At 42.1% G+C, this 239670-nt stretch overlaps 5 protein-coding genes, 1 long non-coding RNA gene, 1 other non-coding gene and 2 pseudogenes across 7 annotated transcripts; 2 read left to right on the forward strand and 7 right to left on the reverse strand.

The window, feature by feature from the left end:
- Positions 1–515: 515 nt before the first annotated feature.
- Positions 516–73644, reverse strand: ESR2 (estrogen receptor 2). Its single transcript, XM_078448173.2, has 10 exons — positions 73591–73644; positions 72654–72944; positions 59448–59891; positions 56911–57083; positions 44601–44717; positions 32910–33209; positions 32387–32525; positions 24490–24623; positions 8011–8191; positions 516–5905 (listed from the first exon to the last, which is right to left on the reverse strand). The coding sequence occupies exons 3-10, from the start codon at positions 59864–59866 to the stop codon at positions 5716–5718; spliced, it is 1653 nt and encodes a 550-aa protein (XP_078304299.2). The 5' UTR covers positions 59867–59891; positions 72654–72944; positions 73591–73644; the 3' UTR covers positions 516–5715.
- Positions 44902–45089, reverse strand: LOC132670462 (U4 spliceosomal RNA; annotated as a pseudogene).
- A 20243-nt stretch (positions 73645–93887) lies between the features above and the next one.
- On the reverse strand, positions 93888–102685 carry LOC144616646 (uncharacterized). The gene is made up of 2 exons (XR_013556076.1): positions 102381–102685; positions 93888–94144 (listed from the first exon to the last, which is right to left on the reverse strand). It is a non-coding gene; the product is annotated as an uncharacterized LOC144616646 (long non-coding RNA).
- A 7321-nt stretch (positions 102686–110006) lies between these two features.
- Positions 110007–144502, reverse strand: LOC132669982 (uncharacterized). The gene is made up of 8 exons (XM_081795940.1): positions 144478–144502; positions 143819–144001; positions 136090–136346; positions 125253–125388; positions 122079–122279; positions 115812–116039; positions 114328–114543; positions 110007–110318 (listed from the first exon to the last, which is right to left on the reverse strand). The coding sequence occupies exons 2-8, from the start codon at positions 143954–143956 to the stop codon at positions 110157–110159; spliced, it is 1338 nt and encodes a 445-aa protein (XP_081652066.1). The 5' UTR covers positions 143957–144001; positions 144478–144502; the 3' UTR covers positions 110007–110156.
- A 9754-nt stretch (positions 144503–154256) lies between these two features.
- Positions 154257–154463, reverse strand: LOC132670685 (small nucleolar RNA U3). The gene has a single exon (XR_009606891.1). It is a non-coding gene; the product is annotated as a small nucleolar RNA U3 (small nucleolar RNA).
- A 5568-nt stretch (positions 154464–160031) lies between these two features.
- Positions 160032–222227, forward strand: MTHFD1 (methylenetetrahydrofolate dehydrogenase, cyclohydrolase and formyltetrahydrofolate synthetase 1). Its single transcript, XM_060620019.3, has 28 exons — positions 160032–160176; positions 175624–175708; positions 182997–183056; positions 183738–183791; positions 184882–185018; positions 185158–185258; positions 187311–187447; positions 188740–188851; positions 193118–193245; positions 193844–193941; positions 194576–194749; positions 195382–195518; positions 197043–197089; positions 197732–197839; positions 197982–198056; positions 201298–201400; positions 205275–205351; positions 205973–206113; positions 208005–208073; positions 208347–208458; positions 208557–208696; positions 211200–211241; positions 213559–213659; positions 214486–214663; positions 216956–217063; positions 217839–217991; positions 220613–220706; positions 222016–222227. Exons 1-27 carry the CDS (start codon positions 160136–160138, stop codon positions 220700–220702), a joined length of 2808 nt encoding a protein of 935 aa, XP_060476002.3. The 5' UTR covers positions 160032–160135; the 3' UTR covers positions 220703–220706; positions 222016–222227.
- LOC132670677 (U2 spliceosomal RNA) lies at positions 177259–177348 on the reverse strand (annotated as a pseudogene).
- Positions 222228–226015: 3788 nt separating the features above from the next.
- On the reverse strand, positions 226016–229779 carry LOC132669771 (uncharacterized). Its single transcript, XM_078447719.2, has 3 exons — positions 228246–229779; positions 227109–227812; positions 226016–226214 (listed from the first exon to the last, which is right to left on the reverse strand). Exons 1-3 carry the CDS (start codon positions 228252–228254, stop codon positions 226016–226018), a joined length of 912 nt encoding a protein of 303 aa, XP_078303845.2. The 5' UTR covers positions 228255–229779.
- AKAP5 (A-kinase anchoring protein 5) lies at positions 227060–235644 on the forward strand. The gene is made up of 2 exons (XM_060620033.3): positions 227060–227305; positions 229796–235644. The coding sequence occupies exon 2, from the start codon at positions 230056–230058 to the stop codon at positions 231343–231345; it is 1290 nt and encodes a 429-aa protein (XP_060476016.1). The 5' UTR covers positions 227060–227305; positions 229796–230055; the 3' UTR covers positions 231346–235644.
- Positions 235645–239670: the final 4026 nt, after the last annotated feature.

The following is a 239670-nucleotide window of genomic DNA, read 5'->3' on the forward strand; positions in this document are numbered from 1 at the left end:
AAGCAGACCTCAAAACTTGCTGTCACACAACATTCATTTGTAAAAAGGCCCAAATGTACAAGGCTGCTTAATGGTACAAAGCATTCACCTGAAAAAATGACAAGCTATAGCCAGCCAACAGGCTCTGAGGTACACAGGACCACCAGATGACAAAGTCACAGCACCAAGAGTCCGGGCAGTTAGACACCCAGCGCAGAAGAACAAACGTGCGGAGACCGTGCTAATAGGAGCTGCTCAGGACCAGCGTTCACAAGCCTTCGCCCTTCCCATGAAGGAAATCCTCCCACACATTAACAGCCAGCCACTGGCGCCACAAGTGGATAGGATCCTTAGAACTCCAAAAATAAAAGAAAGGGGGGGGGGGGGGGAAGAAGGATCCTTGACTCCAAAGCAACAAAAAGGGTTATAAGAAGATTGCATATCGCAGAGACAATGCACATCTTCGAGCTGTCACTGGAGCCAAAATTCCAGCAACTTTGAGAGCTACAAAGAATACACGGCATGTGTTTCACACGATTGTATACCAAACTCCACGGGGAAGCATCAGTAAGTACCTAAAAGGTGTGAGAATTTTACAGGGGTAAATTTCCAAGGAACCCCGTACTCCACTCCAGTGCATCTGGGGAAAGCAATAGCAGACAGGAGGTGACAGGAATACCACCCACTGGCTTAGGAGCCCAGGGTGCGGGAACAATAGAACTCTTCATTTTCTGTTCCACCTGTATAAAGTTTTGTGCAGGCCCCATCTAAGCCAAAAAGGTAGGAGGACCTAAAGATACAACAGAAGGCATCCATAACTTTTTTTCTTTTTTTTTTTCTTTTTGAGCGAGAGGGCACAAGAGCAAGGGCAGGAAGAAAGAGAGAGGAGAGAGAGAATCCCATAAAGACAGAGAGAGAGAGAGAGAGAGAAGTGGGACATGAGCTCCCAAACTGTGAGATCATGACCTGACCTGAAGTCAGATGCTCGTGACTGAGCCACCCAGGTGCCCAGAGGCAACCCTAACTCTAATGTGTGTTACACACTGAGATTCACATCAAGCAGCAGGAGCAATGCTGGCCAGGCAGGCAGAAGACTTCCATTCCTGTCCAACTTTTGCCATTAAGTAGTTTTGTGACTTTGAGCAGGTCAGCTTACCCCTCTGGGCTTTAATTTTACGTGTGGATAAAAGATGAGACTCAACCTCTGTCAAGTTTGCAAGCTGTCACTGTGCCTACAGGGTATTGCGGAAATTGGGAAGGCCCCACTTAAACCAGAGCAGCCATGCGTGTCAGATCGCAATTGATGAATGGATTCCGCAGTCTAAAAATATTTCTTTAGTGTTTTGGGGTTTTTTTGGTGTGTGTTTTGTTTTGTTTTTAACTAAACTGCATGATTACTTTAAGCTTTGGAACTTGTGTTTAGCTCTGTCACTAACTGCCCTGTGTGACCTTGAGCAAGTTTGCTTGTACCCTCTGTTTTCCAGAGCCAGAAAATTAGGATAACGGTAATTATTATGAAGAGTAAATGCAAAAGTATGAGGCATGGAGAACTGTGGCACACAGTAAGTGTTCCACAAATGTTATTTTTAGGTACTAAATGATGTATTTTTATCATCTCCTTCACGTAACCTTTATTATGTTTTCTAAAAGGCTTTCAGCAGCTTAAAGAAATGGGTCAAATCTTACTCAATAAAAAAACATTTTGTTTCAAAATAGACCTATATACTGAAGGTGCACCTTGAATTTGAAAAAGTGTCCCTATATGCAAGCTCCTTAGCTGATTTAAATAAAAACCAAACTTTTCACATGCTAGAATATTCTAGATTTGCTTCAACCTAGCTTACTTATATGATTATATAAGTCACTCTGCCAAGAACTGGTAACTCATGTCTTTTTACTGAGCTCTAGAATAATTGCCTTCTAGCTGAGTCGGCAGGTGAAATAATCCAGATAAAGACTGTCTCACTGCAGAACTTTTGTTGATTTGCCTTGTTTTGTTTTTAATACAGTTGAGACCTTCTAGATTTGTTATTAGGCTGACAATCTTCCGTTCCCACCTCAAGTGTTCAAGAAAAATCTCTTCAAAATGATGTTAGGGTCGAATCCTCTGTAATGGTCCCAGTAGACAGTATGAATGTGACAGGCCTGAGGCCACACAGAGGGGACGGGGGAAGGGTGGGGGACAAAGGACAATGTGTGCACACTCACTGTGCAGCCCCAGGCTCGCCCACACCGTCCTCTCTAGGAATTGCCAGTTCCCTCCCGGGATTCCGAGTGAATGCTCTCTTCTAACGTTCCCTGTGTTAAGAATATTCCATGTTAATTATTTCATTAACATTTGCCATATGATTCTGTATGAGACACTCGTGTTTTTGGAATTAAGCCCAAATCTCATTCGTCTCCCACCAATAAGCTTCTTACATTAAACAATAACTTGCAGATCAAAATGGAAGAAAAGAATCTTGCCACACGAGTGTGAGGCAAAGCTAAGATCATTTTTCCATAATACATAAAGTGTAGCTGGGTGGGGTTTTTTTCCCCCTCTGATACTCAAGTTAATTCCTGTTTACATTTGTCAGGTCCTATTTCCCTGAGTTAATTCCTTTTGAAAACTGATCTTGGAAACAACAAAATCCTGGCTTAGCTATGGCAGAATTTAAAGTTGTCTATAGATCACTTTGAGGAGTATGGATACCCCCCAAAAAAAGACGACATTTAAAAGAAAGCACTATTAAAGAGAAATGATTCATCTTTAAAATGGATACTGAGAGTTTACCAACAACATAAAAACGGCACACTGGTGTCATCTTTAGAGGACACATTTGGAGCAGATGGGCACAGAGATTCAAAACACTCCATCTGCAGTGGGGGAAAGGGCCCTAAAATATTCTAAACAAAATGAAGAACTCTTTTCAACTATACGCCATGTCATCTCAACTGCCTACTTGGCCCAGATCCCAGTTCTAAGAGACAGCCTTGCACGGAGGAGGCCCCCCCAGGCTGGACTAACCTGTACCAGCAGCACACCCACCCCCCCCTCCCCGAATGGCAACCTGAGCCAAGAAGAAATTACCAACGTGTTACATCCCCCTCGTGGCTGAATCTAAATGCAGTGAAGCAAGCAGCCTCAAGAAGCATGCGGGAATAATGAGGGGATGCGTAGTGGGTGCTGGAAGGGTTTACTCAAGCACATGCACCCTCCGGGCAAGCACAGGGTTTGGCACGGAAAGGTGCTTAGACACCTGAGACAAATCTGGTTTCTACCTTGGGCAGCAAAATCCAACCTAAAAAATGTCACTGCATGCTCCTGTGGCAGTGGCTTGGACCTCATTCTGTTTTGTTTTTGTTTTTGAACCTGGTAGTCTCTTTTGTAAGTACAATTAAGAACATTTCATCAGCAGGGGCACCTGGGTGGCTCAGTCAGTTAAGCGCCTGACTTCAGCTCAAGTCATGATCTCACAGTGTCGTGAGGTCAAGCCCTGCATCGGGCTCTGTGCGACAGCGCGGAGCCTGCTTCAGATCCTCTGTCTCTCGCTCTCTGCCCCTCCTCAGCTTGCGCGCGTGCGCTCTTTCTCTCTCGCGTGCGCATGCACAAGATAAACAAACATGAAAAAAGAGAGAGAGAACTTCATCAGCAAATACTTGTTCAAGACTGCCTCCTTTGCCTCCCACTTCGGTTTCCCCAACCTATCTTCTGTTCAATGTGCAGGGTTCTAGGCTGCCCAGAAAGAAAGAAAACTGACCTTCTGGATGACACTGGTTCCCCAGTTCCTGTAAAAGGCAGTCCATGTGATCTATACCAAATCTCACCTCGGCTGCAACACTGAGCCACTAGGAATAATTTCAGGCCACCTTAGACTACAGACAATGGCGTGTTCTCTAGGTCTGTGTCCACGTGTTTCTGAAACGGCTCTGCTCAACTTTCAGTAAAACTGCACCAAAATTAAGAATTATCCAAGGACTCCCTAGCAGAAACCAACCTTTACAACATTGAATTTAATTTTCCTAATGATTTAGTAAATACAGAGTGTGCTAGCAAAGTAAACCTATTTTCGAAAAGAGAATGAGTTTAATCTCCTCTCACAAGGTAATTTTTTAAAACATCATCAAAAAATCGAACATTATTTAACTGCTCACTTTCAAGGTACAGATGTAACTCATTTTACGCATTCACCATGTTCCTGAAGGTTTCCATTGTTAAAAAGTGAGTTAAAACTGTAATTTCAGAGGTGCTTTATCACCTCGTCCTATTTATGTTCCACTTGAAATAGGAACTAATAGTTTACGAAGTCTCCCCCCCCACACACACTCACCATAGAAATGTTCTGATAAGAAAACAGTTCAAAAGAGCCGTAGGATGTAAAAGAATTCTTGCTATAAATATCCCTAAATATATACATATATTTTTTTTTAAAGTAGAGTTTGCAGACCAGGGTTGTTCAGGTGGTAACGCTCACCAAATCTACACTGTGGCCGTGAACCCGACATACCGGTGTGTCTGTAGCCATTCATCTTTCCACGGAACAGCATGCCTTGCACACACAGCCTGACGTGTCCCTGTCTATGGATGGCTGATGTGACAATTGTGGATGTCCCAGGGAAGCACTGTGGCTGCGACCCAAACCCACAAGAGAAACCCATTCCTGCAAACACTGGGCCTTTCTCCCGCACACACTGGGCACCTGGGACAAGAGAGTTTTGAGGAAGGAAAATTCCAGGGGCAGTTAGATTTAAATCTCTACAATCCTCCATGAAAGTGATCACAAACACACATGCACCCCAAATAATTAGCAGGCTCTATGAATGCAAACCAAGAGGAATGAACCTCTATGAAGATGGCAGCAAGGTCAAGTGTGGGGGGGGGCGCGGGGGTGGAGAACGTGGCTCCCTTCCCAGCCTGACCACCGGCTCCCCAGGTTGCAATCCCTCTGGCCTTCAATGGTAATAGTGATACATGGCCTTAGTCCTCACAGATTTGTGAGGCAGGTTTGTGGAACTAGTTCATTCATTCATTGTTTGGTTTTCAATCCTATAATCAAGTAGCCCGGAAGAGGGCAAACAAAGGCCTATCTAAGGGCAGGTTAGGTGGCACAATAAAGGTTAGTCCACTTCTTGGGGCACCTGGGTGGCTCAGTCGGTTAAGCATCCGACTTCGGCTCAGGTCATGATCTCATGGTTTGTGAGTTCCAGCCCCACGTAGGGCTCTGTGCTGACAGCTCACAGCCTGGAACCTGCTTCAGATTCTGTGTCTCCCTCTCTCTGCCCCTCCCCTGCTCTCACTGTCTCTCTCTCTCAAAAAAAAAATAATAACATTTAAAAAAATTTTTCTTTAAAGGTTAGTCTACTTCTTTAAAGTGCCTCATTCTCTCCCTCTCTACCTTATAAACCTTCCATGTCAGATTTCCACCATTCATTACAAAACCTTCAGGATGTTTCCCAGAGGAACAGAAGGGAGATGGAAAGTAAGAAAGGAACCACACTGAGATTCTATGAGGCCAAGCGAGAGGTAAACTCCGCATTCAAACATGCTCCCTAGCTTTCTCAGCCTGACTCCTGGGAAGTGGAGAGGTCAGGTGAAGGACGGCACATGGCTGAGCCTACCATGACCCAATGAGGGACCACGCAGGAGAAAGACGATGAAGCCCGCCCACTTCCAGATGGAGCTCGCGGTTTGCATTTGGGGTCCACACTTCAGCCTCTGACCTCCTCTGTGGCCTGTTCGCCCCAGGATGGGCATCACTCAGGAGACTGGAGGTTCTGGAAGCCCTCTTTGCTCTTACTCTCCTCTGCCGGGCTGCACTCGGACCCTGTGACCAAGGACTTGTGCCCTCGAAGCGTGTGGGCATTCAGCATCTCCAGCAGCAGGTCGTAGACTGGGACCACGTTTTTGCACTTCATGTTGAGCAGGTGTTCCATGCCCTTGTTACTATGGGAACAAAGAGATGCTGAGAGTCCTTCCCGTGAGGCAGCCGTGGGAACTTCAAAATCTTCCCCAACTCTCTCCAACAAAGTCGGTCCACCCCACACCCCAAATCCCTTTGCCATTTGCTCTAGGTAGGGTCCTTCCATCTGGCTCCATCAATCATCTACACTGAAGGGCAAGCACCTCAGTGTCCCACCACCCACCTGCAGTGGCCCGACAGAACCTGGCACGGAGTGCAATTCTCATTTTTCATACCAGTTATGTTCTATATAGTTGCCACCAACACTGAATCGGCAAATACACTGCTCCTGGGGAAAATACAGAGGCTCTGATCACAACATTTTCATCCTCCAATTCACACATAACCTAGGTGTACCTGTGTTTGTGTTTAAAGACACCTTGTTTAACATAACTTGTCGCTTCATTAACATTTAACTCACAGTCTATGGTACCATAGCTCATGCGTGAATAAAAGCTGATCTAACTGGCATATTCTCTCCATAAGGTACATCACAGCCTTCTTGCACTTAGGAACACTGACAGTGCTTCAGTACTGTGCTTGGGGGCCACGTTTAGACACTGAAATCTCCCAACAAAAAGTACACAAAAGTGCAAAAACATGGCACTTAAGAGACCACGTAAAGGACATTTCTTTACAGTACGAGGGCCGAAACAAGAATGCAAGTGTCACCTTGTTTGACCTCAGTTGGGTATGTACGTGTGGGCAACTCAAATTTTTTGCCACTCTGCACACGTCCTTGAGTGAGCACAAAAAATGGCATAGAGTATGGAGTCAGGGGTTACAAATAAATTTGTAAACGCAGTCACCTTTGCAAATATAGAATCTGTGAATAATGAGAACGGATGGTACCTGTTCTGAAAATGATCCTGGTGGTAAATAATCATTCAAGAGGAAGGAAGGCAAAGGTTGTTTTCATTTCCTCCCCCTTGTAATAATCCTTGAGGTGAGTACTGTCCTTCCCCACAGCCCCTAGACTTTCGTCCTCCTTGGGCAGCAATTACTTTCCAACCTCATCTCCCCTCTTCCTGCTCCAGGGCAGGGTGACCCTCATCCCGGGAGCCATGTAGCACTGAGCATCACTGTCCCAGCACAGAGCTACCATCCTCCACCAGGGGAGCCCCTCGTCGTCAGAACACATGATTCATGTTCCCTGAAATCCACTCCACTCACGGCCCTGCCTTCCTAAACCTGCTGGCCTCGCCAGTTCCCTTTGGTCTCATTCTTAACGTCCTGATGCTGTCACAAGAACAGAACCACTCTTTAAACACAAACACAGGGGGCGCCTGGGTGACTCCGTCGGTTAAGCGTCCGACTTCAGCTCAGGTCACGATCTCGCGGTCCATGAGTTCGAGCCCCGCGTCAGGCTCTGGGCTGATGGCTCAGAGCCTGGAGCCTGCTTCCGATTCTGTGTCTCCCTCTCTCTCTGCCCCTCCCCCATTCATGCTCTGTCTCTCTCTGTCCCAAAAATAAATAAACGTTAAAAAAAAAATTTAAAAAAAAATAAATAAATAAAAAAATAAACACAAACACAGGTACACCAAGGTTATGTATGAATTGGAGGATGAAAAATGTTGTGACCAGAGCCTCTCAGGAACCTAACCCTGTATTTCCCCCAGGAGCAGTGCATTTGCTGCTTCAGTACTTCCCCAGATCACTAGCCTCAGGAGTTGATCTAACCTCCTCAAGAAAACGACCTCAGAGTAGTGGTGCAGGAGGGGAGGCACGTCACGTTAGGAGAGACACTGCCCTTTTTAGAATTCCATGAACAAGCCCAAACCCCCGGCAACTAAAAAACAGATGAAGGATGCCATAAATATCCTATAAAGGGTCACATGACATCTAGTCAGTGCCCACTATGCCAATCTTTGGCCACAGGCTCATGCACTGATGAAGGGACCCCACCACCACCACCATTCCCTTTCAGGGGGTTATTTTCCTTTAGAGGTAAAAATTCTACCTTATTACTCTCAAACTTGCAAACGCTTTCTCAAAGCTCTTCACCCTTCTCAGAGCATGTGCGTGCAACCCCACCCCCACCCCCACACGTTCAGTGGAGCTGCCCCCCACACCCACCCCAGGATTGTACCTGGCGTGTCTGACATGAGAAAGGAGCATCAGGAGGTTAGCCAGGCGGACTGGCTGCTGCTGGGAGGGAATCCCACTCTTGGCAATCACCCAGACCAGAGCATCGGTCACGGCATTCAGTAAGTGAGTCAGCTTCCGGCTGCTGTCAGCCTCCTGGCTTGCTGCGGCTAACGGGTGCATACCTGGACAGAGAACAACAGCCACGAGTCATTGCTCTGAGGAGAGGGAATGGAAGTCGTGTATCCAGCAGCTAAGAATGCCTACATTCTCCAGAAAGGGGGCCAAATTGATCTGGGCTGTTCTGGCATCTGCACGTATAGTGAAGTCTTAAAATCTTCACCTGCCCATGGTGTCCTTCCCCTGAGAGCCAGCCCCGTCGCCAAGCCTGGCTGAATGCGGGCGGACTAACTGGTCTCTCAAAATGCCATGTGGCCCACAACCGTGGCTTTTCCTAGCAGTAAACCTATCTGGTGGCCTGAACCATTACATGGTGTTTCTCAGCTGTAGTAACAGCTACATACAGAGAGGGTCAGAGAGTGAGATTAATTCTACTCTCAGCCCCTAGGAGGCCCCCTCATCTAAGGGGAGTTTAACAAACATAAACGAATGACCACAACGACGTAGCCTCCCCTGTCCACCACATGCAGACAGCCATGGCAGGCCCGCTGTCCAGGCCCTTGGCATCACACCTCTGGTGGCACCTTGCTGGGGCAGGAAGACCATCTCTAGTTCTTGGACCCCAGACCAGTTTCCTAGTGCTTCCAACCTGAGCAACTCATTGAGCAAAGCCTGCAGGCACATGACTCCTGAGATTCCCCAAAGCCACCCTCGAAGTAGGCTGTTCCCCACCCCCCGACCTCATCCTACCCTGCCCAGTGTTTAATCCCCCTCTGACTCTAGGATCTGAGATACTGTGGCCTCCCAGTATTTGCAAAATAACGGCTCAGGTAAATCCTCTTGCCCCCACACCCCACCACCAATCCTGCCTCCTGCATCCCTGGAAGCAGGGAAATAATTAGCTTCTCTTCCAGGCTTTCGGTTTCAAAGTAAGAATAAATGGCAACTCTGTGGAACCAACCAGGGACCTGCCGGCTGTGTGCTAGAAGGATAATGAGGACCAGCACACCATCATCCATGGAATTTGGGCACTTTCCGTTCTCTTTTTTTTTTTATTGGTATTTTTAGTTCAATTAAGGTAGCTCAGTTCCACACAGTTCAGTGGAGGCAAGGGACATCTTGAACCACAATTATGCAAGTGTAATGCTTCACCACACCCCTGGGGCCTGTCCCTCCACAATGTCTGACGATGTAGGCTTAAAATATTCATCTTTTTACAGTAACCCAGAACTGCTTCTCTAACTCACAGGCTCACCTCATTCTCCACAGTGACGCTTCCTGAATCCCCCCATATCCTCAAAACTCTGACTGAACCCCACAGCAGGTGACCTGCCCTCACACCGCAAGGGAAACAAGTCCCACCCTTGGCCCAACGTGCCCCTTCTGAGCCACCAAAATGCAGACCCGCTCATGTGGCTCCCTTTCATGGCTTCCCAGCTCTTGGGTCAGAATCCAAACCATCTGGCACAGCTTTCAAGGGTACCAGGCCACTCTCTGCTCTTTTCACCCTCATCTCCCACCGCACCTCACCTTGAACCCTTTTAACTCCAGAGCAGGTGATGCAAAGAACATGCCCAACTTTCTGCTTAGGAACTCACTCGCTCTCCCTCTCCTCCTCTCCACCCTCCCTCTTTTGCTTATTGACATCCACTCCTCCTTTAGATCCCAGCCTGGCTGTGAACTTCCTTCTGGATGCTCTCCTGACCTCCCTACTATCCCACCCTAAGTCTACTCTGGTTCTCCTCTGAAGTTCTGACAGTGCAGACAGCACCATGTTGTCCCACATTCTGGATTTCCCTACACACACCCATGGCCACCCTTCCACCCTCAGAGACACTGGACATAAGCACTTCGAGGGCACACACCCTGTCTGCTTATCATTATATCCTCATCACCTAGTGCAAAGACTGGCATGGAATGAATACTCATAAAGGGAAGAATTAGGCTGAATGTACATAGGTTCAGATTTTTACATCAGGTTAGCCAATCACACCATCATAACTGAAATGATAAAAATGCAGGTTAATGCATATTTTAGGGATACGCACAGAAAATTATTAATCTCGTTAAACTTACTTCCCCTAAAATTGACCCCAGCTACATTAACAAGTGCTTTCTCTAAACTACCCTTCAGTCCATTCTTCTACAGGATGTGTGCTCCATGGATTTCTGCTGTCAGAAATATGTTTTAGGATTCTAAAAGGACGTGTGTTGGTCCAAAGTGACAAAGTGAAAAAATAAAAATAACTCCTCAGCTAAGTATACATAGCACCATTTAGTATTCACAGCACCATTACTCATGATAGCCTAAAAGTGGAAACAAATCTAGTGCCCATTAATAAATGGATAAACAAAATGGGGTGTGTCCATACAATGGAGTATTACTCAGCCATAAAAAAGAACAAAAGACTCATTCATGCTACAACATGGATGAACCTTGAAAACCTTATGCCAAGTGAAAGAAGCCAGTTACAAAGGACCACAATTTGTATGGTTCCATTTATAGGACGTGTCCAGAACAGGCATATCTATACACGGGGGTGGCTGCCTAGGAGTGAAGGTGGAAGAGAAATTAGGGAGGGATGACTAATGAGCACAGCCTTCTTTTGGGGTGATGAAAATGTTCTAAAATTGGTTGTGATGATGGGTGGTGCATAAGTCTACGGACACACTAAAATCCACTGAATTGTATACTTTAAATGGGTGAATTGTCTAGTAGGTGAATCCCTCTTCACAAAGGAGTAGCCGTTGCCAAAGGCAAGCCCTGGGTCTTCTAGAGGCTGTGGGGGCAGTGCAGCTTCCTACCAAGCCATCACTGTCATCACCAGCAAGGAGTTTGGGGACGGGAGTCAGTTAGGTTTTGTGAGGACTGTATCAAATTTGGATACGGGGAAAGTTTTTATATGCAGAAAGATTAACCTATATAAGATCATCCTGGGAAGGAATTTAGCCGAAAAATACCCATTTTGCTGCCTCGTTGGTCAGCAGTGCCAAGCCTGCACTTGGGCATTCACACACCCCGGGGCTCACCAAGCGTGTACTTACAGAGTCATTGCTAACTGGCAGGCCGTGGCAGAGGCAGGAGACGGGACACAAAGCCCTCACCTCTGGGATGCTTGCCACCCAGACACACAGGGAACAAAACTTAAGCTCTTCTACCAGCCAAAAGTAGAAACATCAGTTGGGGTGCCTGGGTGGCTCAGCCAGTTGCGCGTCTTTGACTCAGGTCATGATCTCACAGTGCATGGGTTCGAGCCCCGCGTCGGGCTCTGTGCTGACAGCTCAGAGCCTGGAACCTGCTTCAGATTCTGGATCTCCCTCTCTCTCTGCCCCTCTCCCGCTCGCACTCTGTGTGTGTGTGTGTGTGTGTGTGTGTGTGTGTCTCTCTCTCAAAAATAAATAAACAGTAAAAAAAAAAAAAAATGTTTTAAAAAAAGTAGTAAAAAAAAATCAGTTAGTAAAAAAAATTGTTTAAAAAAAGTATTTAAAAAACGTCAGGATTCATTTTAGAACACAGTTCAATTACTTTACATGAAACTAAAGAAGACAAGATCTTGGCACCATGCCCCACACATACCAAAGAAAGTAAAATAAAAACAAAGATATAATCTCCTCTCCTCTTTATCACCTGGGAACAGCTGTGTGTTCCTCTCACTAACCTACCTGATGACATTCTGAGCAGTACACTGAGGCGGGGCGGGGGGGGGGGGGGGAGACTCCCCAAGATCTGCCACATCCTACGTTCAAAGGATGAAGATATAAGCTCTCCTTGACTGAAGGCAAATAAAGCAGAAAATCTTAAGTGTTTAATAAAAATCCCAGAATACTAGCCAAAGGAAAAATGTGCTTTAGGGAGGTATATGTGGTGTTTGCCTCTTTGCTTTAAGGTAAGGAAGCTCTAGCCATGACCCATCCCTTTATCACCACCTCCTACCCAGCACCATGAGAACAGGCCAGTGTTTGAAAAAGGCCTGTGATAGGAAACGAGCAGGCTGATGTTCACAATGCTTTGCTCCCACAGTCCGTCAATAGAAAAGGCCCCGTCTGGCCTCTTCAGCATCCTTCTGTGTATCCTTTTGTGCCTCTGCCTTCCACCCACCTGCCTCACAGGAGCTCTCCCCGAAACTCAGAGTGAACCAGGGCTTGAGTTGTTGTCTCCATCATCTTCTTAATGGCAAAGAGCATTGCCTGGTTCTAACCCTCTATTTCTTTCATTGAACAAAAAGTTTCATCCTTTTTAAGTCTTAAAACTGCTTGGACAAATGGACCTCTTCCAGGGGCTCCTGGGTGTCTCAGTCGGTTGAGCATTCGACTTCAGCTCAGGTCATGATCTCATGGTTTGTGGGTTCAAGCCCCACAATGGGCTCTGTGCTGACAGCTCAGAGCCCGGAGCGTGCTTCAGAGGCTCCCTCTCTCTCTGCCCCTCCCCTACTCATGCTCTGTCACTCTCCCTCTCTCTCTGCCCCTCCCCTGCTCATGCTCTGTCACTCTCTCTCAAAAACAAACATTTAAAAAAATCTAAAAACACAGACCTCTTCCTAATTTTAAATATTTTTAAAGACTATTTGCAGACTGATCCGACTCCATGTCCTACATTCAGTACCCTTGATTCTATCCAGGGGAAAACGTATTCAGTCTTCAGGTTTCTGGACGACAAGATGGCTGGTCCCACCACTCTTAATTTGGATATGTTGTTATGTTAACTACAACACTTGTATAACACTTTTGAGTTCTAAAGCATTTTAGCAAACATTGTAACAGGCTGTTAAATGCAGTGTTTTCTGTGATCTCCAAATTTTAGAAGCCAAGTTTCAGAAGCCGCATCAAAGGCTGAGAATAATAAAGTTATGCCAAGTGCCCCTCACATCCTAGGTTGTGTGTAAGACGATGTGCTGAGAGAGGAATCAAAATGGTGATGTCCTTTCTCTATCTCTCTCCCTGTAGCAAGGACGATACTCTTCTGCTACTAAAGCCTAGCAAAGACCAGACCCCCGATTACCTGTTTCAGTGTATATCGTTATTCTAGACCAAATGCATGTATCTAGTTCACTTTGACATTTTTACTATTTAGAAGTCATTGGCACATACCTGAAACCAAATAAACATTTACTAAACTGAAATTGAATTGGATAATAAAGTTAATATTCATTCTATATTATGTCCATTATTAGAAGAGATAAATAACCCAGAAAGTAAGTAAGCAAGTAAGTAAATAAATAAATAAATAAATAAATAAATAAATAAATAGAGATAAATAACACAGAAGTATGCAGCTATTTAAAACATAACTACCGGGGCGCCTGGGTGGCGCAGTCGGTTAAGCGTCCGACTTCAGCCAGGTCACGATCTCGCGGTCCGTGAGTTCGAGCCCCGCGTCAGGCTCCGGGCTGATGGCTCGGAGCCTGGAGCCTGTTTCCGATTCTGTGTCTCCCTCTCTCTCTGCCCCTCCCCCGTTCATGCTCTGTCTCTCTCTGTCCCAAAAATAAATTAAAAAACGTTGAAAAAAAAAAAATTTAAAACTTAACTACCTACATCCGAAACTAACACAGGGGCACTTGGGGGGCTCAGTCGGTTAAGTGTCTGACTTCAGGTCATGATTTGACGGTTCATGAGTTCAAGCCCTGCGTGGGGCTCTGTGCTGACGGCTCAGAGCCTGGAGCCTGCTACAGATTGTGTGTCTCCCTCTCTCTCTGCCCCTCCCCCACTCACAGTTCTGCTCTGTCTCTCAAAGCTGAGTGTTAAAAAAATTTTGAGACTAATATTGTATGTCAAATGTACCTCAAAAAAAAAAAAAAAAAAGGAAAACAAATATCCCATTAAAAATGGACTATTTTAACAAATACTTCCCCAAAGAAGATACAGATATCACAAAGCAGCATACGAAAAAATTCACATCATTAGTTATAGGAAAAAACCAAAGAAACCACAAATATATGCCATCACACACCTGTTAGCATGACTGGGGGTCCTGCATCCCAGGAAACTCCTCAGTCTCAGGTAAATCTAAATAGTTGGTCACCCCAAAATACATTTTATATAAAATTTTGTAAAATGCAAACTAATCTGTGACATTTTATGTTGACTATGTTTCATAGTGACAGAAATTGTATTGGGGGGTTGCATGGGATTGGACGGGGGAAGAAATGAAGAAGGGGGAAATTAGGAAGGGGCACAAGGAAACTTCTGAGTGTAATAGATATGTTCACTATCTTAACTGTGGTGACGCTTTCAGGGGCGTATATGATTGCCCAAATGCATAAAATTGTATGCTTTAAACAGGTACAGTTTATTGTACATTAATTATACCTCATAGTTCTGTTAAAAACACTGTCTTGGCTGTAAAAAAGTCAGATATAAACACATACATACGTATACATACATATGACCACTAACAAACCCTGACCTGGCCACCTAGCATGCTGATACCAATTCAGACCTGACTGAATGATGTCATCCCAACTTGAGCTCATCACTTACGCAGGAGACTACCTCCAGACAGCCCAATGCTTACCTAGCACACAAGGGAAGCTGACAGCAACAAGTAGCAGCCCTCAGAGACTCTGCTCTCTCAATACGGGACAGAGAACATCCACAGCCTTTGGACTTTAAGAAACCTACTCCATTTCTCTTTTCCTGACCCTCATCCCCAGGGTCTCCCTCCTGTACTGGATACAGTCCCTGCTGCGCAGTATGTCTTTTCCATTCAGGCTACAATTTTTGCCCTCTTCGTCTTTCTTTTTCTGTTTTAATTACATTGTTTACAGATTTGTTGAAGTATAACTGATATGCAATAACCTGCACATACTTACTGTGTACAATTTGATCAGTCTTGATATATGTACATATATATATACATACACACACACACACACACACACCATTAAAAGCATAATCCACAATCAAGATAATGAACACATTCATCACCCTCAAAAGTTCCCTCGTGTCCCTAAGTAATCTATCCCTCCACCTTCCCCAACCCCCATCCCATCCCCCGGCAACTACAGATCTGTTGCTACTATAGATTAGCTTGCTTTTTCTGAAATTTATATAAATGAGGTCTTCTAGTATGTATGCTTTGTCTATCTTCTTTCATTCAGCACCATTATTTTAAGGTTCATAATGCTGCATGTATCTATTAGTTCAATGCTTTTTACTGCTGAGCAGTATTCTACTCTATGGATATATCACATTTGTTTATCCTTTCATCTGTTGGTGGCCATTTGGGTTGTTACCTGTTTAGCGTTATTACAAATAAAGTTGCTATAAACATTTGCATACAAGTTTTTGTATGAACATATGCCTTCAACTCTCTTCGGTAAATACCAAGAAGTGGGATGAATGGGTAACCTGGTACGTGTATGCTTAACTATTTAAGAAAATCCCAATCAGGTTTCGAGAGCAGCTGCACCAAAATAAGTAAGTAAATAAAAGTAGTTGTACCAATTTATATCCTCCCCAGTAGCGCAGTGAGAGTTCTCATTATTCCACATTCTCACAAACCCTTGATATGGTCAGTCTCTTTAATTTTAGCCAATCTATTGGGTATGGAGTGGTTTCTCATTGTGTTTTAATTTAGATTTCTCTGATGAATAATTTTAGCACCATTGCATGTAATTATTTGCCAGCAGCATATCTTCTTTGATGAGGTATCCATTCAAAATTTGCCTATTTTATTTTTTAAAAAAAAAAAATTTTTAATGTTTATTTATTTTTCAGACAGAGAGAGACACAGCATGAATGGGGGAGGAGCAGAGAGAGAGGGAAACACAGAATCTGAAGCAGGCTCCAGGCTCTGAGCCATCAGCCCAGAGCCCGACACGGGGCTCGAACCCGCAGACCGCGAGATCGTGACCTGAGCCGAAGTCGGACGCTTAACCGACTGAGCCACCCAGGCGCCCCAAAATTTGCCTATTTTAGTTCAAGCACCATCTAGTGGGAAGATCATTCTTTCCCTATTTACCTTGACACCTTTGTTAAAAATTGCTTGTTGTATAGGTCTATTTCTGGACTCTATTCTGTTTCAGTGATCTATTTTGATGTCAATACATGTTGTTTTCATTCCTGTGGCTTTAGAATAAATCTCGAAGTCCAGTAGTATGAGTCTTCCAACTTAGTTCTTTTTCAAAGTTCTTTTGTCTGTTCTAGGTTCATTACATTTCCCTACGAATTTAAGAACCTGTTTGTCAATTTCTACCAAAAAAAGCCTGCTGAGATTTTTATTGGGACCAAATTGAATCTATAGATGATTTTGAAGGGAGCACTGACATCTTAACAATATTGAATCTGCTAGCCATTAACATATCTCTCCATTTATTTACAATTTATTTAATTTCTCTCAGAAATGTTTTGAGTTTTCAGTCTCAAACCTTCTGTCAAATTTATCCCTAAGTTTAATAATTTGTAATGCTATATAAATAGTATTGATTTTAATTTCAATTATCATTTGTTAATTGCTACTATGTAGAAATACAATTGATTTATATATATTACCCTTTTATCCTACAACCTTAACCCATTTTTGGGGGGGGACAATCCCTTGGTATTATCTATATCAATTAGCATGTTATCTTTCCAACCTAAGCCAAAGTCGGATCTTACCAACTGAGCCACCCAGGTGCCCTGCCAAAGCAATCTTGAAAAAGAACAAGGGGCGCCTGGGTGGCTCAGTCGGTTGAGTGTCCGACTTCAGCTTGGGTCATGATCTTGCAGTTTGTGGGTTCGAGCCCCGCGTCAGGCTCTGTGCTGACAGCTCAGAGCCTGGAGCCTGCTTTAGATTCTGTGTCTCCCTCTCTCCCTCTCTCTCTCTCTCTCTCTCTCTCACTGCCCCTCCCCGGCTCATGCTCTGTCTCTCAAAAGTGAATAAACATTAAAATTTTTTTTAATTAAAAAAAAAGAAAAAGAAGAACAAAACTAGAGGTATCACAATCCCAGACTTTACATTATATTACAAATTTGTAATAATCAAAAACAGTATGGTACTAGCACAAAAACAGACACATAGATCAATGGAACAGAACAGAAAACCCAGAAATAAATCCACAGTTAAATGGTCAATTAATCTTTGACAAAGGAGGAATGAATGTACAATGGGAAAAAGATACTCTCTTCAATAAATATTGTTGGGAAAACTGGACAACTACATGGAAAAGAATGAAACTGGACCATTTTCTTATACCATACACAAAAATAAACTCAAAATGGATTAAAGGCCTAAATGTGAGACACGAAACCATAAAAATCCTAGAAGAGAGCACAGGCAGTAATTTTTCTAACATTGGCTGTAGCAACATCCTTCTAGATATGTCTCCTGAAGCAATGGAAACAAAAGTAAAAGTAAACTATTGGGACTACATCAAAATAAAAACCTCTGACAGCAAAGGAAATAATCAACAAAACTAAAAAGGCAACCTATTGAATGAGAGAAGATATTTGCAAACGACATACCCAGCAAAGGTATCCAAAATCTATAAAGAACTTATACAACTCAACAGCAAAAACCAAACAATCCAATTTAAAAATGGGCAGAAGACATGAGCAGAATTTTTTCCAAAGAAGACATATAGATGGCCAACAGACACTGTGAAAAGATGCTCATCATCACTCATCAGCAGGCAAATGCAAATCAAAACTACAATGAGATACTACCTCACATCTGCCAGAATGGCTAAAATCAACAACACAAGAAACAATAGGTGTTGGCAAGGATGTAAAGAAAAAGGAACCCTTAGGCATTGTTGGTGAGAATGTAAACTGGTGCAGCCACTGTAGAAAACAATAGGGAGGTTCCTGAAAAAGTTAAAAATAGAACCACCCCATGATACAGTAATTGCACTACTGAATATTTACCCAAAGAATACAAAAATACTAATTCAAAGGGATACATGAACCCCTATGTTTATTACAGTATTTACAATAGCTAAATTATGGAAGAAGCCCATGTGTCCATCAAAAGATGAATGGATAAAGCGCGAGCGCGCGCACGCGCACACACACACACACACACACACACACACAGGAATATTACTCAGCCATAAAAAGAATGAAATCTTGCCATTTGCAATAACATAAATGGAGCTAGAGAATGCTAAGTGAAATAAGTCAGTCAGGAAAGATGAATAGCATATGTTTCACTTATATGAAAAAGAGAGAGAAACTAAGAAACAACTCTTAAATATAGAAAACTGATGGTTACCATGGGGGAGGTGAGTGGAGGAATAGGTGATGGGGACTAAGGAGTTCACTTGTCATCAGTTCACTTGTTCACTCAGTGGTCAGTGATGAACACTGAGTAATGTACAGAATTGCTGAGTCAGTATATTGTACACATGAAACTAACAGAATATTGTATGTTAACTATACTGGAATTTAAAAAAAATTAAACATTAAAAAAGTAAAAAACAAAGTATGTACAAATCTGGGATTATTAATTCCTTAAATGTTTGGTAGCATTCTCCCAGAAAAGCCATCTGGGCCTGGAGTTTTCATTATGGGAAAGTTTTTAACTACAAATTCAACTTCCTTAATAAATATATGGCTACTCAGCATTTTAAAATTTCTTCTTGAGTAATTTCTGTCTTTTAAGGAATTTTTCCATTTCATCTAAGTATTCAAATGTATTGGCATAAGGTTGTTCATAATATGACCTCATTATTCTTTTTAATATCTGCAGAATAATAATGTCACCAGTAATGTCACCTCTCTCACTCCTGATAGTGGTAATTTGTGCCTTCTTTCCTTTATTCTAATCAGTCTGCCTAGAGGCTTAACAATTTTATTGTTCTCAAAAAAAATCAGCTTTTGGTTTCCTTGATATCGATTGCTTTCCTTTTTTCTGTCCCATTGATTTCCACTCTAATCCTTATCATTTGTTTTCTTTGGCTTACTTGGAGTTTCATTTGCTTTGCTTTTCCTAGTTGCTTAAGGTTGGAAGCTAAGGTCATTAATCTGAGACCTTGCTTTTATTTTACTATGGGTCTTGAGTGCTATAAATCTCCCTCAAGCTATGGCTTTAGCTGCAACCCACAAATTCTGCTACAATGTATTTTCATTGTAAGTTAGTTCATAATATTTTCTAGTACTGCTTTTGATTTTTGTCTGTGATCCATGGGTTATTTAGATGTATGTTATCTGGTTTCCAAATGTTTGGAAATTTTCCAAGACCTTTTTATTAGTGGTTTCTAATTTAGTTTCACTCTATCAAAGAAAATCCTTTGTATGACTTAAATCCTTTTTAACATATTGAGACTTGTATTATAACTCAGAATATGGTCTATCCTGGTAAATATTTCATGAATACTTGAAAAGAACATATTTTCTACTGTTGTTGGTTAGAGGGTTCTATACATGTCAAATAGATCAAGTTGGTTAACGATATTGTTCAAGTCTCTATATTTACTGATTTTCTGTCTACTTGTTCTGTATTGATAGAACAGAGGGACATTAAAATTTCCAACTATAACAAGAGATTTGTCCATTTCTCCCTGCAGTTCTGTCAGATTTTGCTTCAGATATTTTGACATCCTCTTTTTAATGCATAAATGTTTAGCATTTTTATGTCTTCTTGACAAATATACCCATTTACCATTCTGAAAGAAACTTGTTTAATCTTTAAATAAAACCATATAAACAGTGTGGAGTGGTTTGCATTGTTTGTTTGGTCTCAAAGTGCTTTCTCAGTCTGCAGGATATTTTACTGTCCCTCTTCCACTTCCTAACACAGATATAAATCCCATATAGCTATAAATTTCACATTTAGAAATTCAATTTGTGTGTATTTCATATTTTCCATGTCTCCTCTAAATCTGCTCATGCTTTCCTCTACCTCTTAGACGTTTGGAAAATAGTTATAGTAATTATTGTTACTAAACTATTGTTTTAATGTTCTTGCCTATGAATTCTATCATCTGTATCATTTTGGGGTCTTTTCCAGTTTATTGGTTTTTCTCCTTATTATAGGTCATGTTTTCTGCTTCTTTGCATGCTTGCTAACTTTTGATTGGTTATAAGACATTGTGAACTTCACCTGGTTGGGTATTGGATATTCTTGGATTCTTTTAAATACTCTTGAACTTTGTTCTGTGATGCAGTTACATTACTTGACAATAAATTTCATCCTTCAGGCGTGCTTTTAAGTTTTGTTTGGTAGGATCAGAGCAGCCTTTAAGTCTAGGGCTAAGTTCACCTCACTACCAATGCAATACCTTTTTGGATACTACATCCAGTGTCCAGTATATTACAGTGTTTTCCTGCTGGGTGGTGAGCACATGAACTATTCCAGCCCCTGTGTGAATGCTAGGGATTTTCTGTCTGCTCCTTTCTGATGGCTCTTTCCCTGTCTTTGGTTAGTATCCTCATAAGCATGAGGTTAATGCTCAGAAGAAAACTTGAAGGGCACCCGCTACAGATCTCCAAAGCCTATGCACCCAGCTCTTTCTCTCCAGTAGTCTCCTCCCCTGCAAATCCCAGCTGCCTTGACCTCCCCAAATTCACGACTCTGTCCTCCCTGTGCAGGGAGACCACTGGTGTCTATTTGGGTTACCTCTCCCTATGGAACCTGGTAGTTGGCTCTAGATAGTAAACTGGGTGATCCAAGAGTTCATTTCATTTGTGTGCCTTCTCTTGGGGATCACTGTCCTGTGTGGTCTGTTGTCCAATGTCCAAGGTCTATTTTGTATATTCTCCAGTTTTTCTTTTTTTTAAATTTAAGGTGGGAAAGTAGATTCTGTCCCTATTTTTAATGTAACGCTACAAATAATCCAAAACAACAACAGCAAAAGCCTATACCTTCAAATGCTTAAAATCTAGCACACAAAAGACCCCTCTCTCCTGACAATGGAAATTTCCCAGGAGAAACAGAATCCCGTTTTCCTAAATGCATTTGACAACTGTTTTGACTACCAAGTGAGAAAGGAACTTTGTTAAAAGAAGATTTCCTAAATATAGATTGAGTATAAACAAATTCTACTCAATTTACCACCACAAATGGTAATTACGTCACATGCCTGACTCACCCTCTGTAATTTTATGATGGCAGTTCTGTCAGATGCTGCAGGAGGGACGCTGTAGCCTTGGTCTTTCCCATTCGCACAGATGATACTTCTAGCTTTCACAACAACACAATATGATGTCTCGGAGGCTAAACTGACAGTAAGAAGCCTTGCCAAACAGAAGGCTTTCTACTGCAAAGTGGTGTAACAAGAAGCACATGGCTTTGCAAGGAGCACTTTGCTTCACAGAAAGGAGTTCTAAATTATTTCCAAAAGTAAGAGAAGCCCCATAATCTAGCACTTGATTATCCTCCTGTGCCAAGATGGGAATGAACTTTTCAAGCAACAAAGACAGAAATCACAGCACACGTGTGACGTAAGGTCTGTAGGTGGATTCAAAGAGATCAGGAAAAGTCCATTTTCTTCCACGATCAATTTCAAAGATCTCAGTGGGACGTACTCTATACACACATCACCTTAATCGCTGATGTAAGCCTCGTATTATGTTGTAAAAGGTGAATGGTACAAATGTCAAGAAGGTGCCAGAAGCGCCAGAGCATTTAGGAGCCTTCTTTGGCTTTCTCTACAATTTTCATTCGTCCAACAGTTGACCATTTCTATTCACAAACTGTTTTCTGGAACTGGGGTGGAGAGTGCACTGGGTATAGGGGAAATGCCCTGCTAGGCAGGTAGGGCCAGATTGAAACCCAACTGGGAAGTACATAAAGGTTGTCTTCGGGGTCTCTATATCTCCTTCTTCATTTCCCCCCTTCCCCTCCCTCAGGACTGACTCTCCCTGCCCAGATCCAGCCCTCTATCTCCATGCTCCATGCCAAGGCTCAAGAAGCACTGGTCTGTATGTCTCCCTTTCCCTCTCATCAGATCTAGTGCCAGTGGCCAACAGTACGTGGGGGTGTTAGACACGCAGGAGAGTGTAGGTTACAGAAGGAGTGGGCAGGTGCCCAGAAGGTGGCCACAGGGTCTGCATTGAGTTTTGGCTTCAGGAACTGCTGCTTTGGATGATTTAAAATAAAGTGGCATCAAACGATCCCAGAGATTCCCATTGTTTCCAGCATGAAGTTGTAAGATTGGATAAAATCTAGGTAGCAAAGCCCCATATGATGCCCAAATGAAGTTATCCGTAAGTCATCACTTGGAGGATTAAAACTTGCATATACAAAACAACAACAACAAAAACTCGCATACCCATATTATTTCAGAAAGAAATAAGCCAATGAGAGTAAATAGCTAAGCAAAGCAAGCAATACCAGGGACAGGAGCTGGGCCAAACACCAGGTAGGTGGTAAACTAAACAGTGTCAACACTACATAAAAACTTAGAAATGTGTACAAAATAGCACAACTGTATTTACTGCAGCAGTGTTTATGATGGCAAAAAAAAAGCTGTAATTAAGTAAAGGCCCATCAAAGAAATGGTTGAACAATTCAGACAATGTCCTCAAAGAATGAGTTAGACCTCTCCTAGCTGACCTGGAGGTATTTCACAGCATTTTGGAAAGTAAAAACGCAAGACACAGAGAAGTATTTGTATATATAGGTATCCCAACTTTTAAAATTATGCTAATTTTTTAAAGTGAGGTTTTTTGTTTTTGTTTTTAATTTTAGAGAGAGAGAGAGAGAGAGATAGTGTGAGCTGGGGAGAGGGGCAGGGGCAGAGGGAGAAAGAGAGAGAATCCCAAGCAGGCTCCACACTCAGCACGGGGCCCCAAGTGGGGCTCAATCCCACGACCCTGGGATCATGACCCAAGCCGAAACCAAAAGTTGGACACTCAACCAGCTGAGCCACCCAGGTTCCCCCTAACTTTTTTTAAATAGGGGGAAAAAGCTTATCTATGTGGATATTGGAGGGGGGACGTATTATTTTAAAAGATTATTAGAGGATAGAAGAAGGTATAAAATCTATCCTCTGGTTGTTAAGACTAGCTAGTTGGTGTTGGGCTGGAAGGGTCAAGCCAATAATTAGATGAAAGTAGGCCTCTTTCAAAGTCTTTATAATTTTTAACATAAGATGCTCTGCTGTTTATGTAAAATTATACATATAAGCCTGTGTGTGCATGGGTATCTCCCTCTCTGTGTATGTGTGTGTGCAAATATCTATCTACCTATCTACCTACCTACCCATCTCTACCTATGTACCTATACATCTATCGAGAGCTGTCTGTCTACCTATCTATCTATCTGTCTATCTATCTACCTATCTATCTATCTACAGAGAGCTGTTAAAGACTGGTCTCCAAACTTATGGTGGTTATCTTGCCCAGGGGCGGGGAGAGATTCCTGGTGATTTTTTTCTTCCTTGTATGTTTTTCTTGTTTGAATGTTTACAAGAACCAGGTTTTACTTATATAATAAGAAAAGAGCAGCAACACTACCACACCCATGTACCTCAGTGCCTCTCTCATTTCTCACTTCGAACCCCGATGTTTCCTTCAAGTCAGGCCCTTCCTCCCTGGCCCCTCCACAGCAAGTCCGTTCAGGCTCTCATCGTCCCTGATGACTCTGTGTAGGCCCCTGCCTCTGTCTCTCCCCTCTCCAGCCAGTCCTCCACGTGGAAGCCACAGTGATCTCTACAGAACGCTTCTCTGTCTGTGATACTGCCCTGCCTGGACCTCTTCTAGGGCTGCTCAGCACCCCAGGGGCAGTTCTCGGCCAAGGCGTGCAGTGTAATCTCTGGTACCACCCTGCACAACCATACGCACCTCCCTCTGCTCCTCTGCACAGCCTGCAGCTCCTGGCCCTCCTTTCATTCCTCCTAGTGCTTCCCTTGTCCCGCCAATGTATGCCCATCCCTGAAGACGCACTCAAACCGTGTTTCCTTCTGCAGCCACTCTTGTGTCTCTCCTGGTTTCCCACAGCACTCTGTACCTACTCTATTAGACCACCGATCACTGCTTTTCATAATTTGTTTTCTCTCTCTCCCTCCCTAGACTGTGAGCTGTTGGAAGGCAGGACTACATCTTCAATGGCTTTACCAAATGAATAAATGAAATCAATGAATGAATGAATCTGTAAAAGCAAAAGAGTAAATATAAATGCGGGTCAACCATGTAAAATGCCTATATAAACAATGAACAAAGCTGTAAAGTAAGTATTTTAAAGTTCTTTTTTTTTTCTTTTCCAGCTTGAGCCACTTTTTAAATTACTGCCAGTAATTCAGCCAGTGAATAATTCACATTCAAGTTACCAAAAGTTAACTACTGTTTCAATCCCTACAAAATGAAACAGAGAAGTCAGAAAGGAAGCCATTTTTCCCTTTTTAAGTAAAATAAGAAGTTTGATACTGTTTTTCCCACCAGGCTAGTTCTAGAAACAGCATCTCTCCCCCATAGAACACAGCCCAGCTGTGTGGCTACTTACTGGAGTTGAGGAGGACCATGGCCTTGACACAGAGATACTCTTTGTGTTGGAGTTTTAACTCACGGAACCTTGAAGTCGTTGCCAAGAGCATGTCGAAGATTTCCAGAATTCCTTCTACACATTTCCCCTCATCCCTACAAAAGTTTGTTTGGAAATTTAAGAAACATGCAGCACTAGGCAACCAGCAAAAGCAATGAGTATTTTCTTGTTAACCTCAAATTTCATCTTGAACACCCTTTAACTCTGACAAACCGGTAATGAAAGCACATCCAGTGATATAAAATTACTAGAATAATCTTCACATAGAGAGGATAGGGAACTTCTATAAATTCTGACAGCAAACATTTGAATAAATGCTACTGAGACAAAAGTGTGCATTAGAAATGCATTTTCCTTCTACCCGCGCACCAAATGTTTCCTTAACAGATTGCCGTTTCTGTTGATCATTTTCCTTCCTAGACCATTTCGGCCAACCAGCCCTAGTTACGACACACGTTGCTAAAATGAGACCTTCCGTGATCCCATCAGAAGACTTTGAAGGGCTAATGAGGAAGACTGAATGATACTGAAACAATCCTTCATACCGGAGGGCTTAACTCACTTCCTGGAGGTCATGTAAGAAACTGGTGGGGCAACTAAGAGACATTTAACGTAACTTGAAAAAAAGCCAAAGAAATCACAATGCGAGAAGACAGATTAGAATCAGGAAAGGAAGGTAGAAATGGAAATATGCACATTTTTGACTTGCCAAAGATTATTTTTAAGCAAAGGTTTTAGACAAACTTCAAACCATATAATCAAAATTCTTTTGAACATTCATAGAAATGAATTTTTATATGCGTACTTTTGAAGGAAGTTACTTGAACTGTATCTGGAAAATACCAGCTTCAGTTCACTCCAGCCAGACACACATTATTCTGCCTCACTGCTCCCCCCAAAATCTTCTATTATCATCAGCCATAGTCATTGGAAGCCCTTGACAAGCAGTTAGATGATTTTCCCATGAAACTTCATTTGCTTCTTAACACCTGCAGAGCATGATGAAGGGGAGCCTGGCAGAGGTGGGTGTCTGCGGGTTTCATCCTTAGTCTCCCACGCAGCCCCTGAAGGGAACCTGAGATCTTCAGAGAACTGACTGTTCCCTCTCCTCCTCCCCCCAACTCCAAGCCAGGACGTTTCCAGTGATGGCGGTGGCTGGAGAAAGGGCCTCTGCGGAATCGAAATGGAGCACCGATGGCGGTGAGTCTTTCCCACTGGGTTCTGTGAAAGGACAGCAGCTTGCCAGGATCCTGCATTCCACAGCATCCAAACCCTCGCAGACTCACCTGCACAAAGCTACAAGCAAGCCAACTGCAAGTTGCAAACAAATATGGTAACTTCTGCAACCACCTGAGGCTTTCCGAACATGCACAGGTTAAGTGATAAAACGCCAGTGCCTCCTAGAAGTCACTCATAGGGAAAGGCCACCTTGGAGAATCAGCCCTGGGCAAAGGGTGCCCAAATCGGTAGGAAACCTCCAAATCTCCCCTCCTCCCACCTCCCCTGCTCTGGGCTTTCCCAGGCAGCCAGCTGTAAGTGTCCAGTAAGGACAATGCATGCTTTGCACGTAGTGAAATACCTATTCCCTGAAGGCCCCTCATGCCACATAATCAAATCACTATGCTTGGGGACAATTATTGGAAATCGTAATTGTTGGGCTTGAGGTGAGCTGATGCTGAATAAAACTGGTTCTAAAATGTCTTGGGGGGTCAGGGGCACCTGGCTGGCTCAGTCTTTACAGCATGTTACACATTTGTAATGACTATTTTAATGATCATTTCTTTATTTTTAACAAGAAGAGTGCACGTGCATGAGTGGGAAAGAGGCAGAGAGAAAGGGAAAAAGAGAATCCCAAGCAGGCTCCCCTTCAGCACAGAGCCCAAAGCGGGGCTCAATCTCATAACCTTGAGATCACAACCTGAGCTGGTATCACGAGTTGGACACTTAACCGACTGAGCCCCCCAGGTGCCCTGAGCATGTGACTTTTTTTTTTTTTTTAAGTTTATTTATTTTGACAGGAGAGGGGCAGAGGGAGAGAAGGAAAGAGAAAGAATCCCAAGCAGGCTCTGCACTCTCAGCGCAGAGCCCAACAAGGGGTTCAAACTCACAAATCTCGAGATCATGACCCGAGCCAAAATCAAGATGACTCACCGACTAAGCCACCCAGGCGCCCCAGAGCACGTGACTCTTGATACCAGGGCTGTAAGTTCATGCCCCACGTTGGGTGTAGATATTACTTTAAAAAAAAATCTTTGCAGGGGCACCTGGGTGGCTCAGTCAATTAAGGGTCCGACTTCGGCTCAGGTCATGATCTCACAGTTTGTGAGTTCGAGCCCCGCATCGGGCTCTGTGCTGACAGCTCAGAGCCTGGAGCCTGCTTCAGATTCTGTGTCTCGTTCTCTCTCTGCCCCTCCCCACTGTGCTCTGTCTCTATCAAAAATAAAAAAAAAATTTTTTTTTAAATCTTTACAAAACTAAATAAATAGGGGCACCTGGGTGGCTCATTCGATTAAGTGACCAGCTGTGGCTCAGGTCATGATATCACAGTTCGTGGGTTCAAGCCCCATGTCGGGCTCTGTACTGACAGCTCAGAGCCTGGATCCTGCTTTGGATCCTGGGTCTTCCTCGTTCTCTGCCCCTCCCCCACTTGTACTCTGCCTCTGTCTCAAAAAATGAATAAACATTAAAAAATAAAATAAAATGAAACTAACAAACTAAATAAACAAAACAAAATATCTCTGGGGACAAAAACAAAAAGCCCCCCAAGTCCTTCATTGATTAACAGTTTGGCTCTTTTCTTTGAGACCCAGTCAGAGGTGGGGGGTCATGCACATGTAGATGCATGCATACTCACACCACTCCCAAACAGTATGATAAGAGGATTCATCTGAAATCAAAACCATTTTGTGCAGAGGTTGCCACGTGTACCTAAAAACACATCCCTAAGTATTGAAACTAGTATAATTTCCTCATTAAAATGCATGCCATTTTTTTAAAGTTTATTTTGAGCGAGAGAGAGAGAGAGAGAGAGAGAGAGAGCGAGCAGGGGAGGGGCAGAGAAGGGGAGAGAGAGAAGATGCCAAGCAGTCCCAATGCGGGGCTCAAATTCATGAACTGTGAGATCCTGACCTGAGCTGAAACCAGATGCTTAACTGACTGAACCACTCAGGCATCCCAAAATGCTTGCCATTTTAAACACAAACTCATATTTCAAAAATGGAGGGAGGGGCACTTAGGTGGCTCAGTCAGTTAAGCATCTTACTCTTGATTTCAGCTTGGGTCATGATCTCAGGGTTTGTGGGATCGAGTCCCACATCAGGCTCCATGCTGACAGCTTGAAGCCTGCTTGTGATTCTCTCTCTCTCCCTCTCTCTCTGCTCCTCTCCCACTCATGCTCTTTTTCTCTCTCTCAAAATAAATAAATAAACTTTTTTAAAAAATGGAGGGAGAGTTTATATTCTAGAGCATCCTAAACCCTGAGAAATGCTATAACTCACTGTAATCAGAACATGTATACCTCATGGAAAAAGTGAATCTCTCAATGAATTTTAAAGAATCAGGTTTGATTGCTTTTATTAAATAGATGTGACAGCCAGCCATTTCATTCAAGGGGTGGCACGGTTAGAATATTTGTATTCACTTCACAGGCTGGAGAAACCAGGTAATTTTTGTAGACAATAAATGAGAAATACAGGAAATATGGGACAACACCTCATAAATAACACCCTACTAAAGCTCTGCCTTAAAATGAGTCTTACAGAGGAAGGACTTTTAAATACTAAGTTAATGAGATCTATTACTCTTATTTTATAACTATGGAATGAACTGAACTGGGCGTTAAGGAATTAGGATGGGGGACACCTGGGTGACTCAGTCTGCTGGGCATCTGACTTCGGCTCAGGTCATGATCTCACGGTTTGTGGGATCAACCCCTGCATCAGGCTCTGTGCAGACAGCTCAGAGCCCGGAGCCTGCTTCAGATTCTGTGTCTCCTTCTCTCTCTGCCCCTCCCCTGCACACGCTCTGTTTCTCTCCATCTCTCAAAAATGAATAAATGTTAAAAAAAATCTAAAAAACAACAACAAAAAAAGAAATTAGGATGGGATTAAAAGATTTGAATTAAAAAGAGAGAACAGGGCACCCGGGTGGCTCAGTCAGTTAAGCATCTGACTTCAGCTCATGTCATGATCTCAGTTTGTGAGTTTGGGTCCCGAATCAGATAAGCTTGAGCCCCGCTTCAGGTAAGCACGAACCCCACTTTGGGGGAACACAAGCCCCAATTCAAGTGAGCCCTGCTTCCCTCTCTCTCTCTCTCTCCCCTCCTTCTACCCCTCGTGGGATTTTCTCTCTCTCCCCCTCTCTCTTTACCCCTTGCTCACTTACACGCTTTTTCTCTCTCAAAAAAAAAAAGAGAGAAAGAACATATGACTTGAATTTTAAAATACTGAAACAATCCATCAGTCAAACCAACCCACTCATAAAAACTTACTTTTGCACACCATTTGTCCATAAACTAGGGCTAAGTAAAGGTAAAATTAGTAACTACATGTGGAATGTCTTATTGTGTGATAACCACTCCTTTATAAAAGAAAAAGATTCTATTTGATCCCAACGACAAAATGTTGAATGAGTGGACCTGGCTTTGGGTGCACCATTTTGTACCCACGTTCATATCTGGTGGCAGCACACCTGTGGCTGGAGACCATAGTTTACTTCTGTATCAGGGCAACAGGTTGGGGGCTTAAAGCTTAACACATGGAGAAGACTTAAATATTGAACAGAAATGAAAATTACGTGCGTACCAAAGGGAGATGAAATTTTTAAAGTGAAGATTCTTTGGGTATCTTAAAGAAAGTCGACATACAAAGAACTAATGTGAATGCAGACTCAGTACACGCACAATGATACGAGTGCACGGAACTCCATACGCATCCACAATGAGGGACGTGCCCAGATCCAAACTCCCTCCGATTTTTAAAAAAAATTTTTTCATGTTTATTTATTTTTGAGAGAGAGACAGAGTGCAAGCAGAGGAGGGGCAGACAGAGAGAGGGAGACACAGAATCCAAAGCAGGTTCCAGGCTCTGAGCTGTCAGCACAGAGCCTGACGCAGGGCTCGAACTCACGAACCGTCAGATCATGACCTGAGCTGAAGTCAGATGCTTAACCGACTGAGCCACCCAGGCGCCCCTGATTTTTAAATAATACTTAACATTAGACCGTTTCCTGTTGATGCCAAGGACATGACATGTCTTAGCAGATACGATTTTTCCAGCAAATAAAAGCTCAGATTCTGTGGTAGATCCTCACATGAATTTGTGACTCTAGTAGTTACCAAGAGAACTACCTTGTTCGAAATAAGCTGAGATAACCGGCTCTTCCTCTCATCCTCAATAGGTCTAAGTTTTCTCACTGCAGAAGCCTCAACAAGAATAAAGGGAAATAGGAATTGTTGCCTCAGTCTCCACAAGTGGGCTAATTTAGTTATATTCACAGCTTTAATGGTCACACCACCACGTGAAGGCACTCTGATGGGACAGTCTGCCAAAAGAGAGCGATTTTTAAGCGGTGTGCAAATTATTTATTCATGTTGCAGAAAAACCTCATAATAGAACTTCTTTGTGACGCATCACCTCTGACTCTGAATAAAAAACGTTTCAAGCATATTTGAAGCAACAACTCCTCCAGAAACATACCCATCACATAAAACAATATTTATCTGTAATAATAGATGCACAAAAGAATTGAACTATCTTATCTTAGACTTGAAACTCTAGACCTCACAAAGTTTATGTGTTAACAATATTAGAGGTTGCAACAAAAAATAACCACCACAGGCACTACAAAAACAAACAAAAAAATGCTTGCTCACTGTGAACGCATTTACGATTCCAAAGGCGCCTCTCCTCTACTCAAATATACTAGATTTGTGTGCTGGGCAACACAATACTTTCAAATATTTATAAAAAGTAATGTGAGTCTATTAAAAATCATTTGTAACAAAAATTACTTCTTGTTTTCCTTCTATTACTTAACCGAAAGGTAGGCCTAAAATTTGTCCAGGATTCGTGTCCGTTTACAGTAAATTCCATCCACAGGAATCAAAGAACTCACACAAAGAGGAGAGGTGGTTATACTAAAAACCAGGAACGAAACAGTCACTGCACATAAACATTAAATGCGGCATCAATGTAGAAATCAGGACAAAAGGCAACAACGACCCAATTCCGGTGTCTGCAAATGTATTGATTCAAGGCGTGAAACTTCTTCCTAGCACTAACTTCTAGGAGAAGTGTGTGTGTGTGCGTGTGTGTGTGGCTTCATCTGAACGCCAAGAGGAACATAATGAGTAAATGAACGATAGTGACGGCTCAGCAGGGGGCTTGGCTTTCCAGGCTGCCTTGCCAGATGGTATCCTCCGTGACAGGAAGAGGAGGAGGTTTCTGAAGTGGGCAGAGAGTAGAATGGAGTTGTCCCAAGATAAAAGAATCAAGTAGAAAGTCACTTTGCCTCTCAGCCTCCTCCTCTTTCCCTTTTCAGTTCTCTGTCCCTCTGAGGGGCATGACCCATTGTACAGGTAACTACTGTCAGAGTTAAGAGCATGGACTTCACAGCCAGCCCCTACATCCAGCTCTACCACTTACTACCCTGTCACCTTGTCACCACAGGCAAATTACCTGACCCCCCCATTTCCATAACTGAAGGATAAGGATAATAATGGCACTTACCCATAAAGGGCCGTGAAGATAAAATGAGTTAACACATCAAATGCTTAAGATGGGGACTGATATATACAAGCCAATAAGTTGACTGTTTTGATTGTTACTGAAGGGTCTCAGCTTCCAGAACCTACGTTCTTCTATGGTTTAACACCAGGGCTTGCTCCTGCTCTTCCCAAAGGCTCTGTTCTCCACTAAAACAGTGCTTTGTCAACGGTGTCATGCAGAACAAGAGGCGAGTGGGTGCTAACAACTTAGAGGCATCACTTTTCATCTGTGTAACATGTGCACGGGGGTCTCCTGATGATCTAAACAGGCAGTTCCAAGAGTTGGGGGCAGACATTTTCCATTCATATAATGGCTCCTTCTACACTGTGCACAGAGTCAAATGTGACTGAACATTCTACATTAGAACTTTCTCAAAATAAGGAACGTGGAAATCCATTTCCATGGAGAGATTTTCAAACTGCTCAAATGTATTCCAAGAAAGTGTCCCACTTTTCCTACTAACATTTTTAGTGTTGTATATTCTGGTTTTTCCTCCATGAACAGTTCCCCTGAGTCAATTAAAAATTGGTTCCTTTTCTGCACCATCTTTAAAAGAAAAGGCGCAATCGAGTGATGGCATTGGCGCTATCATTCCCCAATTTCCATTACCTTTCGTTTGGTTTTAATAACCATTCCTTCCACTGCTACTGTCAAAAATGCTATAGAGCGTGCAGTTAGAGTCAAAGCACATTAAAATAAACTGCAGATCTGTAAGAATTTTATCACCTGTCCAGGAAGAGATAGGCATGGTCCCCACAAGTGGAAAGAACAGCAGGGCAACTTAAAATTATAAACTGAAAATGAAATTTCTAATGCTGAAAAATCTAAGTTGACCTGCACACTTACTAGCCACATATTCTGCAAGATAGGGGCTCTTATAGTCTGACCTGTAAATGTCACCCCACTGCGGGTAAGGATAAGTCACAGGACACTGAATCTTAGTACCCATGCTCTCCTTCTTGGGCTCTTGACCTGGTGAGGGAGCTCATGACATTATCATCCTCTTGACTGACCTTTCAGGTGTGAGGTGTGAGGCAGCGCCCGGGGCTCAGACAAGTCGGGAGGAGAAACGCGATGCATTTTTCTCTCACCTGTCCAGAATGAGGTCGGGAGCAAAGATGAGCTTGCCGGGGTGGTCAATGGAGCGCCACATGAGCCCCACCATCAGCACCTCCATCCAGCAGCTCTCCAGGAGGCGCACTTGGTCATACAGGCTGAGCTCCACAAAGCCTGGGGAAAGCAAGAGGCCGTGAGAAACACCCACCCTCCTCCTCGGCTCCCAGTGTCTGTGAAAACAAGAGCAAGTTTTCACAAGCTACGAAAACACCCACGACACAGAGAAAACAACCAACGTTTTAAAGCTGCGGCTACACGCTGCCCTAAGGAAGGAAACTCTGAACTCTGCGTGTGCAACTCACAACGTCCGGCCTTGGACTCCTTCTACAGACTTAATACAAGTCATCGAAGATTATAAAGGACAGTTACCTGGGCTCACAGCTCCCCGCCCCCCTCCCCAGACAGATGCTAGGGAAGAACAGAAAGCTGGAACAGATCGTTTTTAGTTAGATATTTTTTAAAGTCCTCTGCACTGAGCTGAGATCCAGAAAGCCCTACCTGGGATTTTCTTGGCCCAACCGATCATGTGCACCAGCTCCTTGTCGGCCAGCTTGGTCAGGGACATCATCATGGAGGCCTCGGTGAAGGGGGTGCTGGGGCGGCTCACCAGCACGTGCGGCGGCTCCGCCTCCAGGAGCGTGAGCACCAGCTGCTCGGGGCTCAGGGCGCTCAGCAGCAGCTCCTTCACGCGGGTCACGTGGCCCCCGGCTTTCCTGGCTTTGCTGGCGCAGCGCAGCTGCTCCTCGGAGCTCTTCTGCCTTCGCACCACACGGTAGCCACACCTTTCCCTCCGGGAGCCTAAACCGGAGAGACGATCACACAGTGCTTTCCCGTGGCTTCGCCAACCCAGCGTTCGAGGCGCCCGAGTCGCCGGGGCAAGAGCAAGGCCGTGACGCCGTGGTTAAGACCCGAGCCTGTCCCCACAGCGTGTCTTAGAACAGAAGCCTGACTTACTTCCTGGAACCTGTGGGGCGTGTACCAGAGATGGTTACATTTGTGACTATATTAGCAAGAGCTAAACGGGACGTTTCAGGGACAGTAGCCCAAATGAACGTAAGGTCTCCCATTTCAAGATTACCTATGGAGACGAAATCGATTTCTCTTTTAAAGAGTGTTGACGGGGCGCCTAGACGGTTCAGTGGGTTCGGCGTCTGACTTGATTTTAGCTCTGGTCATAATTTCCTGTTTCGTGGGATCGAGCCCTGCATTGGGCTCCACACTGACAGCACCAAGCCTGCTTGGAACTGTCTGTCTGTCTCTCTCTCTCTCTCTCTCTCTCTCTCTCTGTCGTCTCTCTCTGCCCCTCCCTCACTTGTTCGTGTGCTCGCTCATCTCTCTCTCTCTCAAAATAAATAAAACTTTAAAAAAAAGAGTGCTGACATAACCTCAGTTTTCAAACCACAGAATTAGGAGTTTTCTTCAGACAAAAGATAGGCAAAACTAGGAACTGAATGAACACTAATGTTTCCAAACAGTTATCAAATAATACACTTTTATAATACATTCTGAAAATAGTCACATGTACTTGTGTGTGCTTACACATATACACATGCATTTTTATATATTTACACAAATAAATATATTTCAAGTAATAAATTTTTTAAAATCTGAAAAATATAGAAAAGCACAAATTTTGGCATAAATTCTTTCAGTTTTCTTTTAATGCTATTTACTTTTGCATATTTCATATACAAAATTTAGATCACAGTGTGTATATACTATTTAAACCTTTTTCTTTTTATTAGAAAGGCGTCATTTTACAATTTAAAAACCTATATAGCATTCTGTTTTATGAATATAGCATTATTTATCTAAAGTGTCCCTTGATGGAAATCTAGGTTGGTTCTAATTTCTTTGCTAGTATTCATATTACAATGAAAATGAGTACCTGTATCCAATTAGTCCCTTAAAATAAATTCAAAGAAGTCGAGTTGCTGAACCAAGGCATATACACATTTAAGATTATTGATAGATTACCCTCTAAAACTATTTTAAGATTTTATTTTTAAATAATCTCTACGTGGGGCTTAAACTCACAACCCTGAGATCAAGAGTCACATGCTCTACAGACTGAGTCAGCCAGGGGCCCCCTCCAAAACTATTTTATTGTTTTATTTTTTAAATTTATTTATTTGGGGGGCACCTGGGTAGCTCAGTCGGTTAAGCGTCTGACTTCGGCTCAGGTCATGATCTCATGCTTCATGAGTTCAAGCCCCACATCGGGCTCTGTGCTGACAGCTCAGAGCCTAGAGCCTGTTTCAGATTCTGTGTCTCCCTCTCTCTCTGCCCCTCCTCGTCTCCTGCTTTGTCTCTCTCTGTCTCTCAAAAATAAATAGATGTTAAAAAAAATTTTTTTTAATCTTTATTTATTTTTGAGAGAGAGAAACAGAGTGTGAGTGGGGGAGGGGCACAGAGAGAGGGAGACCCAGAATCCAAAGCAGGCTCCAGGCTCTGAGCTGTCAGTACAGAGCCTGATGCAGGGCTCGAACCCACAAACTGAGAGATCATGACCTGAGTCATAGTCGGACACTTAACCAACAGAACCATCCAGATGCCCCCTCCAAAACTATTTTAAAATTTATAATCCAAATGATACTTTAAGGGGCTTCCTATCTCCTCATAACACCATTGGACATTAAAAATAATTTCTAATCTTTGCTAATGTGACAAATGACTAACCAATCTCATTTCACTTTGTATTTTTTTAAATTGCTAGCAAGGTTGACTAATACATTTGCCATACTTTATATTTCTTTTACTTGTATATTGCCTATTTATTTCTTTTGTTCTTCCCCCCACCCCCAGTAACCTATGAAGTTTATTTAGTAACTATAGATAACTTTTCTTATATACCATATTTGCCTTGTTATATATCTTTTCACTTTACTCATGGTATCTCTCGTCATAAGAAGCTTTAGTACACAGCCAAATCGGTCTTTTGTTTCACATCAAGATTATACCAATGTTTTCTTATATCTTCTTTAAGCACTTTTGTGGTTCAAATCTATTTGGAAGTTTATGTATGTTTGTATCATGTCATATTATGTTCTTCAAACAGATGTATAATTTTCCCAGTAGCATTTATTGGATAAATTTTTCCCACAGATTTTTATAAAATGCCATGTCATTTAAGAAATATGTATAAATAAGAGACTGTTAAAAACTGAGAACAAACTGAGGGTTGATGGGGGGTGGGAGGGAGGGGAGTGTGGTTGATGGGTATTGAGGAGGGCACCTTTTGGGATGAGCACTGGGTGTTGTATGGAAACCAACTTGACAGTAAATTTCATATATTAAAAAAAAAAAATATGTATAAAGGTCTCTTCTTCTGGATTGTCTTCTCTGTTTCATATATGTTTCACATATGTATATATATGTTTTTACTCCTCTGCTGGTCTCAATATGTTTCAGTTATTGTAGGTTTATGGGTCAGAAACACAATGGGATAATGTGTTTAAGATGGTGGGGGAAGGGAGAAGCCTTCAATTTAGAATTATATTCTCAGATAAACTATCATTCAAGAGTGAGGATAAATTAAAGCCATTTCAGTTAGGCAAAGGTTAAAAAGATATATCACTCATACCCCCTTTGAAATAATTACTGTTTCTTTGGGATGGAGAAACGTGAACCCAAGAAAAGCAATGAAATTCAAGGTGCAATGGTAAGAAACTAAATTGTTAAACATGAGAGGAAACCTAATAAACATAGAATGTATAAAATAATAACAATTAATTTTTGGAGGTACAGAAATAAGGTAGCACCAAATACTGGATAATAACAAATAAGATGAGAGAGGAATAATTTTGGCTAGACCTTTCTAAGATTGTTTATTTGGGAAGAGAAACATCAATTAGAGAGAGTGGCTTGAATTCTCATGAATGCATGCTAAAAATAGAACTGTCACTAAAAGAATTGAAACAGAATGTATGACTTCCAAACTAGAAGAGGAAAAATAAAACAGTAAAATGGTGTCAATTCCAAAAAGGAAAGAAAGAAAATATATGATGAATTTTTTAAAGCATAAAATGATAGAAATGAATTCAAATATCATGATCACAATAAACATAAATAGACTAAATTCATCAATTGAGAGCAACTCTGAGATTATATTTTTTTTATCTAGACATAGACTGGCTGTAAGAGATAAATCTAACACACAGAAAACTGAAAACAAAGGGATAGAAAAAAATAACAGGCAAAAATTAATGAAATAAATCAGTTACTCTATCAATATCAGACAATATAAACTGTAAGGCACAAATCATTATTAAAGCCTCATCAGATTATAAAAGGAAGATAAATAATTCTAAACTTAGATAATTCTTATCTTATCAAAACGATAAGAAAACACAACCTATAAATGTAACATGAAAAAGTGACTGAGAGAAAAAGAGAAATTGACAAATACATTATTATAATGGATATTTTATTTTATTTTTTAAGGTTTTTTAGGTAATCCTTACACCCAACGTGGGGCTCAAACCTACAACCCCAAGAGTCTCATGCTCCACCAACTGAGCCAGCCAGGCACCCCTATTTGGGTATTTTGATGTATCTTTCTCAGCAACTGACAGTGTAAACAATAAGGGGAAAGGCAGAATACAGAACATTCGGATTATACAATTCACTTGAACAAAATTATCACATACTAGTTCATGAATAAAATTTTAACTAAAATTGGTATCATATAGATCATATTCTCTGATCACAAGAAATAACAAAAATATAACCCAGGCCCCTGTAAAGTTTAGCACAAAAGAATTTGTAAAAATCCATTGGTTAGGAGCACTTGGGTGGCTCAGTGGGTTAAGCGTCCGACTTCAACTCAGGTCATGACCTCGCAGTTTGTAGGTTCAAGCCCTGCATTGGGCTCTGTGCTGACAGATTGGAGCCTGGAGCCTGCTTTGGATTCTGTGTCTCCCTTTCTCTGCCTTTCCCCTGCTCACGCTCTGTCTCTCTTTCTCTCTCTCGGAAATAAACATTAAAAAAAAATTTGAAATCCATTGGTTAAAGACAAAAATACAAAGCGAAAATTAAAAAAGACATATTATAAGTCAGGATGTCATGAGCATGGGTACAACTTTCCCACACACACAAAAAAACTAAAATATCTGAAAAATGCCTAGTTTCTATATTCCTACCATTATGTTTGTTTACTAAATTCAGTTGTCCATATTTTAAAAAGAAATATTAGTTAAGAGGTATGAGTACATTTAAATTACTTGCTCCCAAGAAAAGTTATCTGAATTTCTTCTTATCCTTGGCTAATCAAACTAGAAGGAAGGCCTCTATCTATCTAGAGATAACCAAATCAAACTGTTTACTAAAAGAATTAAAAGCCTAAAATATAATTCATTGTGTTAGTAATCAGACATAAAGCAATAGGTATTATTTAAGATCAATTATACCCCCAGGGTAAAAAGGAACAAAATGTTTGGTTTAAGAAAGCACCTGTCTGATCATACATCTCCTTTTTGTAGAGTATATGAGGACACAGGTTAACATACAAAGAGAAACGTTTTGAATCACACACTCAAATTTATTTGATTAGCTTTCACTGACAAAGCCCTATATACTGAGCTCTGACAGAGTCCTGGGGATTCCAGATCAATAAAATAGTCTTCAACCAGGAACTCACTGTTTTCTACCAAGGATATTTCTAGTGTCACGGCTTTTACACTGGAATCTAGGCAGTCACTCAGTGTGGCTCTGAGGAAGCGTGATAAAGAACTCTACCAAACAGGAGTGCTCCATATTAGAAAGTGGTAATATGGGCGCCTGTGTGGCTCAGTCAGCTAAGCGCCCGACTCTTGATTTCAGCTCAGGTCATGATCTCATGGTTCATGAGATCGAGCCCTGCATCAGGCTCTGTGCTGACAGTGGGAAGCTTGCTTGGGATTTTCTCTCGATTCCCTCTCTCTCTGCCCCTCCCCCACTTATGCATGCGTGCTCTTTCTCAAAATAAATAAACGTAAAAAAAATAGAAAGTGGTAAATAGCCCCAGTGAAAAGATGTTGATGACAATGGTGATGACAATGACAACAATGATAATAATGGTAAATGATCAAAATGACAGCTCACAGCTACTGGAAGCTTCTATGTGTCAGATATTGTACAATGTATATAGATTATTTCATTCTGAAAACTGCCCTAGAGGGCAGGGGCTATTAGCATCTCCAAGATACAGGGGAGGGGCCAGGCACAAGAAGGCTCAAATAACTTGCCCAGGGTAGAAAACTAGAAAATAGTGAAAGCAGTTGTCTGAATCCAAAGCTGGCAGTTTTACTACTTTGTCCCACATCCCTATCCAATCCCTGTCATGTGTATATACAGCAGATGAATAGAGAGACGGCATCTAAAGATACAGATTTATTCTCCCAACACAGGAATCTCTAGAGATCAAATGCATGGCCTTTTGGATTGTTTTCCGGGCTATTTACATTTCAGCGTATCCTTACAACAAAGCCTCATCCCTGAAGTAAGTCTGGGTGAGCATCTTCCCACCATTTAAACAACCATATTAAAACCTCAATAGAAAACCCAAGATTGGTGAAGAAAACGGTGATAACAGAAAAGACAAAATTTCTGAATAAAAGGGAAATGGTGCAGGTGGAGTCCCTACTCCTCCAAGACTGGAAGGAAGGAAGAATATGGGTGGAGGGTTTATTGAGAGAACAGGTAAGAAGAGTGCTGGAAAAGGAGGGAAGCATAGTTAAGAAAGTTCACTCCTAATGGTCCTCTGTGGTCAGTAAAGGGCGATATATCCAGATGTTTGCACATCAACCCATCTCAGCATGCAATCTCCAAAGATGATAAAATGTTTTCTCTTAGAGAGCCCTGCCCAATTTCTTTTTGGCCAAATTTAATGACCTTTTCTCTGGTTTTCCTTTCCATGAAAGATTTTTCTTTCCAATTTTATTGCAATATAATTGACATATATCACTGTGTAAGTTTAAGGTATGCAGCATAATGGTTTGGCTTATGTATATTGTGAAATGACCACCCCAGTGAGTTTAGTCAGCGTCCATCATTTCATATAGATGCAATAAAGAGGGAAAGTTAAAAGAAAAAAAAGGAAAAAAAGAAAAAGATTTCTTTTTTCTTTCGGAACTCTTAAGACTTACTCTCTTAGTAACTTTCATATCTATCATACAGCAGTGTTAATGACAGCATGCTGTACATTATGTCAGAAAACTTATCTTGTAAAATGGAAGTTTGTACCCTTGGTCACTTTTCTCTAATTCCCTCTCCCCCAACACCCTGCCTCTGGTAACCACAAATCCGATCTCTTTTTCTATGAGTTTGGGTTTTTGTTTTTGTTTTTGTTTTAGACTCCAATGTAAGTGAGATCAAACAGTATTTGTCGTTCTCTAACTTACTTCGCTTAGCATGTGCCCTCAAGGTTCATCCAAGTTGTCACAAATGGCAGGATTTCTTTGTGGGCTTTTTTTTTAATGGCTAGATGCTATTCCATTTTTATACACACACACACAAGCACGCACACACTAACTTCTTTATCCATTCATCTGGCAATGGACACTTAGGTTATTTCCATGCTTTGGCTATTATAAATAATGCTGCTATATGCTAACTAACTTGGATATAAATTTTAAAAATAAATAAATAAACAAACAAATAAATAATGCTGCTGTGACATGGGGTTGCAGATCTCTTTTGAGTTGGTATCATGAAAGATTTTTTTTAAGTTTATTTATTTTGTGAGAGAGAGAAAGCACAAGTTGAGGAGGAACAGAGAGAGGGGGGGAGAGAGAGAGACAGAGAGAGAGAATTCCAAGCGGGCTTCATAGTGCAGAGCCTGACACGGGGCTCGAACTCACAAACTGAGATCATGACCTGAGCCCAAGTTGAACGCTTAACCAACTGAGCCACCCAAGCGCCCCAGAAAGATGTTTTAAAGTACATCTCTGTACTCTGCCTTGCAAGACCGTATTGTATCAAAACTCCTCATAACTTATATGAGCTTTTCAAAGAGGGAGGGGAAAGGAAGGAAAACTAAAATTTAGTGCCAAACACTGTGCTAGGTCTTTATATTTTTTTTCATATGTATTCCTCACAAAACTCAGTGAAACAGATATCTTCTTTTCAGAGATAAGAAAACCAAGGGCCAGAAACGTTAGGTTTGAGCATAGTCACAGATAGCAAGAAATAAGACAAAAAAGGAAATTCAACCTTCAGGAGTCCTGTCCTCTTGTTCTCCCACCGCATACACCACCCCCTGCAGGCGGATTATCATGTGCTCCTGCCCTGGTCCCAAACCACCAGGGCTACACCTGTCCAGGTACACCTGTCTACCTGTAGTAGAATAAAAGTGTTCTTATCCTGACTAAATTGTAAATAGCTTTTTAAAAAATACACACTCACCTTAAAATGTTAACTTAAAATATGAAACACTTAACTTGTAATCTTTTGTCAGAGGACCAAATCTTTCTCCTTAAGCACATCTGCCAATTAAATCACAAGTAACTTTCCTACATAAACCATATCCACGATGCACAGCCTCTGAATTTCCAATTTCCACTTCTTTACAACGGAGCAAGAACTTAGGCACTCATAAAGCAATCCAAATTCAGAATTTTTCTAGGTTTATGATTTCCGCCCCCCGCCACAATCTCATTCATACCTAACTCAACAGCTACTAGTCTTTTACAGTTGTTGTTGTTGTTGCTGTTTTACTGTAAGTGCTACACCCAATGTGGGGCTTGAACTTACGACCCTGAGATCAAGAGTCACATGCTCTACCGTCTGAGCCAGCCTGGTGTCCCTCCTTTACGGTTGTATTCAAAGCTTTCACAGAAATGATATCTTTTCCTACTCATATTTCATGTTTGTATAAATTCTTTTTTTTTTTTTAATGTTTATTTATTTTTGAGACAGAGAGAAACAGAGCATGAACGGGGAAGGGGCAGAGAGAGAGGGAGACACAGAATCGGAAGCAGGCTCCAGGCTCTGAGCCATCAGCCCAGAGCCCGACGCGGGACTCGAACTCACGACCGCGAGATCGTGACCTGAGCTGAAGTCGGATGCTCAACCGACTGAGCCACCCAGGCGCCCCTCATGTTTGTATAAATTCTAATTAAATTACATAATTTGACAGTTACAATGAGTAGAAATAGGTTTTGGAAAAAGTCTACTGGTTACTGATAAGGCTATAACTAAAGTGGTGGGAACAGAAATGCTTGAACGTTTTAAAGAGTAACCAATACACACGGGGAGCTCATGGGCATTGGCAGGGTGTCTTACAAAGAAAACAGGAAACATCAGTGATTATAAAGCCAGAGAAGTGTGATCAAATAAGAGGACTTCTGCTCTACTATAATATAGCCAGATGAGGTGCCTTATCTGTTACATACAGAAAGAAAAAGAAAAAGCAATCCCTATCAAAATAATATCAGCATTCCCCACAGAGCTAAAACAAACAATCCTTCAATTTGCATGGAACCAGAAGAGACCCCGAATAGCCAAAGCAATCTTGAAAAAGAAAACTGAAGCTGGAGGCATCACACTCCCAGACTTCAGGATGTATTACAAAGCTGTAATCATCAAGACAGTGTGGTACTGGCACAAAAACAGACACTCAGATCAATGGAACAGAACAGAGAAGCCAGAAATGGATCCACAAACGTATGACCAACTAATCTTCGACAAAGCAGGAAAGAATATCCAATGGAATAAAGACAGTCTCTTCAGCAAATGGTGCTGGGAAAACTGGACAGCGACATGCAGAAGAATGAACCTGGACCACTTTCTTATACCGTACCCAAAAATAAAATCAAAATGGATGAAAGACCTCAATGTAAGACAGGAAGCCATCAAAATCCTAGAGGAGAAAGCAGGCAAAAACCTCTTTGACCTCAGCTGCAGCAACTTCTTACTCAACATATCTCCAGAGGCAAGGGAAACAAAAGCAAAAATGAACTATTGGGACCTCATCAAAATAAAAAGCTTCTGCACAGCAAAGGAAAAAATCAGCAAAACTAAAAGGCAATAATGGAATGGAAGAAGATATTTGCAAAGGACATATCAGATAAAGGGTTAGTATCCAAAATCTATAAAGAACTTATCAAACTCAACACCCAAAAAACAAATAATCCAGCGAATAAATGGGCAAAAGACATGAATAGACACTTCTCCAAATAAGACATCCAGATGGCGAACAGACACATAAAATGCTCAACACCACTCACCATCAGGGAAATAGAAATCAAAACCACAATGAGATACCACCTCATACCTGTCAGAATAGCTAACATTAACAACTCAAGCAACAACAGATGTTGGCACAGAAAGAAGATCTCTTTTGCACTGCTGGTGGGAATGCAAACTGGTACAGCCACTCTGGAAAACAGTATGGAGGTTCCTCAAAAAATTAAAAATAGCACTACCCTATGACCGAGCAATTGCACTACTAGGCATTTATCCAAGGGATACAGGTGTGCTGTTTTGAAGGGACACATGCACCCCCATGTTTGTAGCAGTACTGTTGGCAATAGCCAAAGTATGGAAAGAGCCCAAATGTCCATCGACAGATGAACAGATAAAGAAGATGTGGTATATATATATATATATATATATATATATATATATGTGTGTGTGTGTGTGTGTGTGTGTGTGTGTGTGTGTGTGTGTGTATGTGTGTGTGTGTGTACACACACATAATGGAGTATTACTTGGCAATCAAAAAGAATGAAATCTTGCCATTTGCAACTATGTGGATGGAACTGAAGGGTATTATGCTGTGAAATTAGTCAGAGAAGGACAAATATCATATGACTTCACTCATGTGAGGAATTTAAGATACTAAGCAGATGAACATAAGGGAAGGGAAGCAAAAAGAATATAAAAACAGGGAGGGGGACAAAACATAAGAGACTCTTAAACATAGAGAACAGAGGGTTACTGGAGGGGTTGTGGTAGGGGGGGATGGGCTAAGTGGGTAAGGGGCATTAAGGAATCTACTCCTGAAATCATTGTTGCACACTATATGCTAACTAACTTGGAAGTGAATTAAACAATAAATTTATACACACACACACACACATATACATTTATACATGTATATATAAATGTGTATATATATATTTATACACATATATATGTATATATACACATATGTGTACATGTATATGTGTATATGTGTATATATACATTTATATATATATATATATAAAAGTCTATATATATATATATAAAAGTCTATGTAAAAGATGAGAAATTATAAATATTGAAATTAAAGGTCCTATATCATAGCAAATACAAAAAAAGAGAGAATATTCAAAAGGCAGAGCTCCTAAGAGACTGTCAGGGTGAAAAGAGACTTTTGTTTTAAATTTTTTAAATAGAGAAATTACAACTAACCACAGGCAAAATACTGACTAGAGAATAACAGGAAAACTCGGGCAGAGCTGCTGTGAGTACATATACATGCAAGTGTGTACAGACAGGGAATCAAAAGTTAGCCAGGTGGAGAGAGCAGGAGGTACGCATTACTGTCAGATGTTATACTAATGTGCCCATTTTTCTTTCTTCTTCATGTACGTATACATGTATGTGTGTATACACACACATACGTATGTTTATACGCATATATGCATACATAGATATCATCATACAACAGAATCTACGTTCTGTGTGCTTTCCATGGTTCTATCATGTTTCTGACACCTATATGTGCCTTTTCTAGAAAGCTAATACAGGGCTAGGCATGAATCTTTCCCATAGCTCTCCAAGTAACCCACAAGATACTCTACTTTTCTGTCACAGCTTTGACTGTGGACATTTATCTGAACTTCATCCTTAGACTTTGCAAGGCCTCGGGCAGATGGTCATCCAGCCCATTTGAGCACTTTGGTTTCTAGAGCTCCCTAAACCCAGCAGCAGTCTACTGTGTCGTCAGACCACCTGAGCTGTAGAAAGTTCTTCCCTATATTGGGCCAAAATGTGCCTCCTGTGACTCGTTCCTGTTCATCTCAGCTCTGTCCTCGGCAGCTACAGGGAATACATCAATGCCCCCTCCAATGTGGCAGCGTACAAATACTTGATGATAATTACCAAGTCCTAACTCTCCTCCCATCCAGGCTACATGTCCCCAGTTCCCCCACCTGTCCTGTTTGAAAGAGCCATCGGCACGCCCCCCCATACGATGAAATGAAACAGGAAGCGAACACTCACCACACTTCACCATCCCGACCTCATAGCACTTCCGAAGTCGGCAGGCCTGGCAGCTTTTGCGCCTGTTCTTATCTATCGTGCACTGATTTGTCGCTGGGCAAATATAATCGTTATGTCCTACAACGGAGGAAAAAACAAAACAAAACAAAACAAAACAAAACCAAAAAGGCAGGCTATTGTTACAATATTTTGATTACATGTCTTCCTGGTCAACAACACCATAATGCTACCCGGCTGAGAGGTAGGGGGCATCTTCTTAACGATAGGTATAGGTACAAAGGCCAAAGTTCAGCGTCATAAGCACCTTATTAGTGAGTATAGAAAATCCAGGAATATCTCCATATCCTACTCTTTGACCAATAGGCTATTCTCTGCATGTTTTTAGAATTCTCAAGAGATACATTAGAAATATTCTCCTTTGGTTTCAATTAGCAATAATCGTGCCTCAGATACACCTCATTGGCTACAATTCTGCCACTGTGCAAAGCTGAAATATTCTCCTTTGGACATGGAAAGTAAGACAGTCGTCTGAAATTGGTTCTGCAAATCACAGAACACCGCAAGGATAGTACTTGTGTATCAGGTCACCAAATTCAATTGCTTACATTCTTTTATACATATCCCTCTTTGGGATTTAACATGATTTTTTTTTTACTTTTTAAAATGTTTATTTATTTTTGAGACAGCGCGTGAGAGGGGGAGGGGCAGAGAGAGAGAGGGAGACACAGAATCCAAAGCAGGCTCCAGGTTCTGAGTTGTTCGCACAGAGCCGGACCCAGAGCTCAAACCCACAAGCTGTGAGATCATGACCTGAGCCAAAGTCAGCCGCTCAACCCACTGAGCCACCCAGGCGCCCCTTATGGGAATTCATAGTCAAATAAGAGAGCGAAACTAATCACTAAGGGGATAATGAAATTAGCAAACTGAAGAACCAAAAAAACTGCCACTTGAGGCTGGCTGTGGTTATTGTTCTCAGTTGCCACTGCCTCCAGCGGCCCTGTGACCCTGCAGTGCACTAGAGCAGCCAAAGTGTGCTCGCCTACCAACTAACGTTGAGTGTGGCCATGAAACTTGGTTTAGCCAATAGTATGCAAGTAGATGGGATATTCCAACAGTCTGGCTTGGCCGCTGGAGCCAAGAAGAGGCCCTTTGAAAAAAAGGAAATGCCTCGGGTAGTTGCTGGTCCAAGGAGAATAAGGAAATGTGCAGACTGAACTCCACCCAGAGTTCAGAGCTGAGCCTTGTGAAATAGATGCACCCTACCCGACCCCTAGAGCAAAAAGACATTGTTCCACGATTACACCAAAATCGAATTTTATAATTCTCTCCCACTTTAGGTAGATTCCAGTAACACTTGTTCAACCAAACACAAATTGAAATTCAGTTGCCTGTGGCTTTACCACCATTTCCTGAACCAGCCTGGGGTAGCAGCAACGGCAGAGACTGTACAGCTCTCGAAGAGATGCAAACGCCCTCTCAAGCGACCTTCATCCCGGCCACACACAGGAAGCCTGGCTCACCAACATTCTGACAACGTACTGATTCCCAGATACTTTATCAACATTTCATTGAATCCCATAACTTCCCTAGAAAGAGCTATCATCCCCATTCTACAAAAGAAAACATGTAACTTCAGTTGAATCATCTTAAGGTTATGGTTTTAGTATTCTGTGATGCGTAATAAATTTCTACAAACTTACACACTTAAAACCAAACCCACTTATCTCATTTCCACAAGTCAAGAATCCAGGCACAGCTTACTCTAGTCAGGGTTTCAAAAGGCTGCAATCAAGGTGTTGGCTGGGCTGTGGTTTCATATGAAGCTCAGCATCCCCTTCCAAGCTCATATAAGGTGTTTGCAGAATCAGCCATTTGCAGCTGTGGGGCTGAAGTTCTCATTTTCTTGCTGGCTGTCAGCAGGATGCTGTTGACAACACATAGAGGAACCACTTCCCTGCCCAAAAGCAGTTCACAGCATGATGTCTGCTTTCTTCCAGGCTGGGCTGGGGGGGGGGGGGGCAGGGGGGCATATCTCTGACTTCCCACATGTCTCTCCACTCCAGTATGATGGAGTCTTACATAATTATAGCATAATCACAAGACTCCCCCATCACCACTTGCCATATCAGGTAACCTAACCAAGGAAGCAACTCTCATATTTACAGGTTCCACACACACACAAGAGTAGGAGGCAATATGAGGTATGGTATAAATCTTTTTTTAAAGGAACAGATAATTACTTGTTATTGCTTTTATGATCGCTTAAAACATTCAAAAATAAATTATATGCTAAAAGTCATGATACATTCCCAATTAGAAATTTTCAATTGTCCGCTAAAACATAATCTTTTATGGCTAGAAGGTAAATGTAACCACACAGTACTTTCCATAGAGGTATCAATCTTTTAAGGACCTTCTAAAAACTCAAAGAATAATACATGATGTTACCCTTTTTGGATTTATAGAGGTTTATAACAATAAGCATTTAAGGGACAATGAAAGGTTCACTTTTTTACCTCATTTTAAAAGACCATTTTACTTAAAAACAATGAGAAAGCATAGTAATATGAACACACTAAATAAAAATAGCCTAGAAAATGTCTTATACAAGAAGGCCAGGGTAATTGAATTCACTTCTGGCAAAAAAGGGAAGAAAAGTCCTTAAACTATACGAACTACCTCACGTATTAAAATGGTTTTCTCAGGGCGCCTGGGTGGCTCAGTTGGTTGAGCGTCCAACTCTTGATTTCAGCTCAGGTCATGATCTCACGGTCGTGACATTGAGCCCTGCATCAGACTCCGTGCTGAGTGTGGAGCCTGCTTAAGATTCTCCCTCTCCCTTTCCCTCTAACCCTCTCCTCCACTCACGTTCTCTCTCCGTCTCCAACAAAATTAAATAAAATGGTTTTCTTGTTTCATGCAACAACCTGAGAGGCATGCTATTCTATACTAACAGAACTGACAGAAAAGTTCAAAGCAAAATAGGTAGCTAATTCTTAAAGATATAAAGCTGTATAGGAAAATGTGCTTTTTATAATGTATACAGATAAAAGGTTATCTGTATACTCTACAAAATTATTGAGTCTGAATACCTGTCATCATTCATATCCATAGCACAGAGGGGAGAGACAGCACTGGACTGAGATCAGAAGATCTGAGTTTAAGCTCAGTTCAGCTTCCCGATTTTGTCACTTCAACGATAGAGCAATGTTTATCATCCGCACCCTCCCTGGCACGCTTATCCCTCAACAGCAGGAATCAACCTTGTGTTTTGTTCCCTCAGGACATCCTTTGTGGCTTCAAGGCCAAATGAATCCCAAGTAATGGAATATGTGCCTCCAAGATAAGGAATCTGCTGTATAACCTACCAGCTGTCAGAGCTTCCCATTGAAAGCTCAGACTCCAAAGCTGTAAGAAACAAAGAATTAAAGATCTTTGAGCGGCACTCAAAAAGATTTTAACTTTCAAAAGACAATGATAAAAGGTTCATATGAATACCAAAATTAAAGTGAATAGAATAGTATTACTATTATATATGGACATAAAAGAAATAGCCCAAAAGAATGAAATTTACAGAAATACCTCTGAGAAATGTATTATATACATATGTGTGTAACAAAACTGTATACGAGATATAAAAGACCTAAATAAATGGAGACATATTCTTGATGTGAAGACTATTAAAAAGATTTATTCCAAAATAATTCTTAGGTTTAACAAAGTCTCCACTTTTCTTAACATTATGGATGGGAGGACACTTAATAAAATTATTTTAATATTCCTATGTATGAATAAACCAAGGAAAATAGCCAGAATACTTTTAAAACAGGAGATATTTATACTGGCTTGTATTAAAATGCATTATAAAATTATACTAAAAAAAAAGAAAACTATAATAGTTAAAATAATGTGGTGGTACTTCTATAAGAATGAAGCACTAGACAATAGAACAGAATAAAACATTAGTATATAAAAGACCTTAATAGGTTATATATAGAGAGAAAAAAAATCAATGAACACATGAAAAGATGCTCAAAATCATTACTAATCAGGGAAACACAAATTAAAACCACAATGAGACACAACTGTATACTCAATAGCTGACAATATCAAGTTTTTACAAGGATGTAGACCAACTGGAAGTCTCATAGTCTGTTGTTGAGAATACAAAATGTTTCAACCACTTTGGAAAGCAGTTTGTTAGGTTCTTATAAAATTAAACATACACTCATCATACAAGCAGCAATTCTACTCCTAGGTATTTACCCAACAGAAACAAAAACTTAGGTCTAGAGAAAGGAAGATGCATGAATATTCACTGAAGTTTCATTCAAAATAGCCTAATACTGGAAACAACCCAGATGAATACATAACCTGTGGGACATCTAAATACTGGAATAATCCCCAGTAACAAAGAGGAATGAACTACTGTACATGAAACACAGGTAAATCCTAAAAGCATCATGATAAATGAAAGAAATGATACACAGATGATTATATACTTTACGATTCAATTATAGGGCATTCTAGCAAAAGGCAAAACTATAGGGACAGAAACTAGATCGATGGTTACAGGGCCTTGGGAGGTTGGGGGACAATTGGTCATAATGGGCCTAAGGGAACTTTTTGGGCTGATGGCAACATTCCATATCTTAATGATGGTGGTGGTTAAATGACCACATGCATTTTCAAAATTCATAAAACTATACAAATAAAATAGGGGAATTTTATTATATGTAAATTGTATCTCAAATTCAACTAAAAAAATAACCTCCCATATTTAAAAAAATCAATGAAAATAAAGTTATTTAATAAAACAATGTGAAGAAAATTGACTAAGATAAATACATTTAATTTTTTTCCTTTTTTTAGCTTTATTTTATTGAAGTATAATTAACATACAATGCTATATTAGTTTCAGGTGTATAACTTTTTTTTTTTTCCAACCGGAAGATTGGTTTATTTGGGAATAAAAGAGAATTAGAATCCAGAACAAACAAGCTGTGGTAAGACCACAGGCATGGCTGGGAAACAAAAGCTCAAGTGTATAACATTTTGATTCAACAATTCTGTACACTACTCAGTGCCGGCCATGTAAGTGTAGTCGCCATCTGTCACCTTACAACATTATTACAGTATTATTGATTATATTCCCTATGCTATATTTTTCATCTGTGACTACTTTAAAATGATCTTTTTTTAATAGTTTATTTTGAGAGAGAGAGAAAGAGAGAGCATGAGCAGGGGAGGGGCAGAGAGAGAGGAGAGAGAGAGGATCCCAAGCAGGCTCCACACTGCCAGCACAGAGCCTGACATGGGGCTCAAACTCATGAACCGTGAGATCAAGAGTCGGATGCTTAACTGAGTCACCCAGGCGCCCCATCTGTGACTATTTTATAACTGGAAGTTTGTACCTCTTCATTCCCTTTATTTCACCCATCCCCCACTACACCCCCTTCTGGTAACCACCAGTTTGTTCTCTGTATTTGAAAGTCTGGTTTTTTGTTTCTTTGCTCATTTGTTTTATTTTTAGATTCTACATGTAAGTGAAATCACATGGTATTTGCCTTTCTATGTCTGACTTATTTCATTTAGCATTATACCTTCTAGATCCATCCATGTTGTCACAAATAGCAAGATCTCATCCTTTTTAATGGCTGAGTAATATTTCTCTCTCTCTCTCTGTCTCTCTCTCTCTCTCTCTCTTTCTCTCTCTCTCTCACTGTGTGTGTGTGTGTGTGTGTGTGTGTGTGTGTAACTTCTTCATCCATTCATCTATTGATGGACATCTAGATTGCTACCATATCTTGGCTATTGTAAGTAATGCTGCAATAAACACAGGGTGCATTATCCCTTTTTGAATTAGAGTTTTAGTTTTCTTTGGTTAAATATCCAATAGTGGAATTATTAGATCTTTTGGTAATTCCATTTTTAATGTATTGAGGAACCTCCATATTGTTTTCCACAATGGCTGCACCAGTTTATATTCTCACCAACAGTACATGATGGTTCCCTTTTCTCTACACTTGTTATTTCTTGTGTGTGTGTGTGTGTGTGTGTGTGTGTTAATTTTAGCCATTCTGACTGACTTATTTCAGCCATATCTGATTGTGGTTTTGATTTGTATTTCCCTGATGATTAGTGCTGCTGAATATCTTTTCATGTGTGTATTGACCATTTGTATGTCTTCTTTGGAAAAATTTCTATTTAAGTTCTCTGCCCATTCTTCAATTGGATTACTATTGTTTTTGTGTTGAGTTGTAGAAGTTCTATATATGTTTTGGATATTAACCACTTATTGGATATATCATTGCAAATACCTTCTCCCATTCAGCAGACTGACTTTTTCTTTTGTTGATGGTTTCCTTTACTGTGCACAGCCTTATTATTTGGGTCTAGTCCCAATAGTTTATTTTTGCTTTTGTTTCCCTTGCCTCAGGAGACATATCTAGAAAAACGTTGCTAAGGCTGATGTCAGATTACTGCCTATGTTTTCTTCGAGGAGTTTTATGGTTTTCTGTCTCACACACATTAGGTCTTTAATCCATTTTGAGTTTATTTTTGTATGTGGTGTAAGCAAGTGATCCAGTTTCATTCTGTTGCATGCAGCTGTCCAGTTTTCCCAGCACCATTTATTGAGGAGAATGTTCTCTCCCCGTTGTACATTGTTGTCTCTTTTGTCAAGGATTAATTGATCTTATAATCATGGGTTTATTTCTGGGTTCTCTATTCTGTTCCATTAATCTGTGTGTCTGTTTTTGTGCCAGTACCACACTGTTTTGATTACTATAGGTATGTAGTATGTATCTTGAAATCGGGCATTGTGATACCTCCAGCTTTGGTCTCCTTTCTCAAGATTGCTTTTGTTATTCAGGATCTTTCATACAAATTTCAGTGTTATTTGTTCTAGTTCTATGAAAAATGCTGTTGGTATTTTGATAGGGAATCGACTGATTACTTTGGTTAGTATGGACACTTTAACAATATTTGTTCTTCCAGTCCATCGGCATGGAATCTCTTTCCATTTGTTCATGTCATCTTCAATTTCTTTCATCAGTGTTTTATAGTTTTCAGAGTATCGGTCTTTCACCTTCTTGGTTAAGTTTATTCCTGGGTATTTTATTATTTTTGGTGCAGTTGTAAATGGAATGGTTTTCTTAATTTCTCTTTCTGCTATTTAGTAGTGTATAGAAAAACAACACATTTCCGTATATTAATTTTGTATCCCCAACTTTACTGAATTTATTTTATTTATCAGTTCTAATGGTTTTTGGTGGAGACTTTTGGGTTTTCTATGTATAATATCATGTCATCTGCAAGTAGTGAAAGTTTTATTTTTTCCTTACCAATTTGGAGGCTTTTTATTATTTTCTTGTGTGATTGCTTTAGCAAGGACTTCCAGTACTACATTGAATAAAAGTGGGGAGAGTGGACATCCTTGTCTTGTTCCTGATCTTAGAAGAAAAGCTCTCAGTTTTTCACCACCAAGCATGATGTTAACTGTGGGTTTTTCAAATATGGTCTTTATTACGATGAGATATGCTCTAAACCTCCTTTGTTGAGAGCGTTTATCATGAATAATGATAATATGATAAATACATTTCATTCTTATTCAATATACAAAAAGAATTGAGTGTCCATTTTTGGTTGCTGCAACACATTTTATATTAGGGGATGTGAAAAATATGGAGTCCAAAAAAATGATCATTTATACATTAAGCAATTGTAAGGGCACAGAGCACTACCTCTTTCCCTTCTGCACACTTACAATGTGACATTTCTTTCACCTTTCCCAATAGTTCCTTGACCCATGTGGTGGGAAGGAATGATATATGGAAAGCAGAGGAAACTCCCTTATTATTGTAATCAGCCATAGTCTAAGGGTTCAAAGATATTTCAGGTAGAGATTTTTTTCCCAACAGCAAATAAAAAGGATCTTTTTCAAAGGATATAGTTAGTTGTATTAGGTCAAGATTTCCTTAAGGAATAACATTCTGGAATCTCAACAAGATAGAGAACTGTCATCATATCAAGAGTTCAGTTCTGAATTTTAGATATCTGAATTGTTCTTACTATATAATAGGGAAGTGGACCTGGCCTTATAATCTACTGCAATTATCATAAATAAAAATATCTAAGCACTAAATATATTAAATACAGAATGAAAAGCTTGGTGTATAAAAGCAATTATAAATAAGCAAACAATACAATTTATGCTTTGATAATTCGATGACATATGCTTTCTTTATCTGTGATGCTTTCTTCTTTTAATGAAAAAATTAAGTTTGGAAATGGCAGAGGGCCCTCATCCACCCAACTATGAAGCTTTTAAAGGAAGTAGATTTAAAGGAGATTAGGATTAGAAGAAAAATACAAAGAAAAGGTAAAGGATGTTGATATCTCAATGTAGAAGAGATAGGAAACAACTAGAATATCCTAAATTTGCATAATGTTTATACATGACCAAATATTTTCACATAACCAACTCCATTTCATTTTTAGAATAACTTTGTAAGTATCTCCATTTCACAGAGGAAGAAACAGACTAGAAGGTAAAGTCATAGAGCTACTGAATGGAGGAGTCAGGAAAATAGGTGGCCATCTATACAGCAGGATGAATTTCAAGGGATCTACAGGAAGGCAACTCTTTACTACTAAATTGTACCCTTCACCCTCTCTATATTTGGTCAGGAGCCATCCTACCATCATGACTTTTACACATGCCAAATATTAAACATAAGTCAAAGGAAGAAACAATCTTTGCAATTCCTAATAAGCACATTTTTTCCAAGCTTTTTCTTCACAAGGGTTATAACTAGGGATTTCTGGGGTAGATGGTGGAATAGGAGGATCCTAAGCTCACCTTGTCCCAAGGATACAACTAGATAACACCCACGTCTGTGTTAATAATACAGAAAATGACCCAAAGACTGTCAGAACAGACTCTCCACAGATAAATGTAGAGAAAAGGCCACAATGAAGAGGGTAGGAAGGGTGGAACGGTAGTCAGGAGCTAAACAGACCTGTGGGACTGTCCACAGCAGGGGAAGGACCCACTGGCTGGGAGAGGGGAGAAGAACAGACTATCATACCAGGCACCCCAAGTATGGGGAATGCACACAGGTAAGACAAATCCCCATTAACATCTGGCTTTGAAAACCAGAGGGGGGTAATTTCATGAGTTCTTACAATCAGGGGGGCTTAACAGGTGGAACTTTAAAAATCAGCGCACTTGACTCTGAGAGAGCTGGGAAGGCAACAGGAAATGGAGACCCTGCCCTTAAAGAGACAGCACAACAAACAGCCCCATGGAAGTACAGCATAGAAGCAGCTATTTGAAAAATGCCTGGGGTATATGAAAGGGAGATTGTTTACTAATCTCAGAGTGTGTGCTAGAGTGGAAGGAATCATTGGGAGATTGTTCCAGGAACAAAGGAGCTGGTGGGGGAGCCATTCCCCTCCCCCACACCCCAGCCTAGACACACAGACACCTGCAAAAACCAGCACAGTCCCAATACCCTCTATATAACTTGCTAACAGCAGGCCTGCCATGGCCCATGTTCTCCTGCAGACTTGCCCTCTCTAATACGCCCTTGGCCAGAGCCCATCCAAAGAGGTGTCACAGCCTGACAGCGTACAAGCAGCCCTGAGAGGGGCCAGCACCATTCCAAAGTGACTCCTGACCTGGGGAGAGGGAAAGATCACCACACCAGTCCAATTGTGGCCCCAGCAGTGGGTTGGAGGCAGACATCTGGTCTTAACTGCTGGCCCCACCCACCAACAAAAGCTTCTCAAAGGACAACTCATGAAAAGTGCCCTGTAGTTCAGTGCTACCACATCTCTGGCAAATGCCTGGTCTGACTCAATTCAAGCCAAGGTGGCCCCAGATTGGCTCACTAACAACAAAGGGACCCAACTCAGCCCACAATAGGCAAAGAGAGCCATTACAGACAACAGGACTGCCAAAGCACCTTGGCCACTATATAGTGGGTGCACACAACACACAGAGGTGACATCCTTGAAGACCCAGGTGTGGTGAACAGAAGACATTGCACCGCAGGGCACTACAGGACCTCTTCTTCATAAAGCCACTACTTTCAAGAGCAGGAGACGTAGACTTTCCTGACACATAGAAATAGACACAGAGAGTTAGACAAAATGAGGAGACAGAGGAATAAGGTCTCAAATGAAAGAAGAGGATAAAATCATAGCAAGAGACCTAAATAAAACAGAGATAAGTAACATGCCTGATAGAGAATTTAAAGTAATGGTCATAAAGATACTCATTGGACTGGAGAAAAGAGTAGAGGACCTCAGTAAAACTCTTATCAAAGAAATAGAAAACATAAAAAAGAACCAATCAGAGATGAAAAATTCAATAGCTGAAATTAAAAATACACTAGAGGCTGGGACACCTGGGTGACTCAGTCTGTTAGGCATCCAACTTCGGCTCATGTCATGATCTCGCAGTTCATAAGTTCAAGCCCCATGTGGGCTCTGTGCTGACAGCTCAGAGCCTGAAGCCTGCTTTGGATTCTGTCTCCCTCTCTCTCCCTCTGCCTCTCTCTCTTTCTCAAAAATAAATAAACATTAAAAACTTAAAACACACACACACACATACTAGAGGGAATAAATAGCAGACTAGAGGAAGCAGAAGAATGGATCAGCAACCTGAAGGACAGAGTAATGGGGAGGAATCAAGCTGAATAGGAGAGAAAAAAATAAAGAATGAAACTAGATTTAGTGAACTGAACAACATCATCAAGCATAATAACATTTGAATTATAGGGATCCCAGAAGGAAGAGAAAAGGAGACAGAAATTTTGTTTGAAGAAATAATAGCTGAAAACTTCCTGCATCTGGGGAAGGAAATAGAAATCCAGATCTAGGAGGCCCACAGAGACCCCAACAAAATCAACCCAAGGAGGGCCACACCAAGACACATAATAATTAAAATGGCAAAAAGTAGTGATAAAGAGAGAATTTTAAAAGTAGCAAGAGAAAACAGTTACATAAAAGAGAAACCTCCATAAGGCTGTTAACTGATTTTTCAGCAGAAACTCTGCATGATATACTCAAAGTGCTGAAAGAAAGAAAAAAAAAAACCCTGCAACCAAGAAGACTCTATCCAGCAAGGCTGTCATTCAGAATAGAAAGGGAGAAAAAGTGAGACACCTGGGTGGCCCAGTCGGTTAAGCAGCTGACTTTCGATCTCGGCTCAGGTCATGATCTCATGGTTTGTGAGTTCGAGTCCTGCATCAGGCTCTGCACTGACAGTACTGAACCTGCCTGGGACTCTCTCTCTCTCTCTCCCTCTCTCTCTGCCCCTCCCCTACTCTCTCTCTCGACGTCTCTCTCTCTCTCTCTCAAAAAAAAAAAATAATAATAATAAAATAAATAAACTTAGAGAGAGATTCCCAGACACAAAAGTTAAAGGAATTCATGACTACTAAAGCAGCCCTATGAGAAATGTTGAAGGGGACTCTTTGAGTGGAAAAGAAAGTAACCATACGCAGAAGTAAGAAAAGTGGGAAGCACAAAAGCAGTAACATTAAATATATCTATAAAAACCAGTCAAGGAATTCACAAAATAAAAGGATGTAAAGTATGACACAGTAGATTTAAAACACAGCAGGGGAGGGGAGTGGAGGGAGGAGTAAAGAATGGGTTCAAACTTAAGAGACCATCAACTTAAGGGGCACCTGGGTGGCTCAGTCGGTTAAGCTGAGTCCGACTTTCAGCTCAGGTCATGATCTCACAGTTTGTGAGACCAAGCTCCGCATCGGGCTCTGTGCTGACAGCTCAGAGCCTGGAGCCTGCTTCAGATTCTAGGTCTCCCTCTCTCTCTGCCCCTCCCCCACTCATGCCCTGTCTCTCTGTCTCTCAAGAATAAATAAAACATTTTAAAAAACATTAAAAAAAAGAGAGACCATCAACTTAACATAAACTACCATATGCATAAGATGTTACATACAAACCTAATGGTAACCACAGATCAAAAACCAGTAACAGATACATGAGAGTTGTAACTAGGCCTCTCTTCCCAAGAAAATGGTGATGGGTGATGGTGGGAAGAGATCCGTTCAAGTTCTGGAGCTCTGGGGTAGAGATCCAGAATTAAAGATAAGGGGCTCTATGCTTGAAACAACCTATTCCACCATTCACCCCATCCCCCAACACACACGAGCCTCTCAACTGCTGTACTTTGTGTACCAAACAGGCCAACGGTGAAACTTCTGCCAGGTCATCTGCAGAGTTCTTTGAAAGCAAAAGCGGAAAACTACAGAAGCAGCTAACAATACTCTTGTACCTTGAATGCTTCTTTTAAAAAAGGCCTTACATCCTTCACACGACCAGACTCCATAGTGATATCCAGATGCGTAATCGCTGCAGACCGCACAGAAGTGGGCATCTCTCTTCGAACTTGGACTAGTAACCGGGCTGGCACAACTGCTCCCACTAGCCTTCCTTTTTAGTGTCTCTCTGGGGGCAAAAAAAATATTCATTGTAACACAGCATTAAGGGGAAAAGATGGACTTTAGAAAAAAAATATAGCACGAACACTGCCTAATTTACCTCTGCCCTCCAGAGCTCATAATAAATAAATTCCAGGAAATCTGATCAAGCACGACCTTTGTTGCTGATATCATGAGATCTAGAAAGAGTCACACTGTTGGGAATGACTGATGTTTGAAGGTAGTTAGGTGAGTCTATGCCCATCCATGCAATGCTGAGGGTCACTAGTAACTATAGACGGCTGGTTGTGGCCATCAGATTGCACATCTCTGAGTGTAATAAGTGACCAGAACAAGTCTTACCCACAGGTCTGAACTACAAGCAGGATGTGCAGTGGCCTTCCATAACTGCTAATTCATCAACACTGTAAGGATGGACCTAATCTCACCTAACCATTTTCAAGTATCAGTCATTCCTAAGTGGTGCTAAATAGCCTTCAGAGTTCCCATTTAAATGGGCAACAAAAACTTTCATTCTGCAATTTAAGATGAAGGTCTAGAGTGAAAATAACTGTAAGAGGAGTAGCCGATAGACTTTAAGTTACATCGAAGTGAACGCTATACTCTGGTTTAGAGAGAGAGAGAAGGGGTAGGGAAGAGTAGAGAAGGGTGGAGAAGGGCCGGGAAGGGCAGGGAAAGACAGGAAAAGGCAGGGAGAAGAAAAAGAGAGAAAGGAGAAGAGAGGGGGAGAAAGTGCACACACGCTGGTCCTCAGAGAAGTTTCTGAAGGAAGCAGGTGTGCAGTGCTGGGGAGAAGGGCAGTGGCTTCCACAGAGGAAGGGACAGCCCATGAAGGCAGTATTAGCGGACACTAAAGGCATACCTGGCTAGTTCCTAATCGTGCTAAGCCATGTTTCTTTTGGAAAGGAAATGTCAGAGATATAATTGATGTCTTGATATCAATCAAGATATAAGATTTAAGATTTATATCTTGATATAAACGAAGATAATTATACTACGGGTTAATTTACCCTATATTAGAACTCTGATTAGATCTCATGATCAGAAACAAAATATTTCTTCCCTTAAAGGCTGAGTGAAAAACAGGACTTTAAAAGAGTTGTCTACATGGGGCGCCTGGGTGGCTCAGTCGGTTGAGTTCCTGACTTCGGCTCAGGTCATGATCTTACAGTTCATGGGTTCAAGTCCCGTGTCGGGCTCTGTTCTGACAGCTCAGAGCCTGGAGCCTGCTTTGGATTCTGTGTCTCCCTCTCTCTCTGCCCCTCCCCCACTCGCACTCTGTTTCCCTCTGTCTCAGAAATAAACATTAAAAAAAGGTTATCTACAATGTTTATATTCTCTTTTACCCACAAAGATTTTTAAAAGGAGAAAAATAAAATTACAGTGTAACATAGCTTTCTCAAAGTGTTAGGACAGCATTTGAAAGTAACAAATTTCAATATCCAACATGCAAGAACTTAATACTTTGGTTGTTTTAGAAATTTATCTCCCCCTCATCCTTCTCCCTACCCGACCTCTTCCCTCCATAGCTGTAATTATCATTAAACACATTACAAATTAAATGGAAATAACCCACGTTACCTTGCATTTAAGAGTACAGATACTCTTTTTAACTTCAAGAAATTTCAACTAAAGTCTACATTTAGTTTCCCATCAATCTTTATGAAATGCTATTTTAGTTCACTGTCAAAAACTTGTACCAATCATTGCCTGTCTTTTCAGGCTTCATGTGTCCAGTCCATTTCATTGAAGCAGTAACACTTCCCCAGTTGCTTTTCTCTTGGACACAATGTGCCATGAACACTCAACTGTGATTTCGCTACAAGATAAGAAGGATCTAACTTGAAAAGAAAGTAAAAATTTCTTTTTTTTATTTTTTGATTTTTTGAGAGTGTGCAAACAGGGGAGGGGCAGAGGGAGAGAGAGGGAGAGAGAAAATCCCAAGCAGGCTCTGTCAGAGCAGAGCTCAATGCAGGGTTCGATCCCGGGAACTGTGAGATCGTGACCTGAGCCGAAATCAAGAGTCAGATGTTCAACCGACAGCCCCCCAAGCACCCCTAAAAATTTCTTTTTCAAACCCAAGTCACTTCATCAAGAGAAAAGCGATTTTTTATTTCAAACTCTAATGTCTAAAAACCGTAGTCATGATAGTGAATTTTCCCCAGAACCCAGATCTACAAGCTTACTTTTTAAATGAGGATTAGAAGAGCAGAATAGATACTCTAGAATTCAGAACATATGTGTTAGGTGCTCTAAGTAATCTATGTGATGAAGAAAGACCTGGAGTAATGCCTATCTTTCTTCTCACTAAATCATAAAGTGATTTGAATAATGCCCCTGAAGTACAATTCAGAATAAAGACTGGACTTACCTGTGTACAGGTAAGGTGGGTTCTAGTGACCTTGCTTCACACCAAGGACTCTTTTGAGGTTCTGCATACAGAAGCGACGACTGGCAATGGATCGCTAAGGGAGAGAGGTGTCCAGGGGTTGGCCACAACACATTTGGGCTTGTGGTCTGTCGACCAGGTCCACCTTCGGAGTTACTGGCACTGCTGGGAATACCGTAATTCATCACAGTAGGGCTATAGAACGTCATGGCTGAATATTCATGGCGGCTCTCCACATAGGAGGACGGTATATATATGGGGCCATGCTCCAGGGGTAGGATGGATTGACTGCAGTTGTAGGAGGCAGGAGAGTTAAGGCTAGATGGTGAGTTTTTGATATCCATGTCTTGAATCGGTAACAGCTGAGGAAACTCTTTGTGAGAAGAGGCACAAAGGGACATTATAAGGTTCTCAAAGACTCAGGGGCTGTAGAGAAAAACAGAAGACATTTCTAAATTAGAGCTATAGGCCTAACTATTCAAAATGTTCACACATATTTCTTACTTACACACACACAGCTTAGAAACACATCCTGAAAGACAGACAAAAAAATACTAACCTCAGGGGGCAGGAACTCTCATTTGCTACTTTATTCACTTTTTTATCACTTTTGTTGTTGCTAGCTCCAAGAATTTTTTTAACCACAAGAATTTATTATAAAATACTTCTAAAAATTAAAAAATGCAGGATTAAATTAAAATGCCAAGGGTTTTTTTTCCCCCTTCTGGAACTAGGTAAGTTTATTTAAAAATTCTTATCGAAAAATAAACGAGAATTGCCAAGAAACCTCGAAAGAGCAGGTCAATGGGCCTGGATAGCATTAACAGACATTCAAACACACAATGAATCAGTCACCAGTAATAAACACAAGGAACAGACAGGCCACTGCACTCGTGTCAATTATTAATTTATCGCTTCTCAGGTTCAGTGTATGGCCCATGGTAAGCGCTCGAGTCGCTTAACCTGTTTAAAGTGAGCACAATGCTAACCTTTCTCAGTAGAGGGCGCTGCACGGACACCGCAGGAGCAAGAAGCTGCTGTGACTTCTGACACGGGCAGAGGGCGGCAGTATGAGGGTGAGAACAACCAGGGGAGACTGGCCCTGTGGCGGGTCCTTTCCACAGTCACCTGTCCAGACTGTGGCCTGAGGAGTCACAAAGAAGTCGTTCCTTGTACAAACCTCCTCACCTCCTGCTACCTGCATGCTGTAAAGGCCTTCTGTCCTGCGCAGCCATCCAGACTCCCAGGGCACAACCACTCAACGGGCTGCTGATCGCCCCCCCCCCGGCCCCCCCACTGCACCCTGGTTAGCGGCCCACCCACCCTTCCTGAAGAGATCTGAACCCCTCCAAATTGGTTCTTCCTTGGGTGCTCTCCCTTACCCCTACGGAACCGCATAGAGTTACTTATTATATTTAATCTCTTATCATAGTTATTCTTTATATTAATCCTCCTCTGTTGGGGGCGCCTTGGTGACGCAGTCGGTTAAGCGCCCGAGTTAGGCTCAGGTCATGATCTCGCAGTTCATGAGTTCGAGCCCCGCACCTGGCTCTGCGGTGACAGCTCAGGGCCTGACGCCTGCTTCAGATTCTGTGTCTCCCTCTCTCTCTGCCCCTCCCCTGCTCATGCTCTGTCTCTGTGTCTCAAAAATAAATAAATGTTAGAAAATTTTTAAAAGAAAAATTCTCTGTTGAAACCTATAGTTTCAACCCCCTGATCGGCCGCAGGCTGCTACATAACAGAATAGAAAATGCCAAAATAGAAAATTCAAAAACTCAAAAGTTTTTGGAAAGTTGGCATATGGTAAAGGTCTCTGATAGTTTACATCACAAAGAAAACATTGGACAGTAGAATTGCCATTGGAAAAAGAACACATGCCAGAATCAACTCCAAAGGGTTCAGAGATCCAAATGTTAAAAGAGAAAGGCAACCAGGAGTGAGGAGAAGGAGAGGGGACCACACAGGTGCTAGAGGTAAGCACAGAAAAATTGCTTTATAACATGGGTGTGGGAAAAACCTTCACTATGGCTTAAAATCCACAGGCAATAAAAAGATGACCAATAAATTCAGGAGAGAAAAGTAAATCTTTGTACATCATAAAAACACCGTAAGCAAAGCCAAAAGCCTAATGACAAATGGGGGGGGGGGGGGCGGGGGAAAAACTCTCAACTTCTATCAGAAATAATGGGTTCAGGGCGCCTGGGTGGCTCAGTGCGTTAGGTGTCTGACTTCGTCTCAGGTCATGATCTTGCAATTCATGGGTTCGGGCCCTGCATCGGGCTCTGGGCTGACAGCTCAGAGCCTGGAGCCTTCAGATTCTGTGTCTCCCTCTCTCTCTGCCCCTCCCCTGCTTTCACTTGCTCTGTCTCTCAAAAATGAATAAACATTAAAAAATTAAAAGAAATAGGGAGCTAATTTCCCTAGTATATAGAGAACTTTAAAGTGAAAAAAAGACTAAAAAAAAATTCTTTAAACAGGCAAAAGACACTGAACACAGAAAAGGGAAGGCAAATGGCCCTTCAAATGCAAAGAAAGATGCTCAATTCCATTCATAAAGATTAAAACTACACCAAGACACCATTTCTCACTTATCACGTTTGGCAAAAATTCCAATGTTTGACCTCCCCTCCCTGGCGAGGCTGTGGAAAAACAGAGACTTTCTCTGACGTTGTTGGTGGGAATGCAAAATGGCACAATCTCCACAGATATTGGGCATTATACAGAGAGAACTCATGCTTTACCTTTGGACTATGAATCCAGAAAAAGGGAAAAAAGAATCATCAGCTACCATTGCAAGTGATTGTTACATCAGTCCCTCACTCTGAAAAGTAGTAATTAAGGGAAAGAAATTAAACCTGTACCCTGACTTTTTGAGAGGATCCATAGTTTATGCCACAGTTGAGGGCAAGCTCTTCTTTACAAGAGAACGCCACCCACTAAATAGTTTAGAAATAAAATATTTGGATGGCTAAATCGGATATAGAAACCAAGTAAAAACGTTAACAGTTACTGAGTCTAGATGGTGGACATTCATTATACCAGTCTTCCACCTCTTCTTGAAGTTCAAAAGTTTTCACAAGAAGCTTTGGTGGAAAGACACAAAAAAATACAATTCCAAATGGAAACCTTTAATAATAAAAGCTTAGAATAGGGGGGCCTGGGTGGCTCAGTCATTTAAGCATCCGACTCTTAACTTCAGCTCAGGTCATGATCTCACGTTTGTGAGTTTGAGCCCCGCATGGACACTGTGCTGATAGCACAGAGCCTGCTTGGGATTCTGTCCCCACCCCCCCCCCCACCCGCCCCCCCCCCACTCGCCCCCCACCCCCCCCGCCCCCCCCCCACCGCTTGCCCTCTGTCTCTCTCAAAATAAATAAAAATAAACTTTAAAAAAATACTAGGATAATTGGAATAATATAATCTGGGAAGGGGAACAACGACCACTAATAACTAGACTGGTTGAGAGAGATCGTGAAGTAAACAAACTTGCCTGGAGAAGCTCTCCATCTCCATCTACTTTCTCCTGACCTTTTCACTTGAATGCCCATTTCAGGGGCGCCTGGGTGGCTCAGTCGGTTAAGCGCCCGACTTCAGCTCAGGTCGTGATCTCGAGGTCCGTGAGTTCAAGCCCCGCATCAGGCTCTATGCTGATAGCTCAGAGCCTGGAGCCTGTTTCAGATTCTGTGTCTCCCTCTCTCTGACCCTCCCCCGTTCATGCTCTGTCTCTCTCTGTCTCAAAAATAAATAAACGTTAAAAAAAAAAAAATTTAAAAAAAATGAATGCCCATTTCATTTGTCCTCAAAACAATATACGTATGGTGGTTTTAAAACATGTCCACAAATTCTTCAACATTCCTCCCTTCAAAAGGTGGAGTCTAACCTCCCCTTGAGTATGTGCTAGATTTGTGACTCTTTTTTTTAAAGCTTATTGACTTGAGAGAGACAGAGACAGTGTGAGTGGGAGAGGGGCAGAGAGGGGTGGGGGGAGAGAGAGAATCCCAAGCAGGCTCTGCACTGCCGGCACGGAGCTCGATGTGGGGCTCGAACCCATGAACTGAGAGATCATGACCCGAGAGGAAACCAAGAGCCAGAGGCTTAAGTGACCAAGCCACCCAGGCACCCCAATGACTCATTTTTAATGAATAAATTATGGCAGAAGGGATGATATGTAGCTTCCATGACTAGGTCATAAAAAGCACTGAGGTCTCTTCCTGGCTGGCTCCCTTGGATCAATCATTCCAGGGGAAATTAGCCGCCATAGTGTGAGGACACTCAAGCAGTATCATGGAGGCCCCCTGCCAATGGCCAGCAAGGAACCACAGCCTCCAGCCAATGGCTCTGTGAGTGAGATATTTTGGAAACTAACCTGCCAGCCCCAGGCAAGCCTTCAGAGGAACTGTAGCCCTGGCCAGCATCTTGACTCCAACCTCCTAAGAGGAGCTAAGCAAGAACCATCCAGCTAAGCTACTCCTGGACCCCTGACTCTCAGAAAATGTGTGTGATATTATGTTTGTCATTTAAGCTGCTAAATTCTACAGCCCTAGATAATTAATACAATATCCAAGGTAAAATTAATCATTTTCCTCCCCCAAACCACTCCTAATTTCCTATTTGTGTTAATGACAAAGCCCAGTACAGTTAGCTTTGACTTCTCCCCTGCATCCAATTATCTTTAACCACCAAGGCAGACTTTTTTTTTTTTTTTCCTCCCAGTGCCTTTTCCTCGTGGTCTGTCTTTGCCACCATCTGAGCAAGCTCTCATTACTTCTTATCTGTGCATGTGTAATAGACTCCTTACCACTCCTGGTCTCCAGTGAGCTCCTTCTCCAGGTCCATACAGCTGCCAGATTAACATTCTTGAAACCCAGCTCTGATCAGCCCTCTGCTTCCCACCAGCCTGTGTAATCAGTCACACTCTTCCAACATCCAAGGCAATCCATGCCACTGCCCCAACCCACCATCCCACCCTAATCTGCTGTTTTCCTACAGGAGACCTGCCGTGTCCGTAAGAAATATGCAAAATGCATCGTGGAGTGGCTGGCATTTCATACCTTAGCACTTTTTTCACTCTTAGCTCCTCTATAATTACTTGCAAATGTAATCCTCCTTATTAGAACAGCACTGAATCATCCTTGTAAATGGCAGAAGTAGGATTAGAACTCAAGCTCCTTGAAGGCACACGCTATTTTTATTCACCTTCCACTACAACTCAATAAATATTTGTTATTATGAAAGACTACGAGGAAATGTAAGATTTCAGGCACTCAGGGGTGTCAGCCAGAGATGAGAGCACCGTTCGTAGGCATGGTACCGTGCTGAGACAGGAGAGAGCTCGAGGAGTCCCGACACACACACTCTGCCTGCAGAGGGCTATCGTGCCAGGTAAAGGAGGCAGGAAAGACCAGGAGAGATGCTAAGGCATGAGCACAAACGTGCTACAACTTAAAATCGACATTGACTGACCATGAAAGACAGGAGAGGGAATGGTAACTGGAGAAGAATATAGTGTCCAAAAAGTTTATTTACCTATACATATATATGTACCTATACATACATATATATATATATATGTTTTATATACATTTCACACAAAAAATCAATGTGCATGTGTTAATGACAGAATTTCATAACGTCCATTACTTAGATTGCTAATCAACACATATAATCCCTGATTCCTAACAGAAAATATGCAGGATAAACCATATAATAGTAACTATTGTCAAAACTAACAGTTTCCAAACTTTTTTTTTAAGTGGTGGTAAATCACACATCAAGCTTATGATATGTTAACCACCCTTATTTTTTTTTAATTTTTTTTAACGTTTTATTTATTTTTGAGACAGGGAGAGACAGAGCATGAACAGGGGAGGGTCAGAGAGAGGGAGACACAGAATCTGAAACAGGCTCCAGGCTCACAGAGCCCGACGCGGGGCTCAAACTCACGGAACGCGAGATCATGACCTGAGCTGGAGTCGGCCGCTTAACCGACTGAGCCACCCAGGCGCCCCAGCCACCCTTATTTTTTTAATGTTTGTTTATTTTTGAGAGAGAGAGAGCATGAGCAGGGGAGGGGCAGAGAGAGAGGGAGACACAGAATCTGAAGCAAGCTTCAGGCTCTGAGCTGTCAGCACAGAGCCCGACACTGGGCTCGAACCCACGAGCTGTGAGATCATGACCTGAGCTGAAGTCAGACACTTAACCGACTGAGCCACCCAGGCGCCCCAATGTTAACCTCTTTTAAATGCACAGTTCAGTAGTGTTAAATATGTTCACAGCATTGTGCATCTCCAGAACTCTTTCCATCTTGCACAACTAAACTCCCCACCTGTTAAACAAGAGTTCCCCAACCTACTCCTCCTCCAGCCCCTGGCAACCACCATTCTACTTTCCGTCTCTTATGGATTTGACTACTCAGTACTGCATATAAGTGGAATCATACGGTATCTGTCCTTCTGTGTCTGGCTTATTTCACTTAGCACAATGTCCTCAAGGTTCGTTCATATTGTCTCGTGTGTCAGAATTTCCTTCCTTTTTAGGGTGGAATAATATTCCATTGTGTTTGTGCACCACATTTTGTTAATCAAGAAAGGGTTTAATTTTTTTTTTAATGTTTATTTATATTTGGGGGGTGGAGAGAGAGAGAGCGCGTGTGCACAAGTCGGGGAGGGGCAGAGGGAGGGAGACAGAATCCAAAGCAGGCTCCAGGCTCTGAGCTGTCAGCACAGAGCCCAATGCAGGGCTCGAACTCGCCAGCCATGAGATCATGATCTGAGCCAAAGTCGATGCTTAACCAACGGAGCCGCCCAGGTGCCCCAATCAAAAAGGGTTTTAAACAGAGATGCTTGAAAACATTTACAGGTCCATGGAAATAACCTAGGTTAGAGCAAGTGGTTGAATCTAGAAGAAACACAGGCATTGGTAATTAGCTCACTGGTAATGTTTAGATGGCAATTCCATGACCATCAGTATTGTGATGAGCCATCTATCCCTCAATCTGTCCTGAAAACACCTCTCCTATTTCAATCCACCTACACATGTGCTCGCTCTCTGTACTTTATGTTTCTTATATTGTACCTTGGTGACTGTTTTTTAGCGCATTGTTTTTGCTATGTGATCTCAGCATATCTTGTGCATCCAGATGTTTAATCAAAAAACATTTAAAGTACTTTAACAACATAACTTAAACAGTACACATTATAACAACGGAGAGGAAAATACTGAAGGTAGCATGCTTAACAAATTGTATTTATGTATAGTAAAATGTAACCTGGAGGTAATACATTTTGCATTTCTTGACTATATACATACACACACACACACACACACACACACACAATGTGGTGCATAAACACAATGGAATATTATTCAACCTTAAAAAGGAAGGAAATTCTGACACACGAGACCATATGAACTGAGTAGTCAAATCCATAAGAGACAGAAAGGAGAATGGTGGTTGCCAGGGGCTGGAGGAGGAGTAGGTTGGGGAACTCCACATATGGGGAACATATATATGTGTGTGTGTGTGTGTGTGTGTGTGTGTGTGTGTGTGTATGACCTACCCAATTTAATAAATAAAAGTATATCCAAAAGTTAGTGTGGTCACTGTGGTGAGTATACACATCGTATGCAGGAAATTATGAAGCAGGGCAGCAGTGAATATTAGAGTAACAATTTAAGCAAGACTTCAAGTTAATACACAATTAATAATAAAATCAGTTGAACGGTTTAAACAAAAAAACATTCTCAACGTTTTGGTCAATCAAGGTTTTACTGGATTTCACGTTGTCTCAACTTTATATTGCCCCAAAGAAAGGTACTCAGCGTCTTAGCATAAGTAATTCAGCAAAGCCAACACAGCCACCTATCAGAAAATCACTGCAATCTTTTACTTTCATTAGGCCTCTTACAAACACAAAGCTCCTACTGATACAAAGTGACGAACAGCAGCATGGAAATTCATAAACTTGAAATAACACTTGCTGTTATCCAGGTGGAAAGTGAACACACAATTTAAAATGAATATGACAGCTCTCGGGAGCACAGAATCAACCCCATTACTCATTTTCACCTACAGCTGAAATGTTCATTCTCAGCCCAGAAATGCTGAAATGACCTGTCAGACACACCGCCAAATGGCAAGTGCCAGGATTCATCCAGGCAATCAATCAGGTGCCATGGTGACTTTGCTTAGGAAAACGGATTTCACATACTTATACCAATCAATTTCTCCAGAGTTTCCACACATGCCTCGCACAGTAATTCACGTGAGAGCGCTGGTTGCTGGACAGTGATTGAAAGACCACGTTGCCTTTTGGTTGGATATCCTTTGGATGCATCCAGAGTCATGTGACATGGGACCTCAGATCATTAGGAACTTGGTAGCCAACGCAAAGGGTTTCTCCTCTGAAGCAAAGACACAAGGGGTGATGAACCTAAATCATGGCAAGAGGCCTGATGGACAAGCAAACAAGTAGCAGACGTCTTCACTGGACGTCTAGAAAAGTGCATGAGCAGACCTGTACCGGTTATGTGAGCAGGTCCTATTGAAACTGGGGAGACAAAATGGGTGAGGGAAAGAATCTCATTGTAGGGTGGGAGTTTCCCAACACTTTCCTCTGAACAAGCACGCTTTGACTCAGCGAGCACAATACGAGGTACCACAGGGAGAAACAGTCTCTCAACAGCTTAATTGCTGGGCCTGGCAGGCACCGAACTTCACCTGGCCAACCAAAGAACATGTTCCCGGACATCCTGATTCTAAGAATTAAACATTCCTTTGCGTGTCAATTTTCTTTCATTAGTCGCCACAGCAAAGAGTTGGCCCATAGCCCTCACGATGAACAGCCCCGGTCTTCCGTTAAGAGGCTTCTCAGCCCCACTCCTCCAGCTCACACGCCGGTGGTGAGCCCTTTCGGGTCACATCTGTGTTCAGCAGGAGAGCGTTTTGCACACATGTGATGGTACACAGCGTTCTAACACACTGGCTCAGGAACACATTATAGGACTTAAACAGGAAAAAAGTTTTTAAAATTCCAAATATGGGGGCGCCTGGGTGGCTCAGTCGGTTGAGCGTCCGGCTTCGGCTCAGGTCATGATCTCACAGTCTGTGAGTTCGAGCCCCTCGTCAGGCTCTGTGCTGATAGCTCAGAGCCTGGAGCCTGCTTCAGATTCTGTGTCCCCTCTCTCTCTGCCCCTCCCCCACTCATGCTCCGTCTCTCTCTGTCTCAGAAATAAATAAACATTAAAAAAAAAAAATTCCAAATATGGACAGTGATTCCTTGGGAGATATTTAAAAAAGAAAAAAAAAAAAAGCCCTAGAAAATGGTAGAAAGGCACTCCACAAAGAGTAGAATGATCTTATCAAAGCACCTATCAAATCTAGCTCAACAATAAGAAGGCAGGTGCCACCGGGCCTGTTATTACGTATATTCCGGCCCGGTGGACAGAGAAGCACACAGGGTCCAAGTCCTGACTCTGCTGAAAGCCAGGTGATGACACTCAAATCACGTCAACTCCCTGAGCCTCCGCGGCTTCTTCAGCAGAAACGGGGACCTGCTGTGGGCTGCGTTTTTTCACAGCACTTGGATGAAGTGAAATGATGTGTGTGTGACAGCGTCCTGTGAGGGATTATCACAGTCCAGGAAGCTGACATCAGTCTATTACATGCCCCTGGACACGCCAATAGTGGGTGGCAGAACTTCTAGGCGAGGTAAAAGGCTCTTCTGACCGCCCTGAAGACTTTTGCCTCCTCGTTGTACTTTGGTAACTTCTGCTTAACAATCCATCACACCAGTCCAAACAGCTGGGCCGCTGGTAGGCTGCTAGCACCGTGTGGAGCACCCAATGCCACTTTCTCCTCGTGCTGTGTTCTCGAGCCTGTCCGCCACACTTCCCCAAGCATTCAGTTCAAGCACCCCTCGTGTGTGTGCCCCATGCAACATACATCACAAATGCATGCATTATGTGTCATAGATGCACATTCACAAAGCAGACACCGGAAGGAATTTGGGGGAAAAGGTACCAAATATTTAACTGTCAAGCATCCTTCATGTGTGTCTGTGGCTGTCTACCAGCCTTTGGCCTTAAATTTTCCACAGCAAAACACAGCTCTCGATCAACTTAGTATTCACTGGAAAGGAAAAAACACTCCAAAATCACCATGGAACTGATCATTAATAACTGATTCACATGCAACTGTTTTGTTTTGTTTTTTTAAGTAGGTTCCATGCCTAGCACGGAGCCTAACGACGCAGGGCTTGAACTCACAACCCTGAGATCAAGACCTGAGCCGAGATCAAGAGTCGGATGTTCGACCAACTGAACTACCAAGTGCCCATACACGCAACTCTTAGGAATGTGTACACATATCTTCTGAAATGAGAAAAACCTAACTCCCCTAGTAGCCCACTGGTCCTTACTGAGCTGGCTGGCAAACAGAAGTTTGAGGGCTTGAATGGGGAAGAGCACTGAGCCTCAGCTGCAAAGTCATCACACGCTAAGGAGGGGCAGGGAGGGGGAGCCCATCAGTCTTCACGGTCTTCGGCAAGTCTCTGCCCCTTCCAATTCCAACTGTCAGGGAAGACGTACCACTCTTAGGAAATGGCTCCTGACTGTTCACTGAATACCATATTAAGCCGTAAAGAATACTAGCTTACAAAAGATTTTGCATCTACGTCCTGCAAGAGAATCTAGATTTCAAAGCATGAGCACAGAAATGAAAAAACTCTGACATCTACACATAAATTGGGCACCGACCTCATAGCCTATTAAGGAGAGTATCTGGGGGAGCCTGGGTGGCTCAGTCAGTTGAACGTCTGACTTTGGCTCAGGTCATGATCTCACAGTTCGGTTTGAGGGGTCTGGCCCTGGGTCAGGCTCTGCACTGGTGGTATGGAGCCTGCTTGGAATTCTCTCTCTCTGCCTGACCCCCACTTGCAGTCTCTCTCAAAATAAATAAATAAATAAACTTAAAAAAAAAAGAAGAAAGGAATGTATTCTAACTTAAGTCACAATCACTCTGTCTTATATTTTTTTTTTCTGTCTTATATTTTAAATGTCTCCAAACTGCCATTTTCAATCACTGTTTTGTTCCTCACCATTTAATAATGTGTAATTTCAGGTAACTTTCTTGTAACTTGAGATTACAAGTACAATAAAAGTGTTTTTAAGTGCCCAGATTATAAAAATGCAATACATTCTATCAATATTACCTAAATAACCAATGTTTTGTAAATAACCGTGTAATTCATCTGGGATAATTAATGACGTACATTACCAAAGCTTATCCGGCAACAGAATCCAAATGTGCTAAGAATGGAATCTATTAGTCTAATGGGAAGTTAACATGTAGCCCTATTTGCAAAACTGCTTCTTGTTGCCTCAATTTATTCCAAAGTATATAGGACTAAAACAAAAGTACACAACCCACAACCTGACTCATCCCAACAAAAAGGGGGAGGGGGGGGCTGAGGTTCTTTTTTGAAAAGCAAAAGAAGATCATTATTTCTAGGTAAGAACATACCAAAGAGCAGAATGGTAAAATCAGAGAACAGCTCAGTGATTTCTAGGTATGGGGGATGGGTGGAGAGGGTGAAGTATGAAGGCACAAAGGGGGCCTTTTGGGGAGTGATGGCACTGTTCTAGGTCCTGATTGTAGAAGCGATTATATAAATGTTCACCTGTCAGAATTCCCAGAGTGATACACCTAAAGAGGCTAGATTTTACTGTATGTAAATTACAAGGCCAAGAGCCTGCCTTTTTTTTAAAGGCTATTATGTCTAGATCCATGTGCTAGGCAATGAATCATGAAGTATACAGTTCTCAAGTGTTCCAGATGTAATTACTAAAAAACTTACCCATAAATGATTGAAGTTCAGCCTTCAGTATTTTATAGAATTATTATATTTTATAGGTATTCTACAAAATGACTCAAACGTGAACTAAAATTATCACAAGATGTATTTTGCATCATTACCTGGATGTATAGAAAACTGCAGTGCCTTAAAAATGGACATAACAATATCTATAAGTGCTAATTATATTTTTAAGCATTGAATTTACTACTAAATTTTACCTTTTCCATATTATAAATTGAGGAATATTAGTCATTAGATTCATTCGAGTCCCTCGGAACCACTATGAAATGTGTTTTTAATTGATTTCAGAGATAAGTCGTAAGTGTTACAGGACACTGGCTACTTTTGAAATGAAAATGTTTCACTAATTCAACTGAAAAAAAAAATGCTTGGATGTCATATGGATCCTAAAATTATGCCTTAACATCTATTGTTGAACAGGCCCTTACATTTTCTCTCTTCCTGAATATATACAGAAATATAGATTTTTCTGCAGAAAAAAAATAAAAGTCAAAGAATAAGTGTCATAGTCACAGCACACAGACTTGTGACAATACAGCACAAACCTTTGATTTCACATGTTCACTTAAGTAACAAACATCTTCCCCCACACACGAAGGACAACAGCCACTGTGAGTTCAGAAACTTAAAAGTAAAAATTCCCAATGGAATGTCCATGTGAAGGCTAAAAATCTAACAACCAAGGCAAAACCCTTTCCTCCAAAGTGCCGTGTACCACACCAAAGCACAAAGTTGCTTTTTAAAAAGCTAGTAAAATTGAGTCAACCTGGTTTTCCTAAATAGAAATCCACTCAAACCCGAAGTTTTGTTTTTCCCACAAATACCATTCCCTCGACTAAAGTTCATGCTTCCAGTATGAATGAGACACAAACGGTAATACAAAGGGGTGAGAGCAGCAGCTGTGTTCGTCTTCTGCAAACATAACAGACCAGATCTTAATCCTGCTCAGTTTGCCCAGGACAGAAGCAAATCTGTTTTTGTTATCACTGAGGAATGACAGTTAATACATTTAAAACACTGGTCACCTGCTTGAACCACGGTCCACTCTCCCAGAGTTTTTCTTTTTAATAGGCACGCATGAAGCCGGAGTTTACAGGCACAAACTAATAAAGTAAATGAACTTGTCCGCGTCTTGAATGAAAATACTTATCAGAGCATGAAATTTGTTTCCTATAATTTTCAAGACAAGTGGTTTGGGGGTGGGGGCGGGGCGGGGGGAGTTGGTCTTTTATTCTCAATATTACTGGTTTCCCATCCCGGGATTTCAAACAGAAAAGCAGACAAATCACACTATGAGCCAAGGGACACTTACCTTACAGGGAAACACCGGCCTAGCGGTCCCTAAAATGCGGACACGTGCTTTTCCCAGAGTAGCGGCTCCCGCACCTGGCTCGCACCTGGCGCTCGGCCACCAGCTGCGGAGAGAGAGCCCACCTCGCGCAGCCCAGCCCTCGATCGCCGCAGACGGGGCGCCTGTCGCAGCCCAGGGTGGTCCCTCTCCACCCCGCAAGTTTCCAGCGGCGGTTCTCGCAGCCTCGGCGCGTCCAGCTGCCTAGCAGCAGGGACGCGAAGTGGGTTTCAACAGGTCCAGTAGCCAGAGACACTGCAAAGATCACAGACGACTTAACGAGGCGCCTCTCCTCCCTTTTAAAGACCCGGGGGGAGGAGGTGGGGAAGAAAGACCAAGAGCCCACGTGACCACCCAGCCGGCTGCCAGGAAATCTCGGGAGGACGCGGACTCCCCTGCCCGGCCATCCACACTCACCTGGACGTAGGGAGAAGCCCCAGGGAAAGGCCTGCCACCCTCGAGCGCTTCACAGTCACCCTCAGGGGGAGCAAAGCACCCCTGGCGCCCTTCCCCCCCGTCTTGGATTTAGGGAGTCTGGGGGGTGGGGCCTGAGAACGTGCACTTCTAACTAGGTTCAGGGTGCGGCTGCAACTGATGCTGCCCGGCTGGGGACCACACTTTGCGGCTCACGTCCCTAGACCCTCACCCACGTGGTTCTGAGAGGGGCTGGATGTTTCGGCGTCATCAAATACAGAAATCTGACTCTAAGAATCTAGTGGCGGAACTAGAGAGGCTTTGGATTTGCCCAATCCCGGGCAGCAAGCGCAGGTTCGCGCCGCGGGAGAGGCCACGCCACGCGGGCGCGGGCGGGGGGGGGAGGGGTGGGTGTGGGTTCTCAGCGGCTCGCTGGGAAGACCTTTCGCTTTGGAGCAAAGATCCCAGGAGCCCTCCTCAAACTCACCTACTGCGAAGAAGCACCTGGGGGGGAAATCTGTGCCTCCGCGGCGGCTGCGCCCCTCCTCCCTCTGCAGCACCTCCGTCGGGTTCTCCGCAGGCGAGCGCCCCCTGGTGGCAGCTCCAGGTCCCCGGCCCGCAGGGTCCCCAAGGTCTCCTCACCTACCCTGCGGTGGCACACAGTGCGAGGACTGGGATCTCAGGATAGTCATTAAGAAGCAACTGGCTTTAGGGCAGCCACTGCTGGGGAAAGTCGAACGGCAAGTTACGGGTGTCCCATAGGCCATGCTGAGACCCCAGGGCCACATCTGTGTCTAATCATCAGACTATCCGGACGCGTGACACGAGGGACATGGTTCTTGATAGGGCTGTGACTCCAGATCCCTGACAGAAAAAGACCGAAAGGGCATCGGGAGGGAGACTTACCACGCCAGGCTCAAGCGCTGAGGGGTTTAGCCAAAAACAGCCTAGACAGACTTTACTGTGCTCTGCATTTATGAGAGTGAGGGCCACAGTGGCGAAGGCAGACTCCAAACACGGGAAGCCACCTACTTGATAACAATGGTTATGAAAAATCTTTACTCTGCCACCCCCTTCAGTTTTCATGAAAGCAAAGACTCCTGGATCCTCTCAAGTTGGAAGGCCAGGTTTCCCGCTCCCCGGGGTAGAGAAGTTCGTTTGAACAGGAGGACGCGGAACTGACCGGATTCATGGTGCAGGACTGTAGGGGACGCGATGCTGATCTCGACCAATCTCAGCTTTCCTTGTCCCCTCTCCTGGGTGTCCCTGCACGTCCCCAGCACCCATAGGCTCCTTCCTCCTTGCCGCCTTCAGGAGAGAATTTTAAGTGATGGTTTCAAAAAAAAATCACTCCCATTTGGAAGTACTTACTTGTGAACAAGATACCTTCCTCTGGAAGGGAGATTACTATGAGGGAATTTCAGGGATGAGCCGACAGGCAGACAAAAATAATGTGAGTGTGAAGAAAACTGATGCCTGTCGGGTAACTCCACCGTGCCAGAGAGTGAGCTAAGTGCTTGCATAGCATCCCATTTACTCCACATGGCAGTTCTATCCACTAATTCCTCCTCAGATGAGGAAACTGAGGCTTGCAGAGCTTACCTCGGCTACCTAAAGCCACACGTGGTAAGAAAGGAGCAAGTCGCATTAATGGTTTCGTTGACAGCTACCACTTGCTAGGCATTCAGCCATGCCCTGCTTGCCTACACGTTAGCTCATTTTATACGCAACAGGGCTATGAACGGGGCGCCTGGGTGGCTCAGTCGGTTAAGTGTCCAACTTCGGCCCAGGTCATGATCTCATGGTTCATGGGTTCGAGCCCCACGTTGGGCTCCGTGCAGACAGCTCAGAGCCTGGAGCCTTCAGATTCTGTGTCTCCCTCTCTCTCTGCCCCTTCCCCAGCTCTCTCTCTCTCTCTCTCTCAAAAATAAATAAACATTAACAAAAAGTTATATACAACAGGGCTATGAGGGAAATTCTATCATTAAGTATCTCCGTTTGACAGTTGAGAAAATGGCCAGTCCGTGGCCGAGAAAGAGTTGAACCCAGGCAAGAGCCCAAGACTGCTTTCTTGCATGCCATGACTGCAATCAATCAGAAATGAAGATGGCTTGAATGTCAGGGCACGACAGCTCCCACACACAAGCCCTGCCTCAAAGCCTCCTGCCACCGGAGAGATAAGCATCAGCTCACCCCAGAACTAGAGCTCTGTGTTTGCTGTGATGCTTCCTTCAGAAGGTGTTCCACTCATGGGAACAGCATGTTCTCTTTTTAAAGACCCTCAAACACCCACAGAAGCATTTTGTTACGCAAGGAACCCTCACTGCAGGAAATATTAAGCAAAAAGAATGAATGGGAGTGAGTACATTTCCTTCTGATTCATCCTGTGGATTGAGAAAGATAATGGTACCTTAGGGATGGAAACTTTGCCTGGTTTAACGCAATGAGTAGGGAAGATAATTATTCTGACTATTCCTAACACACGACCAAAACTAAGAAGGGATTCTTGGGACAGTTAATACCAATGGTTAGACTGAAAAGCACCCTGAAATCTAGTATTAAGGACCATGCCTCTGTTCAGAAGATCCCCACATCAGGTGCCTGGGTGGCTCAGTCAGTTGACCGTCGACTATTGATTTCAGCTCCGGTCACAATCCCAGGGTCATGAGATTGAGCCCCACATAGGATTCTCTCTTCCTCTCTCTCTCCCCCTCTGCCTCTTTCCCCTGCTCATGCTCTCTCTCTCTCTAAAATAAAACTTTTAAAATTAAAAAAAAAAAAAGATGGGGCACCTGGGTGGCTCAGTCAGTTAAGCATCTGACTTCAGCTCAGGTCATGATCTCACAGTCCGTGAGTTTGAGCCCCATGTCAGGCTCTGTGCTGACAGCTCGGAGCCTGAAGCCTGCTTCAGATTCTGTGTCTCCCTCTCTCTCTGCCCCTCCCCTGCTCATGATCTGTCTCTGCCTCAAAAATAAATAATAAAAACATTAAAAAATTTTTTTAATTAAAAAAAAAAAAAAAAAGGAGATTCCCCATCTGATTTGTACCTCACTCATGACCTCCCCAAGGAAGCACCTACATGGTATGACATGTATTTCCTCTTCCCAAAATATTCTATAACAGGGACTAAAGAAATCACCATTCAGTCATCCTTTGGGGTTACAGCATTGAATTGTTCAAATTCAGTCATGCTATATATATGATGGGTGATATTAATTTACTAGCATTTATGATTACACTAAGGAGATGAGCTTCCAAGATGAGCTAAGTGTCACCTAGGAAAGCAAAGGAGGTTGGCATTCGGCAGGGACATTTTGCTACAGGAGGAAAGAAAGCCTCTCCATCGGGGTGCACCTTCCTCACCTTTTTTTTTTTTTTTTTATGTTTATTTATTTATTTTGAGAGAGAGAGGTTTGAGGGCAAGCGGGGGAGGGGCAGAGAGAGAGGGAGAGAGAGAATCCCAAGCAGGTTCCCCACTGCCTGCGCAGAGCCCGACGCGGGGCTCAAACTCACGAACCGTGAGATCGTGACCTGAGCCGAGATCAAGAGTCCGACACCTAACCAGCTGAGCCACCCAGGTGCCCCCTTCCTCTTCTTTTCATCCTGCCCCTTTTCCGTCTAGTGAAGTCCTACCCAGCCCAAAACCGAGAGGCTGAATAAAGTGGAGGCGGAGACAGCCCAGCGGAACATGCAGGCTGCCTGCCCCCCAGCGCCCCTCCTGCCTGTGCGCTCTGTCTGCGCCGTGATTGTGCAGTGCACGTCTTGGCTCTCTAGCCACCCCCCACCGCAGCACAGCACCCACAGCATTCAACACACGCCTAGTTCAACCCAGCCTTCAACAAGTACCTGCTGACGGCTTCAACCTGGAAAAATCAGAGGAAAAGGTGAGAGATTTCCTGTAGTAGAGAAACTATTAAGATGCAAAACAAACAAGGAAAACCTTGTTGAAGGCAAGAAAGCAAAAACAGATGTGGAGGGGAGGGTTCCTACAAAGCGTTGCAGGCTCCAGGACAGCTTTGGACTGTCGCTCTCTTTCTCTTCTTAACCTGAAGTCAAGTGGGAGGACTTAGGTCCCCAGATGCTCTTGACGGCTCCGGAGTATGATAGGGTCAGCCCCTTTCTTCATGATGTGTGAGCATATATTGGCGTGTTGTAAGAGGACTTGAGGGATGTAACCCTAAACTTACGGAATTATAAGAGAGAAGGGAAAGAACGTGGCACCTACAATGACACCCTCACTTGGAGGTGATGAATTGGAAAGGTGGGATTACTAATGCGACGCGTCCGTCAGGATATTGCAGCTGCTTATGAATCAGGGTTTGTCAGATAAAATTGGATATTTGAAAACTGGATTTGGGTAGAGCTCTCTAGGATCACGTCTTTTGTGGAAATCAAAAGGAACCTAACGTGTATGCACCTTTCCCACCCAAACACTGCAGTAGGCAGGCTTGCCCAAGGTTGGCTCATTTTGATTGAATTTAGTCCTCGTAAGTTCCCTTTGGCTGTCCCTGCTTTACAGATGGGGAAACAGAGCCTCAGAGAGACGGCGTATCTTTTGTAAGGTCACCCACGTGCCTATGGCAGAGTGAAAGCTTGCACCCCAACGTTTTCTACCTACGTGTTAATCCCTTGCTTTCTCCTCTGTTACGACTGTGACGTTTTTCTTATTTGCTGTGTCATCTGAAGCCTGTGTGTCCTGTAGAGCCTGGATATTGCTGAGTGAAAGCTTGTCAAGTTCTTGCCTAGGCATGACCATCTGTGTGCATATTTATATAACTTTGTTCTTCACTGACATGGCTTTGACCGGAGCCCTTAGTAAGGTGGCCTAGGTCATGAGCAGCAAGGTAGACCTAACCTGATACCTAAGCACCCAGACCACAGGACAAGGTTACTCTGACCTGCAGTTGAAATGAACCACCTGGGCAGCTAGCTTACGTAGCCAACTCCTTATAACACACCCTCCATCTGTCTCCGTCCTGGTCTTTGACATTTGCAAATGTACAGATAAAATAAGTTTCTGTCCTATCTACCGCTCCTTGAAGGTACTTAAACTCCACAAAAATCCCTTGCATAATTTGTTTCTAATTTTCTATCCACTTGAAAACAAACGGCATGAAGAAGACACGTTCCTGTCCTGAGCCCCAACTCTGATTGAAGCAATTCTCTCTTGAGCTAGCAAAGCAGCTAGCCCCTGGAGGTCACTGGCAGGAATGTGAACACCCAGTCGAGAAAGAAAATGTTAGCGAACTGTTAGAAATGGTGGCAAATTGTAATATGCAATTTCACAAATGACTCAAATGCGATTCTGGAAATGCAGCTTCCTTGCCTCTTCTGGCACAGAATAAAATAATATTAATAACAGGTCAGACAGTGTAATAGTCCCAGATATGAGGTCAAAAAAAAAATAGCATATGTAGACAGAAATGGCTCAAGAAGCCACAGATTCTAATAAGACGGTCTGCTTCCATAGAGTTTAGAATTCAAAAAAGTTGAAGTTTTTCTACTTCCCGTAAATGTATTTGACATTTTCAAGTTCTTTGTTCATATCATGGAAAGTTACCAGAAATGTCTCAGTGTCAAATAACACTCTAGTGATGCAAATTGCATCAGCGGCTTTTATAAAAATACAGACCCCATCCCTTGTGTACAGAGAGATGCTGCTTCTTGCACAGAAGTCATTGCTTGATCTGATGAGTCTAAGCAGAGAGAGGAATGATCTGTTCCATGATTCCATCTCCCCTTTTGCTGGGAATTACAACCAGGAGACGAACTTCTCCAAGTGGCTTATATAGCTTCTGAGGAGTCGCCGGTATTGTCCAGTGTCCTAGGATCCCAACATTCTCCCCTTTTTTCGCTTCTTTTTATATCTCTATTTTTTTTTTTTTCCTGTCTGTCCAGGCAGTTTGTTCACTGATCTTTTCTTCCTGGTTCTGCCCACATCTGGCCACATACTTCCTCAGCCTGCTCTCATCCACCATATTCTTCCACCCGGCCGCCACAACTTACTAAGAGAACTGCTTTCTTAGGGCGATGGTGGCTTTTACAGTTGACAAAGCACTTACGTAGCCATGCCACGCTTCATTTTCACACCGACTGTGTCAAGGTGATCTTATTCCCGGTTTGCACGTAAGGAAACTTAAGTGAGTTCACCCGATTTACGGTCCTAGAAACCCTAGTTATCTGACTCTGCATAGATCCATTCCAGCCTCCCTGAGAGAAATTCATTTCCTGTGTCCCCAACACTTGGGAAGTTCTCAGAGTGTTCGCCATACTGCTACCGCGAGTATCCTTGGCCTTGTGTCCCCTGGCCCCATCCCTTCCCACCTTATCTCCAGCTAAAATACCATTCGAGGGAGAAAAATCATTGACAACTTCTTTATTATGTTTACTTTCAAGTTATTCTGACACTAGACGTTACATTTATTCCACAAAACATTCTTCTTTGGGAAGGCTTCTCGCCTTCATGCATTTCTCTCTGTGTGAGAATGCCCTCTTAATGCTGAAAAACAAAAATGCTCTAAGTCCCTGCCTAAGACACAAGAGAACATGAAGGTGTTTGTTCTCAGATGAGGAGGAGGAGGAGATCATTCGTTCAGCAACTGCTTGTAAACACTTTATCTGCACGATTTCGTTTAATCCTGAAAACAGTCTCACCAGGGAGGCACGATTTATGTTCCCATTCAGCAAATGAGAAGACTAAGGTTCAGAAAGTTTAAGTAATTTGCCCGATATAACACAGCTAGTAGGTGGAGGGTTCCGATCAGATCTATTTCACAGAACAAAAACATTCTCTGGGTTCTTTAACTGCTGATCTCCTGAAGGCTTTGTACTCTAGTGGAGGGGAGAAGACCAATGCCTAAGAAATGACCCACAGTGCCTGTCACAAATGATCAGAGACACGTAGAGGGCACAGATGGGGAGTTTTTGTGGACATTCAGAGGATCCCCTGCATGTTTGGGTTCCTCTTAGAAATTAGCCACCCCCCTCCCCCTCCCGGCGCTTGTTTCCTGAGCTGACCGAACTTCATTCAGACGTGGAAGGTGCTGATCTCCCCAGGTTGGGTGGCTCCTCTGAATTCTGCAGGTGCCAGGCCCAGCCCTCGGCATCCTTCATTCTTCCACTCCGGCTACTGGAAGCTGCTTTCAGAGCACGAGGCTTCCACAGAGAAGATGGAGAACACACAGGCACCAAAGGAGCAGGCAGCCCAGAAGAGCCCACAGCAGGATGGAGCCCAGGCTCTTATCGCATATATGCCCTTGAACATTTTTCTGGCCTCTTTGACCTTCTGTAAAATAAGAGCACAAGAATATACTGCATGAGATGGCTGTGGGGATGAGCTGTAACCTGCCTGACACCTGGCTGGTTCTCCATACACGATGGCTTTAAAAAATCCAGCAGCCCAGGGGCACCTGGGGGGCTCAGTCAGTTGAGCGTCTGACCGGCTCAGGTCATGATCTCACGGCTCATGAGTTTGAGCCCCACGTCGGGGGCTCTGTGCTGACAGCTCAGAGCCTGGAGCCTGCTTCAGATTCTGGGTCTCCCTCTCTCTCTCTCTCTCTCTCTGTCTGCCTTCTCCCACTCATGCTGCCTCTCTCTGTCTCTCAAAAATAAATAAAATAAACAGTTTTTAAAAATTAAAAAAAAAAAATCCAGCAGCCCTTAGGACAAAGGGCTTCACAGGTGTAGGGAAGACTTGGCCTCGGAGAAGGCAAACAGCAGGTTTAGTGGTTAAAGAGGTTTGGGTTCCTAGGATGGAGGGGGTAGCAGAGAACTAAGTGCCCTGTCCGGCGTAGTTGAGTTCTGCCTGCAGCTCTTCAGGCAGGCCCACTTGTGAAGTGAGTCAGAGAAGGACCCACTGACCTAGAACCCGGTTGTGAGACTGATTTAAAGCAGTGTTTTTCCATATTCCTAGATCGCGGGTCACCCGAGTCACTGGTTTAACATACAGATTCCCAGGCACCTCCTCCCCAGCAGACTCTGAACCAGGAGCTCTGGGGTGGGTCCTAGAAGTGTGCATTTTCCACAACCCACTGGATGATTTTATGATCAGGGAAGTTTGGAAAACATTGCTTTAAAATGTTCAAAGGGCTTAGATGCCCACTATATAATAGAATCTGTGTAATGGGTTATTTACCATCCCCATTTTCCAGGAAAGGCAACTAAGACCCAACAAAGTTCAGCAGTGTGCAGAAGTCTGTTCACACTGGCTCCGGATTGCGGACTGTTACTCAAGGAACTTGCAATTCAATTGTTAAACCAATCATAGCTTGAAATTGACCGTAGTAAGTAGATACACTACGGATTTCTCTTGGCCCGAGAGTGTTGTTTCCTTCAGAACAGAAGACATTGATTGATGTGAACACTTCTCAGCTGTTCTCTGGTTTTTGGTTCATGGCTCACTGTGAATACTGTATTGTCTTTTTCTTTAGGGAATCCATAAGTACTACGTTCAGAACAGGACTTTATTTTAAAGAGTTAGTTTACTAGCACCCCACCTAACAAAAGTAGTCAGTCTTGCTGTTAGTAACTGAGCCAAGTTCACCTGTGTCCTTACTCCTGGTCCAAGTGCTTTGGTCCAGACATTTTCTCCTCCTGAAAGTAACATCCTTTATCATCCCTAGAACATCCAGCCCTAGACAGAGTTATTAAGGGCTCAAATTCTACAAAGGACCACCTGCTATAGAGTTGGTTCAGATTTTCCAGTTAGAGGATCAAAGTGTTGGCTTTACACAACAGAGTCATGTCTCCCTCTAATGGATGGCAAAGAATAAGACAAGTAATATTTCCATTGTTGAATCAGAAGGCTTTGTATAATTTATCTATATTACGTGTTGAAACATGTATATAATAACTTGCTCAGCTAATTTCCAAGAGCAGCACAAAAATGTCCCTTTATTTTCATTCATTCAATATTTCACGTATTCAATATTTATCATTTGCTTAACTATGCACCAGATATTGAGGTATAAAGCTATGAATGACACAATGGCAAAAAAGAATGAGAAAATTTGCTATACACTGAGATAAAAAAAAAAATTGCCAAGATTCCCAACCTCCCCTCATCTCCCTCCCACCTCCCCTCATCTCTACCTCAGCCTCCCAGTGGTTCATCTGCCCTGTTGCATTGGAAACACAGGTCTTCTCTGCTCCTTTCCCCAAATCAAATCTCTTGAATTACCAACACACAAAGATAGAGAATGGTTCCAACCTTAAAATAAAGGTGTTTTTTTTTTATTTGTTTTGAGAGATACAGTTTGAATGGGGGAGGGACAGAGAGAAAGAGTGGGACTGACCCAAGCAGGCTCCTTGCTGTCAGTACAGAGCCCGATGACAGGACGTGGGGCTCTATCTCACCAACCGAACCATGAGCTCATGACCTGAGCTGAGATCAAGAGTCGGACGCTTAACTGATTGAGCCATCCAGGTGCCCCTTAAATAAAGTTCTAAGGGTGGAATTCTAGGCATCCTCCAGCATTGGGGACTGGGTAGGAGCTAGGAAGGCAACCAGTCTTTTTGCTGGTTGTTGAGTACAGTATGGTCTTCACAGATGCCTCTTCTGTCACATGGAGGGCTCCTCAACTGTTTTATTTCTCTATTGGGAAGGGAAAGTGTGTAAACTGATCTCCAGGAGATTCTTTTCACCCTGTGCCCAGTTTTCCACAACAAAAACAAGAGAGAGGAAGGGAAGGAGAGGAAATTAGCTAGGGACGGTTCACACTCAGGTGACTTTCCATAGCACAGTACCAGAGCAAGACCTGAGAGAGTCCCTCCTGTGGGCCCTAACATTTTGGGGGCCTCAGGGAAGGGTACAAATGAATGCTTACACATTACACACTTAAATTTTTAAACATAATAAATAAGCCAACCAATTGTTAAACACAAGGTTTTATTGTACAAATATATTTTGCAAATATACCTTTGAAATGATAAAAATTGAAAAGTGTATATAAAGCTATGGTTGGCTGGGACTGAAAGGTGGCAAAATATCAAAGATGACTGAATTTAATTATTATCATGCATGTCTGGCTTTGTGGATAGGACAACACTGTTTGGATGAATAATATTTGAGTGAGTACTAATATGAAAAAATACGGAATTCACAATTACTCCCTAAAAGCTATTGTTTTAGTCCATTCAGGCTGCTGTAACAAAATACTACAGACTGGGTGGTTTAGAAGCAACAGAAATTTATTCTCACAGTTCTGGAGGCTGGAAATTCTAGGTGCCAACATGGTTAGGTTCTGGTGAAAGTCTTTTTCTGGATTACAAACTGGCTACTTGCTGCATGGAAGGTGGGAGGGATCCCTCTGATATCTTTATTATAAGACACACATCCCATGAGGTTCCACCCTCATGACCTAACGGCCTCCCACAGGCCCCACCTCCTAATACCATCACCTTGGGCATTAGGTTTCAGTCTATGAATTTTGAGGACACTTGACTAATGAGACCATAGCAGTTACATCTCTTGCCTTTGCTTCAAGAAAGTCACCAATTATTTTGTTATAATTGGATTTTTATACAATTTATGTCCTATAATAAAAAATAAAAAATTATAATTTCAAAGTGAAAAAAGCTGGAATATATAAATTACACTATGCAAATGGCAATTTTTTGTTGTTGTTACTTTAAAGATGTACAACTATCTTCTCAATTGTGTGTTTTAATGAGAAATCTGCTGTCATTCTTTATTTCTCTGGGCATAATGTTTTTTTCTTTTCTAGCTGCTTTTAAGAGTTCCTCTTCATGACTGTGTAGCAATCAAAGTTCAAGCAGAGAATCAGAACCAGTAGGAGATCTATATAAAGAGATTTGTTGCAAGGAATTGGCTTATGCAATCATGGGGGCTTAGCTCGACAAGCCTGAAATCCACAGGGGGTCAGGAAAGGCACTGGAACTCTCAGGCACTGAAGCTGGTGTCTACAGGAAGAATTTAATCTTCTGGGGACATGCTACTTCTGACCTGTACCTCGGGAAGACAATGGGAGCTGTGGGCCACTTCTCTCTCTGATCAGTTTACTTCATTCACTTCCAGTTTCTTCCTGAGGTTTCAGATCTTTCTGGCCTTTTCTCACTATTGCTAGAATCTGCAAGTCTACCTCCATTCCCGGGATATTTTGTGGAGATAAAGATGGAAATGGGCAACATTGAGAAACATACATCAAAAAAGAAAGAAAGAAAGAAAGAAACAAACAAACAAACAAACAAACATATATCACTGTTCAGCTACTTCTGGTGTATTGTGATCCAGTATTTTGTTTCAGAACCCTGAACAGAAACTTGAATGGATCTAGCGTGCTTGACATTGCTATCCCGAAAGACACTGATGAGAGAATCAGTTTACTTCATGAAATTCATGAGCTGAGAGTCTATTTCTCTCTTAGGAAGAATTCTGAATGGAAATCTGGACTAGATCATCCCTGAGGCCTATACATATGCTGCCATAAAGCCTGCCATGGGCTCAGTCTCATCTAAAACCAGAATATTACAGGGGCGCCTAGGTGGCTCAGTCAGTTAAGTGTCTGACTTCTGCTCATGTTGTGATCTCACAGTTCATGAGTTCAAGCCCTGATCTCACAGTTCGTGAGTTCAAGCCCCACGTTGGGCTCTGTGCTGAGAGCTCGGAGCCTGGAGCCTGGAGCCTACAGCCTGCTTCTGATTCTGTGTCTCCCTCTCTCTCCGCGCCTCCCTGCTCATGCTCTGTCTCCCTCTCTCTCTCAAAAATAAACATTAAACAAACTGTTTAATAAAATAAAACCGGAACATTATGTATAATTATGGACCTCTCCCTTATCCCTCCAACCTGTAACCCCCTTTGCTTTATTTTGAGGAGAAAATTTAATTTAGACGCCTCCCTCCATGATTCTCCCCTAACTCTCATTTTTTATCCTTAAATTTTTTTTTTAACGTTTATTTATTTTTGAGACAGAGAGAGACAGAGCATGAACAGGGGAGGGTCAGAGAGAGGGAGACACAGAATCTGAAACAGGCTCCAGGCTCTGAGCTGTCAGCACAGAGCCCGACGCGGGGCTCGAACTCACGAACCGCGAAATCATGACCTGAGCCGAAGTCAGCCGCTTAACCGACTGAGCCACCCAGGCGCCCCTCATTTTTTATCCTTAAAAAGCTCACCTGCAGCAATAGCATGATTCCACAGAACCCCAGTTCTCCAGCCTCATCGTCCAGGCTTCGTAGAAGAACCATCACCCTGTGTGACACCCTGTGTGACACCATCACTGTCATTTCTCCCTCTCACCACCACACATCATTTGGAAACAAGAGCAACTCATCCTTAGAAGCCTGCTTTCAATGGGATGGAAAGTCCTGATAGTTTTCCAAAGCTACAAAGCAATTTCGATCTTATCCTTTTTTTCTTTAATCCTTCGTGACTAGTGCATCATGCTTAATAAGAGAGAATCACCCAAGTTAGGAGCACAAATCTTATATATGTCATCTAAGCGGAAGATGTTACGTAAGCCAAGGCTGCTGTAATATAATACTATTTTAACAGGATTTTCAGTTGCAAGTAATAAAGAATCTTGACCCAAAAGGCCTCAACAGAGGGAGATGTAACATCTCACCAACAAGTCTGGGTGTAGGGCAGCCCCCAATTTCATTCCAAATTCAGCAGCTCAGTATTGTCATCAGGTCTGTCCTTTCCATCTTCTGCTTATCCATGAGTAGTTCAAGGGTCACATTCAGTCACAATGTTCAGAAGAACAGATGATTCCCTCCCTCCTGTGTCATTTTTTGAAAGCAGGGAAAATCTTCCCAGAAGTTCCTCCAGCATATTTCCCATGTCTCCTTGGCCAAACTGGTTGATAGTCACATCTCTAAACAGATCACTGGCTAGGAGAAAGGGCCTTACCAGGATTTATCTCTTCTCTAAGCACCGGACTGCAAAGAATGAGTGGAACCCAAAAAATATGGAGGCCTAGTGGAAAAAAAAAAAAAAAAGAGGGAAATGGCTGTTGGGTAAGGAACCAAATGTACTTGAGATATCACGGCTGCCTAGAATTCCTGTATTTGCATGCAGCATGATAAAGCATAGAGAAACCTCAGTAAGTCTGTGTCTAGCCTAGAACTGTTATGGGGGACACCTGGCTGGCTCAGTTGGAAAAGAATTCAACTTGATCTTGGGGTTGTGAGTTTGAACCACACATTGGGTGTAGAGATTACTAAAAAATAAACTTAAAAAAAAAAAAGCTGTTACGGAAAACCCACTGCAACCCTAAAGAAACAAACAAAAAAAAAAGTCAATAAGATGTTCCAAGATGAAAAATTAGCATCATGTGCATTGCAATAGTCTATAATGCACAATTATCTCATACACAATTATAAATACCCTTTTCTAAAGCAAAATTATGTAAGAGCGCAACTTGCTTTTTTCAAGAGATCCTGGAACTTTTACACACAGCACTTCCACTTGCTTTAGCGGCTAAACAAATCAGTATTACATCTTTCCATCTTGCTTCTGTCCTTAACAGGCTTATGCAACAAAAATGGCATATTGATTTCAAAATTTCATTTACAGTGGGTTGAAAATACTTAACAATTCAATCTGTCTGACCTACTCCTGCATCCATGTTCCTGGTCATTCTCTGTCAATTACCTAATACACCTTTCCCTGCAAAATGAAGCCATTTTTTTTTATTAGATTTTTGCCACAGTTCTCCAACACCATTTCAACTTGCAGCTGTTCTTAGGAGATTGGAGGATACTAAAATTACAAAGAAAGGATATTGACTTAGGGATTGATTTTAAAATAACTGTGAAGCACTATGGGCTTAGAGGATGTTGAAGGATACTAAAGGAAATTATATTAAAATGCATTAAGAGGATAACTTAATGTTACTTTGTAAAGCTCTAACTTAAATTCATATTTGGGCCTCTTGACATTTCATAACCCAATGTGTGATTCCCAGTAAAATCCCAGAACGATGATTTTGCTTCACAATTTAAAAGCCTACATTCCCCCCCTTAGCTTTACTCACCATTGCACAAGGATCACTGAGTCAATGATGATTAACACTGGAGATGTCAAGAAGTCTCACACCTGTGCTGTGAAACACCTAATAATCCTTGGTGTAGGCCAATGCATTGTTTATGAAAACCGCTATAAAGCAATGCGAATAACAGGGGGAAACTGATTAACAAAATTAAAACGGGCAGAATAGTCATATTTTTTCATAGAAGAAGTGTGTGTGTAATATGGTCTCTCCCTCTGGCTAAATGGAAAGGATTTTAAAACGTAAACTCACAATCTCAGACCATTTATTTCAGATTACTGGGCCAATCAATTTAACTGTGAGAGACAGATTTGACATTCTTATCAGAAAGAACTGAAAGTATAATTTAATGATTAAAGTCATTTGAATGCACATTTATGCTCCTTCCTGGCAATGTTTCTCTTCTACTTATACATTTGTCCATGGAACCAAATCCAGGTTTGAAACACCTATAATTATCCTATAGCAGATCTGTCTGTAAACTGCCTTCGAAGAATTAAACTACCATATTTTATTTGTCAAATAAACTTTTATTTATAAATACTCACAAATAAAAATGAGGGCAAATCTGTTGCTATAATAGAAGTAGTCTGCTCTAAATCAATCTTAAAATATTTCCACATATTCAGAAGTTGTATTCACCAAGCATCTCAGGCCACTGAATATAAGTAAGACTTGCCAAATGGACAACAACGGTCTTACAGTAATAGGCACGAAATGATTTTATCTTGTCAAAAAAATGATTTGGACACAATACCTTAGCAAGACATAAGCCACACACTAACATCAAAAACTAAAGATGGGGGCTTACACTCTAGGAATATAGAGTAGATCAACTTTGCCTTATTCCTCCTGCTACTTAAGTACCATAAAAACCCTGACACTGTATATAAAACAAACATAAGACTGAAAGGTGGAAAGAAGAAAGCAGACCAGCCAGGGATCTGAGCAACAACACGGTGGCCCAGTTGCCTGGATTTTCTTTGACGCCTCAGATGTCCCAGACTTGGAGCAAATGAAGTCAGCTGGCCAGAGATGCAACATCTAAAAAAATAGAAAGGGAATATTACCAGCTTGGTTCATTTGAGCTGCTATAACAAAATACCACAGACTGGGTAACAACATAAATTTATTTCTTACGGTTGTGGAGGCTGGGAGGTCTTGGCAGTGTCCTCACATGGTGGAAGAGGGCAGTGGATGCTTCTAGAGCTTCTTATCTGGGTACTATCCTCATTCGTGAAACCTTTTCTGTCACAACCCAATCGCCTCCCAAAGACACCACCTCTCAATGCCATTCCATTGGGCATTAGGGTTTCAACATATGATTTGGGGGGATATGCAAACATTCAGATGACAGCAATTACAAACAACTCCACACATATGAACTTGACAACTTGGATTAGATGGACCAATTCCTTGAAGAACAAAAACTACCACAGCTCATCTAACATTAATTAGATATTCTTAGTGTCCCTACAGCTGTTAAAGAAATTAAACTTATAGTTAACACCCCTCCCAAATCTACAGGTCCAGATGACTTTACTGGAGAATTCTACCAAACACTTAAAGAAGAGTTAACAACAATTCTACATACAATATCTTCCAAAAAACAGAAAAGGAGGGTATACTTCCCAATTCATTTATTTGGTATTTTTCAATTTTAACTTCCTAAGTTTGATATGTACCTGACATATACCATTGTTTTGGTGGACAACACAATGATTTGACTCAATTCATTTTATGACACTAGTATTACCTGGACACCAAAACCAGACAAAGACAATATGAAAAATAATAATAATAACTACAAATCAATGAATGTACTTCATGAATATACACAAAAATTCTTGACAAAATTAGCAAATCAAATTCAGCAATATATAAAAGAATTACATACATGACCAAGTGGGCTTAATTTCAGGAATACAAGACTGGTTCAGCATTCAAAAATCAGCGTTACCTACTGTATTAACAGGCTAGAAAAGAAAAATCATATGATTACATCAATATGTAAAGAAAATGCTTTTGACAAAATTCAACACCCACTCATGATAAAAATTTCCAAAAATAGGAATACAAGGAAACGTCTTCAATTTGGTTTAAAAAAATATCAAATATCTACATCTAACATTATATTTAATGGTTAAAAACTAAGCCGCTTTTCCTCGAAGATTGGGTAGAGGATGTCTATGCTCATCATTCTTATTCAACACAGTGCTGAAAAACCTAGCCAGTGCAACAAGTCAAAAAAAGGAAATAAAATGAATACATATTGCAAAGGACCAATGGGCAGAGACCAAAATGCTCCAAGAAAAGCCCACATTCTGTAGCCACAGGACCAGGAAAAAGAGCTTCCCAGAACAGTGCCTTTGACCAAATCTACCCCACTCGAGGCAAACATCTCAAAAAGTCTACTCCCCTCTCGCTCCCCTTTTGCTTCCACTGTCAGACCCTGCCCCTTTCCCTAACACTTCATTTAGAACCTGGGCTGCATCCTAGATAAAGCAGCTCTACTTTGGTTCAACCAAGCTGAATTTGGGGAGGATCTTTTGGCAAAAACTCCAGCTTTTACAAGGTCTCTGCCCTCTTTTCTGTCAGCTTTATCCTATAAGGCAATCAAAGCTCTTTTTGTTTGGGCTAGACAAGTGCCCTCAGGGCAAAGTAGCTTAAAAATGGCTTTCTGCTAGAATGCCTGACCAGATTTTCCCTTCATTTTCGAATCTATTCCTTAATCCTTTGTCAACTCTTAGATAAAAGAGTAAAAATTTCTCCTTAAAAGCATCAATCTTTCATTATTTAGATCTTTTTAACAAAAGAGCCTGTAGAATAACCCAGACTGCCCTTATTATAAACAGGAAGTCTACTTTTTAAAAACTTTGTTTTGAAGTATATCAGATAAAGAAAAACAAACAAATCCTAACTGTACAGCTGGATAGAGGTTCACAAGAAATCTATACTCCTGTAACTAGTATCTGAAACAATTATCAGTAGCTCAAGGGTTCTTTTCTTCACCACCTTTATTACCTCCTGCAAAGGGAACAAGTCTCTTGACTTCTAACTCTGTATTTTAGGTTTGCCGTTTTTTTTAGCTTTATAAATGGAATCATAACGTTTTGAGACTTCTTTTGCCAATTATTTTATTTGCCATTACATCATATATTATTTATTATTATAGTTGTAAGACTCATCCATTTGGATGTAAAACAATAGTTCATTCATTCTCATCGCTGTAGAGTATCCCGTTGAATGAATAAGCCACAATTTATCCATTCTACTGTTGATGGAGAAGAACCACTGAGTCAGTCACAGGGTATGCATATATTTGGTTTTAGGAGTACTTCCAAACATATTTTCAAATTTGTACAAATTTAACCTCTTACCAGCAATGTAGGAGAATCCTAGCTCTTTGTCTACCCTTGACCAATTATTGTTAACCACCTGTGAAACCCTCAGTTACAAACAAAATAGTATCTTCTGTTTGCACCCCATAACATCCAGGATCTCATGTCCCATTTTTAAACTCTGGGCTCTGAGTTAGCAAGTTCAGTTCCTGAACTTCTGTCAGGTAAAAATGGGAAATAAGAGGAGAAAGAATTATTAAAGAAGTGATAAATTTGATCTAGAAAGAAACTAGAAAAAAGGCAGAAAAAAGAGGAGGGGAAAAAAAGTCCTGGGCTACATGGGTGCTGGTTCTGTGAGTTTTCCAAGAGAGTTGAGAGTAGGGTGAAAAATTGTCAAAGCAACCAGATTAGGCCCAACATAGAGCTAAGACTCATGTCAGTAACCCAAAATTTAACTACATTTCTATGCTTGGTTCTCCCAGAAAAGGAAGGCCTAGGCAAGTAATCTGTGTTTCCCTGTTCAACACAAGTTCCCCAGCCTGGCTCTGAGACTTCCCTTTGTGCCATGTAAGGAAAGTAACCTTGCAGTAACCAATCTGTTTCTACCTAGTATGACTTCCCTGTGTCTGCTTCCTTGTGCCTGTGAAAGTCTCTCATTTTATACAGCTTCTGGGAGACCTTTTCTATCTGCTAGATTGGATGCTGCCCGATTCATGAATTGCTGAATAAAAGCCAGAAGATCAGTAAATTATGGACATTTTTCTTTTAACAGGAGGGTAAGGGGTTTTAGAATGTGAGAAATATAGTGAGTAAAAAATGGAAGTTATTACTGTGAATTATGGATATCGGATTTCTTTGTTGCTTGATTGGAATTACCATCAACTGTGGTGTCTAAATGGGGTGTCTCTAGATCAGCCAATCCCGTGGAAGCTGGTGGGGCACAGGCTGCAGGAGGTGAAAGAATTCTAGTGAGGCAGAACAAAAGAGATAGAAATTTGGGAGTGGCAGGCAGGACAGCAGAGGAGAGACTGTCGGCCATGGGGCAGTGGGTGGGGGCTGCTTTCAAGGGGGAAGCTGAGGATGGTGATGTATGGAATTTTTTTTTGGTAACTGTGCTGAGTTGTAAATAGCCCATTGGTTAGTTAGGGCCTATGGATATTTTGAGGTGGGTCACCTTATGGGCCTGTCTGTATTCCATTGCTCAAACCTCTTAACCACCTGTTTGTCTCAAAGCAGCCTCTACATCAACTACTTTTGGTTATTGAATTATTCCTTTATAACTGGAACCCCACACATATTGAATCATGTAGAGCTTTACTTCACATAAACATAAACCAGAGTTTTACTTTACATAAATCAGCTAGGAGAGTTAATTGAAGGCATTTGAATAACACTTCCACTAATTTCCTTGACAATATCCCTCCCTGCCCCTCCAACCCCAGGCTTTGATAAAACCTACTCTTACGAATTCTTACCAAATGACCACTCTCCAATTCTTTACTCAAGGAAGACTTGGGAACCTTGTTCACACGCTTCTGTACCAAATTCATGCCATAATCCTGGATTTCAATAGCCACAGTACATGGCTCATCCAACAGGATAGCTTTGTGATTAGGGTATCTATTTAATTCCAGTGACCTTCACCTAGATTCAGTGATGTGTTGTCAAAGCCAGTTCATTCCAGCTCTTGAGAGCTGATTGTTCACATCTCTTTCTAGTTCTGCACTCAGTAACATGTTGGTAACTTGAAATCACCTTGGTGGCAGTATTTACATGATTAAAATCAACAAATGCTACAAATCAGGGATTTTTTTAATTTTTGAGGACCAGTTTACCAGTAATTGTTAGGATGTCCTTGGAACCACAGTAGAGGGGACGGCCATCTTGCCAGCACAACCCAATGAAAAGCCCCTAGTAGAGTGCCAGAACGAATTGGAGGTCAACCAATCACCGAGCAATCACGCGGAAAAAGGCCCACCCGGACCTAAACCCCTGCAGCTTAAAAACCCCACCCCACCACACCTGGGGGTGACTTCCCTGACTCCTCTCTCTTCTCTTCTCTTCTCTCTCTCTCTCTCTCTCCCTCCCTGAGTCACGGAACCTCGCCCGAGACCTTAGTTCCCAAATAAAGCCTTTGACTGCTAAAATTTTTTAGCCTCTGACTCCTATCTTTACCCTGCCTTACGCCTGACCCTAACAGTAATGACTGCCTCTATCTCACCTCAACTTCTCGCATGCAGATTCAGAAACAACCCGGGACTTGGTCATCAGCCGGAATTGTCCCACACCAGAAATATAAAACTAGAACATTTCATTCTTTAACCACCACCTCAACTCTCAGCTCCCACAGCCCTATTCCCCTATACCTTCTCTTCAATGTCACACTAGACCTTCAGGCTCTACTTGCGTATTGTCTATACATCACAGAGGCAGAAAGGCTTCCAGTTGACCATGCGGTACTGCTTCCTTTGATCCTTCATTGAGAAACCAAACAAACTACTCAACATTTATCAATTATCTCCTGGAGTAATGCAAGGTTAATAACAATCCTACTTCTTCAAAAATCAATCAAAATTTGTTTTTACCTTCATCAAGATATGTTCATGGTTGGGGCGCCTGGGTGGCTCAGTCGGTTAAGAGTCCAACTTCGGCTCAGGTCACAATCTCGCGGTCCGTGAGTTCGAGCCCCGCGTCGGGCTCTGGGCTGATGGCTCAGAGCCTGGAGCCTGCTTCCGATTCTGTGTCTCCCTCTCTCTCTGACCCTCCCCCATTCATGCTCTGTCTCTCTATGTCTCAAAAATAAATAAACTTAAAAAAAAATTTTTTTTTAATAAAAAAAGAAATGTTCGTGGTATCTTCTCTTCTTTATTTTATTTAATTAAGTAAGCTATACACATCCAGCATGAGGCCTGAACTCATGACCTCGAGATCAAAAGTAGCATGCTAGGGGTACCTGAGTGGCTCAGTCAGTTGAGCATCTGACTTCAGCTCAGGTCATGATCTCGTGGTTTGTGGGTCCGAGCCCCATGTCAGACTCTGTGTTGACAGCTGAGAGCCTGGAGCCTGCTTCAGATTCTGTGTCTTCCTCTCTGCCCCTCCCCCATTTGCACTCTGTCTCTCTCTCTCTCTCTCAAAATAAATAAACATTTTAAGAGAATTTTAAAAAAAGTAGTATGCTCTACCAACTGAGTCAGCCAAGGGCCCCTCTCTTCTCTCTCTTTTAAATACCTGTTATCTTTTTTTTTAATCAAAAAGGTAAATCAAACAATCAGGCAACACCATTCAGGAGGTTCTGAGTAACAATTCTGGCAGGAAATTATATAAAATACATGTCCTTATAATCTGAAAATGATATGTGTATTTGCAGGAATAAGTGGAGGAGGACTAGTGTATTGGTTTCCTGTCACTGCTGTAACAAATTACCACAAACTCAGTTGCTTAAAATGATATAAATTTATTATCTTACAGTTATATAGGTTAGAGGTCCTATACAAGTCTACCAAACTAAAATCAAGGTGTCGACACAGATGCATTCCCTCTAGAGGCTCTAGAGGAGAATTTATTTTCTTGCCTTTTCCAGCTTCTACAGGCTGCAATGCGATCTTCTCTTCGTATTCATATAGGGGGTGAATCTGTTCATATCTGCCAACAGATCTAAAGTGGTTTCTGCCTTTTCTCTTTCAGATGTGCCCTGTATCAACAGACAATTGATCAATTAACTTTCGAATGTCACTTAAAATAAAAAGAAACATAATACAAAGATAACAAAAAGAAATATATAGAGAGACAGGAAATGGATTTATAATAATCAAAAAATAAAAAGAAATACATAGAGAGACAGACAATGGATTTCTAATGAAAATAGCTGTTCAGTCATACAAATATTCCCATGAGGAATGCCATTTCAGAAAACATCCCCTCAAGGGAACATTTGGGAGAAGCATCTGCTTAAATCCTTGGATTGAGAATAACTTGTTTTGTGAGTGTCCCACAAGATGAGCAAACATTTCTCATAACTTTTAACTTGATAAACGAGCGACGTCTTGCAATACGAGTAGTACATGATGCTGCTGTACATCACATAATCACAACTGAGCCAACAGTTTTCTCTCTCTCTCACTGTGGGTCTCGGCCCCAGTGATTTTTCAGAACGTTGGCAGGTGTCCACAACTGACACTACTGTATTTTTTGTCACTTCAAAGCGCCTATGGACAGTCCTTTGCTTTTCCATACAAGAGTAAGCTTGTGAATGCTTTCCTTCACTCTAGGTGAGGCGGCCTGCAGATACAGACCCTTTCCTCTCCTGCCTTATTTCCAGTTACATTAAATACAGTATATGACAAGAGTTTATTAATACTGTACTACAGTCAACATTTGTGTGAACGTGTACAACAGCCCCCATGTAGAAAAAGATTTCATTGAGCCAATACATAGCAGTGATTCTGTTAGAGATAGTGAAAGTTGTCCTACACAATAACCCTCCTCTCTCTTGTCTCCCTCACCCCAGTCACAAAGATTTTCAAAGGTAAGTAGAGGTTAATTGGCTAATTTTCTTTATATTTTGCATTTTCTTTATTTTGTATTTATTTTGTATCATTTTACAGTATTGTAATCAATTATATATGAATATTTTGGGGTTGTGGAATGAATCATCTGAGTTTCCATCATTTCTTATGGGGAAATCCACTTTGATATGTAAGTGCTTTGGATTACAAGCATGTTTTTAGAATGAATTATGCCTGCAAACCAAGGTCTTACTGTACTAATATAATACTGTGATGGTCCGGACATTACACATGGACTAAAGTACTTCTACCACAACAATCCCAAAAGGGGATTCATTAATTGGATTTGAAGGAGAAAGGAATTGAAAATAACTACACTGCAATAGAAAATGACATTTGTAAAAACTTGCTTTGTCATCATATACATAAAGAGCTTAGATACACAGCTAATTATGCTCACATGTTGCTTTGAATACCAGTTGCTAGGGAATGGTAACATCTCCCTATTCTAAAGCTAATTTACAGGTTCAGTCCTATTTCCTTATTTTCTGTCTTTGTGTCTTAGAAGCACAGCCACCAGGATTGATGACCTTGAAGTCAAGTCAAAATAAGTAACCCAACTGAAGCAGACAGAAAAAAATTTTTTCAATTACATTCAAGACATGTGGTACACACTCAAAAGATCTAACATGTTTGTAATTGGAGTTTCAAAATAAGAAAAGAGAAACAACAGGGTTGAAGAAATACTGACGAAAAAAATTGCCAAACCTGATGACAGACATCAACCCACAGATTCTAATAAACTCTGCAAATCGTAGGCATGATAAAGATAATAAACTCATACCAAGGCACATCATAGTCAAAGTGTTTACAATTAAAGACAGAAAAACTTAGACACAACCACAGAGGGGAGAAAAAGACACACTACCTTCAAAGATACAAGAAGACTGAGGACTGACTTTTAACTAAAGCAGTCAGAAAATAATAGAATGACATCTTCAATGTGCTGGGGAAAAAAACCCCAGGGTTTTTACGCCCAATGAAAATACCGTTCAAAAATTAAGATTAAATAAAGAAGTTTTCAGGGAAAAAAAAAACAAACTGAAGGGACCTACTGCTATAAGAACTATACTATAAGAAATACTAAATGAAATTCTTCAAGTTGATGGAAAATTAGCCCATTTTAGAAACACAGAATAGTAGAAAGGAATAAAGAACAGTAGAATTGGTAAATGTGTAGAGAAACAGAAATAAGTACTAGCAGTTAATAATGACAACAATAATAATGTCTTGTAGGATTTATTACATTTGGAAAAGTACATGATAATAGTGCAGTGGCTATAGGGTAGTTTAAAATGGAGTTAAAATATAAATTTCTTAATTTGGGGCAGAAATTATAAAAGTTTTAATTTTAAGTTATCATAAGTCAAATACATATGCATTTTTTAATCTGTAGGTCAAGGGTAATCACTAACGATAACAGAAGTATATAATTAAAACACAAAAGAAAGATACAATAATAAAATTAAAATATTTAATTCAAAGAAAGTGATAAAGGAAAAATTAAGAAACTGTGTTAGGGTTCTCCAGAGAACAGAATGAATAGACTGTGTGTACGTATGTAGAAAGAGATTTTATTTTAAGAAATTGGTTCATGCAATTATGAAGCCTGGCAAGTCTAAAATCTATAGGGTAAACCAGCAGGCTGGAGACCCAGAGAAAAGCCAATGTTGTGCAACTTTAGTTTGAAGACAATCTGCTGGCAGAATTCCCTCTTACTCAGGGGAGGTCAATTTTTGTTTTGAATAGGACTTCAACTATTGAATGAGGCCACCCACATAATGGAGGGCATTCTGCTTTATTTAAAATCCACCACTTTAAATGTTAATCTCATCCAAAAACACTCTCACAGAAACATCAAAAATACTATTTGACCAAATATCTGGGCATTGTGGCCCAGCCAAGCTGACCCATAAATTAACCATCATATGAACAAAGAATAGATGGGGAAAATAGACAATAAACATCAACATGGTAGACTTAAATCCAACTTCATCAGAATTTACTTTAAACATCAATAGTCTAAACATTCCAATTTAAAAGCAAAGATTATACGATTGGATTAAAAGACACAAAGCTCAACTATGTGCTGTTTACATAATAGATAAGCTTTAAATGTAACAACACAGAATGGTTGAAGAAAAAATGGAAAAAAAACTGCCAGCAAACACCAACTGAAAGAAATGTGGTTTCGCTAATATCAGAGTATCTCTCTCTCTCTGCCCCTCCCCTGCTCATGCTCTGTCTCTCTCTCAAAAGTAAATAAAACATTAAAAAAAAAAGGTTTTTTTAAATATCAAAAGTATGAGACACTGTGAGACAAGAAGTATCACATGAAATAAAGGGTGAGATTTCATGATAAAAAGGGGCAATTCAACAGAAAAGTAAAAATCTTAAATTTGTGTGCAAATTGTTTCACAATTAAAAAGTAAATGTTGACAGAACTATACAGGGAAAAACCCATAATAATTAAGTGCCAATTTTAACACACTTTTCTCAGTAACTTACTGAGTCTAAAAATCTCAGTCAATTTAGCCCTCGCTGCAAGGAGAGGACAGGTAAAAGACCTAGAAATCTGACATGGCCTAAGAATCTTGGTACAGAATCTTCTCCAGAGTCCACTCCAGAGGACCTGCTTCCAGTCCTTCTCTCCCTCCTGTGACCCTGCTGTCAAGCTGTCACCTGGAGATGCAGTCATCTTAAGTCCTGACTGGGGCTGACCGAAATTGTTAGAGGCCTAAGTTCCCCACTGGCTATTGGGAGCAGGCCTCAGTTTCTTGCCCAGAGGACTCTCCAGAGCATTGCTTGCTATGTCCTCATGACAGGGCAGCTGGTCTACCCAAATGAATGATGCAAGAGAAGGAGCAAGGAGGAAGTCATGGTGCCTTTTATGGCCTATTGACATCCCTCCACTTCTGCCATATTCCACTTACTAAAAGCTAGTCACTAAGTCCTACACTCAAAAGCAGGGAAATGTGCCACCACCCTTTGAAGGAAACATCATGAAAGAATTTGTGGTCTAATTTGCTGCAGGAATACTCTCTGTTAAGGTTTTTTCCCTAAAATAATGTTTCTAAAAGTTATATACCCCAGCACTGGGGATAGAAAGATAAACAAGAAAGGCAAAAATCTTACAGAACTTACCTTCCACTATGACAAAACAATAAATGAGTATAAAAATTAATAATTTTAGATAGTGATAAGTGCTACAGATAGAAAAGGGTAAGTAATAGTATCAGGGAAGGTAAATAGAGTAATTTTTGACAGTGTGATTAGACAGGCCTCCCACAGGTATATTAACATAAATGAGATCATATACATTCTATTAGATAACCCAACTTTATCATTGAATAAAGCTATCTGTCTTAACCAGCTAGGGCTGCAATAACAAAATACCATAGTTTGGGTAGCTTAAACAGCAAACATTTATTTCTCATAGCTCTGGAGGCTGGGAACTCTGTCAAGGTGCCAGTCAATTCAGTTCTGGCGAGCACTTACTTCATGGCTTTAGTGTCCTTACATGGCAGAGAGAAGAGAGCTCAGGTCCCCCTCTTCTTATAAGAACACTAATCCCATCATGGGGATCCCACCCTTGAGACCTCATCTAAACCTAATCACCTCTCAAAGGTTCCACCTCCAAATACCATCACACTTAGGGTTAGGTCCTCAATACTTGAATTCTAGAAGGTCAAGTTTCAAGCTGTAGCAGGTGTCTTTCATATCTATACACTAATAGCTTTCCTTTATTTATTTACTTAAAAAATTTTTTTTGTTTATTTATTTTGAGAGAGAGAGCAAGTGGGGTAGGGGTAGAGAGAAAGGGGAGAGAGAGAATCCCAAGCAGGCCCCACAGTGTCAGTGCAAAGACCAATGTGGGGCTTGAACTCACAAACTGTGAGATCATGACCTGAGCTGAAATCAAGAGTTGGATGCTTAAACCAAGTGAGCCACTCATGTGCCCCTCTATACACTAATATCTTTCCTTTAAAACTATATCCATCTTGATGAAAATTTGTTTTCTTCCCCAACTGTAAACAATGCTGCGATTAACACTCATATTGTATCATATATATATATATATATATATATATATATATATATATACACACACATACCTTTGTGTGCATGTATAAATATTTCTGTAGGATAAGTGCCTACAAGTGAAATTACTTGGTCAAAAAAAGCACGCATTTAAATTTTAGATAACATCACTTCAGAAAGGTTGTAAAAACGTACACCTCCTCAAAAAAGGGTAAACACTGTTTCTGTAGTAGCTGTCAGTATAAACATATATATCAAAAGATTTTATATCAAAAGATTTTATATACAGTTGACCACTGAAGGAGGTGGGGTGGGGAAACGATCCTTTGCATAGTTGAAAAGTCCACATGACTTTTTAAAATAACTTTTGACTCCCACTATTGGCCAGAAGCCTTACTGATAATATAAACAGTTGATTAAACACATTTTGTATATGTATTATACACTGTATCTTTTTTTTTTTTTTTTTAATTTTTTTTTAACGTTTATTTATTTTTGAGACAGAGAGAGAGCATGAACAGGGGAGGGGCAGAGAGAGAGGGAGACACAGAATCGGAAGCAGGCTCCAGGCTCTGAGCCATCGGCCCAGAGCCCGACGCGGGGCTCGAACTCACGTACCATGAGATCGTGACCTGAGCTGAAGTCGGACGCTTAACCGACTGAGCCACCCAGGCGCCCCTATACACTGTATCTTTACAACAAAACTAGAGAAAAGAAGATGTTAAGGAAATCACAAGGAAGAGAAAATACATTTACAGTGCTGTACAGTATTTACTTATTTTTTTTTAATTTTTTTTAAAAATTTTTTATTATTTTTTTTAACGTTTTATTTATTTTTGAGACAGGGAGAGACAGAGCATGAACGGGGGAGGGTCAGAGAGAGGGAGACACAGAATCCGAAGCAGGCTCCAGGCTCTAAGCCATCAGCCCAGAGCCCGACACGGGGCTCGAACTCACGGACCGTGAGATCGTGACCTGAGCCGAAGTCGGACGCTTAACCGACTGAGCCACCCAGGCGCCCCTGTTCGGTATTTATTTTTAAAAAATCCACGTGGCCCCATGCAGTTCAAACCCAAGTTATTTAACTGTATTTCTATTCTCTTACAGATGGGCCATTCTCAGTCTTCATTTTATCTGATCAATCTGTTAACATTTAACATTATCCCCTCTTCCACAAATCACTTTCTTCATTTATCTTCTCAGGCTATATGCTCTCCTGGTTATCCTCGTAACACACTACACTCCCCTTTTCGATCCTTCCTCCTGGTTCCCCCTCATCTCCTTGAATTTGACCATTCCCTTGGTCAAATGACATGTAACTTCACAGAATGAAATACCACATCTCCAACTAGATGTCTAAGAGACATCTAAAAAGCATCTAAAGCTGCATTCATAAGCTTAACTCAAAAACCTCATCCTTTCACAGCGTTACCTTATTTTAACTTAGTAAACTGCAACTCCATCTTTCCAGTTGCTCAAACCAAATCTTTTTTCTCTTACATCCCAATTCCTCTCTTCTTTCAGATTTCTGCTCAAGACAAATCCTGCCTCCTACCACTGTTCCCTATACTCCTGGTTTGCCTCTTTTTTTAAAATGCCATGTCTTGGGGCACCTGGGTGGCTCAGTTGGCTAAGCGTCCAACTTCAGCTCAGGTCTTGATCTTGCAGTTCATGGGTTTGAGCCTCACGTCGGGCTCTGTGCTGATAGCTGAGCCCGGAGCCTGCTTTGGATTCTGTGTCTCCCTCTCTCTCTCTCTCTCGGCCCCTCCCCAACTCTTGTAGTCTCTCTCTCAAAAATTAAATAAACATTGTTTTGTTTTTAATGCCACGTCTCAATATCTAAAATTAGGGTGTTTCTTTAATTGCTCATGGTCTCATACCTTAGAGGAGGGTAGGAATTTAGCTGGTTCGTTATGGTATCTCCAGCATCTAGAGCAGTTTTATGTTGCTGTTGGCATAGTGGTGACTCAATAGTTATTTGCTCAATAAATGAGTGAACGGTACAGGTCATACATAGATATAATTGAAAAGCAGGCTGATGAAGTGGCAAACGCAATAAATTTAGAGATAAGGCATCGAGGGTTGGGGCTTAGCCTGGGCACAGCTATGTTTAGGCAATTTATCCTTCAATGTTGATTTGTTCACATGTAAAATGGGGTTTATGCCATATTCCTCAGCAAATGAAGCAGTTGATACAGTATTTCTTTGGATTGCAATACACAAGTTTCACCACAGGCAACACCTAGGAAAATATGCTTCGAGTCTCCTCTTAATTTCATCTACTCAGGTATAACACGATTTGAGTGTACATCTTCAGAGTCTCTTATATGCAGTACGCTGTACCTTTAAAGGTCCACTTGTGCAAACTTTTGAGAATAAAGGCAATTACTAGGAAAAAATCGCCAGTCTAATTCCACTATGGTGACGGCTACACAACTATGTATATATGCTAACAATCATTAACTGCACACTTAAAACAGGTGAATTTTATGCTATGTAAACTACATCCCAATAAAACCGTTAATAAAAAAACCCCAAATAAAAAAATAAATCACGTTCAATAAGTAAGCTCTGCCATCGGTTAGACACGGTTTAGGAAAGAAACCCCGGTATTTGGTAGAGTCCAAAGTGACCTGAACAACCTGTCTTCAGAACTGCATTGGGATAACTAAGCTGAAAGCTGTAAGAACCTAGCCAGGTTCCTCCAGCAAAGAAAGCTTCATACTCGGAAGCTGGCGGTACCAGTCCTCACGAGATGCCTCCCTCCGGTCCTGTTCTGCAAGCAAAACCCCATCTCACTCCTGCAGAGTGGACGCCTGCGGGGAGGTTGTCTCTCTCCCCCAACACCCCCCCCCCCCCCCCCACACACACGGGGGCACTTGGAGTCTAATTCAAGTAGCGTCCGTCCTCTCCAACCCCAGATCTGCGCGAGGAAGCTGACGACCCTTCTCGCACTGACCGACCCCGAGGTTACCCCGGGCACTGGGAGCCACGCGGCGCTCCAGCTCAGAATGGCCTCGCACAGCGCATAGGCTTCGACCTTGGCCAAGGAGTCACCTGAGTTTTTAAAACGGTTACGGGGGCCGCCCGAACCCTCCGACTTGGGGCTGTGGGCGCCACCAGAGCCTGCCCGCGCGGGAACTCGCTCAGAATTCCCCCGGGGTAAGCACCGCGCGCGCAGCCGGGAACGCCCTGGCCGCCAGTGCCCCGCTCCCGCGCGCGCGAAACTGTTCTCCCGCGAGACCGCCCCTCCTTTGGGTTGGGCTGGAATCGCGAGGTCCCCGCCCCACACGAAGGCGCGAACTGATACGGCTGTTCCACCCTCCAATCATTTCCGCCAGCGAGTCACCAGCAAGGTCCTCTGCGTCTTTTTCGCCCACTTCCGCCTTCAGCGTCGCTCGTCTACCGCCCCGATTACGAGCGTCTTCCGTTCCCGCCCCGCGCAGCATCCCCGGCGCAGCCCAGTTCGGCGCGGCGCAGGCGCAGTAGTGCGGGTCGTCTGCACCGTAGCTAATGACGGGCGGGGCTGCTGCGCGCAGCCCGGGAAAGGATCCCACCTGCGTTTTGGCCGCATCCATTGTAGAATCTTGAATGGGACTCCTGCCCAGGCACGTGGTTTCCGTAGAAGCAGCTGCACTTGTCGCTAGCATGTGTTGGGCCGCGGGCGAGCGTTCAGAGTAGGGTGGTCCTCATGGTCCCTCTTTTGCGGAAGGGGACACTGCTCATAGGCCCGGAGAGAGGTTGTTGATCTTTCACGCCTGAAAATGGCCCTTTCATTTGAGGGAACGGTCTCCAGACAGAAAGTGCCTGGCTATGCCTGCTGGCTCCTGTCTTGGGTTAACAAGCTCCATTATTCTGACCCGAAAAATGTTGCTGCTAGGCTAGTTGTATGATTGGGAAAAGATGGGATACAATAGGCAGAGAGGGAAAGGTCAGGACCTGAGGTCTCAGGGTGAGGAAAAACACCTATTTTGGAACAATGCTGGGAGTGTCTGACCTTAGCAAACTCCCTCAGGCATAAGGTTCCTCTTGGAATGTAACAGACACCAGCTACTCCCCCTCAGGATTCCCTCAGGAATTAGATCAAAGACCTAACAAAAAATCAGTACCATAAAACATATGACCCGCAAGGAATGGTATGGTCAGAGACATACAATGGAAATGAGCCAATCAGCAATGGACAACCCAGCTCGTAGAGCTATCAGGCCAGTTAAGGTAGAACCTGAGAAGGAACAAGGGGGAAGAGGAAGAGAGGGTGACCAGAACCTTATATAACAAAGGTCCTTGCCTATTTTCCGGGGGCACTCACTTTGGAATGCTCCCTCTCTGTAAGGAGAGCTTTTTTTCATACTATTCTTCCTTTCTGATCTTATACTCCAATAAACTTTCGCCTGCTGCTCACTTCGTGTCCACCTCTTCATTCTTCAAAGCAGCGAGACAACGAATCCTGGGTTTTGAGGCAAAAAAAAAAAAAAAAAAAAAAAAAAATCCTGCAACAATTGGGGCTGCCTGAAACCCCAGAGTCACAAGTCAGAAATCCAGGCCACACTTCCTAATTTTGAGGTCAATTTTAAAATTTTTTGTTCGGGGCGCCTGGGTGGCTCAGTCGGTTGGGCGTCCAACTTCGGCTCAGGTCATGATCTTGCGGTCCGTGAGTTCGAGCCCCGCGTCGGGCTCTGTGCTGACAGCTCAGAGCCTGGAGCCTGTTTCAGATTCTGTGTCTCCCTCTCTCTCTGACCCTCCCCTGTTCATGCTCTGTCTCCCTCTGTCTCAAAAATAAATAAACGATAAAAAAAAAAAAATAAAAAAAAAATTTTTTTTGTTCAACCCAACACTTGAGCAAGGGTTATAAGGCTGGTTAATAACAGGCAACAAGAACTTTCTCCTTCCAGGCCGCTGCTTTCCCCACTGTTAAGAGTTTTACTGCATGCTAAGTGGAGGCCCATAAATTTACCATTTCTCCTCAAACTCATGCTGTCTTCCATTTGGCACATCCCCAGTCTTAGACCTAGAGTCACTTTCTAGTTTGGCCCCTAAGAAAATTCATCAATCCAGTTGACCCCTCCCTATCCCACAAACGAAGGAGATCTGATTGCTTAGCTAGTGGATCTGGTTGTCATCGTTAACTCTACTTTTGGTCATTTGGGCAGTTTCTAGTTTGGGGCGATTATCAACAATGCTGCCATAATCTGTAAATGTCTTTTTGTGGAATCTATTACGCATTTCTACTAGGTAGGTATATATGTAGGAGTAGAATTGCCTGTTTAAAGCCATGCATGTATTCAGTTTGGGTACATGTGAACTATGGTAGGCAGAATAATGGCTCCCCCAAAATGTCTATGTCCTGATCCCTGGAATCTGTATTTTGGGCTACCTGGCAAAAGGAAATTAAGGTTGCTCATCAGCTGACTTTAAAATAATTATTTTGGATTGTCCAGGTGTGGCCAGTGTAATCACAAGAGTACTTAAAAGGGGAGGAGGGAAACAGGACAGAGAGAACTAGAGAAATGGTAGTGTGAGGAAGGCTAGGAGGGCTTGATGTCCCTGGTTTTGAAGGTGAAAAGTGGCGGCAATGAGCCAAGAGGGTGTGCATCTTCTAGAACTTGGGGAAGGCAAGGAAATAGATTTTCTCCTCTCCAGAAGTGACATGTAGCCCTGCCAACACCTGATGAGACTTCCAGAAATGTAGGATAATAAATATTGTTCCATCCACAAAGTTTGGACAATTTGTTACAGCAGCAACAGGAAACAAATACACTGCCACAACTGCTTCCCAAAGTAGTTTTGTCAATTCATAGACTTAGGGCTCTTTGAAAAAATATCCAGCCTTCAGCCCTATACCTCTCTAACCGAACTGGTATCTCATGATGGGGGGGGGGGGGGGGGGGGGAGGTGGGCGGGGGCGGCGCAGTGGTAATTAAATTCATTAGATGATTCTGATACATCCTGAAGTTGAGAACTACTTATCTGAAGCCTTAAAGCTAAACCCAGTTCTCATCATTGAAGAATGTGGTAGTGATTTGACCACAGGATTGAAAGCAGTTCTCATAAAGACAGTTGCAGATGCTAGAAGGGTCCTTCTCCCTTGTCTACTCAAGAATTAGCATAGCTAAAAAGAAAAAAAAAAAAAAAAAAAAGAATTAGCATAGCCAGGGGCCACAGGGGGCCACTGGAGGCCATGGCTGATGCACTGAAGCCCAGCGGGTCTACTAAAGGGAAGCCTTTTGGGGCGCCTGGGTGGCTCAGTCGGTTAAGCCTCCGACTTCAGCTCAGGTCACGATCTCACGGTCCGTGAGTTCAAGCCCCGCGTCGGGCTCTGTGCTGACGGCTCAGAGCCTGGAGCCTGTTTCAGATTCTGTGTCTCCCTCTCTCTGACCCTCCCCTGTTCATGCTCTGTCTCTCCCTGTCTCAAAAATAAATAAAAATGTTAAAAAAAAAAAATTAAAAAAAAATAAAATAAAATAAAGGGAAGCCTTTTAAGCTCCTAGGACTGTTAGATGTCAAAAACATTTCCTGTGCACAGGATCTGATTATCACCAAGTTCATTGGGATCTCTTGTGGCTGGACATTTCTTGTTAACTAGTAGAATTAGAAGATCATGGGGCGCCTGGGTGGCGCAGTCGGTTAAGGGTCCGACTTCAGCCAGGTCACGATCTCGCGGTCCGTGAGTTCGAGCCCCGCGTCAGGCTCTGGGCTGATGGCTCGGAGCCTGGAGCCTGTTTCCGATTCTGTGTCTCCCTCTCTCTCTGCCCCTCCCCCGTTCATGCTCTGTCTCTCTCTGTCCCAAAAATAAAAAAAAATTAAAAACGTTGAAAAAAAAAAAAAATTAAAAAAAAAAAAAAGATCATGTGATGTTGGAGTAGGACTCATCTTCATGCCTTTAGGATGCTGGTTCCATTGTAGGTATAATTATGTAAAGCTAAGAATCCAGGAAAGAATTGCCAGAGAAGGAATTAAAAATATGATTTTTCCTGAAAGTACCCACCATGTTCCTGAAATGAAACAAACCAATGGCAACAGCAGCAAGTAAGCAATGTTAAGCACAGAAAGCCCAAATGCAGCTCACTGAAGTCAGTGTGAACAAAGCTGAGGTCAACTAGGGGCACGTGGGTGGCTCAGTTGATTGTCTGACTTCATGCTCAAGGCATGATCTCACGGTTTGTGAGTGTGAGTTCGAGCCCCACGTCAAGCTTGCTGCTGTCAGCCCAGAGTCCGCTTTGGACCCTCTGTCCCTCTCTCTCTCTGCCCCTCCTCCACTTGCTCACTCTCTCTCAAAAATAAATAATAAACCTTAAAAAAAAAAAAAAAGCTGAGGTCAACTATATCAAACATCATATGTACCATATAGGCTTTCAATCAAGTATGTGTAAGTTAAAAAAAAAGATTAATATAGCTAACCTTTTACACTGCTCCATGGCTGAACAATCAGTTCCTACTGACACAATTCATAAAGAAGCATTAAGACTAAGGCCTCTTTGTATTTACAGAAGATCTTTCTTTAATGTGTTTATAAAGTGGCTCTTTCAGAAACTGCCACAACTTGGCACCTTTATTTTCATGGAAATCGTGACCTTAGGAACTGGTAGTATTCGCAATTCCTCAGAAAAGGGGAGCTCTGGGCAGCAGGGGATACAGTCCCCCCAGCCCTGTTTGCTGAAGCTGCAGCAGGTGCTGACCTTGGGCCATGGCCCTGGGGGGATCCTGAACAAGAAGGTGGTTCTTACAGCTTCAGCAGGTTGGGCTGCGGGTGGAAGCTCTGGACAGGGCATCCCTGCCTTTCCTGTTTTGCCAGGGCCCAAGGTAATCTTGAGAGGAAAGCTAACTGAGCTGCTTGCGTTGCAGTCAGAAGCCTGGAGTCAACTTCCCAGGCAGTGATTCCACCAACTACTGGCCCCTGCTTGGCATCAAATTTATGTGTCCTGAGAAGCCTCGGGCAGTTTCCATCACAAAGATATGATATCAAAAGGAATGAAGAGTGATCCAATATTGAAACTATGAAACTACTTGGAGCTGATAGTTCAAGTATTTTCCTGGCAAATGTCATGTATCACTGTTTTCCCTTAAAATTTGAAATATTCTGGGGTGCCTGGGTGGTTCAGTTGGTTGAGCGTCCAACTCTTTTTTTTTTATTAACTGTTTTAAATGTTTCATTTATTTTTGACAGAGACAGAGCATGGGGGGGAGGGGGGAGGGCAGAGAGAGAGGGAGACAGAATCCGAAGCAGGCTCCAGGCTCTGAGCTGTCAGCACAGAGCCCGACGTGGCGCTCAAACTTGTGAACCATGAGATCATGACCTGAACTGAAGATGGACGTTTAACCGACTGAGCCACCCAGGCGCCCCTGAGTGTTCAACTCTTGATTTGGGCTCAAGTCATGATCCCAGGATCATGGGATCAAGTGGAGCCTGCTTAAGATTCTCCCTCCTTCTCTCTCTCTCTCTCTTCTTCTGCCCCTTCCCCTGCTTGCAGACTCCTTCTCTCTCTAAAATAAAAAAAAAATTAAAAAAACATTCTTTTTAATGTTTATTCATTTTTTGAAAGACAGAGAGAAACAGAGCACAAGCAGGGGTGGGGCGAAGAGAGAGGGGGACGTAAATCCGAAGCAGACCCCAGGCTCTGAGCTGTCAGCACAGAGCCCTATGCAGGGCTCGAACTCACGAACCGCAAGATCGTGACCAGAGCTGAAGTTGGATGCTCAGCCAAATGAGCCACCCAAGCGGCCCTTAAAAAAATTTTTTTTTAGGGCGTCTGGGTGGTTCAGTCGGCTGAGCGTCCGACTTCAGCTCAGGTCACGATCTCACGGTTCGTGGGTTCGAGCCCCGCGTCGGGCTCTATGCTGACAGCTCAGAACCTGGAGCCTGTTTCGGATTCTGTGTCTCCCTCTCTCTCTGACCCTCCCCCGTTCATGCTCTATCTCTCTCTGTCTCAAAAATAAATAAACGTTAAAAAAAAAAAAAAATTAAAAAAAAAAATTTTTTTTAATTGAAATATGCTATGGCATGCTACGATCCCTGCAGTACACCAGAGTGTGCTGTCACACAATGTGAGAACCACAGCCATGACCATTTAGAAACTGAGCAATTCTCATTTTGTCCTGAAAGGGCAGGTCTCCCAACTCCATCTTGTTCTGTGTCCTTCACCTTGACCACGCCTTCTCCCCTTGAGTAACCTCCCGCTCACCCGTTCAAACTTCCCGATCAAAACACGCCTGCGTAACAGGACCCCGACCCTTCCCCAACCAATTGGCTGAGGCCACAGCTATTACCTCACCAACTGCCCCTAGGCCCCAATAAAACCTTTGCCCTTTCCCCGACATCTCACCGCTGCGTCGGTGCCGGTAGGGGATTGAGCTCGAGCTAGGTCGAATAAAGGCTCTTTTGCTTTTGCATCGGACTGGGCTCCCTAGTTGTCTTTGGGGATCACGAATTCTGGGCATAACAGTCCTTGACTGAGTATTCAAGATAATCATTTTCTCCAAAATACAACCTCTCTAAGCTCCAGTATAACCTGACCCCTTCCACCTTGAAGATTCTTCTAAAACCAGGGGCGCCTGGGTGGCTCAGTCGGTTGAGTGTCCGACTTTGGCTCAGGTCATGATCTCACACTCTGTGAGTTCGAGCCCCGCGTCGGGCGCTGTGCTGATGACTCAGAGCCTGGAGCCTGCTTTGGATTCTGTGTCTCCCTCTCTCTCTGCCCCTCCCCTGCTCATGCTCTGTCTCTGCCTCTCAAAAATGAATAAATGTTAAAAAATAAATAAATAAATAAAAAATAAAACTAAGCTCCACAGGAGATATTTTTAGATGACCACAGCAGATACTGAGGGTCCAGATTCTGACTTGTTCCTATGGAGGACATTTTGGATAAGTCTAAAACTACCTTGGAAGAGGAACAGTTTCCTATTTTAAATGAAATAAATAATAAATTATAATAACTGTTTATTTATTTTGAGAGAGAGAGAGAGAGGGTGTAAGTAAGCAAGGGGCAGAGAGAGAGAGAGAGATTGAGATTGAGAAGCAGCCTCACCCAATTTGGGGCTCCTGCTCACCCAGTGTGGGACTCGAATTCACAAAGCATGAGATCATGATCTGAGCCAAGTCAGATGCTCAACGACTGAGCCATCAAGGCACCCTCATTTTATTTCCGGGATAGCCCACACGCATGCGCATGAGCAGGGGAGATACAGAGAGAGGAAGAGAGAGAACCCAAGCAGGCTCCATGCTCAGAGCAGAGCCCAACATGGGGCCTGATGCCATGACCCTGGGATCATGACCTGAGCTGAAATCAAGAGTTAGATATTCAACTGACTGAGCCACTCAGCACCCCAAGAAGTTATAATTGTTTAAAATGTAGCCATTGACTTCAGGGTGCCTGGGTGGCTCAGTCAGTTATGTGTCTGACTCGAATTTGATTTCACTCAGGTGAATGGCTGATGGCATGGCTCATGACATGGCTCAGGTCATGATTTCACAGTTTGTGAGGTCAAGCTCTGCATGGGGCTCCACAGTGGCAGTGCAGAGCCTGCTTGGGATTCTCACGCTCCCTCCCTCTCTGCCCCTCCCCTACTTGATCTCTCTCTCTCTCTCTCTCTCTCAAAATAAATAAACTCTTTAAAAAGCCTTTAAAAAGTAAGTATTCTTAATTACTTTTTTGCCACTCAACGTTTCGTATCTGGTTTTCACACTCTCAGTTAATCAAATAGATAAGACAGATTCAAAGTATAGAACACAACTGTACCTGGATTTGTAAGCGGGTATACCCAGGAAATTGTTCACTCTAGAAATAAATAGGCTGTTAACTATAAATATAAATATTACAACTAAGAACACAAGTCCTGATTAATACCCTGCTTAAAATACAATTAATAATAAATATAATTAGATATTGTATATTGCAAGTAACAATCTAGACTAGACCGTAAATAAATGTGTAGAACACGACAATGACAAAGTTAAATGCCAAATATCAAAGGTGAGAATTTTTCAAGTGAAAAATTCCCAGTGCATTTTATTCATAACATAGCTGCTGCATTCAAGATGCTACAGGAGATGCCCATATCTACTGAGTTCTTGTCGGGAGTAATGAAAAGGACAGAACTTTTTTATTCATTATCCTGTCCAGTCTCAGAGTGAGAAGCAACCTTTGGTTTGTCAGATGCTTTATAATCTTGTATAATAAGCCTTAGGTGATTGATGATTTCCTTGTCTGCTGTTCTCATGTTAAATCCCAACATCTTCATAATAGTTTCTCGAAAATCAGTAAGCTACAAAAAACCACCAAAAACATCAAGTCATACCATTAGTTTCAGTCACCTACATATTATGTACAATAAAATGAGTATCAGAAATGTAGTCTTATTAAACATTTCTCTATGAAATGTAACATTCTACATTGAAATTGTATTTTTAAGATAGAAAAATGGTCTCTTTTGGAGTGCCTGGGTGGCTCAGTGGGTTAAGCGTCCGACTTTGGCACAGGTCATGATCTTATGGTTTATGAGTTCAAGCCCCACATGGGGCTCTCCCACTCTCAGCACGGAGCCCACTTTGGATCCTCTGTCTCCCTCTCTCTCTGCTCCTCTTCTGCTCTCTCTCTCTCAAAAATAAATAAAAACATTTAAAAAAGAAAGAAAAGTGGTCTCTTCTATTACAAGAACTCTTTATTTAAAATTTCCTTTTCATTTTAAGATTTTTCTTTTTAAGTCTTTTTCACCCCCAGCACAGAGCCCAACATGGGCCTTGAACTCATGACTCTGAGATCAAGAGTTGGATGCTTTACTGACTGAGCCACCCAAGCACTCCTAAGATTTTATTTTTACACTTTATAGACTAAACCTAGGTTTTTTTATTTGCTTTTTTATTTGCTTTTCATCTCTAAGGTAATTCCTTTTTTTGTTTTGTTTTGTTTTTTTGTTTTTTGGGTTTTTTTTCAATATATGAAATTTATTGTCAAATTGGTTTCCGTACAACACCCAGTGCTCATCCCCAAAGGTGCCCTCCTCAATACCCATCACCCACCCTCCCCTCCCTCCCACCCCCCATCAACCCTCAGTTTGTTCTCAGTTTTTAAGAGTCTCTTATGCTTTGGCGCTCTCCCTCTCTAACCTCTTTTTTTTTTTCTTTTTTTCCTTCCCCTCCTCCATGGGTTTCTGTTAAGTTTCTCAGGACCCACATAAGAGTGAAAACATATGGTATCTGTCTTTCTCTGTATGGCTTATTTCACTTAGCATCACATTCTCCAGTTCCATCCACGTTGCTACAAAGGGCCATATTTCGTTCTTTCTCATTGCCACGTAGTACTCCATTGTGTATATAAACCACAATTTCTTTATCCATTCGTCAGTTGATGGACATTTAGGCTCTTTCCATAATTTGGCTATTGTTGAGAGTGCTGCTATAAACATTGGGGTACAAGTGCCCCTATGCATCAGTACTCCTGTATCCCTTGGGTAAATTCCTAGCAGTGCTATTGCTGGGTCATAGGGTAGGTCTATTTTTAATTTTCTGAGGAACCTCCACACTGCTTTCCAGAGTGGCTGCACCAATTTGCATTCCCACCAACAGTGCAAGAGGATTCCCGTTTCTCCACATCCTCTCCGCCATCTATAGTCTCCTGATTTGTTCATTTTGGCCACTCTGACTGGCGTGAGGTGATATCTGAGTGTGGTTTTGATTTGTATTTCCCTGATGAGGAGCGACGTTGAGCATCTTTTCATGTGCCTGTTGGCCATCCGGATGTCTTCTTTAGAGAAGTGTCTATTCATGTTTTCTGCCCAATTCTTCACTGGGTTATTTGTTTTTCGGGTGTGGAGTTTGGTGAGTTCTTTATAGATTTTGGATACTAGCCCTTTGTCCGTTATGTCATTTGCAAATATCTTTCCCCATTCCGTTGGTTGCCTTTTAGTTTTGTTGGTTGTTTCCTTTGCTGTGCAGAAGCTTTTTATCTTCATAAGGTCCCAGTAGTTCACTTTTGCTTTTAATTCCCTTGCCTTTGGGGATGTGTCAGGTAAGAAATTGCTACAGCTGAGGTCAGAGAGGTCTTTTCCTGCTTTCTCCTCTAAGGTTTTGATGGTTTCCTGTCTCACATTCAGGTCCTTTATCCATTTTGAGTTTATTTTCGTGAATGGGGTGAGAAAGTGGTCTAGTTTCCATCTTCTGCATGTTGCTGTCCAGTTCTCCCAGCACTATTTGTTAAAGAGACTGTCTTTTTTCCATTGGATGTTCTTTCCTGCTTTGTCAAAGATTAGTTGGCCTTACTTTTGTGGGTCTAGTTCTGGGGTTTCTATTCTATTCCATTGGTCTATGTGTCTGTTTTTGTGCCAGGTAATTCCTTTTTTGATTTCAGACTTGTTGTATGATAATAGCAGTCCCCGAAATCCATCTGTCTCCACCCCTCCTCCCTTATAAGGAAAGCAGCTCTAATCACCCATAAATCGTGAGCCCAGGCTGAAGGATGCAGCTGGCCTCCAGGGGCGGCCCAGAAATAGGACAATGCATAAATGAGGAAATACTGAGAAGTCCAAGACCTAGTGGGTCAGAACCCTGGCAAGTGAGAGGGAAAAGAGAGGGCCTTGGAAACACATTAGCCGAAATGGGCAGTTGTAAAGGACAAGGTTTCTGAGGGGAGAAAGAGATACTTGGAAGGGTAAGGTGTTCCTTGGAGGTTTAGAGATAAAGGAAAAGAGAAAAGCAAACAGTGGGAAATGAATGATTTCTATAAACAAGAGTGTACTGCAGAATCAGACATCACATAAACCCCCCCACACCTCAACGTAAAAGACTTGAGGTGGTAAACTTTAGAAACTGCACTTACTGTACCAACACAAGAGGGTAGTATTGAGTTAAGTAACTAAGTAAGTAAACCCTGCCCTGTAACTACGTAAAGTAGAAACACCTAAAATTGAGAGGGCAGGACAATTAAAAGGATTTTAAAGTGAATAGATAAATGGCAAATAATATCCATCCAAATTTCTTTTTTTATTGAAAAATTTTTAACGTTTATTTATTTTTGAGAGACAGAGTGCCAGTGGGGTAGGGACAGAGAGAGAGGGAAACACAGAATCTGAAGCAGGCTCCAGGCTCCAAGCTGTCAGCACAGAGCCCGATGCGGGGCTCAAACCCACGAATCCGTGAGATCATGACCTGACCCCAAGTCGGACGCTTAACCGACTGAGCCACCCAGATGCCCCCATCCAAATTTCCTTAAGAAGAAAATAGCCTCCTCCAAACTAGTCAGGTGATGAAACTCTGCCCCGACCCCCCACCCCCCTTCAAAGAACTCCCATGAAGCAAAAGAAACATGTTTGACACAATACCCGGTATGGATTAAATATCAAACAAGGATTTGCAGACATGGTGGGGGGGAAACCTTTGTTTTGAATCAGAAATACAGTATTCAGAATACAAATGTACAAAAAAAGATATCCAAGATGTCTCATGGATAAGATGTGAGGTCAGGTTGAAGTCAGGCAAGAACAAGACAAAGTCATCTCAGAGATAAGGAGTAAGCTACAGAGTACCCAAAGTAGAAGAGATCTGACTGAAAATATAATAAGGAACATTGAGAAGAATAAAAACAAGAATATACATAAGCAGAAGTTTAAAAAGAGAAAAAGCCAAATAATATCATGATTTTGTGTTTTAAGAATTTCTTAAGGTAATCTCTAAAGTTACATATTTTGTAAGAATTAATAATGGACAGGCGGCATATAATCTCACAATAGCCCTAAATTACCAGTTAGCCTTTAAAAAATTCTCCGAAAACATGTGCTCTGTAAATGCAGTGGAAATCTAAGCAAATTTAGAAGCACAGCCCTCTTTTCCTAAAAGTGACTCAGCCCCAGACACGTGGGTTCCCCTGAACTCCCAGTCTCTCACATCGTTTTCCTCCTTGTCACCGGTTAATCGGAGGATGTGTATGCAAACCTAACGTAAGATAATCATATATCCCCTCCTTTGCCACGGAGGATTTACCAGGAATAGGCATTTGATCTAAGCTGGGCTTATAAGACACTTTCTTGGGATTCTCTCTCCTGTCACAGAATCTCTAAATATCAAGCAAGCTTACATACATGGCGAAGCCAAGCAGAGATGGTGAAAAGAGCTGTATGAGGCTCCAGGCACTGATCCTGGGGCCCTCTCAGAGGTCTGGCTATTTAACTCACCTTTGATTCCATAAGCCAACAACGTCCTTTTTATCTGGCTTAGAGTCTAAGTTGAGATGGGTGTTGATCACTTCGACTTAAAGAATCTTAATAAAGTAATAAAACAAACCTCTTGTTGTCCTGATACTTTATCAAGCGTGCTCTTTGCTGTGTAGCGCTCAGGACTGATGGCGTCTAACATCTGATGGACTTTCTCTTTGTCTCCTCTTTCCTCTGTCTTGGCAGAGTCTGATGTAGTTTTCAAGTTGTCTGTTTTCATAACTGTCTTACCTTGCGTTAGTTCAGCTTTTGTTAAAGATTGCCTGAGCTTTTCAATTGTTTTGTCCTGTGAGGGTATAAGGTTGGGGGAAGGGAGATGGCTGTGATTAGATCTTTTCTAAATAATAGACAAGATGCATGGTATAACCCATGCTTCTTTTCCTTCTTCTTCTTGTTTTTTTTTTTTTTTTGACCTTATATACGGAAAAGAAAGAAAATTCCATAATTTATGAATTAAGAGAACATTTCTTAACCATCAAACTCATCAATAACCAACAGTCACTGAGCACCTGTATCAATTAGACACTTGGGATTTAAAGACGTTTAACGAGTATTCCATGCCTGCAAAAGTCTTACAGCCTCTGCTAGCCAAATTCAGAAATACAGACAATAACTGGCTTTGAAGTAAGATAAATATTGTGATAGAATGGGAAAAAAAACACACTGATCCATAAGTATTTAGTGTACCTTTGGTTTAAGGAATCAAATGTATGCTTGAAATAGTACAGCGAAGCTTGGTATGGAGAAGATCCAAAGAGGAGCCCCCTAAATGAGTAAAACTTTTAACTATTACCCCAATAAGAAAGACCAAAATAAAACTTAAAAAGCAAGGGTTCTGGGGCGCCTGGGTGGCTTAGTCAGTTAAGCGGCCGACTTTGGCTCAGGTCATGATCTCTCGGTCCGTGAGTTCAAGCCCCGCATCGGGCTCTGTGCTGACAGCTCAGAGCCTGGAGCCTGCTTCAGATTCTGTGTCTCCCTCTCTGTTCATGCTGTGTCTCTCCCTTTCTCAAAAATAAATAAACGTTAAAAAAAATAAATAAATAAAATAAAATAAAGCAAGGGTTCTAGAATCCCAACATTTAGGATACCAGTTACCTTTGAGAAGTAGGGAAGAGAATACATGATGGCTTCAGTGGAGTTGATAATGCTCTTGTTCTTTAAATTTTTTTTTAATGTTTATTCATTTTTGAAAGACAGAGAGAGAGAGAGCACCAGCAGGGGTGGGCAGAGAGAGAGGGAGACACAAAATCTGAAACAGGCTCCAGGCTCTGAGCTGTCAGCACAGAGCCTGATGCAGGGCTCGAACTCACGAACCGCGAGATCATGACCTGAGCCGAAGTTGGATGCTCAACCGACTGAGCCACCCAGGCACCCCGATAATGCTCTCGTTCTTAAGATAAATGGTAGATTTGCATGCATCTAATTTTATTATCCAATATATATTCTTATGTGTGTATATAAGAATGCTTTTTAATTCAATGAGAAACATGCAGCTAAAATAGTAACAAGACCAAAGCTTAAGTGAATCTTTGAAAGCTCACTTCCTTTACTTACCTTAAGGACATTTACTCTTGTCAGTTGAGTTTTCATACTTTTATTTGACAATTTCAAATCACTCAGCTGTTTCTGAAGTTTCTGAATTTTCTCCTCTAATCTTTGAGTCGTAGCATTCTGCAAATTCTGCTGAATATTCAATAGTGTTTGTTGCTCATTGTCTTTCTCTAGCTGTTTGGATATCTTGCCATGTTCTGCTATCCACGAATTCTTAATCCCAGAGTTTTCCTTTGCAGAAATCAACAGTATTGAAATAAAGAAGTTGTGCTTTAAGGTGGTGTTCCACACTAGCATACCACATCTACTCTAGTCTAATAAACTGCAGACAGTAATACTTATATAAGTAAATTTTTTTTCACCATAAATATGCATTATTAAAATAATCTGGAAAATAAAGTATGACAATATAAGGGGTGGCTCAGTGCTAACAAGGGCACAGGTAAGTAGACAATTTCATAAACATTGGCTGGTAACAGAGGAGATCAGCTTTTCAAGGAATGTATTATAAGGAAATATTTAGTAAAGATGCATACGCAAATATATTCTTTACATTATTTATAACACAAAAAAGCAGTAACAGTGCAAATGCCAAAAAATTACATATTATTGATTATACATTCCCTAGAAGTCAAGCTTCAAAAATATTTACTAAAAGAAAATATTAATGCTACAACTAAATGAAGGAAGGAGGATTAAGAAAAACTGCCTACCAATTATGTTAACATAGGTATAGAAAAATATTCTTTTTAAGTATTTATTTGTTTATTTTGAGAGAGACAGACAGAGCATGAGTGGGGAAGGGGCAGCGAGCAAGGGAGAGAGAGAGAATCCCAGGTAGGCTCCATGCTGTCAGCTCAGAACCAGACCGGGGGCTCGATCTCATGAATTGCAAGATCATGACCTGAGCCAAAATCAAGAACCAGATGCTTAACCAACTGAACCACTCAGGTGCCCCTCTACGGAAAAATATTAGAATTATACCTATATTTTAACACTGCTTATCTTACAGTGCTAGGATTATTGTGATTTTAATTATATTCTTTCTAATAATCTATACTTTATAAAATTAGTACCAGAAAAAAAAGAGAGGATAAAAATTGAATAAAAATACCATATATTTTCACTATATATAAATCAAAAGATAATAACGTTTGTATTAAAAAAAAACCCAACTGTTCTTTGGAAGAATAAAATAGATGCCCCAAGCAAGCCTGGTTAAAGAGAAAAGAGAGAAAGTAAAAAATACATAATATTAGGAAGGAAAAACATACAGAATGCATAGATACAGAAAATATGAAAATAATTCTACACTTGATCTTAGCCAAAAGGCCGAGAGACAATTATATGAAAAGAATTCTAAAAGAATATTTTATAATTCAGTGGCAAAAAGTTGAAAATCTAAAAGAAATACATTATTTTCTAGAAAACAATAATATGCAATCATGACCAGAAAACAAAAAACCCTAGTAAAGGGGCACCTGGGTGGCTCAGTCACTTAAGTATCCAACTCTTGGTTTCAGCTCAGGTCATGATCTCATGGTTCATGGGTTTGAGCCCTGTGTCAGTCTCCACGTTGACAGTGCAGAGCCTGCTTGGAATTCTCTCTCTCCCTTTCTCTGCCCCTGCCCCTCAAAATAAATAAGTAAGTAAGTAAGTAAATAAATAAATAAAATGAATTATACTTGGAGAATTTGGCATACTTTTTCAGAATCAAGGAAAAAAAATCAAAGATACTGACAATTTGAACCATATGAATTATATGAGCATTAACTATCTATGGAACTTTATGCCCAACAAACAGAGAACACATTCTTTACAAGCACACGTGGAACAGTTACCAAAATCAATCCAGTATTAAGCCATGTAAGAAGTCTCAATAAATTCTCAAGGATCAGGTACTTCCAGCATGTTGTAATAAAAGACAAAAATCTTAAATCCCATGCATCTGGAAACCTAAAAATGTATTACTATGTTTAAAATGAAAAATAAGGAAAACAGTCCATGTCAATATTTGTGGCACAAAGCTAAAGTGCCTCTTGACAGAATAATTATAGTTTAACTAAGCACATTTATTAGGATATTTGAAAGGTTAAACATAAAGCAGGTGCTCTTATTCCTTCTCTTCTTATTCTTCCTTTCCTTTCTTTTCCTCTCTGGACAATATAGTCCTCATGCTGGTAGATGGGCGGGACAAGGTAGGCGCCAGAATGAAAAGAGAAAAGCTGTGACCCAAGTGGGCTGGCAGAAGTGGACACAGAGGTGGGTTGCCCTGCGGAGGGACTCAGAGCCTGACCAGGGTGAAAGGAGAGCCCAGGTGGAGAGGTGACCTGCCATGGAGGGTAACAGCCCGAGCAGGGTGAGGAAGGCATGCACACGGTTTTGGAAATTAACAAGAAGAGACAGGAACCCAAATAGGCAAATGGGTGAAGGAAACATCCAGGCAAAGACTAAAAAGCCAAAAGACTAAAAAAGATAAAAGAAATGCTCCAACTCACTAATTAGAGAAATGCAAATTTAATTAACAACACTTTATACCCCCCAAAATAGGAAAATTTTGGAAGCTGGTTAATGCCAAGAAATGACAAAAATGTGGAGATTCAAGAGCCCTCCTGTATCTCTGGTGGGACTATTGTTCTGTGAAAGCCGACTGGCAGTACTTAATCAAATTAAATGTCCATCTACCCAATGAACCACCAATTCCAATCTTGAGCAAACACCCCTAAGAAACTCTCTCACAGGTCCTTAAGGCGACTTGTACAAGGATGGTGGTAGCAGTATTTGTGGTGGCAGAAAGACAGAGGTAACTGGGGTGCTCATCACTGAGGAGTGGACAGGCAAATCATGGCCCATGTGCACACTGTAGAATTCCATGCAGTAGACACAAGCAATGAACTAGATGAGAAAATAGCAATACTATGTGGATCTTAAAAATATAAAGCTGAGGGCACCTGGGTAGCTCAGTCATTTAAGCATCCAACTCTTGATTTCGGCTCAGGTCATGATCTCATGGTTTGTGAGATCAAGCCCCGGGTCACCCTCTGTATTGAAAGCACAGAGCCTGTTTGGGATTCTCTCTCTCTCTCTCTCTCTCTCTCTCTCTCTCTCTCTCAATATAAATATTTAAAAAATATATATAATGCTGAGTAATAGAATGAGATTTTACCACAGTACTATTCATGCAAATTAAAATACACATATAAAAGTATAATTTAATGGGAATGCAAGCTGGTGTAGCCACTCTGGAAAACGGTATGAAGGTTCCTTAAAAAACTAAAAATACAACTATCCTACGACCCAGCAATTGCACTACTAGGTATTTATCCAAGGGATACAGGTGTACTATATATATATTGAAGTATATATATTGGGGTATATATATATATATTGGAGTATATATATATACTGGAGTATTGGAGTATACAGGTGTGCTATATATATATATATATATATATATATATATATATATATGTATGTATTACTCAGCAATCAAAAAGAATGAAATCTTGCCATTTGCAACTACGTGGATGGAACTGGAGGGTATTATGCTAAGTGAAATTAGTCAGTCAGAGAAAGACAAATATTATACGACTTCACTTATATGAGGACTTTAAGAGACAAAACAGATGAACATAAGGGATGGGAAACAAAAATAGTATAAAAACAGGGAGGTGGGACAAAGCATAAGAGACTCATAAATATGGAGAACAAACAGAGGGTTACTGGAAGGGGTATGGGAGGGGGAATGGGCTAAATGGGTAAGGGGCACTAAGGAATCTACTCCTGAAATCATTGTTGCACTATATACTAACTAATTTGGATATAAATTTTAAAAAATAAAATTAAAATAAGTAAATAAGTAAATAAATAAATTAAATAAGTAATAAAATAAAAGTATATTTAAAAGAACATATACAAATGACCCTTGAACAACATGGGTTTGAACTGTGTGAGTCTACTTACATGCAAATTTTTTATCAACATGGTACAGTACTCTCTCATGGTACAATGTATTGTCTCTTATGACTTTTTTTTAACATTTTCTTTTCTCTAGCTTACTTTATCATAAGAATACCATATACATAAATATGGCATACAAAATATGTGTTAATTGACTCTTTATGTAATCAGCAAAGCTTCTGGTCAACAGTAGGCTATTAGTAGTTAAGTTCTGAGGTAGTCAAAAATTATACATGGGACCTTTCAACTACATGGGGAAGGTGTCAGCACCCCTAACCCCCACATTGTATAGACAAAAAGATACACATTAAACACATTAGGTTGCTCTCTTTTGGAAGAGGGAATGGGAAAATAGACTTAAAAGGAGTAAATAAATAAGAGAAAGCTCTTCCATGACCCAAGATAGTGTGTTATGAACCATAGAGTTTGATTAACTCAACCTTCTGCATATGAGGTCCAAATTGTGAGGAGTAGGGAAGCAAAGGAATACAAGAAGCCAACAAGCAAACAAACAAAAAACAAGGTGGTCAGCCTTACTAGTAATCAGGTAAATGTTATAACTATACTATTTTAACCCAACTCTCTCTCTCTCAAAGAATGACATCATCCAATGCTGGCTAGGCTGTGAAGAAGAAGCAGGCACTCAGGCATTTCTATTTGGAAAGTGAAACTCTTGCTTTTTGGAAGGTAGTATTTTGGCAGTGGCTATTAAAATTTAAAATACTCATACACTGTGATCCTATAATTTCATATCTAGAACTCAATCGCCTAGGGGGAGAAAGCACCAATGTGGAAAGACAGATGTATAAATATATTTATTGCTACATTATTTGTAGTGGCATAAAAGGTGGAAATAATTTAGTAGTCCATCAGTAGGGAACTAATCAAATAAATAAGTTATATATACTCTGTGGAATACTATGCAGCTATTAAAGGAATGAGTTAAATCCATTCTTTTAACCTAAGGAAAAACCATGAGGTACTTACTTTTTACTATGTAAAAAGAGTATTTAACTAGCCTAGTCCCAGGTTTTTTTTTCCAGTTTATTTATTTTGAAAGAGAGAGAGGGTGCAAGCAGGGGAAGGACAGAGAGAGGGAGAGAGAGAATCCCACGCATTGTCAGCACAGAGCCCGACGCAGGGCTTGAGATGCTGACCTGAGTCGAAACCAAGAATCAGATGCTTAACATACTGAGCCACCCAGGTGCCCCCACACAGTCCCAGTTTTATAAAAAGTACCTACATACATGTACTTGACTATTTCCATAACCATGGCAATAGTTGTAGAAGATATATATACTACTGTTTACTGGGGTAAAATAGGCAGAAAGAAGGTTGGGGGAAATTACTATTGTTTTCTTAAAAACTTTTCACTTGGTTTCAAGAGTTATAGAGAGCAGGTGTTAATTGAATATTCTTAAAATTTAATATAGCATTTTACGGGTGCCTGGGTGGCTCAGTCAGTTGAACATCTGACTCCTGAGTTTGGCTCAGATCATGATCTCACAGTTTGTGTCGCGACACTGACAGTTCGTGTCCTGACATTCTGGGGAACACAGTGCCTGATGCTCCACTTGTACAGTCATTCCTTTGGGCTTCTTTCCTTCGAATCGGCTTTTTAAAGCACGTTAAGAAATACATTAACAAATGCCCTCATAAAAAATACCAAATGTGTGCATTTTAGAGAAATGAGAGATATGGAAAGAGGAGAGGATTTTTTTTTTAATGTTTATTTATTTTTGAGAGAGAGAGAGAGGGCGCAAGCAAGAGAGGGCCAGAGAGAGAGAGGGAGGCACAGAATCTGAAGCAGGCTCTGAGCTGTCAGCACAGAGCCCAACATGAGGCTGGAACCCATGAACCACAAGACCATGACCTGAACTGAAGTCAGATGCCCAATCAATTAAGCTGCCCAGGCTTTCCAAGGAGAGGATTTTTTTTTTTTTCAACGTTTTTTATTTATTTTTGGGACAGAGAGAGACAGAGCATGAACAGGGGAGGGGCAGAGAGAGAGGGAGACACAGAATCGGAAACAGGCTCCAGGCTCCGAGCCATCAGCCCAGAGCCTGACGCGGGGCTCGAACTCACGGACCGCGAGATCGTGACCTGGCTGAAGCCGGACGCTTAACCGACTGCGCCACCCAGGCGCCCCAAGGAGAGGATTTTTGATAAAAACAGAAGGTTTAAAGGTTTGTAGCAGATTTTCCTCCCTTTTCTAATATTAACTATCAACAGCTTTAAACGTTAGATGATACCATAAAATACGATCATTTTCATTGTCAAAGAAATGCTTTATATATAGGAAATTCTTACTTTTTTCCTGTTCAATTCTAATCTCTCTTGAAAAAAGTCATTAATAGCAGTGTTTCCCTCCAGACGTTTCAAGGGTCTTTTTTGTTCCCTCTGCCTTTCTTCCATTTGGGAGGATTCTCCAGCGGCTTCTTCAGAGTGGCCACGTAGCTGCTCCAGCCGTTTGGTGAGCATCTGGATTTCCTGCTGCAGACCTGCTGTCCTCTGTAGGGAGAAAAGGATAGACAAAGCTCCCGACGGTCTGTGACCTCTATTTCAATTCAAAACTATGTGTGAGGTCTACTGACACTGACATTGTGCTGACATCACATTACTAAATAGGTGAATGGGGCAGACTTCTAAGATTTGATATGTAGAAGCTGGTTTTAGAAAAAGAAATCGAAAGGTGTGATATACAAAATCAGACATTTTAGTTAGCATTGAGAAATAAAACTGCGTAATGAATTTTAAGCAAAAAGTAAAAGAAAAAAATGGAACTCCCCAACAAACAGACTGAGCAGATTTTATCGACACACTGAATTTAAGCAGGTTCTAACTTTGTTTGAATTTTAGGGCGAAGAGGCATGAAATTTTACTAAAATCATGTGGACGTGACAAGGAGATATATAGCCACTTAAACTTGCCGGTTCAATCTTTTGATAGACTCGGCCAGTATATTCAAACAAATGACTGACTTGACAATGTATTTTACCCCATTGACTGAACTGACCAGTATTTAGTCATGATGGACACATATATATCTTCACCATACCACTATTTTTTTTTTTATTTTTATTTATTTTTGAGAGAGAGAGAGCAGGTGAGGGGCAGAGAAAGAGGGAGACACAAAATCCGAAGCAGGCTCCAGGCTCCGAGCTGTCAGCACAGAGCCTGACACAGGGCTTGAACCCACGAACCGCGAGATCATGACCTGAGAGGAAGTCGGACGTTTGACCGACTGAGCCACCCAGGCACCCCACCACACCGCTATCTTTAAGCTAGCATTCGTTGACCTTCCACTGAACTGTAGTAAGCATTTATCATGTATTAATCCATTTAATCCTTACCACTCTGTGAGACAGGAACTGTGCCCTCCCAGTCCCCACCCCACCCCTCTCCACCAAATTTTACAAATGAAACCGAGGTACAGAGAGGATAAGGAACCGGCCCAAGAGCACACAGCTGGCAATGGCTCAGCTGGGATTCATACTGGGGCCCTCTACTTTTCACAAATACACTATACTACCTCTGCTGTAATAATGGACATCCTCTTCCTTTTTATATTGTAGTAATAAAAATGAAATCAAAATTAAAATTCAGAGCCACGGAATTTACTAAATCGGCTAATATAAAAAAATCCACATGTTAAAAGAAACAAATCTGAAAGGGTGGCTTGTCTGTCAATACACTTAACAGACTTCCAAGATTGCTCCTTTGCACCAACTTCCTGAACCCTCTCTTTCGCAGCTTCCTCCGTGGCTAGTGTGGGGACAACACTGGTGCTCAGAAGAGTAGCCAACCGACTGAGGAATTTCTGACAGTAACATCGCGCAGTTTTTGTTTCCCAGCCGGAAGGATACAAAGGTCTGTCCAACTCATATTTTTGTTTTTCCTTCTGGATTGAATCTTGCTGACATTTATCCCAAATTTTCTTCCCATCTTTTGGTCCTTCAGAGTGAAAAATGTTGTCTCTCTCCAAGTTCTTGGTCAGGATAGCTTCCCCTATATCCTAAACGTGCCAACACACGTGAAACTTCCCATTTGGAATTTAATATGGAGACATTGACTTCCTTTTGTTTTCTTGAAATAGAAATATAGTCATAGTACAAGACTTCAGGAGAAAGGTCTTCCAAAGAAATAAAGAGTTATGGAGTCATAAGACAGACGAGGGCATGCTCAAAAGAGCAAACTGGAATATCAAGAGGTATTAAAATGACTGTATGAAGAAATTGTTTTGAGAACACAGGAAATTTAGCTTAGAGAAGCAGCTAACCAAATAGCCTCAGTTATGAAGTTAAACTCTTAATAGAAAATTCTGGGGGTACCTGGGTGGCTCAGTTGGTTAAGCATCTGACTCTTGGTTTCAGCTCAGGTCATGATCTCACAGTTTGTGGGTTCGAGCCCTGCAGTGGGCTCTGTGCTGACAGCTCAGAGCCTGGAGCTGCTTCAGATTCTGTGTCTCCCTCTTTCTCTGTCCCTCCCCCACTCGTGTTCTGCCTCTCTCTCTCTCAAAAATAAATAATAAACATTAAAAATGTAAAACAAAAAAAAAGAGAAAATTCTGAGCTAGTAAATGTAGAAGGAATGATAGAAATTTAAAAATCAGCATTTTCTATCTAATGAAATAACTGATTCAGGCAAGGACCGTCAATGAATGCTAAGACACTTAATGAAAAGTTGGGAGGGCAACAGATACTTCTACAAAGACTTCATCATGGTTCTATAACATCACTTAGTAACCACAACTTTGACTATGTAGATGTATAGATGTAGAAATGAAAGAAGTCACACCTCTTTCCCCCAACCTTTCCCTTGTACTCCTGTAATCATCCTGCTTCCATTATAAATAGTCAGGGCTAAAAAAAAAAAAAAAAAAAAAAAAATGCTGTACTTCTTCCCTGGCTCCCATCCTCCGACATTCTTCTATAAAACCTCTACTCATCCGGTGAATTGCTTTCTACTAGTGACCAGGCTCATCTCTTCCTTCTAAACCCAACTCATGCCGTAATTCTAGATTTCAAGGTCAAATGTAGATGACCTGCCAGTTTAGCTTTGTGATTTCTGTGCCTCGGTTTCAATGACTTTTGCCTACACCGCCCTTCAACACACATTCAGAGCCCAGAATCCAGCTGCTGGCAGCAGCAGGAGGTAACTCACACCAGAAATGTAAAACACCGACATTTCATTCTCTTATCACCACCGCTCCTCCCAGGTCTCGCTCAGCTCCAATCCCTTTTACGGTTCTATCACAGGGGTCTTAGATTCACCTTGTGATTACTCTCTGTACCTCAGAAAGGCTTTCGGTCAACCATACTGCACAGCTTCCTTTGATTCCCCCCAACACCCTACGCCCCCCATTCCCCATCCCCCCAGGATCAGAAGCAGACCAACAACCTACTAAACATTTGCCAATTATCTCTTAGAGTAACACGAGGTCTTGCAAATCCTGTTTCTTGAAAAATCAATATTTATTCTCACCTTCATCATGAAACTATCCAAGGAATCTTCTTGTCCTTTCATATTCATATGATGGGTGAATCCATTAGCACCTGCTAACTTTTTCTCCAAAAGGCCTGCTTTCCGCTCTGCCTTTTCTCTTTCAGACAGATGGACTCTGTGTAAAATATTGGTGGGTAACAATATCATGAAACCAACTCAATTTTCAAACTTCAATTAAAAATAATTAAAGTTGGGGTGCCTGGGTGGCTCAGTCGGTTAAGCATCTGACTTTGGCTCAGGTCATGATCTCATGGCTTGTAGGTTCGAGCCCCTTGTCGGGCACTGTGCTCACAGCTCAGAGCCTGGAGCCTGCTTCAGATTCTGTGTTTCCCTCTCTCTCTCTCAGCCAGCCCCCATCTCAAAAATAAATAAACATTAAAAAAATAATAATGAAAGAGAGCACCTGGGTGGTTCAGTCGGTTGAGCGTCCAACTCTTGATTTCAGCTCAGGTCATGATCTTGCGGTTTGTGATTTCAAGCCCCATGTGGGGCTCTGCGCTGACAGTGCAGAGCCTGCTTGGGATTCTCTCTTTCTCTCCCTCTCTCTGACCCTCCCCTGCTCTCTCTCAAAATAAAGTTCTAAAAAATAATAATCATTAAATAAGCAATCCCCACTTAAAATATATTAAATATATGTATCAAGTTAGAAATGTACTTTTGCAAAGTGCTGTGCGGTTACCCAACTATTTCTAGGGAGAAACTAGAAATGGCAGAGAAATAGAGATGAAAACAATCCAGTGCTAGGTCCTCTAGTAGTTCCCCTGGGGAAGGTTAATTTTTAAACTGTCCTTTTCACGGGGAAATTTGAGCATGAATATCTGCCTGCCACTATTAGTAACATTGTGATGACCAGGAGGTTCCACAGAGGTACGAGGACTCCTGTTTTAATAATATCTGATGGCTCTTCCACTGGGATTTAATGAGAGGAAAGGGAATTCGAATAATGATGCAGCCATAGAGAAGAACATATGTAAAAACTTGTTTTATTATCAAATATACAAATAGCTAATTATTTGGTGTGTGTGTGTGTGTGTGTGTGTGTGTGTGTGTGTGTGTTTGGTTCTTGTTTTGATTACCTATCAATTGCTAGGTATTGTTAATATTTTCTACCCTGTACCCATAGCTAGGTCAAAGTTTCAGCCGATCTTCCATATTTTTGTTTGTTGCTGTTTGTGCATTTTTGATCCTCTCCTGTCTAAGAATTGCAGCTTACAGAATTAGTTAATTTGAGTCAGGTTAAAAGAAATTACCTGTATTATCCAAACAAATTTTTAATCGAAAAGATTATATTAGAGGGGCGCCTGGGTGGCTCAGTCAGTTAAGCGTCTGACTTTGGCTCAGGCCATGATCTCATGGTTTGCAGGTTCAAGCCCCACATTGGGCTCTGTGCTGACAGCTCGGAGCCTGGAGCCTGCTTCAGAGTCTGTGTGTGTCTCTCTCTCTCTGCGCCTCCCTGTTCATGATCTGTTTGTCTCTCTCTCCCAAAAATAAACACATTAAAAATTTTTTAAAAAAAGATTATATTAGAGACATGCAGGAGACCCTCAATAGGTCTAACACACCTATAACAGTAGGCCTAGAGTGAGAGTAGAGACAGAATGGGAAAAAACAATATTTGAAAAAATAATTCCCAAGACTCCATACCTGATGAAAGACATAATTGATAGATTCAATAAGTTCTTTAAATCCTAAGCAGGACAGATACAAAGAAAGCCACACTAAGACACATCATAGTCAAATTGCTACCAATAAAAAGCACACCTTATTACCTCCAAAGGCACAGCAATAAGACTGATAAATAACTTTTCAACAGAAACTATAGATGTCAGAAGATAACCAGATGACATTTTAGAGTGCTGAAAGAAAAAAATACTGGCAACCCCAAATTTTGTACTCAGTAACACAAACCAAAACAAAAAATGACCTTCAAAAAATGAAAATGAAATAATATAGTTTCAGAAGAAGAAGAAAAAACAGAAAGACTGTCAGAAGAAATGCTTTATAGGAAACACTAGGGGAGGTTCCAGTCCAAGATGGTGACATGGGAAGACCCTGGGCTCACCTCCTCCATGGAGGCACCAGGTCTACATCGATCTGTACAGCAATTCTGCCCTAGGGGGAGCTGAGGGCTGACTGAGCAGCTTCTATACAACAGAGGATGGGGTGACCACATGGAGAGGCAGGACAGACAGAGTAGCCGATACCCCTGCAAGCTCCGGGTCACTGGCCCACACCAGGTCCAGATGCCCTGGGGCTTGGAGGGAAAGCTGAAGGTTGGAAAAGCAACTGGAATGTGGAGGAACTGGCCCTGGAACCTTGCCCAGTGGTGAGAGAGCTGTTGGAACTCTCTCTGGGTAGCATAATCTGTGCTCCCCCTCCACCACGGTGGGGATGTGGATGGGAGCAGGGTTCCAAACCCCTGGTTGGCCTGCCACCCCAGCGAGCCTGGGCCCACTGGGTCCTGGGCCCATACCAGCCCCAGACACCCTGGGGCATGGAGGAGAAGCCACAGTTTAAAAGAGCAGCTAGGGTGTAAAGGAGCTAGGTCTAGAATCTCGCTAGGCAGTGAGGGAACAGGTAAAGCTTTTGCTGGGTCAGAGGGGCTGGGGAGCACCATGGTTTACCTTCCCCTTCTACCTGGATGGTGCAGATAGGACAGGGTCCAGGCTCCATGGCCAGCCTGTCATGTCAACAAGCCCCATGCCCCTGGCCCACACCAGCCTCAGACACCGTGGGGCACAGAAAAGCCACAGTTTAAAAGAGGAACCAAATATAAAAGAGCCAGTCCTAGAACTCTAACAGACAGCAGGGGGACCTGCTAGAACTTTCCAGGTTGAAAGGGCTGGTGAACACCACAGTTATGTTCCCCATCCAACTTGATAATGTGGACGGGAACAAGGTCCAGGCACCATAGCCAGCCTACCACCTCAGTGAGCCCCAGGCCCCTAGCCCGCCAACCCCAGCTGTCACACAAAGATGGCCCCAGCATGACACACACTGGGACACCCCTGGTCCAGCACTCACTATGGCTCCAACCATCATGCCAAGGTGACACAGGCACAAAGCACCTCCTTGGAAAATTCCAGGCCCACACCACTTCAGCTCCAGATAGCTTGCTAGGGGACACCTGACACAGAGCACTCTGGGACCTCTTAGCTAATGCCTACTTTGGCTCCAGCTGCCTTGCTAAGATGTCCCGTGCATGGAGCACCCTGGGAACCCCCAGCCCGTGTTCACTTTAGCTCCAGCTGCCCTGCCAAAACACCTCCTGTATGGAGCACCCTGAGACCCCAAGCCCACCCCTCACCTCGGCTCCAGCCACCCCACCAGGGAGCCCTCTGTACAGAATATCCTGGGACAACCTGGCCCATGCCGGCCTCCGTTTTAATCACCCCAATAGGGCACACTCTTCACTGAACACCTCAGGACACCCTAGCTGTCACCTACTTCTGCTTCAGGTATCCTCCCAGGCTGATCCTGTGCAGCACATGCCTCACCTCAGTTCCAGACATCCCACTGGGACACTTCCTACATGAGGTGCCCCTGGACCATTGGGCCATGCCCTCCTGTGGCTCCAGCTGCCCTGCCAGGGCACTCTGTGTGAAGGACCCCAGGACCCACTGGCTTGAGCTCACTTCAGCTTCAGCTGTCCTGCTGGGACACCTTCTACACAGAGTCCTGGGACCACCCAGGCCCACACTCACTTCCGCTCCAGCCATCCCACCAGGGTAGCCACAGCATGGAGTGCACTGGGACCCGAGCCCATGAAGACACAGTTCCAGCCAGCCAGCCAAAGGCACCAGCCACATACAGTCTACACAGAAGATGACCATATACAAGACCATTCCTGCAAGTTTAGGAGAAGTAGCTGTTCCATCTAATTCATAGAAACAAACACAGACAGTCCAGCAAAATGAGGAAACAGAGGAATATGCTCTGAATAAATGAACAAGACAAAACCCCAGAAAAAGAACTAAATGAAATGGAGATAAGCAATATGCCTGCTACAGAGTTTAAAGTAATTATCATAAAGATGCTCACCAGACTGGAAAGAAGAGTAGACTCAGTGAGAACTTCAATAAGGAGATAGAAAACATAAAGAGAACCAATCAGATTTGAAGAATACAATAACTAAAATGAAAAATACATTAGAAGGCAATCAACAGTAGATTAGAGAATACAGAAGAATATATCAGCAATCTGGAAGATAGGGTAATGGAAATCACCCTAGCTGAACAGCCAAAAGAAAAAATAATCTATTTTTAAAGAGGATAGGGTACCTGGGTAACTCAGTCAGTTAAGCAACTGACTCTGGATTTTGGATCAGGTCATGATCTCACAGTTAATGAGTTTGAGCCCCATGTCAGGCTCTGTGCTGACAGCCCGCTTGGGATCCTCTCTCTCCCCCACCCTTCTCTCTCTGCCCCTCCCCTGCTCACTCTCTCTCTCTCTCAAAATAAGTAAAATAAACTTAAAACAAAAAGAGGATAGGTTAAGGGATCTCTTGAATAACATCAAGCAAGCAAACATTCACATAATAGGGGTCTCAGAAGAAGAAAGGGGAAAAATTTTTATTTGAAGAAATAATAGCTGAAAAATTCCTTAACTGGAGAAAGGAAACAAACATCCAGATTCAGGAATCACAGAGAGCTCCAAACAAGATGACTTAAGGAGGTCCATATCACCAACACATAATAAAATAATTAAATGTCAAAGGTTAAAGATAAAGAGAGATTTTAAAAGCAGCAAGAGAGAAGCAACTAGTTACATACAAGGGAAACCCCATAGGCTATCAGCTGATTCTGCAACAAAAACTTTGCAGGCCAGAAAGGAGTGGCATATATTCAAAGAGCTGAAAGGAAAAAAACCTACAACCAAGAATATGCTACCTGTCAAGGTTATCATTCAGAATTGAAGAAGAGATAAAGAATTTCCTAAACAGGGGTGCCTGGGTGGCATAGTCAGTTAGTATCTGACTCCTGATTTTGGCTCAGGTCATGGTCTCATGGTTTGTGAGATCGAGCCCCACATTAGGCTCTGAGCTAACAGTGTGAAGCCTGCTTGGGATTCTCTCTCTCTCTCTTTTTCTGATCCTCCCTCCCCTCTCCCCCAAATAAATAAACTTAAAAAAAAAAAGAGTTACCCAGACAAACAATAGTTAAAGTTTATCACCACCAAACCAGCTTACAATAAATGTTAAAGGGGCTTTGTTAAGTAGGAATAAAAAGGTTATAATTAGAAGTAAGACAATTATGAATAAGAAGATACAAAATATATGACAGCATATACATAAGATGTGGAGGAGAGTAAAAAAGAAGTTCTTTTAGAATGTGTTCAAATTTCAATCAATTTACTATAAACTGCTAAAAACTTAGGGTCCTATATATGAACCTCAAGGTAACCACAAACTCAAAACCTATGATGAATACACAAAAAATAGAGAAAAAGAATTCAGGCATAACACTACAGAGAGTCATCAATCACAGGGAAAGACAGTTTGAGAGGAAGAGACAGAATAACTACAAAAATAACCAGAAAACAACAAAATGGAAATAAGTACATACTTATCAATAATTACTTTCAATGTAAATGGTCTAAGTTTTCAAATCCAAAGACAAAGGTTGGCAGCTAGATTAAAAAAAAAAAAGAGCTATCTATATGCTGCCTACAAGGGACTCACTTCAGACTTAAAGGCTTACACAGACTGAAAGTGAAAGGATAGAGAAAGATACACCATGCAAATAGAAATGAGAGAAGAAAAAAAAGCCAGGATAGCAATAGTTATAACAGACAAAATAGACTTTAAAACAAAGATTGTAAGTAGAGATAAAGAAGGGCATTACATAAAGATAAAGTGGTCAATCCACCAAGAGTATATAATGACTGTAAATATCTATACACCCAAAATTGGAGCTTAAATACATAAAGAAAACATTAGCAGACATAAAGGGAGAAATTAACAGTAGTACAATAATAGTAGAGAACTTTAACACCTCACTCACATCAATGGATAGATCATCCAGGCATAAAATCAATAAGGAAACAGTGTCTTTGAATTACATATTAGACCAGATGGACTTAACAGATATATACAGAACATTCTATCCAAAACAACACTATACATTCCTTTCAAGAGCCTATGGAACATTCTCCAGGATAGATCACACATTAGGCCACAAGGCATGTCTCAATAAATTTAAGAAGATTGAAATCATATCATGCATCTTTTCTGACCACAATGGTATGAAATTAAAAGAATCATAAGAATGTACTAGAAAAAAACACAAATGGAGGCTAAACAACACGCTGCTAAACAGTCAATAGGTCAATTTAAAAAAATCAAAGAGGAAATAAAAAAATACGTGGAGACAAATGAAAATGAAAACACTATGGTCCAAAATTTTGAGGACACAATGAAAGCAGTTTTAAGACAGAAATTTACAGCAGTACAGGTCCACCTCAAGAAACACACAAACACAAAATCTCAAATAAACAACCTAATCTTATACCTAAAGGAACTAGAAAAAGAAGAACAAAGTCCAAGTTTAGTAGAAGGAAGGAAATAATAAAGATTTAAATAGAAATAAATGAAATAGAGACAAAAAAGAAAGAGAGAAAGAAAGAAAAAAGAAAGGATCAGTGAAACCGAGAACTATTACTTTGAAAAGATAAATAAAACATTGATAAACCTTTAACTGGACTCATCAAGAAAAAAAGAGAGAAGACACAAACAAATAAATCAGAAATGAAAGAGGAGAAGAAACAATAGACATGACAAAAATAAAAAGGATTATAGGAGACTACTCAAAAAATCATATGCCAAAAAATTGGACAACCTAGAAGAAACGTATCAATTCCTAGAAACATATAATTTTCCAAAACTGAATCAGGAAGAAATAGAAAATCTGAACAGATTACTAGTAACAAAATTTAATCAGTAATAACAAAATTTTAAAAATCTCTGAACGAACAAAAGTCTAGGACCAGATAGATTCACAGGTGAATTCTACTAAACATTTAAAGAAGAGTTAATGTCTATTCTCCTCAAAATATTCCAAAAAACAGAAGAGGGAGGAAAGCTTCCAAATATGAGTCTTGATACCAAAATCAGACAAAGACACTACATAAAAAGAAAACTATAGGCTAATATCCCTGATGAACATAGATGCAAAAATTCCCCCCAAATAGGAGCAAATTGCATTCAAAAATACATTGAGGGGAGCCTGTGTGGCTCAGTTGGTTGAGCATACAACTCTTGATTTCGGTTCAAGTCATGATCCTGATTGCAGATCATGGGTTTGTGGGATCAAGAGCTGTGTCAGGCTCCACACTGAGCAAGGAGCTTGTTTAAGATTCTCTCTTCACCTCTGTGTCCCTCACCCATTCTCTCTCTCTCTCCCTCACTCTCTCTCTCATTCTCAAAAGTAAAATTAAAAAAATACATTGAGGGGCGCCTGGGTGGCTCAGTCAGTTGAGCGACCGACTTCCGCTCAGGTCATGATCTCACGGTTGGTGAGTTCAAGCCCCGCATCAGGGTCTGTGCTGACAGCTCAGAGCCTGGAGCCTGTTTCTGATTCTGTGTCTCCCTCTCTCTCTGCCCCTCCCCCACTCATGCTCTGTCTCTCTGCGTCTCAGAAATAAATAAGCATTAAAAAAATTAAAAAAAAATACATTCAAAGGGTCATCCACCATGATCAAGTGGGATTTATTCTGGGGGTGTAAGGATGGTTCACATTCATGAATCAATGTGATAAACCACATCAACAAAATGAAGGATTAAAATCATATGATCATCTCAATGGATGAAAGAAAAGCATCTGATAAAATCCAATACTCATTCATGATAAAAGCTCTCAATAAAGTGGGTTTAGAGGGAACACACCTCAACATAATAAAGGCCATATAAAAAAAAAAAAAAAAAAAAAAAAAACCACAGCTAACATCCTACTCAATGGTAAAAAAAAAAAAAAAAAAAAAAAAAAATATGCGAGCTTTTCCTCTAAGATCAGGAGCAAGACAAGGATGTCTATTCTCACCACTTTTATTCAACATAGTGCTAGATGTTCTACCAACAGCAATCAGACAAAAGAAAGAAAGAGAAAGAAAGAAAGAAAGAAAGAAAGAAAGAAAGAAAGAAAGAAAGAAAGAAACAGAAAGAAAGGAAGGAAGAAAGAGAAAGAAAGAAAAGGCATCCAAATTAGTAAGGAAAAAGTTAAACTGTCACTATTTGCAGATAACATGATACTATATATATAAAACCTTAAAGACTCCAACAATAAACTATTAGAAATAAAAAATAAAGTCAGTAAAGTTGCAGGATACAAAATTAATACACATAAGTCGATTGCATTTCTATACACTAATAAAGTAGCAGATAGAGAAATTAAGAAAATAATCCCATTTATAATTATACCAAAAAGAACAAAATATCCAGGAATAAACTTAACCAAGGAGGTGAAAAATCTGTACTCTGAACACTGTAAAACATTGACAAAAAGAAATTGAAGATGACACAAATGGGACGATATTCCATGCTCATGGATTGGAAGAATTAATATTGTTAAAATGCCTATACTATCCAAAGCAATCTATACATTTAATGCAATCCCTATCAAAATACCAATGGCATTTTTCACAGGACTTGAGCAAATAATAGTAAAGTTTGTATGGAATCACAAAAGACCTTGAATAGTGGATCTTCACATGAAAAAGAATGAATTTGAACTCCTAACCCCTAACTCACATCATATACAAAAATTAGTCAAAAATTTTCAGAGATATAAATTTAAGTGTTAAGACTATACATCTTAAAAAGAAAATATATGCGTCAATCTTTGTGACCCTGGATTAGGCAATGGTTTCTTAGATATGACACCAAGTCTCAAGTGACAAAAAATAAACTTCCATCCAAATTAAAATACTTTGTGCTCCAAAGGACACCATTAAGAACATGAAAAGACTGAGCCAGGCTCAGAGGGACATGCGACTCCTGATCTCGGGGTTAGGAGTTCAAGCCCCACATAGAGTATAGAGATTACTTAGAGAAAAAAAAAAAAAGTGAAAAGACAACCCACAGATGGGAGAAAATACCTGCCCGTCATATGTCTGATAAGGGTCCAGTGTCCAGAACACATAAAAAACACACCTCAAAAATAAAAAGACAAATAACCCAATTGAAAATTGGGCAAAGGATGTGAATAGATATTTCTATAAAGAAGATACACAAATGGCCAATAAGCACATGAAAAGATGCTCAACATCTTTAGCCTTACAGAAATGCAAATTAAAATCACAGTAAGATACGACTTCCTATCCACTAGAACGGCTATCATAGAAAAGACGAACAATAACAGATGTTGGTGAGGATGTGGAGTAACCGGAATCCTCAAACATTGCTGGTGGGAATGTAAAACGTGTAACTGCCTTGGAAAATAGTCTGGAAGTGCCTCAAAAGTAAACAGAGTTACTTTATGACTCAGCCATTCTACTCCCAAGGCATATACCTAACAGGAATGAAGCATACAGTCACGTAAAACTCACATGAGAATGGTCACAGGAGCGTTATGCATTAAGTCACCCCCAAAAAAGGAAACAAGCCAATGTCCATCAACGGATGAATGCATAAACAAACTGTGGTATATTCATACAATAAAATATTATTCAGCCATAAAAAAGAGTGAAGTATGCTGATTCATGGTTCAACATGGATTAACCTTAAAAACATTGTGCTAAGTGACGTGAGCCACAGGCCATATATTGTATGACTGCATTCATGGAAAATGTCCAGAAAAAGCAAGTCCATAGAGAAAGAATGTAGACTGGTGGTTGTCAGAATGGGGAGTAACTGAAAATAGGCATGGGGTTTCTTTGAGGGGTGATTAAAAATGTTCTGGAATTAGTGGTAATGATCGCACAATCTTGTGAATATATTAAAAACTACTGGGGCACCTGGGTGGCTCAGTCAGTTGAGCAACCGACTTCGGGTCAGGTCATGATCTTGCAGTTTATGGGTTCGAGCCCCACGTCGGGCTCTGTGCTGGCGGCTCAGAGCCTGGAGCCTGCCTCAGATTCTGTGTCTCCCTCTCTCTGCCCCTTCCCTGCTCATGCTCTGTCTCTGTCTCTCAAAAATGAATAAACATTAAAAAAAAAATTAAAAAAAAACTACTGAATTGCATACTTTAAAGGGGTGCATTTTTTTTCTTTTTTTATTGAAGTACAATTGACTAAAAGGGTGAATTTTAATGGTATGTGAATTACATCTCTATAAAAACGTCTTTTTTAGGGGCACGTGGGTGGCTCAGTTGGTTAAGCGTCCAACCAGGTCATGATCTCATGGTTTATGAGTTCAAGTCCTGTATCACACTCTGAGCTCAGAGCCTGGAGCTTGCTTCAGATTCTGTGTCTCCCTCTCTGTCTGCCCCTCCCCCTCTTGTGTTGTCTCTCTCTCACTCTTTCCTTCTCTCTCCCTCTCAAAAATAAATATTTTAAAAATGTCTTTATTTATTTATTTATTTATTTATTTATTTATTTTAACAGGCTCCAGGCTCTGAGCAGTCAGCACAGAGCCTGACGCAGGGCTCGAACCCACGGACTGTGAGATCATGACCTGAGCTGAAGTCGGCCGCCCAACTGACTGAGCCACCCAGGCGCCCCTAAAAAAAAATGTCTTTTTTTAAACATAATAATTTTGAGTCAGGTATTACATGAAATTCTACTAGTTTTAAATTCTGTGATCCATCAGGAATATGGAGTTTATATACTATTTGCAAACTTATGACAAATGAGATGTTTGAAAACAAACTAGAACATTTCCTACCTTAGATTGTTTTCCAGTTCTATAATTTTTTCAGTTAGATCCCAGTTGCCTCTTTCAAGATTCTGAATATTGGTGTTTTTCAAAGATTTAATTCTGGTTAGAGAAGCGATAAGTTCCTCTAGGTCCTTGATATCCTCTTTCAGGGACATTATCTGGGAAGACTGATGCACGTTATTTCGTTTGTAACTTTCTAGCTCACTCTTCATCTCTTGCAATGAAGTTTCTTTTATGAAGAGCTTGTTTTGAAGGTTTCTTAGCTATTCAGAAAGGGAAAATGTTACTTAAAATCATAATGTTGGTTTTAGAAAATTCATGACTTTAAATCATTATGGATATTTCAGTTATAACTTATTATACAATAAAATGAAGATTCTCAAATCTCCTAACAGTATATTCCAGTGTTACACTCATTTTTTTTTTTAAGTTTACTTATTTATTTTGAAACAGAAAGCAAGAGTTGGGGAGGGGCAGAGAGAGAGAGGGAGAGAAAGAATCCCAAGCAGGGTCTGCAGTAACAGCACAGATCCCATGAGCCTGAGATCATGACCTGAGCCAAAATCAAGAGTTGGACTCTCAATAAAAAAAAAAAAGAGTTGGACTCTCAACTGACTGAGCCACCCAGGCGCCCCTGAAGAGTGTAATTTTTTTAAACATTTATTTATTTATTTTGAGAGATAGAGAGAGAGGGAGAGAGAGGATCCCAAGCAGCTCTGTGCTGCTGTCAGCACAGAGCCCACGTGGGGCTCGATCCCATGAACACTGAGATCATGACCTGAGCCTTTAAATCAAGAGTCAGACCCTTAACCGACTGAACCACCCAGGGACTCCTGAAGCAGCATAATTAAACAACAATAACAACCACAACAACAACAAAAACCATTAAAATGACACATAGGGTTTAGAATAAGCTATTTTATTCTCATCAACATTAAAGTTGTTCAAATTTTGTTGTGAGAGTAAATCACACCAATAATGAATTCTATGATGCCTAGCAGAAAAGAAATACCTAATGCTTTCGCCGTAGACGTGTTACTTTATGTTGGTTGTGAAGGGGGAGTATGTTCAGAGGCCTCTCTCCTTAAAAGCTATGTTTACACCACTTGTTTCCTGGCCTTATCTGTGCTCATCAGTGAAATGGTTGCATAGGAGAGTCAGGAGAAAGAATGAGGCTTATACTGACTATATGTTATTTTAAAGCAAATAAAGGAAAGAAAAGATCATAAAGTTATGAAGAGAAGCAAGAGTGATGGCTTGCGAGAGAGGAAGCAACGGAAGACAGCCACAAACCGCTGAGAAAGACCAAAAAGAGATTGGAGAGGCAGAGTGCATGGCTGCTGTCAGGTGACTTATCTTTTGGTAGCATTAAAATTTTTTTTTTTTTAATTTTAGGGGTGCCTGGGTGGCTCAGTCGGTTGAGCATCTGACTTTGGCTCAGGTCATGATCTCGTGGTTTGTGCATTTGAGCCCCTTGTCAGACCCAGTGCTGACAGCTCAGAGCCTGGAGCCTGCTTCGGATTCTCTCTCCCTCTCTCTCTGCCGCTCCCCTGCTTGCACTCTGTCTCTCCCTCTCTCTCAAAAATAAATAAACATTAAAAATTGTTTAAATAATAAAATAAAATAAAAAATTTTAAATTTTAGAATGGAGAGCAAGTAGGGGAGGAGGCAGATGGAGAGAGAGAGAGAGAGAGAGAGAGAGAGAGAGAGAGAATCTTAAGCAGGATCCACATTCAGGGGGAAGCCTGATGCAGGACTTGATCCCATGACCCTGAGATCAAAACTGAGAGTCAGCTGCTCAACTGACTGGTCATTCGGGTGCCCCTTGGTATCATTTTTTAAACCTCTGCTCTTCTATCTGATAAGTGAAGAAAGTTCACTAGATGGAGAAAATTGAGGTACTGCTAATATTCAGGGGTCAGTTAACTTTTTTTTTAATGTTTATTTTAATATATAGAGAGAGAGCTCACATGAGTGGGGGGAGGGGCAGAGAGAGAGCAAGAGAGAGAAGCCCAAGCAGGCTCCTCACTGTCAATGCTGAGCCTGATGCAGGGCTGGATCCCACCAACCGTGAGATCATGACCTGAGCTGAAATCAAGTCAGATGCTTAACTGACAGAGCCACCCAGGTGCCCCAGGGGTCAATTAACTTTTGATTTAACCTAATTTGTTCAAATTTCTTAATAGGCTGTATAAGATCCTTATGAACTAGTAAGAGAGGAGGGAAAAGGGCAAATTAGATGTAACATAATAGGGGTGCCTGGGTGGTTCAGTCAGTTGAGCATCCGACTTCAGCTCAGGTCACGATCTCATGGTCCATGAGTTCAAGCCCCGCGTCGGGCTCTGGGCTGACGGCTCAGAGCCTGGAGCCTGCTTCCGATTCTGTGTCTCCCTCTCTCTCTGCCCCTCCCCCGTTCATGCTCTGTCTCTCTCTGTCTCAAAAATAAATAAATGTTAAAAAAAATTTAAAAACAACTGCAAATGATTCTTCAATTATCTCAATAAAATTTTCAATTTTAAAATTAATAATAATGGGTTCTGACATATTTTTCCTTAGCAGGAAAATTTACATTGCCTCCATTCACCCCCTCCAGAACTAGCTGAATCCACCAGGTTTCTCCTATTTGCCTTATTACCAAGCTAAAGGAAGAGAAGCATCTTATCTGCATGAACACAGTCATATTGCCCTCACAAATAAAAATTTCTATGAAAAATCAAACTAAAAATACTGGCAAAACACACTAAAGTTATTTTAGGACACCAGGCCTTATTATACATATTAGTAACATTTTTTACAAGTTCTTTAACTCCTGTTTATTACTACAGCAGTGTACCTGACTATGCAAGAGTTTTAGTTCAATATCACAATGCCTAAATTAGACAATACAATCACCAACTGCATTCTTTAATATTCATCACTTCTATATCTGGCTTTTCTTAAATATAGCCCTTCTTGCACCTGTGTCTCCATTATTGGGCAGAAACACATGATAATGTCCCACAAAGAAATGAAGTTGATTATAACAAAAAAATTTAAATGCATGCAGTGAAGAGAATAAACTGGCTTATCAAGACAATTGTGTTCCTGTGGAATTAAATAATAGGTTATTGGAAAAGAGAAAGATGACTCATGTTGAAGATATTCTGTTGAAATCACTGGACTCTTTTTTTTAAATAACTTTAGGGGCACCTGGGTTGCTCAGTTGGTTAAGCGTCTGACTTCAGCTCAGGTTACGATCTCAAGGTTCCTCATGGGTTTGTGAGCTCAAACCCCACATATGGCTTGCTGCTGTCAGCACAGAGCCCGCTTTGGATCCTCTGTCCGCCCCCCCCCCCCCCTGCTTGTGTTCTCTCAAAAATAAATAAATAAATAAAACATTGAAATAACTTTAACACTGGGAAACCATGCAATAACAGTCACCAATTTTTATTAAATTCAGAAAATCCCAATAAGTGATACAGAATACTTTTTTTAAATTTATTTTTATTTTTTTTATTTAAAAAAAAATTTTTTTTTTAACGTTTATTGATTTTTGAGACAGAGAGAGAGCATGAACGGGGGAGGGTCAGAGAGAGGGAGACACAGAATCTGAAACAGGCCCCAGACTCTGAGCTGTCAACACAGAGCCCGACGCGGGGCTCGAACTCACGGACCGCGAGATCATGGCCTGAGCCGAAGTCGGACGCTTAACCGACCGAGCCACCCAGGCGCCCCTACGGAATACTTTTTAATACATATACTATCAAAAACCAAGTCAAAATGATATCTTGTAGAGCCTTTCATATGTGTTTTGATAAATAGATTAAACATACTTACAGTTACCAATGACTTATGTACATGTAGAGAATTGCTTTTAAAAAGTACTTTGAAATTCTTGAAAATAACTTACATATTTCCTTTAGAGAAGGTTTAAAACCTATGATCTTTTGTTGACAATTTGGTTTAAAAGCCTTCTTTATGAATTAGGCATAGATAAACCTTAATCTACTCCAAATCTGAATTATCAAAAATCCCAAGGGACACCTGGATGGTTCAGTTGGTTAAGTGTCCAGCTTGGGCTCAGGTCAGGATTTCGTAGCTTGTGAGATCCAGCCCTGCGCCGGGCTCTGTGCTGACAGCTCAGAGCCTGGAGCCTGCTTCAGATTCTGTGTCTCCTCTCTCTGCCCCTGCCCTGCTCATGTTCTGTCCCTCTCTTAAAAATAAATAAACACTAAAGAAAAATTTTTTTAAATCCCTAACTTGTTAAATATTAGTGGTAAGTTATACTACGGACAAGAACAATAATGCTACCCATACTAAAACTGCTAAGGTTTTCAGGGATTTGGCATTATATTTTTCTGTGGGGAAAAAAAAAAAGACAAATTAAGAAATCTCTCCAGTGTCATAAAATGGATTGCATTTATATAAACTCCACCACTTCAATTTAATCTCTATTCACCTCCATATACTAAAAGAGGGAAAAATTTAGAATAAATAGAATTAAAAGAAATATATTTATCTATATATCTGTATATTTATTTAAAAATTTTTTTTACATTTATTTATTTTTGAGAGACAGGGTGAGACAAAGTGAGAGTGGGGGAGGGGCAGAGAGAGGGAGACACAGAATCTGAAACAGGTTCCAGGCTCTGAGCTGTCAGCACAGAGCCTGATGTGGGGCTTGAACCCACCAACCGTGAGATCATGACCTGAGCCGAAGTCGGACACTTAACCGACTGAGCCACCCAGGCGCCCCTGTATATTTATTTTTTTCATGTTTTTTTAAATTTTATTTTTGAGAGAGAAAGAGAGAGAGACAGAGCCCCAAATGGGGCTTGAACTCAACAACCATGAGATCATGACCTGAGCCAAAGTTGGTCACTTAACCGACTGATCCACCCAGGCACCCCTATGTTTATTTATTTATTTTTTAACGTGTTTTCTTTTTTTTTTTTTTTTTTTTTTTTTTGAGACAGAGAGAGACAGAGCATGAACAGGGGAGGGTCAGAGAGAGGGAGACACAGAATCCGAAACAGGCTCCAGGCTCTGAGCTGTCAGCACAGAGCCCGACACGGGGCTCGAACTCAAGGACCGCGAGATCATGACCTGAGCCGAAGTCGGCCGCTCAACCGACTGAGCCACCCAGGCGCCCCTATTTATTTATTTTTTAATGTTTATTTATTTTGTGAGAGAGAACGAGCGTGCATGAGTGTGAGCAGGGGAGGGACAGAGAGAGAGAGAGAGAGAGAGAGAGAGAGAGAGAGAGAATCCCAAGCAGGCTCTGCACTGTCAGCGCAGAGCCTGATTGGAACTCAAACTCACGAACCAACCGTGAGATCATGATCTGAGCCGAAATCAAGAGTTGGACACAACCAACAGAGCCACCCAGGTGCCCCTCTTTATCTATATGTTTCAATAAAACCTGGAGTCAGACTATTGGTAGATGAGATAGCAGAAAAGAAGGCCCAAGGAATCAGGCCCCTGTTGTAGGCTGAGTTTTGTCTTCTCAAAATTTCACATGTTGAAGTGCTAACCCCCAGGGACTCAGAACGTGACTATATTTGAGGACAGGATCTTTAAAGAGGTAATTAAGTTAAAACGAGATCTTTAGGGTAGGCCATAATCCTGTATGACTGATGTTCTCAGAAAGAAGTGAAAGTTTAGGGGCGCCTGGGTGGCTCGGTTGGTTGAGTGTCTGACTTCAGCTCAGGTCATGATCTCATAGTTTGTGAATTTGAGCCCCACATAGGGCTCACTGCTGTCAGTACAGAGTCTGCTTCAGATCCTCTGTTCCTGCCCCAGCTCCCGCCGGGCCCTTGCCCCTCCCCCACTTGCACATGCTCTCTCTCAAAAATAAACATAAAAAAAAAAAAAAAGAAGAGGAAATTTGGTCACAGATACAGAGGGAAAACCTCATAAAGACACAGAGAATAGATGGCTATCTATAAGCCAAGAAAAGAGGCCTCAGAAGAAATGAACCTTCTCACCACACACACACACACACACACACACACACACACACACAGTCATTATGTGAGGTGATAGAGGTATTAACTAACTTTACTGCGATCATCATTTTGCAAAATATATGTACATCAAAACATCACAGGGGCACCTGGGTGGCTCAGTTGGTTAAGTGTCTGACTTCGGCTCAGGTCACGATCTCACGGTCTGTGAGTTCAAGCCCCGCATCGGGCTCTGTGCTGACAGCTCGGAGCCTGGAGCCTGCTTCGCATCCTGTGTCTCCCTCTCTCTCTGCCCCTCCCCCGTTCGTGCTCTGTCTCTCTCTGTCTCAAAAATAAACATTTAAAAAATTTATAAAAAAAAATCACATTGTACACACATTGTACATCCCAAACTTACGTAATGTTACATAAAAATTTATAAAAATTTATAAAAAAAAATCACATTGTACATCACATTGTACATCCCAAACTTACGTAATGTTACATGTCAATTATGTGGCAATAAATCTGAGAGGAAGAGGAAGAGGGGAGAAGTAGCAGTTGCAGTATTGGTAGAAGAAGAAGGAGGTGGAGAAGGAGTACTACTAATCCTGCTGATACCTTGTCTTAGACTTCCAACCTCCAGAACTATGAGAAAAATTTTTATTATTTAAGCCATCTAGACTGTGCTCCTTTCTTACGGCAGCCCTAGCAAACTCATGCACACGCCATATATAGCTACTTACTTGAAAGGCTGGTCAGTGTCCCACAATATAAGCATTCAGAATATTTTACTTGAAGGTAACCATAGAGACAGGGCAAGCATAAACAGCCACATCACAGTACCTTAACAATGATAGTGGCCTTTGAGATTCAATCATGGTTATCTGGGAGACTCTCTTGCAACAAATAGCCTGAGGGTGCTTGAGCTCAACTAAAGAATTCCTACACTCTTGGGGCGCCTGGGTGGCTCAGTCAGTTGAGCGCCCAACTTCAGCTCAGGTTATGATCTCACAGCTCGTGGGTTCGAGCCCTGCGTAGGGCTCTGTGCTGACAGCTCGGAGCCGGAGCCTCCTTTGGATTCTGTGTCTCCCTCTTTCTCTGCCCCTCCCCCACTCATGCTCGCTCTCTCTCTCTCTCTTAAAAATAAATATTAAAAAAAAATTACTACACTCTAGTTCATCACCTGGTGTTAAGGGAAAAGTCAAGGCATTTTCTACAAATGTGGTTTCTTTCTTTTTCAACTGTTGATGTTACTCAGATGTCTCCTCAAGTATTATATAAGACTAGTGGATATTTGACATTTGGTGCTGTTTTAAATAGGAACTCAATCTTTCCATTAAAAAACGCATAATACATGTAATTGATTAGTATTTTTACATAAGTTTTGAGCATGGCAGTTCCTAGCACGATTTTAACACTACAGCATTCAGTGGTCCACTCAAAAGTATCTAACTATGTACCATCTTCAAAAGGATTTATCTGGTAAAAAAGCAAACAGATTTGGGTCTAAATTAGTGTTCCTCAGTAATAAGACAGTTCAAAATTTAGAAAAAAAGCACAACTTAGTTATGAGTCCCTTATCAGAATGTTTCTCTCTCTGGTGCACCTGGGTGGCTCAGTTGTTTAGTCTGACTCTTGATTTCTGCTCAGGTCACGATCTCATGGCTCATGAGTCTGAGCCCCACTTAGGGCTCCACACTAATAGCACGGAGCCTGCTTGGGATTCTCTCTCCCTCTCTCTCTGCCCCGCCTCCACGTGCATTCCCTTCTCTCTCTGTCTCTGAAAAAAAAAAAGTTTCTCTCCTTACTTTTACAGAGGATACATTTTCCTTTGGCACTTTATTTTCAGATAATCCATATACCTCAGCTAAAAGAGTCTTGTTTTTCACCAACAAAGCAGTAAGGTCAGGACAGACTGGGTCAGCTGCTCTTTTCTTGTACATCATTGGGTTCTTGGTGGGAACCGTTTTAACAGGTGGATCAAAACAAGCCTACAAAGAGAAACTGCAAATTAATTAACTGAACGTGTACCCTATTGATCAAAACCAACAATGTTTGAACTCACACAAATGCAATTAAGTAGCTTTAAACAGAATACAACTTTAAAATATTTATTTTGAGGTGCTGGGATAACAAATGCAATAGGTCTCAGGAAAATAGCAAGTAGCCCATATTATTTATCTAAATAAATATAATTTCTAAGAGTATAGGAATCAAGACAACACATATGTGATATCTGGGGAAATGTTAAATCACATCCAATAAAACCTTTATAGAGACGTGAACTATTAGAAAGCCATTGATGAAAGAATTACCTGTATGTATTTGTTTTATTTTTGGTTACAAATCAATTCCTATGCATTTTATTATTATACAAATTGATTTTTTAAAATCTGATTTTAGTAAATCAGTGTCAATTTTGTTTTTTCCACACCTATATGGAGGGTAAAACTTAGGGAGTATTTACCTGTATGACAGTATCTCCTCCTCTTCTCAAAAGGGTGTGCAAAGTGTAATTGTAATTAGTACAATTTTTGTTAAGAACAAAGTTTATATGACTCAAATAAAACCAAGAAACATGTATTAACATAAATCTCTAAAAAAACATATAAATCTATCACATGGTGCTTAATGTGCTAAAGAACAAAATACATTTTTCTAAAGTTACCAGGTTTTAGAATTTTATGCTTACCAAGATACTAGGAAACAGAATTGCACAAGAGAATACAAAATAACTATGTTTAACTATTTAAAGAAATAAAAAAGGAGCATTTGGCTGGCTCAGTCGGTAAAGCGTGCATCTCTTGATCTTGGGGTTGTGGGTTTGAGCCCCAGGTTGGGTATGGAGATTACTTCAAAACAAAACATTAATAAAAAAATAAGAGGTGCGCCTGGGTGGCTCAGTCGGTTGAGCGGCCGACTTCAGCTCAGGTCATGATCTCGCGGTCCGTGAGTTCGAGCCCCGCGTCGGGCTCTGTGCTGACAGCTCAGAGCCTGGAGCCTGTTTCGGGTTCTGTGTCTCCCTCTCTCTGACCCTCCCCCGTTCATGCTCTGTCTCTCTCTGTCTCAAAAATAAATAAGCGTTAAAAAAAATTAAAAAAAAAAAAAATAAGAGGGCTGCCTGGGTGGCTAAGTCACTTGAGCATCCAGCTCTTGATTTTGGCTCAGGTCATGGTCCCAGGGTTGTGGGATTGAGCCCCACATCGGGCACCACTCTGAAAAAAAGAAAGAAAGAAGGAAAGAAAGGAAGAAAGAAAGAGAGAAAAGGGAATTTGGAAAATATAAATAAGTCACAGGATCACAAAGAATAAATGTCATGGAAAAAACAACCAAATAAGATTTCTAGAAATTAAAAGTATAATTTTAATTTAAAAATGGAATGGACATGTTAAAAAACAGATTAGGCCTAGTTGAAGAATAAACGGATTTATAGGAAGCAACAAGAGGACAGCATACAGGAGACAATAAATGGTAAATATAAAAGAGAGTTCAAAGGCACAGAAACAACATGAAGTGGTCTATCATATGTCTATTTGGAGTTCAAGAAGTTTATAATTTAAAGAACAGGAAGAGGCATTATTTAAAAACATAATGTCTGAGAATTTTACAGAATTGTTGAAAGATATCAATCTAAGTGGTCTAGCAGATCCCAAGAAGAGTAAATAAAAAGAATTCCTTACCTACACACTCATAATGAAATTGCAGAACATCAAAGAAATATCTAAAAAGCAGATAATTAGAAAGGACAGGCAGTTACAAAGAAATAGCTGTTGGACTGGTGAGTGACTTCTCAACAATAATACAGAAGATTGAAAACTGCAAAATGATAGCTAAGAAAAATTTCCACCGGTTCTAAGAGACACAACTTGTCAAGTCTCTACAACTGGGATGCATCTAAAGTTGGTGCCATTTCATATAGTGGGTAGTTTAGGTGGCAACATTTTTAAACTTTATAATAGTGCATAAAATAGTAGCAATTCTTCAAATCAAGGATATATTGTAACTGGCAGCTAGAATTCTATACTGAATGAAATTATGTTTTAATAGGGGGGTAGAATAAAGACATTTTAGAGAAACAAAAACTGAATTTACCAATATGCCCTCATTTAAGAAAATTCTAAAGGATAGATTTCACATAGAAAATTAACTTACAAAGTCTAAAATACAAGCAAGAATAGTAAAAAATAACAGTAAATATGTGGATATATTTAAAGAAGCATTAAGTAATTTTAAAAATAGGATTTAGGCGGGGCGCCTGGGTGGCGCAGTCGGTTAAGCGTCCGACTTCAGCCAGGTCACGATCTCGCGGTCCGTGAGTTCGAGCCCCGCGTCAGGCTCTGGGCTGATGGCTCGGAGCCTGGAGCCTGTTTCCGATTCTGTGTCTCCCTCTCTCTGCCCCTCCCCCGTTCATGCTATGTCTCTCTCTGTCCCAAAAATAAATAAAAAACGTTGAAAAAAAAAATTAAAAAAAAAATAGGATTTAGGGGATTGAAAATAAAGAATAGAACCAATGCAGGACAAAAAAATGCATATACATGGATAGGAGAAAAATAGTTTAAAGCAGTATAAAATCTTCAGATTTCTCAGGAGTTAACAAAGATTTCAGTTAGCTTTGTTAAGTATATAATGTAATATAGTTAATATAACTACTAAAACTGTAGTCATATAACTTTTAAACTAGTAGAAAAGGATGGGGTGCCTGGGTGGCTCAGTCAGTTAAGCAACCGACTTCAGCTCAGGTCATGATCTCACAGTCCGTGAGTTCAAGCCCCGTGTCAGGCTCAGTGCTGACAGCTCAGAGCCTGAAGCCTGCTTCGGGTTCTGTGTCTCCCTCTCTCTCTCCTGCTCATGCTCTGTCTCTCTCTGTCTCAAAAATAAGTAAAAACATTAAAAAAAAATTTAAACTGGTAGAAAAGGAAAAAATGGAATGAAAAAATAAATACAACAAAACAAAAACATAGTCAGTTTTTGGCACGAGAAGAGGAGGAAAAGGAAACAGAAATATAATGAGACAATAGAGTATGCATAATGTGGGGTGTCTGGGTGGCTCAGTCAGTTAAGTGTCTGACTTCGGCTCAGGTCAGGATCTCATAGTTCTTGAGTTCGTGTCTCATGATGGGCTCTGTGCTGACAGCTCAGAGCCTGCTTCAGCTCCTCTGCCTCTCTCTCTGCTCCTCTCCACCTTGCACCCTCTCTCTCTCAAACATAAATAAACATTGAAAAAAATTAAAAAAAGAATATGCATAATGTAATGACAGATATACATCCAAATTGTCAGTAATATCTATAAATGTAAATGAACTAATCCTTCTAGTTAAAAGCAAAGATTATCGACATTAGTTGAAGCAAAAAACTGAAAAACCATATGACAACTAAGAGTTTAATAGGTAAATAATGTGGTATATTCATACAATAAAATACTGCATAATGATGGAAATTAATTTTTCATTTATTATTTTTTTTTTATTTTAGAGAGAGAGAGCACACACAAACAGGGGAGAGGGGCAGAGAAAGAGAGAATCTTTTTTTTTAAGTTTATTTATTTTTCGGGGCGCCTGGGTGGCTCAGTCAGTTGAGCGTCCGACTTCGGCTCAGGTCACGATCTCGTGGTCCGTGAGTTCGAGCCCCGCGTCGGGCTCTGGGCTGACAGCTCAGAGCCTGGAGCCTGCTTCCAATTCTGTGTCTCCCTCTCTCTCTGCCCCTCCCCCGTTCATGCTCTGTCTCTCTCTGTCTCAAAAATAAATAAATAAATGTTAAAAAAAAATTTAAAGTTTATTTATTTTGAGAGATAGAGAAAAGAGAGAGAGAGAACCAGCAGGGGAGGGGCAGAGAAAGAGGGAGACAGAGAATACAAAGTAAGTTCTGAGCTGTCGGCACAGAGCCCAACATGGGGCTTAAACTCACAAACCTTGACATCATGACCTGAGCTATAAAGTCTGATGTTTAACTGACTGGAGTCACCCAGGTGCCCCAAGAAAGAGAGAATCTCTTTGATGCAGGGCTGGATCCCATGACCCTGGGATCATGACCTGAGCCAAAATCAAGAGTCAGGTGCTCAAATGATTGAGCCACCCAGACACCCCAAAATTATTAATAACTGTAGTAATTATTAATAACTGCATCAACACAAACTCACAAAGCAAAAGAAAGCAGTATAATTCAATTCAAATCAACTTTCAAAACCGATAAAAACATGGATTAGGGATACATGTATGGGTGATTAACTAGGAAAAGAAACAAGGAATGACAGATGCAAAATTCAAAACACCTACTACTTTGAGGTTTAGGTGGGAGGAAAGGGATTTAGTTAGGAAGGGGCACACAGGAAGCGGATAAGGCAATATTCTGTGAAACTAGGGAGTAAGTTCATAGGTATTTGTTTCGTTATCTAATCTGTGTGTATACATTTTGTAATTTTCTAAGCATGACGTATTTTTTAAAATAAGTCCATACACAAAACAAAGCCACGTATTTTTAAAAGATGTGTATATATATTCAAAGGCATATATCAAATATATTAGATTGAAATGGGATACAAATGGAGATTATGGGGGAAAAAGTAAAGCACAACCTTACACAGAAAGATGACAATATACCATGAACTAACATGAGTAACTTGAAAGCATACCCGAGATCCAAAATAAGAGTAAACTGATTAAAATGTGCTAGCTATCGGGGCGCCTGGGTGGCGCAGTCGGTTAAGCGTCCGACTTCAGCCAGGTCACGATCTCGCGGTCCGTGAGTTCGAGCCCCGCGTCGGGCTCTGGGCTGATGGCTCGGAGCCTGGAGCCTGTTTCCGATTCTGTGTCTCCCTCTCTCTCTGCCCCTCCCCCGTTCATGCTCTGTCTCTCTCTGTCCCAAAAATAAATAAAAAACGTTGAAAAAAATTTAAAATGTGCTAGCTATCTTATTTAGTACATTTCAATCTCCCATCCAAGTACTAACCAGGCCGGACCCTGCTTAGCTTCCGAGATCAGACGAGATCGGGCGCGTTCAGGGTGGTATGGCCGTAGACTAGTACATTTCAATCTCACTAAGATTTATTTTTTTTTAAACAAGGAATATTTCTTTTTATTCCCTCTTTTTTTTTTTTAGTTTTTTTTTTTTTTTTTTTTTAATCCTTTTTTATTTTTGAGACAGAGCATGAGCAGGGAAGGGGCAGAGAGAGAGACACACAGAATCCGAAGCAGGTTCCAGGCTCTGACTTGTCAGCACAGAGCCCGACGCGGGGCCCAACTCACAAACCGTGAAATCATGACCTGAGCCGAAGTCAGACACTTAACCAACTGAGCTACCCAGGTGTCCCAGTCTTTTTATTCCCTTTTAAGACTAAAGCTAATATAGTTAGCTTTCAGGATTTAAGAAAGTCATGTACAAAAAATAAGCATTATTTTTCCTTGCAATATCACTGAGACTTAAAACACCAATAATAAAAATGAAAATAATAACTATTATTTCCAGTTAGGCTTTTGGTTCATAAAAATAAGCAATATACAACCTACAATTTATTTTTTGTATATAGTTCTTTCAAATACAGTTTGAAAACTTTTTATTTCATAGTTTAAAAGGTATGGATAAGGAGGCATGCCGTAAAAGAATACGCAACTGCGGCTTGTATATATACAGAAATTAAAATATATAAAAAATGTGATATATTAATTTGTAATGAAATTCTATGCAGCAGTTAACATTCACAGACTAAACTAATGTGAATCAAAAAGAGCAACTTTCAAAAACATAAGATTGAATGCAAATAGCATGGCAGAAAGTTATGTCTAGAATACCATTTATGTAATTTTTTAAATGCCCAAAACATTAAAAGCCTTCATATATATGCAAGAACATAAAGATTATATATACACTTAGTTCACAAGAGTTCTCTCCCAAAATGGAAAAAAAAAAAAAAAAAAAAAAAAGGCCCAAGATGGCCAAATAACACTTTCACAGAGGTTTGTAATAGCAGCTGCCTGGGGCACCTGAGTGGCTCTGTCGGCTGAGTGTCCAACTCTTGGTATCAGGTGGGGTCATGATCTCACATTTCCCCTAACCGGGCTCTGTGCTGACAGCGCAGAGCCTGCTTAGGCTTCTCTCTCCCTCTCGATCTCTGCCCCTCCCTCCACCTCAAAATAAATAGTTAAAAAAAAAAAATAGCAGCTTCCCTAACACCTCCATATCTCACCACCCCAGACCCTGGGGGTGCTCACCCCACTTCAGTCTAGTATCCAAGATACCTAATGCTCAACAGCAGAAACTCCAAGGCCTACTCCAAGGCCTGCTCCAGTGCTAGGAATGGCAAAGATTCTTACTGGTTGATGTCTGATCTTGTTAAATTTTTTATATCATCCGTCCCGAGAGCTGGGGATGGGATCAAAAGTTACACAATGGTCATCAACTGTTACCAGTCAAGTTTAATCTCTTTTAAAAGAAGAAGTGAAGCAAACTGGGCGGGGGGGGGGGGGGGCGGGGTGTCAAATATAAATCTGTGCAATGGGTACGTGCGTATATACATGTATATGTAACATTTCTTTATCCATTCATCCACAACTTATTTTTACTGTAAAACATTTCCTCTCCTAGCAAAGCAACTAAGCTTGTGATTCTCATTTAACCCCAATGTGGGGAGTAGGAAATAAACTACGCTAGTCTGCATTTTCACCCCAAGCTCAGACGTCATCCCCGAAGAGCTGTATGCTAAAGATAAGGTGGATCTTTCTAGTGATCTTAAAAACATCAATGGAAGGGACATCAACTGATGCAAGATGATATGTAACCTTCAGAAAGATTCTCATTAGGGTCTAGCGCTAATAAAACAAGGCTGTAAACCAGGGAGGTAATATGGTGCATATGGAGGTAATATGGTAAAAGGTAACAGGACTCAAGACTACTTCGTTCTGCCCCCAAATCACTGTGGCCTCTCTAGTGCTGTTTCCTAATTTGGAAAATGATAGAGTTGGATCAAATTAATTCAGAGGCCCGTTAGAGTCTATTTTTATGTTGTTTTGGGATTATTGGGCCTCAGTGAAATGTCAGAACCACCAAAAAGGCAAATATAAACAAAATCCACTTTGAGGTTCCATTAGATTGAGTTGCTTCACTGTTCCTTATTCTAGAGTCAAGCCGGGAATCAAAAGAAATGAGAGTTCATTTGACCTCACATCTTAGATCAGTCACTAGCAAAGACATAAAAGGGTGCTCGCACAGGCAGGTGGGCAAACAGAACTGGACTTTCCTTTCTCCTGGCCCTCAATTGTGCAGGAGTTGTTGTATCTCTGTCTTCTAAGAACAGGGCAAAAAAATAAATGCCAGCGTACAACTCACCACTGGGCTATTTTTCTGAGATGTGTGAGCTGATAGATGCTTGGCTTTTGATGGCTTAGCCTCGTGGAGCCCTTTGCTTTGGCCAGTAGCAAGGCTTCCTGGATCTGAGTGGTTTAAAAACTGGAGAGGGCCTAAAAAAAAAAAGAAAAAAAAAAAAAAACTGGAGAGGGCCTGACATGTTGGAGATAAAAGAAGCATGAAACAGATCTAGTAATGGTGATCCAAGGTGCTTCCAAGGAGAGTCTGCATAGAGCAGTCAGGAATTGCTGCTGAGGTATGCCCAGCATCAATAACAATGTCTTTAGGAAGGTTCCACTTCAGATCCACACACCTTAGCCAGACTTGAGAAGGAGATGCCTGCTGAACCTGTTGCTTGGAGACAAGGCAGATCTACCTTCTAAAGAGCAAATCATGGTTTAAATTGTAACTGGTGGAAACAGCCTGCTAACGTGTATATATATGTATTCATATCATATTTAAATGCTACTTATGAATCATATCTATGGAAATAAGACTTGCAAATAGTCTTCATTTTCAGTTTCTCTATCTATCAGGATCCCTAACTATATCCCTCTGGATTCAGCCAAAAGATAAAAAGTCTAACACGAGTTCATAACGTAGCATCTGATAACTCATAGTGCTCTTTTTGCCCCAGCAGAATGTAACTTTACATTATAATTTTCATAAATTCAATTTCCCAAGAACTTCAGTACTGCCTTAAATCCATATTCCCTACTCAGTTCAACTTCATATATTATCTTTCTTTTCTAACGTTAAAGTAAAGGCAAGAGTGGAAAGCCATCTTCCAAATTAATGTTCACATTTTATTAGACAATAAGAGCTTTCTTTATTAAGAAAAGGAGATTTCTTTTTTAAGATCAGGGGATGTATGAGGGAAGGGGAGGAGAAAGCCACATTTAGAAAAACTGAAGGCCAGAGGGCTGCATGTAAGTGGGGTATGTGTTTCTTTGGCTGGTTGGTATCTCCCAGGAAATTAAACTTTCCTAGATTAAAGGCATTTTCACAGAGGAAAAAAAAAAAAAATCAAGATGTATGACTTGAATAACATGGAACAGAAAGCATGAAGGCCTGATTTTATTCACTAACCCTGAAATCCATTTTGAAATTCCTGTATTATTTCATTCTTTTGATATTTAAGGCAATTACTAAAGTACAAATATCTCTGAGGCACCTGGCTGGCTCAGTGGGTGCAGCACGTGACTTGATCTCAGAGTTGTGAGTTTAAGCCCCATGTTGGGTGTAGAGATTACTTAATAAAATCTTAAAAAATAAATAAAGTGCAAATATCTCTAATGAGACTTTAGTGTTTTCCTCATTCTTATCATTTAATACCTACAATCATTACTACATTCCTTTTCTAAGAACCAAAGAAGAGAATTGAAAAACAACTTAAGTTTTGGTGAATGAAAAGGGAGAATAAATAGCTCCTAAATTCTGGAACAAAAATGATAGTGGAGACAAACGTCTCCGTAAGAAATCTAGGGGCACCTGGGTGGCTTAGTTGGTTGAGCATCTGACTTCGGCTCAGGTCATGATCTCACGGCTCATGAGTTCAAGCCCCATGACGGGCTCTGTGCTGACAGCTCAGAGCATGGAGCCTGCTTCAGATTCTGTTCCGTGTCTCTCTTTGCTCCTTCCCTGCTCATGCACTGTCTCTCTCTCTCTCTCTCTCTCTCTCTCAAATATAAATATAAAATTTTTTTAAAGAATTCTATCCTTTACTTTTATTTCCTTACATTTTATGAAAATTATGCTCTATTAAAAACAAAGTTACTTAATGAGTTTCATTCATATTGCTTCTAAAAACCAGGCTATATTATTATGTGGACCAAACTATACCTCCAAAAGCATGAACATATAAATTCTTCAATATCAGTTCAAATACCACCTTAGTCCCCAATTCCTGCAAGGTAAGGGGGTAATCTCTTTCTCTAACTCTTGTAGTGTATGATCTACACCTTCCTTTCAACTGTTACCTCATTCAATGTTGGATTATGTAAAAATATTATCTCTCCTACTACATTAAAGGTACCTAAGAGCAGGATCTATTTCTGGTTTATCTCTATCATCTCAAGAGTAGGCACAAAAAATACACATTGAACAACTAAAGAACCCAACAGAAAAAAAAAAATTCCTTAATACAAAGTTAACTCATATGGGTAATAGTACTGTTTTCCCAAACTAACCTTATATAATAAAAATGTATTAGGAGACTACACAAAATAGAGCAATATGACAGAATTATTCTGTGACGAGAGGTTCCTAGATGACTATTCTGTTTTTCTATTCATTTAAAAGATGTATCAATACTTCAAATGAGAAAAGATACAGTATGCTACACTTCACTATGCTTCAGAATGTAAAAACCATACATTTTTACCATATCAAACACAAGAGAAAAGTCCGAATTTAAGTTCAATTCCCAGAAGACACTTCAATTGTACAAGGTGAGTGGCAGCCTGGCAAGATTTGCCAGTAGAATGTTTGCACAACAAAGAAGCTGTTTCTAGGTGAACGCATCACAGAACTCCAAGGAAGGGAAAAGTCCTTCCAAAGTGACGCAGTAAGGTAGCCCATGACTATTTCCTTAATTAATGACATGAAAGCACAAAGCGATTTTCATCAAGCACTAGTAAACCTAAGAACTCTGAAGAAAGTGATTCCCCTGAAAGTAAACCTTCCAGAAAATTTGGGGCCTTTTGTGAAATTCTTGAAATAGGTGAAACTTTTGTCTCCAATACCTCATTCAGGGAAGAAGTACTTTGAGAGGAAAAAATGATTTGATTCAATCTACTATTTCTAAAGCAGAAGATGATTTGTCTGCAAAACTGATATTCTAATTCTAAGCAAATACTTTTTTACACTAGAGAAAGTGTGTCCCTAATATGTTTTTTTTTTTTTTAAGAAACCACCCAGACCATGTCCCTTCCTTCTTAATCGCTCAAAGGAGGAAAAGAACCATCACCAAGGGTAAAAAGCAGCTATAAAAGCAACACCAAAGCCAGCTTCATACTCAGGAAAGGACACTGCACCTCCTCCCTGTGGTTGTAAGTACTCTACATGTTCAGAGAAACTTCTCTAGTAATGAACTACAGAAATGATCCCTGGGCACCTGGGTGGCTCAGGTCATGATCTCACATTTCGTGAGTTCAAGTTCCACATTCAGCTCTCCGCTGTCAGAGCGGAGCCTGCTTCAGATCCTCTGTTCCCATCTCTTTCTGCCCCTCCCCCACTTGCGTGCACACGCTCTCAAATAAACATTAAAAAAATTAAAAAAAAAAAAAAAAAAAGAAAAGAAATGCTCCCTGAAAGTATAGTCTTCCTGTTATGTATTCTTGATACCAGAATCATTGGGATTATACTTTAAATGTCATCTTCTCATCTTCTTGGTTCTCAGCTCTGCCTGCACATTAGAATCTCAGCGAAAACTTTTAAAAAAATACTGATACCCCGATCCCACCCCAAATTCTGACTCAATTGGTCTACACTGGAGCCTATGCATAACTTTTTTTTCTCTAAAGGTACACAAGTAATTTTAGTGTTGCTTTAGGGTTGAGAATGACTGTTGTACTATCTTCATTTATAAATATTAAAAATGAGGCAGCACAAAGTGATATTCATTGGAATGAGAGTAATAGTTAATAACTAACCTTAGAAAATAAGCAACATAATTTTCCCCTAAAACAAGGTTTTAAAAATTATATCCCTAAGCAGCAGGAATAGAAGCATGAACAAGACAGGAAATGTATTACAAAGCTTACATTTCTGGTGGAAAAAGTGAACAAATATATAAATAAGATTATTTTATATAGTGATAAGAGTTGTGAATAAAATAGGCTAATGTGACAGTTATGAGTTAAATGAGTAGGCAGGCAGCTTTTGATAGTATAATCAAAGAAGGCCTGTTTTACATATATTAACATAAATTAAATCATATTATACATTTTATTGAATAACCTGAGTTTATCATTTAACAAAATGTGAAAGCTATCTTACACATCTATATGCATCCATTACATATGTCTATTGCTCCTTTAACCACTGTATCTGTCCTGATGAAGATTTTTTTACTACTGAAATCAACACTGTGAGGAACACTTTTATACATTTGTACACTTTTATACTCCAGGATAAATTCCTACAAGTGAAATTACAAGGTTAAAGAAAGCATACATTTAAGTTTCTGATAGATAGGATCAGATTTTCCTCAAAAAGTTTGGAACAAATGCAGCTTCTGCAAAAGGTTGCATTTTTTTTTCAAGCAACTGCCATTAAGATCATTTGGATAAAAATATTTTGTCTTTCTATTCTCTGTGAAATTATTGATTCTCAATCTTTACCTGATCTGACCAATTTGCAATATATTTGAGTTACCCTTTTTCCCATAAAACACTTTCTTTACCTGTCTTCTAAAGCAGTATGCCTCTGTGGTTTTCCTCATAACACACTGGACTCTGCTTTCTCAAAAAAATTGTGTTATGTTTATTATTTATTTTTGAGAGAGACTCAGCATGAGCAGGGGAGACAGAGCGTGAACAGGGGAGGTTCAGAGAGAGAGGGAGACACAGAATCTGAAGCAGACTCCAGGCTCTAAGCTGTCCCCACAGAGCCCAACACAGGGCTCGAAACAATGAATCATGAGAACATGACCTGAGCTGATGCTTAACAGACTGAGCCACCCAGGTTCCCCTGAACCTTGCTTTTCAATCTGCTCTCCAGGTTCTTCCTCATTTCTTGAATTCTAAACATTGAAATATCCTGGGGATCAGTTCTTGGTCCTTTCTCTACCTACACCCATTCCCTTCATGGGCTCTTATCTAATCTCATGGACTTAAATATCTATTTCATTTGGATGTCTAAGAAGTCTCTGAAAACATCTAAAACTGAATTAAAATTCAAAACCTGCTCCTGCCACAGAGCTATCTTATTTCAATTCAATATATGACAACTCCATCTTTCCAGTTGCTCGAACCAAATCCATTCTCCTACACCCCAATTTCTTCTTTTCAAACAGGCTTCTGCCCAAGTCAGATTCCCCAGAGAAGCCTTTCTTACCACATTTCTAAAACAGTACTTTCCTGCCTCTTAACCACCATTGCCCATCCTCTCAGCTTGTCTATTATTTTTTTTGTTTTTTTTTTTTAATTTAATGTCTATTTATTTTGAGAGATAGAAAGTGCGAGCAGGGGAGGGGCAGAGAGAGAGAGGGAGACATAGAATCCAAAGCAGGCTCTAGGCTCTGAGCTGTCAGCACAGGGCCCGACGCAGGGCTCAAACTCACACGCCATGAGATCATGACTTAGTCGAAGTCAGATGCTCAAACGACTGAGCCACCCAGGTGCCTCTCAGCTTGTCTATTTTTTTTTTTTTAATTTTTTTAACATTTATTCATTTTTGAGAGACAGAGAGAGACAGAGCATGAGTGGGGAAGGTACAGAGAGAGAGGATGACAGAATCTGAAGCAGGCTCCAGGCTCTGTGCTGTCAGCACAGAGCCCGATGCGGGGCTCGAACCCCAAATGGCGAGATCATGACCTGAGTGGAAGTCAGATGCTCAGCCGACTGAGCCACCCAGGCGCCCCTCAGCTTGTCTATTTTTAAAAAATGATATGTCAACATCTAAAATTAGAGCATATATTTCTTTAATTGGTCATTGTTTTGTTACCAGAATATTAGCTGGGGAGAGGAAATTCATTGTTTCACTATGGTATCTCTAGCACCCTGAGCAGTACTTTTTTTTTTAAGTTTGTATTTATTTTTGAGAAGGAGTGAGAGAGAATCCCAAGCAGGCTCTACGCTGACAGCATGGAGCCCAACGTGAGGCTCAATCCCACAAACTATGAGATCAAGACCTGAGCCGAAATCAAGAGTTGGATGCCACCCAGGCACCCCAGTATTTTTTGTTGTTAGCACAGTAGCCACTCAATAACCATTTGTTCAATGAATGAATGAATGATACAGGTCACATAAAGATATTTTTATTGAAAACCAGGTTGTTGAGGTGGAAAAGACAATATATTTAGAGACGAAGCATCAAGGTTTGGGGCCTGTCCCAGGCACAGCTATACAGCTTTGGGCAAGTTATCCTTCAAAGTCTATTTCTCCAGCTGTAAATTGGGGTTTTGCCATCTTCCTCAGCAAACAAGACAGCTGAAATAGTCAATATGTACTTGGTATTATAAGCCACAAAAGTTTCACTACCTGCAATTTACCAGGAACATTTGCTTCAATTTTCCTCTTAATTTTACTTGTTTAGGTCAAACACAACATAAGGGTATGTGTTCAGGGGTCCTTATATTAAGTTATTACATTACATCACTATATTATATATTATTTAAAAAAATTTTTTTTAATGTTTATTTTTGACAGAGAGAGAGACCAAGCACGAGCAGGGTAGGGGCAGAGAGAGAAGGAGACACAGAATCCGAAGCAGTCTCCAGGCTCCAAGCTGTCAGCACAGAGCCGATTCGGGGCCTGAACTCACGAACCGTGAGATCATGACCTGAGCTGAAGTCGGAAGCTCAACTGACTCAGCCATCCAGGCGCCCCTATTATTATTTTTTTAAGTAGGCTCCATGGTCAGCACGGAGCCCAACACGGAGCCTGAACTCACAACCCTGAGATCATGACCTGAGCTGAGGTCAAAAGTTGGACACCCAACTGACTGAGCCACCCAGGCACCCCCATATTATGTATTATTAAGTTGTACTTCTATTTTGTCTACTTGTGCAAACTTTAAGAAAGGTAAAGTAAATGCAATTACTAGAAAAAAATTCACCAAAAAATTTTTAATTCTACTGGTGGTGGTTGTACAAGTCTGTAAATCAACCAAAAATCATTCAGTTGTACACTTAAATCAGGTGAATTTTATGGCATATGAATTATATCTCAATAAAACTGTTAATAAAACAAAAAAAGAGATTCTCTGACTCTCTATATAAGGCTACTGTAAAATATCCTCGGAATTTAGGAATAAGGCCAAAGTCACCTACCAAAAGCCCAAAATTAAAAAAAAAAAAAAAGAAAAAAGGTCAGAAGATGAGCTCTGCCATTAGTTGAAGCATGACACTGTAAAAGATGTTTTATAAGAAACCCAGATATTTGGTCAATCCAAAATGACCTGAACAAAATCACTATCTCAAAGAGGTATCTGCACCCTCCTGCTCATCAAAGCATTATTTACAATAGTCAATAAATGGAAAAACTTATTCCCATGGAAGAATGGGTAAAAAGAATGTTATACACAATCCAACCCACCTACCCACAAGACTATTAAAAAAGGAAATCCTGCCTTTTAGGATAACGTGGACCTTGAGGGCATAGGCTAAATGAAGTAAGGGACAGAAAAATACTGATATAGTTTATATGTGGATCTAAAAAAGCCTACTTCATAGGAATAGAATGGTGATTGCCAGGGGGTAGGGGAAATGGGGCGATCTAAGGGTATAAATTTACAGATTAAGAAGAGTAAGTTCTGGGGATCCAATGTTCAGCATGGTGACTACAACCAACAACCATCAATACTGTATTATACACTTGAAAGTTAAGGGAGTAAACCTTAAATGTTATTGTCACACACAAACTACTGTCATTATGTGAGAATGGAGATGTTAACTAACCCTCTTGTGGTAATTATTTCATAACAGACACGGGGATCAAATCATTATTCTACATTTTAAGCTTACATGGATTGTATGTTCATTATCTCTCAGTAAAACTGGGGGTAAAAAATAAAGGAAGTGACCTGAACAACTTAACTTTACAGCTACACCGGGATGACCGCACAGTAAGAACGCAGCTAGTTTCTAGAGCTGAGCAGACAAACGCCCCATCCCGCTTCCGGAGTGGAGCCTGCGGGGAGGGAGTGTCCCCTCCGTGGGTCACTTGGCGCCTAGTTCAAGCAGCGTCCGTCCCCTCCAACCCTAGATCTTCGCGGGGGAGCTGACAAAATTTAGGCTTGCTGAGCCGACGACCCTCCTTGCTTGCACTGACCGACCCCGAGGTTACCCCGGCCGCTTGGGGACTGGCGGCGCTTCAGCTCAGAGGGGTCTCACATAGAGCGCTTCGACCTTGGCTGAGTAGGAGTCACCCGAGATTTCAAAACGGTTACGGGCGCTATTCACCCGAGATTTCAAAAACGGTTACGGGCGCTATTCGGACCCTCGGACTCAGAATAGGGGTGGAAGCCCCACACCAGTCTGACAGCGCCGGTGGGCGAGAAGAAGCCGCCCCAGGCCAGCCCTGCGCCCCACCAGGTACCCCGCGCGGAGACCGGCGGAACTCTCCCGGGGAAGCCACGCGCCTTCAGCCCCCGGGGTACACCTTCCCTTGGGAGCAATCCTGCCCCAGAGACCCGCCTCACTCCCGCGCGCGCGAAACGGTTCTCCCGCGAGATCGCCCCTCCGACTCCGCCCACTGCTCCGCCCACGGAGAGCTGGCCTGGAGGCCAGACCCCTCTTCGGACAGTTCCCCACCCCACCCGAAGGCGCAATCTGAAACTACTCCTTCCACCAGCCAATCATTTCCTCTAGTCGCTCATCACCGAGTTCATCCATCTTTCCGGGGCTTTCGGAAGTCCAAATCCCGGCTCTTAACTACAGAAGTGCCTAGGTCCTTCCGGACTGCGCATGCGCATCGATGGGGCCGGGGGCGGGTGGCGCAGGCGCAGTAGCATGATCTCCGGGGGTGGTCGCTAAGCACGTGGGTTGTGCTGGCCAGCGCGCCAGTGGAGCTACTGGATCCTCAGTTTCGGTGGTGTCCATCGTGGGCAGCGGACTAATAAAGGCCATGGCACCGGCGGAAATCCTGAACGGGAAGGTGGTCTCCGCGTAAGCACCTGTCATTGTTGTTAGGGCATGTTGGGCTGCAGGCGAGGGTTCTGAGCAGAGTATGCAGGTCCCCATATTCCCATTTTTTTGCTGGAGGGACACTTGTAGCGCAAGAGTAAGGCTGGCCGGGGGCGTGGGGGAGGACGTAGTGTTGAACCCATCACACTTGAATATCGATCCCCTGCAGTCGAAAAAATGGGGACTTGGGCACCGTCCGCGTTTCTAGAAGGGCTCCCTGATGGCTGGGCCGGCTGGCTATTGGATTTTGGACCAGTTTTCTTAACCCGCCCGACTGTGCTCCTCAAAATGCAGCTGCTGACGGCTCTCTGCCAGAAGAGAGTGGTTGGGACTGTCTGCAGCACCATATCAGAACTCAGAAATGCAGTTTCCTCACTTACGCTGTAATTCGGAGCTGAGGAGACAAATTAGTAAGATTAATGAGTGACAAAACTTGACAAGGGTACAAGACTGATTAGTGACGGAGGGACCTCTTCCAACCATCGCTTTCCCACTACACCTGAGTCATCATTTGCTAAGTGGAGCCCAATAAGCTTTCGCTTTCCCTTCAATTTCATGCTCCTCTAATACCCTTGTCTGCATCCAGGCCCTAGAGTTACTTTCAAGTTTGGCTCCTGAGTCCTGACACTATTCTGTGTAGCATTTGGCCTCTGCTTGTTCTACCTATATAGGAAATGTAAATGCCTAACTGGTGGATATGATTGCCAGACTTACTCCCAAGAAGTACACCCTGCTGTTTTTTGTCTGGGAGGTGACTAGTGGGAAAATATGAGAGTAGAAGAGGAAAGGATACATTTTGTGTGACTCTCCGGGAGGTTGATCTTGGGGCCTTTGACTTCGCAGTTATTTAATAACTACTGTAGTTGGCAACAGTAATTGTCTTGTAAACCTGCCAACTCTGTGGGTAAAAGGTTTTTGAGTGTATTAGGGAGTCACTGGTAATGAAAACCATCCTGGGGCAAAATGATTTTTCCTGGAAGGTAGAGATGGTGGACAAAGGAGGTGAGATGTACAGTAAATGGTAATGAATCTTCCACATTGGGAAAGAGAAACTCCAGACTTTTAGACTGGAAGTCACAATACATCTGAGTGCTTTTGAACATGTGGTATGCTGAATTACATTGTTTCTGCTTGACTTTGCTTTTGGTTTGTCTTCAGTCAAACCTACTCCCTTTACCAGTGGCTTTTTCTGATAAAGTCTTTTTAAAAAGACTGGTTGAAGAGATAATTTAGGCTTGCTTCTTGGCAGGCCACTGAAAATAGGTGCTCAATGGGTACGTTTTTGTTGAGTGGAGAGCAAGTTAAATATGTTTGTTAACTCCACAAAGGCATTGTCTTGTTTATGTCTATGTCCAAAACACCTAGAAACCTTTCCTTAGTAGTTAGTTATGTGGCTTTAAGCAAATTGGTTAACCTATCTATGCCAGAACTTCCTCTGATGTAAAATAAAGATAATATGGAGACCATTGAGTTGTTAGGAGAAATTAAAAGAGTTCTTAGCTGAAAAACATTTAGAGTTATTCCTGACACGTAATAAGTGTTCAACACATGTTAGCTGTGTTAATGATTAGAAATTAGTTAATGTAATCATGGATGATTGATTCATGATCTTTTTGACAGTGATAGGTGCTTGAGATCTATTTCAATGGTTCCCAATATTAACTCACATTGAAGTCACTGAGGAATATTTTGTTTACTATTTCTTTTTATTTAAACATGAATACATACAGGGGTGCCCTGATGGCTCAGTCACTGAGGCTTCCGACTCTTGATTTTGGCTCAGATCATGATCTCGTGGTTTGTGAGTTTAAGCCCCTGTTGGGGTCTGTGCTGAGACCACAGAGCCTGCTTGGGATTCTCTCTCTGCCCCCCCCCCCCCCCTCAAAAAAAAAACCCAAAGACTTTAAACATTAATACATACAGTGAGTGTGCCTATCACAAGTATACAACTCAATGAATTTTTTGCAACTGAACTTAACTGAATAGCACCCAGATCAAGAAATGGCATTGACACCCAAGAAGCCCTCCCTTCCTAAACCTCCGGTCACCATCTCCAATAAAAGTCATCATTTTTAAGAAATATTTGTTTTTGAGAGTAGAGGAGGGGCAGAGAGAGAGGAATACACAGAATCTGAAGCAGGCTCCAGGCTCCAAGCTGTCAGCATAGAGCCCAATGTGGGGCTCGAACTCATGAACCTTCAGATCTCGAGCCGAAGTTGGACACTCAACCGACTGAGCCGCCCAGATGCCTCAAAGGTAGTCATTCACCTGACTTCTAACAATGTAGATTAATGTTGCCCGTTTTTGAACTTTATATAAATGGCATTGTATGGCATAAAGACTTGTGGGTCTGGCTCCTTTCAATGAACATTGTGTTTCTGAGATTATTTCATATTGCATGTAGTTGTAGTTCATTTACTCTCATTGCTGTATTGTATTCTACTATATGACTATGCTACTATTTACTCATCCAGTAACTAGGACACTTAGGTTTCTAGTTTTGGTGATTAGGAGTTTTACTGTTATGAGCATTCTTTTGCATGTCTTTTGATGGAACATATGCATATTTCTGTTGGTTACATATTTAAGAGGATTATAGAGTAGTAGGACAAATATGTATAATTGTATTTAGTAGAAATTGCCAGTCTTTTCCAAGATAGTTTTGCCAATGAGTCTCATAGGGTACTTTTGAAACGTATCAATGCCTGGTGCCCACACCAGACTGATTTCATTTGAATCGGCTAGCAATAAGCCACTGGATTCAAATATTCTTTAAATCTTTTAAAAGCTCATTTCTATGATTCTAATGCATCTTGAAACTGAGAACCACTTATTTAAAACCTTACATATAGATCCAGTTCTCATCATTGAAGTATGGCAACGATTTGGCTATAAGGATTGAAAGCATTCTCTGGAAAAGACTGTTCCAGGTACTGGAGGGGTCCCCTCTACCCAGCCTGCTCAGAGCTGACATAGCTAACTTTTTACATTGCCCTGTGGTAGAGCAGTCAGTTAGTTCCTAACACAGTTCTTACAGGAGCATTAAGACCAAGGTCTCCTTGTCCTTACGGAAGATCTGTCTTTCATGTGCTAATAAAATGGTTCAGAGACTGCCATACCTTGCCACCTTGACCTTCATGGAGCTTGTAGTACTCACAGTTCCTCAGAGAGAGGGAGCCTTGGCAGGGGGAACAGCCTTCCTAGCTCATGGGGATCTTGCAATTCCCCAGCAACTTGTACTCAGGCTACAACAGGTTTCTGACTTGGCTGCTGGCTCAGTGGGAATCTGAAGAACAAGGTTCAGCTTGAGTAGGCTGGATTGCAGGCGGAGGCTCTGGGCAGGGTAAACCCACCTGTCGTCTTTTACTGGGTCAGGGACACTCTTGAGAGGAAAGGTAAGTGAACTTCTTACATTGCAACCAGGGACCCTGGAGTCCAAGGAAAGGGTCCCTCATTCCCCAAGTTTCAGATCAGCTTTCTTGGTTGCCAGCAACTGTTGGGTCTCTCTGGGGATGAATTTGCAAGCCTTCAAGGGCCCTGGGCAGTTTCTTCCCTGATACAGTGTTTGGAATGTAAAATCCCTTCCTTGGGGGGAGAAAGAGTGGAACAGGCCATGAGTTCTACAGTCAGAATTTCTCCAAAATCCAGTCCACTCAATCCATCCCATCCTGCAGCTGAGGCAATAATAGTTGAGGCTAGAAAGTGATGCGATTTGGCCAAAGGTTAATGGCAGAGGTTCAATTGGAACCAAGTCTCGTTCACCCAGCACATGGCATTTTTCACGCTATCAGGCACTTATAACTTTGCTGAAAGGAATTTCGTAAACTAATCTTTGTCTTACTTAACAGCAGTCTCTCATTGCTGTGCTTTCCACTCTGCTGAGAAGACCATCCTTGACTTTTGTTTACTTTTATTATTGTTTATTTTATTATTTATTTTATTATTATTTTATTATTATTTATTATTTTATTATTCCTTTATACCTCCTGGAAGCCAGGACTAGACAGAGTTCATCATCTCCAGATTCCATCTCTGCCTGTTCTACCCTGTGGGAAATCTGGATCTAGTTGCCAAATTATCTCCCTTTGGGAGGAACACCCCATTTCTCCCTTAAGGGGAGTTTGAAGGTTGCAGTCCACGTTTGACAGTTGGGAGAGATCTGAGGGTCAGAGACAAGTGTGTGTCGTTTTGGGGTATTTATTGACTTATTCAACAAATATCTCTGTGCCTCCCGTATGCAAGCACTCTTCAGGACCTAGAGATGATGGCAGTAAGCAAAATAGCTCAAATCCCTGTTTCTGGAGTTTGTGTATTGATAGGTAGAGATGCACAATAAAATAGGTACAAAAATGTGAGGTGGTGAGATGTGCCAAAGGGAAAACCAGAGCAAGGAAGAGGGACGGAGATTCCTGCCACATGGGGGGACTGTAATTTTAAATATGGGAATTAAGCTCATACTATTGTAAAAGTGACTTTGGGGCAAATACTTGAAGGCTGTGGGGCCATGAGCCTACCGATGTTATGGGGAAGAGGGTTCCTGACCAAAAGCAAGCCTGTGCCATGGACCTTTGACCTCATTCTTTATTAAATGACTGCCTTAGGGTCAACAGTGAGGGCCCCAGAGAAGCTGACTAAGCATAACTGGGTGAAGTACACTGTCTTTGGCGGTGACCCACCACCTTGGCTTAAAAGAGGTGTCCTTAAAGAGACAAAGGGATGGAAATTAGATGGAGGAACCGCCCTGATTTGTGTGGTGCCTCAGTGGGGTATCTCCTGATCAGATGGGGGCCCTAAATGCGGGGCAACAATCAGGTGGAAGCCTGTGGGGACGAGGGAGGTGAAAGAATTCACCTGAGGCAGAACAAAGGAGGTACAAGTTTACTGAATATGCAGCGAGGGAGAGGAGAGGCTGTCTGCTTGGAAGCAGTGGAAGGAGGCAGCTTTTCAGGAGGGAAAGTGAGAGGTTTGGTGACATAGGGAATTTTCCCTTTTTTGGCAACTGGCTGGTTGTAAGCAGCCCCTTGGTCGGTTAGGGCCTCTGGATATTTCAGGGTGGGTCGCCTGATGGGCCTGTCTGTGTTCAGCCTGGTGATCACTGTGGCCCTTTCTGCATTCCTTTGCTCAAGCCTGCTTGCCTAAAAGTGGCCTCCACAATTTGGTTTTTAGGCTAGAAATTACAATTCTTACCTGTGTGTGCTTTTCAAAGTGAGACTTGCTGGATTTTGTGTGATTTGTTTGCTTTTCCTTCTTCTGTTTGATATACCTGAGCGCACTCCCTCCATTGGTGGCATTTTTCTTGGTCAGGTCTTCTTTCTGCAAAGACTGGTTGTGAAGAGACAGGCAGCTTGCTACTTGTCAGGCGCTGAGAGAAGGTGCTCTTAGTTTTTCTGGGTTGAGCAGAGCAAGTTGGATAAGTTTGTTATGCTCCCTGTGGGCGGAATCCCCAGATCTAGACATAGTGCTGCTCCCTCTGGGGAGCACGGGTAACTTAATTTACCTCTTTGTGCCTTAGTTTCCTCATCTGCATGTTGCGGATAGTGATGGCACATAATTCATAAGGTGGTTGAAATTAAATGAGTCATTCATTACTTTAAAAGCATTTGGAGCAGTTCCTGGCCCATGGTAGGTTTTAATGAATTGGTGCTTTATAGTTAGTATCTGTTGAATAAATAAGTGGTGTCTGTGTTTATCCAGGCTGTGTCTTTGGTAGCTGCCTTATAACCTTGAACCTTAAAATTAGAATTTGTCCTACTGATCAAATATAAAAATGGAACCGTGCTATACATTTAGCTCCAGGGCTAGAAAAATTATTTCTGTGAAAAGAATTTGCCCACCACAGAGAAGGGCTGCTAAATGTTGATAAGCTTTTCATTTTGTCCTGTAGATAAAATACCTGTAGACCTTTTGTGCTTAAAAAGATTTGCCTGTAATGAGATCTAAAGTGCAGGCCTTTCAGAAGTTACACGGAACCTCGAATGCCCAAGCTGGCTTGACTCTGGGAGCCTTGCAGGGGAGTGGGATCTTCTGCGAGGTTGTAACTAGGCCGCCTATCTAGGCTACTGGAGTATTGTTGTAAGCGGACCCTGGCAGAGTCTGGAGCTGGCAGCCAACTACTGTGGCCATGGCTCCAGCGAAAATCCTGAGGATGTGGCCCAAGAATAAGTGTCTGTCCTCATCCATCAAGAAGGTTGGCACCAGGCAGTTTGGGATTTGGACAGTGGGGCTTTGAGTAGGGGTGTGTGGTCCCTTGTGTATCCCTCAGGAAGAAGAAATATCAGGTTAGCCTAGCATGGAGTAGGGTCCCTGGAGCAGAGAGAAAAAACACCCTGTCCTTCCATGGACCCTGGTAGGGGCTGAGCAGGGTAGAAAGACCAGGGCAAGTTAGTGAGCCTCGCTTTCCTCTCTTTTCCTCTTCTGTACTGTGGGGGTGGCCGTAGCAATTATTTATACCCTGGGGTTGCAGAGAGGATTACAAAGGTGTGTAATGTAAGGCTCTCAGAGCCACAGAGCTACTGTGGGCTACTGTGGTTATGACTGTATCCACTGAGGTCTGATCCATAGTGTTGAAAGTTCCCAGCACCCCTGCACTGTGCAGTTAGCTCCCCTTGATACTCTCATGTAAGGTATCTCCGGGCACTGTCCCTCCGTGAGCTTGAAGGAGTGGGTGGAGGATGGTGCCACAGTCAGGATTCCTCAGCCACCCTGGCCACCTCACCCTCCATTTTGCAGGTTCTGAAGCTTTGGCCAGAATGACTAACTTGACCAAGACTTACAAGGCTGGAGGGGTGGGGGGTGGGGGGAAGAGTTATAAGTCTGATGGCAGGGACTCCACAGTGTATTTTTCTTCCTAGCCAAGGGCTTGTTACTTGCTTGCCAAAAGAAATTGCAAACTTGTATCCTCCTGTTAGGAGATGAAAGGACAAATTAAATCAGTTTGGAAGGCTCCCAGACTGCTTCTCTTCAGAAAGTCATTTTCAAGGTTGGAGACAAGTCAAGCCTTCTTGCTTTGTTAGCTAAGTTTTTCTTTTCACCCTTGATAAGAAGTTCTTCCCCTAGAGCCTGGGCAGGAGAGGTATAGCTTTGTGTTACTGGTGTTTGAGGACTACCAGGAAAGAGGGAGTATTTCTGTAAAAGGTTTTGCCAGAGCCTAAAAGGAATTTATCTTCAGTGACCTAACGTGATAAATGATCTTTCGTTTTGGTTCCAAGTACGAGTCCTTGTAAGCAGCCTCCTAAAAATTTATTTATTTATTTATTTATTTATTTATTTATTCACTCACTCATTCATTCATTTATAATTTACTTAAAATTTTTTATGTTTATTTGTATTTGAGGGGTGGGGAGAGAGACAGAGACAGAATCTGAAGCTGACTCCAGGCTCTGAGCTGTCAGTAAGCAGAGAGCCTGATGTGGGCCTTGAACTCCTGAGCTGTGAGATCATGACCTGTGCTGAAGTCGGCTGCTCAATGGACTGAGCCACCCAGTTTCCCCAAGCAGCCTTTTAGATGTAAGCCCTTTTTACCCAAGTTTTTCCTTTAGCGTTCCATAAAAGCAGAAAGCTTAGGTCTTTGTGAGGCTTTTCTCAGATAGAGCTCTTGGCCTGCTCTTCCTCTCCAACCAGAGGCCCCCAGTCTTCCACCTTCTTTCCACATTCTGGTTGGATGATGATCCAAAGACCTCTTGGACTTGGGCCCAAAAGCAGCTCTGGTGGCCAGATGTGTGGTTAATGGGGAGACTAACTCTGCGTGTTGGGCTCTTGCTTACAGAGCCTCATATGTGGGGCCATCCTGTGATGTCTCATAACTCTTGTTACCAACTGACAGTTACAAAATGGTGGCCTAGCAGCCAGATGTAGTTATACATTTTGTTGGGCTTACAGAGTTATTTTTAAAAATTGGATTGCTTTCCAGCACATTTAGGTGTATAATTATACCCCAAAATCTGGAATCCTGACTTTTTGAGAGGAAAGGGAAAGCTTAGCAATGCTGTGCTCTCTATTCTTAATGTCACCAAGTTTGTTGGATCAGGGTACAAGCTTCCCCCTCTCCCCTGTGAGGGGAAAGGGCGGTGGGACCACATTGTTCAGGAATCCTACCACACTTGGTTGTGTCCACCTGGACTTGGCAGTGTTTTCCACTTTGTGACCTTTTTCTAATGCACGTTTTTTCTGTCTGTCTCTCTCTCTAATGCACATTTAATCCACTTTTAAAATCGTACATTTCAGGGGCGCCTGGGTGGCTCAGTCGGTTGAAAGGCCGACTTCGGCTCAGGTCATGATCTCGCGGTCCGTGAGTTCGAGCCCCACGTCAGGCTCTGTGCTGACAGATCAGAGCCTGGAGCCTGTTTCAGATTCTGTGTCTCCCTCTCTCTGACCCTCCCCCGTTCATGCTTTGTCTCTCTCTGTCTCAAAAATAAAAAATAAACGTTAAAAAAAATTAAAAAATAAAAAAAAATAAAATCGTACATTTCAGGAAGCTTTTCTTGACCAGTTCAACCTGGTTTCCCAGCTCCATGTGTTGTCTCTAGATCAGTGGTTCTCAAATGCTGCCAGTTTGCCCTTTTCTCCACCCCAAGGCACATTTAGTCAGGGCACATTTGGATGTGTCTGGAGACATTTTTGGTTGTCGGTTGGGGACTTGTCATCTATGCTGGTGGCATCAAGAGGTAGAAGCCAGGGATGTTCCAGAGCATCCTACAGTGCACAGAAGAGGCCCCTCCAACGAATAATTATCTGGCCCAAATGTCAGTAGTGCAGAGATTGATAAACCCTGATCTAGAAATTTAAGGAAAGTAGTTATTGTATCATTGTGTATATGGATTAATGATGCCTTGTACACTCACTGAGAATTAGAAGATTCACTAGAATTTTACACCATTAGCTGTTTTCACGTCCTGAATGTCAGGCACTTTACCTTCCTTAGGTGTTGGAGAGATTGGATGGAAGAATTTTACATTAGAAATTTTTATTGGAGCATGAAATGGATTCACATTAAGCTTTCAAATATATATTTGAGGTATCTGTCAAGTTTAGTATATATTTGCATTAATTATAATAATTCTCATATTAAATATTTTATTCTTCAACATAATGAAGGAAAGTACTGATACTAGTTGATCTGTATACTGATACAGTGTAGCTGTTGCTATTATACCATGTATCAGTGAAAACAATCAGGTGTTTTTTAAATGCTTATTTTTTTATTTTGAGAGAGAAAGAGAGAGAGAAAATCCCAGGCAGGTTCCAGAGCCTGGCACGGGGCTCAGTCTCATGACCTGAGCTGATATCAAGTTTGACAATTAACTAACTGAGCCACCCCAGGACAACCCTCCCCACCTCCCCCCCCCCCCTTTCTTTTTTAATAATTGAAAACAGTTCTAACAAGAAGGTAATTTAGACTTTTAATTTAACGAGGAATTTGAAATATATGTATTTCTTGGAACACTAGGTGGCCTCACAATCACAATTGTTTTTACAAGAAACTACGTGTTTTTGTTTTTGTTTTTTAATTTGAAGTATTTATTTTTAGCAGCATAACATTGTATGGACAAATGAGATAAAACAACAAATGAACAACATGAAAACAATGCAAATAAAATATGTGTGTTGTTTTGCACAGTTAAAACCTTACAACAATAATTTACTCCTTGGGAAGTTGGGCAAAAGAAATTTGTGTCCTTTAGAAAAGCCCTACATACTGAATGAAGATGAATGTCCGTCCTTTTTCTCTGGTCAGTTACTAAAGGTATATTCTGTTCACCTTTGAGAATCATTTGGGAATTACTCTAAGCTTGTGTTGTATTTCACTGTTTGTTGACTGAGGCAGCTTTATTTTCATCATGTAGATTTCTCAGCCAGGTGGTTAAATACCCTTTACTGCCTCCTTTTTCCACCTATAGCTTCTGTTGGAATGGCCCTGTTGGGTTATATTTTAGCAATGCTTTTGTCTCTGTCATAAAATGTCCAAAATTTGAAAATGAGCCAACATTTTATATCATAAAGAATGAGTTGTAATTTGTACTGGGCTTTTCCAGGAGTAATTGTACAACTTTGGCAAAAGAAATCTGGGTGACTATTTACGGGTATTATCTGACTGGGACTCTCTGGGGGTAATGTGATTCTATAGGGACATGCATCTTTGACTTACTGATTAGACTGTTTAACAACTGTATGTGGCAGAAGTTAAGTTGGAGAAAATAGTAATGCACATGACTCTTATCTATACAGATTTAAACAAATTTTGACAGGTTGAAATATAAATGATTAAAAAAATTTTTTTGAATGTTTATTTTTATTTTTTTTTTTAATTTTTTTTAAGGTTTTTTTTAAAATTTATTTTTGAGACAGAGAGAGACAGAGCATGAACGGGGGAGGGTCAGAGAGAGGGAGACACAGAATCTGAAACAGGCTCCAGGCTCTGAGCTGTCAGCACAGAGCCCGACGCGGGGCTCGAACTCACAGACTGTGAGATCGTGACCTGAGCCGAAGTCGGCCTTTCAACCAACTGAGCCACCCAGGCGCCCTTGAATGTTTATTTTTGAGAGAGAGCGCGAGCAGGGGATGGACAGAGAGAGAGACACACACACAATCCGAAGCAGGCTCCAGGCTCTGAGCTGTCAACACAGAGCCCAACATGGGGCTTGAGCCCACGAACTGCGAGATCATGACTGAGGCAAAGTCAGCTGCTTAACTGACTGAGCCACCCAGGTGCCCTGAAATATAAATGATTTCTACCTTGCTTTTCACCCCTTAGACAAAAAGATACCTCCAAACATTGCATCTTATTGGCCAATAGCAATGCTTCTCAACTTTGGGTACTATTACCATTTGGGCTAGATAATTGTTTGCATTGCATTGTAGGATATTTAGTTGCATCCCTGGCCTCTACCCACTAGATGCCAGTAGCAACTTAGTTAAAACTGCATCTGTGTCTGTATCTAATCGCTATGATTATTTTACTAGTATCAGTTTAACAGGACCAGAGACTTGAATGGTTTACTGCCACTTTGTCTTGCCACATTCACCTGCACTTTAGTACTGATTTCTCCTCCACTGAGATTGAGATGTATCTTCCCTTAGGTTTTAGAGAATGTTCATGCAGGATGGTGAGACTCTGGCATATGGAGGTCTACCACCCAGGCATCAGGGGTGTTCTCCAAGTGCCTATTTCTGCCTCACTTTTCCCTGAATCTTTATTAGCAGTGTAACTCATGGGCCTTGGCTGGAAATCAAGGCATCTGCAACTCAAAGTTTCTGTTGATTTAGCAGATGTCAGTGTTTCAGAAGGTGTTCTGTGATGTGGCATTTTAGCTTTCTGGAAGTAATGAACTATGAAAACTAAAGAGTTTCCCAGCATTTAGCTCCTCATAGCTCTCTGACCCTAAAATAAAGGTAGATGAGGGAGAGAGTGTTAACTTTTCTCTCCATGTCTTTTATAGTTTCTGAGCTTCAAGCATGCTTGCACTTGCCTGTTGTTATTCTGCTTTTCATTCCAGAGTTCCTCAGTGGCCAACTCGGAAACCAAGGCAGGGAAAACCTTATAAGGGACCGTGGAGACCTTATTACAACTGTCTTTTTAAATTTTTTTAAAAATATTTTTAATTAAAAAAATTTTTAAACATTTATTATTTAGAGAGGGGGCACAAGTGAGAGAGGGCGGTACCACAAGGGGCAGAGGGAGGGAAGGAGACAGAGAGACAGAGAGAAAGAGAGAAATGGGGCTTACCAGAAGCCGGTCTCATGCTCACTCCATGCAGGACTTGAACTCACAAACCGTGTGACCATGACCTGAACCCAAGTCAGATGCTTAACGACTGAGCCACCGAGGCACCCAGTTTTTTTTTTTTTTTAATTACAACAATCTTGATTTTTTTTTTTTCTCCTCGCTAAGACAGAAAAGTTTCTGCCTATTGCTTTAGTGTTCTGGGCTGTCTAATTCTTGCTGATTGTGGTTTATGTGCATTTTTAAATGTTTCATTGCTATTCTGATCATGTCTCATAAGGAGACCTAAATGTTAGCTTTTAAACAAATCTTTCTAGTTGGAAGAATAACCCTGCTAATGCAACTTCAAAAACAGTCCTGCTTCTTAGAGAAAAGCTTAAGGGAGTCACTGTAACTGATCTCAGTCTATGATCTTTTTTAGAAAAAAAAATTGCACACTTAGATCCATTTAAATTATAGCATAGAAAATACAGAACATTTTGTTCTTTGCTCTTAACCTAGTGGGCTGAAATATTTTCCACCTATACCACCTTGTAGTACTGGGTTCTCATAGCTTGCTACCTGCTGGGTAAGGATATTACTTTTAGTTGTCCCTAGAGTCCCTTCTTCAGGCCTCAGATGGTCGTTATTCTAGAATCCTTATAAGATTTGGGAAATGAATTCACAGTATCAGTATGAAATCTGCTCTGCGCCTTAAAATATTTGTAGTTGTCAATCTTCCCAGCTCTATTTTACACCCCCTCCCCAAACCTCAAGAGTCATCGGTAGCCCCGCATTTTCTCTGTGCTTCATGTTAATATATCTAGAATCCAGCCACTTCTTGCCAGCTATGGATACCAGAGTCCAAGGCACCATCCCCTCTGGCCTGGATTTTTGCAATTTGAATAACTTTTTGCTTGTGTCCCAGATTCTCACCATTCTCCCTTTAGTCTGTTCCCAGTTCAGCAGCCAGGAGTAATTTTTCAGAAGTGTTAAGTCCTGTCATGTCAGCCCTGTTCCAAGTCTTCTAGTAGCTTCCTATCACATTCAGAATAAAAGACAGGCACCCCGCTTTACCCTATCCAGTTACCGCTTCTCCTGGGACCCCATTTACCCACTCAGAGCCTTTGCGCTTGCTGCTTTCAGCTAATTGGCTTTCAGAACACCACATGACTGCTTAGAGCCTGTTTCTATATCTTGAAACAGGAAGGCCTCTCCTCCCTTGGCCATCTCGTAACATTGTTGAGAATTTCGGATACAGGTTTCCTCCACTATTCGACAGTACAGTATTCCTATGAAACCTTTCATAAGCCAAAGTGGCACAAAGCAAAGAAGCAGGTTTGGAAAATTTTTCGAGCATTCCAAGACCCAAAAAATAACCTCACTTAGGCTTCTCTGATACCTGAGGACACATCTTGCGCAAAATACATTGAGATAAAGCCCAGACACTCACACAGTTCAAAGCTCTCGTGGCTTCATGCTGAATTGCTGAGTTCCCCAGGAGGGAGCTGGGGAGTGCCTTTCAGGAAGGGCTTGCTGCAAAACAAACACTAAATGCTGTTTTGTTTTTGTTTTTGCTTTTTTTCCCCATAAAGCAAAAATCCTCTGTATTCTTTTGGGCTAGTGGAAACAGATATTAACAGAGGTTTTTCTGAAAAGCAAAGTGGCAAACCTGAACTTTTGAAAAGCAGGGAATCCCTGTAACGAGCTGTTTCCTCTCATGGTTCCTGTTAATGTCTTACATTGTGCCTGGCAATGGTTCCCCCCCAAGTGAGCTTTGTTTGGGTTGGGAGGGCTAAAGGAGAACCTGTAGGAACCTGTGCCTAGGCCTTTGTGTTACTATAATGGTTGGAGGGAAGGGAGGGGACAGGAGAGAGTTGAGTAGCCCAGCACTACACCTAGTTGTCCTGGTGGGGAGGCAGCCAAGGCTAGGACTGCTGGGGAGTTTCAGAGGCAGGGCCAGTGGAAATGCCACGTGTTTCCTGTTCTCTTGTGTTCGAGCAGAACTGTGATCTCCAGGTCAAATCTCTGATAGAAAAATCCAACAATCTGTTCATTCTTTTGAACTATATCATTGTATGGGATAATTGATACAAAATGATTTTTAAAAATAAGGTCACAAGCTTGAGATGATGAGGGAATGTGGGGCAAGCCGAGGTCAAGGTGCAGGCTAACAGCAAGCCCACCCCACCCCCGCCCCCACCAGTGGGACATGTATAATATTCCTTGGACACTCCCAGGCTACCCAAAAATATGGAAAGGACAAAAAACAAATGGTTAAACTGATAAGAGTCTCCACCAGTTTACCAGAAAAAGGCAATCCCATTATAGCCTAAAGTCCAGGAACTCCCTAGTGTCTTAAAGTTAATGCTTTGCTAGAGGGAAAACCACCTTAGCTTGACAATAGCTAGGCCTCCAGCATGTGAAAGTCTGGAAACTCCCTCTTGACTTTATCTCTCCCGATTGCATAAAATGGTCACCCCCTACACTTGCAGTGTAACTCTTTCTGCCCACGGGTCCTGTCCCCTTGCTTTAATAAAATCACCTTTTTGCTCCAAAGATGTCTTTAAGAATTCATTCTTGGTTGGGGCCCCTGGGTGGCTCAGTGGGTCAAGCGTCCGACTTCACCTCAGGTCAAGATCTGGCAGTTTGTGAGTTCGAGCCCTGTGTTGGGCTCTGTGCTGACAGCTCAGAGCCTGGAGCCTGCTTTGGATTCTGTGTCTCCCCAACTCTCTGCCCCTCCTGTGCTCATGCTCTGTCTCTCTCTCTCAATAATAAATAAACGTTAAAAAATTTTTTTAAAGAATTCTTTCTTGGTTGTTGGCTCCAGACTCCATGAACCCCCCCATCACCTCAAAACTTCATCAGAAATACAATTTTGAAGTCTTAAGTATGACTTCTTGTATCATTCAACATTCTTACCATTGATGAGGCTAATCCAAATAATCTATTTCTTGTAACACCTGTGCCTATTTATGTCCGTTGTTTATAAGTGTGGAGGACTGGAGCAGGAACTAATCAAGTCAGAAAGAGGGAAGAGATGTTTGTAATGTCCATATATATTTCGTATGTCAAATGTGGTTGAGATGAAGAAAGGCGAATGATGTAATCTAATGTACTTGATGTATTGTCAAGAAGTTGTTTGTTGGTAAATTGATTTGTCCTTTGTTTCATGAGAGGTTATACTTTTAACCTTGTGTTAAATTCTTCTGTAAGGAAAATTCTTTTCTGAATTGGAATATATTTATAAATTCATATTGACTTTGGAGTGTGATTCATTGATTGTCATTCAGCCTTATGTGGGTACCCTGTGATCATCTTAGCAGGGAAAGTTGAGCAGGTGTGAGCTGTAGTTCTTTCCTGCAAAAGTTTTTCATTTAGCACCTGGAGAGGGGGAATGCTGAAAAAGATGAAGATTAACAGCCTTCCAGAAGTGTTGGTTCAAGTTTTCATTTATTCACTCTATGATTTTGAATGCCGTCAACTAATATGTTTTAAACTAAATGTCCTCATTCCACATGGCCCAGTCAGTGTAGTTAGGAGTTAGAATCTAAGATCCACATCTACTTGAGTCCTGGAAAATGGATGCGTATCCGTAATATCCTCAATTATACCAGATAATGTCTATTCAAGGGAGGTATTTTTAATTTAAAAGAGAAACGGCCTCTTTTAAATGACTTACTTGCGCTTGAGACATTCAGTGTTAATTCCAACCTTTCCTTTTTCTCTAGGCAAATAAGGGAGAGACTGAAGAACCAAGTCACTCAGATGAAGGAGCAAATTCCCGGTTTTACACCAGGCCTGGCAATTTTACAGGTATTATGATAGTGTATTTGCACGAATATCCTCTTTTCCCAACTCATGAGTAGCACTTCAGACAGCAAGCACTTCACACATCTTCCTTCCTTTCTCTTTCTCTTTCTCTTTCTCTCTTTCTCTCTTTCTCGGTTTCGTGAAACCTCCTCATACCTTTTCAGGCTCTCTCTGCAGGCCGCTCTTCTTCAGCTCAGCTTGTACATGTTGCTGTATCCTGGCGTCTGCTATTCTCTGGGGGCACCTCTTCCGTAGTCCAATGTCCCTAGACCTTTGGTCTCGGGATCCCTTTACACTTAAAAAATTTTAAGACTTTAAGGACTTTTTGTTTATATGGATTCACCCATTGATGTATACTGTATCAGAAGCTAAAATGTTTTTAAATATTTATACGTTTTAAAATATCAATAGTAAGTTTATTATATGTTAGAATGAGTAACATTCTTATGAAAAAAAATAACTTTGAGGAAACAAAATTGAGGGGAGCTTGGGTGGCTCAGTTGGTTAAGCGTCCAACTTAGCTCAGGTCATGATCTCACGGCTTATGAGTTTGAGACCCGCTTTGGCCTCTGTGCTGACAGCTCAGAGTCTGGAGCCTACTTGGGCTTCTGTGTCTTCCTCTCTCTCTGCCCTGCCCCAGCTTATGCTCTCTCTCTCTCTCTTTCTCAAAAATAAATAAACATTTTTAAAAATTTTAAAAATAAAATAAAAGCAAAATTTAGTGAGAAGAGGGGCATTATTTTGCACTCTACTATCTGGCTTAATGAAAGACACCTGGATTCCCATCTGCTCCTGTGTTCAACCTCTTGCTACATGTTGGCTTGATTGAAATATATGAAGAAAATCTGGACTTGTATAGATGTATAGTTGTAAAAAGGAAGAGGGTTTTTTTGTTGTTGTTTTGTGTTTGTTTTTGTAGTCTTCCCAGGTAATTGTGGATACTTTTGTTACTACAACAGGACTCAGTAAGTTTTTATAGTTTAGTTGCGATGTGGAATCTGACACTGTGCAGTGAATTCTCTCGTGCTTGGTTACATCCAAACCCACTGCTTTATGTTGCAGTTTGAATGGATATTTACCCATGCTTGGTTTGTTTTGTCTTCATTCCTCATTTAGAAAATAATGGTTCACTGAATTATGCAGATCTTCTGAATGTTAACACATTTCATTATGCAATGTAAAGAAAAGCACAATCATTAGTATCATAACAAACTTATCAGAAGAGTCTTTGATTATTGAGAAGCTTGTGGAGCTCACAGGAGTGGATAAAAAAACTTCTGATTTTCACTTGAAAGCTCAGATTTTACCTTTGGCAACAAATACTATTAAGCTATTTTCCTTCAAGTAGCAGGCTCGCTCTGTCCAGTTTTGAGAAAATATTTGCCAAATATTCAAGCATGAATAATCATTGTTTGTCCGCTGTTTTTTCAAGTAAAGATAGCGTTCCATGTAAAACTGTGGCAGTTCAGCTGGCCGGGAGAAAAAGCACAGGACTTTTCCTGGAGACCACACCCTTCCCAGTTCCCCACACAGGATATAAAAGACATGTATGCAAGGGTTGAGGTTTAATAAAATTAATCATTTTTACTGCTTCATCGAGAGCATTTCTACACTTGATCTTAGCCAAAAGGCCGAGAAGCGATCGAGAGCACTTTAAGTGAAATTGGCATCTGTTTTTACTGAGAGTGTGGCAGTGACTAGTATAGTTTGGTGCCATTGCCTTGATTTGTGCAAAGTCTCACCCACCATTGGCTTTGCAGCCTCCATACAGATGTGAAAAAGGCAGATGACATCACGGTATCATTATAAAGTAGTCTGGCACTTGAAAGGGTCTTGGGGTTCCCTCAAAAGTGGGTAAGCTGCCCCAAATCTGGCAGTTTAACCTGGCTCTCAATACCAGCTCTAGGTCAGTCACTTCTTTTTTTTTTTTTCTTTTTTCTTTTTTAAAAAGTTTATTGTTGGATTTACATCCAAGTTAGCATGTAGTGCAACAGTGATTTCAGGAGTAGATTCCTTAATGCATGCCCCTTACCCATTTAGCCCATCCCACCTCCCCCAACCCCTGCAGTAACCCTGTGTATTCTCTATATTTAAGAGTCTCTTATGTTTTGTCCCCCTCCCTGTTTTTATATTCTTTTTGCTTCCCTTCCCTTATGTTCATCTGTTCTGTGTCTTAAAGTCCTCATATGAGTAAAGTCATATGATATTTGTCTTTCTCTGACTAATTTCGCTTAGCATAATACCCTGTAGTTCCGTCCACGTAGTTGCATATGGCAAGATTTCATTCTTTTTAATTGCCGGGTAGTATTCCATTGTACATGTATTCACCACATCTTCTTTATCCATTCATCTGTCAATGGCCATTTGGGCTCTTTCCATACTTTGGCTATTGTCGATAGTGTTGCTCTAAACATTGGGCCGCATGCGCGCCCCTTCGAAACAGTATACCTGTATCCCTTGGATAAATGTCTAGTAGTGCAATTGCTGAGTTGTAGGGTAGTTCTGTTTTTAGTTTTTTGAGGAACCTCCGTACTGTTTTCTAGAGTGGCTGCACCAGTTTGCATTCCCATAGGTCAGTAACTTCTAAACCCGGGCTTCTTCTGAATTCTGGACTCTTGATTTCTTGGAAAACTCTCACTTGCCTTCCTTCTCTGATCTCCTTTGCTTCCTGTTCCTTATTTTCCTGATACCTGAACCATTTGGATGCCATAGGGTACAGCCACAAAACCCCTTTTCCACCTATTCCTTCCCTCAGTGAGCTCACCTGGTTCCATGGCTACCCGGGAGAGTCCTTCCTGATTGAGGCCTCTGTCCAGGGTTTCTTCCTGAGCTCCAGATTCCCAGTAGGATGCTTTCAACAAATTGGTAGGAGGCATTCAATAAATGTTTTGTTAGATGGACACATGGACAGACGCACATTTGAAGGGTTGACTTGGATGACAGGAAGCCGATAACTTTCGTTTGAAATTCCCTTCAGAGATGGCTGCTTCCTCACTTCACATTTCTGTGTGTGTCTCCACATGTTATCATTTAATCCCTTACTAAGTTTTCTGTTCCATGTTCATCAAGAATTCCAGAGTGAATGGTTCTTAAATACTTCCCCCTGTTGCTGTTCATTATCCAGGAGGCCTTAGCCGAGAAGAAAAGCACACAGGCCTGGGTGTGTTCTCGCCTGTGGTGGGTTTTTCATTTCTTTGCAGATTAATGAGAATCAAAGGTATATGTTGTGGGCATTCACTTGGTTCGCTTGGGAGACCAGTTATTTCTTGACTTATTCTTGTGAATTGTTTAGTGTAGAAAGAGGAAACGTGGTAGGCAAGAACTCTATTTCTATAAACCTTTTCAGAAGATTTCAGAAAGGATTAAAAAAAAAATCCCAATATTAGCAATATTGGGATTTTTTCCCCCGTTTTTAAGATCAACTTCTCAACTCGTATTTCAAATTTATTGATTGCGAGACTTTTTGTTACATAAACACTTCTGCAGCTTGTCTCCTCTGTGTTGCTGCCAGTGAAACAGTGTTAGAGTATTTTCATCTTGCACTTCAGCACCAAAGTTTACAACATCTTTCCCTGATGCAAGGTTTACATATTATGTTGTAATCACGTCCCTGCTACCTTGGACCTCTTGTGTTTTTTTCCCTCCTGATGACTGACACCATCTTCCCACACACTCAACCAGAAACCTGCACTCTTCTCTTTAGGATTTCTCTCCCTCACTCTCTTGAGTCCCCTTAGTGAATGCCATGCTACTGATTGTGCCTCTCATAAGCTCTTTCAGTTTGTACTGCTTTCACCCTCTGGGGCCACTACAGTCACCTGCTTACAGGTTTTAGGGTTCTAATCTGGACCCTTCCAGCCTGTCTTTAGCTGCTGCTGCAGGACCCACAATCATCCAGCCACACACACCCTGTCCTTTACAGGAGTGAGAGTACTGCTTATACAGAGTGTCTGCTGTAGTCCAAACGGTCTGTATATATTTCTAGTTGTTCTGAGTTGCATACTAGCCTATAATCGCGTTTCCTTATAGTCACAGTAACTGATGCTCAAAAGATCGTGGGTACTTGCCCCAAACCAGTCAGGAAGTGCCTGCGTCTGGGATGTGAACCCCGGTCTGTCTATCTCTACCCCCATTTGCTTTTCCTTTTTGTTTTCCTAATTCCTTAGCATTGCAGTCAAGGATATTTGTGATCTGGTCCAGGTATATACACCTAAAAGTTGGATTTTTTTTTTTTTTTTTTTAAAGAACAATGGACTGGTGACTTCCCAAACAACTGAATACTTAAAGGAAATTAAGACTTGACTTTTCACTATAAGAGATCAAATTGAGGCTGTATTTCTATCCCTTTAGCACATAAAATATTCATTATTAATAATATAATTCATTAGTTGCTTCCTATCAGGAATTATTCAGAGTGTTTTATATATAGTAACTCATTCAGCCCTCACAAAAGACATGGACAAAACAATAAAACAAATAAACTCAACTGGTCTGAATATCTACAGAAGGTTCCTGAGGCAGAAAGAAAAATTGATAAATAGGCCAACACCCAAGATATTTTATGGCATAAAGCAGGGATCAGTAAACTGGGGCCCCATCCAAACGCTGCCCAATTTGGAAGCCGTTAAGAATGAAGCAGGAGAATATACGACAGAGTATGTGGCCCCCAAAAGCTAAAATACATACTGTCTGACCCTGTACAGAAATAGTTTGCAGACTGTTGGTGTTAAGAAAAAAAAAAGTCCCCAATTTATTCTGGGATAGGACCTTTTTAGAATAATGCAATTCACCTTTTTCAGGGAGGAAATTAGCATTACTGATAAAGTGCTTCAGTGATTTTCTTGATAAACTGTGATGGGATTAAGATTTGTTCTCGGAAACCAGTCTTCCACCTACTCACTTGACTGTCAGTCAAGAATCTACTGTTTTTCAGCTAAACATTCTTTCCGCATCTAGTCTACCAGCGATTGTGTAACCTTTTCCCCTATGACGTGTCCATACCGAGAGGCTTTAGGAGGTCTTTTCCTTTGCATGAGGCTTACCTTAAAACTTTGATACATGCTTGTAATCATAACTATTGCACTTTATTTTTAAAACTGGTGGCAGTTTTGGAATTTTTTAAAAAAAGATTTCATCTTTTAAAAATGTGTTATTTTTGAGAGAGACAGAGAGAGCAAGGGAGGGGCGGAGAGAGAAAGGGAGAGAATCTCAAGCAGACTCTGCATCGTCAGCACAGAGCCTGACGCTGGGCAAGGACTCATGAACCATGAGGTCATGACCTGAGCCAAAATCAAGAGTCAGACGCTTACCGTCACCACCCAGCCAGGTGCCCCTAAAAGATTTCAGTTTTAAGTAATCTCTACACCCAGTCTGGGGCTCAAACTTACAACCCTGAGACCAAGAGCCAGTCGCTTACTCCACCATCTGAACCAGCCAGGTGCCCTTGGTTTTGGAGTTTTAGAAAAATTCTTTCAGAAATATGCAGACAGAAAGCAGTTACCTGTAAAAGAACCACAACAAAAGACTTGAGACTTACCACTAGATGCTGAAGATAGCATTTATGAAGGAAAACTTCGTGACTCCAGATTCAGCCAGGTAAATCCTCTCGAGGGCAAACGCAGCAGAAAAATATTTTCAGATACACATAGACTCAGAAAAATGCCCACATACCTTTTCTGGGAAAGTGACTTAAAGTTGCATTTCCGCTACCTGGGGGATGTATGAAGATGAACTATAGAACAGAGAAGTTGTGGTTTAAAAATGTCTGGCAGTGAATAACAAAACCATCTAATCTCAGAATTGAGTTTAAATAACTAATTGTAGGGGCCCCTGGGTGGCAAATTGTGGTTGTGCGTCCAACTCTTGACTTCAGCTCAGATCATGTCCCAGGGTTGTGAGATTGAGCCCCACTTTGGGCTCTGTGCTGAGTATGGAGGTTGCCTGGAATTCTCTCCCCCTCTCTCTGCCCCTCTCCCCTAGTCATACTCGTGCACACAGCACACGCTCTCTCTCTAAAATAAAAAATAAATGTAGTTTAAATATTAATGATAATGAGAGGAACAATACTGTTGTGTTTGGAACCACCTCCTTTCCTACTTAGATCTAAGAATCCCAGAGTATGTTTAATGTGGTAACTGAATCAGTGAGGGCTTGAATGATAGGGGCAAGGAACACACAGAAAATGACTGAAGAAGAAACAGGAGAGGCTCTGAAATTCTGGGGATGCCCCCACAGGAAGCAGGTAACCCATAGAAAAATCAAATTCCCGTCAAAGGATTCATCTGACTCTTGAAATTCAGTTGAGTGCAGGCAGAACTGAGAAGTATCTGTATAAGGGACAGCCGAAGCTAAGAGGAAGGCCAGGTTCTATGACCCTGAGGAGAGCTTCCAGGAACCCCATCAACATGACAAGGACTGGAAGCGCTCACCCTTCTTTCTGTGCGGTTGTCCTCTTAAAAGGAGTCCTGCGTCTGTTATCTGTGGTATCAGTGGACCTACCATTTTTCCCCTCTGCAGTTTTGGGAGAAATCGAACTTACTGTTGATCACGAGAACGTGGAAAAATAGTTGTAAAATAAAAATTTACAGATATATGGCCAACAGTGAAAAACTCTTAAGTATGTTCATGATTAGAGAAGCTGAGGGAACCGAGTGAGACCGGCATGGTAGTCAGAGGGTTTGCTCCTGCACCACACTTTGCTCTCCATCTTGAGGGCAGCGGAATGCCCTCTGCCTCACATAGCTCTTCCGAGTAAGCTAGGATTAGCTCCACCCCAGCGGGTTTCTCTTCTCTGTGTAACTGGGCAAGAGAATTTTCCACTGCCCCCGGGGGCTGGGGGGTGGGAGAGAGGGTGCCGAATATACCTTCTGGGTTTTCCTGACTCCCACAGCTATGGTATTTCTCTTGCCTGATGACAGTTTAGCCCTCCATGTTTTGTGGTTCTGTACGGCAGCTCCAAGGCAGATTCCACATGTTTCAGGCAAGCCTGTGGCTCCTTTGTTTAGTTCCCATGGCAGATGCAGATGTCCCCTCCTTTATTACTTTTTTTTTTTTTTTTGCCTTGTGGCTTTTTCAGTGGGAATCAGGGTGGGCCTTGTTTGGGGAGGGATTGGTAACACCACTGTGTTCATATCTCCATTCTGCCCCAACATTCTCCTATTCTCCTGTGAAGTCCTCTGCAACAAGAATCTCATGATTAAACATTCCTTTTATCAAAACTAAAACTTTAGAAGCTTTTCTGTACACTTTGCCTTTCCTTGATCATCTGATTTGCATGTATTTATTATTCTAGGTTGGCGACAGAGATGATTCTAATCTTTATATAAATGTGAAGCTGAAGGCTGCGGAAGAGGTAAAGCCCGGAAGGGCAGCGCCATCACCCCCAGCCCACCCCCTCCCCAGTCTTGTTGGTGACCCCGTGCCCTTTGTGCCCTCCCTGTAAAAGCTTTCATTGCCCATAGCAGGTTTGAGTCAGAAATGCAGGGCTGAAGCTGCAGCCTCCGGTTACCCTGGAATGTTTTCTAATCAGTGATGTGCCGACTTCCCAAAGAGCAGGAACAGTGGACGTGAAATTGCTTTAGTACAGTGGTGACAATGAACAAGTAAAGGATGAATGGGTCAAAGTGAGAGACTCATTCTTCAGACCATACGGGGGTGTGAGGTGCCTGGGTGGCTCAGTCAGTTAAGCAGTTAAGTGTTTGACTTTTGATTTCAGCTCAGGTCATGATCTCACGGTTCTCGAGATCGAGCCCGTGTTGGGCTCTGCCCTAGCATAGCGGAGCCTGCTTGGGATTCTCTCTCCCTTTCTCTTTGCCCCTCCCTTGCTTTGTGTGTGTGTGTGTGTGTGTGTGTGTGTGTGTGTGTGTGTGTGCGCGCGCGCGCGCGTACACACTTTCTCTCTTTAAATAAATAAAAGCAAGCATACAAGGGTGAAAGGGTGATTAAGGCCATCTGATTTGTTAGTCATATTGGTTAAAAGAAATGGGCCCATGTCTGACATTCTCTTGCCTGTTTTAAATGTTCATTTTTGCAGATTGGGATCAAAGCCACGCACATTAAGTTACCAAGAACAGCCACAGAATCTGAGGTGAGCTGTGAGGAATTGACTGTTAAGAGGGGCAGCTAAAGTGCTTTCATCTCTGGTCTTTGGTTTAGTGGAATTTTAGGGATTGGTACATTCACCATATGAAAGACCTCGAGGTAATTCTTTCTTTGCAGACTCTGCTTCCAGAAAATTTCTGAAACACCCAGAGTAAATGGTGCCATCCTGGGGTATGGCTGTGTGTATACTCAGTGCGTGATCACAGTATCTTTTGCTTCAAACCCCCTGCAGTATTCACTACAAACCAATCCTGGACCTGTAGCTGTTTGTCTTTTAAAAACCAAATATGGGGGCGCCTGGGTGGCTCAGTCGGTTAAGCGGCCGACTTCGGCTCAGGTCATGATCTCACGGTCCATGAGTTTGAGCCCCACGTCGGGCTCTGTGCTGACAGCTCAGAGCCTGTTTCTGATTCTGTGTCTCCCTCTCTCTGACCCTCCCCCATTCATGCTCTGTCTCTCTCTGTCTCAAAAATAAATAAACGTTAAAAAAAAATGTTTTAAAAATAAATAAATAAAAACCAAATATGTATTCCATTTATGTGATGTTCAAGAATAGGCCAAACAGGTCATGAGTGATTAAACTCAGAAGTGTAGTTGCCTGAGGGTGCAGGGGTAACTGTGAAGGGGCAGGAGGGAGAAAGAACTTCTTGAGGTCATGGAAATGTTCTACGTTCTGTGTCCAGTGGGGTAGCTACTAGCCCCCTGTGGCCGTTTAATTAGAATGAAACAAAATGTAAAATTCAATTCCTTGGTTGTGCTAGCCATGTTTACAAGCATTCAGTAGACATTACTGTGTGGTAAAGGGCACATTATAGAACGTTTCTGTCATCACAGATCTTGGTTTGGGTGAGTAACACGGCTATTGCTATTAAAGTTCTTAGCTCTTTTTCTTGATGGTGTTCTTAGCAGACACTGAAGATTACATATGGTGTTAGAATTGCTCTCAGGTTCAAGGGGAGGTACATTCTAAGAGGACTGCGATTAAACTCCTGGGGGAAAATAGGGCAACCAAAAAGTGTTTCTCCACCTTTTTGGTTTCTGTGTATAACACAAATTGTGTGCGCTATTTCTTTTAGGTGTTGAGGTACGTTACATTGTTGAATGAAGACCTCACTGTACATGGTTTCATAGTGCAGCTACCTTTAGATTCAGAGAATCCCATTAACACCGAAGCAGTGGTCAATGCCATTGTACCCGAAAAGGATGTGGATGGGTGAGTGTGCCTCGGCTCTCTGTATCACGTTGCGTGATTCCAATTATATTTCTGTTTCCAGAACAAACCATATGTGCTTCTGGAGAGTAAAGACATCTAATTATCTTTATTTCTCCCTTCATTGCTTTAATTGTTTTAGATTGACTAGCATCAGTGCTGGAAAACTTGCTAGAGGTGACCTCCATGACTGTTTCATCCCTTGTACACCTAAAGGATGCTTGGAGCTCATCAAAGAGACAGGTAAAAACAAATGTGAAAACAAAGCACCGTTTCTTGGGTCTGGTCTTGACCCATGGAGGTAAGGGGGAGGTACACTGTGGGCCCTAAATGAATGGACTTGATTGGCACAACGACCTGTCGGCTGGGGGCTTTTCCTAAATTCTCAACTTTTTCGACAGCTCTATGGATTAGGTACTGTTACTGTTTGACAGCTTGAGAAAACAGGCTCCGAGAGACGCATAACTTGTCCCAGAGGCAGCCATGTCAAGATGTGAGCTCAGGGTTATTTGAGTTCAACGAAATTTATTTATTTAGTTATTTGTTTTTGTTTTTATTAGTTTTTGTTTGTTTGTTTTCAAAGAAGTTTGCTTTTTATGGAAAAGTAACTTACAGAGTCCTAAGAATTCAGACAAAGTGAAAAGTCCCAACCCCCCACATGGGCGCTGAGTTGAGTTTGAGGACTCGACAGATGGCTGGAAACAGATCTCTTGAACAGTTGGCCATATTACCCCACCACCTAGTCAACATCTTGGTATTTTAATTTCATCATGAACACTTTTTGCAGAGGTTATTTTTTACCAGGAAATGTGTCCTATTTAAAGGAAGTGGATCAGAAGTTTCAAGTGGAAAATGCTGGCCAACGTATATGAAAATTTTCTGTGGTTGGCAAGAAAAGGTTAAGCTGTAAGCCTCGGGACAGCTATTACTGTTCAGTCCTCCAACTAAATTTATGTACTCTAAAGCATATTTAGCAAACGATGCATTACAGAAGCAAATCCCATGAGCCACAGCAGCTTCTCTGCCCCAACACAGCTTCAAGTCCTTCTTTGAATCCTCGAAAGTCTATAATAAGGTACCTTTCAGACACCTCAGACTTTGAGGGCTTTACTTCTAGATGCTTATGATATTAGCATTACATAGAAGCTTATCTTTTTTGAATAAAATTAATGTTATACAGGAAGCACAGTTTAAAATAAGCCACCTTAAATAAGCAAGAGTCCACTCAAGCCGGGCTGCATAGAGGAGTTCAGGTGGAGTCTTTGAGGTCTTACCCCTGCTTTCTTCTTGTGGTGGCTCATTCTTGGGCTCTCCTTGGCTGCCCTGAGCATCTCCAGCCTTGTGCCTGACAGTCATACGATTAGCTCTCATTGGCCAGGGACAGAAATGTGAGTGAGGGGCGCCTGGGTGGCTCAGTCGGTTAAGCGTCCAACTCTTGATTTCACCTCAGGTCATGATCTCATGGTTTGTGACTTTGAGCTGCACATTGGGCTCTAGGCTGACTCACAGAACCTGCTTGGGATTCTCTCTTTCCCTCTCTGTCTGCCCTCCTGTGATCATGTGCTCGCTCTCTCTCTCCCTCTCTCTTTTTCTCTCTCAAAATAAATAAACAAAATATTTAAAAAAGAAAAAAAAATGTGGGGGAGTACCCAGATCATCTCCTTTAATGAGTAGAGTATGTCAGTCCTGGAAAGGACATTGGGATAGTGCCAGAAGAATGGATGCTGAGTCATCAAAAAAGAAAGCTTTCTGCTACATTTAAAGTTCCCCTTTATCACTTCCCTGCAAATAATCCTGTGGCTCAGGCCCTATGCCAAAAGAGAAATCTGGATGAGGAACTACATAAATAAACTTACCAGAGCTGGAAAGAATTACTGATACTCCTCTAATTTCCTTTGCTTCTGTCCAGCACGTCATATGTACCCTATTTGTTGTAACTATTTTTCCCATGTAAGTAAATCTACTGTCTTCCATATGGCTGTTTAGCTGTATGTCAGGGTTTCTTTCTTCTTTGAGTGTAGGTTTTCTTCCCACTCTCCTATGACTCAATGAATGGATCTTGGCTTAGTCTGCTCCCCAAAACCCACAGCAAGAAAGGCACAGTATAAGTCCCAATTTGCAGCTGAAACCCTAGAGCTGAGACTATTATTGCCAAAGAAGGGATGTTTTTAGGAAGATTTCTGTTTGATGCTCAGAACCCGTGTTTGTGCACTTGTTCTGAATTTTCCCATTTAGGCGGTGTGTGAAGAGGGCGACTTCTCCCCACACTCTGACTCACCCTGGCTGTTCTTTCAGGGGTGCAGATTGCTGGAAGGCACGCCGTGGTGGTCGGGCGCAGTAAGATAGTCGGTGCGCCCATGCATGACCTGCTTCTGTGGAACCACGCCACAGTGACCACCTGCCACTCCAAGACCGCCAACCTAGGCGAGGAGGTAAGGGGACCGCAGCCGAGTGGAAGGGTTCTGTGTGTGCCTGTGCGCACACATGGGCGGTGGGCGTTCTCACCTGGTTTTGAGTGCAGAAACTGCCATGTACTTCATTCAATATCTCATTTAACCCCTACAGCAACTCCCTCAATTCTTGTCTCATTTTACATGATGAAGAAACAAATTCTACTTAAAAACTTGCCCAGGTTGTACATATTTTGTTCTGATCGTATTCTTTACCGGTCTGCCTCGTGGGAAGGTAGGGATTCGCAGTATGGAAACTGGGGTGGATCACAGCAGCCAGATCACAGATGTGTGACACAGTGGGGGCCTCAGAGGTGGAGGTGCTCCTGAGGGGGATGTGGACGGTGGTCCCCTGGACCCCTGTCACATCTTGTTCTTTTTTTTTTTTTTTTTTTTAACATTTATTTATTTTTGAGACAGAGAGGGAGAGCATGAACAGGGGAGGGTCAGAGAAAGAGGGAGACACAGAATCCGAAACAGGCTCCAGGCTCCGAGCTGTCAGCACAGAGCCTGATGCGGGGCTCAAACCCATAGACCGTGAGATCATGACCTGAGCCGAAGTCGGACGCTTAACCGACTGAGCCACCCAGGTGCCCCCTGTCACATCTTGTTCTTGACTCTGCATCAGATCCTGGAGCCTAAGAATTCTCACGTGTACCTATCCCGGCTGACAACGCACCTTCTCTTTTAACGTTTATTTATTTTTGAGACAGAGAGAGACAGAGCGTGAACAGGGGAGAGTCAGAGAGAGAGGGAGACACAGAATCCGAAACAGGCTCCAGGCTCTGAGCTGTCAGCACAGAGCCCGACGCAGGGCTCGAACTCACAGACCGTGAGATCATGACCTGAGCTGAAGTCGGACGCTTAACCGACTGAGCCACCCAGGCGCCCCCGCACCTTCTCTTTTAATCCCCCCGAAGCAGTGGTCTGCAGGAGGTGCTGGTCCCCGTACTGCATAGGAGAGGGGGCAGCCTCCCAACGCCTCGTAATTTAGAGCCGGGCCTGTGGCTCCAAGCCAGTGCTCCTCCCTGCCCTACGTGTTTTCATCACGTTCCCCATTCGGGAAGATTTTAGTAGCGGAGAGCATTTTGGCACATGGAGGAATGAGCCCAGCATAGGAACTGTCAGACGTGGTGTGTGGTCTGCATAAAATAGCTGATGACATTGAACAAGTTCATACAAAGCTCAGGGATGTCTGTTCCACATGTACATTTTTATTTGTTTGTTTTATGTCTCACTGTTTAATTTCTCAAATCAAAATCCTCTTTTCCTAGGTAAATAAAGGTGACATCCTGGTGGTTGCAACTGGTCAGCCAGAAATGGTAAAAGGGGAGTGGATCAAGCCTGGGGCAATAGTCATCGACTGTGGGATCAATTATATCCCGGGTGAGTGCTGCTGGAGGATGCAGGTGCTGTCTGGTGTAGGGTGGGCAGAGGAAGACATCTAGGTCATCACGTGAAGCCTATGTGAGAACCTCTTGTCCCGTTTCAGGCTCGAAGTGCTAACCCTAACCCTTTTTAACAAAGGATGAGTGGATTTAAAATGCAGCGTGATCTTTGCAGAATGCTCGGGTGCCTCCAGGAGAGGGGCTAGCTTCGCCAAGACTCCCATAGGAGGGCTTTACTGAGAAGGCTTGGGCCCAGACCCTTCCAGGCAGAGAGAGTAAAGCCAGCGCACCGTCATCCCCTCCCAATTGTTCCCTGTGTCAGATTCGTTTTTAAATATCGGAAATTTTCCCTGTCTTCTGTCTTCGGTGTCTCCAGTGAGTGTTAACCCTCGCAGGTGGACGCCCTGCTGTGCGTCGGTTACTGGTCTCCCACGGCCAGCTGACTCCCACGCACATCCATCTGCGAGTTCTTGCCGTGTTGGTGGGTCTTGACGTGGAGCTTCTTCCTCCCACGTTACCTGTCAAACTCCTCAGCCCCACCCTGGTTTCAGCCAGCTCTGTGGCCGTTTATCTCACACCACTTTTGAACACGTGTCTTCACGTGTTGCCGAGTGGACCACGTGCCCTTCTCTGCCCGCGCCTTGCTTGTCCCTGGCGGCTTCTATCCCCGCATCCTCTGTGCAGTGGGTGATTCCCTCATGGTGACGTTTTCAAAATTTGACAGGACGATACAGTGAATAACTGTGCCTCACAGATTCAAGAAAGGAACAGCCTTTCATCAGACAGCTGTTTCTGTGCATCACACACCAGGGCAGGCCTTGGGCTATGTGGTCGGAAAAACTCTACTTTGATCTTCAGTTTAAGCCACTTCCTCTCTATCTCTCCTTCTCTTGAAAATCCTTCTCTCCCTCCCTCCCCTCCCACAGAACCTGGTGTCTCTTTTACTGTGTGTGGTGTCCTGTGCTGTCCTCCACCTTGGAGCCGTGGTCTCTGCAGTTCCTTGTCTAGCTTTATGCCCTCTAACTGCTGGCACTCCCACCTGTTGAATTGTTGAAGGGAGTTTCAGCAAGAATATTGGGGTTTTTTTTCCCCCTTCCCATCTCAAGTTTGAAACATAGACACTAAGCTGCCAGGAACATTAGTCACTGTCAAGCCTTCACCATTTTTAACCTCCCTCCCACTCTCCTTACCGTGCTTTTAAGACAGTAGCTCATAATTGATCACTCATTTTCTTGTAGTGTAATTATCTAATGGGTGATAAAGAAATTGCTCTCCTACAACTCCTCACTTTGAGTACTTGTGATATGACATTCAAGCCCATTCTGTTTAAAACCTTGCATCTTCTGTATCATATTTCTGCATTTTGGCATTTTGGGGGGCGGGGAGGGGGATTTGAGAGATTTGAGAAGATAGAAGAAAAAAACACCTGGATAGGAATCTTGAGTCCCACAGGCATGAAATGTTGACTTAAACATGAAACTCCCCATCCTGTTCACATTTATTCCTCACATAGATGTTGAAATATGAGTAAGAGCAAATCAATATCTGGTCAGCTGTGTTTTTACTGATCTGGGGTATTTAGTAAATAAGTTTTGATAAGGCTGGATTTTATTGTTTCCTTCTCAAATTATCTTTAGTAAGCCAAGCAGGAAGGCTGCTTTTATGTGTTTCTCTTCTGCTCTGAACTTGAATCTTAAAAGTATTCCTTTTTTTTTTTTTGGAAAAAAAAAAAAACAACTTAATTCATTCTTTTTTTAAATTTTTTTTTTTTTTTAACGTTTATTTATTTTTGAGACAGAGAGAGACCGAGCATGAACGGGGGAGGGTCAGAGAGAGGGAAACACAGAATCTGAAACAGGCTCCAGGCTCCGAGCTATCAGCACAGAGCCCGACTCGGGGCTTGAACTCACCAACTGTGAGATCATGACCTGAGCCGAAGTCGGCCGCCCAACCGACTGAGCCACCCAGGCGCCCCCTTAATTCATTCTTAATTTGGCAAATGTCTTAGGATATTATCCCTGCGTGGACCATGCAAATGACTTTTTTTCTTTAAAGTTTTTTTGAGAGAAAAAGAGCATGAGGAGGGGGAAGGAGAGAGAGAGAGAGAGAGAGAGAGAGAGAGAGAGAGAGAATCCCAAGCAGGCTCTATCCTGTCTGTAGAGCCTGACATGGGGCCTGAGATCATGACCTGAGCCAAAATCAAGGGTCAAACCGACACCCAACTGACCAAGCCACCCAGATGCCCTGCAAATGATTTAAATAATCAAAATATAAGTCAGGATATGGCCCAATTACAGAACATGATGCCTTGAAAATGAACATTGGCAAAGAATAGTATTTAGTTCCTCCAGTCCACCCACTGGTCTGTAACTCAGTGATTGGATTTTGTACCTATAATTCACAATGAAAGAGAACTTCTAGGGCTCAGATAAATAACCAGAATGTTTATTGGTTAGTGAAACCATACACTTAGTTTGAGAAGTGGTCACTTTTTCTACTGACCACATCATACTTTACACAAAACACTGGCCATATACCAGAGGGCACTCGGGTCAACCCTAATAGTGTTGATTCAGGAGCAAAACAGAGCTCATCTAGTGTAGCAGTTATACAGTGATTGATATGTCTCCTATATATAAAGACACTAAAATGACTAGCATGAATAAATAGGAAGAGGTACAGGGCATTTTAGACTAATGTCCATGTTAGACTATTGAAACCTGTACAGTAGCTCTTAGCCATAGCTCCTTGGCATTTTGAAATGACTGTAGGGGCGCCTGGGTGGCTTGGTCTGTTAAGCGTCCGACTTTGGCTCAGGTCATGATCTCACGGTCCGTGAGTTCCCTGCATCGGGCTCTGTGCTGACAGCTCAGAGCCTGGAGCCTGTTTCAGATTCTGTGTCTCCCTCTCTCTCTGTCCCTCCCCTGTTCATGCTCTGTCTCTCTCTCTCTGTGTCAAAAATAAATAAACATTAAAAAAAAACTTAAATAAAAAAAATGAAATGACTATAGGGTTCTGAGAGGAAATGTTCTGTGGTAGCTTGCTTTATAATTTAGCAACCTGAAACTATCCCAAGGAGAGATATTCTCCAGCTCCTTATAGTACATATAGAAAATATCCTATGTATCTAGGATGGGAAGAGAAACCCTTATGTTTAGAGAACGCTTTTTAAAAAAAAGCACAGAGCCCAACACGGGGCTCAAACTCACGAACCGCGAGGTTGTGACCTGAGCCGAAGTCGGATACTAAACCAACTAAGCCACCCAGGCGCCCCTAGAGAATGCTTTTTCGATTTCAAGAATGCACACAATTTCTGACTTAATTCTCAGCGAGCTTGTGAAATAGGTAGTGTCAGTCCTTTGCAATCTTTGGCCTTCTGGTCAGGAAGGAGCCCACAGAGGCTAAGGACTGGCAGTCAGCTGATCCTAGAACTTAGATGTCTTGAAGTCTGACTTTTGGCTACATCCTAAAGTTTGCTCTGTCGGTTGTGGTGATCTGATCAAACAGAAGAGGTGAAATGGCTAAGATCCTACCAGATCCTGCCTCGGGAGCCTTAGAGCTGCAGGGTCTAGCCCTGTCCCCCAGCCCCTCCCGGAAGTGCACTGAAGCCAAGTAGAGGAGGTACTTTGTGTGAGTGAGCAGTGATGCATCACTGGGTTTTGTTCTCTCGAATAGGTGTTCTTTGCTGGTGAGATTTGTAGTTGTTCTGATTTCCTTTTAAGGGAAGCGTAATTATATTCTTTGCCTTTTGCATACATTTAAGTAGCTGCTTGTCTCTGGAATTGGATGTTGAATTGTTCCTCCAGCTCACGCATGGAGCTTACAAAGTGCTGACAGTTGCTGTAGAAACGGTATCTGGCAGCTGTGACATAGTTGGAGCTTTGTGCACCAAAAAATTCCTTTGTAGGCCTTGGCAAATTAACATTTTAAAAGGTGCTCATTACATACTGGGTAGTTGGTTTTAAGAATAAAAAACAGTTGGTATTTTATTTGCCACATGACTGCAAAAGGATTCTCCTGGTTCTGAAACACCACTTATGCAACTTGTGAATTTTTGCGGATAAAGTAAGTTTCTACCTAGAAAATAGCAAACACCTGTCATCCTATAGCTTTTTAGTAGAGTAGATGTTTGAGCCTGATGGGAATACACACCCTAAACTCTAGTTATTGGTGCAAGCTGTCATACTCAATCACTTAACTTGGAAATAAACACCACGATTGCAATTGTGAGACCTTGCCTTGCTTTTTTTCCCCCCTTGACCAGATGATACAAAACCGAATGGGAGAAAAGTTGTGGGTGATGTGGCCTACAATGAGGCCAAAGAGAGGGCGGGCTTCATCACTCCTGTTCCTGGCGGTGTGGGGCCCATGACGGTGGCAATGCTAATGCAGGTGCGTGTGAATGGAAATTTCTGCACTGGGGGTTAACTGGACTTACTGTGATTATTTTGCAGTATATACAAATATTGAATCATTGTGTTGTACAGCTGAAACTAATACTGTTGTATGCCGGAAAAAAAAAAAAGTTTTTCTGATGGTTGTGAAAAGCTGCCAGAATTCAAGTTATTGCTTTTAAGTAAGGATGTGAATCTATTGAAGGAGAAAAAGGGACTGTTAGAACAGAGATATAGAACCAGTTCTATTAGTAGGGCAAGGTAGGGATGGCACAATGGGGATTTACTCTGGAGTATCAGAACCTCAGGAAAAGGAAAGTGCGAACCCACAGCTTTGCTAAGTGCACTTTGTCTTGCTTGCCCTTGTTGATACACACACAAGCTGAGATGGGGCGAACCCAGGGCACTTTAGCGGCTGTAGATTCTAGGGGCTCAAACTCTCAAACTCTCAAACATGCCTAGGATTGAAGCATGTTTATAGGGGGGTCATAAAGCTGTTCATTTTGTGGTTGAACTGGAGTGACCTGGGATTTGGAATTGAGGTGGAAGTTAAAATAACCACTTCTTCTAAGTTCCATTTGTGACCTTTCGTTTAGAGCACAGTAGAGAGTGCAAAGCGTTTCCTGGAGAAATTTAAGCCAGGAAAGTGGACGATCCAGTATAACAGCCTTAATCTCAAGACACCTGTTCCCAGGTAAAAATAAAATTTTACGGGTTTAAAACTTTGTGGATTATCTGTTTTTAGCTCACGGATACTATGGCTACATATGTGCCTCCTCCAGAAGTGCCATCAGTGGTCGGGGTGGGTCATTCCTAGGATGCGGTTAAATAAATTCAGTGAGTCGGGGCACCTGGGTGTCCCAGTCGGTTAAGTGTCCGACTTCAGCTCAGGTCATGACTCACAGTTTGTGAGTTCGAGCCCCGTGTCGGGCTCTGTGCTGACAGCTCTGAACCTGGAGCCTGCTTCAGATTCTGTCTCCCTCTCTCTCTGCCCCTCTGCCACTCATGCTGTCTCTCTTTCTCTCTCTCTCAAAAATCAACATTGAAAAAAATTTTAAAGGGGCACCTGGGTGGCTCAGTCGGTTAAGCGTCCAACTTCAGCTCAGGTCACGATCTCATGGTTCATGAGTTCAAGCCCTACGTTGGGCTCTGTGTGGACAGCTCAGAACCAGGAGCCTGCTTCAGATTCTGTGTATCCCTCTCTCTGCCCCAACCCCACTCACGCTCTTTCTCTCTCAAAATTAAATAAACATTAAAAAAAAAATTAAAGTTTTTAAAAAAAGTTCAGTGAGTCAAGATTGATAGATATTTTCTCTGTTTCTTGTAAGTGACATTGACATATCACGATCTTGCAAGCCGAAGTCCATTGGCAGCCTGGCTCAGGAAATTGGTCTGCTCTCCAAAGAGGTAGAATTGTACGGTGAGACAAAGGCCAAGGTTCTGCTGTCAGCACTGGAACGCCTGAAGCACCAACCCGATGGAAAATACGTTGTGGTGACCGGGTATGGTTGTTACTCCTTTGCACTTGGAATCGTAATCCTGATTATTATTATCAAAGATGGCATTTCCTCTTAGCATATATATGAGAAGTTTTCTTTCATTTGGTTTTGGCATTTTCACATGTGTTTAGTCTCATTCGACTCTTAACAGCAACCCTGTGAGGTAATTAAGAGTAGATTCTAACCCTTTGGAGATGAGAAAATTTGTCAAGGTTATCCATCTAGTAGGGGAAAGAGTTGAGTTTTAAAAGCTTGTCTTCAGATGGAATCACCTTTTTTCTTTTCAACCCCAGATTTTTTTATTCAGTAGATGTATTGAGCATTTATTTTTATGGTTTGGCTGAGTTATACACAATAGCTAATTTTTTAGATTACATCGAGCTATTAAAATTATAGCAGTGTCTCTATAAGATCAAATGTATTTTCTCCTCACAGTGCGAGGGGTTCAATTACAACAGTCTTTTTAAATGTAACATTTTTTTGCAACTTCAGTAAGACTCTTGGAAAAGAACCTTTTCAGGTCTTTCTTCTTCCTTACTATTCAGGTTAAAAATTATTCTCTAGGTCTGGCTTAGTGATTCACATAAATTTAATTCCTATAAATTCACTTTCCCTCTTTTGCTTTCACCTTGAAGAATAACTCCAACGCCCCTGGGAGAAGGGAAAAGCACAACTACCATTGGGCTGGTGCAAGCCCTTGGCGCCCATCTTTATCAGAATGTCTTTGCGTGTGTGCGACAGCCTTCTCAGGGACCCACCTTTGGAATAAAAGGTATTAGTAGCACTAGACCTTGGGTGGCCAGAGGCCACTGCTTCTCCTTCAGTCCCCCCTGGTCCGCTTGACCCAGAAATGCTTATGGTCTTCATATAGACACCGGGAATGTCCTCGTGGTGCAGCCCCTATTGTGATGCTTTTGGTGAAGGCTTTTCATCAGATCATCCCAGCTCTTGCTGTCACTATTTGACACTGCACAGGGGTTCCCTGGGATGGGTAATAATGTAGCGAGAGGTGCTTTTCTATGACTAAGAGTCAACTGTCACAGTAACAATAAAGGTAATCGTAGGTACTGATCATCATGCTGACTTTCTAGAAACAAAGACACCCTACAGCTGTCTCAGCCTGTTGGGAATAAGAAAAGCCTACTGTTACTGAGTATATGCTTTGCGCTGTGTTTTATGCTACGCAGCGTATGCATTTTCTCTTCTAATATGAGATAGTTACCGCTGCCACCAGTTGTCAGCAGCAGTGGCTGGGACTCCCAGAGTAACTTTGTCAAGTGCCAGGGTGGGTGCCATGTCAGTTTCAGACCCTTTAACAGCACTGCCCCCACAGGGTTTCTTCTGATTCCACAAAAACATGACGTCACTATTCACTCTCCACCTTTCGTTTTTGGTAGCTGTGGTACTGCAAACATGCTCTTTTCATTTAAAGTATTTTCATTAATCGTAAGTTCGTAGAGTTAGCGTTCTCATGTGCTCGGTGAGAGCATCACATATTCTGCTTGTTCTAGAGACTGCTGCACAGGGCACACCTTTGCTCTTCTGCCTGTAGTAATATATTTTATAAATGTCCCGACTCAGTACACTCTGAGCTTGTCTTACCAACCGTCTTTCCACTTCAGAATGAACTGTTCCCTTGCACTGCTTATTGAACCCAGTATTCTGCTTTTCCTCTTATCACTAATTGCCCCATTTTCATCGCGTGGTCTCTGCCTCACAAAAAACCCACAAAATCTAAACCTCAAATTGACATTTGTCTCACTGATAACCAGAACATTTTTGACTGGTCTTTTGTTAATAATCCAAACAGACCAGCAAAAGCTAGCAGTTAAGCTGTTTTCTAACATGTGTCTCCTATTTAGGAAGAAGTACAGTCTCTGTGTTTGTGTTTGGCGTGTATATTTTAAACATTCCTTTTTTTAAAATGCCAGCGTAGCATTTATGAGAGTACGAAATTGAGCAGAGTTGCCTTTATGTAACTGTAGGCTGGGTCTTTTAACAAATGTTAGGAATCATGGGGAACCTGTCTCTAAAGATAATGAGTAGATATGTATGTGTTCATGGTTTTGTCATTTAGAGTCAGATTTCAACGGAGACTATTCAGCATGAGTGAGATCAAGTGTTTTAGACTGGTAAAAGAAAATTAGAAAACACTTGGTCAAAGCTGTCCAAATGGTTGAAAAAAGTAAATAGATCATGTGCGTAGCAGCGACGAAAACCAATTTGCTTTTATTTGATTTGCAAGTGGTGGAGAAACACACTTAACCTGAGTCCTCACCCTTGGCCTGCCCTGTAGGTGGCGCTGCAGGAGGTGGCTACTCCCAGGTCATTCCCATGGAAGAGGTAAAGTGCCTGGAATTTGGTTTCATTTGGACCTTTATTTATAGTTTTTCTTACAGAGATTAACTTTTTTTGTGCAGAGTTCTTAGTGGACAAATGACTTCTTTTTAATCAGAAAGGGGAAAACATCTTAATATGCAGGCTTGTGAGACAGCTTAGTTTTTTTCACGTGACAAGGACTTCAAGGTCTGGCTTTCACTGGGAATAATAATTTTTAAGCAAGAGATGAAACAAAGCATGGGAATGGGAAGGACCAACACAAGGTGTATTCAGAGCGGTAACTCCAGACACGGGAGCATGGTATGAGCATACAGGCACAGGGCTGTCCTCATGAACCCCTCGGTGCTCACAGTCTAAAGGACAGGAGTGTGCCCTCAGTATCCCGTGGTTGCTCCTGATGCTGGTGGTACGGGGTTTGTGGTTACAGGACGTGTCCCTTCAGGTAAACACCAATTTCTTGTGAGGCTACACAGTCTGTAATTTATGTTTTCAAGAGCGATTTGTACTGGGTGTTTGTTTGCTAACTCTGCTGCTGTCAGGTTTCTGTTAGCTTTAACACAGGGATTGATTTGGTTGCGATACAATGATCATCGGAAAGATGTCAGAGAAGGTGAAAGACTGACAAAAGACTCTGCTCTTTTGTAGTTTAATCTCCACCTCACTGGTGATATCCATGCCATCACCGCAGCCAACAACCTTGTGGCTGCAGCCATTGATGCCCGGATGTTCCACGAACTAACCCAGACAGACAAGGTAGGCTCCTGAGGCCCACAGGCACTTTTGAAAGGGCTGAAGCACCCAAACTAATGTTGTTGGTCCCTTGGGTGTTGATGATGCAGGTGGCAAGGCAGGGGGTTCCTCTCACTTCAAAGCCCTTTTCCTCCTTTTCTTTAAGGCTCTCTTTAATCGTTTGGTACCATCCGTAAATGGAGTGAGAAAGTTCTCTGATATCCAGATCCGAAGATTACGGGTGAGATTTTCCCCTGTTCATTTTTGATAATTGTATGAAGTTGGGTGATTAATAAGGAGATACCTATTTTAGATCAAGTTACATCCATAACCGTAACCTTAAGGTCATTGTATACATAACAAAGGTTGGTGGTGGAGGGTATCTCTCATCCATCTGTAAATTATAAGTGGTTAGTCCTGGAATACATACAGCACTGACACCCCACCCTCAGTCAAGAAGACTGTTAATTCCAGGGCACCCGGGTGGCTTGGTTGGTTAAGCATCCAACTCTTGATTTCGGCTCAGGTCATGATCTCACGGTTCATGAGTTAGAGGCCTGCATCAGGCTTGCGCTGAGTGTGGAGCCTGCTGAAGATTCTCGCTGCCCCTCCCCTCCCTCTCTAAAATAAAAACAAATATATAGTCATTAAACATACATTGTACCCTGTGACCCAGAAATCCTACTCCTAGGTATTTATCCAAGACAAATGTTAAGTTGTGTTCATACAGAAACACGAATGTTTTTAGCAGTTCAACTAATAACCTCCAACATTTAGAAACAACTCTGATGTCCCTTAGTGGATGAATGGATAAACAAACCTGTACATTTATGCAATAAAAAGGAATGAACTATTGATACACACAATTTGAATGACTCTTAGAGGCATTATGTGGAGTGAAAGAAGCCAGTCTCAAAAGGTTGCATACTGTGTGCTTCCGTGTACATGGCATCCTCAAAAAGACAAAGCTGTTGTGATGGAGAATAGATCAGTAGGTGCCAGAGGTTATAGATCTGGGGAGGGTGTGACCCAAAAGGGATAGCACAAGAGGGTTTTTTAAAATAAAATTTGAAAATATATTCATCACTTTTGTATATGAAAGAAATTATATGTATATATATATTTTTTAATGTTTATTTATTTTGAGAGAGATTGTGAGCAGGGAAGGGGCAGAGAGAAAGAGAGAGAATCCCAAGGAGTCTCCACACTGTCAGTGTGATCACAGACCTCATGAACCGTGAAATCATGTCCTGAGCCAAAATCAAGAGTTGGATGCTTAACCGACTGAGGCTCCCAGGTGCCCTGTACATATATATTATTTAGACAACCTGGCATATGTAAGCTTAAGTAAATGGCATGTGCTGCTTATTAGCAACAATAGTTTTATTTATTTTAAATTTTTTGCAACTTTATATTTTGATGTTGCAAGAGTAGTACATGAAGCTCCCCTTTACCGAGCTACATCGTTTATGTTTTGCCCTACTTGCTTTACAATTATGTTTTATTTATTTATTTATATGCATTTTTTTTCTGGACTTGAGAAAAAGTGACTTAGACACACTATGATATGTCTAGCTTACTTTGTTTCCATACCCCCAAAAATCCTGTGTGTAAGGTAAGTTAATTATTGCTCTGTTTTGTAAAAGGGTCATGTTTTGAGAGGCATGTAAAGAGCAGGCAACGTCTAACCTTACCTTTGCTGATGGAACTTTCTGTCAGATGTGGGGAGGTGCTGGACTAAATGTGTAAATGATTCTTTAAAAGTCTCTAGGATTTGAAATCAAGGGACTTGCCCAAGGCCACAGTACCCTCTCACCGCCCCCCACCAGGTTTGAGCTAGAACCTCGGTCTCCTCCTGGGTCCCCAGGCCTCCTCTGTGGCAAAGTGTGCTCACGGTCTACACCCCGTGTGCCCAGTCGGAGTGGGGTGTCAGTGGCAGATTCTCAGCTGAGTGACTGAGAGTTGGGCTAACTTCTGTAAACAATGTCATGTACTAGGCTTCTGAGGCCTATGATGAGCCAGTGAGGGCCAGCTCTGAAAATACATCTGAGATTTTATTTTACTTATTTTATTAAAAAAATTTTTTTTTAATGTTTATATTTATTTTTGAGACAGAGAGAGACAGAGCATGAGCAGGGGAGGGGGCAGAGAGAGATGGAGAGAGGGAGAGTCCCAAGCAGGCTCCACACTCTGAGCTGTCAGTACAGAGCCCGACACAGGGCTCGAACCCACAGACTGCGAGATCATGACCTGAGCCAAAGTCGGATGCTCAACCAACCAAGCCACCCAGGCGCCCCACATCTGAGATTTTAAAACAAAGTCTTCACAGTATAAAAAAAAGGAACTGTGGGAAGAACAGGGCTTGCTGGAGCCCACTCAGATCTACCACACATTAGGCAAAAAAAAAAGGAGGGGTACCTGGGTGGCTCAGTCCTTTAGGTGTCCAACTTCGGCTCAGGTCATGATCTCAGGGTCCCTGGGTTTGAGCCCCATGTCATGCTCGGTGCTGACAGCTCAGAGCCTGGAGCCTGCTTCGGATTCTGGGTCTGCCTCTCTCTCTGCCCCTCCCCTATTCGCACCCTGTTTCTCTCTCTCTTTCTTTCTCTCTCTCTCAAAAATAAACATTAAAAAATAGAAAAGGAAAAAAAAGGAGAACACATTTTATTTTATTTTTGTTTTTTTAGGAGAATACATTTTACACTCACTTTCCATTTCAGGATGCGACCTGTATACATATACTCTGTAAATAAATAAAATTTCCAAGTTCTGTGAGGAAGAAGAGACAAACTTTTTTTGTGCCTTTTGGAACAGTAAGAAGGCACTAAAAAATGCAGTGCTGTGTAAAAAGCATGTGAAGGTGATTAACACAGAGTTTTACTGATTAATAACTTATTTTTACCCTTCCTAATTTTTCATGTGAATTGGGGTTCTCAACTGTCTGCTTGAGAAAGCTTTTGTACCTTGTGTTTCCTTTCATACACTTGGGCTTGGTGAATTAGGTACAGCACTTTTTGGTCATTGTGCTTTTGTGTTTTTAAAAAAAAATTTTTTTAATGTTTACTTTTTGAGAGAGAGAGAGAGAACACAGGAGAGGGGCAGAGAGAGAGGGAGACACAGAATCTGAAGCAGACTCCAGGGTCTGAGCTGTCAGCACAGAGCCTGACATGGGCCACGAACCCATGAACCGTAAGGTCATGACCTGAGCCAAGTCAGAAGCTTAACCAGGTGCCCCTATGCTTATTTCGGGCTAGGTTTAGGGAAATGCCTCTGGGGCCCAGTTATAGGGATAAACATGTTAACAACACCTGTGTGTGTGAGAAAGCGTAAGAAATAAAGGTTTGGCCTAAGGATTCTAATTTTCCCTTCTGAATATCACGTGGTTTATATTTCCTAGAGGGCACTCCCTCCGGAGATAAATTTTTAAAAAATTTATCATGCTTGTGTTTTGTCTTACTGATGTTTTAATTTTCCTGCCTCTTCAGAGACTGGGCATTGAAAAGACTGACCCTAACACACTGACCGATGAAGAGATAAACAGATTTGCAAGATTGGACATTGATCCAGAAACCATAACTTGGCAAAGAGGTACCAGTGCAGTGTCTGCGCCCCGTTGGCTTTCATTGTGCTGCATGTCCCTCCCTGCCTGTGGGGGTTATTCGAGTGTAAGGTCCGGAAGTTTGTGTGTTGGTGTTTTCATGGTTAAGGCATGACCAAGATGGTGCCTGACCTGTTTTTCTGGCCACCTCCATCAGTCTCTCTCCTTATGAGCTGTAATTAATCCTCCTTTCGTCGAGTTAGTTGGACATTTTGCTGGCTTTTCAGTGTTGATTGCAGTGAGGGTAGTTATAAGGAAGTTCATGCATAAACTGGAAATAACATTCTGCAAGTTTCTTTTTATGCAAAAAGTTTGGGTTTCATGAAGTAGAGAAATTATGTTTAATCACTTCTTGAATCATGCCATTCTTTACTCCCAGAACTCTTGTCTGGCACACGTGATGTACTTTTTCTTGTCACTCTCTAGGTTGCCTACTCATTTTTACCTCATTTTATTAAACTCTTGTAACAAAGTAGGTAGGTTTCAAGGTTTAAACAGTTGGTGGTAGGTTGCTTTTCTCTGTGCACAACTGGTGTAGCTTAGAATTTTATTTGGTACCAAATTTACCAACATAAATTTTATTTATGTGGTGCATCTACATATTCTGTGTCATTGCTAAGAAGAAATTTTTATCCAGTCATGCAGAATGCAGCTAGTGGCAAGTTTATTCACTGTTTTTGTGATTTTCATTGGCTTAGTAACTATTGCTAGCTAATGGCATTTTTAAAGATTTTGTCTTTCAGGGCACCTGGGTGGCTCAGTTGGTTGAGCGTCCGACTTCAGCTCAGGTCATGATCTCACAGTCTATGGGATCAAGCCCCGAATCAGGCTCTGTGCTGACAGCTCAGAGCCTGGAGCCCGCTTCAGATTCTGTGTCTCCTTCCCTCTCTGCCCCTCCCCTGCTCACGCTTTATCTCACTCTGTTTCTCAAAAATAAATAGATGTTATAAAAAATTTTTTTTTAATTTTGTTTTTAAGGTTTATTTTTGAGAGAGAGAGAGAGAGAGAGAGAGAGAGACAGAGTGTGGGGAGGGAAGGGGCAGAGAGAGAGGGAGACACAGAATCCAAAGCAGGCTCCAGGCTCTGAACTGTCAGCACAGATGCAGAGGCTCGAACTCATGGACCGTGAGATCATGACCTGAGCTGATGTCGGACACTTAACCGACTGAGCCGCCCAGGTACTCCTTTTTAAAAATCTTTTAAATTTATTTTTTTAATGTTTATTTGAAAGCTTATTTATTTATTTTGAGAGAGAGAGAGAGCGAGCCAGAGAGAGTGAGCAGGGAGGGGCAGAGAGAGGGAGACAGTGAAGCCCAAACAAGACTGCATGCTGTCAGCATAGAGACTGATGCAGGGCCTGACTCACAGACTGTGAGATCATGACCTGAGCCGAAATCAAGAGTCAAACGCCCAACCAACTGAGCAACCCAGGTGCTCTAGGTTAATGGCATTTTAAAGATGACTTCTTTAGTATCTAAAATCACATTGGTATACCTTTTCCTTTGCTTTCATTGACAGATGGTATAATATTTTATGAGGAATAAGGTAAAGATCCATTTTGAAAATTTAGTATCTCATTCCCTTTTCCTTTGCTTTATGTCTAATTCATGCTTCCTAAGAAAGTAGAAGCAGACAAGGAAAAAAATGGATCATACCTATTGACTGGCTATTTTATAGAGAGAAATCAAATACAAAGAACTTGACATAGTTTTTGAAAATAAGAGTAGGCTCCAACAGCCCATTACATCCTTCACTTACCAAGTGGTGTGTGTGTATGTGTGTGTGTGTGTACATGCATTGTTATGCATTGTGCAAGACCCTGCTTTTGGGGTTTACATTTAAAAAAAAAATTTTTTTTTAATGTTTATTTTTGAGAAAGAGAAACAGAGCGTGAGGGGGAGAGGGGGCAGAGAGAGAGGTAGACACAGACTCTGAAGCAGGCTGCAGGCCCCAAGCTGTCAGCACAGAGCTGGGGCTTGAACTCACAAATCGCACGATCATGACCTTAGCCAAAGTCGGACACTTAACTGACTTAGCTGCGCAGGCACCCCGGGGGTTTAAATTATTACAGTCTTTATGGAAAATAATTTCACATGTAATCAAGGGCCTTAAAAATGTCTCTCCTGTTTGACCCGTTTATTTATTTATTTATTTATTTATTTACTTACTTATTTATTATTATTTTTTTTAATATATGAAATTTACTGTCAAATTGGTTTCCATACAACACCCAGTGCTCATCCCAAAAGGTGCCCTCCTCAATACCCATCACCCACCCTCCCCTCCCTCCCACCCTTGACCCGTTTAGAATATGAACTGGTTTCTTGTTCATTGTGTGTTTCATTATTGTTTGGCACATCATACAAAAAACAAAATTGGTAATACACCAAAATGTTAACAGTAATTAGTCCTGGAAGGTGGAATTAAGATTAGTTAGCTAGTTGATCTTTGCCATGTTTTCCAGGGGTATACAATTGGATACGTATTCTGTCATCAGAATGGAAATTATTTCTTCCAAGTGTGCTAAAGGAAAGAGTAAGCCTGTACCTAGCATGCTTCAGAAAGCATTTGCCTTGCCCTGCATTTGTGGCTCTTGTGTGTCAGGATGGTGTAAGGTCAGTGACACCCCACAGAACAATAACCTTGGCCTTTTAAAAAACTGGCCAGCTCTGGTTTTCTTTTTACGTGTAATGGGCTTTAAAATAGATGCCAGATTTGTAGTTAATTGTTTGAATTCTCTAGACAGAATAAAACCAAGTCACTCTGTTTCTTTAAAAATATCCTTCTTTGGGGCACCTAGGTGGCTCAGTTTGTTGAATGTCCGACTCTTGATTTCAGCTCAGTCATGGTCTCGTGGTTTGTGGGTCCGAGCCCTGCATCTGACAGCCTAGAGCCTGCTTGGGAGTTACTGTCTCCCTCTCTCTGTGTACTGGCCCCCTCAAAAATAAATGAATAAACTTTAAAAATGTATATCCTTCTTTAGGGGTGCCTTGGCCAGCTTCGTCGGTTGAGCATATGACTCTTGACCTGGGGTTGTGAGTTCAAGTCCCAAATTGGGGGCATCACTTAAAAATGAAGTCTCTTAGGGGTGCATGGGTGGTTCATTTGGTTGAGCATCTGAGTCTTGATTTTGGCTCAGGTCGCCATCCCAGGCCGGTGGGATCAAGTCCTGCATCGGGCTCCACGCTGAGTGTGTAGCCTGCTTGAGATTTTCTCTCTCTCTCCCTGCCCCCCTCTTCCCCTGCTTGCATTGTCTCTCTCTAAAATTAAAAATATACATATTTTTAAAAATAAAATAAGGGGCACCTGGGTGGCTCAGTTGGATAAGCATCTGGCTTCGGCTCAGGTCATGGGTTGGAGCCCCATGTCGGGCTCTGCGCTGTCAGCTTCAGATCCTCTGTCTCCCCCTCTCTCTGCCCCTCCCCTGCTTGCCTGCTCTCTCTCAAAAATTAACATTTAAAAAAAATTTTGTTTTTTTAAACATTTATTTATTTTTGAGACAGGGAGAGACAGAGCATGAACGGGGGAGGGTCAGAGAGAAAGGGAGACACAGAATCTGAAACAGGCTCCAGGCTCTGAGCTGTCAGCACAGAGCCCTATGTGAATTGCAAGATTATGACCTGAGCTGAAGTTGGATGCTCAACCGACTGAGTCACCCAGGCGCCCCTCCTTCTTTTAAAATAATTCCCTGTTCGTTTATAGTTTGTGAGCATCATTTCTGAACTTCAACCCATATTCTAGCTTCGCCATCAGCTTTGAAGTCAAATTTTGGTAGACTGTCGTTGAGTTGGACTTGTAAGGCTGTTGGGTTAACTTACTGTGCTTGTACTGAAGGCTGTTCTGTATCTTCTCTTTCTACTGTAGTATTGGACACCAATGATAGATTCCTGAGGAAGATCACAATTGGACAGTCTCCAACAGAGAAAGGGCACACACGGACGGTAGCTATTTGTTCATTTCTCAGTAAATTCGTTCTTGTGAACCAGACCCTTGCTGCTTCTGTCCTCCTCCGTCCTCTCCCGTACGATTGATCCTGCCAGGTGTTGTTCTGCCTTCTCCTTTTTAAAATGGAAGTGAGTAGGTGTGTGGTAACGAGCACTCCTGACGGCTTTCGCAATAAATCCCATGTGTCACCTGTGTGTTTTCCCCCCAGTATTTTTTCCTGGAGGTGGAAGCCCCCAGTGAATATCCTCGTACGTGATTTATTCAAACTGCCTCTTTTTTTGTGGCCATTTATGATGTTTCTTCGATGGAAGAGCTTCTGTGTCGTTTCCTTGTGGGTTAGGGAAACCATCACCACTTGAAGGCTGCCTTCAACGGAGCTTATTTTTTTCCTACTGGAGCATTTATTTTTAAAAATTAACTACTCAAGGTCTTGGAATAATTGATTACACATTTTTGCTCTTGGAGAATTATTTTCGTTAAGTTCTTTGTGCACTACTTTGTCATTCTGTCCTTTTAAGGTATTTGTTTAAGGCTTGGATGCAAACAGGGATTGCTTTCGCGATCCAGTCTTCTGGTTGGACACAGTGTTATGTGTCGTGTCTTTTCCCTGCCGACAGGCCCAGTTTGATATCTCTGTGGCCAGTGAAATCATGGCTGTCCTGGCTCTCACCAGTTCACTAGAAGACATGAGGGAGAGACTGAGCAAAATGGTGGTGGCATCCAGCAAGAAGGGGGAGCCCATCAGTACCGAAGATCTGGTGGGTACCCGGCTGCTGCAAGCTCAGTGACACGCCTGTGTCTGTTAGCGTATCTCAGCAGTTACTGATGAATTCACTGTGATTTTCCTGCTTGTAAGAGAATTCGAAATTTATAAACAGTACTTCGTAGCGAGTAACGGGTGGTATGCTCCAGTCATAGACCACAGGTTTCCGATGGTTTGAGCAACACCTTGAACCTGTGAGTATTCCTAAAAGCGGATGTATAATTTCAGTTTTCAGAGAACAGCCAGTGTCCCAGTGAGGCCCTTAGTAGCTGAGCTTGGAGCCACACCTGGCCTCTCCCTGCAGAGAGGCCTCTTGTCACGAGGCTCGCTGACCGCCATGTCCATGCTAACAAGCACATTGGGAACAACTTATTAGTGGTTTATCTGATGGTCCCCCTAGGCTACTTCTGCACTTCAGGGTTATTTCTGAACTGGGTGGTAATAAGAGGTTTGAAATGAGAGAATCTTACAGATTAATTTTTTGAAAGCCTGTTTGTGTTCACATACACCAAAATGTTCAGCCTGTGATTAGCAGTCTGTCAGTTGAATTCAGAAAAGGGGAAATACTAAGTTTCTGTTTTCACAGCCAGTATGTGTAAGAAAAATCATTTTAAAGTTTACACCCAGAGGTGTCTGGGTGGCTCAGTCGGTTAAGAGTCCGACTTCGGTTCGGGTCATGATCTCACAGTTTGTGAGTTCGAGCCCCGTGTCGGGCTCCGTGCTGACAGCTCAGAGCCTGGAGCCTGCTTCAGGTTCTGTGTCTCCCTCTCTTTCTGCCCCCCACCCCCCGCCCCTGCTCACACTGTCTCTCTCAAAAATAAACGTTAAAAATTTTTTTTTTAATTTTTTTTCAATTTTTTTTAACCTTTATTTATTTTTGAGACAGAGAGAGACAGAGCATGAATGCGGGAGGGGCAGAGAGAGAGGGAGACACAGAATCGGAAGCAGGCTCCAGGCTCTGAGCCATCAGCCCAGAGCCCGACGCGGGGCTCGAACTCATGGACCGCAGGATCGTGACCTGAGCTGAAGTCGGACGTTTTATCCGACTGAGCCACCCAGGCACCCCTTAATGTTTTTTTTAAGGTTTATTTATTATTTTTGAGAGAGAGGGAGAGAGAGAATGGAAGGGACAGAGAGAGAGGAAGACACAGAATCCGAAGCAGGCTCCAGGCTCTGTGCTGTTAGCACAGAACCTGATACGGGGCTTGAACTCAGAAACCATGAGATCATGACCTGAGCAGAAGTCAGATGCTTAACCGACTGAGCCACCCAGGTGCCCTCCCAGAAATTTTTTTAATAAAGTTTTACACCCAAACCAGAAACTTGGAAACTCCCAAAAATTGAACATGGGTGGGATCCATAGCTCTTTCTTACTTCGTTACCAGTTCGTTCAACTATGGTTGGATGGTTTCAAAGAGAGACCAGATTTTAAGAGTTTGTATTGAACTCCTGGGTAAATTTTCAGTTTCAGCTTTGGGAAACACACACTGAATTTGGTTTTTAGCCATTTCTGCCCAGACATCAAAGTTACAAATAACTCAGTTCTCTAAGAGCTAGCATTTCTGTGCTATAAACCAGTATAAAATGGACTCCCCTCATCAGTCAGCAACAGAGCTTGATTGAGATGCTTGTTTCCAGAGTTCCATGTTTTGCACAAATTCCACGTGAATGTCATTTTCATTCTGTGTGTTATCTCTGCTTAAAATAAGTGATAACTTCATAGTATATCCAGAAAAAAATAAGTAAATGGATGGTACAGCTCAGGTGAAAGTACGGATTGGTGCACAGTGGCTAAAAAAGGAAGACCTGAGAATGTTGAGTTTTGGTTTGAAAAGGTTGGGGTTTCTTGCGGGTCGGAAGCAATGCTCCATGCCTTTGTTTTGTAGGGGGTGAGTGGTGCATTGACAGTGCTTATGAAGGATGCAATCAAGCCCAATCTCATGCAGACGTTAGAGGTGAGCAGAGTGACCACCGCCTTCCCAGACCAGTCTTCCGTGTCAGAGCAGAGCGGTTCTAAATCACACTTCTCTTGGGGAGTCAGGGAGTTCTGTACCTGCCCGTGTCTCTCTTCCCATTCTTCCTCACTGTTGTGATCGGGATGCTGCTGAAATAGAAAAGAGGGGGCTTTGTATTTTTCTTCTGGGAAGTCTTTATCTTTCGGATTCCAACTGACTTTCGTCCCCTTGACCATGTTGGCAGCACTGCTCACGATGTCTTGATTTCCATAGGGCACTCCGGTATTTGTTCATGCTGGACCATTTGCCAACATTGCACATGGGAATTCCTCTATCATTGCAGACCGGATCGCACTCAAGCTTGTTGGCCCTGAAGGGTTTGTGGGTGAGTATTTTTGCAAAATCGGTGGATCAACTGTTTTCCTTTTAATATCAAAGGAGTCGGGATGGCCTTTTTACAGTTGCTTTTCTCCTTACTTACAGTGACTGAAGCAGGATTTGGAGCCGACATTGGAATGGAAAAATTTTTTAACATCAAATGCCGGTATTCTGGTCTCCGCCCTCACGTGGTGGTGCTTGTTGCCACTGTCAGGGCTCTTAAAATGCACGGGGGCGGCCCGACGGTGAGGACCAAGAGTTGGAAGGATCTGATTGTCAGGAATGTTCTGAAGGCTAGGAGGAACTTGGGATGACCTGTGCCTGTTTCTTCATGAAGCTGCTCATATTCTCATGACTAAGAGGTGCCCAAAGCAAGAGGTGTTCAGACGGCTCTCGTACTGGCCGCCTTATCACTCACAGGCACTGGCGGCTCTTGGCATTTACAGATGGTGGAAATGGGCTTCGCGGCCTGTCTTCTGAGGGAGCCATCTGATAATATCTAAGCCCCTCCAAGGACATGGGCTTGGCTATATCCACAAAAAGCCCCTTTATGTTTAGACTGTTTTTAAATGAGTCCCATTTTCCCTCTAAATAGTGACGCTGGCAGCCAGCCAAGCAAACCATTAAGCCGAGACAGAGGTCAGGGCCTTCTTGAAAGGCACATGCTGGGTGGGACTAGCACGGAGTAGGAGAGAAGGGGAGGAGAAAGGTAGGTCTGCCCTGGACTGCCTCCGGGTAACAGAGAGAAACTAGGTTAGGACTAGCTTATCTTCAACTCCAACCTGAACTTTGTGTGTTCCTGAATTCCTACTGGTTAGAAATTACACTTTTTTATCCTATTATTTTAATACCTTTTCTTTAGCACACGTACATGAAGACAGTGTGCTAGTTTTCAGAAATTACTTGAAGAAGTATTAAATTCCTAGCCTTCTTAAATTCTAGAAGCTGGTCTTACAACTTGAGAAATAAGAGCCCCCTCTCTTAAAGTCGGTGTTTCTTTTCTTTGTTTGTTTGTTTATTTGTTTGTTTAAATGTTTATTCCTTTTGAGAGAGACAGAGTGTGGGTGGGGGAGAGGCAGAGAGAGGGCGACACAGAATCCGTAGCAGGCTCCAGGCTGTCAGCACAGAGCCTGCCGCGGGGCTCAAATCCACGAACTGGGAGATCATGGCCTGAGCTGAAGTCAGACGCTTAACTGACTGAGCACCCCCCCGCCGCCCCGGGCGCCCCTAAAATCAGTGTTCTTCGTGTAGCTATCATACAGCAGTTCTCAAGCATTTTAGTCTCAGAACTTCTTTACATTTAAAATTCTTGAGGCGCTGAAAGAACTTTTGTTTCGGTAGTTATATCGGTATTGACTATATTGGGAATTGAAGATGAGTTACATTTTAACAAAAACAATTTTTTTTTCATGAAAAGTTCTTACATTTCCCCAAACAAAATGTAAGAATCGTACAGTTTTCAGGTCCCTTCAGTATCTGGCCTAATTGAAAACTACTGGATTTTCATGTTCTGCACGGAATCAGTTGTGTTAGCACATGTCACATATTCTTTGCAAAAGTCCATTGTACACTCAGTGAGAGAATGAGTGTGAAAAGGGCCGTGATATTTTAGAGTTACTATGGAAATAGTCGTGACCTCATGGCCCTGTGAAAGGATTCGGTCCCCAGACCACTCTGTGAGAACCACTGCCATAACGCAACCCCAGGACACCTCTCCAGTGTCACTGGTCCCCCAGGTACCAAAAGCACTCCTAGCCCACGAATGTAGGTTGGACTCCTTTTCCCAGTTATAACCAACATGTTTTCCTCTTGCGCCCCTCACACCATTGCACCTTCTTTCCTCCTGCCCTCATGGTCTGAAACATAATGCCAGACACTTAACTCAGGCAACAGTGAGAGGAGAGCCTCGTACGTAGCCTCACTTCTGTCAAGGAGCCAGACATGCTGCTCACAGTCCCTCATGGAGCTACATGTCAGCCCCAGAACACGGCGGCTCAGGTCCCTGCTTGCCGCCCCGCCTCTCTGGCCCCCTTTGGAGACAGAGGAATGGGAGTGGACCACGCTGGGTGGCTGAAGCCTTGTAAGGCACGCCCATTGTCCACAGTGGAGTCCCTGGGATGAGCACCTTTACCTCAGTGCTCGTCCCTGTGGATGCGGCAGAAGCCAAGCCACCGGCCACCTCCGTGACAGTGAACTCACCACTTAAGTATTCTGACGCCTTGAAATATACTCTGATAGAGGGAGAAAATCCTGGGCTGTGTCCCTCCTGTTTTATTGCTCATGCTCCCTAGTTCAGCCCTACAAACTTGCGCGTTGGCTCCGTGGGCCAGGTCAGGAGCCCATTGCAGGGCCTGTCATAGACTCCTCTGGGGGACATTCAGGGTGGCCTTTCTGACCACTGCCTTTTTCCATACGTGCACCTTTACTTCCGCCCCCACTGCTGTGTGCTTTGCTCACTGAGGTTATGCCCCTTGCCTGGAACACATCCCTTTCCACACCGCCTTCACAGATCTGCCCTCACGTCCCTCATTCAGGCCATAGGTGTTTCCCACAATGCTCAAACCAGACATTTTTGTTGTTGGTCATATGCCCTAAATCCCTTGGACAGGAAACAACCTTATCCTGCTGTAAACTACCCCTCCCGCCAGTATGCAGCTTCTGGCCTTTTACACATGGCAAGGCATCATTTTAAGCTAAAACCGGATTGTAAGTAGAAAATGCCTCTGACTTTGCCTGCTTTCCTTTCAGGTTACTGCTGGACTGCCTCTTCCCAAGGCTTACATAGAGGAGGTAACTTCAGTCATTTCTAACCACTTGTCCTAGAGAGTACGCAGAATCAGCGTCTCTCAGCCTGTTTGGAAATGAGGGGGGTGGGTATGGCTCCTGTGGACAGGGGCACTAAGAGGCCTGCTGTGTGCTGAAGAATCTTATCGAATAAAGTAGGGAAGAAGTGCTTCTAGTGAAACCAGTGGTTGGTTCTCCATCGGGAGCAGTTTTGCCCCCCGGGGGACATTTGGCAATGTCTAGAGACCTATTTTTGGTTGTTTCCACTTCAGGTAGAAAGTGCTGCTGGCACTGAGTAAAGGCCAAGGCTGCCTCTAAACACCATGTGGTGCACAGGTCAGCCCCACGGCAAAGAATCATTTGGCCCCAAATGTCAGAGGTGGTGAGGCGGAGAAACCCTGCCCTATAGACTAATGACGTTTCTTTCCACTGCCTTAACGCATCGGCTGCTTCCTTACCAAATGCCATCTGAGTCTGGAACAAGTAGGGACTTTTTGTGAAATGTCTCTTCCTCTGCGGATTTAAATCCACCTTAAAGGGGCACTATGCAGTCAGGATCCTGGTTATATTTTTCTAGGTAAAGTTTCCCTAAGCTGATTTGGTCTCTAGCTGTCAAGGAGGAGCTCAAAGAAGAACTGTGACCTTGAGCCTTTTCCTCTTTATATCATTTACTGCCCAAATCCCTGGAGGCTGTTGGGGTGGTTCTGTGAGAGACAGACCCTCGCATGAGACGGGAAGGTCAGCCGCTGCCACTGTGAATTCAATTCTTCTGCCTTTTGTGGAGGCTTTTGAAGTTGTCAAGCAATCGAGTGCCACTGTTCAAGCCCTAAATGAAGTATTTCAGAAGCAGCTAGAAGAGAATTGTTAGTGCCTTGAGTCTGCCTGTCTTCTGAGTTATGATTTGCCTTTTATGGTCATTTGTCTGATTCACGCGTAGGAGGGGAATTCACAGTTCTGGCCCTCCTGCCACCCCACAGCCTTTCCTGTGTCTAATTAGAGTGACTGCCCCTCACTGGCCCAGCTGGTGTCTTCATTTACGAAATTCTACTTTTCAAAAACTGTTCTCAATCAGTCTTACATATTAATTGGTTTCCATGTGACTAGAGGTAAAGAATTAGCAGTGCTCTTTAGAATATCAACTCAATCCTAATTTTAGTTTTCAACTATTAAAGGAGAAAAAAGCCTAAGTCATGTTTATAACCGTAATTGTTTTCTACCTTTATCTTGCCCCCTTTTTCTGCTCTTTCATTGAATCCACAAACCAAGGGCTATTACTGCTGGGTTTGCTCATGAGCCAGTGTATGTATTTTTACGTAAAACTATTACATTTTTATCTTAAAGATATCTAATGTATTTTAAGCTTATAATGGTAGCATCCTTTTTGTAAAAGAAAGTTAAGCAATGTAAGGATATAATACACAAATATGAGTCCCCTGAACAGTTTGGTATATATTTTTCAACATTTAAAACATTTCATGAATATATACATGTATTTTTTGTATTTGTCCAGAAGTGGAATTAATGAAGCTGTCCATAGTTTTATAACTTTGGCACACTTTAGTACATCTTTGACAGTTTCCACGTTAATGCAGATTATCTCACTTTTCATGGCATCTGCATGGTATTTAATAGAGGGTGTATGTCATAACTCACTGGCACAGTCCCCCATCGAAGGAGGTTTGTGTTTGCAGTTTTCCAAGGCTGCAAGTAGAGCTGCCATTAACATTTAACATATTTAAAGGTATGTTTCCTTAATGACTTTCCTTTAAACGTCATAGTATTTGGTTATTAAAGGTGGCATCTATCTTCTTTGTCCCGAGTGAAGGGACACGGTTGAGCTCATTAGAACCTTTGAAAGCCTCACTGATCACTTCGTGTTTTCTGACGGCATGTGCGGTGGCTGTGTAATGAACCCCAGGCACTGTGCTAGGCTCTGTCTCCTGTGCAAGATGCTGAGTAGAGTTTGTACCATTGTACCACATGAGTACATGACATCTATAAACACAAGGCTATAAATATAATTTACTTAAGAGCAACTGATTCTCTGCAAACAGCAAATATGCTATTAAGATGTGGTGTGATGACAGCAGCTATGCCCACTCTCATGCTTTCAAGAGAGCCAGGAGACGAGCCTGACGCCACTCCAGTGTTACAGGCTGGCCCAGGGTTATGGCTCCCTAGCGCCCCCTCACCACGGTGTGCGAAATGCATCAGCAGATCTGCCCTTGGCTTGTTCTGACTAAGTGGCTGGCTGCTGGTTCAAGGAGTTCTTTTAAGAAGAACCTGCAGCTGACCTCATGGACCTTTCCTGTTGTTTTTACAGAACCTGGAGCTGGTTGAAAAAGGCTTCAGTAACTTAAAGAAACAAATTGAAAATGCCAGAATGTTTGGAGTTCCAGTGGTAGTGGCTGTGAATGCATTCAAGTAAGTACAAAGAGTAGGAGTCAACGGGACTGTGGAAAATGGTCAGAAAACATCTCCTGGAGCTGACTGTGTAGCACTGCTTTTAGCTTTGTTTTGTTCTCCAGCTACTGGTATTGGTTATTAAGCCTGTGTTCTAGCAGCCAATAATGAGAGCCTGTGGTGTGAGCTACACCACAGACGCCACAGCAAACTCATCACTCCTGCCACTGAAGGTCCAGGGTCAGCTTTGGCTCCCATGGGTCCCCTTCTCTACTGGGTGAAGTGGGTGACACATAGGCCTGAAGTTAAATGTTCTTTGTGCTCTCTAGAGGCCTTTTGTGCTAACAGAAGGTCATAGCCCTACAGAGTTCTATTATTTTAGGAGGTCTGGTGGGACATTATCTTGACAAAGAGTCGACTGTATTGAGCTAGAAGTGTTCGTGCAAGAGGCAACTTGTGTAGGCTGTGTAGGTATTGTAGTGCTAGCTTTGGTCTTGTTATAATGGCCTAACCACAACAGAATGGGAGGAAACGTTTTTAAAAAGCTAGTATTTATTGATTCCTGTGACGTGCCTGGAATGTTCTAAGTATTTTGCATGTGTTTGTCAACTAAGCCTGATGACATCCCAATGAAATAAGTGCTATGATTAGTCCCATTGTACCACATGGAAACCAAAGCACATAAGGATTAAATAACTAGCCAGGAGTCCACCCAGATGGTAACTGATGGAGCCGGGATTCAAACCCAGTCAGTATTACTTGATTAGTTGCCATTTATCGGTGAGTAGCTCAAAAGAGTTTGTCCTAACTGTCATCAATGCTTTAACACGAAGCGCTACCTTTACAGGACAGATACGGAAGCTGAGCTGGACCTCGTCAGCCGCCTCGCCAAAGAACACGGGGCTTTCGATGCTGTGAAATGCACTCACTGGGCAGAAGGGGGCAAGGGCGCCTTAGCCCTAGCTCAGGCCGTCCAGAGAGCAGCTCAGGCACCCAGCAGCTTCCAGCTCCTCTATGACCTCAAGGTGGGTTACTTGCTATAAGACAAAACAAAAACAAAAAGGAAAAAAAAGCACAGTGAGGTTTCTGTGTGGCTGCCTCTCTTTAGAGCCCGTGTTTAGCGTCTTTAGCCTTGTGAGTTTGATTCCCACGTAGGTGAGTTACACAACCACAGCCTGGGCTTTCAACCCAAGACAGCTTTCTTACCAGTGCATGTTTCTGCTTATTTACAGAGGAGCAGGTCCAGGCAAGAACACTCTGGGAGGTTGGCTCCCGGGCTAACTTTTGGGAAGGCTCATGGTACCTTCTCTCTGCTGTCAGGAGAAAGGGTTAAATGTAGAACCAGTAGTGTAATTCACTACAGCCTTTAACCCAAGGCACCAGCCATGTTGTTGCAAATCGGCAGGGAGCTCCATCATGCTCAGAAAAGCTTTTTGACCACTTCCCAGTACCAGGGGAAAGCTGCGTGCTCCCAAGCTCACCTCCTGGTTTGGGGCTGCCTCACGTGCAGAGAAGCTCTAGTGCAAAGCCAAAGCATCCCGGCAGGTTTTAGTATTCTTTTCATCACTGAGTAACTGCTTATTCTGTGATGCGATAAAGTGAGTTCAGGGAAACGTTGTTCTTATAGTAGGGTTGTGTTTTGTTTTCAGCTGTCTGTCCGTGTATTTCAGGATGTGATTAGACATTAAGCAGCATGCTCACGACACCTGGAAACTTTGTTAGGAACATGGGATGGATGTGGTAGTTAATTCTGCTTGTATTTTCCAGGCTGGTTCTGGCTTGGTTTTTAAAATATAGTCATAGACTTTCAAAAATAGCCATAAAAAGGTAGAGGGAAGAAACCCAAGTATTCTTGGGTTTTTAACATTCTCTTGTTTCTGTTTGCCCTTTGCAGATAAAATACACTGACATTTCATTGACATTGTCCTATTGACATTGACATTTTCCCATTAGGCTTTAGTTTTATAGACTGGTTTGAAAATCTGTTCAACCAATCATATTTTCAGGAAATGCTGTAAATGCCAATCTGTACACGCATGCAAAGAAAGCATTTATAGGGCCTCTCTCTAAGCTCCATCCTTAGTACCTGAGTTAGGAACCCCCAGTCCTTGAAGATCAGCAGGAGGCCCAGAAGTTGAGTGATAAAGACTTTATCACTCGTTTCTACTTGGAATTTTCTCTGTTCTGATAAACTGGAATCTGCCGCTTTTTGTCTTATTTAGCATCTGTTAGCCTTCAGTCACTCCTCAATGAAAGTACTTTCACTTCAGAAGCTCTGAATGTGCCTCAGCATTTATAAAGCTCCAATGATAAGACACATGGGAAAGCGATCTCTGTCGCGTCTGTATACAACCGTGATTGAATAGTCCTCTTATTTTTGTCCATTATATAAAGCCTCTCCTTAAATTGGCACTGTGTAGCTCCAAAGGAAATTTTTATCTTTATAGATTATTGCTCCTTTCAGAAAACAACATTCGCCCGATGTGTCCTGTTAGCCTTAGTTGCCAGGGAGCATAGTCAGGTTATTGCCTAATTTTAGTACTTTGCTCATCCAAGGAGCTTTCCTTCCCATTTCCTCTAGTCAGTCTCTCCTTAACGCGGTTTGCATTTCATTCCCCAGCGGAGCAGCCCCGTGGAGGGGGAGGCTCTCACTGGGTGAGAGACCACTGGCCTCCGTGCCTGGCACTGTTCGTTTCAGGTGCCACACAAGTCATGGCCTTCTGCAGCACGCCCGGTGCATGTTGTCGTGTAAGTCACTGGGGTGTTTTTTTAATACGTAGGTGATTTTGTTTTTATGGCTATTTCTAAGCAACAGTGGTTTGCAGTCACTGCCTTATGTTAAAAATAGCATCTGCCTCTCACATAACAAACTGGGAGTTGTTGGATGGATGCTGGTTGTCTTTCGTCAGGAGTATCCCAGGTCTGGTTTGACATGAGTCTGATCTGCAATATTAGAACACTACTTTGTATTTATGAAGAAATAATTATTCTTGGGTAGTCAGCAGTATTGTTTATGACGTACCTAGGGAGGTCCTGAATACACATAACACACGTGTGCGTGCGCACACACACACACACACACACACACACACAGTAACTTTACCTCTGTGGGACGTTTTCCACGTATAAAATCTGGAGCTTGATATTAAAAAAGAAAATGTTTGTAACCCACATGCACCTCAAACTATTTGTGTATCTGTATGTGTATGTGAAAGCATCTTCTCGCCCTTGTGGGAACTCGGACCTAGACTGTGGCCCAGTTCAGCATCATCATGTGTGTCCAGTCATGGCATCTCCCCCTCTTTCCTGTGCATTAGCTTCCAGTTGAGGATAAAATCAGGATCATTGCGCAGAAGATCTACGGGGCCGATGACATTGAATTGCTCCCCGAAGCTCAACACAAAGCTGACGTTTACACAAAACAGGTGGGTGTTTGGTTGGTTGGTTCTTTTAACTCTTTACAGAGCAGCCTGGGTGTCAGAGCCCCTGAGTTCTCCCCACCCTGCTGGGCACCCACTGCCTCACTTCTCTGGGTGACAGTCTTCTCCCCTCTGGATACTGAGCTTGGATTAGGTGGTCCAGTTCTTTATCTACCCAGAGGTGGTATATGAACGCGTAGAAAAGCCATGGAGAAATAGGAAGTGTCTTCCTCAAATACTGAGAGCCTGCCTTCAGTTGTGTCCTCACATCTGCTCCAAACTATCATTTTTAATAGGTTGTATGGACGAAAATAAAATGCTCACTTTTGGAATATGGTTGTGGATGTTTACCTCCCTCACCCAACAGTGATTCTTTTTTTGGGGGGTGGGGGGGGGTCTAGAATACAGAGCTTGAGGTCAGTGAGGTAGAGGTGTATGTAAAGGAAATTAGATGTTTTATTGTTTTTTTTATTTTTTTAATATTTATTTTTGAGAGAGAGAGACAGAGTACGAGCAGGGGAGGGACAGAAAGAGAGGGAGACAGAATTTGAGGCAGGCTTCAGGAGCTGGGCTGTGAGCACAGAGCCCCACATGAGGCTTGAACTCATGAACCACGAGAATATGGCCTGAGCTGAAGTCAGAGGCTTAATCGACTAAACCACCCAGGTGCCCCAGGAATTAGACGTTTTAAGTAAATTGAAGAATCCGTATCATCACGATGCCCAGATGTGCTTTGTTGTCAACCTTTCATTTGTCCTGCTTTGTTTCTTTCTCTCCCCAGGGCTTTGGGAACCTGCCCATCTGCATGGCCAAAACACACTTGTCCTTGTCTCACAACCCAGAGAAGAAGGGCGTGCCCACAGGCTTCGTCCTGCCCATCCGTGACATCCGTGCCAGCGTCGGGGCCGGTTTTCTGTACCCCTTGGTGGGGACGGTAAGTGAGTGCTGCAGGCAGAGTGGGGGGTGGTTCATCTGTGCTTCTCGTCTGAAATTGATCACTGAAGCTATCAAGCAAGTGCCAGCTGAGCAGAGTCCATGGCTGACGAGCAAGCTGGCGTCGGGCCTGTTAGGATTAATCCTCTTGCTGTGGATCATCCTGGTGTCCTTTCAAGGGTGAAGCCATGACTACTTGTGATGAGTAACAGTTCTCATCAGTTTCCCAGGGGCAGTATGACCTTGACTGAATCCAGGACAGGCCTAATCGATAGTCTGTGTAGTGCTAATGTATCATCACAACTGACATTCATTGGGTACCTTTCACAGATTAACTCAGTCCGGCCAACAGTAGGGGGTTAGGGGGTAGGGACAGAGGCTCCGACCTTCCCTGATCATCTTGACAGGCCTGCAGCTTATGCCTGAAACTCAAGGAATTGGTTGTTTCTGAGTAAAGAATTCCCCCCTTAAAATGCGATTGAACCCTTTAGACTTGGAAAATGAGGTTGCTTATTTCTGCTTCAAGATGAATTATCAAATGCTTCCTTATGACTTCGTGCATATTAAAGAAGGAGCTTTGCTGACAAGGGAGGGAGAGTGCTGAAGGGCACACTCACAGTTTGCACTGACCTTCCCAGGTTAATGCTGATCCTGTGCCTAGGTTTCCCCCTTTGATCCGCCCAATGTCCTATACCTGCAGCTAGTCCTTACCTGCAGTACAGGATCGAAATAGTAAACTGAGCCAATTCATAATGGAAAAGAAACCAACAGATCTCCTGCTGGAGCTGGGTTACTCTTTCAGGATAGATAGAAAGAAAGTGGTAAGAGGTAGCATTGTAAGTCTGAAGTGTGTAACTTTAAAGCCACATCCAGTTTTCACTGCTGGTTTTGGCCTTGGGCAAGTTATTAAAGATGTGTGCCCTGCTCCACTCAGCTCTCAGCGTGGGGCAAGCTGGTGCCCCTTCAGCCACTGCAGAGAGCAGGAGGTTCAGCTTTGTGACGACGTTCTTCGGTCCTGGGGATTTAGAGAAGTTACCTTTCGATAGGAATGTTAAACCATTGGCCTGGCATCTTGACTGTCACAGAAACGGGTGTTATTCTCTCTGGAGACACTGTCAGCAGCCGCCAGCTGGAATAGGAGGAGCTGCACTGGGCGCTCGCTTTTGATGTGCGTGCAGGGGGTTGGCCATCGAGGGGAAGGCGAAACTGACAGGTCCGGCCTGAGTTTGCCAGTAGCATGTCTGCATCAATGGGCACAAGCCCGTCATCTTCACCGTCACCTCCAGGCTTTTCTGCTAGGTCTGAGGACCAATCCCTTCCTTCCCCCTTCTTGTCCACACACCCACCAGTTGCTTACAGAGTTCCAGAATAGAGACTGATAGCAGGTCCCTAGAGAATGTTCTGGGAAGTTATCGTTAAGTTGTGGAAGTTCAGCTTAAACTCTTTTCCTGTCTGGATCTGATTTGGAACTTGTACATATTCATTATACAAGATACTGTTACAGGTGAAAGTTTACTTACAAGCCTTAAGGATTTGTCGCGAGGTAGATTTTTGTCAAAGCCAGGTCTTTAGAAAAGAAGGAAGTACAAATATAATCCATAGGCATTACAAGCTCAGTTTTAGAAGGCCAAACTGGACCCCTAAGAACAGTGATTGTAAAACTATTTAGATTTTGTACAGAAATGTCTTGGCCCAAGTTAACGGATACTAATTCCTATGTGCTGCTGAAGCAGAATGATACGGGCATCAACACAAGACTTTTTTTTTTTTTTTTTTTTTAATGTTTACATTTATTTTTTTTTAATTTAAAAAAAAATTTTTTTTTTAACATTTTATTTATTTTTGAGACAGGGAGAGACAGAGCATGAACAGGGGAGGGTCAGAGAGAGGGAGACACAGAATCTGAAACAGGCTCCAGGCTCTGAGCTGTCAGCACAGAGCCCGACGCGGGGCTCAAACTCACAGACCGTGAGATCGTGACCTGAGCCGAAGTCGGCCGCTTAACCGACTGAGCCACCCAGGCGCCCCTGTTTATATTTATTTTTGAGACAGAGACAGAGCATGAGCAGGGGAGGGGCAGAGAGAGAGGGAGACACAGAATCCGAAGCAGGCTCCAGGCTCCAAGCTGTCAGCACAGAGCCTGATATGGGGCTCGAACCCATGAACCGCGAGTTCATAACCTGAGCCAAAGTCGGATGCTCAACCGACCAAGCCACCCGGGCACCCCAACCCCAGACTTATTAAAACAAATTAAAACAAAATTAAAAGGCAGACAAACCCTGCACCTCCCTTTGGTCTTATGAGGGCTGAGGAGGGGGGAGGAGACTCCTCAGCATCCCCATACCTGCCTTAGAGAATGTAGGTGGAAGGCCTTCCTTGCTACTTCTTGTTGCAGTGGTCAATGTGGGAGATGGTAGTGAAGCCCGGTGTTGGCTTGCTGAAGACTCGCTGGTCTCTCTGTGAGACCATAACAGGATCGGTGACTTGGTGTGTAACAAGAAGAGTGCCCCTTTATTGACAACTGTAAAAATAATATTCTGTTTTTGTGCCTTGGGCTTTTTATCTGAAGGGAAGGTGGAAACGAAGATGACTTTATTTTTACTGCTATTTCACATCTCCTAGATGAGCACGATGCCTGGACTCCCCACCCGGCCCTGTTTCTATGATATTGATTTGGACCCTGAAACTGAACAGGTGAATGGGTTGTTCTAAACAGGTAAGTTGTCAACTGTGAGAGTTTTGCTTTTTTTTCCTTACAAGGCACAGTTATGAATTATGGGACTCAAGCTAACGCTCTGAAAATGCCCGTTGTGATACTTTCAGAACTTCTCTTTCCAAACATCACTGAGGGGAGAGTTGCAGTGACCAATGAAGGAAATATCTCAACACATTTTTGGACGAAGAGCGTGGCTTGTTCAGGGGCAGTGTAGGGGAGAAAGCCACCGTCTCGTGAACTCTGGAGGGACTGGTGCGGAGGCTGCGTTCTGAGTTGTTGGCACCCTGGAAGGCAGGTGCCACTAGGGGTCTGTGTACTCTGAGTAGATGGTGGGCAGGAGTTGAGTAAATGTCCCAGAATGTAGAAAAGAAAAGAGTCTAGGACTTCATGGGGTCTTAAGTGAAAGGCTCCCAAGTACTTGTCACAATGAATGAGCCTTCCCTAGATACATCTAGTTGAAATTTCAAAAACATCAAAGATGTAATCCTAAAAAGCCTTTTCCAGAAAAGAAAAAATGGTTTGTCTATGAGAAAATAGGAATCAGACTGAAGACTTGTCTTCTTATCAGCAGTAAGGGACTTTTCGACAATGGAAGAATAGACTCCCAAGTTCACGGGGCAAGCTGACTCCCCACCTGTGCTTAACACCCCACCAAATGTATCTAGATGTTTTCAGACACGTCCAGCTGTGCCACCCCACCTCCCTTCCTAGGAAGGTATTTAGCAGTGTCCTCCAGCAAAACGGGGAATAAACTAAGAAAAGGGAAGACCTGGTTTTCAGGAAACTGAGTCCTGATCTGGGCAGTTACAAAGGGGAATCCTGACAGCTGCAAGTGACCTAGAGTTACAAGTCTAGGAATTAAGCAACACTAACTAGAAGGAGCCATTGAAGACAAGGGTGTCAGAGGGTAATAATGCAGAACGAAAACTCTCAGGTTGTTTAAGAAAGTAAAGGTCCGGCTGATGGCAAAGTATAGTCCTCTTCCCAGCAGCCGCAAGGATGGGTGCTTACACAAGTCCCTGCAGAGGGAGCAGAGACGGTGTGCTCCATGCCTGGGGGACTTATGTGACACTGGAGGTGTCCCCCTGGCTCACTCCCGGCCCGAACAGTGTTCACATAGCCATAGTAGAAGAGTGGCGTGCATTGTGTTCAGGTCCGTGGGCAAACCCTGCCCTCCTGGAGTTGGTTGTGGGAAGGATGGAAGCGTTAGCAGCTTTGGCAGAGCAAAAGGAGGATGCTGCAGGGTGGGGGTGGGGGTGTGTTTCAGCTCGTAGAGGAACGTTTACTTCTCATGTCCTTTTCCTTCTAGATTTCCCCTCTTCGAGGAGCCGCTCTGAACATTTGGCCAGTGTCTATTCGGGCCGACTGTTGGTTAGGAAGTGTGGGGAAGGTGGAGAGGAGTCAGCCCCTGCCCTGAAGATCTTCTGAAAGAAAGAGCAGAAGTTTCCCCAGGAGCCTTTCTTCAGTCTTAATTCCCACCACCATGTATAAATTAACATAAATCATGCACAAGTCAACTTACTTGATTGAAGTTCCACAGAATAAAAGGAAATGATTTTGCAATCTGGATGTTTAAATATAAATTCTAGCCTTAACAGACTGTGCTACAGTATCACTGCCGTCCTGCGGGAGCCCCTTTGCCAGCAGGCACCCGGGACTGAAGAAGCAAGTTGCAAGACCTTCTTTATTGACACTGTTGTGTTCAAAGGGGTAAATGGCACATGCACGCAGAGTTCTTGGGGGGGACACAATCGGGATCCCTCCTGAGAGGGTTGAGGGGGAAGTAGGGTGTAGAGAATGTGCCTTTTTAATCACGTACCTTTCTATATTGTTCCTTTAAAACAGACCTGAGAAAGTCACACTTATCCAGGTTTTTGTGCTGAACTTCCTTGGAGGTCCCATTTCTGGCACAGCTTTAGCACCATTCATTTTTTTAAGTCTTCAGGAAGGACGGTCATGAAGCACTAACTACAGGTCCATCCTGTCTGCTCTGTTGGTTCAGCAAATGTTGATTGGGCTTGTGCCATGTGCCCTGGTCTCTACCCCTCCCTCTGGAATGTTTTTTTCCCTGAAATGTTTTCCCTCCTCTTCTTGTTTATCTTCTCTGTTCTTCCTCTCCTGTTTTTTCCTCCCTCTTCTCCCTTATCTTCCTGCGTTGGATCCTTCCAGGAGATGTTGCATCACCATTGATGCTGATGTAAACACTGCTGGCATTGGCAGAGCAATATTTGTCCCGGTGTCCTTGGTTTTATTACATTTAATTCCCTGGGTTCACGTTGGTGTTGTCATGCAGTCAGTTTTGCCATCCAAAGAATTGATGGCAGTGCTTCGGAGGCATATGGTAAAGGGATCATGAGTGCGGAGCCCAAGCTTCACCATGCTTTGTATAGTGCCTGGCACATTGTTCACAATGATGGTGTCAGTTCCTGTTCCAAAGCATCATTTGGGCCCCGTCTGCACAGAGTTCACTGTTTTTGATGGGGTTTTTTAATGTCCTATGAGACGTCATCTGGAATGGGACTTGCCAGGAATTCATTTTGTAAATAAGGGTAGAAAGCAGGCTATTGTTAGACGTGGTGACTCAAAGATCATCTTAAAGGATTTAGGCTTCCTCATCACCAAAAGCCCGGTGGCTTTATGTCCTTAATATTGATAGGAATAGTGAACACGATTGGTGGGAGAAGGTGAGTGGAGGGTGTATAAGCCAAAGATAGTAAACAAACCCCTAATATAATAAGTAGTCCAAACTGTTTTTTACCAGATACTGCTTAGAATGAATGGACTATCACGAATGCAAGAATTTTCCTAAGGAGGAGTAAAATGTCTTCAGTAAAAATGCAAATGGTACCACTTGCTTTTTCCCCCTGGCAGTATATCTTGGAGATCTTACTATGTCAGCAGCTGGAGACACACCTTGTTTTTTACAGCTGTGTAGTATTTCAGCAGTCCTCTATCGATGGACACTTACCATCGTTTCATGGTTATTGCTGTTACAAATGAGAGCAGCGAATATTCTCTCATGCATCTGTGCAGTCTGTGTAGAAGCACGTGTTGGGTAAATTGTTAGTAATGGAATTGCTCAAAAGTGACCTCTAGCTTCAAAATGGGAGCTGACCTTTGGCTAGAAATGTGTCAAGAGAAATGATAACAGAACAAATTTGTAAATTAGGTTTGTATCTCCATTTTGCAGGAAGGCAGACTTCAAAATTGCACTACTTGCTGCCTGCCAGATGGACTTTTTAAGTCCTCTGACGCTAAAGCCTCTGCTCCTGTTATTCTGCCCATCAGAGCTGTTCCTGGAAGGCAGCCCCTGCCACGTGGTACAGAAGCAGACTTCCCATTTGTGACAGGTGGAAAGCTGTGTCCATTTCACTTCCCTCTTGAAGGAAGGGAGAGTGAAAGGCAGAAGAAACAGAGGGAAGAAATAAAGAGGTTGGGAAGGCTGCTAAGCAATTAATAGCATGGGTTTTGTGAAACTGATTCTTCGATCTGTGGTTAAGAAGTGTGACCACACTTCTTAAGAGGGTACCTGGCTGGTTCCGTTAGTGGAGCATGTGACTCTTGGTCTCAGGGCCGTGAGTTTGAGCCCCACACTGGGAGTAGAGATTACTTAAAAAGTTTTTTTTAAGGGTAAAGAGCACCGAGGCTAAAAAATAAATAAATAAATAAATAACTGCAGGCTAATTGAAGACCTAAATTCAAGACCTGCAGAAGCATTAGTGCTCGGAGTACATATTATATGTTGCCAGACAAAGTCCAGTGTCTTTACCTTGGGCCGAGGAGCCCTTCCAGATCACTGGCCTCCCCGTTCTTAACCCTTTTCCGGGCCACTGATGCTTTCCCTCCCCCTATTTGTAATGTTACTGATGAACAGAGCGGACCTTCTCTATTCTGTACTTCAGAGGCTGTCGCCATGCACTGAAGATGTTCGTAGTAACAATTCAGAAGAGGCAGCACGCATGTACTGTCAAGTAAAGCAGATTACGACAGAACTCCCGTTGAGTTTGTGTTCACTGGTACAACCAACCGGACGGTGCCCCGAAACAGATAAAAGTACCAGAGAACACGAGGCACAAGTTCATTTAATGGTGTACCAGGGAAGAGGGTGGTGGGCTGATTCCCAGAAGGTCTCTCAAATGTGTGTAAGAATTACTGCTAAGGAGTTCTAAGCCATTTTTGGTAGCTACAGGCCCAGGCCCGGGGGGATGAGGGCCAGAATGGGAGAAACGGTAGGACCAGTTGAGATCAGGTAAAGAGGAGTTCAGATAAACAAGCAAACTATGCTATTGGCACGCTATGGCTGGTGATATTGACAAGATAAGCTGTAGGAAGGATAATTTCTCATCAGATTGGAGAAATCTATTTATAGCCTGTTTCTCATTATATAATGAAAAGCTACTAATGGAGTAGCAGACAACGATATGGGTAATAGCTTACTAACTGTCACTTGAGTTCAGGGATGACGGGTTTCTTTCATGCATGAAGTACTGAATACATTTCTTAAAATTCAGATATGGCATCAGTTTGTAGTCATATCCTAGAGAAAAATCACAGTGCAGTATTTTATTTATAGTACTATATTCTTTGTGAGTGTGTGTGTGTGTGTGCACGCACATGTGGTACAGGTTGGGGATGAGTTATTTGAAATATACCTTAAAGAAATCTTCCCTTCAAATACAAAATCAATTTACCTCAACCTCTTACCAGTTCCCTTCCACTAGTCTTTTTTTTTTTCCCAAGAAAAGTGATAAAAGATCTACAAGTCATTAAAGTGGATTTTGTTGTTTTTTACCTGTCCCTTATTTTATTTCCAACTCCTGCCTAATAAGACAGCTCTCCTACCTGTCTTCATCTGGATAAGCTCATCTTATTTTTGCCTGAAATTGTTGTAAATGCCTATGTCTAGTAGATTTGGGGAAACTTGGATCTCAATGAGTAATAGCATCTCAGTTGTTTATGAGTGCCATGGATTTCTTTTGGCTTGTTTAAAGTTCAAAAGTGTCAGCAAGGTTAGCAACCCATCTGGGAATATAAATGGCATTTTCACAGGCTGGTGTTGGCTGTCTGCACAAAGACAAACTGAATTCTTAATTACCACTAAAGTAGATGCTAATGGATTTTCCTGTTTTACAGCTTTCATCTCTAACTTTACCTGTAAGTTTAAGACCCCGACAACTTAGATTCGGCTTTGCTGTTGGGTCCTCGTGTTTCTTTCTTAAGTCTCAGTGAGAGCTACAGAATCTCACAAAGGTAAAATGTATTTCTGGAAAAACATCCAAAAGCAGATACCAGATTTATTTCCGTGAAGATCAGAATCCTGTCAAAGAATGGAGGTAGTAAGTACAGCGCTGTTTGGTAATTCTTTGCTCCGCCTGAACAGGTTCTTCATCTGGACGGTGTCCCGGGGAGGGCCCCTGAGGAGCCCAGAACTGTAACCCCGGGAGGACCTCACTGCTGGAACTCCCAGGAATGCCCGGGTAGGTACTGGTAATCCTGAAGCCCTCACACCTAAGCCCTCACAGCAACACCTCATTGGTTAATGAAACCGATGCTCTAAGTACAAATAAATGCTTGCGGTGTGTTTCACTACGCTTGTAACCGGTTTAGACAAAGACCCAGAAAACGTATGAAAATACACAACCTAGCCATCCAGTCAGGAAGGAGGGTAGATGTTGCCTGTGCCCTTTGCTCTGATTGGGACTGGAATCGTGAGGAAAGCAATCTCCTGATCCCCACTCCCGCTTAATCGAGAGGGACAAGATTAAGCACACATTGTAAATACGTAAGGTACAAAAGATGGATGGGGCTGGGTTCCTGTGCCCTGACCTCCTCCGCACACAGATTGTATCACCTCCACCTGGCCCCCTAGACTAGGGAGATTAGGGTCTGTCTAGGTCTTGGGCCTCAGAGTCCATTTGGCAATGAACCATAATGACACCATTGCACCCAAAGCCACTCCTAGGATAGCTGGTTTGTGTGTGTCTGTGTTTTGTTCTGTTTTTTTGTTTGTTTGTTTGTTTGTTTTTTTGGTCTCAATTCACAGACGTAATTTTCTCTCCAAACGAGCTCTCACCGTGCACAGTTTTGAATCCTTTCAAAATGTATCTGCTGTGTCTTTAAATATTTGGTGTGTCGAGGGGGCTTCGATGGCACTGCCCATATTTAAAACCAGATTTTGCTACTTTGCATCTCAGGAGGTGCGGGGCTCACTCCCCCTGTCCCCACCCCATCTGCGGGTGGTCCCCAGCCCCGGGCCTGACGGGGTCGCGCGGCGGGAACTCGCGCGGGGGCTCGAAGCGCCGGGTGCGCTCCCACGCGGCGGGGGGGGGGGGGGGGGGGGGAAGGGGGCTCTCTCAGGCCGCGCCCCCGCCCCCGCCCGCCCTGGCCCCGCCCCGCGCCCGCCCGCCCTCCCGGCGCGCATTGGAGCCGCGGGCTGTCGCTCCCCGCTCTCTGGGGAGGGGGCGCCGCGGGCTGCGGTCCCACTGCAGAGGGTTGTTCACTGCGGGTACGACCGAGGCTTCCCAGCCTCCTGGGCGCCCGGCCCCGCGAGCCGCCCCCTGACCTCGGCAGCAGGGTCGCCGGGGACCCCCGCGCCCTCGGTAAGTGAGGGACGGCGAGGGGGTGGCAGGGAAGGGGGTCTGGGCCAGGGTCAGGTCCTCTGGCCGCCTGCGCGGCGGGGTGGGCGCCCACAACCGGGGCCCCCGAGGTGGCCGGGGTAAGAACCGGGAGGGTCGTCCGTCCGCCCGCATCTCCAGCCAGCGGCCACCCTGGTCAGCTGTGCCCACCCGCCCTCTCCGCGTTACAGCTCGTCCTGGCAGCAGGGGTTGCGGGGACCGCTTGCCCTTCCTTACCCTCATTTGAGAGGAATGTGATTTGGGGCCCCTGGCCATTCTGTTTGTGCAGACAGCCTGAAGCTGGGCTATCTGTTCCACGCCCCCGGCACTTTCCTTTTTGAGTTCTTTATCGTGCGCTCTAGCACCTGGCACCGAGCGCGTCCAGCCGAACGAGCCGCCTTCCTCCGGAGGCAGCTTGGTGGTCCGCATCCGGCCCTGGGAGAGATTCGCAGCTTTCCTCGCAGGGGGCTCGCTCTTTTCCTCCGGGTTTCTCTGCTCAAGGGGGAAAGGGGCGTTAGACATGAGACTCGGTCAGGAAATGACAACAGGGACTTTAAGATTGCTGTGGCGGTAAGAGTACCCTGCTGGCTAAGGAGGAATCATCTGCAGACTAACACTCTTAAAAGTTTTAAGGTCTTCAGATTGTATTTTCCCCATTTCGGTTAGGTTTTTGGGGAATTTATTTCTACTGTGATATCCATTCAAGTGAGCTTCTCAGGCAGTTGTCTTTGGGCAATCCAGAGCAATTTCAAATCCTACAGTCTTAAACATGGTCTAATTTCAATATTTCTGTTAGTTATACATTCTCTGGCTGGTAAACACTCGGGTGCTGAGAACTCCGAGACAGGAGAAGACTTAAAGAGAGAGCTATAATCAGCTGTGATTCTGGAGCGTATGGAAGCATCATTTGAGGAGGGACACCTACAATGTTCATATTTTAGTTCCCGCGCTGTTCTGGGATGATCTTGTCCTTCCATCAGGGGCATCGAGTATGGAAATCCAACCTAAGGGAAAACTTAGATCATAAACTGATTTGCAGAGTTCCAGTTCCTCTTGTGGTTCATAGAATCAAGAGCTGCCCAAATAAACCTACAACGCTGAAGGATTTACATAAAAATAGTACAAGGAAAGAGTCCCCTTGCTTATTTTAGGACTTCGATCAACAAAAATTGGTACAACTTTTGTTGAGATCATCCCCTCACATCTTTGTTCGTTGGTCACGCTATTCTGTGGATTAATTTTATATTTATATGTAACCAATCAGTTTGCCAATCACATAGCTTAGCGATTATCTTTGGCTCCTTAATTAGTTCCAGAACCAAGAAAACAAAATATAAGGAATTTCAGAAGCTTGATTTTAAAATAACACGAACCCAGTCTAGTCTTGGTTCAATTATGAGTTCATGGGCTGTGTTACGGTTAAATAACCATAAGTTAAATTTAAGCAATGAAAACATTTTTGACTAGTGAATCTACTGCAGATTAGTATCTCCAAATAATTCATTTTCCTGATAAAACTCTGTTGCGCACTTTCAGAGCTTGGATTCAACCAAAGATTACCTACTAGCTGTGGAATCTCAGGCAAGTTGCTTAACTCTGTGCCTCAGTTTCTTCCTCTGCAGATAGTGATACCAGCACCTACTCACTTCGTAATGTTGTGGGGAAGATTAGAGATGTATGTAAACGTGCTTAGCCTTTCCTAAGGCACAGACGCTGCTCAATAAATGTTAGTTCTTATTATCATTCACTCTTACTGACCTTTGGCTATGTGCTCATTATGGAAAACTTTTGAACAGTAGATACTTAGGGAAAAAAATGTCAAAACCATACAACTACATTTAAGAGTGGTGAATGACAGTGATGTTAAATTTCCTGAAAGTATGTATGAAAAGTAGCAGCTCCCTGACAGAACATACATTTTTAGAACCGAAACCTTATGGTAGAATGGAAAGAACATCGGAGAGGCAAAGTCTTCAGTTCTAACTCTGGCTATGACCTTGTCTAACTGTATGGCTTTCAGCAGTCCAACCACCCACTCTGGATTTCTTCATCTGGCTGGGCTTGAAAAATCTCTAAGATCCTTTGCAGCTGCAGAATTCTTTACTGCATGTAGTAAAAATTACCCTAGCTTGCTTATCACCTTGCCTTTCATTGTTTTGTTAATGTTTGTTTTGTTAACTTTGTTAACAAATGTTTGGAATTGAGTCATAAACATTCGTAAAGACAGCGCAATGAAAGAATTGATATCAGATTTGCAAATAATCCAAGATGAAGTTTTAAGAAAGAGAGTAGAGGAAAATAGATTCACATGGAAATCTTTTTGATATTTTAATTCTCCAGTTATTTCAGTAAGTTATTCTGTGGGAAACGTGCCTGGTAGAATCATATACGTTCGACGGAAATCTAGGAAATTGTTTTCCTAGAAAACAATAGGCTGATGGTGAAATAAAATGCCACTCTCTTTTCTCTCATCAGGTTGATCCTTAAATAAAATAAAAATCTATCCCGTAAAGGGCTTTCATGAAGAAATTAAAAAGAGGAAATTTCAAGTAATAGAGAAACTAGGAGTTGTACACTGGAGAAGCCACCTAAAATAACTGGAGTAAGACAAAAAGAGTGAATACATCTGGAAGAAATTTTACTTAGTATGGTATTTTTGCCCACTTTTTGGTCATAAAGGCCGCTAAGGAAGAAAGAATATAGTTTTCTAGAGAAAGAACGAGTGTAATGTAAAAATGGAAGCCACAGTTTCTGAAATTCAAGTCGAAAGCAAGGATGAGAAGAGACCCACAGAAGTTAGTCCTCAAGATGAGCGGCAGGAGGAAAAAGCATCAGTGCTTTGCTTCAAGAGAAGAAAGAAAGCAGCCAAAGAGATGAAGCCCAAAGCTAGCTCTAAAGCTGCTGGTGCAGCAAGAACGGGTCTCCCAGAGGCGGGAGCTTCTGATCAGCCCCAGGCCCCAGTGGGGGCCTGGGCGTCAATCAAACGTCTTGTAACGCACAGGAAAAGGTCAGAAGCTTCAAAGCAGCAAAAGCCCTTTGAGGCTAAAGTGCAACCTGAAATCAGTGCTGAGGATGCTGATCTTTCTAGGAAAAAGGCAAAATCCAGACTCAAGATTCCCTGCATAAAATTCTCAAAAGGAGGGAAAAGAAGTAATCATTCCAAAATTATAGAAGACTCCGACTGCAGCCTCAGAGTCCAGGGAGAGGCTGAACGTTTGGATACGGAAGCTCCAACCCAATCCGATGACCAGGCAACCACGCCCAAGTTGCCCCAGGATGTGAGTAAAGCTGTCTCACAGAAAGGGGGCGATGAGGTCTGTGAGCCAAACGTGAGCCACAGCACAACGGCACCTGGGGAAAAAGTGATTGCAGTAGAACTTGGGTTAGACACTGGGCATTCTGCCATTCACACAGGAACGCTAGTCATTGAACGAGATACTGAAACAACTGAGGAAAAACAACGCATTCAACCCCAGCAAGCAAGCCCACTTGAACCTTCAGAAACACAACAGCAACTGCCGGTGGCTTCTGATGTTCCTCCCTCACCTGCAGTCCCAGATCAGCAAATTGTGGAAGAAGCCAAAAGCAATATCCTAGAAAGTGGACCAAATTGGAAACAGCACGAAAGTGGAGAGATGGTTGCTGAAGAGAGTGAGCCAAAAGATACTGAACTGAGCCAGGAATCAGAGCTTAGAGGAAATGAGGTCACTGCAGAGAAACCAAAACCAGAAGAAAGCAAAAGAATGGAGCCAATCGCTATTATTATTACAGACACTGAAATCAGTGAATTTGATGTTAAGAAATCTAAAAATGTCCCTAAGCAATTCTTAATTTCAATTGAAAATGAGCAAATAGGGGTTTTTGCTAATGATAGTGGTTTTGAGGGTAGAACTTCAGAACAATACGAAACACTCTTAAAAGAAACGGCTTCTTCTCTTGTCAAGAATGCTATTCAGTTGTCTATAGAACAGCTGATTAATGAAATGGCCTCTGATGATAATAAAATAAACAATCTTCTGCAGTGACTTAATTTCCAAATCATGGGAGGAAAAGAAAAAAAGCTTAATGCTGGCTGAATTATTTTACATACTTGCGGCATTTCTTTTTCAGTAACAAATGAGGGATTTATCATCTGTGGAATTTAAAGGTACAGTTCTGATCCAGAAGTGCTAAAGAATTACGTTTATAAAACCCTTTCTCCCCCTGAGATGTAGTCACTTCTGGATCAGAGGAAGCCCATACAGATTGCAATGCACAGTGACATACAGGGAGGTGTGAAAATGACACGTGGAGATTGGGGTACTTGGGGGAAGGAAGCTGTATTAATTGAGCACTTATGGGATGACATAAACTCTTTACTGTTCTCTGATGTCACAAAGCCTGGTTTCCCTTTGATAGTTCGATCCTGTGTATAGGTTAACATCACATTCGATTTTCAAAGCTTCCCCCCCACCCCCACAGTGCACTTTTATGTTTAAAATGGTGAAGAAGGTGAGCTATTTTTGTGAATGTGTGATTTATAGTTGTTACACTCATAGGCAGTAGTCTTACCTCAAAAAAATATTGCCTTTTCTTAGTTTCAGCAGAATGTGCATATTTGAATTAAACATGAGTGTTTTTCTAGTCCTGCTTAAATACTGTACACAAGCCATTCACAATTTACTTCAGACAGACAAATAATTACCAAGTGCAAAGGTGTAGAAACAGGCAGGGCATCTTCGCTCTCCATCTTCTGCCTCCAGCAGACCTGTATAAATCCATTTCTGCATGGGGTCGTCTACTGAAAAGCTTAAAAACAAAACCTGAAAAGCTAAGCAACAGCAACAGCAGCAACAAAAAGTGAGATCATTGTTTTCCATCCAGGGGAAGGCACACTGCCCGAGTAACAAATTATCACAGATAACATAGGATTCATCTTGCAGGATTGCTTCTCTAGAGCCCGTATTCATCAACCTCTCCTCGAAGAGGGAACGTGAATTCAAAGCCTGCCTGGCAGTGAAAGTACTAGGAAATCATAATAACCTGGTGAAAATATTGTCCATTCTTGACCAAGAAGGAGCCAAGTACATAGTTGAATAGAAAAAGTAAAAAGTTACTGCTAAAGCACATTGAATTTTAAATGTCAGTATTCTCTCATTGTGCCTCTGTGTTGAGATACCAGTAACAAACATTTTACGTGGATTTTGAAAAATAACTTTTTCATCAGTATTTCCAGTCCAGCTAATCCCTTACAGAAAAAATGAACTTAATGTAACCATAAGGGCTTGTTTGCATTTTATTCGGTTATTTAAATCACCGATCTCATTAATAATTACCATATTTTTTGAAAAAGTAATTACATTTCAATCTTTCCTTGTGTGAAATGGCCATAATACTACAATACACTTCCCTACCTCACAGGTAAAGGTTCAAACTGTAGAGTCCCCCACTGTCTAAGGGGCGGCATTACTCTGAAAGTGGATGAAGTATGAAGAGCTCTCCATTTGAGTTGTAAGGTATTTGTTAAAGAATATTTGTACATTCTTGGGGAAAAGAGTGTACATTGGATGATTGTAAATGATCTAGGTGACTTCCAGCATTATTACGTATAGAAAGTATGTGCTAATTTGTCCTATAGAACCTTCTTTGTTTCTTGCTGTGAGTACATCTTGAGACCTCTGGCAGAAAAACCTAATCTGACTTTGGAACTGAACCAAATAATGGATATTATTAGCAAGATTCTTTCCTGAGGTGCAAAATTATCCCCCCAGACTTTCCTACCTTCATGCCTATAACCTTGGGACCAGAAACCCACAAAAATCCTTCAATTTAGCAATGTGAGCGTGGATTTTCAAAACACATGACCCAAGAAATGAATTTCTTTTAGTGTACAATTTTTAAACATTTAAAAAAGACTGCTAAGTCATTCTCCCTAAAACTACTCTTTTTCATTCACTCTCTGTGGTGCTAATGGACTTGGATGGCTACCAGCAAATACCAGATCATATTTAAAAGTGAACAATTGTCAAAAACCTGATCAAAGTTGGTGCATTTTAACTGTTTTGAAGAATCCTGTCTTCACTTACTGCCAGAATGGCTCAAGCCAATATACTTGCATTGTAAACTTTTTAGTAATCTCTCATGAATGAGCACAGAGCACAGCACTTACCAGTGATTGAAAATATTTTGGAAGGCTTAAGCATATTTATTTGGGAGTTTTAAAAACAGATACAAGATAAATATGTGTAATTATTTTTGTTAAAATAGCACTTTCTCTAGTCCTAGGTTTCTACTTTTTTTTTTCCACTATGGTTTGATATATATTTTTGGTTAGAATGTATTATAATTGATTGTTTCTGTGGTAAGATGTGTAACTCCACTTGCATTCATCTTAATTGGTTTTTCCTTAATCTTTCCTACTCAGAATATCTGGGGAGTTAAATAAGTAGGATTCCAGTTTGAAAAAGGAATCCAGAAATTAATTGGTCTCCATCTAAATATACCTGCCACATGGCCAAATCCTATTAAAAGGAATTCTAAGGTGATCCAAACTCTATTGTTGTAGACACAAGCAGGAGTCACATAACTTGGAAGTCTCTTATAAAATATGTTTCATTTCAATAGTGTTTATTTTAAGCAATTCGACTTTATATGCGAGACATTAAATGAATTTAAGTAGGTTCCTATTCAATTCATATCCATTTGACATGATTAAAATGATCATTTAAAAGGCAATTCAATGACACTACATTAATTTTCACTTAAACGTGCTGTGGTATAAATGCTGCTTTTAATGAACACTTATTAATTAGTTGGGATTCAGTTTGTCTTTGAGTTTAGGATTTTACAAGGTGGGTTGGTTTATTGGATGCTTGTTAATTTTTTCGGCACATTATCTTCCCCCTTCTAAGAGTCCAGTATTATTCACTTCGCTTTACAACCCAGTGAATATGAAAACCCTCTTCTATTTTCTCTAGCACTATTCACTTAACATTTTCTCAAAGTACTTTATAGGGTATAAAAATAGTACTGGGTAATATCTAAGTGAAGGTAGCAGAAAACAAAAGAACTTTCAAACAGAAATTATGTTCCCTGCCTCCTCCTCCACCTCAAAGAATAATAAGCATGTGGCACAAATGGAGTTCTTCAGAAAAGCTGTCTGCATAATTTTCTTTCAAGGCAATTTCAAGGCATTTGACAGCACGAAGTTTGTGATGATCTTAATTGGTCTACTATTTAGTGGAGTCTAAGAAACTCTGATTTATTTCTGAGAGATTATCTTATTTCACGAGTATCTGTGAAAAGCCTTACTGCTAAAGTCCATTAGTCATGGGAGGGCACCAGTCAAATCTGGCTTTTGCATGCAATCCAGAGTTAACTTCATAAATGTTTAACTTCAAGTTGCCTTATTTTTTATAGTTATGAGTTCATTTGTGGGGGTGGGGGCTTTCCAGCAGAATTTTTAAAATAATTGTTAGGCTTTAGAACCCCATTGTTTGGAAAGATCCTTTTAATCTCAACTTTATTCAGATATGTAAAGTCTTTCTAATTTCATCTGATACTCAATACATCAGGGGTTGACTTTTCTGCCTGCCATTTCTGAAAAAAAAATTTTTTTAAGTCCTCATTTATGGTTTCAGGTTCTTTAGGTTCAAATTCCTATGATGTTTCATCCCGTAACATAAAGTTTCTTATTATGCAGAATTCAATCAATAGTACATTTTATGATACATTTTTGAAAAAAAGTTCTTGCAATCCTTATTTAGTTACAAAAATTAAACAGAAGGAAGCTCCATGAAATTTAGATGTCCTGATTAAATTCAGTTTGGTTCAACATGTGTTGGGTATAACATATGCCCAACACTGTTTGGTGAAGAAGACGGGCTCCCAGCCCTTCAAGAGCTCAAGCCAGGCAACAGCAACCACAGGAACTGGGGCAGGGATTAGGGCAAAGAGCCACAGGCAATGCAGCACCGTGAGTGCCATAGAGGGGAGAATAAAGAGACACTGGTTAATTTGCCCAGTGTGGGGAGGCGGTCATCTAAATACAGGGACAGTTTGAAAGCATTCAGTTCCTAAATAGTTACACAGTTATATTCATTATGATTTGTGAACAGGTGCAGAAAAAAGCCTGCATAATGTTACATATTTATAGTAGTTCTTTGTCTGTAAAAATGTTAAGTGGATGAGCTATTATGAAAGTAAAAGTTCCATTTTGTATTTCTCATTAAAATTAGTACTATAGGACTGTGGATCAGATGCTAATATTAAAGAAATACTCTGTAGAAAAAAGGTTTTAACCTGAATTAATATATGTACTGACTATTAATATAGAATAAATGTTATATTGGCTCATGTTTATTTTATTTACCTAAATCTTTTAAGAGAAATGTGGTATATTATATTTATTTCCTAAAAGTATAAAGATCACACTGATGAAAACTATTGAGTTAACATTACCAAGAGTTCTACTTTGCTAGTTGGGTGGGTGTTGGACAGATTTTACAATGATCTGCCCAAAAGAGCTCACCTGCAGGGGCTCCTTGGTGGCTCACAGTTGGTTAAGCGGTTAAGCACCTGACTCTTGGTTTCAGCTCAGGTCATGATCTCACAGTTCATGTGTTCGAGCCCTGTATCAGGCTCCGTGCTGATAGTGTGGAACCTGCTTGGGATTTTCTCACTCTCTGACCCTTCCCTGCTCATGTGTTCTATAAATAAGGAAACGATCAAACAGACTTAAAAAAGATTCCACCTACAGCAAAGAGAAACACAAACACCTCAAACTTGAATTCAATATCAGCGAACTATCCATCTAAAGGGCATTTCTGACTTTGATGCCATCTATAAATTTGGCAAAAAGTCCACTTGTTTTCACCATCTCCTGCTATACTCATTAGTTGTTTTTCTACATTATATTAACCTAATAATTGTTAGTAATCTTTATGGTTTTCCAAATAATTAAGCAATCTTGATATGAAAATGCTTAAATTATTCAGATGTTGCTGCTAAAGCTGGGTGTTTCACAAGTTCTGTGTTTACAGACACTGATTTTATTTCCCTAACATTGACAACCCTGTTTTTCTTAAGCACAGCACAATGGTAATAATTGGACTTCTATTACAGATTGTCTTTTCTAAATCTCAGGACCAGTTTAAAGTCGATTGTGTCTGGGGCACCTGGCTGGCTCAGTCAGTAGAGCATGTGACTCTTGATCTCAGGGCTGTGAGTTTGAGTCCCACGTTGGGTGTAGAGGTTACTTAAAAAAGAAAATAGAGTGGATAGCGTCCTAAAACCAAAATGTGTGCCAAAGTAAAATGTCTTACTAGTGAACAGACCCCGTATATAGGGTATTTCTGCAGGATTTAAAAATTCTTGTTAAATCACAATTCTGTTGTAAAAGAAAGATACACCACCTTTTGCAAGACTTGTTTTCACAGGCAATCCTGTGAATCGTTTTTTAGACCCACCATTACTGCTGAAGTCTGGAGTGAGTTCCTACTTTCCCCACCCTCCCCCCGAGAAGCTTGAGATCATGAGGGGTTGAGTTTCTGAGAGTGAGTACAGACAGTCCCCAACTTAGGTTGTTCAACTAATGATTTTTTTACTTCATTGGGACAGTGAGGGCCAAGGGCCTTTTTCTTTTTTTTTTAAGTAGGCTTCACACCCGACATGGAGCCCAACACGGGGCTTTGAACTCATGATCCTGCAGTCAAGAGTTGGACGCTTGGCCAATTGAGCCACCCAGGTGCCCTGATTTTTTGACTTCATGATCGTGTGAAAGCGTTCAGTAGAAACCATGCTTGGAAGTTTGCATTTCGATCTTTCCTAGACTAACACTAGTGTGATACTCTGGCAGCAGCCACAATTCACATTCAACCATGTGATCATGAGGGTCAATAGCTGATACACTCAAACCATTCTGTACCCATACAACCATTGTTTTTCACCTTCAGTACAGTATTCAATACATTACATGAAGTATTCAGTACTTTATTATAAAATAGGCTTTCTGTTAGATGATTTTTCCAAAGTAGGCTAATGTAAGAGTTCTGAGCTATGTTTAAGGTAGCCAGGCTAAGCTCTGCTGTTCAGTGGGTTAAGTGTATTAAATGCATTTTCAACTTACGATGTTTTCAATTTACAATGGGTTTATTAGGACGTAACCCCGCCATAGACTGAGGAAGATTATATGCGTTTGTACATGAGCACACTACACATCCTCAGAAAATCCTCAGCAAAGCTGGGCACAGGTGCCATGAATAATTAAAGACAACCTAGGTAAGTGGAGAATGGTGTGGTGGCTCCCAGACTAGAAAAGTCCCAAACTGAAACTCGTCTCTGTAGGGGCGCCTGGGTGGCTCAGTCGGTTGAGCGGCCAGCTCTTGGTTTTGGCTTAGGTCATGATCTCAGGGTTGTGGGATCAACCCCTGTGTTGAGCTCCACACTGACAGTGCAGAACCTGCTTGGGATTCCCTCTCTCCCTCTCTGCCCTTCCCCCACTTATGCGCTCATGCACTCTCTCAAAATAAACTTAAAAAAAAAATTGTCTCTGTAAATTCCAGCTCATAACAGCAATGGTGGTGGTGTTCAACAGTTTCTGCACATTAGCAAGACAAGATGCACTTTCCCTGTTGACTCATTTTGTGCCTAAACTCAGATCGGACTTTCAGCCTTGATTTTTTTATTGCAGTGCAATTATGGGGCAAGGATTCAGCTTTTCACAGCTCTACTTGTGGCCGTGAAACCCAGACCTTCCACTTCTGCACTCGGGGAGATGGGGAACACAGGGTGACACAAAAAGCAGATGGCGTCATTTGTATACTTGTACTCGAATCCTTTATTCCCAAATCCCTCCTGTGACATCCATACCTTCAGGACACAGGAAGTTCTAGTCAGTATGCCTACAAGTGGGTCTCCGGGCCACATCTGTGATGATCAGTCAGTCACAACTACTGCAGCTACAGGCATGCACCCTCAGATCAATCAGATAGCCTCATATACAAATTACAATGCACAGCTTCCATGTGGAACAACCATTTATGGCATAAAAATGTAGAATATTGACTATTTAAAGACATCATCCCAAACCGTAGTATTTCCATCCTCCTGATCAGAACTAGTTAGAACTTATCCTTGTACTCTGGGTAAGGCTGAGATGTACAGAATGCCAAAACAATAGGTCACCACGCAATTCCAGTGAAAAAAGTCACTAGGCTAAGCTAGGACGTTCGATGGGTTAGGTGTATTAAATGTATTTTATAATCTTCTATCCAGATATGCCACAAACAGCCTTATCGGCAATTTCACTGATTTCATAGTGAATTTGCTTAGAATTATTGTTTTAGTTTTATGGGTTTCTTCTATACCCTGAATGTCTGGCTGATGTGTTTTTTTCTGATCTGCGGAGGTTTAACAGTGAATAATAATCATTATATACAGTAAAATCCACTCTGTGCACAGTTCTACAGATTTTGACAAGCATATAGTTGTGTCACCTAGGGAGTCTTTTTTTCTTATTCTGATTTCATTATTTTTTTATACCACATGTGTATTTTAGTTTAATTTCCTGACTGCATAAGTGGAAACTGCTACTTGCTGCAGACACTCAAAATAAGGGCTTCTTAAACCCTATGTTTAAACCGGGAAGGAAAAGCAAGGCTGTCATGCACGGCTGTGCAAACTGCACAGCTCAACTGCAGTCACGGCAGGGAGTGGCGCCCCCTAGCGTCTATTGTGCATGATCATGGCCATACGTGGTGGCTCTGAATATAGCCACCAGTTTGAGAGATCTGCAAAACTGTGATGGTGTTAACAGTGAAACAGGAGATGTTTAAAATAAAAAAGGAGGCTTCCATTTATATGCCTTTCCTCCCACATTTTAAAAGATTGTGATGGAAAGAGAAGACGAGAACCACTGAGCTCATAGCACCAGACTTTGCACATATGTGTAAGAAGGGCGATGTTGCAAAATGAGAAATAGTCCGGTTAAAAAAAAACAAAAAACAAAAAACTTGGAGACTGCTGGATTCTCTGGTCTGCATTTTAAAACCTTTTCTCTTACCTTTTTAAATGTTATGTCCTTCTTCTAAAGAACCACCATAGATTCTTTGGATGTTTCTCCCTACAAGGCACTTAGAACAACAAAAAAATTTCCTTAATTAGATATTTACCTACATATGGTTTGGACTAAGTACCATATGGCTCCCACTACAGAAAAATGTGGCAAGGCTAAACTCACAAGACCTCATTCTTCCAGGGCCTATTTGGTCCGCAGGAATCTAACATGGACCTTCCAGAAATTCAGACAGACCAAACAAGGAGTAACAGCTACAGCTGACGACGGCCTCCTTCTTAGGCCCTCTTCCCACACA

This window comes from Panthera onca, chromosome B3, assembly GCF_046562875.1.
Source record: "Panthera onca isolate mPanOnc1 chromosome B3, mPanOnc1 haplotype 2, whole genome shotgun sequence".
NCBI classification, from domain to species: domain Eukaryota; kingdom Metazoa; phylum Chordata; class Mammalia; order Carnivora; family Felidae; genus Panthera; species Panthera onca.

What these genes read in the sequence shown, in the direction of transcription:
- ESR2 (XM_078448173.2), bottom strand. Translation starts at nt 59,866, where the DNA reads ATGTCCCTTTGTGCCTCTTCTCACAAAGAGTTTCCTCAGCTGTTACCG. An exon ending in TTGGGCCAAGAAAATCCCAG is followed by an intron (nt 32,526 to 32,909) that starts GTAGGGCTTTCT and finishes TGCTTTCCCCAG; the next exon opens with GCTTTGTGGAGCTCAGCCTG. An exon ending in CATGGTCCTCCTCAACTCCA is followed by an intron (nt 8,192 to 24,489) that starts GTAAGTAGCCAC and finishes TTCTCTGTCCAG; the next exon opens with GTATGCACCCGTTAGCCGCA.
- LOC132669982 (XM_081795940.1), bottom strand. Translation starts at nt 143,956, where the DNA reads ATGATGTACAAGAAAAGAGCAGCTGACCCAGTCTGTCCTGACCTTACT. An exon ending in TGGATAGTTTCATGATGAAG is followed by an intron (nt 122,280 to 125,252) that starts GTGAGAATAAAT and finishes TTCTCCCTACAG; the next exon opens with AGGACAGCAGGTCTGCAGCA. An exon ending in TAGAATTGAACAGGAAAAAA is followed by an intron (nt 116,040 to 122,078) that starts GTAAGAATTTCC and finishes ATTTCTGCAAAG; the next exon opens with GAAAACTCTGGGATTAAGAA.
- MTHFD1 (XM_060620019.3), top strand. Translation starts at nt 160,136, where the DNA reads ATGGCACCGGCGGAAATCCTGAACGGGAAGGTGGTCTCCGC. An exon ending in GGAGCTCATCAAAGAGACAG is followed by an intron (nt 185,259 to 187,310) that starts GTAAAAACAAAT and finishes CTGTTCTTTCAG; the next exon opens with GGGTGCAGATTGCTGGAAGG. An exon ending in AGCTCCTCTATGACCTCAAG is followed by an intron (nt 214,664 to 216,955) that starts GTGGGTTACTTG and finishes CCTGTGCATTAG; the next exon opens with CTTCCAGTTGAGGATAAAAT.
- LOC132669771 (XM_078447719.2), bottom strand. An exon ending in AATGCGCGCCGGGAGGGCGG is followed by an intron (nt 226,215 to 227,108) that starts GCGGGCGCGGGG and finishes GTGAGGGCTTAG; the next exon opens with GTGTGAGGGCTTCAGGATTA.
- AKAP5 (XM_060620033.3), top strand. Translation starts at nt 230,056, where the DNA reads ATGGAAGCCACAGTTTCTGAAATTCAAGTCGAAAGCAAGGATGAGAAG.